Source organism: Limanda limanda, chromosome 5 (assembly GCF_963576545.1).
Source record: "Limanda limanda chromosome 5, fLimLim1.1, whole genome shotgun sequence".
Taxonomy (NCBI): domain Eukaryota; kingdom Metazoa; phylum Chordata; class Actinopteri; order Pleuronectiformes; family Pleuronectidae; genus Limanda; species Limanda limanda.
In genome coordinates this window covers 7578732-7864652 of record NC_083640.1, presented here as the reverse complement: position 1 = coordinate 7864652, position 285921 = coordinate 7578732, and the positions used below count along the sequence as shown (strand labels likewise).

Here is a 285921-nt window from a genome sequence, read left to right as displayed (position 1 = left end):
GCTACACTTTCAAATGATTTCCCCCTTCCAGAACAAAAGGAGACTTGTGTTAATGCGTGTGTGTAGCAGTGAGGTTACTTGACTTGTTGGAGCAGTTTTTTTGTCCTTTCCTGACAAAGACGTAAGAAAAGCACAGACGTGTCAATTCAAAATTAAACTGCAGGCGTTTGGTTAAACACATTTTAGAATGGTACCTTTAAAAAAAAGCACCAAAGAGACTTATACAACATTATTCAAGTGGACAAAAAGTATTGAAATTGTGCCAAAATGAAGACACACATTTAAATCTTACCACGCATACCCCAAAAAAAGTATATATAGCAAACAAAAGCCCTTAGATTGGTGAAGGCAGCCGGAGGAAGCAGCACCTGGAGCAGAATGAGAAGGTGGCCTGCCCCAACAGGCTTCAGTTATCCTGCATCCAATCCACCCCCACTGAGATTAGTCCTGTGCCCTGTGTGAACCCAGCGACCTGCGACCATCTCTCAGGGACCAACACACACACACAAACGCACACACACTCACACGCACACACACAGTCAAAGCTCCACACAGTCTAATCCAAACAACAACAATCTGATATAGAAGTATAGAAGCCAACATAGAATAAAAAATAACAGAATATGTGGACATCCAGTGAGGTCTTATTCTTTTGTCTTAGCATTAAGAGCCATTCATTTCAGTGAGCTCCATCAACACTGGCGGAGCAATAGGACGGGGTACATTTCTTTGGGATGAAGTCACCACATCTGCGGTTATGAGCACTGTGTGTCTCAACGTCTATGCTCTCTTTCGCTCCTTCTCTCCCCCACACGCAGACGAATCCACGCTTGCCTTCACACCATCACCACCAGCAGCACAACACACTCAGTGCAGTTTGTGGCTCTGCAGGCAAACACATAAACTCTCAATCTAAATCTAAAGGGGTGTGAGCTCGCCGTGCCGTGTGACCCCCCATACACACACCGACTGCCGGCCATATTTCCCTCCAAAGTCCACCTCGACTCCCATGAGGTTTGGAGGCAGCAGCTGAGTGTTCAGTGATGTCTGCAATTATCCTGTGTCTAGACAATGTCTAGTGAAAGACAGGGAGATGTGCTCACTCTGCTCAGGCTCATGCTCTATAGAAGAAAAGGCCCCGGAACACATCACAATGTCTTGTCAGTTGGTGACGCGGTGGTTAATGAAAAGGTTGGGGCCGGATCAGGGAACTCAGCCAACAAGCACAGACGTAAACAAACAAACAGGATGAAATACATGCGTCATTTTTTAGGTACATTTTCAAAATAAAACTGGAATTATTCTTCAGGTTTAAGACGAGTGGTTCCTGTCAGGCAACGTGATGTACAGGAGTGCATGGTTTGGATATTTATCTTGCTCACACAATGCCTAATAGAATAAACTTTACTTATTTAGTATCTTTCACATAGTTACAAGGAACTGCAAAAGTTTAAAAAATAACTTTATGATAGAAAACTATAAAAAGCAACTTGAAGATCAGCATTAGGTAACCTTGGATCCCAAAATATGATTAAAATGTTATGGATGAGAACAAAATAGAGTAAAAAATGGAATGATCAAGACAGTCAGTAAGATGCTTATTTGGTAAGAAAGTAAAAAATGTATATCAATAAAATTTGTTCTGGTTGGAGTGAATCAATTTTACTGAATGTTTTGTTGGTTTATCCTTCGGGACATCTACTATATAATGTGTTGCTAAATGCCCTTGTACTACATTTTATGTTTTTATTAAGTATGACATCAAGCATTCATAGTCTTTAGTATGTGGTGTGGATGATGAGAAACAAAATTGTGTCAGTGACTAGTTGATACTGAGAAAAATTGAGAATTAAAAATAACAAATAAATGGTTTAAAATGGAAAGAAGTAATCCAAACATATTGAAATACAAATGGCAACACACCAAGCATGTAACATACAAGGTTATTTTATTTTTTCATATTCACTAGGAAAGTTATGGAACAATTGTTTGTTTCAGCTTGTAAATATGTTGTTTTGTAGCAATCTTCAGCTGTTTGCTGTGTCCAAAGTCCCTTCAGACTTTATTCTCTCGATATGAAACTTTCTAGTGGACGTCACATTAGTGGGTGTCATACTTGATTTAAAGACAGTAAAAGAGCTCGAGCACCAGCAGGAATCAACACTGAAGCTCGAAGCAAAAGGTTGAAAGACACAATGGGCTGTGGTGAAAGAAAAGGCTGTGAGAGAATGAGCAGGTGTGGTGGGAAAGACCCATGGGCTTCAGGGAGAGAATAGATCAATAACTAATTTCAGTACCAAGCTTCACTCGCACTGTTTTCCAATAAATGCTGGATGGAGAGTATACTGGCTTAGCCCTCCCCCCCTCTATCTCTTTTCTATCACCTTCTACAAGCAGGGATTGGACTCTTTATGGAGAAAGGCAGTTTTTACCCCCTCTCTCTCCCAGCATTGTGACTGTTGGTTGGATGGATTATGTTCCTACATCTAGTGTATTGCTTAAATGTAATCCAACGTTTGCCATTTCCATGTGTCCTCCACGAGTGCTCTGTCAACCACTCCACATATGCCGTCTGTATCTTTAAGGTTTTTTCCCCCTCTTTCCTCTTCTTCTTCTTCTTCTTCTTCACTGCTCTGCCTCCTGCAACCCTCTCCCTCCCTCGCTCCCTCATTCGACCAAGGCCAGCGTTGAGGTTTTGTCAAGCCTGTGCAGGGAGATTCAGACAGACAGGAGAGTGAAGCGTGTGTCATGCAGGGCTGCTGCTGCTGCTGCCGAGGCTCTTCTCCTCAGAGGCTGTGACCTAGATAACCAAGAGGAGCTGGAGCGCCTGCAAGCCTTGGAGCCACTCCAGCTTCAGCAATGTCAGGAAGGGGTTAGTTGTATAACACAATGTCCTATTTAGTTTGCTCATCACACACACATGGATGCAAACACATATGTAGCCCCCATGATGTTCCTGTGCCATCATAACATGCTTCCCAACCAGGCAATGTTTGTTCATTCCCAAAGACAGGGATGTGCAGATTTTTTTAAATGAGCGAGCTCTGAACTCCTCTGAATTTAGAGCGCTTCGTAAAACTTTCCACGCCAGCAGCCACTGCAGCTTCGTTATGTCTCAGTAAAAACACGTCAAAACATCGACATGCACTCCTGCAGTGGTGTAGCATCGTATTCCTGTTTCTTTATTTTAGCACAAGCTCTTTGCTGATGTTTGGTGTCTGCTCTCAAACTCAAGGCAAATTTCCCTCCTTTAACATGTAGTCAGTCACTGTTAAGAGCCATATTGTGTGCTGCACTGTTACTTCCTGCTCAATTAATAACAGAATATGTGGACAAACAGAAAAATAATGTCAACATTTAATTAGTGGATGAATAAATAAGAACACAGGTGGTGAAGCACGCTGCTGTTTTATTGGTCCGTCTTCATAAGGAGCGAGATGACACACAAGTTCCACAACACATCACCATCCAGTTGAGGAGATAAAATATAGATGGACTCTACTGCGCTAGAACAACTTTAATAGGCTGCACTGAGAATAACTAAATCTCTGACCCTGCTAGCTGGGCTACTTCCCGGCTGCAGGAGCAACAGTGCCATCCTGTGGAATTTATCCTGAACTGCAACTTCCTCCACACTTTCAGTTTGTTCACTTGGCAGTTCAACGTAAACAACTTAGCAACAGCTCAAACGCCAGCTTAAACATACAGAACTTTGATATTAAGGAAACATACAAATGTTTTGCCTCTAAATTTGGCAAAGACAACACACAATGATAATTCAACAAAGGCCTCAATGGTTTCTAAGGAATAGCTTAAATGTTTTGGACCTGAGCCCAGGTATTGTTATGTTTTCATCTGTTTGTTTGTGTGTTAGCAGGATAAGGTCAAAACTTTTAATGCTGATCTGGGGGCGGACCCAGGAATTAGATTTCCACTTTCTTTAAAATTGTGGGATAGGAGGATTTTCCAATTTTTTTCCCTTGATGACTCAGTACATAGTGTACAGCGAACAAAAGATGCAGTCTTGGCTCGGATATCCACCTTCTAAGATAAGGACTGGGTGGAGGGCAAAAGTGTAAAAGCGCTTTGAGTGGTCATCAAGACAAGATAAGCTCTATATAAATAAAGAGCATTTAAAATTTACCCTGGAAGCCCCAAATAATTGGCTGTTGCTTTCAAAGGCTAATTTATCATCAGATGATAGCTGATGGGCTCTGATATTGATTTCCCCTAAAATAGTTCATAGATATTGATCATAGATAATTTAGGCATGTTTAGAGAACTGATTTGTATGAGTTTGTGAATACAAATCTGGATCTAGTTCATGCAAATGTGGCTTCATCAAGAGACTGTTGGGCCTACTGAGTGTCATTCTGGTTAAATTCCTTTTGGGCTGTTCTTTTATTAATATATTTTCAGATTTTGGGTAGAACAGAAACCAGCCTGTACCATGTATCATCAGTGTTGGCTATGAAGACTGGGGTTTAAAGCAGTCCCAGCCAGGTATAGGTTTATATGTGCGCTCAGGCAGAAGAAAGTCTTTCATTCTGTCCGGTAATGGCAAGGCATTGACTCTGTCTTCCAGTGGCCAGGGCTGCAGGTGTGTCCGTAGGAATGCCCTGCAGAGGCAGCGCAAAGCAGGGGGGTTGGTGTCATGCTCTACCACCCTCCTCTGCAGGTCCACCAGAGCCTGAGCATAAGGGTGAGGGTCCTGACCAGGTGCAGGAAGCTCCGAGCTGAAAGGCAGATTCAGCATGGGGACATTTACCCTCGCTAGATCGAGCAACACCTCGGCCTGCTCCAGGAGCTCGGAGGCGTGACTTTGATCAGAGCACTGCTGCAGGGCTTCCTGGAGCCGCCCGAAAAGGAGGCTCTTGCCTGACCAACAGGAGTCGCCGTGATAGGTGCACTTCAAAGCAGCTCCGCTCTGCATCAAGAGCACAGCCAGGGGGAAGAAATGGTCAAAGTGCTCCAGGCTTGTCTGTGTCAGGGTGGGATCACCATCCTCATTCATGCAGCAGCTGGGGTCCACACCATGAGTCAGCAAAAGCTGTGTGGTTTTCAGGCAGAATTTACCGATCTCTGCAGCGTCCTCCGCGCTGGCGTCCAGAGCCTCTTTAATCAGAAACACCAACAAGGATTCGACTGCTTCCCCGTGTGCAGTGACAGCCTTCGCGTCAGCACCTGTAGTGAAGAAAGTATCAGAATAATCATCAGATCAAATCTGAAACTGTTGGCTACTGTTGAGTGCACAAGAGAGAACACGTGTCTCGGATAGTGCAAGTTACCTCAGCCAAGGAGGTTATGTTTTCACCCGTGTTCATTTGTGTGTTAAAGTTGATCACAAAAGGATGCCTTCAGTATTTACTTTTTTCTTGTGTGATGACTGAGCATTGTGTAATATTGTTGTGATACAAATAATATTCAAGAGAATTTTTTTTTATTTAACTTTGTAAAAATGATTTGGGTAAGAAAGACAGTTAATCAGGGTTGAATAAAAAAAATCAGTTTAAGATTTTCTGGTCGTAGTTTTTTCTGCACAGAAAACGCACCGAACCGTGATTGTTGTTTAACGTTACACCCCTAATTTCCGGTGTATTTGCATAGTTTAGACATATACATGTGGAAATGGATATAACACGTTTCTGAATGTAGGGATTTAACTGTGACCAAACTTGGACAATAAGTCAAAGTGAGGATTGAGTGTGTTTCACTGTCACTACCTCTCTGAAGAAGAAGCTGGATGCTCTCTGTGTTGTTCACTGTGAGTCCATCGCTGCTCGCCATGGCGTGGAGCAGAGGGGTTTTTCCTTTGGGGTCGAGACAAAGACAGTTTTCACCAGGAATGAAGGAGTGAATGAATGATTGTTATGGAATTAAGTAGAGCCCTAAAGATATGGACATTTGGAGTCAGATACCAATATTAGGGAGAAAAACTATTTTCATACCTACCTATATATATATAAATATAATAGATCTTGTCAACAAACCCTTCTGACAAAGAAATGTAATTGAGGCCTGATATTTTAAAGCTTTATAATAATCCTTATTATAAATTAATTGAAAGAAAGCAATAAACAAATACATAGAACACTAAAATGCTGAAAATAAATATTTCCTTTCTGCATTTTTAATTCTGTGAAATAAAGTTTTCTTTATCAGCAATTTTTTTTTGGTTTTATCGGTCGGGCTCTATAATTAAGAATTAAATTCACCATTTTTATCGCTTGCATTCACATCGGCGCCCAGGTCGAGCAGAGTGAGCAGACAAGGGAGTCTCTCCGACTCCTCACTGGCCAGATCCAATGGACTGCTCTCATGGATCTAACAATTAACACACAGCATAGAGGTTTTACAAATGAAAAAAAATATATAAAAATTTGAATCAGAAAAGGTCTTATGAAAACAAGACATAACAGAGATGTGTTGATTCCAGTTAAGGCAGCATCCTCACCCTGTCCCTCTTCTCAATGTCTGCTCCATGCCTGACCAGCAGCTTCACCATATTTGGCCTGTTCCGCATAACTGCTACATGTAGAGGATTGTAGTACGACACTGGGTCTGAAGAACAGAAAACAAATTATTCACATTATTCAAACTGGGTCTTGACCAGTGGGAGAAAATATGAATTATACAGATGCAGTCACATGACAATGCTCTGGTGGTCACCACATTTGAACAGAGATGCACCTGTATCTGTGGTCTCCCTGCAGCCCAGGAACAGATTACATGTGTCTATAATCATCTACGGACACATGCTCTTGTGTGTGTATGTGTGTATATATATATATATATATATATATATATACTAACAAAGGCCATATACATATATATATGGTTAGCACCCACATTATTGACTGCCACCCAACATGCCCAGTAACCACCACAAATAAACAGTGTCGTTAAAATGTTAGAGGTTTTTCCAGTTTGGATCCAAATGTGCATGCTCTTGGTTTGGCACAGAGTCTGTCTAATACTTGAGAAAAAAATAATCTTTAATGTTAAGATAAAGAATATCTTACTTTCGAAGAAGGACAGACACACTTAAGCATTTTGTACACAATGTAGGAGCCTTAGTTAGTTTTGATTTTTTGAAAAAGAGGCATCCAAGAAATGTGAAAGATGAATGAAGAAACCTCTGGCAGGGGAAACACATTTCTCCAACCAGCAGACATCACAATAGCACAGTGTGTCTGACCTCTGCTGAGTTTCCACTGCACTTTGCAAAAGGAAGAGTCATCTCTCAAGGGTATATGGATGACAACTTACTCATTATGCACATGCAGTTACTTGTGTTGTAGAGTAAATACTGTCATTAAATGTTGTTTATGAATATTGAGCACAATTTGCTGTATGTGTAGCAGACAACTATTATCACACATAAAAAGTTGAACACTAGAAAAGTAATCACCTTCCACGCGGCAAAAATAAATTTTCCCTTTAAAATAAATTCTAAACGCGAGAGACACCACTTTATAATATTTGTTGCAATGCTCCTGAGGTTTTTTCATCTCCAAGAGGTTCACACCACTAACATTTTAATCAAAACTATTAGTAACAAACTGCAAAGTGACACATTCTTTCTCGGACAGGTATCATTCACATTATTTTGCCAGTGTCCGCAACATCTGTCTGACACATGAAACTATGGTTACAATATTTACACATGTATTCAACTGCAATGTTTACTGCACACTGGAATCATTACTGACCTTCAAAGTTTAGATAAGCTCCGTAGCGCAGCAGGATTTCAGCTGCGTACCCCAGTCCCCTCTCTGCCACTTTGTACAGAGCGTAGCTGATGCCTTCCACAAACACTTCTGACTGGGACTCTCTCTCCAGAAGCTCCACCAGGGAACTACGCCCACCGGACTCGTCCTCGGGACTTCTGACTCTGTACAGAGCAGCAGAAAGAGACACTGTTACAGTCAAAGTGTGAGTTAGAGCACACAATGAGTACTTCAAACCTCAGCTCTGCTAAACGTAGCAGGAATAAACTGGGCTCTGGTATAAATTATGAGATCTTAGGATCTTACTTTTGAGTAGCTGGGAGTCACTTCAAACCCTAATAATATGTACAACGCCTAATGTGACTCTTATTATAAAGACTATAAATGGCATTGGCTAGTATATACATATTTAGATTTCTTTATGGTTTTGTTAGGACGGGGGTACATTTATACAGCAATAATACAGTATGTTTCATTAGATTTCATTTAGCTGACGCTTTTAACCAAAGCGACTTAAAGTCTGTATTAAAACTCGCTCGGATACACATCGCAATTTACAAGTAGTAACTTTGTCCTTGGGAAAAATGAAATAAAAACTTTGAGAACATCAGATAAAAACAAAGGCCTCAATGGTTTCTAAGGATTAGCTTAAATGTTTTGGACCTGAGCCAAGGTATTGTTATGTTTTCACCTGTTTGTTTGTGTGTTATAAGGATAAGGTCAAAACTATTCAACCACTTTCTGCAGTGGCAGGGCATGATCTATGACTCATTGAATTATACATATTCAAATTTCTTTATGGTTTTGTAAGGATGGGGGTACATTTATACAGCAATAATACATTATGTTTCATTAGATTTCATTGTGACCTCCCGCCACAAGACCAGCTTCTTCCCGACTGCAGTTGGCCTTATCAACAAGGCCCGGGACCCCCACCTGACTCAGACTTTTATTCCACCCCCACACCTCTAGGATGTGTTAAATTAACACATTATATCATATCATATTATATTATACTGCATTACATTGCATATTGCAATCTGACACTGTTCACTGTTTTGCATTTAGCATTACACTTTTTACTTCACTTTTTATATCTTTTATATATTTTTATTCAGAAATGTTTATGTCAAAATAAATGTTACTTTGTATAAATATGGGTAAAAAGGGAGTAAATAAGAAGTATACAGTGAGTAAATATATACTGGTTTCCTATTTTTTTATTGCTCTCCTATGTATGTTGTATTTATTGTGTTTTTATGTTTCTATGTTCATTGTTTGCACCAATACCCAGAGCAAATTCCTTGTATGTGTAAATGTACTTGGCAATAAAATACTTCTGATTCTGATTCTTTTAACCAAAGCCACTTACAACTATAAGTCTGTATTAAAACTCGCTCGGATTTACAAGTTACAAGTAGTAACTTTGTCCTTGGGAAGAATGAAATAAAAACTTTGAGAACATCAGATAAAATAGAAGATAAACAATCAATCAAACATGCATGTCTTCACCTGTCCTCCTCCTCCTCCTCCTCCCCACCGACTCCATCTTCATCACCTCCTTCCTCCAGTCCAACAACACGCATCACAGCATCAACCAGCGGCTGATACTCGTAGATGATCCTCCTGAAGCCGTGTAGGAAAGGCATGGCTCCTCCGCTGCTGAGCTACAGAGGAGCATAGATATCATATATAAAGCATTTATATATGAAATCTATGCAGAGGAGCACGTCTGTGAGGTGTCACACTTCAAGAACAGAGGAGGAACCTCTCTGAACCTTATCTGATCTACAGAGCTCGACTGACAGAGGAAAACAAGCGAGGCTAACTAGCTAATATAAACACAGTGTGTCGCTTTACGGGATATTACATTATGACATTATAAATATGTATATATATATGTAATATAAATATACAACTGTGTCCTGCTCGTACGACGACTTGTTAATTCATCGCTGTATTCACGCTCTTAGAAGTTGTGTTGTTAGCTTGCAGGTTAATGTTGAACGTCACAGACAGCACTAGCATTGTTAGCTCAGTTTACTCCATCTACCATCTGACTTACTAAAATAACCATTCATTTAAATTATTTGAATGAGTGAAGTTTGCAGAAACACATACTCACGTCTGACGTTTTCCTTCCAAAACAGGAAGCTATCACCGCGACTACATCAGTCCGTCAGTGTTTTCATTCCCCCTTCAAACGCAACGATGACAAAGTGTCCGCTTTACGCTCCGTTCTTTATAATATTACAATAAATATATAGTGTTGATATTTAAACCCTGTGGATATTTGATAAAGAAACAAGACACTATAGGAATGATAAAACACATCCAAAGGCTCAAAAGGTGAATATGATCACTTGTGAAATTATAAATTAAAGAACAAGTGAAAAGTTTAATAATATGTCCTTTGGTTCAACTTCTAAGACTAAATGTAAATCAATTTTTTTGTGATTTTATAATGAATAATGAATAATTTTATTAGCTATTAACTATAGCTGTAAAGGGTGCAGTCCTGAAATGTTTTCACCGCGCACACCGACCTGTTCTTACATTATTTTGACATTAAATATTCAACAGCATCTGGGAGATAATCCATAATTTCATCTTTAACATTTCTAAACTTTAAAACATTTAATCTGTGGCACTTAGCTTTTACTATTGCATCACATTTATTAAAACACCATTTTTTAAAAATAAATATATATTAAATTTGTACATAAATCGCCATTGTAAACTGTGAGTAAATACTAAACAAAGTTTTGTGGTATGTTTAAAATATGCTGAATGACTGTAGATTTCTAATTACACGTCAAAACTGTATCTTTCAGGTTCTGTCATGTATTCAACAAACCCCTTACTCATTATGTCCATTTCTTCCAGCAATCATTGATCAGCAGAAATTAGACATTACTCATTTGATGTTGACAAACAACACAATTTGCCACCAACTCAAACAGTTGAAACGCAGGATTCAAACAACTTCCGTTTTGTCCATATGGCACAAAAGACAGCAACGTTCAGATTTCTTTTCTTTTTCTTGTGACAACTCCTCCATTATTCTGACAGCATCTGGCTGCAAACACTCGCCTTTGTCCTGTTTAGCAAACAAACCCCTGCCGTTTCTGGGTTTGGTGACAGATGGCTTGCTTTCAAAAGCTGCTGAGGACTCCTCCCTCACAAAAGATGTCATTTGCAACACAACTGTCTGGTTTAGAAATGCTGCTTATGATGGTTGCAGTGGGTTTCAATGTGTATACGGATCCAGGATTTATTTTCAGAAATGTTTAGGGTACTAATATTTATGGGTGGGTGCAATTTGGTGCAGATCCCCCCAAAAATTCTGAATCTAGTGAATTTCAATGTGGTTCAATAAGGGGACTGTTTGGCCTTTATGGAGTTTGCAGTATACTGAGGGCCATATGAGTTTAAAAAAGCCGATAAAAGGAAAGCTGATAAAAGACTGTGCTGTACCCATCAACTTATCAGGTTTAATAAAATAAAATAAAATGAATGTTTAAATACTTTACATAGGATGACTTTATCATTTGAACGCTCTGACTGCAGTTGTCTGTGTGTTATGTTGATAAAGAGCAGTTTGCTGTGTAATAACTGACCAAATAATGGCTGATTCAAAGTCTGCCTTTAGGTGGCAGCAGAGTAGCACAAACAGACCACACAGCCTGGAATCAATATCAGTACACATTTCTTATAATACAGCACATTCACAAGTGCACAGTTTTTCCAAATGCATGGAAACAAGCGTAAAGGCCATAATGTAAACGTAGGCAAACAAACAAAAATGGCACTGAGTGTATTTGGCACACTGAGAGCTCAGTTTCTCCTCTGGAGTGGAACACAAGGTTTGAGTCATTTCAATTTTGCCATTTTCAAGACAAACATTATTTTCACATCCAATCAATAAAGCGCTGTTCCTTGAACCGATGGCAGCTTGCATAAAGAATCCCACTAATGCTGCTGAAGTCTCTTTTGCTATTATCCAACCACACTCACTAAAAAGTGTGTTTTCCAACTGTGTGCACATGAATAATCTACTCTCCTGTTTAAAAATCCGCTGGTGATGAGTTCTTCAATCTCTGTGCACACACCTGCTGGGGCTTCCCCAGTGAAGTAGACAATCTCTCCTCTCACTCTGGGGTTAATTTGTACCTTTAGCACCATGTGGTGACAGGAGCAGACTTTCTCTTGTCAGGCAACAGTAACCGCAGGTGGCACGATACATCCAGTGTTTGGGCCCTGAACACACACACACACACACACACACACACACCTCCAAGGACCCAGGCTCAGCATTAATGCAGGTTATAGAGGAAGTTTGCAGACCTCACAATGGCACCGTGAACCTCAGTGTCATCCACAAAGCAAGGCATTGTTAGCAAAGTGCCTGCGGTCATCAAAATGTGAGGTTTGAAAGTGTTTTTGAAAAATCCTCTCAGCTCCTATTATTTGTACTATCCCCGAGGAAAAGCACAATTTAATATGACTTAAACCACTGAGCTTGTTAAAGTTTTTTCTTTTTTTGCTTCAGTCCTCTGTTGAGCTTAAAATTCAACCCCATTAACAAAGAACGACCTTACAAAGTCACAAACATTTCACATCGATCTATAGTCATGTAACCTCTCTCTATGCTGTGCGCCACCCAGCACCTCACTGGGATTACAGGTTATGGGAGAGCAATGGCAGGAGTTTAGAACAAGGCTTGATCAAAAACATCACTCTTTGTGCTGTTTGTCTTTTTTCCCTGCCGTCTATTTTAGTCTTGGATTGAAGGAGGGTGGTGAAAAAGGAAAACAGCGGGGAGATAACAGCCCTTCCATTCCTATAGCCCGTACCAGTAAATTGGCTCTTTATTAAATTTAGGCCTCATCTATCAATACAAAGAACGGTATCGGAATTACTTTGTTGGCCACAAATCGTTGGCAATAGATTGAGGCTCCCTGGAAACAAGGCCATCATTTATCTGGTTCACATTTCCTCCTGAGGTGAAAGGAAGCAAGACACAATAAGACTTTTATTGGCTCTGCGGGTGATAGATGTGACCCCCTCTGAACCTCTGATTACCAGATTACCACAAGTAAAGTAAGAATCTATTAAAGATTTAGACCTGTACGTTCCCTTTGGATTTTTTCAATTTTTTATCAAATGGTGCAGCCAGGGGAGCTGAAGCTCAGGAGTCTGGCAACACAAGGGAGATTTACTTTGCCACAAAGTATTCTGGGGTAGACAAAGCTGTGTAATTTGCCCCAGGAGGGTGATGCATAAAGGAGAGGTTAATTACCATGGCCACATCTTTTAAGATGTAATAAAACAGAGCACACGCGCGGCTCGTGAAGAAACTGCACGCTGCGGTGAAAGGTGATAGAATACCGAAGGTGAAGGTGGAAGCAGTGAAATGATAATAGAGTGGCGGGGCATTGTGGTTTGGTTTCCCTTTAGTTCCAAACCGAGAACTAGAATTATCAGACCGGCAAGTCAGGGCCTAATATCCTTTTGTGCTGGCGGCATATTGCCGAGTGAAGATTTGGGAAAAAAATAATCAGGCCTTTTAAAGGTCAGGGGAAGTTAAGCACACCCAAAGTAGACCATGACACAATCGAGCAGATAAGAAATAACTGTCTGAGTAAGTAAGAATGAGAAGAGTTCACCTTGTCCCATGTATGCTATCATGATTGCTCTGCTGTCACTCAAATATAGGGATACACGTGCATTTAACAATATGAAACTTGCAGTCAGGCGAGCATAATAATGCACTGAAGTACTAAGAGTGTGGACTTTGTATCTTTTAAGTACTTCATCAAGATAATATGTTAAAAAATAAGTTAATTACTGAGATAATGGGAATTAAACAATTTCATTTTTGTCCTCCTTTGGGCAGCACAAACAACCGAAAACACTGATACATCATCAGGTTTGAAGTTGATAGGAAGCTGCCAACATTATAGTAAATATTTGTCTTTTTACATATCAAGCAGATATGGAGGAACATTCCACTTTTTTCAAATTTAGTGAGAAGAAAAGCGTCTCCGAATGCGCAACACGTCAAACGTGAAGGTGGATGCATGGGCCACATCAGGAAGAGACTGTGTCCTCTCAGGCAAGAACAGAACTCTGAGGCTGCAGGAGACACAAAATCACCAAAACAACTGAAAGAACGTGTACAGGTGATGGATCTGTATTTCTGCTCAGGCTGTAGATGATAGTCTCTAAATGTGGCATCAACAGCAGGAATCCATGGAGCCAGCCTGCCTTGTGTCAAAGCTGGTGGGGGTGATGGTGTAATGTTGTGGGGAAGGCTTTCTTACCACACTTTGTGTCCCTTAATACGAATCAATCACTGTTTGAATGCCACGGCCTATCTGAGCATTGTTGTCCATCCCTTATTGCAAATAGTTCCTTTCATGAGTACATCCAACATGATGCCTGTGATCTTAAATTGAACTCATACTGGTTTCATAAACATGACAATGTGATCAGTGAGCTTCAGAGTGCTACTTCTTCCCCAGTCACCCGCTCTGAATCCAATATCACACCTTTGGAATGTGGTAGAATGGAAGATTGGCAGCACGACTGTACTGCTGACACATCTGTAGAAATGATGTGTTGAAATCACATTTCGAGAATGAAAAAAAAAAATATCTCTATACATATATAATTACCTACACATACATATACAATACGGGCTATAGGAACGGATGGGCTGTTATCACCCAGCTGTCTGAGGAGCTGGAACCAGACAAAGTGGAAGACACTGGAACCTGATACTGAAACAACATGAAACACATCAGGCAACGTGATCAATGCATAGTTTGATGAGGGAGGAAATCCTGACTTTGCAAATCGTGCATGGCTCTTCGGCTTTATCATCATCATCATCATCATGGTGAGTGTGACATATGGGGTCAATCCTTTATTATGGCTTATGAAGGCTGTTGTGGACATTTAAATGGCCCTTGATGTGATAAAGTCATGGGATTGATTGTAAAGCAGCAGCTTGACTCTTTGGGCAGGTAGTCACCTAGTGTGGATTCATGTGTGGCAATTAAACTCCAGTAAATTAAACTACACTTTGTTTTTTTACTCAAGTTAAACAAAGAAGAGATCTTTTAATGGGTTATTTCCAGCATCAATAAATAATCTTTATAAATAAGTACCTCAAACATACCTTATTTTGTCCAGAAAGATCCAGGGATTATTCTCTGGGAAATCAGTGGGTTTTACAAAATAATTGCCATTGCCTATCTCGCGATGTTAAAGAAAGTGATCAAAAAGTCCTGATCTGGATATGTCAAACAATCAAGCTGCAGCAAACACTCATAGTTGTTCCCTGAGAAAATTGAAAGGTTTGAAATACGCCCTATCCCACAATGTTAAAGAAAGTGAAAACAATTCCTGGATCTGCTCCAAAATTGAATGCGTTCCTCCCTGAGCCATTCTGCATCCTTATACCAGGTTTCACAAAAATATTGTCTGTAGTTTTAGTGTTATCTTGCTTGCAAACAAGTACACAAACTAACAAACCAACAAATGGACAGGGGGAACTTATCTCTTTCCGCGGGGATAATAATGGCTGTGTCCCAAATCACTCATCCACTAACCGCTACTTCACTATATAGGGACTTTAATGTAGAGCACCATATAGGGAGCCCATCTGCAAAAAAGAAAAAATGCTTGCGGACACTTATTTACTTTAATTACGTCATTGTTGCAGGATAATGGCCAGGCAACAGCTCGAAGACGTGCTGCCCTCTCTACTCCTTCTCGCTGCTATTTTCCCTCCTTAATGCCATGAGTGTGATGCATGATGGTATATATTGCTGGGTTAGGGACCATTGATTGTACTCTACTTTTCACACTGCAGTGAAGTAAACATAGTTTTCTTTGAAAAATTGGCCCAAACATTCAGTCACTATAAAATGTTGAATTCACTGTACAGTGCACTATATAGTGAGTAGTGAGTGTTATCGAACACAGCCCAGGCTAACAGTTGAGCTAAGCTAACTGGCTGCTACGTAGCTTTATTCTAATTAACATATATGAGAGTTGCTTCAATTCAGTAGTTCACCAGAAAGGTCCAGTGTGTAAGATTTAGGTGTAGGGGATCTATTAGCAGAAATAATCTCAGTGGTGTTTTCACGGGTTTGTAATAATCTAAACTGTTCTATTTGTTATTTTCTTTACCCTAGAATGGGCCCTTTTTATTGAAATACTTTATATTTACATCAGAAGTGGATATTCTCTATGGAGGCCACCATATTTTTGACAGTAGCCCAGACTGGACAAACTAAACATATTTTTAGTTTGAAGGCTACCAAAGGTTCACTTTCACTAGATATCACTGAATTCTACAATATTTCTCACAATATCTAATTATTCCTCTAGCATCAGTTATAAACACATGCAAAAATCATCCTTTATTTCTCAGTCTATTTGCAAAGTTATCAAAGTGTTGACATCAGGCACTGACGCTGCTGTCAGTCGAGTTTGGGCAGCAAAATAATGGACAATTCCTCTGGGACTGTAGTGACTTGCAGTACTGGAGGCCACAGGAAGGTCACTCTTTGCCTTCCCTCTGGGCATCAGTCTTGAAAACAGAGTGACGGCCCCAGTGAGGCTGATAAGTAAATACAGTTTTAATGGGGCTGTGAATGGCTGGTGGTAATCTGTGCAGGCTGGGAGTGGGCAAGGCTCAGAGGGCGACGGGGCACTCTGCAGCGCTTATTATTAATGCTATCATAGATCAGATAGGCCAGGGGAGGAGAATGAAAGGTGGTGATGAATTTGGGGCCTCCTGTCAACCACTGGACTGGAGGACAAGCTACTGAGGCTGGTTAAGGTCATGGCTGAAGGATACCACCCCAAAGAAGACACAGGGGGACGATTCATTATGAATAATATAAAGGAAAGGATGGTCTGTGTCCCAGGGAAGTGACTGAAGGTTACCGGGTGACAATGGGCAACTTCAGAAACACAGCCTCTGGTGTGTTTCCACTGACACGTCCTATTCTTAATGTCTGAATGTCCCACAAAAGCTATTATATTCCCACAGTTGGTGTCAGTGTTTGTATTCTTTACAGAAACTCTGCGTCCTTACAGGAAACTAAATTGTCGAACATTCCCGATGTAAAATGTGGCCATAGGTGTGTGAGTGTGGAGATGCAGAGTGCTGTATGTGCGTGTGTCTGGCATTTGAGTCTTTGCTCTTATTTTCGAGTCATGAAAGCTTCCAGATCTTTTTCAGGACTTCAAAGACTCGAGACCTTTCTGCAGACATCAAAGTTCCAACGTCTGTCCTCGGAGAGGTCTGCACATCTATAAACGTCACGTCTGTCAAGACACAATCGCTTGTTTTTTTTTTTGGCCTCCCCTTCAAACTGTGCCTATAGGATCGCTTGCTGAACCTGTTTTTAAAACTTTTCCAAATCTAACGTGTATACCCATCACAGTTGGAAGATGGATGGTGTGTGAGTGTTTTACAGCAGCCGACTTCTTCACCTGGGAAATGGACTTTCCATATGCAGCACTCAGAGGAGGTCAGGCCGCCTCTTTAATGACTCCCAGCCACAGACGGTGAAACCTAAGCCACTCTGGCTCTGTCTGGTGCTCGCTCTGATTTCCAGCAGCTGAATGGACCTCAGTGTAGCGTGAGCTTCAGGGGATTTGACTGAGTGTCGGGCTCTAGAATGAGCGACTTTTGGACGGTGACCAGCCTTTTCCTTCTTGTGAGCGATGTTCCAGCCTTCCATTAAAACCCCACGGAAGTGACTGCTCTACACATTTGTACCCCAACCCCCCCGAATCTAATGCTTTTTGCAGCTGTACGAGAGTGAATTTGTTTCCAGGATCAAATTGCGCTAGTTGAGGGGGTGGTGGTGGTGATGGGGGTGGTTGGGGGGGGTAAAAGCCTGGCTCCTTAAGGAGAAAATGGAATTTGAAGTCAGAGAGAAAAGATGCCTTGAAATTAAGGCAGAGGCAGTGGATGGAACTATGATTTAGCGGTCAAAAGGATTTCAGGCTCGCAATTACCTTTGCAAACATCTTCACAACAACTAGCTGAAGTGAAGTGACATCGGGACACTTTATCTGTGTGAATGAAAGGTCTCAGGGTGGTTTCCTTGTACTTTTCCAAAGCTTTTCATGCCTCCGCTCCGACGACATCCGTTGACAGAGGCATCTTACGTCTACAGGTTGTCTGTCAGTCATCACAATATCTGAAAAACACATAAAAAAAAAAGGATATATATTATTTGGCACAAACGTTCATTTGAAATCAGATTTGAAAGGTTAAAGGTCCAGATCACTATGACCTCATGTCATCCTCTTCTCATGAACCAGGAACTCCTGACTCAACACTCAATTGGACTTAGAGATGAACTTGGTGGTCAGAGGTCAAATTGACTGTGACCACTGTAACAATTTTGTCCATCTCTGAAGAATTCTTATGATAATTTATAAACTTCAAAGTCTTCACTACATTTATTACGTGTTCCTGGGCATGGATGTCATCTGCATGGACTGGTTGGCTGAGGCACCTAATAAATAACTTCAAGTTGTATGAACCACAGTTGTGATACTACTCCTATGAATACAATTCTAAGATTTTGATGTAAGAATGAGCTGTTGTTATACATAGAGCATGCATTTATTTCTCTACATAATGCTTTATTATATTGTACACATATACCTTTTCACTTTTAACTACTAAAACAGTCACAACAGTATTCAATGCGTTATTGTGATTCATTTTCAATTAATTGGCAGAGCCCTCTTTTATAGATTTTTACTGATCAGAAATTCCATTAATTACGTCTTAAAATAATGTCACTCTCTTATTCTCAATCAAAAAGCAAAGCCAGCTAATGTGAGGTCCTAGGGGTTCACCGATCGCAGCACGGGCAGACGAGAAGAAACATATCCTCAGGAAGAGAATGATTAGATGTCGAGAGACTCGTTGTGTATTTGGTTCTAATGGAACTTTCTCTATCGTTCCGCCACACCAACATGTAGTGTGCACAAGGTGAAAAAACTAGATCTGCTGCCTGGCTCATGGTTTATTCAAATCCCAGATTACTGTAATAAAGAATATACCATTTTAACTTTCTGTATATCGCCATGTAAGCTGTTTGCATTGTAAGGGATAGAGTAGGGTGGACCCCGCTTACACCTATCACATCTTTCATATGGTCGGTAGCGTTGAGTCATAAGAGAAGGCTGCTGTAAACATATATAAGAAAGAATGTATTTATGCTGGTATAGACATCATGTCTCTATGACCTTGAATATAAAGATGTGTTGAAAATACACAGATTGAATGACTCACTATAGGACCAGTCTTTTGATGCATCAAGGACACAGTTTCCACGACCCAGACATGACTCAACACACCGTAGTGTTGATGACATGACAGAGTCCATAAATGCTGAAGTCTTTTTTTTGTTATTTACTTGAATTACAGATTTCTAATTTTATCTCTATAGTGACAGATGTGTTGCCTCCGGATCTCCTCCGCCACACCTGAGCTGCACAAAGCGTCTCTTTTCTAGTTCCGCTCTACTACCACACGGGGTCGCCAGTGCCCACCAAGTGGCGCATTCATGCACATCAACCGATGTCCGGTAACAAGTTTCACTGTCATTCTTTTCATGCACAGGAGGGTGACGGTGTCGAGAGAGAAACATATTCAGAAGAAATGTGAAGACTTTTGGCAAAACTAAAAAGGCGATGTGGCTCTTCTGTTCGAGGACTTAGAGGGAAAATTAGTTTAGGTGTAATGTGAATTTATTTAGATAAAAGTGACGTCTGTTAAATGTTTGTGTTGATCCTGAGCTCCCTCCGCGGTGCACGGTGCGCTGCCGGTGCGCCTCGCTCCCCCCCGCTGTGAGCCAGAGCCACAGGCTCGCTCCTTCTCCGCCGCTCGACGCGCATTGGACGGACTCCCTCTGCACCAGCTCCACTGAACCTGTAGCCTTCAGCTTGTCCACATAACCACCAGGCAGATGAAGGTTTGATATCGGACTTTTTTTCTAGCAGAATATTAAATCCTGGTGCCAAAGTCTTGATCGGAGGAGGTGGAGGAACCTTTGGCTCCGGGAGCAGAGCTCTGTGCGCTGCGCTCTGCCGCTGCTGGAGTTGCGCTCCGCCGGAACTTCACCAAACCTTAAGGTCGCCTGGGTGTGGATATATGCCGAAGTTGTCTACTTTTATTTATTTTCACAGTCCTCACCGCAGTGGGAGCTGCATCCTTTCGTGCCAAAGTGTCGGACCGTGGGCGCGACGCAGCATCCAACTTAGGGAGCCGGCTGAGGCTGAGGTGGAGGATACACACAAGACAATCCGATAAACTGCGGGGGAAAGATTGGATGCATTCTCAGATTCGTTGTTTCGGGATAAAACTTTAAGAAAATGCATCGCAGCAGACGTGTCATTGCGTTTCCAGCAGCCGTCTGTGAGCGCTTTCTCCTCCAGTGATGCTCCAAAGAGTGATGCAAAGCTGCGCGCAAGTTCCTTCTCCACACATCTCCAATGTTCCTGTAAAGACCCAGCTGATGAGAAACTACTGAGAAGAGACTCTTGATCCTTAAGCATTGGCACAAATGACTGGACGAGCCATGAGATTTTTACCAGAAAAACAGACTCTTTTTCATTTTTTACCCACGATGCAGCAACTAGGATTTTTGTCTTTGAATTAAGCCGTTTCGGCTTCCATACATTTTGTCTAGTTTTTTGGGGGATCCTTGTTTTCCCACCGGCTCCAAGAAACATGTTGCATATTCTTGCGCTTCAGGCTGCGCTGTTACTTTTGGGAGGTAAGCACATTTCAGCCCTTTTGCCTATATGCGTCTAGTCCACTCTTTAATCCAATAATATGAGTTTTATTTCCTCTCTGTCTTTATGCAAACAAACAATACAGGCAGACGTGATGCAGTTCTATAGAAACTGCAGGTTACCTGAGAGACAGGAGAGGCCAGGCAATAACAAGCTGTCACCCACCGCTATGTGTCAATCTGCTGTGATTTGAATTACTGGATTGAATATAGTGCCATTAAGTGTTTTACTGAATGCATGTAATTTACTTGTGCTCCATGAGAATTACTATATATTATATGTGTTCTGTTATATTTAATTTGTTAATCCACTGCAGTCACCAGGGTTCAGTGGCTTTGCACTGGTTCAACAGCTCTGACCTTAAATAACATTAATCTCATGTCAATCCATGTCAATGTGACATGGATTGACATGTGCAACAGAAGCACTGGGGCAGCACGGCTTCTTAGATTAATACTTTAATATTCATCCTAAAGGTCATAACTATTTAATTGTTATAGTCAGTCAGACCTGCCGTGGTGAGAGACCCTCATAACTGAAATCACAACATGACATGTTACAAAACTTTCCTACTGACTCTCTTGACAATTAAAACGATGTAATTTCAGTGCACTTGATGTAGCATCTGTCATTAAGTGTCACATGGAGAAGAGCAGCATCAACTTCCTCTGCCCTGCAGCCGCAATACACAGATCTGAGGGCAGCTGGGGGTCCGGCTAATGAACCCCCTCTGTCTGGTTTTAATCTAGAATGGTGTTTGGGGAAAGTTTCCAGTTGAAGATTATTAATATTTTCTCCAGATTAATTCCTGACTTAAGCACCTGTCTGTGTTGTGAGAGGAAACTTTTCACTGTGCACCATTAAAGTTAAAATCTATCTACCGAGCTTTGAGGCTGCACGATTAGTTGATTTATCAGTCACAAACCTAATTTTCTGCTTTCATACCAATAATGATTATCATTTGATCGTTTTCATATAAAAACCAACATTAAATTATGGATCAGTTACGGTCCAATGAAAAGAAACACCTGTAAAATGAAGGAAATGCTATTCCATTGTGCACGCACACCTTGATCAGGCTGCTTTGTCGGGGCTCGGAAGATGACTCGTGTTTGATGGTGTCTCTGTTATGAGTGCTGACTCATTGGATGGAGCAGTGCGGTAATGATGTTTGCCATATGCCAGGGCCTTCTCAGTAACCATACACAGTCTGATCCTAATTGAGCATTGTGTGTCATAAAGCTACAGGACACAGCCTCTCAGTGTGAATAGTGATGGAAATTGATATCACACTCCAGGAAATGAGAGGATCAAATCCACGCTCAGAAAAATGCCTGCACAGCATTTTGGGGCCATAATTAAGGAGGGAAATCTCGTGGTGCTAGTGTGACTGCGACTGCATCCCTTGTTTTTAGAAAAGCAGAGATATTATCAGGGCAGAGAGTTGCAATATGACCAAACAAATCTGCTGAATAAAATGTCATTGTGATTAAGTGAAGATAAATCCTAAAAATCTGGAAGTTAACAAAGGAACTGGCCTTTTCCCCTTATATTTAAAAAATCATTTCCTCTCTATTAAGCGAAGCCACAAGGTGTGTTCTGATGAGTAAGGATTCCTTTGAGGAATATCCAATCTTCCCTCGCTTCATCTTATCCTCCAGCTTAACAAGATCCAAAAGGGGATCAAGCAAGGATAGCCTTCAGTCTACATCTTTAAGTACTAAGCACACAGCCCATGCTGTCTCTCTTCTCTGCCACGCGTCTGTCCTCATGCCTCTGTATCCCAGTCTAAGGATGCGGCTTGTCCTCTAGGCTATTTCATTCTTTTTTTTTATTAATCACGCAAAGATTCTTAGGCTCTTCCTCTGTGGAGTTTTGATCTGTAAGCGTCTTCAGATTGACCCACCGCTGTGATCCTGCGCCCCCAGTGCTGTGGCACACATCCAGCTTCTCTTCCCTCTCGCCTGGCAGTTCTTTAAGCATCGCAACCCGTGTCCTTGAGCAAGCAAGGACCCGGAAGCAAGAGAGAGGACTAAAAAAGATACTTGCATCTTTTTAGACAAATGACAGAAAAAGGAAAATATGACCCGAATCAACGGAGCGAAACACAGTTATATGCAGAACAAAATGTTACCTTGCAGCTGAGAGCGAACCGACCATGTTTGTCTTCATGCTCGGCTTCATAAATTGGTTGCAGAACGTGTTTGTTTGCACCCATAGAGAAATATGTCTATTTGTCTTTGGTTCAGGTTGCACAGTGTTTACTCCCTGACAGAAAATAGTTGCATGGATATTCAATGCTTAATTAAAATAAAGCCATCAGCTAGACTGACTGCGTCAACATATTTTCATTTCGACTTTTCCTCTTTTCCTCATATTTCTACACTGCAAGATCTCAAGTGAATTCCAGGAGGTCTAATTGAAAAGATCCTTTACTGAATTCTGCTTCAAGCTTTTCACGGTTCTCTGTTGTCATTGTGTCAGGAGCATGTGGTGGCTAAAATTTAAACAAACCCCTGTCCTGATTGAGTTTGCTCCGGACCTGTCATGTCAGTTTGGTGGCGATAACTCAGTTGTGGTGTTGATTTCTGGGTCTGAGAGCATGAAAAAGAACAGACGCAATCCGTGGCTTGGAGCTTTGAGCGCTGTGGTGCACTTCTGAGATTTGTGACGGAGTACGCTGATAAAAAGAGGCAGATTTTGTTCTCCCCTCAGATCCAATTTGGTGTCGCTCTGGTTTCTTTTCTCCATACAGTTACTCTTCACGGAAGGAGAAAGGAAAAGAGCACGCCACACGCTGGGCTCTAACTCCTCCAATGTGTAATTACCAACCATCACAAATATTTCACGCTACGTGTTTATGTGTCACACTGTGCACTTTTGTTTGTTTAATGACCATTATATGAAGCACACTGAGTGGGTGGACCCTCGTCTAAATCCCTTGTACTGCTCTTTCAAGCTCATTACACTTAAAAGTCTGTGTGTGGGAGGCGTACATCGTCGCTTTCCAATCACTGAGTCAAAAGAGGGTTTTTGCCCCCATAAATTCATATGTCATCAGCATAATATCCCATAATATTTCCACGAAGCCCATCTGCCCTGTGTTAATTGGCTCTTTATAACTGCCGTGATCTCACATTCCATTTAATCAAGTTTCATTATTAGGGGAAGGTGAATAGAGGAAATCTGTGTAAAAGCTTTGCAGGGAGGGGCTGCTCAGATGTGTGTGTGTGTGTGTGAGTGTGTGGGTGCTTTGGGTGGTGTGTGGTGTGTAGGGGCGGTGGTGTGGTGGTGTCATTGTAATAATTGACAAACGTGCTGATGCAGTGTTTTTGGGATTCTCTCATCAGTGGATACTTGGTGTCTGAACAGAGGGCCTCCTCCTCCTCATAAATCTGTCGGGGGAGTTCACAGTACGGGGGAGAATAGCCAAAACCACCGGCTCACATCAGGCTGCGCACTGTTTCTAACCCATACTTTGATATACAGAATTTAAATCATGGTAATCATAATCTCACTTATTAGATCTAGAGCTCATAGCTCATCATTGAGTTCAAGGTCGTGTTGATGCTGGGAAGCAAAACATGATACAACAATAGCCCTGAAACCTATAATAACATCTAATGTAACATGGCTTTGATTAATGATAAAAAATATAATAATATAATAATTATTAGAACTATGCAGGGTGGTTTGTGTTGTTACATTGAGCCTATAGGCTCTACTGTAATTATCAATGAATATATGTCTCTGTGGTAATTAGACCTACAATGTTTGAATGTGACCAGGTCAGGTTTGGTTTGTGATGAACAGCTAATGGATGTTACACTTATTCTATTCTACTTGTTCTTCCTCTCTCATCCTCTTCATCTTCTCTCTTGCTTTTTCTCTCAGTCTCCTCGTGCTCCTGTCCTGTCTCTCTCCCCCTCCCACAGCTGAGCTTTGGCCGATGCAGACTTTTAATTTTGTCTGAGTCTGAGAAGAAAGTAAACACAAAGTCATTAGTTGATATACAGTATATATGCAAATGCTATCAGCCTTGGCTATCTGGTATGATCTTGCAATAAAAATGAAAATTCGCAAGGGCCCTAACTTTTGGATGGGTTTTAACTGTATTAAAAGAAAACAATTTCAACTTTAATTGAACATTTATCAGTGAGACACTGGATGGTTGGAATGAGCTCTAAGCACAGTGGATGGCCAATGTTCAATGTAGCACAGCTTTTGAAGTAACGACAAGATCATTCACTCTCAACAAAAGCAATGACTGTGGTGATCTGATGAGAAAGTTGGTCATCTTGGGATTGTACAATATCCTTGCAGCACTGAAGAAGATTTATTTTTCGGCAATTATTTCATGACTTGTCCTTATGGGCCTCGGAAAAAAATTGCCAAGGTTGAGGAGAGGCAGGAACAATGACAGTCATGGGGCCATACAGTCAACATGTTGTCCACGTACAACAAGAATTGGCTCATGTGGGTCTACATCCATGCTAGCAGCTCGGTGAGGATATGACAGGTGCTGCAGCACATTGAGCTATAATCTTACACTGTGTCAAGGAACAGCCAAATGTGTTACAGTTCATGGTCTTGGCAACAGAAAAGTTATCTATCACCAAAGTCAGTAAACTTTTAGGATGACTTCACTAAATCACAATGACTATTTGTTGGCCATCTATCAATGGGAAGAGCTGTTTTACTTCTTAAGTGAAAACTTTGATCCACCGGTGTCTCATGTTTTAGAGGTTGATAAAACTCATGAAGAATCCTCTGAGGACCCTGAACACCACTATAAAATGTTATTCTAACACCTCCAGTAGCTGTCCAGACATTTCACTCAAAATGTCAACCTCATGGTGGCACTAGAGGTAAAGTCATGGAAAAAGCCTAATTCACAGGGTTCACCCTCTGGGCACTATGAATGTGTGCACAGTGTTTCCTTGGACCTAAGCACTGTTGACATCTCTAGCATTAGCATCGCTAAAACTCTCAACTAAAGCTATTTTCATGTCCTGTAGAGGATCTGAGGGGGATTGGGTCTCCATTTTCTCCAGAGGTTTCCTTTCACACATGAACAATGCAGTGGGGGGTTCTCTTCTCAAACGCGTGAACAACAGTAAAACTTCTCTGCAGGTGAGGGATGGTGCAGCACACTGAGGAAGTAACCTATGATTCTGCTGCAGAGATCACGTGATTTCATTTACAGCACATCGGCACCGGTGTTGGCTCTTTTCATGACAAACTCTCTCGACATCTTTGTCAGTGCCTTCTATGCGTGAGATATTTATATTTCCTTTTTAAAAAATGTTTTAAAGGTCTGTCTTGTGTGAGAAGCCCCATCACCCCCCAACTCGCTTGCTGTGAATCCTGCAAGGGACCCCCTGCTGTGCACTCACATCGGATTCTGCAGTCTTTATACTAGGGGGCCAGACGGAGAAAGAGTTCAGTGCAGGCTTGACAGAAGCTTAAGAGGTCACTAAATATATCATACTTAATTTTTCTGAAATAAATGTCTGGCAGAATGAAAACACTTTTTTTTCATTGGACTTTCATACCGAACACTCGAAAGCTTTCTGAAACTTAAATGAGCCACAGCAGCTCTTTGGTTGACATGACTACCTCTTCCAGTGACCAACTCCTGTATTCTCATCTTGCAGGATCAAGTGTGTACTTTTAACCAAAAAGATGTGTACACTTAGTTTTCTCTCTGAGCAAACACAGATATATGGTTGACATCTAAATAGTGCTGAGATATGATGGTAGATATTTTCTGTGAATAACGGCCCTTAAACCCTTATGCATTTACAGATTTATACTGTTGTGTGTAACCTATTTACTGCACATTTTTTTATCACAGCTAGACAAAGTTGGAGTAAAGGGCATGTTCACTGTTTACTGTAATATGAAAACTATTGAGTCACATGATATTACAAAAATAAAAATCCCACCAGATTAAGAAGTGGATTATGTTTTTATTACTTCAGCGTATTAATAAAACGTCATTAGTCTGTCTGGGAGCTTTCTCTGGAAACTAAGCAGCATCCCACACATACCAAATTTTTCTGGCTCAAACAACATTAATATACTCAAGAACTTTATTTCATTTTCACTGCAGGCACAAATATCAAAAGTAACATGAATACTTTTGCAAAAACATGGAAAAATCATCGTCTCTTTGACATCTTTTTGCATCACAGTTACTGTGTATTTTTTTATTGTTTCTCCTGCCATTTACATTATAGCTTCATAAAAGCTGCTCCTCAGCCGGGTCTTGCTGTCTTCCTGTCAGCGAAGATGAATCCATAACTCCACTTGGTTATGCATTTTTGATTTGAGTAATCACAGGCAGGTGGCCGGACAAAAGGCTGTCACTACATCTGCGAGAGCGGAGCACTTGGTTGTGTGCAGAGCTGTCGGCGTCTATCAGAGGCGTCAGAGCTCAATGCGTTGGAGGCAATGATCTGACAGGTACATATTGTCAAGGCCCATTGACTTCTTTGTGGCTTGGGCTGATTGATTGGCGAGATTACGTGAAAATTCGACAATCATTATGTTAAAACCAGAGCCGTGTCCCTTTTTTAGATTCACAGTGGCGTGCTCATGCAGTACAATGCTGACCAGCGGCCCCTAAAAACCACCATTGAATTTTCATTTTGAAATATAATAGTTTTATCACTCAAGCTGTATCTGAATAATCACTGTTTTCTGCTGTGGCTGGGACAAGGCCGAAGAGTCGGTCGCGCCCTCTCATCTGTGACGGCAAACCAATGTACAGCTGGATGAAGAATGAATTATGGTCGACGGACAATTGCTTCAGACACAGCACATTTTATAATGTGAAACAAAGAGCATTAACCTAATGCAAAACTCTTTTAGATTTATAAAAACAGCAAATCACTGTCTGGAATTAACATATCTACTGTATTGTAAGTGAAGTAGCTCTGGGCTTTATTGCAGCTTGACATCACATTTAACATTTCAGATCTGTGGACTGTGGTTTGTTTGTGTTTGAAACTGACAGTTTTACTCTGAATGATGAGACAAATGCATATTTTTTTATCTCTGCTTTTTACAATCTACAGCAGCGATTTACAGTTACTATATATCTGTGAAGACTCTCATCCAGGTCATGGTATCTTCAGGAGTTATGGTCAGTCATTTGTACGTTACATGACAAATCCTGAAGTTAAAGTTGCTATACTCTTTTTAATATTAATATCATGAATATAATGTAATAAAGTAAATGTTTGTTCAATTAAATAAAAGATACAAAGTATCAGTAAATAAACATAGTCGACTGAAAAAACTAAAGCACTATCACAGGGGTTTCTACATCAGCCACCAATAACTTCAAATCAAGTGATAAAATAAACAAAACAATAAAATGAATGGAAACAATTACTTAAAGTGTGTTCACATCAGATGTAATTCCATTCATAAACACCATACATTGTCATTATCACATATTGTATTTCCATATAACATTTTACATGGCTATGAGACTGTAGAGTTTAATATGATTTAGATTACATTGGCTACTGCAATGCAGTGATCTTGTCTGCATATTGGCCAATATTGGCTTGTTGCTGATTTATTGGTGCATAAAGTATGTTGGCTCATAAATAATAAGCTGCAGTGGAGAAATGCCAAAGATGTGATTGAGGTATATAGAGACAGTAGTTTAAAGAGCACTTTTGAAGCTTGTTAAATATCCTGCTGAGTTCATGGCATCGTCACTTTTCTTTAAATCTACATTCATTGATTTTCTTTTTTGTAGTTTTAATCCAAATTGACCAACTGAGGACAGTTAAAATCACTTTCAGCTGTTGTCGTACTGGCGTGATGTTTCTTTGCTGATTTGTTTTAAAGCTGAATCTCGATGGAAATGCCTTCACAGAATAATCACTTGTTTATTCATTACAACTCAGCTAAATGTAAAAAGCCCAAAGTACACTTTGACCATTGGCCAGATGGTACTTGGTGTAATTGGAATGCCAGTGTACGAGTGCGTCCCCAATCAGTCCTGACACAATCACTGGTTCCTAATCAGTGAGACTAAGTAATGGCCACCTCCGAGTAAAATCAGTGTACAAGTTAGTTTGGCAGGGGTAGCTCTAACCTAATGAACTCCTTTGAGTGGACTCACTGAGCACAACAGTCCTCCTGTAAGCATTGACTTCCAGGATCTAAGGAGCTTTGTCCCGGTATTTATTTGTCCTGTTTTTCCAAACGACATTTGGAGTAAAGACATGTTTTCATGCTGTCATCTCACCCTCGCTGTCCACAAGCCTCCACTCTTCAGTTTTTGGCAGCCTGGTGCGCTGCCGGCTGCTTTGTTTCTCTCGTTGCTCGGGGACAGTAACCTGATGACGAGCAAGGATTGGTTCGCCCCATGTCCGGTCACATCGTAGACAGTGTGGCAGTAGTGAGGCTCTGGCCCTGTGGTGCTCAGAGCTCTCACCCAGGCCAGCAGGGGCAGCGCTGGCAGTCATAGCGCATCCTGCCCCAGCTCATTCTGAACCACTATCTGCGCCTGCAGATTCTCCCCTTAACCCAGAGGCCTTTCATTTCACTCAAATTGGAACGAGTCGCACCAAGCTGAGGCAGAATGACCCCAATGATAACGAAGGATTAGCCTAAAATAATATTACAGTCAAATTCAAATTGGGAATATAACTGTATGAGGATGTTATTGCAAATGTGAATGCTGGATTTCCCACCTTCTCAAAATTAGAATATTGGTTAGTTATAATGTTTCTTTTTACATTTTTTATTTGCCATGCTGGAGGAATGGGTCTGTGGATGTTTTCTTGTTCAGTCCACCACTCTCATTAAAATTCTGAGACGTACGTCAATGATGGCATGGATTGTGATGGAATTTGGTATAAAAATCCATGGGTCCCTCAGAAAGAAACTGTGGTGATACCTTCACTTTCTCATCATTCATTCATCAAAATTTGTATTTGTCCATTATTTTTGTTTCGCAAATCATTCCTGTCTCAGCTGTACTTATCATATCCTTTAAATATCAGCTTGTTGTCAGAATATTAGCAAATAGCCTGTAGCTCAAAGCATAAATGCCAAAGCAAAATCATTAAGTTTAGCTACTTTCTCTAAATGAGGTTACAAAAGTTCATAAAAATACACCACAAGACAAAATGAGAGTATAAAAAACAGCACTGACTTAAAGTTTGTGAACTCACTCCTGTTGTCAGTGTGCATGCTGGGTTGAAAGTTCAGAAATGTAAGCTAAAGGCAGGCTGTGTCGACGGCAACGAGCAAAACCTTGGGGCCAGATCTGAATCTCTCTGGCAAGCAGTGGAGGGAGGTTAATGTGCCGGTTGGCTTTCCGTTCATTAGAAGCCTGGCAGCACATGTTTCTGCAGCGTTACATTAGAGACAGTGAAGAGCTTTATAGATTTGAATAATGATACATGCACAGGAGTCATGTGGCAGCTTGTGTTCTTAGAGGTGACAAACGTGACAGCTTGAAAAATACAATATTCTGATTTGAATTGGTTTCAGCTTTGAATTTGATTTTACAGAGTGATACACAACTACTTTCCACTTATGTGACACGGCTATCTCTCCTCCATCAAGAGTTCGATTTACGGAAATTATTATTTGTCTTAAGACGGAGGAAAGCAGCTGTCCTCTAACATTTCACTCCATCCTCCTCCACTCCTGGCTCAGATGCAATGTGAATGATGGAGGCCTTGATATGATTTGCTCAGAGGGCATTCCCTCGTATAAGCTTGAGATAAGTGCAAACAAGCAGCTGCCAAGTGTTTCTTTGCCCTGTGGGGCAGCATTCAATAGCTATTGTTCTCTTGCTCGCTGTTTGTTAGCATTCTCAGAGAACCTTGAAGACTTGTTGTGTGAAGGCCTGGTAATTAGATGTTCTGGGACTGTGGCAACCACTGGAAATTCAGAGTGATGCAATCTGTGTTCCATCCTTAATTGCATATGTCATGTGTAGGATGTCTAATTTAGCCCGTGAGAGTGAAGAAACTACAAGCTGTTTACCATTTCTTTCTTCAAAATCAGCCCACATATAGGATGTCTGGTTGCATTTTTAAAAACAAGCACATATTGCTTTGGTATAAGATGTGAATAATATCACACAAACAGTGCAACCTTGAGTTCTCTAGGAAATCATGACTGCCTCAACAATATTATGCCAGGAAAATAAGTGAGAAAAGGTTCAGAATAATATGGATAAAGGATCTATAGAACAACTAAGGATGTCTGGTGTCAGGGATGAAGGCCAGGGTGGTTCATCCACCATAGATTGACCTAATTCTGTAGCAAATGCTGTCAGACATGAACCTCAGACATGTAACATTTTCAGGAACAGCTGTATGTGAGAAAAAAAATATCCGAGTCAATTGCTCTGGCCATTTTATGGAACTTTTCTCGTCAACGTCCTTGTAAATTTCACTAGTAAGCCCATGAAAGCATACAGCAGGAAATCTTTCTGAAAATCCACAGAAGAAGCTGACGAATGTTATCATGGAAAGATGACTTTGGTGATAGAGATCGACACCAGTGTTGATTTGCTGTAAATGAAAACATATGATTTTTGCAGCAGATGACCTGCCTCCTGCTCTGCTCTGCCCCTCCCTCGCCTGAATGTCCGCGACATTTTCCTGTTGCTGTGAACAGGTCTGATTTTGCAATCTCCTCCTGTGTTCTTCATATGTGGAAGGCAAAGATTCATGTGTGAAAACAGCTTATGACACAGCAGCCCGCGGTGATTGAAGGCAGAGGAAAAGTGAGGAAGGACTTCTCTGATAAGTAAACATGAACCTGCCACTAAAAAAACTCAGATTTCAGATCCCCTCCCACACACAAAAGCATACAAACTGCATAAAACCTGAAAGTGCAGGATCTAGGAGAATTCTGTCCATTATTTGATAAGGGATCTGGAGTCGCATGCAATTTCACAGAGGAAACTGGGAAGTGAACTTGTGATTTATTTCTGCTATATCTCTTCATGTTATAAGAAATAGAGCTGTGCTGTAAGAAGTGGGCAGCGGTGATACACAGAGAACCAGGAACCGGGTTTAATCATATTAATGGCCGTGGTTCGATTCAACCAGTGGAGCCACAGTTTTTCACACTGTGGTTGCAAAATTCTTCATGTCTCATTTTATATACTTAGACACAAATTCAAATTATGCTCTTAACCTGAATAAAATCACACAAATTAAAAACTATAAAACTATCCTATAGATTCATTTACTCTCTGTACTGCTGATGTAAATAAAGCACACGTAATGAAAGCACAGAGCTTGATTTCCAGTCAAACCCTGATGTGATTATTAGTGTATAGACAGCAACATGGAGCAGTGACAGGATTTCCTGATACCACGTATTTGTTATCAACCATCGACTTTTTAGCTCATTGTGGTTCATACCTTTAGATAAAATAAACAAAGCCCATCAAGTTAGTGTAGAATGACTAGCTATCAATTTTCTGAATAAGGTTCGTTGTGGTTTTTTCACAGGTTTAAGAATAAGTAACAAGAATTATTTAAGAAATGTGAAGCTGCAAGGCTAAAATTTACTGAAAGGAAATGCTGAGATTATTTAGCCTCGAGAAAATAAATAATTCTCAAATCCCATCTCGCAAAGTTAAAGAAACTAATTCCTGGATCTGCCCCTTGATCTGGATCCCCTCCAAAGTTTTGTGTGTTTTTCTGCCATAGCTGCACCTTTCAACTTCTTCTCGAAAGGGATAAGTAATTAGCTTTCAAGACATTCACGCAAAAGCTGCGAAAATCCTCACTATGTTAATGACTTAAAAAAATATTCCTGGATCCACCCTTTGACCCAAACCAAAATTGGATTAATTCCTCATGCCATCGCTGTCTCCTGCCATCGCTGTCTCCTGCCATCGCTGTCTCCTCTACCAAATTTCATGGGAACCGGCTGTTCAGATTTAGCATAAACCTAAAGAAAAATGTTCTTGGCAGTCGAGCTCATGTTCGACCCCTCGCATATATCATCTTTCATGGAGACTTTTAAGAAGATATCTCAGTCGTCTGTTGTGCTCGCCAGGCAGACAGGTTTTTGGCACAGCTGTCAACATGAGGATGTTTTTATAGCAGGTTTTTTATTGTGTTACCAGATTTATTAAAGGAAGCAGTTGTGTCAAAGTTACAGTTAGTAATATTTTACACCTGGAAGCACAATAACCTCAACTGTCTCATAGCGGCTGAACAACTCCACTGGAGCTGAGTGGAGTTGATAACAATCAGGTGATAACGCACACTCTCACCTGAGAGTTCACTGTTTTCCTGTATAACGACAGAGGGCCATGGATTTTTGTTCTCAGCTAATGTATTTAGTTTCATTGAGACTTTTTCGTCAAACTAGTTGCTGTTGCTAACTGACCATTAATAATCAACCGACAAGATCAACATGTTCTGATAAAGACGAGAGTGACTGTGACAGATACAAAAAAAACATTACAATATGGGGATATTTTTAAAATGCAAAGGGTAGAAAAACAAGAGAACATGGGGATCACAAGTGACTCGGATGATTTGATCAGATCATTTCAGTTCCAATTCAATGTGGAGATCAGTGGATGTCTGAAAGCAGCTCAACAGGCCTACACACTGTTTCCCATTAATAACTGTGGCAGCTGCCATAGTCTAATTTGTCTCCATACAGTTTCATAGTGTTTTGACGCTTTTCCTAATAACAGAAATGTATGCTATTATCCTCATAATAACATGGATTATAAATACAGATAAAAAATGAGTTCATGTTTTGGGTTAATTACTCTTCATGACTCCAGCATTCATCATCGTCAATACCTGGTAATTAGCAGCAAGATATAAACTACAGTGAACATGACAGGTAAGCTCTAGGTGCAATGGTTCTTAAGGTTGATACATGTCAAGACTATCTTATTTCTCCTCTCCTTATTTTCACAGCCACCGAATGAGACTTCACAATAATTACTGCACCATTTCCTTCTCTGCTTTTCATAGGGCTTCAATCTAACTCTACTCAGCCAGGAGAAACCGTGGTGCTTGAGGTTGGCCTATTGAGGATTAACTCAAACAATGATTTTTCTACTGCTCCCGCCTGCAGAGCTGCTCCGCATCTAAGAAATGTTTGTAGAACTAAAAATTCTAATTAGCTTCTGTTTCGTAACCTATTTTTTTTCAACACGTTACAAAGCGTCTGTATTCCCTCAAGAGGAACCTTCTCGTCTTCTTGGATTTTCCTATACACTCGTTTGCTGTCAATCACGGAAATAAAGTTCAGCCTGGCAGCCGGACAGGAAGGCTTTGAAAACAAAATGTTGCGAGATGGAAACATTTCTTTAAACCTAACAGATTTTGTCAGTAGCGTGAAAGCACACTGCTGTTTCTTTCTGAGCTGGTCGGAAATAGGAACATTTCTCTCCCTTTGCTTTAATGGCTTTCTTTCTCTGGCCAAAAATAGAGCCACACTTCCCTGGAGTTAGTCGTCACTTTGACAGGTTTTGGGTTAAACTGCAGATTTAAAGCTAGTCCATCTGGAGCCGCAATAAAGGCTCCTTTCAGTGTGGGGAGACCGGACGCTGTTTCTACAGAGGGGAAGAGAAGCTCGTTTTTATAGGTCCAAAGATTAAAACTGATATCTACCATAATATCTTGTTGTTCAAATTAATTTAGAGACGCTGTGTTTTTATCTACTTTGATGCTTTGTGAATGCGCCGCGGAGTAAGAGCAGGCACCTTGTTTTGTTCCCAGTGGATCAGGTCAGAAATTCAATAAATGAAAAGCATCAGTGATACATGCCCTCCATGTGATTGCTGTGTATATGTCCCAATCAGACAATGGTAACTTTTTTAATATTGTAATAATGACATTTCATAATTGCATCATCATGCCATCATTCATAACATATAATGACAAATGATTCGTTAATCTAAATAAACTGTAGATTGTGTCTCTTATCTCATTGGCCAGTCCAAGCCTGACTTCTGAATCTTATGGTGATTTCACTCCATCCATCCATCCTTACTGCTTTATCCTTTTAATGGTCGTGGGGGGCTTTAGCCAATCCCAGCTGACATTTGGTGAGAGGCAGGTACACCCTGGACAGGTCAGCAGCCTATCATGTGGCCAACACAAAAAAACAATGAGGCAAACCCCCAATCACTCTCACATTCACACCTATGATACATCTGACTCTCTAATCAACATTACCTTAATCTGCACTTCCTTCAGGAAAGAATAGACACGGGGAGAACATGCAAACCACTGTCCACTGTTCCAACCTCACTCCTACCATATGAACATGATTTACAATTATTCTATAAAGTTTATGTCAGGTCTATAGCCATAAGATGCAGAGCTGCTAAGAAAAATAGCCCTGTTAATTGCAGAGCTATCTTGGAAAGTGTGTTTTTCAGACCATGTTTTTGTTGACCTTGACCTTTGACCAATCAGTTCCAAAATGAATGATCCGGAGATACACTCCCAAGTAATAGTCTCGTGAAAATCTGTCCATGAGTTGTTGAGACACAGGCACACACAAACACACACACACACACACACACACACACACACACACACACACACACACACACACACACACACACACACACACACATAGACAGAGGTGAAAACAACATTCTGTTTTCGGCTATGCTGGAGTGCAGCGTGATAAACCAAAGACAAACATAGTTTAGGCTAAGCAGAAAAATATTAACAATAATAACAAACTGTTTAGAAGTTAAGTTCAACAATATCACAATAGAAAACAGAAAACTACACTTAAAGCGAAGTGAAGCAGATCTGTATCTACAGTTTTAGACAACTACTCATAAAACAAACATCAACCAGGGAGTAAAACTACAGGTATCCATACACCACAACCGGATCACACACACAGACACACAATACTCACTCGCACACACACACACACACACACACGTACTCACTCACACACACACACGTACTCACTCGCACACATACTCACTCGCGCACAAACACGCACACACATAAATACACACACACACACACACACACACACACACACACACAAGCACACACACACACACACACACACACACAAACACACACACGCACACACACACACACACACACACACACACACACACACACACACACACACACACACACACACAGCGCCTAGAAGCTGCCAAATGCTCCACAGGCCCAGGCTGGATAGGTGGTTGCTGGACACTGACCTTTATAAAGCGAGATGCTAACAAGCTCACATTCCTTCATGTCCAGGCTTGGTTACTGTGTGTGTGTGTGTGTGTGCATCATGTTTGACTGGATAAAAAAAAACAAGATGTATTTGTGCACCCAATAGCTTTATCTCATATCTGCTCTGTACAGCAGGGGTTCTCACAGTATGACTCCATAGGTCTGACAAAATCAAGAGGACAAAGACAACCACCATTCATCTGCCATTTAGAAAGACTCATTTTAAATGTGCCAAAATAACTAATAGCAGTTCCTGTTAGCAATTTACCCTTGAATGTACAGACAACTTACACTTTGATACATAATTCATACATGCATAATAATGACGTCCTCGGGCAATTAAATTATGCGACTTATGTCAGTGTTTTTTGAGATTTGACTTGTGAGAGAAGCAGTGCAGTTTATGACAAGACCACAGCCAGAAATGAAGCTAAGCTCGTATGCACTGGTAAATATTCAGAACGTAAACACTCCGAATTAGATGCATTCTGGTTGTCTTGTTATTTGGCTACCAGCTGTCAACTCTCAGATGATGGGGCTTCACACAAGCACTTGGATCTACCAGTAAGACAGATGGTTCAAAGCAATCCATGGTTCGATGTGGACATGCGGATACAAACTAAAGTACATTTACGTCTTCCTGCATTTGCGTGGATTTAAGTCCAATGTCTTTTAGCTGCAAACACGCAACAGCTGTTATGAAAGAACACACAGCGAATGCATCTGTGGATCTGTTTTACTGACAGCGGAGACTGAAATTTAAAACATCCCAGGAATTCTTCAGCCGTATCACTTATTCAGCACCAGTGCACACTTCTTCTCCGCCACTGTCTTCTGTGCATTGATGAAGTCCAATCAAGCGAACTGGGATCGCTTTGAATTTCTCGCTCCGCAAGTTGAAACATTTTCAAATTAAGTAGACAAATCTTTTCACAGCCCAGAGTGAACCCGCACCTGTTTCTCACAGCGCACGTCTTTCTATTGACTTTGAACGTGTGCGTTACCCCCTCGAAATTTTGCTTGGCAATTACACTGAAAGAGCCGTTCAGTGATCCAGACATCAATATTAAGCATTTTCCTGTAAGAAGTGCAAGGTAATATCAGCATAATTATTGTTCAATTATTTAACAATAACCCTGTAGTCGGGTGGAGCACAACATAGAAGAGGAAGCCCAGAAAAAAAACTCATAAGCGATGCGTTACCAACATTCATCGCAGTTTGGCTGCATTTATAGGAATCCAGACTTGTCAGGAGAGCTCCAGGCAGAATTTATCATCCTATATGTGGCTGACCTTGGGGAGAGGTTTACCAGTAGATTTGGGGATGGAGCAGGGTTGGATACGAAGGCACTTAAGCATGCAGAGACTCGGCGCTACAGAACTCTTTCATTTACTAGCTGTTTTTAACACCTTGCTATAAATAAAGGGATCTGGGAGAAGCATTTTCTCTCTGTACAGACGATATAAACGGATTTAATTAACTTGCAGATTTTACTGCTATCATCCACTGGCTCCTGAGCAAACACCCTAAAGCCTCACGAAATTGGCTTGAACAAATAGTAAGTAACAACACTTGTCTATGAGACTGTCTGACTTGACCATGTTTGAACCCTGAATTTGCTGGGTTTGTAAAAGTTTGTTATTAATGTGCCTTGAGGAGAGGAACATGTTGCGGCTTGATTTACGCCCACTTTCATTATCAGAGGCTGCCTCACACTCATCAGAGAATCCCAGCACTTCATCTTCAAGCTGCAAAAATCACAGGCAGGCTTCACAATCCATAATAAATCTGCTTTGCTTGTGCTAAATAATGTCCTCATTTGATTTCTGTTGGTTCCTTGATTTGGTGCAGTGTTAATGTGATTTCCTAGTGAGCACACTTTAAGAGAGGAACCATGAGTTGGAAAACAAAGAAAAGTAAATTAAAGTGACTACAGTAAGGTCTATTTTAAAATGATGCCCTGCAGAAGCACAATAACCATTCAAGCTTAGGGGTGCATGTGCCAGTAATGATATTTAATTTTATGAGTTTTTTTTTATAAAATGTAGCATTGATCAATTTATAGTCAAATGTATTCATGTCATAGATTAAACCCATAGTGTTTAAAGATGAATGACGTGGCTCTACTTTCTCCCTCTATTCAGAAATATTCCAGGTACAAACACTGCCATCTTTTACCGATGACAACATTTGGAGCCAGAGTCTGTTCAGTCGTAATTGGGGGATGGGGTCCCACCGATACATGCGCTTGACCAATCATGAATCAGTCTTAGCTGTCAATCATGACATTTTACCCTGTTTTTAGAGCATCAAATACCCAATTATTACCAAACTTACCAAAAAAACAAACACTTGAACATAAATCAGTGTGATAAGAACTACTAAAATTGAAACGACTGGCACGTACTTTGACTTTTTAGTTTGGTCTATGCCCCATCTGTCAACATTGAGGGGGAGAGGTGTATGACATATCCTAAAGTCAGCCACCAGGGGCTGATTGAGATGCTTTGGCTCACTTGAGAGGAGCTGTCATGTCGTCCATCTTTATACAAAGTAATTAATCATAGCACATAGAGTCACACACCTCCTGTCCTTGTGGTGTTGGCTGAAATGATGAATCCTTGATCTGTGTGTATCAGTGTTGGAGGGGATGCAGGCTACACCCTGACAGTGTTTTGCTGCAGTGGTCAGTAGTAATCGTTTTATTATTTTGTGTAGAACAGAGGAGTGGATAATGCCAAACAGCTGATACAGTGTAGATCATTTTCACAGTCGCTTGTTCAAATGTGTAAAAATGAAAAAAAAAATTGGTTATACAAGCTGAACTTCTTTGGAAGATGGTCAGCTTGTACTAACTGAAGTTTACTGGCCACCACTCAATCCAGTTGTTAAACTCTGGCTCACTAGTTCATTGTGATGATAGAATCCTATTAAATATTAAAGGATAGCTGTGTCAATCTCATGGCAGTGAGCCCACGCATTCACAGGTCAAAGTGAGTAACACTTTAAATAAACGTGATATTTCCAGGTCAGGAAGCAGGAAAATCTCCTTATACTTTTAAAAGAACGACAGAAAGCACCAGACCTGTCTGACAGTGTCAGAGGTAGGTAATCCGAGATTACATTTATTGTGATAGTCTAGTTTTCCTTCTCTCTTTGTAGTTCTGTTGATGGGGGGTCGTTATAGGTTAAATATACCCCAAATCCTTCAATATACTGTATATACAGTAGATATCCAATAGCAGAAGATTGCAATTATTTTTCTTTTTTCTGGGGAAGGACCCCCATGCACCCCACTCTAATTGCGCCTTCACTCAGTGATCCTCCTGTATAATCCTATTTGTTTAATTGTTGTGCCATTTCTAACGGAATGCTCTCCTCTATAGGTGGCCTACTGTGCTTGTTTTGATTTGTGCACTGTCCTAACAGAGTGCACTCACCATTAAATGTCCCTGTGCACCAACAAAGAGGCTATCTGACTCTCCCTGTGAATGCCTCTGTATTTAGTCTGATTTATGATACCCTTTTGCAATAATGGCCGGTGTGAGGGGAAGAGATTCATTAGCGGGGTCTAGTTTATGTTTTAGAAAAGTCCGGAGGGGCTATGGGAATACTGATTGGCACACAGATGTGTTTTTGTCTCATCCCTTCCAACCTAAGCCAAAGGCTCCCAACCCTTTTCTCTCCAGCCATGTGCACTGGTTGGCACAAAGGCGATGCTGTGCTCTGCCTGTGGGAGGCCCAGGATGTCCAGGGCACTTGCCTTCCAGTCTGCAGTCTCCTGCTGCGTTAACACTGTTTCAGACATATTAGGCCTCCCCTCGCAGCACCTGTTGGCGCTTCTCCACATCCCTTAATGACATCCCAATTGACCCTCCCAGCCGCTAACAGGGGTAACTATTTGGGACCATCTTTTCCATTCACAGCTTTACCAAATAGGCCAGTGGCACAGCATTGCAGTGTTTACTTTTCATCGGTCGATACTCTTTAATCCCCGAGATAATGCTTTCACTGATGAACTCAAAATAGGTCTTCCTCCTCCCCCGGAGAAGCCACAGGCCTATTACTCTTTATTAGCTCTTAGCATCTTAAATGTGGCCATCCATTAGAAGCAAAGCAACAAACATCCCCAGCAGGTCGCTCAGTAGCCTGCCAGCATACACACACATGCAAATTTAAATCAGACCCTTCATCAAGGACGATTATTGTGTGTTGAAATTTGCTCTTTCCAAAAATAAAGCTTGGTCCCTTTGAAGATTTCGAAAGATTGTTTTGTGGCCGATCCTCTCTCCTCCATGAGTCTTACTTAACGGCCAGACATAAACCACAGACCTCTATCTGCCTGAATGATTTCTCCTCTATGGAGGCTGGCATGAAGTAATACCATACTGTGTCATGTATTGATTCTTTTCCCAGTTCCTCGTTCCTGAATTTCTTGGTGGCTCAAAAGCATAAATCATCTGCAATGATCCTTGAAGGAAATAAGTATTTATTATTCTTGATGCATGGTCACAAATTCAATAGTCCTTATTAATTGAACATGGTGAGAAATATGATGTGCGTACTACAATGGGACTAGAGCGCGGTGTATCATCCCTCATGTTTAAGACTGTCCTGCTTGGCATTCATAGGAAAGTCCAGAATGATCCGGGGTCAAGAAGAGGGTCAAAGGGACTGTAATTGTAAAGCTTGACGAAGAGAGTTTCCCTGTCAGCTTTGAAATATGTTTCACTGTTTTCTATTCAAAGAAAACCATGTTTACTTTATGAATGTAGGATAATTCCCTTGTATGTAAACCTAGTACAGACCTGGTATTTACATCTGTCCTGAGAGATCCAATCACAAGTGGCCAGCGGACGTGTGTTCACACCTGGCATTAAAACTACCCCGCTCTACATGCAAATGAGCCCATATCTCATTTGTGTTGGTTAAGACCAAACTATGTTGTTTTGACCCAATCTGAGTTTACAGATGTGTCTGATGTCACTCATTGTGTGTGTCTGTGTGTAAGCATGAGAGAGAGAGAGAGGAGTCAGGAGGTGCTGAATGAATTTTGTGCAGCTGCAGATTTCACCAATCAGTCACAAAGTCGTGGTCAGTGTGGATATTTTGGCAATGGCCACAAACAAATTAGCATATGGGCACAGATAATAGGAAAAATATATTCAGGTCAAAGTGAAAAGGAATTCAGCTGAGAAGGCGGTCCTTCATATGTGGCATATGTTGACTAGGCTGAAAGAATGTGGACACGTGGCCCAGACGACCTCTGAATGTTGTCTTGCATGATCGGATCACTATCGATCTGAGTGTGTTCACACTTGTACTCAGAGCTGACCAGTTGTGATCAGCTCACAAAAAACACACTTTAATACCGGGTCTGGGCGGGAGAATATTATAAACTGAATCTCTTAAAAGGTTCTTTTAAGCGCTCATTCCAAGGCAACCAAAACACAAAGGTTATTCATTTCAGGTGACTGTACACTACTGAAAACAGAATGCTGGTAGATCGGACTAAATCCTCCACACTAGACCTTTTGGAAAATCCAGGCATCACGGTGTGATCACTTTTTCTCACGTTTTCTCTCGTTACTTTGCTCATTCTTGCTCATCTACTTTTGCCACTTCCTGTTGAGTTGTCTGCCCTTGTCCCATATTCTGTCTGTCTTGACTTGTGTGTTGAAGCGGAAAGACGGGCACCCGACATCCCATCAGGCGTTTACTTCTCTGTCCACCTACAATGTTACAGCCAGGAGTGGGCAGCATGAACTGTGGCCTCTCTTTCCCTGGTGTCCTCTATTGAGGCTCTTCATTTACTCGACCACTGCAAGTGTGAAGCCTGCTCTTCGCTCCACCAGTCCTATTCTGGCTCTACATATCCTAGCGTGGAGCCCCAGTGGTAGGTCCAGTGAGCCTGTGTGAGGCTGGGAATAGGAGGGGTACTGCTTGACTTGTTAGCTCTCATCTGGTACCTTCTTTTCTCCTCTGCACTACAGTGTCTGACAGTAAAACCTCTGCCTGGTCACCTTCGAAACTGGAAAGCTAAAATTGACTCTATGTGACTCTAAGTGGCATCAGATATTTATAAGTGACAACTGAATTAATCAGAACCAAAACAGTTATTAGGCAATTACAGGCTGTATGCTTGTGTACTGTGGGAGAAACTAGCTTCCACAGAAAGTAGAGCAGTACTGACAGAGACTGAAAAATCTATTTCCTCAATGAGACATAAAGATTTTCTTCCACTTAACTGCGCCATAATCAGAGCTGAAATCTGTGCTTGTTAAGTCCTAGTGTGACTTCATCATCTGAAAGCTGTTCAGGCTGCTGTTGTTATCCTACATCTGCAAATAAGAGAAAATCTGTATCTGAACAAGCTTGAGTCAATGAAAGTGATTGTTTCTGAGGTATAATCTTTATCATGTTCATTGATTGACTTTAGCCTGTCAGCAAGTTCACACTAAAAACAAAGTACAACTGAGGCTGATGGAACTGTTTTTAGTTTTTCAGATCATAAATCAAAATAAAATTGTATCCTGATGAGGGTGACAAATAAAAAAAGAAGGAATTGCCAGGGTTTACATAAAATAAGAAAAGAGAGTAGATCAACAATCCCATTAGCATACGTCATCTGGGAACATAGACTCTATTTTAAGATCCCCAAAAGTGAAACCAGATCATCTTGATCGCCCCCTGGTGTCATGCTGGATTTTAAACCCAGCCCCCATCCAGTCTCTGTCATTTTATAAAGTTTTGAACACAGGTGATCATTTTTGGTTTAAATTAGTTATTTGATGCTGTGGAAGAGCGATCAATTGGTCGATAGTCGGCGGGCGCTTGATACTTTGGCTCCACACAACGATTACCTGTGCAATAAGTGCAAGATTGCAGCAACCTTGTCCAGGATAGAATAGCTGCATTTTTGTACAACGGCAGGAAGTGGACACACGCTGTCCTTCTTTCTATTGTATTCAGTATGAATGGGAACCATGAAAGCCTTCAAACAATCAAATGGATGTGGGAATTCCTCACTGGATGAGTGAAAACGTTGACCTGCTTGTGGTGCTAGATGCAAAAAAGGGGGTTATCAAAGCTATAAGAATAGTTTCTGTTGGATCGATGTCTATCTGTTAAAGATCAATATCAATAGCTACTAGACATTTCCCCAACTTTATTTTAGCAGTAGAGTTAAAAAGTTAGATGATCACCAGTCATTGCAATGCGTTAGTTGTGGGCCATTAATATCTGCACAAATCAAAATAAAGTTGTTGAGAGGTTTCGCTCTGGACCAACAGATTTTTTTCGTCCACTAATCTTCACAGCTAGCTGCTAGGGTAAGAATGACACACTGCTTAAGTTTGAAAGCATACACTGCTTCCATAATGCCCATTCATTTGTCACATTTTATGAAGCACCCATCCTCTATTTGTTAGAATCTGAGGAAAACTCAGCCTCAACACTCTTTCCATAAAGAGAGGAGACAGAAATATCCCCATATATTAAAAACTGGAAGTGAAAAGAGTTAAACATTAGAATGTATCTGGCTCAGCATAATGCTGTCTATCCTTTTACACTTTAATGCCACACTTTAATTATAAATGATGTGGAACATAAAGTGTATGCTGAAGTAGACATTTCTTTCAGTTGAATTATCATTATTTTTCTTTTATCTTTGCATTTCTATGCCAGATTAACGATGTGCAAACTCCCCCCCCCTTTTTTGTGAATAGATATAATTACCATATTTGGGATCTTCTAAGATTTCTTGTTAAGACAATTAGTACAACTACAGTCAGCACAAGTACTTTTCTAAGTTGCTCGTTGTCAAGACAATTGTCAGTTGCAGTTATTACAGTTTACACAGTGACATCTGGGCACTGAACTGAACTACGCAAAGCCTTTTTTCATCTGTTATGGTTTCTGATGCGAATGAGTCTTTAACGCCAGCCCCCGCCGCATTTCTTACCTACATGCAAAAAAAATTGGTCAACATATGTATCATACCCAAATGTACAAATAAGCCGCTTGGAATCTCAGCCTAAACCCAACACAAAGTCAGGCATTTTTTATTTAATAGTCATTTCTGCAGATATACAGAAATTGTACATAAATGATTTAATATAACAGAAAACCATTGAAATGAGAACAGCTTTAGTGGGGATTCAGCTGTTTTATAATACTGTGAGCACAGAGGAGGGAAGAAAAGCAAACAGAGAAAAAGCTGGAACCGGTTGACACAATGACGTTGTTGATATGATAATTAATGGATTACATATTTTCCCTTATGTCTGCAGTTTTGCCTATAGACCTACATTCCAGCCTTATAACAGATTTTGACTTAGTTTAATGTCTTGTTTGCATTTTAACTCATTAAGTTTGTATGTTTACATTTAATGATGTATGAAGTATTTCAACTTCTCTAAATTGTATAAATGGTATAAACAGTATGGAAGTGATAAGAAATGAACCTCCCAACATGCTTGTAGATGTATTTTCAAACATAATACATAGGAAGCAGCATGAGCACAGATGGGACAGTTTTGACATTACATAGCACGGTCTGCTCCATTGCCAATAAAAGCTCAGGCCGAGCAGGAGTGAAGTATTATCCAAACTGCTCTGCCTTCTTGAGCGATCCATCATCACCAATAGCCTAACTACATATAACTTGTGACCACACCCACACACACTCTTGTAACTGCATAGAGACACGGAGGGAGAGATGGAGGGGTAGGTGGGCAATAATAATTAAATCTGCATACATTTCCCTGAAGGAAAAACAGCTTATTGCTCTATAAATCTCATCTGAGATCACCAGCCTCTGGCACTGCCGACCTCCTGACTGAACACAGGTTTGAGGGTTTCTGTTGCTTTTTTAAGTCTGGTGAGATATTTGTTCATCTTGAACTGAAAATATCAATCTAAACTGCTAACTATAGCCTCTGATAGTGGTGCTAAAAAACCTCAGCTCTCTGACATTCGAATGTCACTGCTCTCCTTTAATGTTAGATAAGATGCTATGCATCACAATTATTGACTAGCCAGGCTGAGCGTAAAAACCACCAGATTAAGGGATGGCTACTAACTCTATTTAACTACCTGGGACAGGAAACAATGCCTATATTTCTCAAATGCTATTAAGCATGTATAACTAATTGAGTGTGAAGGTTCTCAGTCTTTCAGGTCCTGCAGGCTTTTTCAGTTATAACTGATGAGGTTTCAGGTATTTAAACTTAGTGGGTTGTTACCATATGGGCTATAGAAATAACATTTGATTGATTACCTATTTTTAGAGTTAAATTTGAATTTTGTTGATCCAAGTAGTGAGTCGTTGGGGCAGTGAAATACAAAGAGAGCCCAAAGCTGGTGATAGCGGTTGAAGCTGTAAAGGGTCCCAGGGTCCTCATAACTTATCTACACAACTGCTGCACAGAAAAACATTGACATATTGGAGGTTAGTATTTGTACACTTGCACTAAATGGTATCACAGTGATAATGTGGGCAGCTTTTGGATTAAACTTGGCAACTTTGTTGGGGCTGGGGTAAGGACCCGCACTATCAAGGTCAAGGTCACAGCTTGGGTACGAGTTTTAGCCAAATGCAAACAGTAAAATGAATAGGACCCTTTGGATTATGACCAAACCTGGTATGCAGCTATGGGGGACTGAGATACAAAGTTCTTTTATATATGAGCAGGGTGTAAAACACTGTATTGGTTGCGGTAAACAGCGTGCAGCTCTCAGTAGAGTAGACCGTCATACCTGCTCTCGTTGTTTTTTCTGGTGCGCATTATATCATACAAAGCTTGTGTTTATTCTGAGGTGCTGTATTGATTAGTGCAAGTGGGTGTGGCTTATGACATCTTTGCTTTTAAGTAGGGCTGGGCAAGTTAACTCGTTTCAATGGAGTTAACTCGAGTTAACTCAAGTGATGAGTTAACTCGATTAATTATTTTATCTCGCATTCACTCAGGTTTGATTATTTATTGTTTTATTGTGAAAGTCAGGCTTTTATTTTGTGAAAGTCTGTTGCTGACTGCTGCAGAACAGGAAAAAAGAAAATAATGCTGCAGAACAGGAAAAAAGAAAATAATTGGCGGATAAACAATCGAGTTAACTCATCACTTGAGTTAACTCGATTAAAACGAGTTAACTTGCCCAGCCCTACTTTTAAGTCAACTTGTCTCCTGATGAGGAAGAAACTTATGATAGAACTTTGAGGGCAAAATGACTAAAATGCTAGATACATTTACAAGATGAAATAAGTTTGTGATCGGTCTTACACCATCTTTAAACAGAATTTAATGAGTTTAGGCGACTTTGTTCAGTTTTCTCAAACCTAAATCTCTCATATCGCTGCTTGCAGATTTAATTAATGCCAGCTTCCCTCTGTTGCGTGCAAAGGGGTTAGAACCTGTGTATTGCTGTCTGTGGCTACATGTTCTTTCACAATGTTTTTTTCTTAAAAGCTAGTCACAGAAAAAATGCGCTACCTTCATCAGGTCTTATAATATCATGTGAATCTCATTTTTTATATCAATGTATTGTTTTTCCTGGTCTGTAGGCCCCTTTTATCAATTTTCAAGTTATAATAATTCAACAATTCTAAAAAAAAAAAATGTTTGTCTAATAACATTCTTATGTGTTTAAAGTTAAGACTTCATGCCTGGGTTGGTTGTAGTATCTCAGTGCTTTTTCTTCTGACAGGAGAGAATAATTCATCTTGAAAAAAGCTTTGTACAATTTATTAATTCCATACCATAACACAGGCTTGCTGATTCTTGTTGTTGATTTATGTTGGATTTGAGTCTTGACCGTTCCAGGCTTTCTTTGGCTCTAGATAGGATTATTTTCTAATGTATAAATTCAGTGTCAGTATTCAGGCACTCAGTTTTTCAGTCCGACAGTAAACAAGGGCTGCATGCTCATGCTGAAACTGGAGCTAACTGTTGATTTGGAAAACGTAGCACGTAGTAAGAATGCTAATATATATCTGTAGTCCCAAAACAGGTTATACAAAAAAACATAACAGCTATCAATATACAAATATGATACACAAGTGAAAAAAGACAAATACATTATGGAAATTTTTGGAATTAAGTGATCTTAAATCAAGTGTGACTTTAGCCATGTCTTAAAAGGAAAATATGAAGGACACTGAAATATATTTAGCTTCCTGTCCAGTAGTCACACTGGTGCTAATGTTACTGTCACCTCTCTGTTAAACAAAGTTATTAAAGGTGCATGGTGGAGCAGGCAGGACCGAGCAAAACATTACAAGTAAAACCATTTTTTTTAATTCTCAAAATGTAAAAGATTGTATATTTACCAAAATATTTTCTCCATCTGTAATTTTGCAGAATTATGCAAAAACTACTCAAACCATTTCCATAAAATGTTGTGTGGCACGACCCAGGGAGTGGATCTAGATCAGTGGGTGGATCCAGGATTTTGATGTCGCTTTCATTTTCTCAGAGAATAAGTTATGGATCTTATTAAAAACTAATTTATAATGTTTATGAGTGTGTGCAATTTGATGCAGATCCAAAGAAAAATCTAAACAATCTAAGGAGTTTAAATGTGGTTTCATAAGAGGACTGCTGGGCCTTGGCATAGATATGAATGTGAACTCTGGATCTTTTATCTCTCTTGAAAAGTAAATTTTATAAATTTTAGAACGTTAATGTTTCAGATTCATGTATTAAATATAGTTTAAAGCATAGTTGAGCCAAATTAATGACCAGTGAGTGCTATATGTACCGTATGTTCTATAATTAAATCTAATAAAACAGTGACAGTTTGGAGTAGACATTCCTGATTTGTACTGGTTTGTCCATTCGCTCGTTTCCACAAGACTAGCGCCTCAGTTTATAAAGCGATGACTACACTTTAGGTTTTTCTTTGTACACTTAATGCACCTCATTGCTTTGTATTAAATAGAATTCAAATAATTCCGTGAATATGTCTGCTCAGTGTGTCTTTTTAACAAGGTCGTCCTTCACGTTTTTATTCAGAAGCTCTTCTTCTTGCTCTTGTGTTGTTCTTGTATACAATAGAAGATTCATTCATTTGATCTGTGTCTCGTTTTATCTAATTTGCTTGGATCAAATATGAACAGAGCAGCCTTTGATTTTTATGAAATGTAATTATTTCATATTTGCCTCTTTCTGATGCAAAATGTGTAGTTTGTTAGTCAGTTAACCAGAAAAATCCTATGTTTTCCAGCTTGTGTGTAAGCAGAGATGTGGGCACATTTGAATTCTTTATATCAGCTGTGAGGAGGAGATTACATTCCTGCAGAGTGAGCGGCTCAGTCCCCTGGAGAGAGCTCTTTGCTTTCACTCTACCTGAGACACGACGACTCAGACATGAGAGTGAGAACAGCGATGGCGCACAGGGACCAGAGGATGACTTTGTTCCCGACTGCTGTGTCTTGCTGGACTATCAAGCTTTTCATTTGGGAGCGGGGTAATGGCATGTATACAACTTGCCAACAAATGACTCTAAGCGGCTTGTTCAGGGAAAATACAAATTGCTCTGTGGTGCTCAGAAGGTGCGCACACAAGGAAGCTGGTGGTTTCAGTGTAGGAGCGCTGGTGCATCAGGGTTGACAGTCAGAGCCCGTGTGCAAAATGGTGTCCCTCAGTTGGACAGGACAGGACAGGAGCACCATGAATCACAAATTCCTGACTGATTTGTAAACTGTCATGTCGTTGATTTACGCGGACGATTGGAGGAAAGAAATTCTCTGGCAGTTAGTACGAAGATGGGAGTGTGGATAGGGAGTGTGATCACACAGTAGGTGGCTCTTGAGTAGAAGGTCAAAGCCTTTATTTTTATTGTGTGCGCTGTGCTACTCCTCAAACAGAGGGGCCACAGGTGATAAGGAGATTGACACTGCACATCGAGGGCCTCATTTTAATTATTAATATGCCATTAGTGTCTATGATGAGCCGCCATACCTGTTGGAAAGTAACATTTCCTTTTTTACAATGTATGTAACACTGGTAATTCGGAGTATGAGGCCCGGTCAGACTAGCACCAGGCATTGTTGAATATGAGTGTTGGTGCCATAATCATAACAATATTAATTATAAAACTACACTCATTTACATAGCTTATTTTCTTGTAAAGAAATATTTTCCTCCCAAAACTAATTTTAGTTTCTCGAAAGAAACAAATGTTCTCAATTGTTAAGTGTTTCATAAACAACAGCAGACATAAAGGCACACTGCCTAACTGAAATATAATTTGGCAAGGTAATGTTTTCAATAGGGAGCTGTTTAGTTGAAAGAATAGGATCGCTTTATGGATCTCACCAGGCATCCGATTCTATCTTTTAATTCTTTTAGAAAGTTGCTGCGGACACATTTTAGTCATAACTGAAGAGTTACTCAAGTTTGTCGAAAGCTGGATAAACAACAAGCCACTTTCATTGCATCTCAGTGGATATCAGTAATTTGATTAATGGCAGACTTTGACTACATCTTAAATAAAGACCTTCGGTATAAAAAACTAGTTCTGAGACATTTATCTTCTTTAGTTGATATTCTGCTGACATGGGGAATATTAAATAAATTCTTATAAAGTTATTACAAACTAATATAATGTTATTGATCAATTTCGATAGTTATTTTCCCTATGGGGCCCAGGGATATTCTGCTTATAGTGTTGTTGCACAGGGTGGGAAGTAACTTGAGTATAAGTGAATATATGAACAACTCGTATGTCTTTTAAATTAATGGATTTTTCAGTTTTTATGTTACTGCCATAATTATTGTGATTTGTGATCAAACCCTCATGACAAAAAGTGTAATTGAGAATTGACATTTTAGTGGTTTAATTGTAAACTTTAAACCATACATAACTTCACATTAAAAAGAAAACTTGAATACAACCTAATGAAGAGGACTTCATCAAGATAATTAACTATTTATTTTAAAACTTTAACTTATGCCACACACCAAAGACCAAAAACGCTCAATTCACAATGATGCTCCAGGAAATGTGCTTAATTAATTGTTTTTACTTCAAAAATTGTTAAATAAAATTTTATATATTGATAAATTGTTTAGGTGTTGTATCACTAATACAACACAAACACTACTATGTGAGATCTCCATAGATTTTCATTGAGAGCACATACATATACACTTAAATATTGCACTTTCACTGTTGTCCCAACCGACAGTCCGACTGTCCATTGTCAACAACAACGGGTACAATAGAACAAGTCTAAGAACATATATAACATGAAACACACTGTTATTACTGTCCTATTTTAGGTGGAACACAGTCCTATCAATCAAGCAATGGTTAATCTTTAGTTTTTTGATGCTTCAAATATCTGTCACTAACTAGCTGCTAGTTTTTACAACTGCTTCTCGCACCATCAACTTTACTGTGCTGAGCTTGTTCTGACACACCTCTTCTCCCGTGTCTCTTGCAGCAGCAGACTGTCGAGTCTTAGAGGGACTGCAGAGATATTCCTCCATCCCAACGTACCTGCCTGTCAACTACCAGCTGCTCAACGCTGACTTGGCCTTCTTCCTGAAGGAGGCCAATCAGGATTTCATGCGGAACTCTAGCCTGATGTCGCGGACTGAGCCTTTCTTCATCTACCAGGCTCGAAGTTTGCCCTCACTGAATGCGAGCTATGGTCCTCTGTCTGTGGAGCAGCCCGTCCCTTTAGAGCTCCTTCAGAGCCCGGGGACTTTTCCCGCCTCCTCTGTCTTCACCTTCAACTGGAAGGTGCAGACATTCCTCATGGATACCAGGATTCACCTGGCCAAGCCCAAAGTCCAGGTTCTGTTCTATATCGCAGGGCGGGACTGGGACGACTACAGTGCCATCGACAAGCTGCCCTGTGTGCACATGTTTGCTTTCCATGAGACCCAGGAGGTGCACGGCACCTGCCAGCTGAAAGGGGAGCTGGGGCTGTGCGTGGCTGAGCTGGAGCCGCTGGCCAGCTGGTTCAGCCCTCCAAGTGTAGTGCCTGGACGCCAGAGGAACGTCGAAGTAACAGAGGGCACTCCGGTGGAGCTCTACTACACGCTGCAGTCCACTGAGGCTGGAGAGTGCCACTCGGAGGAGTCCAGGAAGGACAGCTTCATCCGCTCCAGCCAGGAAGGGCTGTACGGCTCCTTCACGTCCACGCCTCTCAGGAGGATCGGCGGTGTGAAGCTCTACCAGAACCCCGCTCCTCCTCCTCTCGCCGAACAAAGGCTGGATAATAACTTTATGGTCATGGTTCCAGCTACGCCCATGAGACAGAGGGAAACGGTCTCTGCTTTTATCATGGTGTCGGCCTACTCTCCTGTGGCAATCTTTACTCTCAGGTAAGAGTGCATTTGTTTTTCTTCTCCATGGAAGTGTCTCATACTGTTATACAATACATGCTCATACTATTTTTTTCTTTATTTTCTTTCTCAAGGCTGAAACACTAAACTCTCTATTCTCTCTATTTGCTGTATGTCTGCACCACGAGCATCCATCAAATCATTATTGATCTAGTGAGGTCACCTGACAGCATCAATTTAAACACGGGCTAATGGCAGCCAACGGCAAGTAGTGCTTTTATATTGGAAAATGGATTATCGTCATGATCACTTACATTCAGATAAGTAAAGAAGACAACAAGTGGTGAATCAAGTAACACAATTAAACAATTAAATACTCCTCATTCAGCTGACCTTTGTCGTGCATGAGAATCTTCAAATGATTCTTTTCGTATCAAATTACTGTTCATCGACGTTCTAATCTTCAACCAAACCTCTGGGTCCAAGTCAATCGCCTGCTTTGCGACGCCCCGGTAAGCAGCCGTTTTCTCCCTTGTGCAATAAAGAACAAGCAGGGTTGTTGTGTGATTCAGTGAAGCTGTTGATAGGTTCCAATTACAGTGAACAGATGAGACAAAATGATTTAGATACATATCATGCAATGCAATGAGGTGGTCATTAATTAAAACGGATGTCCATTAGTGTAATGACTGGAGCCGATCTTAATCACACAGTCTTAAAACATTTATAAACCTTCAGCTTGGCTGCAACAAGCAGTCCAGTCAGTTTGTCAACATGAAAACAAGCAATATGCTGAATGGAAGTGTTTTCTGCTTAGGCAAGGCCCGAAGAACAGAAGCAATTTTAAAATAAACATATATTAATAAATATAAATTAAGCCATTAAATGCTTATTTTGTTTTTCTAGTTGTTTACTAATGAATATACTTTCCACAGCTAACAAAAAGAAAGATACACAGTGTGTGCTTTAGGCCTAAAATAAGAGTTTAGGTGTTCACAATAGCTGTGAAGTTTTAACAAACCAAACCAATTCTCCAGACGCGTGTCCCTCCCATGCTACATTTAATTACCAACTAGTTGTCCTGAGGTGATAAAGCACTACAAACTTTTTCTTTTCCCCTAATTTGAAGAACTCTGAATGATTCCTTTCATCAGTCAAATGAACAGGCCGGGCTGTGCCACAGAGGCAGCGCCTGTGGTGTTTTTATTGGCAGCGTATAGTGCATGGCAGGCGCAGGTTGGCCATCTGAGAGCCACAGATATGGAAAAGGCCTCTGTGTGGTCCTAGGTGATAAGGCTGTCCTCGTGCGCACATTTGTTAGGACGCTTAATCACCAGAGCGGGAAAAAAGACTTTGATCTCTATATTCACAGCATCATTATCATCTGTGTACTACACACTTCTGTGTCAGCCATTGTTAGCTGTGCAGCGCGAGTGCAGGAAGAGCTTATGATCCTGTGCAATCTGTCAAACAGGCCTCCTGATACTTTTCATTTTACATGTTTATTAGATCCTGAGTTTTCTATATTTTATGCTAAAAATCCATCCTTCATATCTAATTTCTGCATTTTATGCCTCACTATGCATTCGAATGTGTAATCAACATCTACAGGCAACAAAAATTCTCTGTTATCTCCATATGCATGAACAATTTTACATTTAAAAAAAAATATTCAGAGGCCACTGAGCCCTTCTGTAAGTCTTTCCTTCTCTCTGCACCATTTTTCACCTTTGTCTCGTCCATTATGCTGAAAGGCTCAAACTGTGATAGTTGTTATGCAATTAAAGCCATTGTCACACATATTTAATAGCTGATCATACAGTGGACCCCCAGCATGGAGCGTATGTGCCTTGCTGGAGTATTTCTGTCTTGACATGCTACTTTTAATTTGAGCGGCTCAGACCTGCTCTGTTTTAATAGGCTGTGTCACTCAGACACAGAAATGATTTACTTATTTTTTCTGCAGTTTACTTTCCTCAGATTTAGAGGGATTTTCTGTGTGGAGCATTTGATAAGCCGTGTGGAAACATGGTTTGGATGTGAATTAAAGAAGAAAATACTGTAACTACTGGTACAACTGTCTAAATGATTGTGTTTATTATATTATATTATATATAATATAAAAAAATATATATTTTAGTTTATTATTTTAAATGCATTATTTGTCTGAACTGCATTACACCTTTGCCAAGATGAGGCACCTTTGTTTAAGAATACTGTATGCTGGTGTAAGGTATTGTAGAATAGCATTGTGCAGAGCAGCCCTCACCAGATATCTTATTCTAATATGATGATGTAGACCAGCTCTTATTTTAGCCTGCTGCAATCTTTCTAAACATTCACATTATCCTGTTACCTCATGTTGTCATTTCCTGCTGAATGAAAGCCCATTCGAGGAAGTTGGACAGTTGTGCAGCCATATGAGGCATAGTTTATCGTAGCATATGATAATAGCTTGCTCGTTTCCTCAGTGTAGAGAGAAATAAGAGATATAATAACGGATATAAAACATAATGATATATTTTAAACCTGTTTAATTACATCCTCCTGAGGTTTGTTCTCCACAGCATCCTGTAATGAGATCATTCTCAGCTCCATATATTTATATCATATCTTCAAAGTCTACACATTACTAACACCTGTTTTCATTATACTCTACAATAACAACTGATGATACAGTAGTAATGAAAAAAAATGGCTATAAGTGGTTTAACAACCTGTGACTATTAATCCAAAGTGTTTGCCAGATCGTTAAGGAAGGATGTTATAATGATATTGACAAATATTAATAATTGGAATTGGAATTTTATGAGCAACTGAATTGTGAAATGTAACCACTACTGAGTATTTAATGTGGAAATATAAATACCACTAGGTGTATAGCACTGAAATATTTTATTAGCCTGTTTAATTTAGGTTACATTACCCTCTCAGTTTATAATTATAATGTAAGTGTCCCCATTTTTATCGTGTGTGTGCTTGTGTGTGTGTGCATACATGTACTCCTATCCTAGTGAGGAGGACCAGTTAATTAGACAGCACAAAGTGAGGACATTTTGTCTGCTCCTTCATTCTGACACACGGCCACCGGGCTTGGTTTAGAGTTCAATGTAGGGTTAGGTTAGGGGACGATACATTCAAACACATGTTTATGAGTAAAAACAGATGGATGGATGCTACTGTTGTTAGAATTAGGTTCAGGTTAACGTTAGGTAAGGTAAGATTGATGGGGTTTGGTGCTATTTTTTCAAAATACTTCAGCAGCTCAGCTGCACTCAGACAATTCTGATTTAAGAATTTAATTGGGTGAAAAACATAGTTGGTTAAAAGGGGATTATTTAAAGGTTCAGTGAGTAGAATTCAATGACATCTAGTGGTGAAGTGTCATGTTGCAGCAGAACACCCCTCACCTCAACCTCCCCTTCCAAACATGAAAGAGAACTTGTGGTAACCGTCAGTTGTCATAAAAGGTTTTGTCCAGTCTGGGCTACTGTAAAAAACATGGCGGTCTGTAGAGAGGATCCACTCCTGATGCAAATATAAAGTATTTAAATATAAAGGGCCCATTCTAAGATATAGAAAACAACAATTTGTACAATTTAGATGAAACACACTCGTGAAAACATCACTAGGATTATTTTAAATCTAATCTCTGCCAATAGATCCCTTTCACTTAAATCTGACACACTGGACCTTTAAAGTGAATGAAAATCAACACGAAAAACTTGAAGTTGAACACAAAACCACTAATAAAAGAACAAAGATTTTTAGAAAGTGTGTTTACCCCACATCAGTACAGATTCACTGTTGGAAAAGTAAAATATTCTGATGCTATGAATTCAGTAGTGTTTAAATTCAACAAAAATTCATTCAGCAAAAATTATTCATGGCTCAGATTAAAATGCTTTAATTTGCTTCTATACAGGGTTTCCTAAGGCTTCAAAGCAGAGTTGTTCCATGTTTCTAGAATCAAAGACTATTAACATCATATAACTGTATATACAGTTGAAATAAATCATTAATGTTCAACCAAATGAGCAGTGGTGCTATTTCACAGAGCAAATGCCTGTGCTAATAACGTGTTTCATTAGTTTTTCTGCAGTTTGAGATTTCTTGTGGTTATGTTTGTGTAGGTGGCACAGAAGGTCAGGGAAAGATCATGGTTTTGTTTTACAAGAAAACAAATTATTTAAAGCATACAGCAAGATATGTTTCTACCAGTTAAATGAAACTGCACTTTTCTTTAACCTCAATTTGCTGTCATTGCCTAAACCTAATCACATGTGGGACTGAGGATGTGAACCCAGCTGTCCTCTGTCAACGTCTTACATTTCCTCAGCCAACAGTTCCATTGAACATAGCAGGCAGCAGTTACATTCCCATTCTAATGTATTTGTCATAAAAAATTAGTGGCTGGAATTTGTAGTATTATAGAAACATGACAACTGAGAGATAAGTTTGACCTCAGCTGAATGGTGAAGCCCTGTACAACAAAGAAACTGTTATAGATGTGCGTGCTCATCTATTAGCAAATAGTAAGAACTCTAAAACTAATGTATTGCTATGCCATTAATATCAACAAAGTTAATTACATCAAGATATTTCATGACACTTTCATCCTGCAGGCATGTCACTACCATGCAGGTGATATAAATCTAATGGCGATTGACTAAATATTTCATATATAAATAAAGCATCTTAATATTATTTTTAGAATGTCGTGTCAGTGTCAAAGCACATCATGAGTGTATAAATGTTATGAACAAAGCTGGATTAGTCCAGATTAACTCATTGACTGCTGCGTATTCCTTTGCTGCATTCCTGCTTGGATATGTCCCTGCTCTGTTGTGCTGGATATGAAACAGTAGCTATCACATAATAGCCTGAGCTGTTTCATCACCAAGAAGAGGTCCTCCCTGTAATGTCTTCAAAGAATAAAGACATTTCTGCACAGCAGCACATTTTGCACAGTTGCAGAACGGGGGAGTCCAGTGAAGGAAGAGACACTGAAAAGGCACTTAGGACTTTAAAACCATTACATTTAATATGCAAGTAAAGTATAAGCTGTAGTCATTATCATAATGTGTTTTCTGGTATCACTGCACGAGCATTCTAGATTTTTATATGTCATTGATAATTCATTATTATCCCTCCGTATTAGATGGTTCATATGCAAATCAAATGCAATGAAGGAAATGATTTAAAGCATGTTTTCCCCATGCGATTCCCAGTGGAAGCAAAACCCCAGAGCGCAAAAGGAAATTGCTCTATTTTCGATGTGTTTTTTTTTTTATGTTGGTACAGTGCTGCCGTAAGAGTCTCTGTACAGGCAGGGTCATTACATGGGCATTGTCCTCCCTGAATGTACTCAGCCATCATTTCAACAATAGATTAGTGAGAGCAGAGATTCTCCATGGTGGGGTGCATCTCTCACTTCTTTATAAATGTACATGTCTTTGCTGATAAAAAGTTCACTACCAGTTGTTGTGCAGTAACAGTAGAGCAGAAGTGACAGATTGGAGACCTGTTAGGGATTGTATGAAAATCGTTTGTAACCATTATAAAAGCAGGTCTCTCTGTGGTGTTATTAGGAGACCACTTTTGTATTATTGTCACACTCTCAATAGACAGTAGCAAAAATGATCTAAATCAATACAGCAAGCAGCATTATTTCTCTATGTTTTTCTTTCTTTGTCAATATCTACCAACTATATTACCCACAGTACAAATCAACTGCTTACAGTCAGAAACTTGGGTGTGTTATGCTACGAGTGGCAAATGTAACCTCGAGCAGTAGAGGGGTCTGGATCACCGTTTTTTTACACCATCAGATTTTTTTCATTTTGTAACTTGTAGTCTTCAGACTCAACTGACAATGTCACATCACTTGAGGCAGATTATCCGATTTCAGAGAGCTCCTTCTAGAGCAACGGAAACCTCATTTTATGCAGTAGTTCTCTCTTTGACCTGTAAACAGACTGGTGTGTAAAATTAGAGCCCCTTCAACAATTTCTTTAAAACCTCCTTTTAACAGAGGGCACTTAAACATCTACCTTGTTTGGTCTGGACCTTCAAGCTTTTCAGTTTAGGACGAACCACAACAACAGGTGTGAATGTGGTCTTAGGACCTAGTTTCGTAACAACAGACACAAGATGAGGAAGACTGAGGATTGAACTGCCAACCTTCTTGTTGGAAGACAACCACTCTACCCTATAGGCCGCACTGCCCTAACATAATACCCGACTTATATAAACACTGTAAATGAACTAATAAATAGATAAATTAGACTTCAATGTAGTTCTGCTTTCTGTTATGATGCAGAATACAGTGTAGTGATGTGTGCATCATTGCTAGTAAAAATTCTATTAACTAATAATTCTAAAGTTCCACGTATGTGTTTCTCAAAACAAGACTCAGCTTACTATGGAAGCTAAATAAAACACAAACTAAGTGTGAAACAAAGAGGCAGATCCCTGCTCCTTCAAAAATGTCAGACTATCCCCACCCAAACAAAAATAAAATTCAGATTTGTTAAACTGGTATAGAGTGCTTGGACTGGGCCGTGACTTAAAGCTCTTACAAGCTTTTCTGTGTTTGATCTCGCTCCTCTTGTCCTTTGCTTTGGCTTTAACAGCAGCTGAAATGACAAAGATTGGAACAAAATTGGTGGCAATGACACAAAATTCTGTGTTGTCATCAGTGTGGAGATAATAACTGTTATTGCTTTCGTACCTTCAACTATTGGTTTTGTGTGTGTGTGTTTGTGTGGAAGCTGTGCTGGTGTGTGTATGTGTGTGTGTGCCTGTGTGTGTGTGTGTGTGTGTGTGTGTGTGTGTGTGTGTGTGTGTGTGTGTGTGTGTGTGTGTGTGTGTGTGTGTGTGTGTGTGTGTGTGTGTGTGTGTGTGTGTGTGTGTGTGAGATGCTGAAGTGCAGCAGATGCAGGAGTTTCATGTGTTCTCTTCAATGTCTTTGTGTCACTTGGCCAGTCAGATAAACATTGCTGGTCCTGTGCGTGCAGATTGTTCACTAAAGAGAACATTCCACCAAAAATTTGTTGGCAAACAGATTTTAATAAAAGTGTCAGCCCTGTGTATGCATGTGTGTGTCTGAGTGTGTAAACAGAAGTGCATGTGTGCTGACACGTCTGAGCATCGTGCTATGCTCTCACTGTGAATACCAAAAGTACCATATGAGCAGGAGGCTGTGTTCACTGAATAAATTAGCTACCATTACGCTTCATTATGTGTGCTGATGGACAACAGGGACTAATGTATGCAAGAGGCAATGACCTAAAATATCAGTGGAGGGGAATCCAAAATAGAATAATTCTCTGTAAAAAAGGTTATAACTCCTTCACAGTCTGAGTCTAAGAAAATAAGATTTTTCCAGAGGGCCTATTTGAACTGCAACTAACAATTATTTCCATTACCGAATTAGGGCTGTGCAATAAAATAATAACAATAATTAGAGTCTTTTTCATTTGCAAAGTAAGAGCTTTGAATGTTCTTCCTTGTATTTGTGAACTGTTTCATCAAGGTGATATTTTGAAATGACTTTTAAAACACAGTGGAGAAATAATGATTTATTTACATTCTTCCTGACAGTTAGGGATATTGACTAAGGAATACAAACAATGTTTTTGTCTCTATCGTTGAGCCTTATATTGAACATTTAGTCGATTTTGTTTACTTTTAGATACTCTTTTCAAGTGTAAAAATGTAATACACTTTATTACATTGCCCTTCACTGCATTTCAAGCATCCCTCATCACTCCTACTCAATTTACTCGATAAAAACAAAAACAGTTCTGTATTATAATCAATACTCCTTACTCAAGTGATTCAGTTGTTCCCACATGCATATGTGACAATTCAGTCTGACATATATTAAAATGCAGCAAAGGGCAAGTTCTGTCATCTTTAGGGATATTAGCTCCGCCGTCACTTTGTGTAGAGACTCACATGTACGTAGACTCAGACCTACAGGCTGACACAGTACTATGTGAAGTTGGCTGTGAACATGTTCTTTCAATGCTAAATTTGTACCTGCAGACCAATAAAGGCTCCAGACTTAAGTCCTAGTAAGACCAATAATTCATAGAAGCAAGTGATTAACAGCTCTGCTTGAGAAATGGACCAGACCATAAATGATTTGCTGGCTCAAGCCAAGTGCGAGACCCCTCCTTGTCTTCACATAAGACCACAACATACAGATCAACTCAGTGCTAACACACTTATTTGTGAGTCATTATGGTACAATCTTATTTGAAAGCCATCATCTGCGGCTGTAAACAGGCTCTGAACGAGCAGAACCACTGGAATGTAAATATGAGATTATTGGCAGCCATTGAAGACGTTTTCTTAGAGCAGCTTCTCTCATTTGAAAGAAGGAAGAAAGAAGCACTCTAGATAAAGCTGATCGAGACTAAACGTATGCAAGACTGGCTTAGGGCCCTCATTAAATACATCTTGTCAGTTGCCTTCTAGTCATTATGAATCATTTCTTTGTAGTTATAGATTTAGTCTGTGACAGGTTTCATTGTGATGTAGCAACCTGCAGCCGATTGCTTGTGCATCTCCAAATCAAACCGTTACCCTTCCTGTAAAAGAGGCTATCAGTGTTAGCACGTGTGTGTGTGGAGTCCTTGTGGTTGCAATGAAGAGCCTTGTTGAAAAGGAAAAAAAAAACGATAATGAAAACCAGTAAACAGCACTAATACATTTTGAAGATCTATGTTGTTTTTATGTTGTAAAGAGTCTCACATTTTCATTTGGGCAGCATGGCGGCTGCTGGAAGGCGTCAAAACATCAACTTGTGATGAGCTTGCAGATTCAGAGTTGTCCCACCGTGTGTTCCATTTGTGTTAGCTCGTAGTTTATGTGTGTGTGTGTGTGTGTGTTGAGTCGCTGAGGCCCTGTTAACAAACACTGCTGCCAAATCCTGGGTACACAGAGAGGTGCCGGTGCTGTAATAGAGCCAAGCAGAGCAGTGCACAGCTCCCACGACTATAGCCCGGTCGCTCCCACACTGCTCCATGGGGCGGGGCGGGGGTCTTATCATCTGCCTCGCGTCCCTCTAGTTGTGCTCTCAGTGGAAATACAATATTTTACACACAGGTATATCATTCATATAATCATTTATAAGACAGCGACACAGACAAAGACATACTGTTGATCCACCCTTTACATAGAAGGCTGTTCTTTCTTTGATTTCTACAAGCAGAGTGAATGGCATTGTAATCGCTGTCTCAGTTTTGCGTGCATGATGGGATGTTTTTAGCAAACAACAATTCACACGATCTTGTGTCAATGAGCATGACGTTAACAGGAAGCAGTCAAACTGCGTTTTTCATTCCCCCACACTTATAATGCATGATCAAATTTGTTTAGCAGGAGAGAAAAATACATTTACAGAAAAGAAAACAGGAAAAACAGTCCAAACTTGACTTAAGTTATCCCCCTAGAATTGAAATGTTTTCTTTATAAGCGACAGTGTGTCTGTCCTGGGAGAGGGATCCCTCACTCTGAGGTTTCCACTTGTTTCTCAGTGTTAAGTGATAATATTTGGTTATTTTTCCTCACTCTGGTGCAGGATTAAGGGCAGAGGATGTTACACCCTGTTAAGATCTAGGAGGTAAATTGTGATTTGTGAATTTTTACAATATGATTTATTGATTGATAGAAAGCCTATGTGGGCCGGGCAAATGTAGGGAAGGATAGTTTTGCCTCAGCTTTTATGTAATATATTTTGACCACCTTCCGTTATTATTATTATGAAGAATTGCTTAATTCAATCAAACACAAATCTATTCCATGATCCATAAATAAATGTACACCTGCTTACATCTGCTAATATCTGCATTAGAATAATGTAAATAATGTCCCTATGCTCATGCTCTCAATTCAATCCATAGACTCCACGATGAACAAGAAAAGTGAACTATCCCTTCATTACAGTAGCTGCTCCCAAGGTTTTCTTCGCTGCCAGTCATTCAGAGTTGATTGCAGATATTTTATCTTTCGGTTTGATCGTCTGATTAGGTTTATAACCAGCCCGACCCTCTGTTACACTTACGTTTAGTGCGCTAATTAAATATTGGTGAATATTAACTTATTCGAACCTGACAGTTAAAATACCAGACTGGAAGGTTAATAGAGGCCACGCTCTCACCACTGATGAATATATCGACAGGAACAGAGCCTCACAGATCAAAATGTATCTCCTGCACTCTACATTATACATGCAGCAGTAATTATTTCTTTGTAGGATGACTGAATTAAATTACAGAAATTCATTCTATCTGTTATTCAGCGCTAATTAATGAGTCAGCTTATTCAGTCCCCAGTCTTTTACTTACATTTTTCTTTTGCCCCTCACACTTTTATTCCTTCTAAGCATAAACATGATCAAAGCGGGTCTCTTATAATTAATTACAGTCTCTAAGCTAGACCCTGTTATCTTGTAGCTTCATGTTTAATTTAGGGTCAGTATTTTGTGGATTCTTCCAGGCTTATAACAACAGTTGTCTATTATAAAGTTCTGATTTTAAATGTATGGTATAGAGATGTCTGCTCTAATGAATTGCCATTTGTTATCATAGATGATCATTTTTAATAAAGAAATAATAGTTTAGATTTTGCTTAATGCACGCATGCATTAAAGAACACAATCAGTGGAAAAGCAGATGTATGGCACAGAGACTAATTGGATTTTAGTTTTCTCTTTTTTTTCAATGTACTAAAACAACCATCCATCTCCCTCATGTTGCCTCTAGAAATACAGCATGACACACAGACTACAGTAAACCTCCACTCTCTGGCTCAGTTTGATTACGTCGTCCATTAGACCTTGAATAGTCAGAAAGTACAGAGGTATGATTTACTGCTGATTCTTGGAGGGAACACAAAGGACTAAATGGAATGGTTTCGTTATTCGTTTTCATGGACTTTAATGTGCCTTTAAAACTCTGCAATTGGCACCGTAACTGGTCATATTATATCTTCCACTTGTTCGCTCGCAGCAGCAGCTAATTATCTCGGTTAGTTTTGCCCATGCTGTTATGTGGTGATAACTGTTCTTTTCTGCCATTCACATGAGATGCAGAAATGAAAAAAATATTTTACCACATAAAATCATAATCAAATTCATTATATGATTAGTAGATTAAAATCTGGACAACATGAGAAGATATCTTTGTATCCAAATGCTTTTTAACAATATTTTATTTTTCTTTATCAGGGAGATAATTACCTTTGAAGCCAGGCTAGCTGCCTCTACTTGTTTCAACTCTTTACAACATATACAAAGGGAGGAGAAAAGTGAAGCCAAATTGTCTTGGTTGCAGTAAAGGTCATAAATCCAGTCTCCTCCGTGTTTATGGATGGGACATGGACCAAACTAAAAAGTCATACAAATATTTCTCAAAGATGCTTTCTGTAAAGTTTGGTAGTTCCCATTACACTGATTTCTGTTGGACTGGTCTTTTTTTCTCATAAGTTTGGTTTTAATGAGTAATTTGATATTATAAAGACGAGATGAAATATCATGACTGACAGCTAATGCTCACTAATGCACTGAATCTGGTTCCAAATGTGCAAGATCGCAATGTTTCTATCCGGGATAAATTGGCTTCATTGTTGGATAGTTGGGGAAGTGGAAATGTTTCGTCCATCTTTTTACATGGTCTGTGTGGTTTGAGTCCTTGTCCTTAGTTGAGCTAACTGGCTTCTGACCCTAGCTGCATACTTACCGTACAGGCATGAGAATGGTATCGATCTTATCTTGAACATTCAACACGAAAACAAGCAGGTGGAGTTTAAATTGTTTAAGGACAGCCCATTTGACTTTGGCACTTAACTAATCATTTGTCAATAATAATTTAACTGGTGAGGAACAGCTGCTTGTAAATGTTGTCCCTTTTAATAATCAAACCAATAAATGTTCCACATTTGATTATTATCCATCTGTTCGTGCACAATATGAAGTACCTTTTACATTGTGTTGTCCTCTAGTCCTTTCCACGGAAACATGGCTGATGGCCCCTGGCTTCGTAATGAAAGTCAGACACAGATCACGAACTCAACTGTGCAACTGACAATCCAAAGTTTCCAAACTATACATCATGATCATACTTAAAGTCGCATGCTCAACACCAGTCAGCCCTCAAAAGACAAACATTTCCAATTGCAGCTTGTACTTTACCTTTTCACGGCTCTTCTGCTATTTAAAATGGGGATTTGGCCTTTCAGGAGGCACAGTGTTGTGCGTTGTGTGAGAAGCCCAAGGACACACACTCTGCTGGGACTAACGTAATCAGTGCCCTATTTCTCACCTGATTTTAAATTCAAAGGAAGAAGTCCAGCCAAAAGGCAGAGAGGGACGCTACGTTTGTTTTGCCTGACTTACCTCACCGTGTTGATTACTCTATTACTGTGACAGTGCAGCCAGCATATTGCACTGTTCTGTTCATCATTACGTTTTGTTGAACAATTTGCATGACTCACCTAGTTTTATCTCGCTCACACAGGAGCGCTGTGGAGTTCAGAGCTGCTGTGCCCTCGTTACTCTCTCACTGTCCTCAGGTTGGATTTCTTTGGCCTGCAAATTGCCTTACCAATCTCAACACTGAACTCATAAGCTCTGTCCTGATTCTGATGTCCTCCGAGCGGGACCCTGCTGGAGACCCCTTCAAATGTAGGATTTACCAGGTTCATCCCCAGCTTGTGTGTCAATTAGTGTGTAGGTGTCTGACAGTATAACATGTACCTATAGCAACAGAGCTACAGCCCCCTGTGATCACAGCCTCCCAGCGCAGTCCTGCTCCCCACCCACATCGAATCAATAGTGTCAGGCAGAGCGCCATTATACCTCCATACAGTAGGCAGGCCTCTTTCTCTCCCTGACTGACCTTGTTGATATGCAGTGGTGGTAACAAGCATATACCTCGAATGTATGACACTCAAGTCCCAATATTTTCTACAGCATAGATGTACAGTATAGATGTACAATATATAAGTAGTCAATCGCTCAATCATGACCAGTGTTCTAAAGTGTTTAAACTGTCTGGTACATTAGAGCTCAGAATTTAGGCTAGAGAGAGCAACTATTCCAATTTGAAAGTAGGACGGAGCAATACAACAATATCAATTATTATCACATTATAATTTTTATGAATAGTAAATAGCAATATAACAAAGGTTCAGTATATATTGATATGTTTACAGAGTTTTAAAAAATCAATTGTTTGTCACTCTGGTATAAATAATACTGTGCCATTTATCCTGATAATTATAGATGTAGAAGGATATAAAATTATTTTATCTTGATACAATTTTGGCTAAATAAACTTTACTCACTACTCATGCTTTCTAAAATCACCAGTAATGGAGGAATGTTTAGAACAACCTTGTGAAAAATAAGTTATAAGACATAGGACTGGTCGATATGGCCAAAACCTTTATTAAGATGAAAATGTTCATCTCAGTCGATATTGATAGTTATTGCAATAATGTTACATTATTGTTTTACAAATCTGTGCTAGATTAATTATGCCTTATACATTCTCTATATGCTTACACATCGCATTAGAATTAAATTGATTTAAGTGTTTACATTGCTGTTGTTATATTGGGATGATCATTGATATTGTTTTTATGTCCAGCCCTACTCCGAATCAAATACTACTATACAAGTTAAAGTCCTGCATTGAATGATACTAAGGTAGTTTATAATAAGTATGTATTATTATCATTACTATAAGTATGTGACACACAAAAATGCCCCCTGGGATTTTGATGTTAATCATTGTTACATCATTATCACTAATTATCAGCATTATCATTAATGTGTAATTATTGTTTTAGTAATATGAGGTGGATAATGTTGGGCTGTTGAGCTTATTCCAACGATTATAAGGATAGTTTATATACTAAAGTATGTTTCTGTCTCACAACATAATAGCAGTGCACTAAAAGGTGTGAGAGTGCGATGACTGTTGTGGTTCAGTATTACTTTGTGTTTACACAAGACCATGCCCTCCATGTCTCTGCTCAATCATCACATTATTTGAATGATATCCCTGTTTGCCCTCGATTTTTTTTAAGCACAATCCGATTACAGCTGAGAAGGAAGCTAAAGGGGACAGTGTCTTTGAGATGTCGGTGATATAATCTGTTTATTTTTGTAATACATCTTTATCGGCTTTCCCTCCTATTAATATTAGCAGTTCTGTAACGGTATTATAAGATGAGTTCTTGGCACTGACCTTTCCATGACCCAACAGGAAGCACTCAACCACCGATCATGTGTCGACAGTGTGGCAATGTATGTGGAGAGCTGCTCCTTGACCCTCGAACCAGATCAGCGAGGGATTATTCTTCATTCAGCATAATACGAACAGATCACAAGTCTTAGGTTGAGGCCGGGTAGTGATTTCAATTTTGTTAACAGAGTAATCGTTACACAGAGTTGATACCTATAGTAGCTGATGTCATGAACGCCACCTGCATTCATGACATCAGCTACTATAGGTTCTTCCTATCCATTGATTTACCCTGTGACTCACAGAGACTGTCCTCCCGTTACAAATGTATGTGTTTGTTTCCATGACTGATTGTTGTTGGAACCACATGTTTATTATTGTGACACAAATGCTCAAGGTCTGAAGTCCCTTTGTAGGAGCATTTCAAGGGTATTTGTCTTCCCCAGGTAAATCGGAGGAACAAATCAATCAAACCACAGTATTCCAACCTTGAAACAATTCTTTTATTTTTTTAAATCATAAACATAGTGCAGACTTTGCAGACACATGAATATTAAACATTGATACGTTCTAGTCTTCAACCGAACCTCATAAATGAAAAAGCTTTTGGCAGAAAGACAGAGGCACAGGGCCTCGTAAGAATGTTTCAACTGATTAGTGTCATTGGAGTCTTGTGTATATAGTAGATTATGGAATTTAAGGGGGTTAATACAGAATTGTCATTGCTTTGGACAAGGCCCCCTATCAGCTCGCTGTCTTCCTGCTTTGCCTACCCTGTTGCAATGCCCCTGCCTATACGATAATTTACTATATTTATTCTTTAAACAGAATTTACTTTCAGCAGATGCATGATACCATCTGAACATCATGTACTGTAGTTGACTATGCTGAGGAGAAAGAAACTCACTGTTGTTAATAATAACAGCATTTTACTAACATGTTCACAATGACTATGCTATATGCTTTTGTTTGCAGATATATTATGCATTTGCAATATGTGTTAGTGCTCAGCACCTTAGTTTAGCATATTGGCATGTTAATTGTGAATAAAAAAAACAGAATTAGATTTGAACAAATTACGTTTTGTGACCTGATGATGAAAAGTCATTGGATTACCAGACACTCATCTTTAGAAGAACATGAATGTGTGCACCAGATTTCATGGCAGCCCATCCAATATTCACTGGGTCCAAAGTTTTGGTTTGGACCATAGCAGTGGACCTTCTGGCAGATCAACAGAGCGACACTGACATCCCTGGAGCTGCACCTCCACTGTGTGATGGCTCGAAATGATTCCACCTGCCCCTCTATCAATGGAGGCAGAGTTTAGGACCCACTTCAGATGAATAGAATGAGCACAGAGACAGGTAACAGGTGTGTTGGAAAATGGCCTTTAATTAAAAAGTAAGGCACACTGGGAAAATTATTGCATCAACAAATTTACATTGTTCTTAATTTTTTCATTTAGGATTCATACATATGTTTACATCCAGATTTAATTGATTTTACTCGCAGGTTTTTTCCTCAGAGATCTGATAACCCAGTATAGATTTACATTGCTCCAATACAGTACATCCTCCCTTGTGCTGTTGTATTGATGCAGCTCAACACATCTCTCTCTCTCTCTCTCTCTCTCTCTCTCTCTCTCTCTCTCTCTCTCTCTCTCTCTCTCTCTCTCTCTCTCTCTCTCTGTTGGACTGTTTGTGTGTCCTATATTCAGTCATTTTACAGGTCTCTGTGTCTCTACGTTATGCTGCATTTTCCTTTTCGCACATTGCTCTCAAAAACAGCACTCTGGAAATCTCCAAGCTGTAGCAACATGTTGTGGCATGACAGGGCTGCTGCTGATAGAGCCACCACACTTGCACAACAAAGGAGGTCTATCGCCCTTTTCTTTTCTCCTCAAAACAGTGGCAGCGCTGATGGAGAACAGCAGTGGCTTGGGAAATAATGTCATCAAGGACAAAGAGCGTTCACACAGGCTGCCTCGGTGATTAAAATGAAAAAGTCTTTACTCTCACAGCTTGATTGCTGTCCAACTGTAGCAGGGGGAGGCTTGGCTTGCCCAGGCTTCAATAACCCCACACGTAAGCATTGCACAATAAATTGCAATTTCACAGCAACTTTTCTGGTGTGTATAAATTATTAGATTTTGCACTTATAATTTTTTACCCAAGACACTTGTACAGTTCTTGTAAAAATGTTTACTAAAGTTGATTAAATTTTTTTTTTTTTGGATGATTATTCATGATGATCAAGTAGGGAAAGTTACATTTTCAACCTTATCCTGCATGACAAGGAAGGAAAAAAAAAACCAAACGAAATGATGGAGTATTATGCCACCAAAAAATCTGAGATTACGATATAAAGTCGTAATTTTATAATTATAAATTAATACTATTATATTAATTTAATACAATTGTGATATCACCAGAAAAAAGTAATCTCTGTAAAAATGAGGAATCTGTCGCACACATCGTCGTAAGTATCAGGAAGGAAGATTGTTAATCGGTTCTGAAGAGAGAACCACACAGATTTAGAGAAAATGGACTCTTGTGGAGGACGACATGTTTGGTAGTGATCGACTGTAAGATTAGCGTTGGTTACATCTGTTTGAAGTTCAAAGATTTTTCTCAAGTAAGATTGAAATTGGTATCACAGAATTATTCTCAAAAGCTCAGATTTATTTTCCATATGGCTGTAATACTCTGTCATAGTTTCAAATATAACCACAACATAGTTTAGTGTTTGTCAGAAAGGGCCTAAAGATTTCACATTTCTAAGCAACAAATACTTAAAAGTGGAATAATCATTTTAAACAAATTGCCATATTTTCTCAATCAGTTTGTATGAAGCTTTAACAATGGGGGTGTATGGTACTGTGTGGTGTGTGTGTGAGTCTGAGTGTTAGATATATCCATTTCTCTTTTGTTAAGTACACTATTTTAATGACGTTTCCACATTCAGCCTGTCCCCGGAGGGAAATGGAGCAGAGCGGCGCATTATCAAAATGCAAACTCCCTTCTTTACATTTCATTCTCTTGTTCCTGTACTAATCTTTGGAGGAAACTGTTATTAACCTGAGGAGACCCTGTTCTCGTAAAAGCAATATGGAGACAGAACGTGAAATGACTTAAAGATGAGATTTAATGCCAGGAAGTTGCAGTCGGGTAATGTAATGTCTGGCGTGCACTCGTGATTCTTCTTCTTGTTTCAATGGCCAATTTGATGGAGATATGGAAGCTCACTTTGATTGAAACATATCTTGATAATGCTAATATGTGCCCGGACTATAAATGGAATAACAATAACATCCTCGCACTCACCCCGACGCCTCAGGATTTGACCACTCTAAATGCAAACTGACATTTTACATGCACTTCCAGATTTCGTTATGTTATTCATCATTTGGCATTTCCAAAGGTCCCAACCTTTGCTCGTTCATTTGGTGCCTTCGATGTCAATGTCTCAGTGTCCAACATGGGTTTTTCGGTGGCAGATGTCAGAGCTCTGAGCCTTGTTAGAGCTGCGGAAGGTGCTGATCAGCACCAAACATCAATTCTTAGCATGGCCTCTGTGATCTTTTCCGCCTGCCTCCCCCTCCTCTATCCCCCTGAACTGATCAATGCACCGAGGGTTTACCCAACAGGCGGCAGAATTACAGTTCCAGCGGTTCTGTGGTGAGACGTGCTGGCGCACAACAAGGACTGTTTGACAAGCCCATTGGCACCAAAGCAAAATAAGTAAAACAGCTGACCCCCAAGTTTCTCACTGTCAGATAACAATTAAAAATTGCTCTTTTGGTCCGAACGTAAGCAGAGCAGGCTTCTCCTCTGCAGGATGTATCCACCGTGGACAGACACTGAGAACATGACAGCTCCTCCTGTAGCATTAGGCTACTATCTGACAGTGGGGAAGGAGAAGTGGAGCAAAGCGCTTCATCTGATGGGCTAAAGACTGAGAGAGATGAACCATGGTGGCCTCTCTCTCTCTGCTGTGATAGGAGACGGTGGGCCGGTCTAGCAGCGGGAAGGTTAGGGATTCATCATTGACCAGAAAATTCCAGCAAGTGTGTGCGATCGGGGTGGCTGGCCCAGCGCTGGGCTAAATGGAAGACTAATGAGTAGTGGGAGCGAGCCTGACGGGCTCTGAGGAGTCCTGTTCTCTCTCCCTCCTCATGTCATCCATCACATTTCCAGCTGATACTGGGAGATAGCTGTCCCACACTGGTGGGAGGATAGGGGGGGGGGAGGCAGTATTAAAGGGATGGAGGACAGGGCACCAGCTGGCTGAGGACAGGGACAGGGACGTGGCTTCTGCATGCCTTTAGGAGCAGTCAGTGTTCAGCAGCCGTTCTCATCCCCAGATTGAAGCAGAGCGTGTCTGTCGGGGTCAGGAGGATCCCACGGGCTGTGCTGACAATAAAACTCTCAGACAACATTCAAACAACACGTCCTGAGCTAATCAGTATTTTTCTTTACTTCTTAATAATGTGCTCATGTCATTATGCAACATGAAAACGGATGAAGGAGAATAAAATGACTGACGGACAAAGCAGAGAGGGATGGTAACATCATGATTAGCACTGAGGCTTATGTAAGTAGATTAGAGCATTCTGTCTCAATGTGACTCTGAAAGACAGAATGGTTTCATAAAACAGGGTTCAGCTGTTTTTCTTCCAGCGTGGAGGCTTCACAGGAACCTTTTTGCATAATTATCAACATATATACACACACACACACACACGCCCATATACAAGCAGAACGGCTTCAGTGTTTGTGATAAGAAAAACCGAAACTATTGTCACTCCTCCTACTCATATAAATTTTGGATTATTACAGTGTTTTTAAAATGTATTTATCAATGTTTAATTCCTGTGAGAACTTATAAGTGGAGACTGGTTTATAAACAGACATGACAATGAACTAAATCACAGTTGTAATAAGATACAATACAATGAAACTTGTTGGACAAGAAGAAATCATCAGCTCAGCAGTGCAATAGTTAAATAAAAATAAAAATAAAAGCAAGGTAAAATAAATAAAAAAGGCAAAACAATGCAAAACTAAGACTATATACATTCAAGGTGCTTGAATGTGAACTGTTTGGAGTGTGTGTGAATAGTTATTGGAAATGAAAGCAGGTCTGTTCCCTTACAATTTGAGTTTGAGGACAGTTTTGTGTTCATTATTTAAAGAGCTAGCAAAATTTTTTCAGATGTACAATTCGACTTGCCCCAGCTTTCAACCAGCTCTCTTTTTCTGAGCAGTGACTGTATAAAAAGATGTGACACATCAGCACTTCCTCCCACTATGTAAAATAAGTCAAAAAATCCCAGATGTGGACACTGCTAGCTTGGGCTGTTGAGTTCATCTGAAGCTTCAGTCTGCACAACAGTCATGAGGGAGTAGCGCTGCAGGATATAATAATATATAATATATATATCAAATAAATTTACCTGTGTATTTTAATGGTTTTGCCGTTGCCATAGCTTGTATAACTCTTCCAGGAACTTACGAGGGTGCAGTTTGGTAGAGTCGGTGTAAAACCTCAAAGATAAGTTTCCCTTGTGTGGTTTCTGTCACCCATCGGTTTTCACCAGAATAACTTCAGATATTCTCCCCCTCACCCTTTCCTGGTTTTCAGTGCATCATCTTGCATGGAAGTGGCTCTTGACACTTTTGTGTACTGTGGCTGTTAAAATGCAAATTTCACAGGATTCAGCTTTCCTGTTCTGTCGGCAATTTACTGTGTGACGTCCCCATCTCCTTGCTGCTGAGCAGAGGATGCGGGTGTCAGCTATATCCATCCTCCTGAGTCTTGGTAAAATGCCACAATATCCCGCTGCACAAACTGCAGCACTTCCCCTCACACTGCAAAACACGGAGATCAGCGTGGATACGAGCTCTCGGATCTCTGATGTTTAAGGCCCTGACATTGTTTGCACGTACGTCTTTTAAGCTGATGGCACCTCAGGGAAAAACCTTGAGTTGTGCTGTTTACTTGCTGCAGACAGATAGCAGGGATATCCTGTGCAAACATTGTGGGGAGGTGATTCCAAGCTTCATTTTACTGCAAGAGTAAAAATCAAACAAAGCAAGCCTCTAAAAGGCAAAGGGATGGTGGTGTATTCATGTCACATGGTTTTGTAATAACACACAAGCATTATGCAGGGCGCCTTGCCACCTTTCGATATCATACAAGAAGGGCAGGTCACTATCCTGCAGCTATAGAGATTGTAATGTGGACCTGCTGCATTTATTAGACATGGGGCAAACACTTTGAGTTGGCTCACTGCAAATGTTCCTGCAACAGTCTCCTCTGTAGACGTAGCTGTATCTGTTGTGTGCTGTTATTTACAGACATTGCCACTGTAGCCTGCCTAGAGAGTTCACTTTTTCCACTCCAAAGAGCTTTATCTCAGACTTTTCAGCAGCCACAACATTGGCACTTTGCAAACAAGTGCAATTAATTGTCCTAGACTCATTAACTCACTGTGTGTACTGAGTAAATAGCCTTAGCTAAGGTGAAATGAAGCATACTGCAAATTATGTGCACCAAACAGTGAGTAAGAGGGTGTGCGTGTGTGTGTGTTTGCTACAATGAATTGGCTCAAGGTTGCAGAACAGACAAGTGAAAATGACAAGTGAATGATGCAGAGAAAAAGGTGATAATGAATAAAGAAAACAAAGGAACATAGAGAAGGAAATGGAAACCCAACACTTGTTAAAACAGTATTCTAATTCCTTTCCCTTTGCTTACCATTATTTTAATTTCCTGTATTTCCTTTCCCCTTTCCTCCTCAGCCCCATTCAGGACACTAAGTTATCAGAGACAGATCGTCATAAATCAACCGTTTTTATTAACACACTCCTGTCAATGAAATAACTAGCCATGAAATAAGCATCAGTTAATGTGCATGTCCTTAATTCATATAGAACATGACACCCACTTATTATTAGATACTGCCGACTGCCACAGGCCTTAACAGCTCCTGTTACATGCAGCGTGGCATGAGACTGATGACTGGGGAAAAATGAAAGGCTGAGTTGTAAGCTATGTGAGAGGAGACACTATGGAGGGTTCAGTATGTGGCTGTCTGTAGTTAATATGTCTCAACCTATTTTCCAGACCACCTCTTAAAAATGTTCATGAGGGTGTGAGTCTACAGCTACAAGTTGATATGAATCTGCAAATAGTATTATTACAATGGGTTGTGGTTCTCTTCTGTCAGCCACATCAGACGAGAGATTACGTCTTTAACAACGGCTCAGTGAAAGGACTGAACAATCATAATGCTTTTCATTAGTTAAAAGGGGCAGGTTGCCATAGTTTTCACTTGTCCATAGATTTATAATGTTCCTAATTTTTCTTCAAAACATCAAATATCGCTTACTTAGTGTTTTTGCTTTTGCTTCAGTTCTCCTTTTGCACCACAGGCAATGTAATCCTTTTGAATATTTTTTGTTGGCTGGTATTCAAGTTTTATTTCATATGCAGTTAACCTACGGGTCAACGGTACAATGAAAGGTGTTGGACAAGAACAAATCGTCAGCTCAGCAGGTCAATAGTTAAATTAAAATTAAGACTAAATCCTGCCATGTCAGGGGTCTCTGAAAACACCCATACATTTTTTACAGTGCTCATCAGGCAGGCAGAAGTCATCACAGCAGTGGTTGTTTCTGCTTTAGTTGCTGCCCCGAGCTACTGCCCCAGTTTGAATTTAATTATTTGGCAAACATTGTGTAGCTACTTAATGTATTGTCGTGAAAAAAGGGAAGGAGCCCTAAATAGCCCTTAATAATATTACTAAAAGGTAAACGAACATAGCATAAGTTATTTAATCTGTATATTGAATCTCTTTCCTGGGTCTAGTTTGTGCGTCAAATGTTATGTACCGAGATGGTAAACACTAAAATAATAGTAGCGTAATAAACGATTTTCGAAAACACACAAGTCTATTCAAAGTACAGTGTGTTGTTTTGACACTTACATTTGATATAGCGGTATAACAAACAAGATTTATGGCTTTAATCGTCAAAAAAACGAAATAAAAAGCTTGTTAGCTAACATATTCCTCAATGGCAAGCATGTCCACAGCTCAACAGTGTTTTACTCAGATTTCATAAGGACGGAGGACATAACGGCTCCGAAAGTGAATCCAAGCATCTTGTTTACCACCTGGTGGCCCACTCCAGTATAGTTCATAAATCCCGCCTCCTTCATGTTAATGGATTGGACATGGACCCACTTAACAGTCAAATTATACATCAAATAAATGTTTCTCAAAGATGGGTTCTTTAATTTTGGGTAGTTCTAATCGTGAACATTTTTCTGATAAGCAAAGGTAAGATTTAAATTAGATGATTTAAAAACAAGTTTAGTGATGGAACCTTGCAATCACCGCTCCTTCCCCTGATTGTTGCTGTGCAGACTCCGCTCCAAATCAACAAGATGGCAGTGTTTGTGTCCAGGATATTGTGATTTAATTTCTAGATAGTGGGTGTAAAGTTCTGATTCATCATCCATGTCTATATGTTTACTACTCAGTAGTACATGGACTGGACTTCTTGGTCGTTTAAATAGGTGAAAGAAAATTGTTTTTGGCTTTTTGCTGCATCTGGAAACAATGTTAATAAGAGCGCAGAGAGTGACACGAATTTTGGGCATAAAACCAAAGGAGTGGGCCAAAAGATGCTGAGAGACTCCACAGAGCTGAGGTAATAATGACCTGAGGGTTTTTCATTGAAAGTGCAGCTTCGTTTGATTTCACTCGACTTTATTATGTAGCCGTGTTGGTCCCTGCAGTTTGTAGATGTATGTCCTCTATTTTTCGGTACCTTTATGCAGTCTACTTATTATCTGTCAAGATGATTTGTCTGCTGTCGCACGGTCATTGTTTTCCTACCAAAATGCCCCACAATAAGCATCTAATCCTATTAAAGAGAAGCCTGTGCACCTTCCTGAAGAGTCAATGAGTCTCAAGCTGCTGCTGTTGGGGGAGAAAGTGGTCCACATCTGTCTTTCCCTCTTTCATGGTGGAATTCTCTCTGTATGGAGCCTCGCTCTTTGATTCTGCCGGGCTTTTATGTAAAACGTCTGTGATTGTAAGAGCTTGAAAGAAGATGTTTCCTTTAAAGATATTCTGAAACGCGGAACCAGTGACTGCCTTTATCTCAGCTGCTTTTTTAAGACTTGTGAAGTCATGCCTCTTCGACACATCGAGTGTTGATGCATGTCTGCAGAAGTGAAAATCATGCACATGCAGGTGAAAAACACACACAAGCTGCCACATCTCCTTTCTTTCACGAAGGCAGTGCAGTGTTTATGTGTTTATGTGTTTGTCAGGGGGTGTTGTTAGCGCGAGGAACCTGAAGGACACTTGTCCCTGGTGGGATGGAAAAGAGCCTTGTGCTTTTTGAGCTGTAGAGCCGCTGCTGTGACAGGCGATTCTATCAGCTGTTCTCCGCTCTGGCCACAGATCCAGGACAAGGACACATCTTCTGCTGCCCCCTTCAATACAGTGTCACCTAGCCCTTCATGGACTGTGTCACCTGTCCATCAGAGCCCAGTAATGTATTGTCAAGTGCAGGGGCCAAGGGCACCACCAGCCATGGTGATAATTAACTGTGCCGAAGACCTTTGAGTCATGTAATAGGGGTCAGCACACTCCCGCTGTAAGTCTGGCATTAGATAATAATTATCTTCCACGAGGAGCAGTGATTAAAATGACATATATGTTTGCAGGCAGCATTGAGTGGGAGTGGGGCAGTGCTCCATCCAGCACTTCTTATTAGGAAAAGGTCATCCTGTTGTGTAGGTAACAACCACAGTTTGGAAGTCAAATTTGAAAATACCTGCAGAGTCAGGATCAAACGCTGCATAAACAACATGGGAAATGAGAATCGCAGTCTTCCACAAGCAGCTGACGTTACTGAGCTTTTATCACATTAGAGATTATTGGTCTCTGTGGTGTCCAAGTTTTATGGGAGCCTCAAACTAAGTTTGCATCATTTTATGTATGCAGTAAACTGTATGTATAAAATAAAGGGGGTGAAATGGGGGTTCCTGATGTAGGCGTGCTGCTGTTAGTTCTGCTGTCACAGATATCCTCCTCAGTGGAGGAGGTGACACAATCAAAGTCAGTTATTCATTTCCAGATCGCTTAAGGCTAGTTTGTTTTTTCTATATGCTCCTTCACATCTACAGACAGACCCACAACCACACTTCTGGTGTTATTGTTATTACTTTGATAAATTAGTCAGGGTGGAAAAACTAGCTTTTCAGTTAACTGAGATTTCCATATGCAAGTCACATGATGAAAATGTTACCGTCTCCATGACAACTAAGAAAGTATTCAGCGCTAAAGAACACAGGATGTGATTAAAAGCATCAGAGGAGGAAAGGAAATGGTAAAAAAAAAATGTAAGTCCCACTATGATGAAATTTACTATGCAATTTCATATAATAATAATAATAGAATATAAAATAACATAAATAATGTATTATATTAGAATAATTTAGAATTGAATAACACACAAGGAACAAATATAAATTAAATATTAAATTAAATTGCACAGACTACAGTTGAACTCATCATTATATATATGAATAAAAGCCGGGGTTTGCTCGTTATAACCCAACTCTGCAGTCTGTTCAACTCATTGCTTTGGTTTTACTGTTGCAGCTTCATGGCTGTCACCAACATCATTTTCAGCCTGGACAACTGTTTTTATTACCAAACTTCTGTTAGACCCACTGAACCAGAAAACTCAACAACAGACACAGTTAGCAACAAGCTGTTGAGGATAATGCTCTAACTGTGCTTCAAGATTATTTTGTTAAACTAATGTAAATTCTGAAACGAACTTACAAGCTTGATTATCTCTTCTCAGCATGTATTTCCTTTTGTAAAGAGTGAAGGCAAATTAAGTTGTGTGACGCATCAATGAATAGCGATAACGCCAGGGACACACCTGAGGCAGAAGCGTTGTGAAGCCCCCCCCACACACCTCTTCTCTCTCTCTCTCTCTGTCTGTCTGCTTGTGTGTGTCTGTCTGTTTAGACACAACTGACAAATGTGTGGAATAAGTACACAAAACCATTACAGTGGATAGGCAGATGGGGAAATGTCATCATGTGGGGGGGAAAATAGGGGAAATTGAAACTCCATGAGAACAGCAGGAAAATCTAGTATGGGATGCATATTTGATCGTTTATATCACATATAATATATCTTTCATATCGTTTAAAATCGATTTTCAGTCTGTTTTCTGGATTCACTTGCAGCGAGCGAAAGAAATAGAACAGACGCCGAAACCATTGCTGCAGATCCGGAGAACAGCCCAATTGATTAACATGGGTGCGGAAAGGAAACGGACAGTATTTCATGGCATTTCCGCCTCCGGTGTGTCCCTCCCGAGCCTAAGAGTTACTTATATACAATACACAAACCTTGCAGATGCAAACAGAGCTCATAACAAAACCATTGCAGCATTTTTAAAGTTTTGTGTTGATTTCCCTCACAGCAGTTAAGGTGTCAGTGCCGCCGAAAGAAAATCTTTGTTCGACTGCAATGCCTTCTCCTCTGTGTTGTATGAGGGCGTTAGTGGCTCTCTGTGGTTTTGCATGATTTGAAAAGTTGTGTGTTACATTAGCGTCCGGCGTCTCCTTCTAATCCCATTTGCCTTGTGGTTACAAACAAGGTGCCAGCACAGCCACTCTGCTGAAGGAACAGGGAATCCATGCTTTATACGAGGCGGCCCTAATTCAATTGACATTACTGGCTGGCTTTAATGGATTTTACCTGGGGAGCCTGCAAATTGAATATTTTTAAGGCATATCAACTCCTGTAGAATTCCTGAGGAGAGAAGAAGTGCAATTTTCTCTCTGTGCTGGTAACGAAATGGTGACATACACGAGATGATCTATTTTTCCCGTTAGATTTGATTCATTCGAGTCGTCTTCGGTAAATCACTGTCCCTTGTCTGTGGTTCAGGCTTTTATCTCCCTCGGGCCATTTGATGTCCTTAACCACTGCTCTCCGCTCCTGGAACACACGCTCTCCCACACACTCATATGCACCACACACACACCAGTGCATCCTTTTGTAGTTGCGTAGTTTCGACTCTGTTGTTGACTTTTCCTGAGAGGTGGAACTCTTTGCTGTGTCATCTCACGGAGCTCCTGAAGTTGTTATTGTTTTATCTCTCAGTGTGTTGATCTCGCTGCGAGGTGGGCGGCCGTCCTTCCTCTGCTCTCTCCTGTAAAGGTCAGCGAGCCTCAGATGAAGTCGTGTCGATCAGACGAGTGCCGCAGACTGACAGCTAATTTTCATCAAAGCAGCTGTGGGCGAGCTGGGCTGAGAGGCAGGGGCGCCCGGGGGCCCTCTCAGCTCCCTGAGGATTCTGCACTCTACTCATCAGCCTTACTGATTCACCGCGCGGTGGAATGGTCATGCTGCGGGAACGAAAAGTTAAAATGCACCTCTGGTTTCGCAAAGCCAGACGTGTCTCCACAGCGCTGCCTCAGCCTGCGTGGAGCACTGTGGTTGTTCCCCTGGAGAGAAGGGTTTTTGAAAATGGGAACACGTAGGAAGCACGAGCAGAGGGGAAATGCTGTGGCCAATGGCAGGTATCCACCCGGAGCCTTGTCTGATCGGCACATGCCAATCACTTTGTTTCTCTCTATCCATTTTGCCGCTCTTTCCTCTCCTCTCTTCTACTTTCCTCTTTTTTTTCCTCCTGTTTCTTCCTCTCCTCATCCTTTCTCTTCATTCTCTTCTTCTCCTCGCTCTCCTCATTCTTTCGCTTCTTCCTCTACTCTCCTCATTCTTTCTCTTCTTCTCCTCTCCTCATTCTTTCTCTCCTCTCTTTTGTCCTTCTCTCCTCTCCTTTCTAAACAGGCTTTGCATTGATTTTTTTTCTCTTCCACCAATTAAAAGCAATTTTGTGAGCATTAGAGTAAACCATGCCGGGGGCCTTTTACTTTAGCTGCTTGTTCATTACCTCATTGTTTGTGTGTGTGTGTGTGTGTGTGTGTGGGTGTGTGCGTGTGCGTTGGTGTGTGTGTGTGTTTGTCTCCGTGTGAACTAACTCCTGGGTGGCTCTTTTATGCGTATTTCCCTCTGTGAATGTGTCTGTACTTGCATGAGTTTGGTTTGTGTGTGTGTGTGTGTGTGTGTGTGTGTGTGTGTGTGTGTGTGCCTGCCTCTCCATTTATGTTTAGCTTTACATAGCGGATGAGAGCTGGTGTGTATCTGAGCTTCCCCACATGTGCAGGGCATTAGTACTCTGTTTGCGGGCTAAATCCTCATGTTGTTGAAGCGGTGTCAGTTGCCTCTGCCACGACACGAGGCTTATCTTATACCAACTACCGTATCCCCTTGGGAAGGGGGGGCATGAGGGTGGGGCAGGGGATCAGGGGACGTGTAAAAGAAGGCTGGAAGCTACTGGCTGGTGTCAATAACCCTTGGCTCTGGGGGAAGGTTAAGAAGCCAATGCCATGATGAATACTAAGTGTTATCCCTGAAGGACTCGGTGCCTGTGCTTCCTAACCTGAAACAGCCCCGTGCCTCTCGTGCCTCTCGTGCCTCTCGTGCCTCTCGTGCCTCTCGTGCCTCTCGTGCCTCTCGTGCCTCTCGTGCCTCTCGTGCCTCTCGTGCCTCTCGTGCCAGTCATCACATCCATGCGTTGGTGCACGCGCATCTCTATTTGTCAGCGACTGTGGCCGCCATCCACCCTGTTGATGGAAACTGCTGCATTCTTGGTGCATTTTGAGCATAGGAATCTTTTTAAACTAAACAAAATGCAGAGACTGAAAAAGCATATTTTTTTCAAATGTTTTCAAGTCACCACTCACTTACCTGCTCACTTACAGTATGGAAATTTCAAACAGTCTTTGACAGTGGAAATATAACATAATCTGGCAGAAAGAAAGAAGCAGAACTTTTCATTGTGTGAATATAGAATAATTCATTACACCTCTCTATATTTTCATCACAGTTCATTTGTGCCCTGTTTATAGAACAGTGCAAATAGGTGTACATGAAAAGGATTGGGTATTGGATGTGCAAGTTGAAATTTAAAATTTCAATTTTAACATTGTAAATTATAGTAATTATACATAAATATTAACACAGACAAAACTCTTACAAATGTACATAAGAACACTTAATAACAGTTTCAGTGCTTAATACAAAATACTCCAGCTCCAAACATCAATTGTCTCCCCACCACCTGGGTCAGGGACGCCAACACTGCCGTCTGATGCGTTGCCATGGGATCGAAAAGTCAAACACGGAGCATCCTTCTGCTTTCAAATATATCTTTGCATTGTCAAGTGCTTCATTAAGTTTGTCTCGTTCCTCCCTTTACACAGAACTGTTTTCAAACATGTGTGCCTCGTTGTCGGAATTAATTGTGGTGTCAACTGACATTTGAGGTAGCCGTTAGCAAAATGAAGGCTAATGTCACGTGCTGCCAAATTCATGTCGAGGATGTGGTGCCACCGAAGTTAAGTGTAACGCTTTAAGGTGATGTTTATGTTGCCTGTAAGCCAGGCAACTATTTAATTACGGAGCTCAGCTGAAATCTGTGTTGTGATTCGGTCTGGTTCGGGCAGTGTAGGAATCGGTACCATATTTTTGGGCAGCCAACATTATACATGAATATGCACAGATCAAGTATGTATGTAAATGATGTCTGTTTTCAAACCACTTCTTTTCTATATCTACGTAAACCTCTGTAGCTCTGAGATGAAACAAACTTGGTAAGAAAACTTCAGGTTTAAATTTAAAAAGAACTTTTATGGACTTGACACAGAGACAGTAGTCCTTTTGTATGAGCTCTGTACAGGTGTTTTTGTCCATGTCGATCAGCATTTAAAAACGTGGCTCTTTGCAAAATCAGCTGTGGCAACTTCAAGATTTAGACTTTGCAACTTTCAATTCAGACCAACATGAAACAACTAGAGTGTGTAAGCAGCAGAGCTGCAGCCTTCGATATAACTTCCCATTTACTAACCATTTCCTCTGGGCACACTACTCTGTATTCCCCTACCATTTTCTCAAAACTGGAAATTAAATGAAAATGAGCAAAAATATGGGAAAAGAAAGGAAAACAAGTGTGCGGGTAAATCTCTCCTGCCAAAGGCAATGTTGTGACATTATCTCTTCGTCACAGCTTAACAGAGGCTTGCTCCTACGAGTGTGTGTTCCTGTGTTTGTTCGAGAGTTTGTGTGTATACATGCGCAAGCCATACATGCATGCGTACATGTGTATTTGTCAGTGTGTGTTTGTGTTTGTTTTCTGACACATTTTCCTGCGCCTGTGCTTGCTTGACTTTTCAGAGCGTTTGCTGTTGTGCTCAAAATGAAAGGCACAGTCTTTACCTCGACACACACATATGCGCTCAACCGTAGCTTCGCCTGCGGCTGTCTGCCCCATGCAGGAAAAAAGTGGAAAAACACACTTTCCAGCAGCCTTTGTCGAGCCGCACTACCTGCTCCATCTGAACAAGCCCCTCTCAATTGCACTTTAACATCCTCCAACAAGGGATGATCCTGAAATCCACAGGCTCGAGGATCTTTTTCACAAACCTTCAAACCAACTGATTAATTCATTTACTGACACATTCTTGAACTTGTTGGATTCAATTTTAAGTTTGGTTTGATAAAACACTCTCGTATCTGATGAAGGTGGCTAGGCAAAGCAGTGCAAATTTTATTCAAGTCTTAAAATATCATAGAAGGCTCACATCCGTCTATTATCGACTGTTTCTGTTTCTCAGTGCCTCCTTTTTTTTCTCCTGCGTGTTTTTTCCTCACTCGCTGTGCTCTTGAACGTCGTGAAAATCCAATTAGGTGACACATTCTGTGAGAACCACGCGCCATGATAGCAATCATATGAATTCTTCATATGGGATTTTCGATGCTCCCCTGTTGTTGATTGCACGGTGTCCACACAAAAGATAGAATAATTGGCAAACAGATTTCCCTACAAAATGCGTCTCCCCTCTCTTTTATGGCCACTCAGCATAACAATGGGTACTTCTGTAATCTGCACTGTGTGATTCCGAAATGAAAAGCTGCGGAAATATGCCTCCTGGCATGTTGAGAAAATGACTGCTACTGTGACTAGAACCTGTTTTCAGCACTCAGGGTCTCCCCCATTGACACATGAGCAAAAGACACATAATTGTCTGATAAGTGCTTTGCTTTAGACGATTATTACAATTGGTAATACAGTATTAATATTTGCAGAGAACCACACAGGGAATCATAAATACTTTTGTATCATTTATGTTGACATTAGGTAGTTTAAAAAGAGGGAACGAATGAATAATTCACAATAAGAGAATCGGCTGATCTGAGGCCGATAGAGTGAAGATATTATGTTTGCTTGATCGTGCTGACAGCCAGCAGAAAGGGAAGGTCTGTTTGAGCCTCATGATTATTAAAGTTTTCATAAAGGGACTTAAATGTGTTGTGTTGGGCTTTATATTAGAATCACTCTAGCTGTCATCCTATTGACATTTTAATTGTTTCATATCACTGATTCCTTTTGAGTCTACACACAGACACACACACTGCTTATTTTAGTATCTAGTAACCTATAGTATTGAAGCATCTGTTTTCCTTATCTGATGAATGATGGAGATGAGCTGCCTGGCAGATGGATGTAAGAAACTGCAGAGTACAGTCACGCTTTGTGGCTGCGAAAACTCAGGCTCCCTCCTAACCCTCCTTTCTCCTTTTCTGTCTCACTGTCTTTCTATTTGCTTCAACTCCTACCTACCTGACCCACAGCGTGTGTTCGTGTTCTTTTCCCTCTCTTTTTGAAAAGGAAATAAAAGAAAAAAAGACGAAGACTCAGCAGCATCTCTGTGGAGAAGTACTTCTCAATCCAGATTTGTCTTTGTGCCAGTTTATCACGTCTATATTTCACAGGGTCGGTGAAAGCTGTGTCCTTCAGGTGGCGACTGGGGTCAGGTGGATTCATTATCCTACAGGCATCATGGGAAGCTGTACCAAATTTCATGGAAATCTGTTCAATGGTTGTTGCGATTAGAGATAAAACCCTAATTTGTTATCACAACTATAGTGACTAAAATGATTATCGCTATAAAAGAATGTTAAATTTGTTTGAATTACAAATAGATATAAGTGGAGGAGAGACAGGTTGTCAAATGCAGATGATGACCTCCAACGAGAAAGGACAAAATATCGACATTTGTAAAAAGCATTAGCATCCGCCCCAACGGCTAAGATTGGTTGATGCTGGATAATATCAACCATATTACCATGGTAATTAAATATTGAAAAGTTACAATTATCCAGTATTTTAATACCGTGAAAATGATTACTGTTTCATCCCTAGTTGTGATATTGTACGAGTACTGTACAGAAAAACCAACATCGGCATCTTTATGCTGCACTCACAGCATTGACATTTGTACATTTTTGGTGAGCATGCCCTACACTTGCTAACGGTGGATGCTAACGTGCCATGCTAGTAGTAAAATCCACTACCAGATCAACACTCACCAGGTCATCCAACTGGCTATGCTTCCTCTTTTGCTTCAACATGATTTGATTGGCTAGCACCTGCAACTGAGTATTTGATTAAACATGGTTTGGTTCCCTTATGAAAAGTTGAGCTCCTCTTCTGCTGTGTGCAACGTGGGAAACGCAACGGAACCACAATGAATTTCAACAACACATGAAGTCACACAAGTGAGTGAGCATTGATTTGGTTGAAGCCTCCAGTACAAATATGTGAGTCCTGCAGTATATCAGTTTATATCTGCACTGTATGTATCACAAGTACGCATGAACACACAACCCCTAAATGCTCTAATATAGAGTGGGAGTGTAATTGATCACAAGTATCACAATCAATTAGATATGACATAATGAACCCCTGCGTACACTCTCGGATACACAAACACACACAATATAAAAGGACTTTCAATTTCTGACACTTTGGAAAAGTTTTCTTGTGTTTTTGTATATTGCAGACATTTGACTGTTGAAATATATCGCTTCGGGGTTGCAGTGTAGGCGTATGGCCTGATTTATTTTTTGTTTGCAACTGTGTGTGTGTGTCTGTGTGTGTGTCTGTGTCTGTGTGTGTTCCATAGTCTGCTCTCACTGCAGTAATGCTTTGCGTAGCAGCAGACTAGTAGATGAGTGCTTTACACTGTTCTATTAGGCGTCATCTACAAACCATACCAGTGCACTGTCCTCCCGCTGTCTCTTTGCCGTACCCCCACACAGCAACTCCTCTCTTTTCCCTCTTCCCTACTGAGCTGTTACGTTCCCTGCACACTGTTTATAGGCGGGATGGCACAATAAAACAGAAAGCACTTCCTGAGGGAGCTGCTGATTGTGGATGAATATGGTCCTCAGAGGAGTAGGTGGATAGAAATGGTCGGAATAGTTCACGCAATGCATGTGAGCCCGGCGCAGCCTGACGTAGCCAGATGGAGGGAGGCCACAGAGGCAACTGGATTGCAAGTCGAGTCACAGGACACAGACCACTGGCTTGGGACTCCCATTATCGTCCAGCCTAAACCTTATTGGATTTCCCCTGGAAATGTTTTTCTTTCACTCACCCGCTGAGAAGTAGCTCTCCTACTTATCTCATCACTATTTATTAAGGGAGCCCCTGAGGAGTCCAAGCGTAAAGTCAGGACTGAGCGTGGATTGTCGGTGGAGGGCGAGCAGTGGCATAGAGTCAGAAGAAAAGAAAGTGAGATAGAATAGACTGTAGCTGCTGCATATATTTTTTTACTTTGTGTCCCAGAAAGGGTCATGATGACTTGAAATGGCGTAAGAGTCAGGAGTGGACCCTGCTGTGTTATCTGATTGCCTCTGCACCACCTTCATCCCCCTCTCTTTGTTCTGCTCAGTTAGGCTCAGATTTAGCTACTGTATGAATGGTAAATGGTACGAATGACAATTTTGAGGAGTAGCGTCTCGTGTAAGTTTACCCCGTCAGCTAAACACTGCAGCCTTTTCCTTCTTGTCGGCTTCCTGTAGCCGTTTATTTCCCCTTTTCATTTCATATAATACTTGATATTCAGAACATTCCGCCCCGATGGCAGTGGCTTCACAGGAAAACTGTTAACAGTCAGATGAGTCCAGGTGCATTGATATATGATGTTACCTACTCTTTCATTTTCGTAGGGAGTGTCAACTTGTCAAACTTGAGGAGAGATCGACACAGTTTTCCCTGAAATCCATTCTTTATGTCCAGAGTGATACAGTTAAGCTTCATCACATGCAAGATGAAGAAAAACATGTGTTTTAATATAATTCAGAGACAGTTTAACAACACAAATGAAACTGTGAGATCATAGAGGAGTGCCTATAATGCATACATTTACTTTGGCCAATAATAGACCTCAGTTTAAGTAGAACAAGCAAAGAATAAGATACATACGTTGACTCAAAGTGAGTTAGAGAAAACAAAAGCAACACATTTATATATTAAACACATTAAACTCAAAAATCCCTAACTACACATAAGCCATTGTCCGACATGAAAATCTTGACATAATTTAAATGTCAAGTTTTTGAAACGAAATGTAGGAAATCTTTTGAAGAGTCCTGACTTTGAGATGTCATGGGTGAATGAGTGAGGGTTAGTGACCTTGTGAGTTCAGTCACACATTTTAGTGTGGCAGTGCTGTCTTCGATTCGGTCGAACTTGGAGTTGGGCTCCCTTTTCTTTTCAATTCATCTTGAAGGATAATCCATTCTGCTGCATGTAGCTCCATGTAGGTTGAGAGAAAGTTCTGGAGGTCAAGGCAGGGCAGCACAGCATGTGGGCCCCATGCTGCTACAGGGTCCTGTGTGCCGTCAACCCACAGCTCTCTAGGGCATGTAGCAGTTTGCTTATCATACCCTCTGCCTAATCATAAGGTCTTGGCAAATGGCATCATAACTCATTTGTAGCTGTGGGAAGAGAATTTATCCGAAAGGGAAGGGGTGGGTGGAGATGGTTGCGGCACAAATGTCTCCTGTGTTGTGTACAGAGATTTCCTATGCATATACAGATACAGCTTAAGAGGGAAATTACTAAAACATACATAGATATAGCTTCAAACACCATAAAGGAAGAGTGAACCTTTTTATTATCAATAGCTATTTCAGTTTTTATAATACCCTTCAAATACATAAATATCACATTTTGTAAAGGCATCTGATGTCAGATGGTAATAATGATACTGCTACTTACAGCTGGTTTTCTAGGTTTGGTTCAGTCAGTCTTCACTGAGTCTTTGCAAGAGTCAGTTTTACTCACAGCGGCAGAACGTTGTCCCAAACATTAGAGAGAGTGTTTCATACTTAGCTTATGGCTGAGTAAATTCCGTTTGTTTGCTGTCAGGCACATCAGCTGACACTTCAAATATGCTCAGTTCCTTTTGTTCACTTTTCTTGTCCTGAAACCTGAAGCCAAATTTCTGACAAAGTTTTGCAAACCAGCATTTTCAAATGTCAGAGCAGGCTTTTTTTCTTTGAGAGTAGAAATGTACAGTGTTACAGCTTTCCAGTTCCACTTCTCATGGACAATGATGTCTCCCTCGTATACAAAACCTTCTTCTTAAAAGGTTAGTTGGTTGGTATGTGTTATGTCGGAAAAGAGTCGGAAATTTCTTGTGGTGTCCTGTGTTTTTTTGTAGTATATTGTGCCATATTAGGAATCCTCTCTGCAATGGTTCTTTGAGACAAACTAAGTCTGGGACACTTTCAAATTCTTCTTCTGATTAGAGCCATTAGTTCAACATAACTACCCTGCACAACCTTCTTTTGTGGGCGGCTGTGGCTGAGGTGTAGAGCAGACATTCTCCAACCTGAAGGTCGGCAGTTCGATCGCCAGTCTTCCCCATCTGCATGCCCAAGTGTCCTTGGGCAAGATGCTGAACCCCGGGTCCCCCCTTATAGAACAGCTGCTAATAGATGCACTGTATAAATGTGTATGTGAATGGGTGAATGTAAAAAACTGTACTGTAAAGAGCTTTGAGTGGTGATCAAGACTCGAAAAGCGACATATAAATACAAAACCATTTACCATTACCTTCTCTGTCACAATCTGGTTTTGTGGGCACTCAAACTTTGCTGTTAACTGTATCCAAAAGTATTTTCCCTCACAGCTCATCCAGTTTAGCTGCATGTCCCCTGATGCAGTAGTGCTGGAGATTGTCTTTTTCATTCCTGTGACCAAGTCCCTAAACTTGGGACCCTGCGCTGTTTTTTACTTCAACAAGAAAATAAATTGGTTGTCCATTTTTCTTAAGATTAAGATACATTTATTTATCCCACACACATGCACAGACATGCAGACATTAACCTCTGCTTTTAACCCATCTGGTGCAGGACACATAGAGCAGTGGGCAGCCGTGTACGGCGCCCGGGGAGCAGATGTTAGGGGAGTAAGGTGCCTTGCTAGGGCACTAGACAGGGTAGGGAGAATCCTCTTGGATTTTTGGACAGATCAATCGAGGTTCGTCTTTTTGTTGTTTCTCCGTGGAGTCGAACCAGAGACGAACCAGAGACCTTTTCTGCCCATAGTCCAAGTTTCTGCCACTAGTCCACCGCCTCTTAAAGAGTCACATTCCGCTTCTACTTTTCTTTTCTGGAAGGCTGCATGATGCATGTCAGTGGTGACTCATAACAGCTACAGTAAGAGGGTGCTCGCCCTGGACAGGCATATCGCTCGAGGAACCACGCTGGATGACATGCTTGTCCACTTATTACTTATATCACAGAAAAACGTTATTACTTTTGTCTCCATTTCTGAGTTTTTTGTATTTATGAATTGCCTCAAACACTCTCACAGGCAGCATACAGCCCAGAGGTCGGCCATCTCCCACCTGGAGTATAAACATACAACTGCCTGATGAGTGAGCTGTACAAAGCATAAGACTTGGACAGTGAATGACTTATTTTTTTATTAGCCATGCTTGTGGCCTGACTCTAGTTAAGTCTGTCAATTGGTCCACCACTATGGTCCAGACAGAAACTATAAATTCTGTGCTGACATTCATGGTTCTCAGATGATGAATCCTATAGACTTTGGTGACGTAATAATCTTCCCTCTAGCACCACCATCCGATTAGCATTTTTGATCTGTACTGATATATCTTGCATGATGAAACTTGTAATGCAACCAGCACGTAAATGTTTTTAATTGTACAGTCAAATATATCAACATATACTGGATGAATGCACTGAACATTGATGTATAAGGTTTTTTGTGAGACGTTACAACTATTGGATAGATTGCCATCATATTTGGTAGAAACCCATAAACGATCAAATGTAATAACATTTCTTCCAGCGGCCGCCATCATCAGAACATATGTTCTATTTGCTGGCAAACCTATAAAAACAATCACGTCAATATTTAGTTAAAAGTTTCATGCCTGGAATTTAATAAATATACTCTCTCAATATTGGTTTTAATAAATTTGAGGATTGCATGTTTTTTAGAAGTGCCCTATTTGAAGGCTTATATCCCCCAGCAGAGCTTAACACATGAATCTGATAGCCGCTAGCCCTTGATCCTATTTAACCTGCAGGAGTCTTCTCTGTTGGCCGGTTGCAAGGCCGAATTGACCATTAAGTTAATAAAATGCTCTTCAACCCTTCTCCAGCAACTGCTCAGTGAGCTTGGATATGGTCTGTTGAGTAATGACTGGCTCCCCTGTGAGACTTAACTGTGTTTAAAACATTCTGAAGCCTCACTGGAAACCTCTGATAGACATCCTGACCACTGAAGTGTAAAGAAACCAGATACAAGACCCAGCTGCTCCCGTTGGGACACGAGGAGGCCTCTGTCGGAGCTTTTTCTGTTACAGTTGTTTATAACGTACACAATATATAATATCTTATGTCGGCTTTATTGATCCTAGTGTGTTGTGGAAAATCTGAGTGTTTAACTGTGCTCTAAAGCTCTATGTGGCCAGTAATTTAAAGAATTTTGAATAAAATGAACATGACAATGATAATATGCCAACAAACAAGCACAGTTCAACACATTGCGCAAGAAAACTGTTGTATTTCTTTATTTAATTTTGTGCAGTTTCTGGCTGTAATATAAATGCTTTTTGTAATATCAAAACTAACAAGTACCAGGTTTCAAACATTTATACAGCTGTTATACATAAGTCACGTACTCCCCATGTAAGATTACTCTGCTGTGTAAAATTGCCAGTGCTCCCTTTTCACATATAGTCTGTGTTTGTATGACTGTAGCCGATCCTTCCTATTTTAGTTTTCATCATCTTCCTTTGGAGTTTTTGAATTGACATCCTGACAAGAAGAGACAGAAAACATAGAAGCCTAGGAGAAAATATGTTGTAATATCAGTAAACCTATAACCTTCTGACTATCACCCTCTTGTCAGCTGTGTGAAACCAAATTAATCACACATGTGGGTTTAACATCACCCTCTGCACACATGCGCATGCTGCTCAGCCACACATTACTCTTTTAGCTGGGAAAGAAAGAGACAGACCCAGAGTCACTGCTGAGAGATGACGATCTCATTCAGTAACCCAATATTTCTTTGTGTTATTAGGCAGAACACTTTACCGTTCATCTCAGGTCTTACATGCTTTGAAAGATGGCAAGCTATGATTGGTCAGGGTGTGATGTTAAGTGCGCCATGTCCTTCAGCCAGGTCAAAGAACTTATGAGTGTTTGGCTGCCTGGACCGACACAGATGTAATCTGAAAAGACAAAAACGTTGTGTCGTCTGAGCCCAAACGTGATGTTCTGGAAAATCTGTAAATATCTTTAGTCCTTCACTCATTACACACAACAGAGAGGACAGCAGAGGGAACACAAAATATGATTATTAGACAAACACATACATATATGCAACACACACACACTTTTATCCAGAGTGACCCTTCTGTGTTGTGTTTATCTTCATTCTTATGGAGACGGGAAGCACAGCATCTGTCACATTACCCATTTTCATTTCGTATATATAACCCCCTTCAAAACATGATAAGACGCCACATCAAAGAAAGAGACTTGACTGCAGGGCAGATACAGTCATTGGCATACAGACAGGCAATCACATAGTGCATGTTAAAGTGCAGCAACAGATTCAAGATGAAAGCAAAGTCCTATCTTTGGTCTCATCTGCCAACCTTGTATGGATTGGATAGAAAAAGTGATTGGACCTTCTCTTATAATTTATTTTTCTCGTCAATCCTGGGACTTCTCTGTCACCTATATGGAATCCCACAGGCCTTTGAGCATATTATACAATGGAACATTAGCCTAAGTCTATTTTATGTCAACACGTCGTGCAAAGTGGTGCCATGCACGGCACTAGTGCTGGTTTTAAACTGACACAGTTGTCATTTTTGGTAGTTGCACTTGGTGGTTGCACTTGTGGGCCCTCAGAGGTGGGTTAGTATTAAAATGAGGTTTGCTAAGACATATTGTTGGCACATTGCTAGCATAAGGGAATGGAAAGCAATTACGTGTTTAACCCACATAATTCTGGACCGAGGTCTGTGGGACAGTATTTCCCCTAAGGGACAATGTCAAGACAGTGATATAAGCATCTATAACTATGTGCACGATAAATGTACACTTTCCTTGTTCCACTTCAGAAAACAGTTTCCTGCTAAATCTGCCCTCATACCAGCGACCAGTCAAAGATGCAATCGCACCTCGGCCCTCTAATTGGTTTACTCTATGTTACACTCAAAACACAAACATGATTAATTAAGAGACAAGTAAAACTACACAGCTCTGGTCCTGACATATGTGCTTTTGACCAGGTGCTTAGGTTCTTTAAATGGACCATGTTCATAATTTGATCTCTCCTCTCTGTTGAGTGCAAGTGCTTTGAAACATGGGTTACCTTTAAGGGAGATTTCCATTTCCCAAATTTAGTTTTCCTCTGGACATTTTCCTCCTTTGTACACCGCTGAGCCAAGGACATTGATGTGGTAACTTTTTCAGCAGTCAAAGAACCTTTTCATAATTCCCTTTTGGAGCCTGCGAGAGAGTCCTACTTAGAGAGGTAAATGAGAGAGAGGAGTGACAAAATGGTATCGGCACTTTCACATCAGATTGCAAGAAAAAGAGAAGTTGTTTGTTGATCCATTCATTCTGATGCGTACAATTTAGAATTAACCTCCATGAGACTGCAGCAAAGATGGAAACCAGCATCGAGCAGACAGCTTACGATACAAACAAATGGCAGGTGCTGTGTGTGTGGTTCTTGATGAACTGCTGCAACTCACTGATAACACGGATGTTTGAAACAGCCAGTTGTTTTCCTGTGAAACAAACACAGTATGATCAAGCCAAGATAACAGCTGTGACATCTTTTGAAGACGACACAGTGCAGCGAACCATCTGGATAATGTAATTCCAGGCAGAGTGAAGTGATGGGAATGAAAATCATTGTATTTTTGGATTCAGCTGCTGTGCACGGATCAGTTGGATGTATCTGATGATTCACTGAAATAGGTATATTTGTGGGGACAGAGAAGAATCTCTCCGCCTCATACGTTCATAAACTCATCTTTTCTGTCTCCGCAGAGTCAAGTTGAAAGAAGGGGTGACGTTCCTCGGGGCTCGACCCAGCAACCCGACTCAGTGGATAGTCAGCCAGGATGTGAGGAGTGAAGGCCACCGAGTTGTGACTCTGCACTGCCGCAAGAAGGAGTCTGGCTACGATCAGCAAAGGTAAGCAGACATACATCAATTTAAAGGAGCACATCCAGGAATTAAGAAACTGGCCTATTAACCTTGCCTTAATTAAGTTATGAAACACAGAATGTCTTTCCAGAGTATTACTTTCATTCAGTTGCATATATTTTCACATTGGCAAACACCCTATAACCCCTAACTCTAACCCTTCATGCATTGTAAATCTAAGCCAATTATTCAGTTTAAATTTCTGGCCTTTTTAGTCTCAAAAAAGCTAATATTCTCAGCAGGTGACCTGGTCCACAATACACAGTCATAATGTCTATTGTAAGTATATAAAATATTAAATGTTCAAGCTTTAATATCTCTATGCACATTATTTCAGCTCAACATTGACATGTATATTTGTATGTTACATAAAGTCTCACACAGGCCACTATCGTCACATTTATTTTTTACCGTTCATTTTGAAATGGCTTTAAGAATATTTTTGGAATATAATGCCATAAGAAACTAGACTTTACAACACAAATTAAAAATGTCTAAAATTAGGGGTAGGCTAGAGTTATAATCTCACTTTAGATTTTGCAACGCCATCCTCCCCTCGTTTTAGAAAGTGCTATTGCTGATCATTCACATTTTGTAAGAGACACAGGAGCACTGACACCTGCAGTGTGAATGGGTTTCTAACTGATGTTTCCTTTGGTGAAATGACACACTAGACTTGACATAAAGGCCATGGGAAATGTCTGCTGAGACATGGGGAGGGGAAAGTTAATAGACTATTGCAATATCCCCTCTTCTCTGTATGTCTCTCCCTCCCTCTCCTTGTATATATATATATATATATATATATATATATATATATATATATATATATATATATATATATATATATATATATATATATATATATATATATATATAATATGTATATATGTATAATGTATCCTCCCTCTTCCCATGCGCTGTCTTTTTTTATTTGCATACTTATTTTCTCAGCTGCCATAGCTGCCACAGCCTCAGAGTTGTTGTGGTCATATCCAATCTGCATTCACGTCCTTAAACTAATCTGGCAGATAGCAAAGTGATTGCCAGCACTGGGAGAAGGTTGCTGTGTTAATTAACTGCTGATTGAAGGCTTTTGTGTGTTTTAATGGTTTTTCCCTCTCGGATGAAGAAGCCGTTTTAATGCATCTAACTTTCTAGTGACAGGTGTAATTTTATGGATTAGAAGCAGATTTGGGACAGGAGAAAGCTCCACTTATTTGCTCTTTAGCTTTCGTTCCACTTAACGAACTCTAAACCACTCCCTTAAGAAAACAGGATACTCCACACTGCAACTGCAACTTTATAATCAAAGTTGTGCTGGGTTTTTAAGTGTAGAGCAGTCCATGAAATGTGCAATTTAAATATGTAGGTCCAGTGATTTGTTGAGACATGCCGCTATTAGTGGATCACAGCGAGAAATGATCACAGTGTAACTACAACTGCGCAGCACATTAAAAAGGAAAGCTGTGCCTCCCTTCGAACGTCACACTCTGATTATAAAGTGTTTCATACAGTCATTTGCTGTGTGATACCGCAGTGCTGCATTCAGACCTGCCAGTTACTGATGGTTGTATTCAGACCTCAGTGGCATCTTTTTTAACCCGTTTCAATATTTTTACTCCTCAGAACATATAGTACAACTTTACTTTATAAGCAGCCATTTGCAAACATGAGCTGCCTTTGGAAGTCAGAGTCGCCTCTGCACTGGAACTCATATAATAACTTCTGACATCTCAATTTTATTAACAGAAAGGTTTCGGCTGACGGCAAATACACAGGGATGCAAAATGTGCAGATGTTTGCATCTGCCTCATTCAAGACCTTGTATCATTTATAATAACATAAAGGCCAGAAAAAAGCAAAAATGCTTAATTTTAGAGCTGGTATATATATATCCTTTTATATATATCATTTTTGTAGGCAGCATGAATCATGAAAACCATTTAGCTTCTCTCTGCCGGCTGGTTCCAACAATTAAGCAAATTATCTCTAGAATACATTGAGTATGAACATTTTGTGGAATACATTTTTTGTTTTAAAATCTCACAACAACCGGAATATGTGAGGCAGCGGGTTTGTCCGATTAGAATTTGTGGACATTAGCGTTTCAATGGGTTTAATATCAAAAGCAAATGCTGGGTTTTGAGCAGAGCTGCAGCATCATGAACGAGAGAAAAAGGAGCTTCGAGCAGTGAGTCGCTCGCTCCTCCTTCCCTCCAGAGCCTCTCTCCCCTTTTTATGCAGGTATTACTCTCTCTGCTCTGCCTCATGACCCCAGACACACACTTACACACCTACACACTCATATACACATTCTTGTGTCCGTTCCCTGTTACTGTTGTAGAATCATGTTTTATTGATTTTTTTTTAAGTGAAGCAACCAGAGACAAGGGTGAGCATATTTAGTCTAATCCTTGCTGTTTGGGCCATGCACGATGGACTGCTCCTTAATCCCCACAGCTGTCAAAGTCACTTCACAGAGAGGACCAAAGACGCCCAATGATGGCTGTATATTGTATAATACACAATGCTCCAATTTTTCTTTCGTCTTGTCCTCCCTGCTCCCAGTCATTTCAATGAAGCTCTTTTAGAAAGGGATTAGACATAGCTATCTCATCTGTTGAGCTGTCATTCATCCTCCTTTCTTCTCTCTGCTGCGTCCTCCACCTTAGGAGGATGATGAGGTGTGTGAATGCTGTAGGTCAAACAAATGTGGCGCAGGTTTGCATCTGAATTTTTGTTTATTAAGCAAAAGAAAGTGTTTTTCCATTTATCCATTTATATTTATGAGGGACTGCATTCTCAAGAGCCCTTCTCCTTTAAAAATGCAATGTATTTGAACAGTGACCATCAGAATTTGTCGCTGATTTGTAATTGCATATAAATCATGTGCACATATATCTGTGTTGGATAGAGTTCGTCTCCATGGCCTCACTGATAACTGTTCACTTCCAGTCCTCTTAAAGAGGTGACCATCAACTTGAGAGTTGAAAGATAGACATTGTTCAGAAAAGCATTGATGTTTTTAATACAATAAGCGTATAACTTTATTTCAGCCCACTCAAAATCAAACATTCCTATCAAATCATTTGACCTTGAAATTCTTCAACTTTTAAAATGATTATTCTTGCATTGGGAGTGTAACTAAGAATAATGATGATAAAAGCATGAAAGGATGAAAGTATGAACATCTGAAGAGATTATTAAACTAAACAAAAGCATGTTTCTTTTCAAATATGTTGAGCAATGACCATGTTCCTGTACCATTTCAATCAGGTGAGACTAAGCAAGGCTTATGCCCTGTTTTTCTATGTCAAAGTAGTGTTTCCCATTGATTATGTAAACTACGGCAGCCAGTATTCTAATCTGTCCCATCACAGTTTCATTATAAACCCCAAAAAACGAACACCTTGCACAATAATATAAGAGATCTCTAACTTATTGTTTTTCTCTGTTGCAATTCTGTCTGCTACTTGCAGGTGTTTGCCTCATGCTGACTTGCGTTATTGTCAATAAAGTTGTTACCCTTCACTCAGACAGTCAGACCTCATCGTTAGAGCTGCAGTTGTCTGCATACCCAAAAGTAGACAATACAGTTCTCTCTCTCACGCTAGAACTGGTCTGTTAGTTGTGACATGTGCACCCCCTCTATCTCTATAGATTGAATAAATTCTAAAAACACAATATTATGAAATGTATAACAAAACTTTTGCAACAGAGAAATAGACCTTTGCACTTAGACCCCCAGCAGGAAGTAGAACACCATGGAAGCAGTCTTGTGAATTAGAGGCTTCGAAGCCTGTTGTTGTGTTGAGGAATGCAGCATGAAGGGTAGCTCTATCTCATGAAGGCTTCTGATTGGACAGTTAGAAGGATGATGACACCAGTATCCAGAGCTGAGGTGGTGTAAGGGTGGAGGTGGGTCACTCAGTAATCGTGGTTTAACGAAGAGCTGACTGAAGATACAACATGTTAAACTTTACCAGCTTACAGGTGATTGGCTCAGGGCGAGCGGATAAGGTTGTGATTGGAGGAAGAGAGAGAAGAAGTAGAGACCTGAGAAAGTTAAAATTGTGCATGTGAAATTAGTTACACTCAGTATTTAACAAGTTTTGCAACTTTCCTTTTGCCCAAGCACAATATGGGGTCACATTAATCCGAATACAAAAAACTGTCACATGGATATGAAAAATGTTAAAGTAGAGGTTTTTCAGTAAATTAAATCCTGAAAATATTTTCCTAAACAATTAAAGAATAGTGTATAGATGGACACTTTTATCAGATGGAAGGCTCATCCTCTCAGTGTGGGCAGCTTCAAGAGTGTAAACTAATGACAATATCAAATATACATGTAATGTGTCATCAGTACCCGTTCTTATGATTGTAGCATGGTCAGCTTTTCGTCTTGACACACACACACACACACACACGGATCCATGGTTGTCAGCTATAATATAGATGGATCATTGCCACTGCCGCTGGACTGTGAATTGTGAAATTGACTTAAGTGTCATTGAATAATGTCTGCGGTGCTGCTAATTGAAGCCTTTGTGTCTGTGCCCTGGTGGGAGCCCCTCGGCGCCTGCAGGCATGAGAGCCCAGCGTCGCTGATGGGTCAGGTGTGCTCCATGAGCAGGTTCAGTCAGTCACTCGGAGCCGCTTTCTCAGGCCAGCTGAGCCGCTCCTTTGTTCCCATTCACAGCTGATGCTCCAACCACACCCGACTCACAATGAAAACCCATTTGGAAAATAAAATAAACCTGACACTGCCATTGTACACTTGCCCTCTGTTTCCGCTTTCTGCCATTTAACTCTCAAATTGAAATTTTATCTGTTACAAAACATAACATACATGTGTCGACAGTATTCCTCTTCCAGTACAAATGTTATCATATGACACATTCTTTTCAAGTGGCATGACATATTTTTGATTTAGTTTCCTGACCGTGCAGACTCTTCCCTCCCCTGACTGGCGGCTTCCAGCCTAATAAAGGCAATACTGAGGTGACAGTTTTTCATCAGGGCCTGCCACAGTGTAAAGACAGGTTGGGCTTCTGACAGAAAATAACAGGGCTGAATTCCCTCTGAAGAAAACGCCACCAAACAGCTGATGTCACTTCTTTTCAGCTCAATAAAAGGAAACCTAAGCATGCTATGATGAGTTAAAAGCTGTCCATGGTTTTGTTTTGAGATGTTTTAATGAACAAACCAGATCTGCCCCAGAGGGCTTCAAATCATTAGACTAGCAATGACTTCTGTGTAAAGCACTTGTTGATATTATCTTCCTGTAAGGGCTGGAATGAGCTGAAATCCCCTCTTTATTATGACTATATACTGTAGTCATCATATTATGTGCTTGTTATTAGATTAAAGTGATTAATGGACAGGCTGAAACTGTTACTTGGTTAACTATTTAACTAGCTTCAGCAGCATAATAAGCTTGCCCAACTTCCAAAAGAAGGGGCCTTAATTAACAGTATTGTAATGTGAGTTTATGATAGACTTTATAAAGATGGATGACATGGCTGCTCCCCAAAAGTGAAGCCAAAGTGTCTCAATTGCCTCCTGGTGGAGAGTTTCCGGTAGGTTTGGTTTTAATTAATTATTTGATATAAAATGCTATTAAAATGTAGTTAAACGCCACAATTGACAGCTCAAAATGACTCATGATTGGTTGAACGCATATATTGACAGGACCTCGCTACCATAGTTCCACCCCTGATTGGTACTGTGCAGACTCTGACTTCAAATGAACAAGATGGTGGCGTTCATATTATTAATGTGTCTTCATTTTACAGTCTATGGGGTTTATGGGTTACATGAAGAATAGAGCTGTTCAGGACTGGTGCATATTAGCATAGCTCCACTTTCTCTATTTATATATTTTTTTCTTTGTGCTATGTTAGATTTCCATTGATGCCACTACAGTATCAAAAAGAAAAATGAGTACCACAAAATTGCTCTGTACGTTATATACATTGGCTGAAGTGCACTTTGTTAGATTGAAAAGTTCACTTTGTCACAATTAAAAGCGAGCCCTTTCAAAACAAAAGCAGTCCTGCTTCCTCAGCATGTCATAAGCCATAAGTGAAGGCCTCAGTAAAAGTGCTTTGCCTGGGTCTTGGTAGTTCATTAAGACTGTCTGGGTGCAGATGGATCTCCCCTGTGAGCCACGACTTCATTAATCCCCCACACCACACCCAGCAGATGGACAGCAGGCAGTCCACTCAATACAGTCACCCCACATGAGGCAGTCCAAATGAACACATAGGTGTGTGTGTGTGTGTGTGTGTGTGTGTGTGTGTGTGTGTGTGTTTGTGTGTGTGTGTGTGTGTGTGTGTGTGTGTGTGTGTGTGTGTGTGTGTGAGTGCCGGGGGGGATATCAGCCTCATTGTGGCCTATTTTACTGCTTTTTGCACGTTTTACAATTATAAAATATAGCCAGCATTAACAGGTGTTTTAATCTAAAGGAAACATAGTGAGTTGACACCTTCACCTACTTTATGCTGAGTTCCCACTACACCAGATTTCAAGTCACCGATGAGTTTTTTAAGTCATCCATAGCAGAGTCAAATCGCTGATCACTGTCGGTGAACTCTTTAAAGACAGGATTTGTTGGGGCTCCCTGACACATTGCAGACTCTGGACTCATGTCTGCCAGGCTAAATATCTAGATTAATCTTTGACCACTACAGCCATTCATGAATCATAGTGCAGGACAGGGTAAAGGTGGTGAAGGTACATCTAATCGTGAGGTGCCCCCTTACATCTGTGTATTTCTTTAAGACAAAGTTCTATTGAAATCTGTTTAAGTTGCAGGCTAAGTTTCAGTATGAGCCAAAGTAAAAATTTTTAGTTATATATTTTTAGTCAAATATTATAAAATTGGCCCTGAATTGTAAAAAAGGTTATTGAATTGTTAATGGCAAAGTTGAGAACAATAAGCATGATTCCCTTTTTCTTTACGACTGCGATGTGGGAACTGTTTCGCCTGATGTATCATTCAATGATCAGGATGACACAGAAGAGCTGGAAGATTATTCAGACTCACTGTGTCTCTTCTTGTGCGTGTTTTCGTAATCAAACACAGCCCTTGTTTTGTGGCCAGATGTACTGATATCATAGTCAAGGGTTTTTGAAAGGTCGTGTAGTGTGTGACCCCCTGTCGCCACTCAGTTGTGTAGCACAAACTCACAACGACTGCACGACTCCATCACCGACACCAAGTCCGGGGTGCAATATGAACTGCACCCGGATCTGACATCTTTGAAAGTTGTGCTCTTGGCAAACATTACATCCCAAGAGCTGATGTCAACACTTTTTGTTCCTTCTTTTTCTATCACTTCCCTGCTTTTACTGAAGTTAACATGCTAACAAGTTAGCCCTGTCCTGGCTCACCCGTTTCATCCATTTCATAAAGTGAGTCACTGAAGTGTCAAGTCTGCCCTGCAGGAGCAGCGCTGCTCAGATAACCTCTGACAACCTCTTCTCTTGTTACCATAACGATGTCTGAAACAGCTGTCTCCTCCAACCACCATCAAGAAACCACATTTAGCAGCACAGAGAAAACTTACATATAGCATCTTTAATGTAATAAAATTCAGTCCATTAATTTATCTATAAAGATACACGACTTTTCCTTGAAAGCAGATCTGTAAATACCATCAGTGTGAATGGTTAGCAACCCAGAGGGAGAGAAAACATAGAGCTATGTAATAACGGAGTGAGATTTGGTAGCGACCTCTCAATTTATCTCAATTTCAAAGTCTAGAGAACCTTTAAGAACATAATTATTTTCTTTAGGTGACATTTACTGCAAAACCAAAGTGAAACACAGGACCCATGGTAGGTATTTTAGTCCTGAAGGCCCCTGAAAAACATGAACTTTCTTCGTACAGTCATGGTTGCTTCATTCTGTTTGTGTGCTTCTGTGTGGTTTGCTCCACTTGTGACAGTCTGATTGCAATAAGAATGACAGGGTGGCTTTTAAGAAGAAATATTTAAAAACAAATTTCATCTCACTACAGTACATGAACAGGTCTGTGCTAATTATTCTTTTGTAAGTTGCAGTCACGCTGAGAATGAGCCCTGAGAATGATCTGTGAGCTTTAATGCTATATAATGCTGCATAAATCAAGGATAAAATGAAATGGCCCAATTACATTAGGGGCAAACAGGAATATTAACTTGACAGTCTTAACGCTAACACCCTTAATAATGAATCAGCCCTGTTCTAAGTGGATTCCACTTACTGTAAACACTCTTCCTGAAGCTACATCGGCAGTATTTTCAGTGCACGTCCCCGCTGCCCTATTTTCTCGCTTATCTCTTAATAAGAAAAAAATGACATGTGAGCAGTGATGTTGTGTGACAGCCCAGACATGTCGTAGCTTTTACTCCTGATGTTCTTTCTTTTTCGTGTCAAGAGGGAGTGAACACAAGAAGCGTGATTAGGTGCTGTAATGTCAGCTAGATGAGAAAGGAACATCCAAATTGCATTTAATGGAATAAATGTGGCCGAGGTTTCTTTTATCAGGGCCGCTGCAGAGATGTGGCATATTCTGTGCCTCCCATGGACGGGCAGGCTGATTACAGCAGTCGGCACAGATTACGTCTGACTGGTCAGGCTGCTCCTCTGTTCCATCACTCATGGAACAATATGCGGAAAATAATGTTCCAGGATGCCTCATCGCACTTTTTTCCCAAAGTCAACTAATCGGAGAGTAATAATACCTGAAGCTCTGGTAAGGTTTGTTCCACCCTGTGTACATCTATACCTGGTGACCATGAAGTTGCCATGGTAACCCTTGTCAAAGTTTAATATGACATCAGATAGTCTCTTTCTGATTTCCTTGTCAGTAATGAAGGCAGATGTGAAGTTACATGATGGGCTCAGAGCCCCTCGTGTCACGCCAAGACGGATCCCTTGTGTGCCAGAATTTGTTTGTGGCCGGCTCCATGTTTTAGATAGTTCATGTGCAGAGAGGAGACAGATTGTGGTTTGCATGTGTTCCAGTTAAGGTTTATGAGTAGATATCCTGCTCTAAGAGGTTAATCCCTGAGAGGATTAGATTGTGGCCACCAGTGTTTTTGAGGGCTGCATTATCAGAGTATTTTTAAGATATAATATAAATATATATATTCAGGAAACTAGTAGTTTTTCATATTTTTTAAATCCAAATGAAATTGATAACATTTTTAAATCTCTACCCTGTGGAGCTTCAGCAAAAACAGGATGTTTCGTGTTGGTATCTGAACCTCTCCTCTGATTGGCTGTTATCAGAGTGACACACAGCCAAGCCAACCACAGGAAACTGATTTTAGCTGATTAATTACAATGCCAATAGCCGGTCAGTACTGTAGTGAGCTAGGGCAGACAGTAAAATATAAATGCTGAAGGCCCTGCAGGGGAATATTGGCTTCCTGACATCCAATGACTGGTACATTCTTTCGTATTGAAGCTTGACATGTAAGTGGTAAAATAACCACGTGGTGTTTGTGTTGTTAATAAAGTTTACAATAAGAAAAACGTTATGCAGTGGGTCCGGGTCTGGGGCTGAGGGAAGTGACTGTTATTACTTTACAACAGACACTGCTGGAACAATCTAACAACCTCTAAATGGCTGAAGGCACCTTTTAAGTGTACTTAACATTATGCATCCTTTTATGCAGCCATCATATGCCGTTAAACAAAAATTTCCACTTTTGATTATGGCCTGACAATAACAGTCTAATCAATCTGTCCATACTGGGTGTTGAGGGATTTTGGTTATCAGTAAATTATCTAGACTGGGATAAATAGTAGGGAAAAGATAGAAAAAAAATGGTATTATTCGTATTTGTTCTAATCTTTACAAATTACTCCATCTTCAAAAAACACAAATTCATATACAGTAATATAAGTACTTCCTTGATGACTATTGTTACTGCTTTGAAATAGTTATCTGTACGATTTATATAAATACTGTGCAACCTTGATTTAGTTTTTGGATCCTTGTGACCTTTAAAACTGGTGTTATCATAGATACAAATTCATATTTATCATCATATACGTAATTTTATCATTAACAAACAAGAAGCTGACAAAATTCAGTTTATTATCACTTTTACTTGATGTCTTTGTTAAAAATACAGCATGAGAAATAGTATTGAGTCATTCCTCACTCGCAAATAACTTACAATTACTCTCACTTCATGTAAGTGTAATTTCATCTGAGCGGCAGCCTCGTATCTCCTCCTGACATTTAAATATAATAAGAGAGAGAGATCTCCCTTGTTACAGTGTCCAGGTTCTGGACTGTAAATAAAGTGTCGACTGTATTGTGCAAATACACCAATTATTCTGTGTACTTCTTCCCTTACCTGCATGTAGATGATTTAATTGATTGATTGACCTTAAATTTAGCCTGTGATTTGGGAACTGTTGTCTAAAATGTAAGATAATTTGTCCTTTTGGTCTTTTGACTTAAAAACAATAAAAATTAATTTCTTAGGTTGTTTTGTTTTTTTAAGAAGCATATTTAACAAATTATGAAATAGTGTTAAAACTGGATGGAGGAGATCAACTCCTCTCCCTCCAGTTTTGTTTTATAAATTATTTTTTCTTAGGAACAAAGGCCACAACTATGTCTTGCATGGATTGATTTCCCTTATAAATAAACATACCACTATCCGCTCTGCAGAAATGTCCTCATGTTTCCAGAGCAGTAAGTCACAGATTTGGTGAAGTTAGAGCTCTTGTTGGATCTGATTTCTTGCTGTGCTCACTGCAGGTAGCACTCAGCCAGGGAGCTGAGGTGTTTCAGGACGTAAACATGGAATTGTCTCCAGGCGTTCTCAAAAACATACTGCTTGTTTCTAATTACATCTTTGTCTATTGAAAAATAAGCAGTGTATTTACTCTCATTCAGCTCTGCGCCTCTGTTGAACATCAACCATGAGCCATGAGAATAAGCTCCGATCCGTCTTAAATATCATTGGAATTATCTCAGAGAATAGGCACAGGAAACCATGGCTCCAATTAACCTCAGTTTAACTTGGCCTTCAAGATGATTGGCTTTTATACCAAAGACTATTCCACTTAAAGAAACGCCTGGTCTGGCACCAACGCTGTCTTATTTCTCTAACCTGAACAGGAGAAATATTTAAATGAGCCTATTAAAATAGACCCTGGGCAGTTGAGTTAGGTATAAAAGCAACATTTGGAGACAGAATGGAGGGGGAGTGTGCATGCAGAGGCAAAGGGATGTTGAAGAAGTCGGTACATGGAACAGAAATGGGCAGCTCTGCTTTCAGTCACAAGAAGATTCAGTCAACCAAAAGACAAACAGAAAGGGAACGAGTCACATCCTCACGTCTGCACTCCGCCGCCTATGTGCGCTAACACTGACATGCAATCTTTAGCTGTCTTCTGGTATCATTCCAGGCCTAACAGGTTGAAAGCAGAACTATGTCCAGCTAATAACGTGCCTGGGAAAGGAGGGTTCCACCGCAGGCGGCGTTAAGCAGGACTTACCAGCTCTGACATGTAATCAGGCGGCGTGTACATCTCAGTGGGCCACGTGGGCATCAGCAGCTGGACCCCAAAGGGCCACAACGCAGCGAGACCAGCGTGCTTGTTCATGCCTCCAGGTGAGATGCCACATTCTGTGCACGTCACCTCATCCACCTCGAGCCCACGCACGTAAACTTGAGCGATTTCAAGATCCAACCTCAGGTGATGGTGAAGCATCGGGAGGCGTCCTTGGCTGGCGGAGGTCGATCTGAGAAGACACTGAGCAGCTCCTCGGATAAATCGATGACTCGACTACCTTCATTGCCTTTTGTTAAAATATGGAATTACCGTCATTAGAAGACCTTGATGCAAAGCTGCATGTTGTCAAAGCCACAGTAGCAGCTCGGGCACGTCACGTGAGCGGCTCATGCTGACGCTTCCCGTCAGTCTCCGATCCGTGTGCCTTTCTCAGCCTCTGGATCGACGCTACGTCTCTGAATGACTGTGCTGAATATGTAAATGGAGGCCATTAAAGCTCTCTTTCTTTAATTAGTCTCTAGATTTCACGAGCGAGTGCTTCCAATTATGGATCAATGTCTCATTTCTGCACACGGACCCCTGGGTGTGTGCAGGGAGTTTTTCCCTTAACAAAATGCTTTATAATTTCTCCTCTGCCAAAACAGCCGATCACATCCCTCTCCCTAACTGCTGATCTATGGAAAACGATCCTGCTGATATGTGCACCGTAGGATTTTTTAAAATGGACCTAATCGGACACCAGCAAATATACAGTTTGATATATGAAGTCTGACTTTATTCTGGGATGTGTGTCTGGTGGATGTGATATTTCGGGGGAAATATGGGCTGAAAGCGTGATATTGCTCTGGCAGTAATTTAGCTCTGAGCTCATTAAGTGTAGTATAAGAGGGGACTAAATTCTGCTTAATACCTAAGTGCACTCCTGATTTGGAGCCTGGTGCATCCTGGGAGGAGGTGATGATCTAGCACTTTGAGATTGTAAAAACGCGACTCCTGTGGTTTAAAAACGCTCTTTATGGTCCCTGGGTTTGGTTCCAAGAGCCTGTGATAGCTGCTCGGGGGTTTTATAAATCTAAAATGTTAACTAATCTTACTGTTAATTGGCTTTTGACCGTCAGTGTTTTCACATATGCATGTACTCTGTGATTTTAAAGGCATTTACAGAAATTTCATTTTTTCTTCTTATTTCTGTGTTTTTGCTGTTAATGATCATCACATCCCTATTTCGTAATCAGAAGTTCGAAAATTGACCCTGTGGGATAACCTCTCGTCAAACGGCACTGAAGTCTCACACAAGCTCAATCATGGAAAACACAACTACAAAAGCCACATCACAACCGTAGCTGACCAAGAAACAAGCAACTGACTTGTCTTGGTTTTCACAAACGACAGCTCCCATGACAAGAATAAGTAGCATCTTTTGTTCCTCACCTCCGTTGTGGTTACATTTCCATTGTGTGGCTTTCGATTTATGTTGTGGCTTTAGCTATTGTGTTGTGGCTCATTGTGGTTGTATGAAACTATAGACAGTGTGTGTGTGTGTGTGTGTGTGTGTGTGTGTGTGTCATGTGCATTTATTGCGTCTCTGTATTAAAGTGGATTTCTTTGGACTTCTAAGCATGTATATGCCTCCATCAGTACGCCTTACCTCTGTGATCCCAGTGACGCTGCATTAAGGTACAAGCGAACATGTCCACACTGCCTCCGCATCTCTTCATCACCAGCACTGTAATTATCATAAACAAAGTCGTATGTGCACAAATACATATTTTTGTCTACGTGCATCAGTTTTTTATTTGACTGTGCATGTTTGCCGTCTTGCATCTTTAGTTCTTTTGCATCAGATTTTAAAAGCTCCGTGATTTAGGTGCGTCAGGTTAAATAAACCTCATTTGGTTGCATTTGTTATAGGAAGCCGGCACAGGTGTCTGACAACCCTGCTGCTACAGCAAATTCAACATGTTGCCCTCTTGTCCTTACTTAGCACCGACCTGTTTGCAAAACACATGCTGTTAATATTGAGCTGGTCCATCGCCCGACTCTTTCAGCCCTACCCTGCACACACTACAAGCTGGTGGTGGTGGGGGCGTGTGGGTGAAGTCAAGTTACAATAAACTACCATTGATCTGTTGGTCTGGGCCCCTCTGGTCAATGACTCTTGTGTGTTCTCCAGGTTCTGTTGCCATGCCAACGGCCGCAGAGCTGAAAGGACGCAGGTTTTTTGTTTCGGTCTTTAAGGAGTTTTGCGAGGAGGACAGGCCCCACCAGTGTCACAGCACATGCAGGTGCAAAGTCAGGCCCGGGTGGTCACACCCGCAGATCAACCTAGGAGGGCATCTACAGTGATTGGGGAGTTTATCTGCACACAGGTTTGCATCACTGCCCCAGGGCTCAGTGTCTGCTGCCCCCTAGTGTGTGTGTGGATGGCCAGCAGCTCCACTGGTCGTGTTTTCCAACCTTGAGATGAATGCTTTGATGTGGGGAAAATTGAGTGTAACTGTCAGGACAAGTGGCAATTTATTATCTCGTAATTTGCTATTTAGATCACTTTCCCATATGAATTGGACTGATATAATGTGCAACTGACTGGGAGGTGATGTCTGCAAAAAGGTCTGAGGTCACTGGTTATGATAAGAGCCGTCATCAGGGATCCATTACACGACAGCCCTACTTCAGCTGATGGACTCTAATGACGTGGGACTGCGGTAGAAAGCATTTAGTTTTGATTAGACTATTGTTGGCGTGTTGCATTTAATTAACTCCAAGATGAGATTTTGTTGTCTGGGAATTGATATGCTGCTGTTTTAGCCCGGGCTAACACGCTGACTGGGGTCTTGTTCCCTCAAGGCAATCTGTAGCAAGTTAAGGAACAAATGATATAATGGCCTTTCCCCCCCCAGACTCTTTTATACCTTTTACTCCCAGCGTCCTCCCCCTTCCTTATACCCCCCAGACAAATTGACTTTTAACTAGACTCACTGTCTGCAGATACTGTACAGTGGCTCTGCTTCTTTGCCCCACATTACTGCACTGGTACAATATATGTGTGTGTGTGAGCTACTTCCTTTTAGTGTCTGTGTCGATGTTGACCATCCTGCCAACTAAACAATTTTATTTAAAAGTGCTAAATCATGATTCGAGTTACAAAAAGCAAATCAATGACAAAAACTCCTCAGTGAGCAAATTGAGACCAAACACTCCCCTTTCCCAGGTTCATGTGACAGTTTTCATGACTTAGGGGGGAGCGTAGAAGAGAGAGGGAGAAAGAGAGAGAGAGAGAGAGCGCTGTGTGCGGGAGTTGAATATATTAGCTGATGAAAGCTGCAGAGCGCTGTTCAGCTAATCGGAAATGCGATCCCCTTATTGGGTTTGATACACACAAGCCAGAAGCCCTCGGTTTGCGCCGATGCTTCATTATAATCGTATAATTAATAGTCCTCAGCCCTTTTCTTTGTGTGCACGTTAGAAAGAGCAGAGAAGAATAAATGATTAAATTAAAAGGGATCTGATGCTTTTTAAAAGTGGGTTTTTTATATCAGCACTGTAGGTTATTTGAAATGTAACAGCGTGATCTTTTTTTATGCACTCCTGGAGAAGAAGGCAAATGGAAATTACATTCATACAATAAATCCGTGGCAATTTGAAGAACAAAGGAGTTTGATGTAGAACACCTCTCTGAAAGAAATGGTCTGTTATTGTATTATAGCGTTGTTATAATTTTTTTAATTATTTTTTAGCAACTTTTAAGAATCTTGAGGAATATGATAAATGTGTCGTAAGAATCCCAGACATGTAACTTGAACGTTAAGGTCAGTGATGTCCCACCTGATTTGACCTGATTATTTTGTTAAAGTAAACAATAATACATATCTGCAAAACTTCTTGTGAAACAGACATTTAAATTTTTTTTTATTTAATTATCAATGGAGACAGAAGTATCTTAATAATGTGAAAATCAATTACAGTTCATCATAAGTAACAAAGCCTTTTCTGCAAAATATACTTAAAGTGGTTACAAATGGCCCACATGAGTGTTAATACTTGACATATTATCCTGTTGGATTATTATTGTTGATTCATACAAATGATTCATTAATGTGTAAGCAGCAATATACGAGTGTGGCTGATCAAGGAAACTAAATGTAAATACTTTGTCTACTGTTTATTACATTGATCTACAACAGAGCATCAGGTTTTAAAACTGAACTTAGAAGTAAATATATATATTTCACTCTCTTTACATGTTGAGATAGAGCTTCAGGTATTCGCTCTCTGATTTCCCTCTTTGATATAGAATCTTAATCTGTAAGTAACCAGTAACAAAGTATATATGTGGAAAGCTGTATGAAGATGAGGTACTGTAAATGGAAACAGTCTGTACAATATAAAATGAACACAGTCAAAATACCTGTGTCCCCAACTGACCTGTCAGCAGTTGAGTTGCATTGTGGGTACCAGGTTTTGACTAAGCGGAAGACAGCATGAAATGAGAAAAAAGCGAGAAAAGATATTTTGGTTCAATTTGACATATTTCATATTATTTTGAACTGTCTGTCATACCTCTGTGTAGGAGTACAATGTTAAACTGGTGAACGGTTTCATTAGTGAGGACGGAGGGTGTAAGCATATTTAATATTTATTGACTTTAACTACCATGATTAAAATAAAAGATGACTGTCTGAGTAGATGGATGTTTGGATGGATAGATAGATGAATGGATGGATAGATAGAAGAAAAACAACTCAACATCCAATACACATAACACCAAAGAACTCCACATTATATAATAGAAAGGTCCTGTATTATCACACACTGAGGTTGAGCAGTTAGTAGATACAGATCTAAAAAACACCCTTTCTTTATAAAACACATTAGATGATTTGTGACCTTGTCAAGCTTCACTGCCCGTTGTACAAAGTGTGGTCTACATGCTTGTTATTCCCAGCCAGTGTGGAATGTACTGATGAGGTTAAAGGATTTATTCTTGCTGTTGTAAATTTTAAAAGACTGTAAACAGAATCTATGTTTTTGTCATCACACTTCCATATCTCCAACATAACCGTTAAACAGAGGCCGTCTTTTAACAACCCGTCATATATAGTTCTGTTTTTCTTCTTCCAGTTTAGATGTGTGTAAATAAATGTCAGTTGACGCACCATAAATCAAACGTATCGGTTTAGGGCCTCAGAGGAAATGATAGTAGCGGGAGGGGGGGTGTCCTCTGCGTGCTAGATTGTATCACCGGTCTTTGACATTTTTGAAATACAGAGATCCTGCACATTGATCCACATAAACATGTGCATGCGTAGCCATCATCGTGTCCAACATGGATCCTTGCATTCAGAGGCAGCTCAATGTTGACGTTTTAACCAGATGTAAAACAAATGGCGTTGTTCTGAATGTCTCATGGCAGGATAATACAGGGCTGCTGGTGGCTGTGAGGGCTGTCAGCAGCACACGCTTTGTATCCAGGGATCTTTTATAGCGTACGTCCTGGAGAAGAAGGAGAGAGCGCTCACAGGCTGCAGGAAATAAATAGGTGCCTTGAATTTGATGTTTTTTGTCTTTTCTTTAACTGAAAAACCTAGGGTGAAATTTCCTGATGACACTTTTATTACCACAACATTTGAAGTGGGTTTGAAACCTTAAATGTGGCTCTTGATTTATTTAGAAAACCGACTCACCGTAACGGCGTCTGGTTATGTACTATTTTCATTTTTTTTTTACGTGGAGCACAATCTGTCAAACTGAATCATATGTGCACGTATTCAATCTAAATTAATACACCTACAGAAGTGTTGTGGCTTTTAAACCCCATATGCCTGTATCCACTTTACTTTTCTATTAGATTATCTTGAATTGTCTGCTTTCTCTTGGGATATCGCTCCCTCTTATCTTGCTCTAACCCTTGTGCCCACTGCGCACGATATGTCTCTGCATAACCATGAACCTCCGGAGCCACAGAGGCGTCTGCACCTCGCTGACATTTATCACTATTATTCTCATCCCTGTCTTCCATTTATGTGACAGTGTTTCAGGGGGAGTGTACACCTTTTTTCTCCCTCTGTCACTATCTCTCTTTGCATTCTGGACATGGCTGAATTGAAAAGGTCTGCTGGGTATAGGTGTCTGAGGGTTCTTTTCCTCCCACGCTCACTCCCAACTCTGCAACAGGAGTATAAAAATACTAATGCACTGACCAGACTTTGCTTTGTGCAAAATCTTCTATGAAATTAGCGTAATAATACATATTAACTTATACGAGTATCCATGGAAACTCTGGTCCGAATGCGATTTGTTTCCCCCCCTTTGCTTTCCAGATTGATACTGTTCATTTTTCTGTAGTCTACGTTGACATTTGGGCTTTTGATTGCGTCCATGACTCCAGTACATTACAGGCTCGGAGTGATTTTCTGTGATTGCCGAGTGCTGTGAAAATGTGACTTTAAGGACTCTGCCTTCTGGTCAGGATTCCCTCAGCAGAGAGATGATGCTTCGTGCTGCGCCTATCGTCGTTCTTTCTCAGAAATCAGACCTGAAAAGAGGCTCTGACCTCGGAGGGGGGGGGGGCTTGTTAGAGGCAGCCTGGGGTAAATTTCCTCTAATGGGCTCCCCTTAGGCTTTAGGTTTAAAGAAATCCATCATGGAGTTCTCAAAGCATTCATTCTGATAGGCCAGACTGTTTGTCTGTCTTTCTTGATAACATTAACTCATACTATTCATGTAGCTGTCCATCATTACCTGTTTACTGAATAAAAAAGCTTTCACTTTATTCAGGGTCATAGTAACCCTCGAAGACACTGAGGTCATCTTTTAAGGGATGAGTTTCTTTTTTTTTTTAGATTATCTCAACCAAAATTTGTTTTAGGCTAAAAGCATGAATTATGTTCCCTTGGCAGTGTGGACACAATTTTTAAATGTAAGACTGAAGATTCCTGGCTTCATCCATCTAAGTTGCAATAGTTTTGTCAAAACATGTAAAAGAACAATAGCAGCAGAAGACCTGTAAGCCATGTATATCTTATAACGAAGACTCAGCATCTTACTTGGAACCTGGATCTCCTGAATACACAGTCAGGTAGAACTGAAACCGTTACTCAAAATCTGAATCTGTCAATTGATTGAAAAAACATAATTTTCATAACCAATCAATTAATAATTTAAGTCAGTTTTATGCAAAAGAAAACAAACAGTTGTTTCCAGCTTCTCAAATGTGAGGATTGCTGTTGCTATACTATAGGACACTTCTCCATGTTTTGTGAACAAAGAATTGTTTGAGCAAGTAGTCATCAGATTAATTTCAAATGAAAATATATTTTCACTTGCAAATGTAGTGTTGTGGTCCCTTCAAGAGACGGGCTTGCCACATGACTACCCCAGAACTTACAGTTGATTTGTGATTTCTAATAACTTGTTGACATAAATGCTTAAAAAGAAATGCATTCACGAACTGTATTGTGCCAATGGCAAACTAAGTAGATAAGAAAGACTTTTGGAATCAATTGTAAATGTATGCATGTGTATCTTGTGTGTATGTGTGTATTTTTGTGTGCTTCATTGTGCTGACTGGTTTATTGCTGTTCCAGGTGACGGAGCATGAGAACAGCAGAGTTTCAGGGTGCTGTTTTCAAGCACCACTGAAGCCACAAATTTGATTATTTTTTTCCCTCCACAAGTAGTTGAGGCCCCCCTCTCTATCTCTCTCGCTCTCTCTCTCACACACACACACATACTGTACACACACGCCGCTGCCGCCTCCTCAGATTTTGACGCCCTCTCCTCTGGTTCCACCAGTCTGCATTATGCATCTGCCATTCTGTTTCCATTCAACATCTCTTGTTACGGTGATCTAGCAGCGTTACGTGCTGCTCTGCTGAGGTTTGTTATGGCCCCTTTGTGGTATGTACTCTACATCTCACTCTAGTATCTTATACATAAAACATACACGGAGAAAAAAAGAACGAGGCCTGAGCTGCAAATGTTCTGCCAGACATAACTTTGTCGTGCTAATGTTAAAGTGACACCAGGGGATACCCAGTCATACTTGATCTACAAGTTTAAAAATAAAGAAAAGGTCCTGAGAAATGTCTCGGCTAAAGTTTATTTATCCCCCGGTCTCTAACTCTTCCTCTCTTATTCTCTAAACCCCATTGAGTGAGACAGATTCTATCACATCAGGGGGAGATTAAACAAAGAGTCATAATGACACACTGAGTTTGATAATGGAACAATAGAAGCTCTTTCAATTAAAGTGCTTTCTCTAGAGAAATCTGCTTCAAAAGACTTTCCTTCAGTAACTTTGTCCTTCAGTGTCTGTTTATCCATTTTGACATTTAAATCCAACTTTCTTTAACCTTCTTGCAGTCAGAATTCAATAGGTCTCTAACATCCTCCAATCAAAGTAATGTGAAGCTGCAAAGAGCCGTAGACTGTGTAATTAGTGAAGACAGAAGTTTAGCAAAAGGATGAAATAAATAGTCCTTTAAACTATTACCTGGTTTTTCAGGCTTTTTTTAAATTAGCAAAATATAGCTGGAACATTAGTTGGAAAACAATTGCAGTTATGTATATAACTATAAGTGCTACTATTTGGATAATATAATAATGACTTTGGCCAAAAAAACAAAGCAAAATGTAAATCAAGCAGAAATGCCAACATATTTCTGCTTAGTTTGAAAACTTTTTTATTGTTTAAAACAATACAACGATACTCCTACTCGTCTTTTCCCCAAAGTTAGATAAGAAAATGTATATCACTCTCATATGTTTCTTTAAAATTGAATGGTTATCTGAGCCTAGCAGCTCTTCAGGCTGAAAAGAAAACCAAGCCCACCCACGTACCTCTACTGCTCACTAGATAACACCTTATATATAGTTTGCCTGTATAAAGTGTCACTTGTCTTATTAAAGTTTTACAGGGGTTACTCTTGGCTGTGAACCATTAAAAGCTGTTTCCCCCTGTTTGTATTTACCAGGTAAATATAAACAGAGGGTTTGATCTTCTTCTCTGACTCTGATCAGTGCATTTCAAAGATTATTGACTTATTCCTTTGACGGCAATAATAATGGATGCTGTAATCATGATCAATAGATATGTGACAACATTCTGGGGGAAACCTTTGATGATGGAGAGTCGGGATACAAACAAGCTTTATAGCAAAGGTGGGGAATCTTTTTTTGGCCATTTCAGTTTTTATTACATCCTCCGCAGGCCATAGTAGAATATTAAACCCATACGTTACATCACAGAAACCGCTCTGACGGCTGGATCTGCTTTTTTTGATGATGCGTCTGATGCCAGATGGTAGTGATGAGAAGGATGATGATGATGACGATAAATATCATGCTCATGCTCATGCCTGTGCTCATGCTCATGTTCATGTTCATGTTCATGTTCATGTTCATGTTCATGTTCATGTTCATGTTCATGTTCATGTTCATGTTCATGTTCATGCTCATGCTTGCAGTTGGTTCCAGCCAAAACAAGTTGTTAAAATGTTCCCCTTTCCTATTGGTATACATGGCTTGCAAAAACAAGCTCAAAGTCGGCCATGTTCCCATGCATAAACATTACTAGTTGAAGGAGGGAAAACATCTAATTTAATTTTCCTGGAGCATTTGGCCTTGTACCTCATCCAGTTTACCTGCATGTTTCAGCCATGATGATGCTGGAGATCTTTTTTCATTACTGTGACTGTCTCCCGTGCAAATACAGAACAAACTCCACACAACTTGTCGATTGGCAAGGTTGTGTGGTGACAGTGCTAACCACTTAGTATCACCACGTTAGTTTACAATGTTATGTTGTTCTTTTACTATACAAAAAAAACCGAAATGCCGTCTTATGGTCTTATGGGCTCAATGAGGCCCAGAAGCTCTAGGATCCCAACCCCTGACTTTATAGTATATGGCTTGTCATTTTTAGATACTGAAGTAGTCAATGTTGTTGGTGGGAGAGATCACTGTCACGATACCCTCTATTGTTCTTATCAACAATTGGTTTCACATTGACATATTGTTTTGATGTGTAGAAAAGGCTACATTCAGCATCACAAGAGAAACACATTGTGTTGTGAAGCTTCTCACAGAGATTTGTGTATAATTTGTATCCTACAGATCTGCTGTTGTCACTGTGATTTATGAGCATCCCGGATGGGGGCTAAACAGCGTCCTCTCAGCCACCTCTGTGCTATTCTCAGGGAGTCGGTTGTCGAGCTGCTGTCTCAGGCAGCATCTTGTCAAGTGTGATTTGCTCTCCAGTCCGGTCTCTTGAGCCAGAGGGCCAGCTGCTTCCAACTTCAGGGTCTGTTATCCACCGAGCCCCTCTCTCCGTTGCCTTTGGCCGCCCCCTGGTCGTCTGTCTGGCCTCAGATTTAGTCAAACCGCAGCGAGTTTACAGATAATTATCAGGCGAAGGCCAGCTGGGTGGCACACATCCACAGGCCCTTTGTTGCTAATTGAATTAGGCCGCATGCTGGAACCAGCGTAGAAATGAACAGTTTCCCCCAGCGAGCTGTGTGATTAACGGACGTGGAGACGGGAGGTCGTCCGAGGACGGCGTGCTGGTGGTGTACATGGCGTCTGACTCGAGGCCTGTGTCACATTCATCCGGACACAGACGTTTCTGTCGGGTTCCATTTTATCACGTGTCAGTGAACAGCAGAAGATCAAAACGTCTCTGAGAGGTTTAAATATCTTTTATCATTCGCTCCATTTGCTTTACAACATATTGACCTGCTCGACACACAGTCAGCGGTATCCTTAGTTTTTCTTAAAGTCAGTCGTATTCACAATAAGGTTGCAAAGGGGCGGAAAGTTGCAGGGAAACTTTCCGGAAACTTTCCGGAAACTTTCCAAGGGAAGTTTAGCTCGGGAATTTAAAAAAAAAAAGAAACTACGCAAATTAAATGCTGAGCAATAAAAACAGAATTCAAAACTCTATTTTAAAGATGTATGGAATGCAGCACACGCTGCACGTTGAGTTTCAACCCTCCACTGTGCATTCTTCCATCACATGCACAGATAACTCCCAGCATCCTGCACACTACAGCAGGGCTACTGAGGCCTGCTGTAGTGTGCAGGACTAGTCAGGTAAGTTTTGAGGATATTACTGGGGAAAATATATTAGCATGCTGATTGAGGATTGTTCATCTGTTCATCTAGCCTATTTCCATTCATTTATCCATCAATTGTAAAATATTTTTACAGACGATTCCAATTGTTTGGCTAACTATTTATATCTCTGGCATTGCATTAGTGTTTTTTTACAAACTTTTTTCTCATCTTATTCTACAGAACAATGCCACGTGCACTATCACATAATATACTGTGCAAAGACCTATGTTAAGAATGACACAACGATGCAGAAGCTATGACAAAACAAAATGTTTATATTTATGTCTGTATATGACAAGGTAAATACAGTAAGTATAAATTACCCACAACATTTCCAGTTTATTCCCGTTAATTCCCGTATATTCCCGTTTATTCCCATTAATTCCCGTATATTACCGTTAATTCCCATGGAAAGTTTCCAACTTTGAATATTCCCGGAATTTTGCAACCCCATTCACAATGCCATCATATGTTTCAGACTTGTGCATTGAAACTCATCCTTTAGCTAAACTACAGTCAAACACAGAGACTTTCATTCATATTTTACATTTACTCCTCTGGAAAGGTGTCATCTATTGAAGACGAAGAATGGCCCGGGTGAGGGTGATGGTTTGCATTCCTCTAGATGTCATCGCTCTTGTCCTTGATCTAATATTTGCACCATTCTGAGATCCTACTCCCCTTTTCCTTCACTCGTCCTCGTTTTCATAGCTGTCATCTTTTCAGCTCCTCTTTTTGAAGACAGATAAAAATGCAAACTTAGTGCATGTCTGAATGCTAAAATGAAGCAAAGAGGGTTATTTATATATCGCCTCACTGTACATGCTGATAACCTCAATATTTTTTTTTGCACCTTTCTTGTGCAAAGAAAATTTGAAAACCTCATAAAATTCATAGCATTCACAGCTGCTATTTAAATCTGACAAGGGGATTGTGAGCGAGTGGGGAAATAATTGACATCTATGAAGGGAGAGAGATAAAAGCTAATAACAGACAAGTTAACGTGAAGGTGTTGAGTGTTGCTCGTGTACATGGGTAGTGTGTGTGCAGCACAATCAAACCTTCCTGCCGCACAGTTACTTCCATTCTTTTGCCTGCGTGTCTGATGCTGTTGTCTGCAGCAGACATTGTGCCCGTGCTGCAGAAACTAGGCCATTTGGGCTGAAGCCTGACATGAGTCCTGTGTGATGCTCAATGACTGCGGAGCACTCACAGGTTTATTTCCGGACGCTCGGTGCATCATCTGCTAGCTCCGCTTGCCCGGCGAAGCTCGTGGCTTCGCTGGTCTGCAAGTAGAGATTAGCATCTGTCTTTTTCCCACAGCGTTGTGGGGATAGTTATGCAAGTCCGCGATGTCGTACTACGCCTCTGACGGCTCCGAACAAGTTATTTGCTTGTCAACTTAATAATTTATACTCACCTCTGTTGGATGTGAAAATTGGGTTGTTGTGCTCTGCAACGCAACAAATCCTTCATTCTCACAGAATTAAATTGAATAATAACAGATTGATGTCAGACCTATGTGAATATGAGAGCAGTGGATAAGACACTCTATTATTTATAGTTTTACTGTTTTGAGTCCCATATTAATAATTAAGGTTGTTATACATGTGCGTTGCTGTCTTGTATCACGTATGTATTATGTCTCTTTATGGCAACGTTTGGTTTACTTGATATTACAATCAGCTTTTCTTCTTTTGTGTGTTTTACTGTGTTTACACATGCACCGTCCTCTCCTAACTAGGGATGGGTATCGTTTGGTTTTTATCCGATACCGGTTCCTAACCGATACTTTTAAAACGATACCGGTGCCTAAACGGTGCCTGAACCGATACTTTTTTCAAAAAAGTGCACAAAACGATGCTTGACTAAGAAAGGCTTTTTTTATTGCCAAATATATTAACTGTTTAAAATAGATTATAAATATAAATAAATACAAAACCCTTTTTAACTTAAAACTATGAATAACATACGAACTGTTTACAAAAGTTTACACTATACTTATATAAATAAAAATAAATACAAAACACACACACTCTGACTCGTGACTCTGACTTCGGTGCCTGAGCCAAATGAAGACTGAGGGTCGCTTTTCCATCACTCGTAGACCCCCGTGTCTCCGCGGCTGGGGCTGTCGCAGGCAGGCTTCGGCCCGCCTTCGTCCCCCTAAAATGCGGTCGCTTTTATGAAACATTTCTCGCCGTGGTCTTCGCTCCTCCCGCCCCGAGCCTTTCCAAGCCGAGGGGGGGGGCCCGGCGGGAGCCGCCGCTTCCCGTGAAGGAAGGAGCGGAAGTGTGAGGAGGCGGGACGAGCGGAGACCTCAGTCTCCAATTGGCTCAGGCACCGAAATGAGGCACCGAAATCTCCGTTGCATTTCGGTCCGGGTAGGTATCGGTTGTATTGGAACCGGTTCCATATTGGAACCGGTTCTCGGTACCCAACCCTACTCCTAACAAAAGACCATGTGGATTTATTCATCCCCCCCCTCTCGGTCTCTTTCCTCTTCACCATGTTCAAATTACAATACCTTCTTTTGTGTCGTTGTGTGCCACAGAGACCATGCATGAAATCTATTGGTCCCCGAGTCCCGCCATTTGACACGCAAGACATGGCTAACAGATTTTGTGCCATTTCCCATTTCTTCCAGCTCCTGTGCAAAGCTGACCTTTCCTGCCTCCGGGCTATATTTAAACCCTGAGCACCAGAGACTTATGGCGCCATGGGAAATTTTATTATCAGTGCTCTCCATTTATCTGACTTAATTCCAGCTCGCCGTGGATTGTGCCGAAGCGCGCCGTATATTTACACTCAACCGGGGCAAACAAGGGCGCCGGTGACAAACCCGACCATCAACATCTTAGCGGGGGTGACACCTGGTGATGCATATCTTTGAACCGTGCTGAGGAACAGAGATTATGGTTACTATTTACAGTGCACATCCCCTACAGAAAGGAATAAGAGGGAGGAAGAGAAAGAGGGTGATATTATTCCATCAAGTGGAGGGTTGACCAAAGAGTCAAGCACAGAGGGACTTGACATTTTGAAGAATCTCAGTTGGTGAAATGTCATAGATTTCAGCCACAGACGCATTGATCAGCCTTTACCGTTTGTCGTCATTACAGCGGAGAGTGGGTTGAATGAACTACATTAGCGCGCACACAAACACACACACATGCACACACACACACACACACACAAACACACACACACACACACACACGGACGCACACACACGCACATACACACACACTCCATTGTACTTCTAGTACTTTTATTTTAGCAAGGACACTCATTGCCAGCATGCAATCCCTCTTCTCTTCCACTAACCTTAACATCACAACCAAATTCCCAACCCAGATCCAAATTCTAACCCTAACCCTAAGTCTCAAGTCTTAACCCTCATGCAGCTCATTAAAATGCCCAAAATGTCCTCAGTATCCTTAAATGTCCCCACTCTGTGACGCATAGACTCAAAATTATCCTAGCAATGTATTTGTACAAATACACAAACATAACACACACACGCATCTATCCGTTCACTCACACTTTTTTTTTACCGCACTATGGCAGGTCTGAGATGGGAGTTCAGCGGGTGCTCCAGGTGGACCTGAAAATGGAAAGCTTCCCGGAGCCGCTGGGCAGCCGATGGATGGCGTGGCAGGTGGAGTACCCGGCTAGCCGCGCCACCACTCAAGAGGTGGAGACGGAGATCCGACTGGCGCAGGAGGACCTGGCAGGCATCGTGCCCCTGGCCATGGTGAGTGATGCCACTTCCAGCTCGGTGCAACACCCACATTGTTGGCAAACACACTCATCACACTGAATGTGAAATCTGCGTATTGATGATACAGAAGACCATGTTCTTTTAATTCTACGGCGTGAATCGCTGTTTGTAAATGTTTGCTCTCAGCACACAGATTAAATGCTTTGCATCTGAAATGACTGAGAGCTGCTGCACTTGTAAGCATGAATGATGGGGGCTTGAAGTAGAGAGATGAACATATATAGTATCAGGTCACTTGTTCTGAGTGGAGGATATTGAAGTTATTTCATAACATAACATGGATAGAAAGCAGGATATTTGCTTTTACATCATAGTAAATATATATTCAATGTAACTTACCTGACATTGAAGAACATCTGATGAGAAAACATTTATATTGATAACATTTTACCATGGTCACAAGCAATGTCACACAGTCAGTTTCTGCTGAGCAGTTATGTTACATATGTTAAATGCATACTTGTCCCACACCTGACAACCATTGTAAACATGAGGGGTGTGAGGTGCCCCCCAATTCTTATAAAACTAGAAGGGTGCTGAGATCTTTGCCTCTCGTCATCTCAAAGAAAGTAAAAGAATATCCCGGACCTACTCGTTTATCCTCGTCCCATCCACAAAATAGTATCTTTTTGCATAATACTGCTGACAATCAAACAGACAAACAAATGTCAATGAAAACATTACCTTATCTGTTGAGGTAATAAAACAGACATGCAAAATAAATAAAACACACAAACCAAATATGAATAGTTCCTAAATTAGCTGGAATGAATTACTGCATATTCATTCATCAATAATAATGAAAGCACACAATACATTTATAAACACTGTGAAAGGAGATATTCAGTAGAATTGATTATTTATGCTTCACGTGGACTTTGTTGAAAATACTAAAGTACATTTTGTATGAAATTAAATTAACTATATATAATTCGATTGGTTGTAATTTTGAACAGAGCACATTGTAGTAGTAGTACTTATACTTAAGTATTGAACCCGAATCCTTCCTCCATTACTGGTGCTTTGACAGAGCAGGCAGAGCTGTGATGTCTGTGCCCGCAGAGTGTATATAGGAGCCGGGCAGGAGGAGAGCGTCTGTAGCTCCCAGCATGCCTCAGACATGGCGTCTGGAGGGTGGCTCTGGCCTGAGGGTGAGCCCGGAGCTGTGTCTCCCTCAGTGAGGCAGAGTTACTCAGTTCCGTAGATTTACCAAAACTCCCCCTATAGCCTCACTCAGAGAGCAATTCACGCTTCTCCGCAGCTTTGCTCAGTGACCTGTGAATCACTGCTTCTGATTTACATCGAGAGAGAAAAAGCAACATCCACGTTATTGATGAAAGAGAAAGATGTGCCGTCACATCAGCAGCTAAATACTGCAACAAAGGTTGCATACATTTCTATTTTGGTGCTTCTGATCTGCACAGTACAGACCTGACTGTTGTTTCAATATTATTCTCTAAGTATCGCCTGTAGCTGTGCAGATGATAGATGCCTGTGGGTGGCTGCTCCTGAATACAGAGGGATGCGGCACAAACTCACCCACTGATCCATTCTCAGGATAATTAAAGCTATGTGTCCAATGCTGCCGTGTAATTTCAGTTCTTTCACTCACATCTTTTTCATGTCACTGATGTATCCTCAGCCTTGCTCGAGGAACATATAGTTAGCTCCCGAACCTTCCACTGGCAAAAGACTGCAAAGATGATTTGCATGATTATCTCTCGTAAAAGCTCAGCTCTCAAAAGTGATTCAACCGAAGAATTGGTAAGAGCCTGCTCATTGAAAAACACATTCTAAATAAAACGTTCATCATAAATTCTGATTGAAATTCATTTGGCTTGTGTACATATATAAATTCCATTATTTTTTTTGCAAAACAAATCTGTAAATGAGTGGACCCTCTCCAAAGTCTAGTATGTAATCATCAATCAATTCCAAAAGTGTCGGCTTTTTCACTCTGATTATTCCGCTCATTTTATATTGAAGAGGGATTTTTTACGGCTCGCCATAAATCATGTGATTTTTTCAAACTGACAAAAATCCATCTCAGTTAGCCTGATATTACACTTATTTGCTAAACTTTGATTAAATCTATTAGGGACAGGAAAATTTAGGAAGAGGCCTCACTGGAGATAAAAATGAATGTGAATGTGTAATAAATAGATGATGGCCTGTGTGTGTGTGTGTGTGTGTGTGTGGATGTGTGTGTGTGTGTGTGTGTGTATATGTGTGTGTGTGTGCGCGCATGTGTAGCCCACTGAACTTGTGACAGTTTTGTTGGGATCAAAAATTCTGGACCTCAGTGTTAGTTTCCATGTTTAGGAGAATAACACGGGACTTTCCTTTTCATAAAAAGTACTGGGGGGGCCCTATAGTGAGCCGAACCCCTTTCAGACATTCACTGGATCCTCCGTATCTTCTCTGGAGGAGGGGCATGAACGCAAGTGTGAGAGTGAGACGCTCCGCAGTTTCTACAGACTTTATCCGCCTGACTTCAAAGTATATAGTCCATGGAAATCCAGGCAAAGTCAGTGTGTGTATCAAGCTGGAGAACCCCCGCTGTGTTCACCATGAACGGGGGGGTGGGGGGGTGATTATGCTTCTAATGCACGACAGACACAAAAATGAAACAAATATTTCCCGGTGAAAAAAGAGGTGACATGCACATGGAAGAGACTGATGAAGATGTCAAGAAAGTTTGTGTTGATAAGAGCTGACGGCGGTGTCGGCGTGCTGTAAACGTGATCCCGTACATTGACAGATCACTGTAAACCTTTAATACTAATATTAAGAATCATCATTCCACACAAGAGCTCCTTAATTCCAGCCACACTGTGCTACTTAACACACAGATACTTATACATGCAGACACATTCTGAACTCATTACCTCTGCCTTTCTCCCTCAGTCCCCTTTTCTTTCCCTCGCTCTGACACACACACACACACACACACACACACACACACACACACACACACACGCACACACACACACACGCACACACACACACGCACACAAACGCGCAGACACAAGGCTTTTGCAAACTGCGTGCACCAATATGAAAGAGGCACACAAGCGAGAAAGAGGAAGGCTGAATTAGATTACTTGAGATCATTGTGGCATGAAAAGGCCCACAGATAAGTCCCCCCCCCCCCCCCCCCTTGCAACAATCCCCTCCGATAGAAAAGAGGAAGTAAGGTAATGTCGGAGAAGTGCTGTCAACCCACCTTAAACACACAGACACAGAAGCCACTCTCCGCCCAGAGGAAAACCCACTCAGTGATTCCATTAGAAAACCGGTCTCTGTGCACAGAAGTCAGGTCACTAAGTAGTGACTGAGCGGTGAAGACGCTGCTGCAGCAGACACACAGACACATGGAGGTGTGGGTGGACAGAATGTATGACAGTCACATGACCAGTATCAAAGAGGTTCACCGATGGGAGGATACAGGGATGGTTAGACTAGGGAAGGACTTCATGAACCAAATATTGAATTACTTTGTTGGCGTGCTCACTGTGCAGTATGGGATGACTCTATAGGGAATAATGCAGACCTATTGAATCCAAGATGTCTGCCTACAGCAGACCAGACGCAGTTTTACCTTTTTCAACATTTCAGCTACAGACTGCTGCTTTCTGAAAACATAAACTATAGTTTCACTCCACAACTCTTGGTCAAGCGTGTCACCAACTCCAACTATTTTGACCCTAGTATAGGGAGACAAATGGAGACGCTATGGGAGACGCATCTTGAGACTTGGGATTGACAATTGCTCATGTTACTCTGTTAGCGTTTGCATGTTATTTCCACCTTCTGGTCTCCTTCATGCATCACGTCTACATTCCATTCTTCAGCATAAGACATCAGCTGCTGCCTGAGTTCTCCTTTCACCAGCTTCAAGGAAACATCCAAAACACGTATGTCTGTATGGTCACATTCCTGTGAATGTGGTTCAAATGTTCACTTGGAGTCAAGGATCAACTCGATTTTTTTATGTAAACTCAAAGTCACTGGGACTTGAGAATTTGTGCCAACAGAGTGTAAACTAAAGAATTAATATGACAATTGTGACAAGATACACTCAATACCTTTTATTTAATTGTTTAAAATTCCTCACAATTTATAGTCTTTAACATGAGGCTGGACAAAATGGATTAAAACAGTAACTTGACTGGTTGGCAAAGGAATAAAACTGCAAGCTGATAATTCTCTTTTTTTCTTTCAATTTAGATAATTAATCTTTCAGAATCTGTAGATTGACTGTAGATTTTGTGCTGTTTCCATCCCAGAGGAGAACTTGTACAGAACCTCTGTTCTCAGGCTGACTGAAATCTCCACCAGTAATGTAGGGCAGACAGTATGAAGCCTGTGAGGCAAAACCCTGGTAAAATTAATTGAAAAACCCCTCTGCTGCTCATTAAGCTTTCTTTTTTTTTCTTCCAGAGCACACAGTTATAATTAATCTTTACTCAGATTAGCGTATCAGGCTTTTAATGAAGATCCTATTGAGCTTATCTCATCTGGATTTTAGCCGCCGGACAGTTTGAGGACAGTGGAATTTCAGGAAGAATCATTTTTTACAATGGACTTTGTTCAGAATATCAAGAAGATTAATATCGACTATTGTTTCATGAAGCTTTGAAAGAAATATGATCGTCTACAGCTGCCTCTGTAGTGTATCTGCACATAAAATTGAACAGAAAGACTTTCCCCATATATTTGTTGCCATTGTTATGGTTATTGTATTTTATTTTTTTTGCAACAGTGGCGCATTATTATGATAAGTGATGTTGACAATGAATCAAGGTTATAGATGAAAGAAAGAGGGAAAAGAAATGTGGGGAGAGGAGAAGTGGAGTAACAGACTCGGAGGCTGTTGTCAGAGATGGCATGGAGGGAGAAACACGAGGGGAAATTCTCCAATCTTTTTTAATCAAGTTGAGAGGGGAGACTTCACAGAGCACGCTGAAGGCATCTGTTGACACAACAGCTCTGTGGTTTGGTTCTAGAAAAACCTTTCATCTGTAATTACCACTAATTAGTCTAAGAAGCTAAACTGTATTTTGTCATAATGGAATCGTGCTATAATCGTGTTTCGACCAGAAATAATCTCATAAACTGAATGAGGATCTGTCGCTGACCATGTCTCTAAAGGTTGTGATGTAATAAAGCTAATTAATATCGTAATGGGAAGCTTATTTTGGGATTGATCACATTAATTGCCAATTACTCCAATGGTTCCTCAGACTTGTTCCCTGCACGTTTATGCCGCGTTATGAATTACCGTGCCATCGCTGGGATTGATTATTATGAAAAGATCTTTTTATTGCGTTTCCCCAGCCAAGTGCTGTGCTCTGCCACGGGGGACACCTCTGGGAAAGCAGCTACATCGGTTTCAAAGACGACTTCTCTTTTTTTCTCCGCTCCCTTTGAAGAGGACTCCTCCTGCGTGTTGTCACAGACCCACCTGTGCTGGGAGGACTCGGAGCGCCGCTCACCACTTTGTCACCGGTTTCAAACCGTGAAGCCACAGTTCTGCAAATGCAGCAATTATTTCAAAAGCCCCAAAAAAAAAATCAAACAACCTCTAAAAAGTTTAGTCATTTAAGAGCCAGGAAAATGCCTCTGAATGCTTTCTGTCAACTCTAAAGGTTCCTGCTTGTCTTCTCCTCACCTTATTTTCCAGATCTTTTCCTCTTTCTATATTTCTTCTACTTGCTCCAGACAAACATGCATTCATTTTACTAACAATCTAGATTAATTGCCTCCCTTGTCACCCCCGCCTCCTTCTGTTGGCATCCTCTGTCTCACAGATCACAGTGTATAGAGCTTTGTGTTTTTTGGGTCATCTTGAGATGGATCTTAAAGGCAATAATTGGATGCCTGCGCCGATTCCCCGGCACAGCAGGAGGCTGGTCCATTATCTTTTACCATTGTGAAGTAATACGCTCCTGTCCGGGCTGCCCTCATCATCATTACCCATGCTGTGGATGCCCGGTGATGGAGAGGGAGCAGGCGGACGGGGCATACATCATATCTGGACTCATCAGTCTTCCTGTTCCAGCCGAGACACCAAACTGTGCTCAGTCAGAGGAGCTGCGCGGCCGCCGAGATGAGGAGAAATGAAAGCAGCCGTTTGTATTCACGTACCGCTCCAATGTATCGTTAAACAATACATCATCACCCCAGCCTGCTCTGGCCACTTCTGCTCTCACATGATAAAGTCATCTATCAACATCCCCCAATGAATGTTTCATTTTACTCCTTTCAATTCCGTTCCCTCTGTTGCTGTGCACATCTCCTCTGCCAGGCAAGTGAAATCTGAAGAACCATTAATCAGACACATTGTTAGACAGACAGACAGAAGCACTCATATGCCAGCTAATCCTGCAGAGCTGTATCAGATGCACACAGAGTATTGTAAAGAGTGTACCTGATTTACATTGTCTCATAACCTCAGTCACTTGTCTTTAGTCTCTGTGGCATGCCCCTGCTGTTTTAGACAAACAGGATAACAATAGCATCTTTCTGTCTCCACAAAGCATGAGTCATACAGTTTACAATAAGGGGCTGATGGATGGACCCCGAGCGAGTAATCCATTAGCATCTACCACAGCTTAGAGGCTGATGATGAAGTGGGAGCACTAATTGAGGCTGCCTGCAGTATGCACATGTAGCATATACATGTAATGCTAATTAGGACAATAGACTGTGACGAATGCCCGGCTAATCCAGAACACGACTGGAGTCCTTCACGCTGCACCACTTAACATCTTCCACGTCCGTTGGCTCCTTAGTCATCACAGGACGTGAAAAAGAAATTTGGACGAACTGACAGTTTCTCTGTGACTGCACATGTACAGTAGCGAGGGAGTGAGTCGGGGGGGATTACTGTACCTTTTCATGGCACTGCTGCACAGAGTGAGTTACTCTCAAAAGAACAGATCCACAGATTTGATGGCAAATTCTGCCAGTGTAACTCAGGTCGAGGAATATATATGTTCTGAAATCCTTTTGTAATTGAAAGGTTAAAAGTGAGCGTGGTGTGTTTGTTAGTTTTTTAAAGCGCACACACACATCCTCTTTTGTTAATGCAACTTTTTTGAAGCTCACTCATTACAGTGACATCAGGAAATCTCCATCTCCATTAAGAAAGCTCTCCTTTGCAAAATGCTCCTCCACGACCAGGTCAACCAACTTGTTTACTGTGCCGTCGCAATTCCCGGTTCTCTGATTCATGTTAAGGTTTATTTTGCTGTGACTAGAGAAAATGATTAAGACCTGTTCCCTGTGGAACCACTTATATTCAAGTTTCTCTAATGGAATGCAGTGAACCTTCCTCCCCGATGCTGTAGCCCTCTCAGTTCTCCTAACCCTGTCAGGAATGGTGGGGAAAATAAAGTTTGTACAGAATGGCAAAAGAAATGCAGGAAGTGAAGGGCGGCTCCAGACTGACGGATCAATCTCAGAGTGAAAGTGTCTGCACATGTCCATATCTCACATCTCCCTCATAATTGTTTCCACATCCCACTCCACATTCTGCCTCACTTCTATTCATTCTGACTTTCATCCCGGCCTAGTGAGGTTTGTGTATTTTTTTTGTCGTAATGGACTCTACACTAGAGATGACCTTTGTGTCTGCTGAGAGAGGTTCTGTGTCCAGAGGGCAGCTAAGCTGAGCTAAGCCAAGCTAAGCTGGCAGTATGGATCTCGATCACAGACGGGTGAAGAAATCAGACAAAGATCAGGAGGTCATCCCCCTACAGGCTTGGTTGGCTGTTGGTGAAGAACTCTCCATCGATCGTCTGACTGTGATAGATATCGGCCTGAAATTGAGCAGACTGGCGCGAGCAGGGTTGTTTCCCTGCGTCCTGGCCTCAGGGCACCGGCTCTATGGGCGAACAGCGGGGGTGTGAAAAAGGCATTGCTGCAGCAGCACGGGCATCGCTCAAAGCACCCGCCAGCTAACTCCCCCGAGTCCCCCCCCCGCCGCTCTCTCACTCAGCTCATGGTGAGCAGAGAGTCGGTTCCGTCCCTGGTGTCTGACCTTGATTCTTCGAGAGCCGAGTCTGACTGTTGTCGAAATCCACTGGGGACACTCGCTCCTCCCTCCCGACCCGTTGATCTTAATGTATTACAGGTATGGTATTCATGAGGATTGCAGGCGACTCGTTCTATAAACTTAAAATATAGTGCTTCCACGTCCGGCCATGTTTTATTCAAAAGCTCCTTCTCACCACACGAGGTGCATTTCGGGGCCACTATTAAACACTCTCTAAATGTACTTTTATATCACAGACAGGTGGGTTCAGACAAGATGCCTTAAAAATGCCTGGGAGCAGCATTACACTGTTTCCTTCCTCTTCTTTCTGCATGTTTCTTCTAAAGCTAAGACAGTGCTGCTTGGTATGATATCAGATTCCTTATGTAATTAATATTTGTTGGGGGATTTGTCCTGTCAGCAACGTGTCATTGTGACACCCTCCTGCAGTCAGTTTACCCATAAATCATCTGTACTCATAAATAATGAACAGTTGAGAGCTATTCAATGTGACTGAGAAAATCAATACTCTCAATAAACTGTTGTCTGAATCCTTTTTAAACAACCGACCGAGCAGCTCAACCTAAAAAGTGGGAGATTTGAATACGTCATTAACTGCCCTTCTTTTGAAGTTTGTGAGTGAGGGGAGAAATGCAACATCAATTTTCCTACAACTGAGTCTATTAACTTCAGGAATTTATGTTTATTTTCACTTCAGTTGCTGCGGGAATCGTCTGGAGGTTTCAGTGCACACCGTTTTGTCTTTTGATATTTTCTTTATGCTCCGCACAGTCACAATAGTTTAATCCTCAAGAGTCAAGTTCAGTACATTTAGTAGGAAAATGCTTCTTTTAGTCGTGAGTCAGGGACACTTGAGGGAAGAGCGGTCATACATTTAGATTTATCGCTGATATTTAAGAGATGTCAAACAATTTAAGCAGTGACAAGGAATGTGATGGTGAGCTCACCCCTGAAGAGACATATTTCAACATCTTAGAAAATATTTGTATTTGCTTTATTGATAGAAATAAGGAAAAAAGATTACTCGTGTAAATAAGAAGCTACGGCTCTGACAGGCTTTTGCTTCATTAAGCGTTATGACAGGAAGCAGGAGGGAACATCCACCCTGGCTGGTAAGTTGTGCTCTTACAGGGGATTATGGGATGTCTCCAGCCACACCGACTTACTGTCACTGTGTCTTTGCTTGTCAGACAAGACACTGCTTCCAGCCAAGAAGCAGTCCAGCAAACAACTGTCCATTAAGTGTCTTGTCTATATTTAGACATTATATTAAAAAAAACAACTAGATATTAAAGTATAATGTTTTATGTGGAGGTGCATGTAGGCAGATTTTGTCTTTATATTTGGAAAAAGCCATTTTAACTGTTTCCTCCTGCCCCAGTTTTAAGGCTTTTCTTAGCTAATCAGCTGGTATGGTAGGATTATATTTACCTTACAGACAGAGTGCTATCAATCACTCTCTTCCCTGAAATATTACCATCGTAAATGTATACATATAAAATCTAATTCACACCAAAAATACCATGTGATATAAATGTCTTTCTGCCTTGTGGACTGTGTGATTACTAAATTTATTTATTTACTATGAACTTTAGTATTTTTTTTAAATAAATTGTACTTTTAGCTCAACTCAACTGTGCAATTCTTTAATGTTGTTTTTGTTGATGTTTCTTGTACTTGTCCGATACAAAATTTCCCTTAAATTAATAGAATTGTATCGTATTGTCACCTTCTTGAATATAATTGGACATAGCTCGTCAACTGGTAGCCAAGTAGCAGATCAATTTTGAAGCATAAAAAAAGCAGTAAATCATGTTTCTCAACCTAGTTCTGTCCAAAGATGCTCTGGTCCTGGTGACGTTGAAGATGAAGCAAATTTTTATCTAATCAGGGGCGTGGCCACGTCTTGGCCGTGTAATTAATCTTCTCCCATTAAATTGAGTGAATATGTGGTTTGCATTCATGACTTCTTTATCTCTGTCTGTTTATCTCACTGTAGAAAAGCAGAACAGGAGGCAGAGGGTGTCACCGTGTCACCTTTGATTGGAGGAAACAATATTTCTATCGTTTAAATATTGTAGTGCCTTTGGCTGAATTGTTTGCAACTGAAATCCATCACATGTGAATGCAGGGGATGTCCAACAGATTTTCTTCTACAAACAATACTTTGTAGTTAAGAAGTTACACACTCAAATCTACCATCTGCCACAATCTGCACATATCTATCTTTAATCAGCCCAAATATTCAGCCACTTCACATATCATCACTTTAGTTTGTTTGACCTTCTATACAGACAGGGAATTAAGTGCCTTTTCTATAGTGTCTCTTAATTACTGAAGGAAGTACCTATTGAAGGTGCCCTAGATGTGGCTGCTTATAACAAGGCACCAGTTCACTGTCCCTGTGATCCTCAACATGATATCTCATTACCTCTCCTTTTAAACCGACATTTTCTCGAGCAGATCCACTATCAAAGCAGCCATCAAGTTCATCTCCTCCCAACCGGCGGTAATGAGCAGATCAGATCTCTGACCGGCTTTCACCTGAGCGTGCTGCTGAAACGCAGTTAAAGGTTTTTTTTGGAGGCAGCGAGGGATGACTGCCGAGTGGAGATGGGTCACCTCCGTCCCGTCAGCCAGGAAGAGAAAAGGGAAAAGGGAGAAGGAGAGGAGCTGGTTGATTCTTGGAGGGGCGAGTGTGGTTAGGGAAGAGAAGCGAGCAGGAGAGGGACCCTCATTAAAAGGCAGTGTGTTGGCTTCACGACAATCCCACCACTTCAATGTGCTGTCATGCAGTGATGTATCGCTCTGCATGGTGCTACCAAGGCCTTTATTCCCACTCTCCTCCATGTTTCTTGATTCTAGCCAATTAAACGCCCACTGGAATTGAGGAGAGGAAGTGGCACATGGAGCAATGCATATAGTGCGGAGAGGAGAGGAAGTAAGGACATGTCTCTCTTAGTCTGCTTAATAGCTTCAGGACACTGAGACTGAGTGGCGTTTAATGTCTGCAGCGTATTATTCGCAATCCCCCTGCTCCCATCTCAGTCTCCTCAGCCGTACACCTTATCACCAAAGGATAAAAATGTTTATCAGAGCAAGATTAATATTTCATTTACTATAGGTTATTTGACTGTTGCCATATTACATGGTATTGTTTTTAACGCTTTTGCTCTTGAAATGACGTGTACGATCATCAAGAGACTCAATGACAAGCCATCTATAATCAGGATTAAGATTTCCTTTCTCGTCCTGAATCACTCATGCACACACAATCATGCTACATGCAATTGAAAAAATTCAACTTCTGCTCTTAAACCATCTATAGGTGGATACAGCTAGCATAATGCAACACACACAGAGGGGCAGGGACAACATGGAACAGTGGGCAGCTTTATATTTGAAAGCGCCCTTGGAGCAGATGTTAAAGGGGAGTAAGGTGCCTTGCTCAGGGACACTTAAACAGTAGAATAGGAATAGAAGTGTCCATCTGTCACTCCTCTTGGACTTGAACAGTTCCATTGTTTGGTCCATCCGTCGGTCCAGGTATCATGTTTGCCTGTCTGTGGCCTTGAAACCAGCAACCTTGTCATGGTAAAATCACCAGATTGTATGTTTTGCTTTTAAATTGCGTGTCCGGGTTCATCTGGACAGACCGTTGGCTTTTAAACAGCCAGAACAACCAGGGACTGACATGAAGAGGTGTCCACAGTAAGACTAGGCACCATGTTTTCCACCCTCTCTTCCCCCCCGCCACGCTATGAATAATACAAACCCCAAATTTTCCAAACTCAACACCGTGCTTGACCTGTTCATTTGTAGCTGTGGCCGAGATGGTGGGGGTCAGAATGTGGATGCGTCGGTGTGTCGTCGAGGCAACACCAGGACAGACGGCCTTGCTACTTCTCATGCTGCCCATGTCACTCAGGCTGACACCATAAATCTCACTTATTTTCAGATCCAGCCGAGACACAGGCAGAAATTACGGCCCAGAACACATTACCAGCAACAGCAGTGGGCTGAATGCTAACAGAGAGATCCTTGATAAAGCAGACAGGCAGTTCTCCCACAGATTATTGAACGAAAAGACTCCTATCTGTGAGACTTGAGGGAGCAGACCGGTTTGTGAGTAAAGCACAAACACCCGGGTCAACTGTGGAGAATCAAATAAAATACAAAGCAGGATACATGCTTGGAAACATCTGTAAAAAGTGATTTTGTGAAACTATATCACTGTCTTGTGTCTTCAGCAGTTGAACCTTCCCATGTTAAGGCATATATTTATTCATCATATTATCGTTTTGTCTTATACTGGTGAGGAACGAGTGGTTAAAAGCAGAACACAAGTCAGTGGGGAGGCTCAGAGATTGAGTAGATATTGATTTATATAATACTTATTTACATGCAGGCTCTTTTTTAATTTGATATCTGTAATTGTTACAGACGGTATACTCTATTCTGATGATGGCTTGTTTCGGCAGTTTTCCAGCTTCTTTAGCTTCTTCTACATTTACCCGACTTAGACTAATAACTTGGGAAAGTGAGTAACTGGTTCATTGGGTGTCCAAAAGCCCCCAGGCTTACTCACAAGCTGGGCTGAGACTGAGTGATGTCGTTGACTGACTTACAGAATGACAGAAGACTGCAGGTTGATGGTCAAAGAGGTTGTTGGTTAAATCCTTGGGCGAGATACTGAACCCCAAATTTCAGGAATGATTGTTTGAATGGATTAATCACTAAACTGTACTGTAAAGAGCTTTGAATGGTCATCAAGACTCCAAAAGCACTATAGACCATTTACAGACCATTTACCTTTACATACTGTGAGCAGCATACATTTCTTCATGAATTTAAGTCATAATTTTTATGAGAAAAGTTGTAATATTACAAGAATAAAGAGTTTGAGGCCACATGTCAAGGTATAGGGGGAATATCAACAGATGAACCTGTCAGCTGCATTAAAAGGTTATACTTTAGTATAATCATCCTTTGATCCTTCAGCACAACATCCTCATAAGCATCAGGACTTTGAAGAGATTGTGTGAAAAGCTGTTAATTCTGAAGAAAGAACCGCACTTTGAGGAAGTTGCCTCTTTTGTGCGGGAGGAGATGTTTAGTGGTGTTCGACGTAAAGTTACTGTTGGTTACATTTGTGTGATATCCTAAGGGATTTTGAAACAATGACAATGGTAGTTAACCAAGATTTTGGATTTTCCAGAAGTGGAAGTCGGGCAAGCAAGAATTCCTAAAAAGGAAATACGATTTAATGAAATGACGACTTTTTGTCATTAAATTTCAAATTTATTCTTGTAGTATTATATATTTTTTTCAACTACGATTTTATTGTCGCAATATAACAACTTTGTTGTTAAAATCTCTGAATTGTTTTTCTTCTGCCGTAGATCAGGGCAAAGCAGACGCAGAACGAGAGTTAAATCATTTTCTGGGAAATTCCCCTTTAAAATATCTAACATCTTGAATAAGAAACACATTAATCTCTGACCATGATAAAAGCATGCATCGTGTAATAGACATTTTTCCAATTCCAAAGGCCCATATTTCAATATGTCTTCATTCATACCAGTGTAATCTGACCATGTATCACTGTTGATGTGCTCCACTGGTGTCCATTTTGTGTTTAATTGTGCTATCTATGTCAGAGTGAGTGAACCACTGATGCATCACTCTGGGCTCCTGCTGTGTCTTATTACCAGCAGGCCCTGCTCTCTGCCGCTCTCGGCCTGCTGGGTCATCTCCAGCTGCTGTAATCTAACATTAGCCTCTGCTTTCACCGGGTCCCAGCCATTTACCCCATCATGTATTATAGATGACCCCCTGGAAATGGAGGAATCCCGGTTAATTTACAGCAACCCTCGGTTTCAAGGGGAATTGAATCAAAGTCGGCGACACAGGGAGTGTGGGGTTTATATTGCTTTATAACACTGTCACAGTCTATAAAATTGTAATGAAAATTCATTTGAAGATTAAGTGGCTTTTTTGTGATACATTGGTATTTCCTGGCTCAACTAAAAATCATTTAGCTCCCAAGCTGAATGGTCTCGGTAAATGATGCTTACAAACGAACAGGCTCCTTTCAACCAAACTTAATCCTGCTTTTCTCTTTTTTTTTCAAAGACTCCGATCCTCCAGCTCACAAACACGCGGCGAGTCTTTAGAAAGCGAGTTCACAGAGCAGCGAACAAGTCCCCTGTACTTTCCTGGTGACACATGATTATGATGACATTGAGTCAGACTCGGTCCTATGTGCGCCTGTCAGTTTTAGTAATGTTATTCAAAATGAATGTGACATTTTATTCAACAGACATCACTCCAGAGTAAAAAGAAAGAAATAAAGAATAATGGTCGCTACCTCAATAGAATAATACCGACAGGTCTTATGTGCTGGTTAAGCCTAAATACTGAGAAAAAAAGATAGGGTGTCTTGAGGTTCCTGCCCATTGAAATTAGAGAAATCAGTGCGGGGCTTTTGTGCAAGACCATCTGAAGCACAGAATGAAAACAGCTTACAATGAGAGACTTGTTCATCACAAAGTATTCAATAGACACATTAACCTCAGTTATTTACTGTGGTGTCCTGGGTTCTAGGGAAATCTGTGTGATTTCTTTGGGCTCAATAGGCAGAAGAGACAATCCGATGTGCACGGCTGACCAGACAGCAGAAGTTCCCTCAAACTTATCTTAACTGGCCCCAATTATCTTCTGTGACAATATGGGAGTCTGCGAGGGTGTGTGTGTAATAAAAGGTTAAGATCTCTGTTCAGAGTAATGAAGCACTGCCATTTAATTTAAAGAACCAGGGCTATCTAAACCGCTAAGGTCAACGACTAAGAGTACTTCCACTAAAAACTATGTGGGCAAATTGCAGCACTTTTGCTTTTTAAACAGTTGTGTGAATTTGCTCAGATATTTTCTTGGTCATTGTTAGACCTGGGTTAAAAGTTCATGTTAGTTTTGTTCATATTTATGTTTCACTATTAGTTTAGTGACTTAATCCTTGTCTCGTCAAAATACATTATAAACATGTAAGTCTCATTTTAGTCATTTGACATTTAGGTCTATCATCCAGACCAAGAATGAGCTTTCTAATTAAACTACAGCAATTTCATCCAACTGCTACAACCTTTGCAAATAAAAAATAAATAAAACTCTTTAAAAGCAAAAGAAACCATTTGCCACGGCCCTGTTATATGTCCTGTATATACCAATATCTGTAATGTTGTCGACCTTAGTGTTGTAGTGTTTACAGGCTCAACACAACCTTTTTGCACATAAAGCAACATAAGTACTAGACAATTAGAAAAGCTACAGCCCAACAGACTTTATTCAAGACCAAAACAATCTCCTACAGGATATAGTCTTCTGCATTGAATATATTGTTTGTCTTACGAAAACCCAAAATGCATCAGCCAGATTTTTAATACAAATTGAGACCTGACTCTTTGTTGGCTGTGGTATCATAAACAAGACCAAAGAATTTCAGCGAAAGGTTGAAGGGCACTCAACTTCCATCAAGGCCCAATAGCCCCCATATGAAACCTCACTTAAATTAGCAAAACCTGGATTTTTATTTGAATATGAACCAAATTGCACACACTCATAAATATCAGTCCTCTAAACATGCTTGATCTTTTTCTGGTATTTTGTCTTGAGAATCCGCCTCGTGTATTTCTTTTGTTACCTTGCTCACAAACAAACAAGCCAAAATAAACAAAACAAAACCTCTTTGGTGGACGGGGATATTTACAGTTGTTGAAGAAAAATCCTTTTATCCAGTTGAGATCTTGGTCTAGTTTGTTATTCCCAGCAAGCCTGAAAACTATAAACATTCAACTCCACTTTGTTTGTTACACAAGTATTTTGTTTGGCATTACTTTTTTATTACCTTGGTTCTTGTTGTTTTCTTTTTACCTTAGCTTTTTATTTCATATGTTTTCTGGTATCACTTTGTACCAGTTATCATTAGGGCTGGACCATTAAACAATACCAATAATTATGGCCACATAATTTCCATCAATTAACATTTAAAAATATTGCTTTGCGTTGTGTCAGTATGGTGAAGAAGTCAAACACGTTATTAATTTGCGGCAGATTTGTAAAATGTTTTTTTTACGTCCAGTCCGGATTATTAAGGTTATGTTGGCCTGATATTTATCGTTTATTCTTCTGTTCTGTGTTGTTATTGTTTACTCACCTCTCCTCTCATTTCAGACTCCTCATTCCCTCCCCTTGGGTGTGTTTTCCCGCCTTGTTGATTATCGGCCCCGCCTTGATTGTTTTCACCTCTTTCGTATTTACCTTGTGTATATAGTCTGCGTGTCCCTGTCGTCTCGTTGCCAGTTCGTCTTAGTTCTTCCATGTGTCTAGCGTCCCAGCATTTACTCCTGATAGCTCTCTTGTTGCCGACCACTGCTTTGTTTAACGGATTACGTCTCTGCCTCTCCCTTTCCGGATACTCTGCACTATCTTCGACTGCCTGCCTGTGTACCGACCTTGGACCGTGTTCTCTACAAACCCTGTCGCTGCCTGTTTCCCTTTGGATAGTTGTACTCGTGTTTGGACTGCCTACTCCTGTACCGATACCCAACAGTAAAGCTTTTCTTTGCACTCACCTCTGTCTCCGAGTCGTGCGATTGGATCCTCAGACTCTACTGCACCCGTTACCGTTTTGCTATTTATCCATTTTCATTCTCTGCTCATTATGACCAGTTTTAAACCACAGCCTCCACTCGGGAGCAAAAATCTGTCTTTAAACTTAAAATAATTTCTAATATGACATTTATTATGATAGTTATTGATTTAAACTGATACGAACATGTCTATCTTGATACAGCTTTGGCCATATTGTCCAGCTCTATTTATCCAACATTTATGATCTATTATTTCCTCTTCAGCCCATCCACCCCCCCCCCCCCCACACACACACACACACACACACACACCCTCTGTCCTGGAAGAGAAATGTTTTAAGATGTGAGAACGGGAAAAAAATTTAACTGCAGAAGGAAGTGGTGTTCACTGTGTAATTCAAGCCAGGCAGAGTCTCCTGGTACTACCCGACCAGGTGATTACACAGGCACAAGAGCAGGGTAATCACATCCACCAAAGAGACTGTGAAGACAGCACTTAATTTCCTGTGAATCCAAGAAAAATTAAGTGAAGCTAAAACCCCCGGCAACAGAAGCTCTGTGTAGGAAACGACATGAATCATGTAATAGAGCACACACACTTTTCTCCCTTCAATGTACTTTTCAGCATTTAATCTGTAAAACAAATTTCATCAGATCTGTAATTTCAGTCAAGCAACCTCGCAGATATGCTGATTACTTCCAACAGTTAGGTGGCTGAGGAGCTGAGGGAAATGCTGCATATTCCTCCAAATACTTACACTCACAACAACTGGAAGAACCGCAAATATTTACAGTTATCAAACAGCTCGGTACAGTGAATGAGAAAAGAAATTACATGTAAATCGACAAAACATCTTCATCATCTAGAATGCTCAGTTGAGAGCATACCTCCACCAAGGCCCAACAGTCCCCTTATGAAAACCCATTTAGGTTACATTTATTTGGATCTGCACAAACTCATGAATATCAGTGAGTCAAACATGCCTGCAGTTATTATCTGAGAAATGCAGATGCAAACTTCTAGTTCAAACTCGATTCTAGTTGTCCACTACACTTGGAGATTTTAAATGAAAGACATTAAATTGTTACTGCTGAACTCACCAGCTCCCATTATTCACTAATTGAGCAGTAATTGTGCAAAGCCTCTTGAGGTCATTTTCAATACCACTTGTTACTCACACATTTTCTATTAGCTCTGAGCTGGTGATTACTGATTGTCTGTTAGTGGTTGGATTAGACACTTAGCAGCTCTTTGACCAGTGCTGTGCTTTATCTCTCTCTCTCTCTCTCCCTCTCTCCCTCTCTCCCTCTCTCCCTCCCTCTGTCTCCATGTCTCTAGGACTCTGAAATCTTGAACACGGCCGTGCTGACTGGGAAGACGGTGGCTGTCCCGGTGAAGGTGGTGACCATCGGGATAGACGCCTCAGTTACTGACATCTCCGATGCAGTCAAGTGTCGCTCTACAGATGAAGATGTGGTGAAGGTCAGTAAGACAAGATGTTCAAAGAGAAACTACCCTTTTCATCTCTTTGAGTGTTTGCACATGTTTTTTTATTCATTTATTTTCATATATATTCAGAGTTTTACATCTGCAGCAGGAACATTACGTGACACGGTGAAGTCATGTGCAGATATATTTTATATGTATGTATGGATTGGCATATTGTTACATTTATATACAAAACTGCTGGGTCTCAATGCATATTTTGTATATATATGGTAAAGTAAGGTTCATAATATAATCAAATAATTAATATTGGGTTCATTTATTAGTTGAATACCATAGGATGTTAACAATAATGCAAATGCATATTAGTTCAAATGCAAAATGTGTTATTTTCAAACGTCAATACTACTGCAACACATCTTTATTAATTGACACTTTGCAGTTATTGTCAATCTGTACAGATGTTGCATAAACTTTTTTGTGAAATCAATAATGTAAATTCATGTTTATGTTATGTGAATCATGAGAAGGTTTTCTATGTTCAGCGTATCTATATAAATCCTGCAGAAAGGAAACAAACACCAGCAAACAACATGAAAGTCTGTGTTTGATATGCTGCTCAACCTTTTCTTTATTTTAATGGCCTGTTTCAAACCTGAGGCTCAAAGCACAACAAAGTAAAAAAGTCACGTAGTGTTTTCACATTGAGCCCTGGTATCAGTGGCTTTACTCTCCAATACAAAAAGTTGCTCTTCACCACAATCCCAGGTCCCTAAATATCTATAGAAACACTTGATAAAAAAACAGAGAAAAGAAATTACATATTTCTGTGGCCTTTTTCCCAAACTGAGATGTGGCTCAGTATCTCGAAACAGCACCCTGCTGTGCCAGGGGCTCCCTCCAATCATGTTTCCTTTCTGAACCTGTCAGGTTCACACAGGATAGCAGGATGCAGCAAATCAAACTCAATTTAATGTAGACTAAAGTGTGATAATGAAGCCAAATCAAAAACTAAAGAAGAGGAACATATTTTTCCACATCAATCCACCTAATCATGTCTGATGCGTGAGTAAGGGATGGCTAAGTAAGTTCCAGAGGGAAATTAAATTGCAGTCAGAGCTGTTTTAATAAAGCCACAGCTCTGCTGCTGAGATCTGTAGTTCAGAGCTTTCATCCGGCGTGCCTACTCAGGGAAGGTTTTTTTCTAATCATGACCCAGGGAATAGTTAATAAATAAGTAAAGATAAATAAACACAGAGTGACATTGAATCTGAATAATGAATCACCCTGAACATTAAATGATGCTTCTACTCACTTGTGGCATCTTTTGAAAGTAATTCCTCAGGTCACGTGTTTTTCTTTAAAATCTCTTTGGAGGCCTGAGTTGCTTGAACAAATTTTGTCCGGCACGTGTAGGTATGAATAAAGCTCTGTCTTCATATGCACCTTTAGATTTTTCTGGACTTTTTGGCAGTTGATAGGTTTGCTGTGTTGGCTGTGTTGCGGCATGTTAAAGCATGTGTAGGAGGACAGCAGAACTTCGTGAACAATCGTTCTGCAGCTTCACGTGTAGTGGCAAAACAATAAGGACATTTTCAAAGACTTTAAGTGTCTATAATATTTTTTTAAACCATGGATCACATCCTTACTTTTATGTATGTCACATATATAAGCCCCACATAATCTTAACGCCGCTTTGCCAGTGGCGGTTCTAAGATTTTTCAAAATCAGGGGCCAAAAAGGGGCCACGATTTACACAGAGGGGCTGATTATATTTCCAACATCCGTGCTCAATTCCTGAATAAGTAATGAGCACATTTAAGTAATTACTTGTTCACTGTTAGCTCTGTAGCTTTGAGTAAAGCCACACATCATTGAATATATTTTAGAAAATAAATTGTGTTCTTCAAAACAGCTAAGAAAATAAAAACATTGTCACATTTATTGTTGGTTTTCTTAGTAAATGACTAGTTACTACAGGGGCACTTCAGGGGCCAATAGGTTCACTTGGGGCAAGTGGCCCCCTCCCTTGGATCCGTTACAGCATCTTTCACTTGGGGTTTCCAATTCGACCACTGCTCAGTGTTGCTTTGAACAGCTTCAGTCAGCTGTTTTATCAGCTCGGAAAACGTTTTACTCAATGTACAACTCCAAACAATAGACGATATAAGTTAGTAACAAGTTAAACAACAAGTCTAAGGAGCAAAAGAGAAATATATCTCTCAAAAACTGAGTTCAATAGAAATGGAATAATTGACTTTTATTTCCATGATGACATATTTCTGTGAATTTTAATTTAACATGAGCTTTAAATGTATTGGCCAATTTCTGTCAGGGCTTTTAATATTGAGACGGTCCAAACATTCTACAACAAAAAAAACCTGTATTTCGGTTGCTCACACAGGAAACATCATCTAAACCAGAAACACAAACGCAGGACACCGTTGTGTATTCATGTGTTTCCCTGAGTATTAGCAATGAGCTGCAGTTACTCAAGGTCATGCTCCGAGTGGGCTCTTACAAGCGCTGCTATCACGAACTAGGGCTATTAGAATATGTAGAGACATTCCCAGTGCGTTGAAGTGAGCGCTGTTGCTTATGCAGAGGAGTCTGAGCTGCTAAATTGCTTCTGTCAAGCCAACTCTTGTGTACAAGCCAGAGACAGGCTCGGCCCACCTTCTTGCTCCCTACTCCCATTGCTCATATCTGCTTTGAATGTTATCTGTCTGGCGAGTTGTTAGTTTCCTTGGCTAGATCCAGCGACAGCCATATGTCCTCCATAAGTATTCTCCCGTTAGCCGCCTAATGTGTCTGATTAATGTGGCGGCGGATCCTCTTCGACGTTTATGATACTATGTGAATCAGAATGCCGGGGCGCACATCCTGCAGGTTATGAGGGGTTAAAAGGGGGTTGCTGATTGAGTGGGACGTGTCTTTATATGTTAAATGATCGATTTGGAGCTATGTTGGCCAATAATTCAACACAGCGGGGAGGTGTAAGCACATCAGTGTAATGTGTTTTGATGGCTGGATGTCAGCTGCCATGTTTGCCATAATTGTTTCTGCTGAGATTGTTTGGGAATAGATTGAAGAAATGCCAGCAGGCAGTTAATTTCCCTGGCATGGGACAAACTGTAGCCGAGCTGTATGTTAATAAATCCCTCAGGCATTTAGACTTTCCTTTTTCGACCGCAAATAAAGGTAAACTGACGGTGGAGAGGAAAAATAAGAAAGGAAAAAACGCATTTGTTTATCCATTCTTACTGATAAGTCCTGTCACAGTCGGTCAGCGAATCTCTCATGGAGCCCAGGTGTTATATACAAACCTAATGCTCGTGTCAGACAAGTTGTCGAGCCCCGACTTGTGAGAGAAGTCTGAGATGAAGGGCCTGTCAAAGGCACTTGAGTCTCGCCAGACTGAGTGTAGCGAGAGAGAAAGAGACGAACAATGAGGGCTGATAAGGAGCAGGCACTCCTCTGACATCTTTATCAGTTCAAACACACTCTAACACTGGGAGCCCTGACGGAGCCCAATCGGCTTGGTGACTGACTGTAGCCAGGGGAGCGACGCCGCCCTTGTAGAAATGTTCAAAAGCTTCATTAGGCAACTCTGTCAATCCCTGTTACGTCTTCAGTGTCATAGTAGCAGCAGCACGTGAGCAAGCTGCTACTATGACTGCTCTCTTTTCATTGACCGTAATACCACAGAGCAAATATCCATTGATCCTGTGTGTGGGGAGAATGCAGGACATGTGCAGTCCCGGGGTTCTGACGGTTGGCTGTAGCCTTGAAGGATGCCCTGCAGCAGGATTGTATCTTTCACACGGGGGTTTACAAAGATTCTTGCCTCTGGTTCAGGACAGTTTACAAACACAAAGTCCACTGCTCTTGCTGCATTGATGTTGGGTGGAATTTAAAAACAGCACCTTGTGTTAGTTTGAACTTGAATGCTGCTTTTTACTCCACTTCATTTGTTCGACATGTATTACCTCCACAAAGAAGGTTATGTTTCTTTTTAGTTTGTCTGTTTGTCTGTTAGTCAGCAGCATTATACAAAAGCGATTGGATGGATTACCATGTAACTTAGTGTAAGGATGCAGTATGGGTTGGAAAAGACCCCATTACATTTTCGGTGCAGAACCTAATAAAAGGATGGATGAATTAAGTATTTGGCAGTAGTGCAGTTCCTCTCACACACAACAGATTCTGAGGTACACAGACTACTAGTGAAACATTCTCGCTGATAGAGAAATGCATGGCATACACGCACAACTGCAGATGAAACTATGAGGTCTTACTGCCTGCGTGGATAGTAACAACTTTATGGACGTTAGAGCGACCCAGCATGTGGCAAATGGCACTGCAAATAACTCTGCCCACAGCTATACAATGCAGCAACAGAGTAAAACTTTGGCGGCACAATTTAGAATATGATGGGCCACCACTATCTAAATAATTAATGGCAAACATTGCTTTGACATGGGGAGATAGGGCATTAGCCTTGGTGGAGTCATCTTGTATCTAAGATTCACTTTTAAACGACCCTGAAACGTTAAATACTGAACCAGTCCCTAACCTTCATTTAGCTTGTGCCTCCGTACAAAAGTGTCTATTTTGGGCCACTTGTCACATGTCAGGTCTATGCGTTATTAGAATTTCTGAAATGTCCTTTCTATTACTCAAGTAAAGGGTCTGAGTCTTTTTCTGCCACTGGTTACGGAAAGATTCAGTTAGGGTAAGTTAATTATCTTTAAGGGGGGGTTAGGGATAGGCAACTAAAACCCTAGCACATGATTATAGCAAAAAAATAGCAGCTTTCAATTAATTTGAATCGTACATTGACTTGGAATAGGAAAGTCATTCCCCTCCTCGGCACAAAAGCACATTCTTGCACCATATAATTTTGGTGAGTGGGTGCAATCTCTGATGAAAAGTGCATAACGGAATGATACTCATTGGTTTAAAAGGCTGGAATCATGTCCAGCAAGTTCAAGAGTAATTTCTAACTATAAGACTTTGAAGACGTAAAAAAAATAAGTTTTTCTCCAATATTCAGCGATGAAATCTTTTAAATTATCAAGGATTTCTAAACAGACTTTGCTTTGCTTGTTCTTCAGGTTAGAGAAGCTGTGGGTCATGAGGAATAAACACTGTTTGGCCGTGTTTCAGTTCAGTGAGTGGGACTACACGGTGGAGCGCCGGTCAAGCGATTGATGGGCTTTGTTTTCTGTACATGAAAACCTCTTAACCGCTCAGGCTCGGAGCTCAACAGAATTTATTACCACTTGTGGGTGCAGAGGCTGCTGTGTTACTTTAATGGTTAAAGAAAGATTGTTGACAGAGGAGATAATATGGAGAATCTGTCATGTCTGCTTTGATGATGGCTTTCTCACAGGTTCCCACAATCTCCACTAGTCCATTCCCACACACACACACACATGCAGTGCTGGGTATGATGCCATTTCAGGGAAATAGGCAAATATCTTCTTTCATTTATACAAACCCACCAAATCTATTTTCCACAGAAACTCTCCTGCCGGCCTGACCCTAGAGGGAGCTCACATAAAGATGTAGAATCTGTCTCGCACAAAGTTTTCTTCCTGGTCACAGAGGATATGCTGCCGCAACTTCATGATGAATGGTTGTGTGGTTTTATCTCGCTGTGGAGAAAGAAAAAAAATTGGAAGGAGAAAAAGTATACGTTTCCCCAGACTGTACAGTTCCATTTGGATTTCCATAGTAGTCCGCAATATGCTGAAAACAGGAAAAAGAAAATGTACAGAAATAAATTGTGTGTCTGTGTGTGTGTGTGTTAGATACCCCTCATAGCTTATAGTTTCATGTCCATATCATACGAAGTTTAAAGAGGATTCTGGATGTTGGGCAGAATTACACTAGTGTTCAAAGAGAAAGAACATAGGGGGCTTCAAAGAGAGAGACGAGGAGTTGTCTTTCAATAACACAAAATTGGCCCACTCACTCTCTTCCTAAAGCAATTAATGAAACAGATGGCTTTGAGTTTGGTCGTTTTAACAAGAGACAACTGCTCTCATCTTGCTAGTTTCCATCTGTTGGCTCTTCTCTTCCGCCTGTGGGCTGAACTATAATAGAAGAGCAGACCACGACCTGTTTTCCCCCCGGTTCAAAGATGTCCTCGCTGCCCTCCTCCCTCCTTCCTCAAGTGTGGAGCAGATATAGAAGCTTTCATCTTGTTCAAAGTAGTTACAGGAATGCAGCATCAGTCGAGAGCTCAGGAGTGTTAAGGCTTATAATCAACTTGGAGGGGGCCCGGTCCTGCAGTGTGCACCGTACAGCATATTGCACTGTGCAATCGACTGTGTAGTCATCTAGCATAACCGTCAGAGGAGCTCACCTTACACTGCCTCTCACTTAATCCCTCCCCCCTCTCCTCTCCTCCCACGCAGGTGTCAGACAGGTGTGACTACGTCTTCGTAAATGGCAAGGAGATGAAGGGCAAGGTGAAGATGACGGTGAACTTCACCTACGGATACCTGAGTGCTCAGCTGGAGCTCAACGTGTGGCTCCCTCGGCTCCCCCTCCAGATCGAGGTGTCAGACACGGAGCTCAGCCAGATCAAGGGGTGGAGGGTTCCCATCGTGGCCCCCGGTCAGAGGTACAGCACCGCATGGGACTGTCAGTGACAGTGCTGGGTGACAGTGTGTCCTGCTCTCTTATTCAACAAAAGGTCCTTAATCTATTTAAATATATGCCAGAAGTATAAAATCATTTTCATGTGGTTAATATTACTTCTGCCAAGGAGGTTATGTCTCCATCTTTGTTTGTTTGTTTTTAAGTATGATTACGTGCAACCGTTTCCATGTGATTTTTTTTTAGGGGGCAGATCAAGGATTTCTTTTCACTTTTTTTTTTACATTTTGAGATAACACATTTTTCAACATTTTCTTTTATTTCTCAGATTCATAATTCTGAAAAAATCTGGTGCAGATCCAAAATCCTTTAAAATATGTGGTTTCATAAGAGGAATGTTAGGCCTTGAAATTCATAAAAATCTTGGATCTTTCCTCACCCATACAAAAGTTTTGCTTTATCAAATAAACAAACAGAAATGGGTAAAAAAACATATAGGTAATAAACTAAAAGATTAATGGGAGGAGTGCAATTCAACTTTTTTTGTGTCATCTGCTGAGAAAGTGCAACTCCCGTGCATTTTACATTTATCCAATAAAACTGCATCAGGACGCTGTTGCAACTTTTTTTTTAGTAGATACAAGTTCTTTTTTTAATCTATAAAAATATTGTGCTTCTAGATTTTCATGGTGTCATCATGTTAATGTCAATGAGACAACTGTCCACCATCGGAGGGTTAGAGAGGTTAACAAACTGAATTTATTCCAGGTGATGTGTCTGATTTCAAGCCTCAGATCAGATTCTGTGGAGACGTGAGACGGAACAACGCTCAATGTGTCTCCTCCTGATTTGGCTCCTGCCTGGCAGTTCTTGGCTGATAACAAAATGGCTGACCTGTGCAATACGGATTGTCATTAGGACTGGCTTCAGGTGGCCTGCCAGTGCCCTTCTTAATCGTCAGTAGGACAGAACATTATTAGAGGTGTCTGGAGGTCAGTCCTCTTCCCCTGGGGCCTCATCACCAGCAGCACCTCTGCCAACGCCGCTGTGCAGTGCTACTCTGCAACTGTTGAAATCCATCAAATGATGGAGCAGCTATCAGACTACCTGCAGTAATTACTTCTGGAAAAAAAAAGAAGTTGAGGTTGGACTTGCAGTCATCCCACGCACCAGTGTGGCCACTCTGATTATCCCTACCCCTCCTCCCTGCCCTTTTTGAGTGACAGAGGTACAGCATTCGACAATTGCCATGGCTTGTCGAGGATGTTGCTTTCCCCCGCTGTGCGCTGGTTTGCCTTTATCAGCCGGGACAGCCAAGTTGTTTTGTCAGTTTGGACGCCAGCACGACTGCTGACGGGCGGCGGGAGGCTTTGTTTCTCCCCGTCTTCCACCCGTCTTTGTTTATCAGGGGGGGAACAGGCGTGACCTTGCAAAGTATAGCGCTACGGCTGCTGGTGAGAATGGGCATCAGTGCACTCACCACGAGCCCACGGGGGGGGGGGCACCAGTGAGCGACAGTAGCGGCCAAGCTTAGGCGCAGGGAGAGAAATGAGAAATAAAGAGGCCTGTTTGAGGAATAATTGCACAAGTACTTTTTAAACGGTTTCAGACTGACACTTCCTGAATGGCTCCGCTCTTCCCTCGCCTAAGTCCTGTCAAATCAGGGACAAGATGAGGCTTCGCTAACAGCAAACCTCAGTGTAGGCGGAGCACTCGGCCATGCACCACTCATTTAACACATCTTCAAGATATGTGGACATTCCTTTTTCACCCTTTGTTTAGTCATGCTTTCAAAATCCCCTCCCTGTTACCTTTTACTACTCGATTTAAGTGTGTGTTTACCACATATACTGAGTGTTCACTTTCTACTGTTAAACAAACAGCTGTACTCAAATTCCTTACAAGACACAAACACTAAATACACACCAATGTCAGACAGAGCTGCTTTATATAGAGGCAGCGTTGTCTATTTCTGTCCAAATGACCTTCATCATGTTACTGCAGCAGAAAATAAAATGCAGCATCACGCCAAGACAAATACAGCGTACGATCCAGGGGACACAACAAAAATAAGGATGACACAGACACACACACACAAATTAATATGCAGCATCTCCTCTGAAGTCAGAGCTGGGCCTGAAAGTGAATGAAGAAGGAATAAATGTGCTTCATGGTGCAGGTTGTTCTCCGTGCTGAGAGTGATTTGTTTATTAAATTAGCCTCAGATTAGATTTAGAGATGTCTGCACAAGCACTGGCATATCAGATTTATACCGGAGCTGAAACGGTTGGACCTCACTGTCAGCTTGTTTACTCCTGGATCCATTACCTCTGTCCATTACCTGCATGTATGAATGTCCTCATAAATATGCTGTTTAAACACTGATTAAGTCAGTTTGTCAGTACTTAACCTTTTAACATCAGGGACGTTAAACAACAAACTCAGTTTAAGCTCAGAAAACTCACATTATGATTCTAAAAGCAACGGAGAGAGATAGAGAACAGGGACTTTTGAAAAGAGAACAGCGATTTAAAAGAACTGTAAATGTTTGATCAAAAATTCACGATTCACAAGAGTCCCTCTCCCGGTGAAGACAATGTATGTGAACAAGATTCATGCAGCTGTGAGTTCTTTTTACCATCCAACCATTTGCTTTAGCGCTTCCTCTCTGAATGTCGAGGGTAGACTTTCCCAATGGACATTTGGTAAGAAGGGGGGGTCCATCCTGAACAGTCAGCTGACGTGCCTTTGGTGGATGAAGCCCAAATACTCAGAGTATCAAAAGAACTCAAATGACCACGTCCTTACCTGAGAATTTGATGCTGTTTCTTATTTCTGTGTAGAAAATTACATAAAAGTCATGATTGGAGGAGGCAGCACTATTGACCATACATAGAATGTATTGGATGTGAAATAAAGGGCAAACTCCGACATAACTGATCTAAAATAAAAATACACAAAAATACATTGTAGGGACAAACAGCAGCTCTTCAAACTGATCGGAACACATCCATCCAGGTCCTGTGTTGTAGGAACACCACTGTTCATTCAACTAAAGTCTAATGAGTCAATACATGGTGATGTCACACTGTTCTGTGCACCAATCGGGATTTAACACCATCTGAATGAAAATCTTACGAGTTGTTTGTTCACCGTCAATCGAATCTGATCAAGCTCCACCCACACAGTCCTAATAGAACAGATTACAACAGAACTTGTTGCCTCCTCAGTCATGAATATTCCATGCTGTATATACGTACTTTGATGTGAAGGTTTCAGGGGCACAGCAAGTAAAGGAAAGAAAGTGAAACAGTGTCAGTAAAACAACTTTAGAGTAATTATTCCTGGGAATAAGTGTCTGTTGAATGTGAAATTGACCAGCAAAGGTTTTAAACTCCACAACTCTGCTCCTCACGGTACTGGTCGCTTTTCTCTGGAGCGCGCTGCCAACATCTTACTCCCACCGCTTCACGAGGAGTCAGGTTTCTCTGGGGATTCCGTCAGAAAGTCGAGCGGATAATCGCAGGAAAACTCCTTCAAGAGATGAATTTGTTTTCTTCTTCCCGTTTATCATTACCACAACCTTTGCTTGTGTGTTTGTTTTAGAGACAGAGGAACAAATGACGATGATTAGACAAAGTGGCAGCTCTTTACGTTCATACTACAGTGTATGATTAGAGGTTTTGTTGACAAAGCACTTTTTCTGTGTGGAAGAATCCCAACTGTGTCCCAGTGAGACTGAAGAACTGCAACAGCGCTTCTTCTCCCGGATCAAGCATTCGAACACTTTCTCTACATCTCTGTCATTTTTATAGAGCTGTTTGTTGAAGCAAAATTTTAAAAAAGAACAGTTATGGACCAAATCTAATGACTTTGCAGCTGTAACCATTTAAACCTAGTTTGTCATTCTCCAAGCAGTTTTAATGGTGAGGAAGAGCTGAGTCTCTGTTGGCTGATTTGTTGCCTTCAGTAATAAAATTAGATTTGCTAGCAGCAGAGCGATCACGGAAGCTATTAAGTAAAGCAGTAGGGAGACGTGTGCACATTCACATTCCAGACCCGGTGCTTCTTGATGGAGAAGGAGAGTCGCTGAAGGAGGAAAATGGTTAGCCATATGCTGGACTGTTCATTACTGGATCCTTGTCAGGTAAACATCCCTGTATAAGTTACTCTGCTGAGTGAGAGTCCATCTGGCAGAGGTCGGTTGAAGTGGGGACGCTGCTAAAAATACAACAAACTGCACGTCAATGCAGAATTTACAGAAAACCCAAAGTACAGCTGAGGCTGAAGGGAAAGTCTCTAGTGCTGCAGGACTTGGGCGATAAGTATTTAGATGGAGCATCAGGGAACAACCAAAGTTACTACAGTTCAGCCCGAGGAAAAAATCAATGCATGTATGAAATTTCATGGTAATAGTTGTCAAGACATTTCTTCTCATGTTGGCGGCAAAGTCCTCAGGATTCATCCACTGGGGACTATTAATGTCCATACTGAATTTCATTGGCAATTTATCAAACCACTAAGTAGTTGGGTGAGATATTTCAGTCTAGACCAACCACCAGAATTTATGAGGGTCGTCTTTTTCTTTTTATTGTCAGGTCCGCACGGGACAGCGACGACGAGGACGATGAAGACAGACGAGGACGAAGCTGCACTCTGCAGTACCAGCACGCCATGGTTCGAGTCCTCACCCATTTTGTAGGGGAGTCAGCAGATCCCCGAGGTCAGCCGAGCTTCATGCTGGGAACCGATTGGCAGGTGGACATAACGGAGCTGGTGTGGGACTTCCTGAAGGTAGAGGACCCACAGATTGCACAGCTGCTGGACAGGAGGATACTCAGGGGACTCGACGTGGGGATGACCACAATCCAGGTAGACCATGTATCCACCTTAAACAGGCAGTGTTTCTTTAAAGGTTCAGTGTGTAGAATTCAGTGACATCTAGTTGAGCTAGTTGCATGTTACAGCTGAACACCCCTCAGCTCAAACCCCACCTTCCAAACATGAAAGAGAACCTGTGGTAACCTTCAGTTGTCATAAAAACTCAAAAAAAGGTCTGGGTTACTGGAAAAAAAACATGGCGGCCTCCTTAGAGAGGACCCACTCCCAAAATAAATATAAAGTACATCAATATAAAGGGCCCATTCTAGCGTTTGTACATTTTATATAAAACACTAGTGGAAACATATCTAGGATTATTTTTTAATCAATTTCTGCCGATAAATCCATTTCACCTAAAACTTTCACACTGGCCCTTTAAATGTTAACAATTGGTGTTGTACCACTGTAAGGAGATGTGTTTGATGGATGTTTTTGCCTCTGTCCATTGGTTGGGTTGTTGGATTGTCAGTTATAACTCAAAAGCTACTCAACGAATTTCTATGAAACTCGCCGAAATGATAGGACGCTGGCAAAGAAAGAAACCATTAGATTGTGGGGCAAATTTAGAAAAAGCGGCGAATACCGGATTTAAATATTTTCACATTTTCACAAATAATTGCTGGATCTTGATGGAATAAAATCAAGCATATTAAGGGAACTGATGCAGTTTTATTGAATTTAAGAAAAGTGTTGAGCCGCAGTGCAGGTATGCGCTCTACCGAGTGCAATACTAGAACTTTTTCCCATTTATTGTTGGCCATCATTTCAGTAGCAATTTTGAGTTGTGAGACTCTACTCATCAAGGTTATTGCTGGCATCAGTCAGACGAAGAAGGGAAAAAGATGAGCGGACCTAAATAGCAGACGTAAATAACAAGGCACTCTTGCTAGTGGCCTTGTTGATACAGAATTTTGGAGAATAAAGGAACGCTATTAATTATAACATTCCACTTGTGCCACAGCCTCCCAAATAAGGTCCATGTCTCAAAAAGGGTCCAGCCACTTGTCCTTCTCCCTCTACCTGGGAATCAGAACACGTTGACAACAGTGAAGCAGAGCTGGGAGCTCATAAAACTGAAAAGAATGTCTATTAATTCGCGAATACATCAATATTTTTTACTGTGAGCAGCATAATATTTTAATACACATTCAGATATGAGTCGATAGAACTGGTTCAACCCAACGTCCCATATTTGTCCGTACAAAAAGATATTTAAAACTGAATAATGGAGTTATTACATTACATTCAATGAAAAAGCACAAAAGCAGTCATAGCAAATTCAATATAGATTTTTAAATACGTAACATTATAGCTTCAGGTTGTGTTTGTGTGTATCAACATGTTACAATTTCTTTTCCATAATAATATTAATAATAATAATTATATACTGAGTAGGGCTGTGAATTATGGCCAAAAATGATATAAATCTGTAATTATCACAATAAATGTCTTATTTGTGCTATTATTATATTTTAACTACCCTTAAAAAAAAACTTGTTTCATATTAATGACAATTAAATGGAAATCATTATTGACATTGTTTTATTGCGCAGTCCTAATAGTCAGTATCACTGGAGCATTTTACATTTTTAAAGGTGCCTGTCTTTTTTCTGTACTTCCGTTTTCTAAAAGCTCGACACTTGGCTGAATTGACCAAATGAGAAGTCAGCGTAACAGCTAGGTTTGTGGTGAACATGAAAAAAAGTCTTTAAAAAACCCTGTCATATTAAGGCTGGAGGATCAGTGCCTGCTTCTTATCTCATCACGTCAACGTTATTCCTGAGGTTTGTCCCAAAATATGATGACACACAATGTAAAATGCACTGCAGAGCGCGGTGGAGGCTGCCAATGCTCTTGGCAAAGCTCTGTGTCAGTAATGACAGAACATAATGAGGTAATTATTTGAATGTTTTGAAACTAATACAGTCATTATTTTAGTTTAAAATATCACCCACGTTTAAATTATCTGAATTATGAAAACCACCGTGAGGCAGAGTTATTTTATTAATATACATAATTCCACCTCACTCTAGTACATTATTATGTCGACACAAATATACAGTGTGTTCTAATTTTATACTGCAGGGGCGTGAGCATGTTGTTGATTCCAGGGACGAAACCAGATGCCGATGTCATGGCAGCAGTTTGACTAGAATTTTCCTTTTGTCAGGAGCAGACAGGTGCTTACTGGTGTGTCACAGGCGTCGCTGCGGGCTCTCAGCAGTGAGCGGCTCCTCGCTCTCAGCGCTCTGGGTTGTCAAACTCTTCAGGCTAACTGGATGAATACCAGTGTCCTAATGACATCTGTGTGAGTGGGATCTGCTTCCTGCTGCCAGGGACTCATCTGTTTGCCTGCCTGCAGATGTGTCTTCACCTCTGCAAAAAAAAACAACTCACAGACGAAGCACCAAACTGGAAAACATTTGTGAGCGCAAAAGGTCGGACAGGCGCGCCACGTGCCGTGCAGACTGATGATTGCAGAAGATGATTGCACGCAGAGAAAGCCACACATCCCTCTGGTGGTACTCATCATAAACACAGTTAGCTAGTTAGTTCCTGCTTCAGTTTTCGGGTTAAAGTGTGCCTCTCCTCTATATATCCCACATTAATCAAAGGGAATGGATTCTTACCTACAGGAAGTATGGGGGTTCAGGGGCAGCCAAGTGCAGTTGTTGTTTGATCCACATAGCCTGAATAAATGGTTTTGCATATTGTGAGGGGGCTGGTGAGTCTTTTATGCTAGATGAATCACTTGAAGAGACACTTTCTTAAATCGCCTATAACCCGCCGGTAATCCGCTTTTTTCATGTCGCTGATGTCCTCGCTGCTCAGTGATCATTGATGTGGTATTTTTACTTCCCCACTTACAAGGAATCTCAATGTCAATCAAGCAGCGTGACCACTGCTGATTCATTTCTGCTCTGAGTTTCTGTTGATGAAGTTTCTATAGGTAGTTCTCTGTTTCTATGCTCAGTTGCGGTTGCTGTCACTGCTAATTTCTCCTGGGACCGACCTTCCCAACCCTGAGTGTTTAAAGTAGCATATGAAAAAGCTTTCATGAGCACTGCAGTAATTGATCATATACTAGACAGTCACAGGTTACAGCTGTCAACGATGTATTTGAGAGAAATATTGTGGAAATAAAATCCAAATTCCGCAGCTTTTCCTTTTAAAATTCCTTTTTAATGTTCGAATCTTCCCCTCCTTGCCTCACTGTCTTTCTTTTCCACCTGCTAGGTATTGTCTCCTCTGTCAGACTCCATCCTGGCAGAGAAGACTGTGACGGTGGTGGACGACAAAGTCACCATCACAGAGCTGGGGGTCCAGCTGGTGACGGGGCTCTCCATGAGCCTGCAGCTCAGTCCAGGAAGCAACAGAGCCATCCTGGCCACCACCAACACACAGGAGGTTCTGCAGAGCCCCAAGCAGGTCGGTACAAGAGTGCTCAAATACATTTTGAAACAAAAATGGGAAACAAAAGGGTTTTGCTTGATGGTATAAGTCTCTCTTAGCCACCAAAGCTAAATATGAAGACCTCATATCTTCTGAGCTAATGCGATTGAAAGAAACTAAGAAAACATTATCTCGTTTTTATTTGTTTTACACCTCTCTATGGTTTGATAGCCATTTGATGAAAGAAACAATTCAATTTTATACATCTGCTGAAACCAAAACTGTGCATTCTGCAGCCTTGATTACTGTGCAGAGACAAAAAGTCATTCTTCCAGATTCCATTTCACACTATCAAGGTCCATGAATGAGCAATTTCATAATCAAAGAACGCCAGGAGTGTGCATGTGCTGGTGTACACGTGTCTATTTGTTTGTTCCACACCATCCCTAACCCTCTTAACTCCGAGGCTTGAAAAGCCAGAGTGTGACAGGGAACGTTTCCCCAGGCAACTAATAGTAACAGAAGCTTAATGACGGAACATGCAAAGGAGACACAAAACAGCAAAAATATGTCTTGGTGACCAAACTTAGCCGCTCTGTCACGTTCTCCTTCGCCCCGGCTACTCTCATTGTGGCCTCTTTGATCTGCCCATCAAGCTCCCTTACCACTGTTCCTTTTTTACATTCCTCTTCTGCCACTTCCTCAAAGAAAGGAAGGATGGGGTGAGCACAGTTATCTGACCTATCTCCATATGCAGATGAAGAGAATCAGGCGGCACTGCACTGGAAGTCCTCTGGTGTCAGTAATTAGGGGGCATGGGGGATTTGTCCTTAAGCAACTTTAAGAAATGAAATATGAGAAAGCCGTAAGAGGCCGACTGTACAGCAAATCCTCATCCCCGTGAACAACATTTAATGTCGCCGTCTGATCTTCTGCACATATCTCTGAATCTGTATCCCTCTTATCGTAGACAGAGCAGCAGCTGAGATAGCACAACCACCCCTCTTAGTCAGTTTGTATTCGACTTACAAATGCGGACTTACAGCAGAAATTTCCATACATAGTGAACTGTATGTACCGATGTTGCACTGACAAAGGGAACAGTGAATGGAAATAATCAGTGCTTCATTTTTACCAATTCAAAACACTGTGGAGAGAAAATACAAACCAATGTACCTGAGGAACATCTGCTTGATGCTGTAACCACCAAACAAAGAACCAGTGCAAATTCAGAGCCAGTGCTGTAAAAGGAAATCCTTTCTATGAAATGAGGCTCGACACAGTGCTTTTACGCTGTAATTTCCATTGCTTTGTAATATGGAAGCACAACATGTTATCTTTGTGTCAGAGACTATTTTCTCTTTTTCTCTAAAATACTGTATTGTATTTTGTGTGTGTGTGTGTGTCCATAGGAGGCCCTAATCAGTGCCTGGCTCCAGTTCAGCGACGGCTCACTGGCTCCTCTCGACCTGTACAATTCAGAATTTTTTGTCCTGACAGCCACCTCTCTAGACGAGGAGGTGGTGACAGTGCAGCAGGACCCCTCGTGGAAGTGGCCAGTCATAGTGACTGAGGCAGAGGGTCAAGGCCTTCTGGTCAGAGTGGAAATGACTGTGTGTGAAGTTTGCCAGAAGTTCAAGCGCCGCAGCATCCTGGCAGCGGGCAACTGTAACATCAGGGTGAAGTTTGGTCACAGTGGCAGCTCGAGGGCAGGCAACAGCGACTATGGCCCCGATGGAGACGATATGGACAACAGAGGCAGGCTCTCCCCCTCCCAGGACAGGACCGGACTCAACACCCACTACTACGGCAGCTCCATCTCCGACTTGGAGGACGGGGTGTTGAGGAAAGCCACCACCACTAGAAGCGCGATAATTCGCCGGCCCAATGGGGATAAACTATCAGATGATGGTAGCCAGGACATACCAATTGACTTTGCAGACTTCCCTGCGCAAGTGGACCTGCCCCGTGGCCGCAATATGGACGATGACCTCATCCAGACTGCTCGCGGACTGACAGACCTCGAAATTGGCATGTATGCCCTGCTGGGTGTCTTCTGTCTTGCTATCTTGGTCTTTCTCATCAATTGCATCTCCTATACCCTGAAATACCGTCACAAAGAGCTATCCATTGAGGGACAGGAAAACATGAACCATGCCCACGACTGGGTGTGGTTGGGGAATGAGGCGGAGCTGCTAGAGAGCCAAGTCAGCCTGTCGCCACAACAGGAGGAGCAGACTTCTATGATGGACTCGAGCAGTGGCCTCGAGGAAGGCAGCCACTTGCTGAATGGAGGCTCCGCCCAGAAGAGCGTGCAGGGCCAAGTGCACCGGACAGCAGACACAGGCTGCATGGTCAAGGACAGCAAAGGAGACTCACCCACCACCAAGAGGAAGCGTGTCAAGTTCAGCACGTTCACCACCATTCCCTCGGACAGTAGCTACCCCACTGTGAACACACTGACGGGAAGCCACTGCCAGGACATTAAGTGGGTGTGCCAGGACGTGGAGCTGGGAGACTCCAAGGAGTTGCGCAATTACATGGAAAGGTTAAATGACAGTGCTTTCAAAGAGGTGGCATAATGTTCTATGTGCGATTGTGACAAACTCACCCTTATGCCTTTCAGAGGAAAGTGGTCTGGATAGAAACCAGACCCCTAAACAAGTGAAAGAGGAAGAAAACAACTTCAGAATCACCCCAAACTGCCAAAGGGTCATCACCTTCAAGAGGACTGTCTTGATTCCACAAGTGACTGAGGGTGAATCACTAAAGTAAAATTCTGTTTGTCAAAGAATGAGGACATGAGGTGATTCTGTTCTTTCCATTTGTTGATCAGATGATAACCTTTTTATCATTGTTTTATTACGACAGGGTTTAGGTAGAATTCAAGTAATGGTCCCAGGATCTGCAGCAACTATGACCTGTGATATTCAAACATGTAGATTTTAAAAAAGAGCAGTGACATAACTAGATAGATGTTCTGAATGTGTGTGTGTGCACATTAAATGGTTTTGGAAGTTTTGTAACATTTTTGAATATTAATTTCTTACGCCAGATCCTTATTCTGTGGAAGAGTTCTGGAAAGGCCAAAGCAAGCCAAGTGAAACGTGTGCATGTTGTTGAGGAAAAAGAAAAGGCACAACTTTCCAGGTCATTCTCATCCTCCTTAACACGCCAGAAGACCTGTCATGTATATACCAAACAGTCTCCAAAGCATTGTATTGTTGCTCTGTATATTGTATTTTCATAACATTTAAGGAATACACAATAATGTCAAAAGCCTGTATCATCCTTTTATTGATCGTAAAGCTATTCTTGTCTCGTGTCTCGAGGTTAGCTGAGAAGTGTGGGTCACTAAAGAAAGACCAATTAAACATTCACCTTTGTATCTTGTATCTAAGTATTTTATGAGCAATTTACCCACATGCCACAACACAATATGTTATTGCTTTTAATGCTTGCCAGTGGAGGGAGGCAGTGGTCATTAATATTCTCATCTCATCCGTTAGAACAACTAAAATGACAGCCAGCGGATGATGGGGCTTTTAAATAAATGGCTGAACAACATGGTAATGTGCCATTTCCTTCTGCCACCACCCCCCAGTTTAAAGTTTTGTGAGCTTTGAAGGAAATGCCAATTAATGTCTCGTTAACCTCTGTCCCGGAGCTTGGAGGAGAAGCTTAATGATGGACAAGCCGGGTTGTAATGTGCTCTCCATCTCCCGGGGATCGTGAAGATACAAAGAGAGATAATTACGGGCAAGGTGGAAAATGTTTTTGTTTTTGGAAATGGATCATTTATTATTGAGATAATTGCACAAACAATAATCATCTCTGAAAACTTCCTAAACAAAAGGCAGTCGGCTGAAAAATTTCAATTTGCTCAGTGAATGTTATTATCACAGTGGTGGTGGCTGATTACGTTTTTTTTCTTTTCTTTTCGTTCTATTATTTTCCATCAAGCAGATAAATATTCACAGTATGTAAACTGTTGCTGTAGTGTGGCAGCATTGGTAGTACTACCTCAAGTGTAATTGCAAATTAAGATTAAGATCAATTCAGTTATGTCAACAGTGAGCAGTGAATGGAGCTCCTCCAGAAAGTTTACTTAGCTTTTACACTTTAATTTAATTAGTTCAAGTGTGTTTCTACTTCAAGGGTTCTGCTTCAGGTTTGCTGCTTGCTGAGCCAGAACACCAAATTAATATAACAAAAAATAACAAGTAGAGTTCAGATAGAGAGATAACAAGCCAGGTATTAAAGGTAGGGTTGGTCAGTTGTATGGGAAACACTTCTGATTGTAATTGTTGAATTCCTCCTCACGTCCTGATAGCCATCAATAAGTAAAGTTGTCTGCACCCTGCCAATGCTCTCAATCCACTTGACAGGAGTCTTCACAAGCTGAAGCCGAGACAATATTTAGAAGTTAATGATCGAGTCATGTAAAAGTGGCAGAAAAAGTGCAGCCAAACTTCCGAGTTCTACTACAGACAAAGGCTTCCACTGAAAAACAAAGCACGAAAAGAAGGTTTGAAATGCTAGAACCAAAATGTGTTTGGATGATGTACTTGGCTCAGGATTATACTCTGAGTCAGAGCCAACAAATCTCTCATTATGGAAATTCTAACATGCAAAAAAACTTACATTAGGCCAAAGTAAACCTCACGTTGGTCAATTTGCGGAAAATAATGAGTTGATGTTTAAGCGTTGCCAGGTAACAAACATTAAAAGAGGCAGTTCCTGGTGGCTAGCCAGTGATAAGTTATGACATCAATTGAATTTTCAATTAAAGAATTCCCCTTGCTAACATGTTACTACTAATGACATGAGTCCTAATAATAGCCATGTTAATTGTTAAGGTTCATCATGATAATGTTAGGTGTTTTCTTAAAGGTGATTCAGACATGATAATGTCAATCGAGCTCCTCGAGTCAGCTTCCAACAGTTGTGTGCACGTTCAGGTGTTTTGGGGGTGTCATTTTGTCGTAAGGGGTTGATTTGAAGGGTTAACGTAGCGGTTGCATGTTTTCAGTGCAGCCTGCTCTTCTCAGCTTTTCCACGCTCACCAACCCAAACTTTAAGATAAAACCGGTGTAGATTGGCACTGTGGGAACTGAGGTTATTCACTGTTTTGCAAGATTTAGATGAGAAGATCGACAAAACACATCACGTCACCTCATGTGTGTATGAAGCTACAGCCAGCTGGAACTTATCTTAGAATGGAACCAACCAAATCTGCCTGTCATCACTTATTAAATTCACCTATCAATAGTTGAACTGCATAAAATCCATGAAGACCTCAGCTCAGTAAATACGGATGCACACACACAGATGAGAAAGCCTCACTCCCCTTGGTCTCTGCGTCTTCTCTGTCCTAATATGTTTCTACTTTCCTTTCCGTGGAGCGACCGGCCGTCTCCTGTGTGATTTCCCTTCTCCTGTATCAGAGGCTGCAGGCAGTTGAAGTGGGTCTGTGCAGTGTGTGCTGGGACTGAGGCTGCTGTGTTCAGCCTTTGGACTGTGAAGGACGAGGCGAGCCGGTGCAGCCTGGTCTGGGAGGGATTTAACTGTCAGCCACAAGGGGCATGATTGATGGAGGGTCCTGTGTAATTAAAACACCACTGTGACTCTCTGTCTGTGACCATCGTCGGTGGCTTCAGCCTCCTCAGGTAGGAACAGCGAAGCATCCCATTAAAGATCTACCGTCTTCCCCCCCTCGGGCCCTAGTTTTAGACGTGTTCATGCCTGCTGGGATGTGGCACAGCAGATATAATGATTGTGTTTCCTTCAATTTGTGGAACGAGGTAACCCCAGTTTGTCGGCTACAAGTCTTACCTTCCCTGAAAGGAAAAGAAAAAACCCTCCCCAGGCCGCCATCTTAAATGGATTTTTAATTAAACTGATGATGTGAGACCAACAAACTCTCACCAATGGTTGGCTGGGCTCCCTGTGGTCCTAGTGTGCCAGATCTGTATTTGCAATTTCCAAATGATTATTTGCTGCTTGATTTATGTTGCTTCCTTTGAATTCACTCAAAATCAGTTCACAGTAGCTTTACAGCAACTAATCATGCACAAACACGCTGCTGCAGAGGAACGAAAGGGCAGTGGACAAGGTCAGCTCTACTTTCTGGTTTTGGCCATTTCTACAGACGGAGCCGTGGAGCACCAATTTCAATACTGCTCAGAAACCTTGTGCAAAATCTACAGTACGTCTTGTAAACACAATCTCCCACCTGCACAGAACACACACGCACAAGCAAACACACACACACGCACAAGCAAACACACACACACAGTTATTTGTCTTCCTATCCTTGGGGCTCTAACTACATCAATTTCTTACCTTACAAGATAAAACTACCTTTAGTCTATATACTTATTGAGTATAAATCCCATGAAAACATTAAAATATAAAATGTACATGTCAATTTCTTAGCTAAGATTTAACTACCTTGTCAGTGGAAGCACTAAGGTGCTAATAGAAGTTAATAGTGCATTTGGTGTAGACTATTTTTAGCTTTGGATTAATATATACTTGATGTTCCAGAGCATATTCACAGCAGCCAGTTTATTTGCTGCAGACACAAAATAAACTGCAATGCTAGTGGTCATTGTGAAGGAGGAAAATAAACTGTGTGTGTGTGATGTGTTATTAATAGTTTTTGGCAACATAGGGGAATAAGCTATACATGGATTTCGCTGCTGAGGATCGCTATGAGATGATCAGTGGAATCAGCAAGGCTCTGGTTATGGAGACGTGAGTTGACTGGGGAGGAGGAATGATGCAATTTTAAAAGTTGACAACAAATACGTGATTGGCTGATTGAGATTGTGACGATTTGAACTAAAAACACAAGAGTCAACTGAATAGAAAAGGTGAAGAGAGATTTTTAAATAAATAAGCTAATTTAACCCATCCCTATTATAAAGCCTTAGACTGTTAGCTTTGAGTAGACCCTGGTATGTCCCTATAATACCAGTGGGTACTTGGGTTTGATGCCTACAAGCTGATATAAACACAAACTCACACACACACACACCAGCATAAACAGATGCACTGCAAAAAACATCAGACTGAAAAGTATTAAACAAATACAATAGCAAAGTCCCTCTGCAAACACGCGGTGAGTGCCCAACCATGTCATTTAGATAAATCGGCTCAGGAGGACAAGCAGACACAGGGGAGCAGCGTATCAGCCACTGCTCTCAGGCAGGTCAGGGCATTTTTCTATCTGCTGGAAAACAATAGAAGGTCAGAGGGCTACCACGATACACCTGGCACGAATGGTCCTGCTCACTGTGGCCGAGGAAGATTTATCTTGATACCTGTACAGTTATATGGGAGTCAAGCCCCATTCTGGACAAATAAGATGCTCTAAACCACGGGGCCTGCACATAATAACCAAGGTTGATGCCATAAATCCGGAAAGATGTACACTGTTAAAGCATTTTACGGTTGCTTATTTCACAGATCATCTGTCTGAGTGAACAGCCTTAACCTGCCGCTGTGTCCACAGCCCCCCCGCAGAACACAGTATTTCAAATGACGAGACAGCACATTTTCTGGAACAAGAGATTGTGAGAAGCCCGACATGTGTTTTTCTTTCCATAGCTCATATCCTCAGAGTGACTTCATTGGTGTAGAATGTTATTAACAGATCAACCCTGAGTTAAACAACTTGTCTCTTGTCCAAACTCTGTCCTGTGTGTTGTAGAACAAGCTCCAGGAGGGCGTGCAACAAAGACAGCTCAGATAGATTAATTAGGTCTATGTAAATGCCGGTGATTATTATGTAGAGATGGGCGATTTGTCTGCATGGCCATTCTCTTAAACATTGTATCTGCATTAGCTTATCTTAATTAACATGTAATGATACCTCCTAATCCTCCAATTACTGGAGCAACATCTTAGGGAGCGTCTCCTGGTTTCTCATTACACAGGTAAGACTGTAATACAATTACAAGCAGCTTAACATTCTGTGGATTATGTTTGACTACAACATGCCCATGAAAAGTAATTGAGATTGGACGGGGAGGAGACAAAATTGTTTGACGTGGAGGATGGATAATGGTCTTACTCAAGGACATACAAACAACTTCGTTTTTTGTTAATTCTAAGCTAATAAATATTTAAAGAATGTAATTGTAATTAATGTCAGTAAATGTCAATGTCACTGATTAAAAATGCAACTTAATTTTGTATTATTTATTGTTTGTTGGCTGTCAGGCCTGCTCCTATGCTAAAATGCAATTAAAGTAAATTATTTAGCCTTGCAGTTACAGCCTCTGACCAGCAGATTTCCTACAACCCCCTCAGCACCTTCCACTGCCTGTGTGGTGATACTGAGGCACAGCGTGCTCTGAGCCAAATGCATTTCAATCCCTTTTAGACCCGATGATGGCAGTAGAGAAGTCAAAAGATCACCAAAATCATTAGGAAACCATGATGACGACAACGACTGACTGGACCACAGCGCCACTCCATCCAAATAGGGGCGGATGCTGTGATGGGGCCAGAGGACACTGAGATCTGATTGGACCCTGAAGTACCCCTTTCCTGCCAGGAGTCTTATTTGTTCCATATAAAAAATGTTAGTAACGGTCTTGTTAGTTACTTACTAACAAGACAAACAATAAACATGAACATTTGTTAAGTTCTATTTCTTTCAATGATGCGTGGCTTTGCTCAAAGCTGTAGAGCCAACAGAAATGACTGAATCAGGAATTGTGCATAGATAGATAGACATATGTTGGACATTTAACTGCGCCTCCGTGTAAATTGTGGCCCGTGTGTGGCCCCCTGATTTAGACAAATTTGAGATTTGCCAATGCATCCAATTGATGCGTTAACGGATAGTCAAACTTCACCTCTAATGATGCTGGAGGAAAGTTAGTTGGATGATTCATAGAAATCATGAATCATTATAGTAAAATAATTTGTGGAAATCTATCCAGCAGATTTTTCAGTCTAAACTAATGAGATGGACCAACAGACCAACTCCTTTGTTTCAAAGTATATTCTGTCAAATTGAAAACTCTTTAGACTTCAGAGGTCATGCATTACCTCGGCTATAAGGCCGTGCTTGAAAGAGGAGAAAATATAAAACACTAACAGGTATAAATTTATGCGGGAAGTGTTCTCTCCAAGGAATCGCTGTTTTCTTAGATCCTGGCCAATATATCAACTTAGAAATATTGGAAGGCCAGTACAAAACTATATATCTCAGTGTTATTGCCCTGCAATTCTGCCTCTGTAACCACTTGGATGTGTCAGAAATCCCTCTCAACATGAGAAACAAGCCGCCACACTAGAATTATGACCCGGAGGCATTGTGTTCGTTTCAAACATCAAGCTGTCTGCTCAGTCATGGTTATGTGATCTCTCCGACCAAATTAAACAGGAAATGGCCCTTTGCGAGCCTCATGGCTGGAAGGCCTTAGCATTAAAAACAGAAAAAAATCTGCGATGACAAGTTGATTTCAATCTTTGTCTGATGAAACTCAGAGGAAATCTGCTGCTTCTCCCTGTGGGAATTTAAAATTAGCCTTTACACATGTGTGTTTGCAGAAGACTGTCACAGAGGGTGTTTTTTTATATATGAATAATTGAAACCCTCGACTATGAGTTTTTCTTGGAAGCAATGAATGCGCAAGTTATTAATGTGTAAAATGTATGATGTTTACATAATTGTGAATACAGGAGTCAGCCTAGTCAATAAAAGGAGACTAAGCACTTGTCACTCATACATATAATTCCAGATTGAATAGGTTAAAGGGACTCTTACCTTTGTTGCATTTGAGAATTACAGCACATTCAAATCATCCCGCCTTCCTCCAATGCCCCACCCCCTCGTTCCCATCCGCGGTGTTTTTTTGAAGAAACTTTATTTACAAGCAGACTTACGACCTACTGCCTCCGCGCACGCACGTGAGTTTTTGTTTACCAAAGCAATGGATTCGGATTCAGAAGCACTGGTAAGTTATATACATTTACATTCACATATGATGACGGGCCCGAATGCGCCACAAGAAGCAAACGGAAAACCTGCATGTCCATGCAGCAAACAGACAGGTCTGTCGGCCAATAAGGTCCTTTGGTCCGAAGAATTTTATTGGTTGAAGTTTTCACTAAATATTATGAGAGTGAAATAATTGTTTGTTTTTACTCCTGGTGGGTCTGTCTTGCATTTTATCATATCATTTTAGAGTGTCATTACCTTATTAATACCAATTTAACCTTATCCAAAAAAAGTGTAAAAATGCAACAAAGGTAAGAGTCCCTTTAAAGCAAGGTAGTGTTGGCGTGCAAAAAAAAAAAAAACTTAAACTGAGTTCAACACAGCTATTGTGGTCTCGAAACCACTAAGTAACATCTGACCTAGACTTGAAAGTCATTTTTTATTTAGCCAAAGGTTGAAAACCAATTCTCAATTCAATATACTTTATTAGCAGCAAACATAACCACAAAAACAATAATCCAGTTTTACAGCATCATGAAACAGAAGGAAAATCCAAACTAAACTTAATAGATGTTTTTAATATGATGAAGCAAGTATGTATATAAAATATGCAATAAAAACAAGGAACAGCCATTTCTCCAACCAATTAAACACAAATTAAAATGGCCCTAAAAGGTATTACATACCGTCAGAGAGATAGCTTCTTCTTTTAATGTGCTGTCTTACAAATGTTACTGACATTTCAGGCTAAACAATCCTCTGACCCTGCTCCAGAGCCACTTTTATATTTCCTGGATATTTATGTCAAATGACACTATTCCTCAAGCCCTGAGAGTAAATTCAGTACCTTGTGCTCTACTTGTTCTGAGGAAAAGACACACACACACGCACACACACACACACGCACACGCACACACACACACACACACATTATTCTTAACAGTATAAAGCCAATACAAATCATAGTCTCATAAATAAATCGAGCAATCAGAAGCTTCTTTTTTCTGGAAAAGCTGATAACACTGTAAAGGTTCCTGAAAGTGTTTTTTTTTTATTTAATTTTTTTTGTGAAAAGCATAAAACAGAAAGTTCGGGTTATGTTTTAAACATCTAAAACTTCACTCCAAGCATTAATGCCACAGATATCTTCATCTCTACACAATGTTAAAGGTTAGTTTGTAATTAGTTCTGTTGTTATGCTGATTCTTCAGCTTGACCAGAAATGAGAAACTACTGTGAAGCCTCACGGGAGTCATGGAGTACTTTTAACACAAGGAGTATTATCTTTCTTCAAGTACGGGGCTGTTTGAGGATTTACGACAGAGTTAAAAGAAGAGTTTATGTGGATCACACAGAGTGTAATCACATATTTTAATTCTTTCTCAATATTAGATTGAAACAAATCTAACTGTGTTTATTCAAACATAAACCATTTTCTGCCTCAACATTTAAAGCAGTCATTTCAAAAAAATCTGTAACAACAATGAAACATCAAATTACCCTCTAAATTACAATTCCCCATTCAATGTGATCACAACTATGTTAGGTATTTAAAGGTCTAAATGATGCTGACATACCACAGTTTAACATTTGTACCGCACGTTCAGAAACCACTGCATTGTCAGTTTGAGTAAATACACACATGTATCACACCAGGTTTGGCAAAATGGCGAGTTAAAGAGTAAGTCCAAAATAAGATTTTGTTAGAAAACACAAAGTAAAAGTCTGTATATCTATAAAAACATTCTTCATGATTAGAAAATATCAACATGTTGCATTTTTTATGGCACCACTTTCAAATCAAGTGCAAATGATCACAGAAAGGCAGCAGGAGTAAGGACACGGGAGTTTAGGGCTTCAGCATTAAACTGAACGTTCACCCTGTGGTGTAAAACCATTCGTGTTGTAAAAAGGAAAGAGAATTTCCGCATAAAAGCTAAAAACCAACATAAATAATAAACATAGTCGTGACAGAATCACATGTGAGGTAACCCAAGCTTCTGGAGGCTGTGATTAGTAAAGTACCCATTTGACAGCAGAAGGCAGGTCTGGTGAGGGAGGACACCGGGGCAGGTGTTGGGGTCATGAGGAGGTGTGTCTCTGCCTTTGGCTTCCCGCTCTGCCCCTCTGCTTGTCATACTTGACAGAGACAATAAGGAAGACCAGCAAGGTGACGCCCTGGATGCCTGCCAGGAGGAAGAAGTAGTAGTGCAGAGAGCAGTCGTTGATATTGCCTGGAAGAGAGAAAACCAGGGTGTTATTGTTTTATATAACAGGATACAGAGCTTCAGCGAAACTGGCATTCAAGTGACAGTTAAAACTTTTATAGCTTTGCAAACTGTGCACGGCAAAATGACAAATATATGCAAATGTGAAGAAGATAACAGTCAGTCACGACATATTCAGATGGGGGCAGCAGGATCATTCCATACTTCTTATCCTTAATGCTGTGAAAGACAGTTGACCCCGTGCTTCGCCGCTGACACAGAAAGGCGACAGTGGTGATGTGGGACACGAGTCTCATAAATAACAGACGAACATGCGCGATTTGACCCAGGGAGTCTTTCATCGGTATTAAATGACTGCTTGTGTCCTCATGGGAATTGAATACACAAAAGAGGAAAAACTAAAGTGATGCTCCCACTGTGAATTGTTGGGACTGAAATGTGACTGAGCTGAGCACATGCTGAACAGTACGTTTCAGTCATTTAAAAAATGAAATAAAAATTCTAATTGTCTTATCATTTGCTGCCCAGTTGATTGAAGTGGTTCAGACACAAAGCCCAAGAGGAAAGCTCTGAATAAATCATGTTTTTCGCCTTGCTGGGGTTTTACATGAAGTGCAAAGCTCACCGAAATACAATTGTCTCCACTGTTTAAGTATGGAGACAATTGGATTGGCATTAGAGCGGCTTTTGTCCTCTTGACCATGTTAGCCAGACCAATTGACTTTGAAGCCAGCAGCGTGAGATGAGGCTGTTTACTACTTTCCTGGAGAGGGAAACATTTCGGGGTGAGCTGTAGGTCTACCCTCAGTAGAAGAGGATTTGGGTTTGGGTTTTTCCCCTGCTACAGCACATTTAAAAATGTTTATACAGCATATTTAAAATGTGTTTTTTTTTTTTGTCACAGATTCAATTTTCATACAGAGTTTCACCATATACCTAGAGCTTATTTCGTCATACGAGTAATTGTGAGGAGCGATCGGCGGTCTTCTCAAAGAGCTCCCATTAGCCTCTCCATGTGGAAGTGTCACAGCAAATGAAGAGCCAGAGACCGAGAGGCAGGCATGATTTTAATTAGAAATGGGAGAAATTCAAAATCCATGTTCTGCCTGTTCCTGTGGCAGGGTGTGTGCAGAGTGTGTATTTGGGAGAGTGTTCCAACTGCACCTGTCAGCAGGTCAAGATGGGGCTTATGGACTTATACAGGACGTCTAAAGATTGTTTTATTTATTTCACTTCTAACATATTTTTACTTCATTAAACCACTTTGGAATGTGTTCATGTAATGCAGGTAGTGTAACCACGAAACTGCTGCGCCAATCCCGGTGACGCATGACAACAACAGCTCAATGAATGAAAAGCAGCTTCTCCAACTCATAGTGTCGTCTGGATGGTTCAGAGCGACATGACGTGAACACAAAACACAGCAAATTTGCAGGGGGTGACATATGCCTTTCATCAAACTCATTAGCACAGCGATGATAGAAATAAATTACTTATAATAATACAATATGTGAGCCAGGACAGCAGCATGATTTGTGATGGCTGTTGTTAGGAATTTCAAACTTTTAACTATAGGTTGTGTCTGAAAGAACTCTTAACAATAAAGATAGAAGTAGTTTTAGCTATATATTAGGCATTCATACAAATTATTTTAATAATAACCTTTCCTTCCTAGGGTTTAATCTACAAATTAAGAATTAATGTTTCACTAGTTCTCATTTCTATTAAAGCGTTATTCCCTCAGATTCATTAAACTCACATAGAGTTCCAAGAGCTGTCTGATAAGTCTCGAGGTTGGAGTCACAACGATGGTCAGTCTCACAGCTGTCCTGATAGGAGAGTCCAAGAGAGTTCTATGCTACTCTGCCCTAGCAACCGGCAGAGTAGCATAGAAGCATGACGGAGAGCGGCTCCCTGTCACTTCCTGGATTCGGTGACAAGAGGCGTGGGACTGCGGCTGGGCCAATAAGGGAGATCCAAAGTGATTTGCAGTGACTCCCCTCCAAATATTCATAACCAATCACATCAAATCTACTAGTATTAATTATACACGACCCCTGCTGTTCGGGGCCATTATTATCTCCCTACTGCTAACTTAATTAGCATAGGCTGTGATAATTGTCCATAGCTATGAATAACTCTTCACGCCAACACGCTTAACACTGTGAAGAATACAACATGGGCTGATGATTTTCTTAAATGTTGGAAAAGATGATGTCAGCAGCAGAAGGGCAGTGCTAAGAGACAGAATGGACACGTCTCGTGTGTGACGGTGAGGCAGTGAGGTGATTTAATCGAGGTAAACACAGCAGTGACCACGAGTAATGTCGCCGCGCTCTGGCACAGCACTACTCTAATTGGAGGCTGCCGATTTAACAACATACATGTATGTGTCCTGCTGCCTTCAGGTGTGATTTAACTTGAAGGAGAACTTGTCATACACTATAAAAGCAGCTGTGGACACCAGAAACTGTAGGAATCAGCTGTATTCATTTATAGATCAGAGTAGACTGATTTACAGATGTTCCCAGTTTATCCATAATAAAAAAGACTTGTTCGATGCAGATACAAAATGTAAGGTACAGGTTGGCTGTGTCTTATTTGCTCAGCCAGGGAGGATATGTATACGTTTGTTTGCTAACAGGATTATGCAAAAACTACTCGACATGTTGTCATGACCCCAAGGAAGAAGGTGTAGATCTGAATCAGGAGGATGATCCAGAAGTTTTTTTTACTTCTTGAAAATGGGAGATAGGGCTTTACTCAACTTTGTATTTGTTTTCTCTGAAAATAATTCATGGATCTTAATAAAAAATCAGGCCCGTTTAAGTGAAAATCCAGATCTAGTGAATTTTAATGTGGTTTCATAGGGGAACCGTTGGGCCTTGGTTGAGGTATGCACTTTACTGAGAGTACTATAGCCTTCATTTGCATTTACAATGCAACAGTTAGAAACTATTACAGGCAAACAAAACAAAGTTTTAAGACATTTTGACGGACGGATGGAGAAAAAGTCAGAAGATTACCAAAAGCCATTAGGATTCATCCTCCTCCGTTGTGTCCCAACGTTCCCTCGGCTAGCACAGAAACCTTCATGTACCTGTACATGATTTAACAGGGTGTCCCTGGCTACTAATCAAAGAGCCGGATTTACTACTTCGAAACAAGTGATCCCGTTGACGAGCACAATCACTTGCGTTCAGTAGAGCAGATCAAACTCTATAATGTCACCATGCGTATTGTGCATGCTGATAAATCTTCAGTGTCTCTGTTGTGTGCATGCTTCTGTGGATAATTACAAATCGAGGGGAATAAAGAAACACGCTGATGATAGGCTGCATCACACGAGAGAGATTCTTTGTCGATGCTCTGTGCACTGGGCCGTCTCTATAGCGTGAAACCTTTGATCTGGGAACAGAGCGCCTTCTGCTGACTGTGATGTTCTGCCAGAGCATTAATGAAATGAGTGGCAAATGGAAAACCTGACAAACACTTTGACCCCCATCGCAGTTTTAATTTATTTTGTTGTCATCTTAATCTGGTCTCAGCTTTAAACTGTGACAGATCAAAAACCAAAGCGGTGTTTGAATAATTCATGAAGCGCACAACAGTGTGCTTGACATGAAGAGCATGGTAGGAAAGGTGTGTGTCTGTGGTGAGGGGGTGCTTGTATTTTCAATCGATTATTCACTTTTACAGATAGTACACCGAGAGTCGAGAGCTGCTGCAGTCTTAATTAACAGAGCGGTACCGCTTTCAAAATATAAGGAATATAGCAGGAAAATTATGCAAGAGGGAATATGTGTGTGTGTGTGTTGGGAAACAGCAGCAATATCCTGAGCTTTGAGGACAATATGATATGAAAATGTATACAGTATGAAAATAAGTGCAGGATTCAAGAGTGCTCTTCTGGGCAGGTGCTCAACATGAGGATGCATATAACAAATTCAGATTTTAGGACTTTTTACTACTTTATAGAGGACAGAAAAATGTTACTGCCCTGGTAAAATGATTCTGACAGATGACTGGATCTCCACCTTTGTTCTAGATTTCAAAACTTCTGTCTTAACTAGCACACAAGAAATGAAAAAAGGGACCCTGGCAAAACTAAAAGTACCATCCAATTATTGGAACAGTCCTGGAAATTGTGCAAGGTTTCACTTTTGTAAGGGGTCTTGTTCTAATTTCATTATACATTAAGTGAGGCTCTACCTCCTCCTCTCAGCCTCCCCAGGGCCCACTTGGCTGCTAAGCACTTTCGGGAAAAATATGGGAGGAAGGCTAATTACAGCAGCAAAAGACTAAACATGGACTTGGTGTTAGATTTTTTTTATGTCAGAGTCATAAATATTTGACAAATTCTGAGGGAAAGAGGGAATAGAGCTCAACAGTGTGGTTCCAGATGTAAAAATCCCATTCATCTTCTGAATAGAGATTTTGATTATCAGCCATGCTGTAACCATCCGAGGTAGACACACAACAAGCTACGAGATCGTGAAACAATGTTATGTGCTCCTGTAGAAGCCACAATTCGTATGAGATCTACTGCGTTATAAGAAAACAGGTTTAATTCAGAATGTGAAGGACAAGGACTGCACTACCTACCATCGTCAGGTGACATATTGACGTTTCTGATTGGTGGAGCTCGCTGTTCCCATGGAAATGTTTACTGCAATAATCATGCTGGCTACAATCAGCAACATTGTGTATTGATCAGTGGATCCCATCTGTCGTGCAGTCGTCAGATGTCTCACTATTATAATGTTGGTTGATATCGGTTGTTTATATAATATCTTATGTTGATATCGTTTGTCACTGTAATAACATTAGTTGGCTGCTGATGACGTAGCGAGTGGGGTCCCAATTCCGAAGGGAAGATTCTCTAGCCCTACCCCTCACGGCTACGTTGCGAAGGGGACACTACCAGCAAAGGTCACTTCATATCTAGGGCCAAGGAAGAGGAATTGGGACAGGGCATACAGTATATTGTAGCACCATACTAACAAGGTAAAATTCAAGGGGAAGCATGCAGAGAGCTGTCAGAAATTAATGATTCACAATGGTTTATGGGATGCGTAGCTCCTTCCCATTTAAAAATAATTATGCACACAGTCTTGTACCTTTGCCTTGATTTCAATTTTCCCAGATTTTTTGGAAAAGCGAGCAAATGAATGGGAAATTTATTTATGGAACCAGAGCTTTTCTAAAAGTTGGGCGTTCCCTGTTACACTCTATAGTGCAATATAGTGCAATTTCAAGATCACAAGTTGTGTCAGAGGTTTCCACACTTGTGCCCAAAGGTCCTGTTACACAGCTCTGAGTTAGTAAATATGAGCATGACTGTGAATACACTGGATTCCCCCACAGAAGGTCAGCCATCTAATATCTGAGTCATTAACTCGGGAGACATTTTACCTGCGAGTGGGTTTGAGCAGCCCATGTGAGTCCAGATGAAACAGGTCAATATCAATTGAACGGACCTTCAGTGGAATGACCCAACATCTTAATGCTTCGGTGCTTTCAGTCCGAATGAAACCAGAAGGAATCAATGCATGTTTGTTTCAGCTGGAAATACAGGTATTTTCTGCAGCTCTCCATCGCCGCGTCAAAACTTTACGACTGATGTTGTTTTGAGTGTTGTAGCTGACCACAACATGTGATGTTCATGTGCCCTCAGTTGCCTCTGTCTATTCAACAATTACTTCATCCTGTTCAGAGAGAAAATAATGTTCATCCTAAATTTGACAGATGTGACATGAAAGTCTTCTTTTAAAAACACATAAAAAAAAGAAACACTGTTGGGCCGGATGTGTGAATGTCACCTCACTCTGAACGTCTGAGCACGTCCTAGACATTTGATACGAGACCAGTCAGGACTTCAACACCTCAAAGAAAAGGCCATTTCCTGTCATGTGACTAAAGTCCCCCCCCCCCCCCAAAAAAAAACATTCACTTTGAGTGAATAAGCCTCCCCTGCCTCACAAAGGTGGAACATATTAAATACAACAAAGAGACAGTTTCTGGAAATAAAAGCCTCTGTGTGTGTGTAAAGGATAATTCTGGTGAAGAAAGTGCAGGTTGATATTTGACAGAAGAGGAAGAGATGCTTTGAGGTCATGCAGCCCTATAAAGATTTAAAAAAGAGCGTGAAGAAAGACTGCTCGTCCAGATGCAGCTGGGGAGGGGGGGGGGGGCGGTGTGTGCTGTGGGATTTTAAAGATCAATAATTTCAGCACATAAACTCAGCATTTTAAGTTTGAAAACAGATGTGGCTGAAATATAGTCCGACCGTTTCACCACAGCTCTGCAGACTGCAGCCATTAGCTTTCAGTCACGTTAATGGTCCTTCAACCCCGACATGTCATCTGGTGAAGTCATTCACATGTGGACACTCAATTGAGAGGACTCTAAGAAGGTGGCCAGTTTTTTGAGTTATGTAATGTCTGTATTATGTGAAACGTTACAAACTTGAGTATGTATGATTATGTCACAAGTAACTAATGAAGATGATTTTACATTACGTTTTAAGTTTATTTTAATATATGTCCATGTATTAAACACTTGAAATTTAGTAGTACAGAGAAAGGAATTACAGGCCAAGTACTAAATTAATACGAAAGGAAAATAAAAAGGGAATGTGCACAAAATTGGACACTTGGCACAACCACAATTTCTTATTTATCAGTTCAAAATTGTTTCCTTAAAATGCCAGAATGCAGCGAACCATGGCCATCACAACTACTCAAAGCTCCTTCTTGCAGAATTTGAGCCTCGAGTGTCACCAGTTTCCAAAGCAGCTGTTCATACGGTAACAAAGGACGGACTCTTAATTTGACACTTTACCTATGCTGATTAAAATATATTTTATTCACAGCGAGGGAACATGAAGCTAGAGCACGACAGCAGCGAGCTGAGCATCCACCAGCGTGATGCCAGAGCGGCAGTGGCATCTCCATGTAGTGCTCCAGGGAAAGCTTTACTTAAGAGGAGCAGGGCTATGCAATCAGACCCCCAGCCTGTGATTAATGCTGCTCATCTGTCTTCAGGGCTGCACTGCAACTCAGCACAGCTCACCCAAGATGCTGTTTACTGCACACCATTCTGCCCGAAGCCTTGGAAATAAGTTGAATCCCTTCCACCTAGACAGCCATGAGACGTAGACGAAGCGAACATCCAACAAACAGTGAAAAACAGCCGCAGAAACAAACTGCAGGATTCCTGACTTCACTTAATGCTGCAGCTTTGTGCCATGTGTCTTTTATCAGTGGCCAGGAGGATGTTTTTGTTCCATTTCCGCAGCTCACCTTTTAAATGACTGGTTTTCCAAAGCAAAAAAGGAGGCTTACAGGCAATCCGGCACTAGTTTAACTGTCCCTCAAGTGAAGCAAGGCTGAGCAAGTGATGGATTCATGAAGCATGCCAAGCACCTTCCAGTGCTAACATCATCAAAAGCACCCCCCACCCTCCGCTACCTGTCGGGACACATTAATTAGCTATTAGGGGTTTGTGGGTAAACAATTTACAGTGTTGGCTTATTTACCGCATTGCTCAGGGAAAAGTGCATCTGTGTTGGGAGCCTCCTCTTGCTGGGAAGCCAATCCATCTGCTGCCACCACTACGCTATTCATTCTACCACGTGGACAGATTTACACAAACCTTCTTGTTGTTCGTCTGACATTTCTATTTATTATAGGAAACACACTAATCCAGCACCAGCTAAGAGCAGTCCAAAGGTAGGTTCCTGGACAATACATTTCTGCATTTTGAATCGATACCAACAATTCGATCACAAGTCCATACATGCAGTCGATGTGCAAAGTCAATAGTGCACTCCATGTGCAGTGGGTATCTATGTCTATTACAGCAGGCTTTATGTCTCTTAAAGCTTAGCTCTCGTGGATTATGAACAGCCCTCCGAAAACTGAGTGAGCAATGACCTATCATATCACCTGTGTGCCAAAGATCATCTGATGAAATCATCATGCTTTAAGTTCAAACCTAGAAAATGTAATCATCTTCATCATCATCCTCCTGAAGAGCTCCATTGAGTCCGCATGTATTTCAGACAGCCACCGGATCAATTTCACGGTCTCACATTGCTTGTTTCGGATCAACGTCACAACACACATTGTGTCAAGCCAAATCCACAACTGCACAGCTCTATTAATATACGTTCAAACATCGTTCTTCAGGATAATGTCAACATTATTGTCTATGTGGTATGGATTTGTGGTATGGATGTTATTGATAAAATAAACCTGCAATGGCAGCAGAATTTAGCTGTAAACACAACACTGACATTTAAACATAGCACTGTATTGCCTTTTCACACACTGTATCTAGAAAATCTGGAAAAACATGATTGATTAAGGGTCATGTTTCTGGCTGCTTGAATTTCTCCAATAAAGGTAAAAACTTTATGGATGTTTGAACAGGACATTGAAACAGGCCGGATTCCTCCCAGTGCTGCTGTGGGTCAGTTGTGTTTTTCTGTCATTATGAAACTGTGGTGAAACAGATACAATATATATGGGGTATATACAATGGCTGATATACAACACTTGCAGGGTATGCATCACCCCTCCACTGCTTTAAATATTATTTAGGTTAGTTACATTTTCTCGCTGCAGAAACATGTGATAAGTTTTGTGTGTCTTACCGAAGTCTCTGTGGGATGACATCCAGCCAATCGCTTTAAGGGAGACAAGAGCCAACAGGCCGTAGCCCACAAAAGAGCCGATCCCAGAGAAGAAGAAAAAGAGCCCCATGATGGCACTCTGCATGGACTTGGGTGCTGCAGAATAGGCAAACTCCAGACCTGTGAGACAAAGAGAGGACATTTTTTGAAATATTAAATTATCAAGTATTTATTGAATTGTCGAGGAACGTGTAGGATTTGCAGTCAATAAGTGAAAAACACTTAAAATGCTGTGACCTGCAGCAAATGAAAGCGGTCTCCCATGCTGTAGCCTGTGATAGTGTGACATGCCATTTATCTATATACTAAGCAGAACTCATACTACCAAGTTCCTGTCTGTGATAGTGGAACAAATGAGGTATGCATGCATGAAACATGATCGGTTCTAGTGACAGAGACTGATTTTCTTTTGGTATGGTGGTGTATAAGAGACTGAAAGACTGCATGGTTGCATATGAGGCACACTGTAAAAACAGGAGAGCATCACACTCATCATCAGTCAGTATGTGTGACATGAAAGAACTACAAAACCAAGAAAATGGGCAAGGGACCTTAGAGAAAAGGAGCTGTGGAGTGAAAAAGAAAAAACATCATATCTGTCTTTTTTCCCCCCAAGATCTGTCAGCCTGCAAGCTGACATTGATAATTTCATGGCACCTCAAACATGTGATTTTTTCAAATGAGGCCCTATAGCCACAAATGTCAGGTGAAATTAGGGAGCTACAGTTAAATACGATTCAAGACCTTGATGGTAGAGGGACATTGAACAAATTAATGTGACGAATAATTTCCTGACAGATACCTGCGCTAGCCGTGCCAAAAAGGAAATCTACATAAGAAAAGGAATGAGATAAAAGCAAAGCAAAAAATAATGTCAACTCAGTGGAAAACTAGAATGACCTTTACAACACTACATTTGTTTATATCCTGAGCTAACCTTTGGATAGCAACAAACACTGGTCAATAGCTACACACATCACGGGGGACAGCAAAGGTTGATGAGGGTTTGCAGATACAGCTCTGTCAAACAGCAAAGGAAACGGTGCAGAGCTAAATTGTAGCATTATGTTAAATCCAGCCTCTGTCTGCCTGTGAGAATAGTAATTTAGGATACAATCAGTGATTTCCACATCTTTCACCACATGCAGAACAAACAGCTTGACCTTTCTCAACCAAAACACAGAAGTACTCGAGGAAACAGACAGAAAAGGGAGGAATTTAAAATTTATATCTAATTTTGTTCCTCCTATGGGCATTGTTAAAGGAGTGATTTTTCTTTCTTAGAAAACAACATTAGCCTTTAACATTTTAAAAAAGTGCAATTCATAATTTAAAATACTGTAGGGAATGATTTTGAAAAAGTTTTAGCATATTCTTATTGCCCAGGAGGAGACTAACCTGGGTGGTTTGTGTGCAGAGAATTACCTAACGTCCTATAGGAATGCAGCGAGGAAGTTTGATGGCACCTGAGGTTTTAAAACAATTTATTCAAACAGAAGACTAAGGGGAAATATTCCTCTTAACCAGACATACTATGTGTCACAATTCTGTCAGCCAATTTCTTTTGAAGTAAACCCAGTGGGATGGTATGCATTACATTACATTACATTACATTACATTTCATTTAGCTGACGCTTTTATCCAAAGCGACTTACAATAAGTGCATTCAACCCTGAGGGTACAAACCAAGAACAACAAGAATCAAGACAGTAAAATTTCTTCGAAATAAAGCAAAACTACAGAGTGCTATAAGTAAGTGCCATTTTAGTGCTACCAAAGTGTTAGTTTTCAAAAGTGGTTAGTTTTTTTTTTTTTGTTTTTTTTTTATTCAAGGTACAGTCGGAAGAGGTGTGTTTTTAGTTTTCGGCGAAAGATGTGTAAACTTTCAGATGTCCGGATGTCGAGTGGGAGCTCATTCCACCATTTAGGAGCTATGCAGGGAGAGAGGAGTTTATTTTAAGGATCCCTTTGTTATATGTGGATTTGACTTTCATAGGGACCCTGATAGTTTTGTCCAGAGTCTGAAATTCCACTCAAGGGCTTTAATATTATCAAAATATTAATAAACAAATCTTAGGATCTGCGGATTTTATAATAAAAGATGACAAATGTTCACTCTCGCCTAAAACCCAGCAGTAACTGAATCAGCCAGATAATACTTCCACTGTGGTGACAAAAGAAGTCATAATGGTTCAATCTTCACTCTTATTGTGGAAATTAGGTGAGGACTATATGGAAGAGCCAACAACAACATGATCTGTAGTAATAGGAGAATGACTCAATCATGGCCAGAGGCCTTAACAAACTCAAATCACTAAGATAATTGAGGCCTGAGGGCGTGATCATGATTGTAGAAGTAAAAAAAAACATTTCGACAGACAGATAACCACGATTAGAGAGTAGATTCTGTTGTGCATTGCAGAGTATACTGTAGGATAAAAATAATGCACAGCTGCCACATTGAAGTTGATGTCTCACAGACATAAGCTGCCCTCATTTTATACAGGAGGATATTGTTTCTGTCGTTTCCATGCTTGTCTCAGACTTAACGGCCACTACTACTTGATACAACATTATTATATACCATTAGAACAATTTCTCACTATGTGACATTATTGTATTACAGGGGAAAATGCCCTTACTTCTCATGGCTTTTAATGAAATGGCAATTGCTCTTTAGGCCAAGGCTCACGAGAAACAAGAGCCATCTTTTATGGAGCGGTTTGCTGCTGTCGGCTCCAGCACAAACCTTTCTGACGCACTTCGATTCATTTTGTTGTTTTAAAGAATTATTATCTGGTAAGGAAGGGGGAATATATTTCTCTGGGGAAATCAAATTCCACCAAAATTCCAGTGCAGGATTATGGGTGGCCTCATATTGATGATGGTGACATCTTCGAATGATCTTTACTGAAATGAAAGTAAAATCGGAGCTAAGGACATAGTCACAAAACTTCTTACTGTGACAAGCTAGTCCATGTGCTGTATTTCTGAAAAGCTCTTCGAATTATACATTTTCTGATGAAATTCCTCGATCTACTAACAGAAGAGAACTGATAACTGTTCACAAAGGATTTCAGCCAGTCTGACACCTTCTTTAAAGTGAAAGAAAAATGAATAGGGATGTTATAACGAAGCTTAGAACTTTAATAAGGGATCATGCAAGTCACAATCAATGCTAGTAGTGTTTTGTAATGCACATAGTTTGGTTTTATTATGTTGAGGTTTTGAGACATGTGCCTTTAGATCTTTGGTTGCCCCCCTTGCCTTTGTGCCATGGAAGCAATTCATGTTGCTGTATTGTGGGCAATGTTTTAATCAATACGCCTACTTACAGAAAGACAGAGGTTTAGAAGGGTTTTACCTCAATGAGCAGAGTGCTTTGATTTGTCAGGTATTTCATTCACCAAGTTTGCCGAAAGTAAAAAAAAAAAATCGTAACCAGCTATTTTACCTAGTGATTGATTTTATCCATCCCACCAAGGCAATAGAGTGGGGAACTAGATTGTGTACAGTGGAGAATTATTTAAGCCCAATGTGTGTCTTTTTGCCATAAAGCCCCCATAGTGCCTTCTGAGATTATGCCAGTTTTAATTGGACTTCACCGTTAGCTATGCGAGAAGCCAAGTGCCCTTGTTCCTCCTTTAATTACTCCACAGTAGAATGCCTCGTGTTCATGTGTACCATTTTTATGAGGATGTTTAAATGTTCCCTGCCGCTTTGCTCTACATGCAAATGTAACTGTCAGCATCTTAACTACTTCAATGATAATGAAACATACCTTCATTTCCTCTGCATTCGAGTGTAATACGTCCCTATGACAGCTGAGTAAGAATGCTAATTGGATATATAGTCACGTCGATGCAATTTGTATTGTATATTTTATGGTCACTTCAGTGGTACTGTGTGTGGTGGAGGGGGCATACGCTGTGATACAATATTCTGTATATGCTTGGACATTTTTACGTTCACGGTAAATGTCCAACACTACACCAGCTGACAGATCACAGGGGTTAAAAGTTTATGCTATATGTTAGATGTGTTGCAATTTCAACTACGCCCACAGGGACACATGGTGCAGCATTAACTAGATATCTGTGTATTTATCCATCTTATTATCCACTCTGTCTTTTTGGACAATGTGCAGAGGAAGAGGTCTAATGTGATGCTAGTCTACGGCTGCCAAAGGCAAAGCAAGTGCACAGCTTCATCATCATTTCAACTGTAAGGTTACTTTATCCACACCTTATTTATTAAATGTCAAGTTACTGGACAATGTCTTGCAGTGTTGTGAGAAAATCAATTATCGATCAACTTCTTGGGCTATTTACTTTGAAATACAACCCACAAACACATTAAGACTCTGCCGGCAATGAATCAAACAAACTGGTCAAAAAGGGTGGATTTGTCTTCACTGCATTCTGCTTTGGAAGAATGGGCACTATGTGTTTTCATGCCACTCAAAGAGAAGTTAAATCAGACCGGCTCACACCGTGTGGATGGGTAATGTATCATGTCTTCCTGACTTTAGAAGTAGGAGGTAGCTTCTACAAGCTGCACATTTTTACAAGAGATGTCGAACAACTGTACCTGCAATGCTGGCAAAGATCTCGCTGATTCCTATCAGCACATATTGAGGCACTTGCCACCATATGGGTAAATCTGCCGCGTAGTAGATAACGTTGCCAAGCACCTGTTCGATGGTACCCTTGGATTTGACGATCTCCAAGCGTTTTGTCTCCAGAATACCTGAAGGGATGCACACAGAAAACAATGCATATTAAAAGTAAGCTGAGTGTAGAGGAATTTAAAAAACATTGCCCTAAAAAAAACTGTATTGTACACGTTTATGTAAGTTATAAGCTGCAACATGCTGAAAACACTAAATACAAAGTGTAACCAGGGCATTGGGTTAATTTAAAAGCTTGTATATTTCCGTCAGGATGAAGAAACAGTTGTTAGAGTATTTATCACTGCGAAGTCCATGACACCGACAAACAGCCAAACACGCCCAGAGCTGCAGGATTCAGAGACACTCCATTAAGGATTTAACTCGTTTTTAAGGCTACCCCACCACTTCATTAAGATCACATCTGCACGCCTCCATATTACAGCAGTTAGCAATTGAAGAGTGCAGACAGTTCAATAATAAGAGCGAAGCAGTTGTCATCAACCCCTACCGCCTCCGAAAAGCTTTATTCGATAGCCATTATCACATTACCAGCGGCTATTTCCAGATAACTCCCAGAAACAGTCTCCTATCATAAGCACACTTAATGCTGTATTTGAGGGGAGCTGTAGCCTTGTAATCCGACTCGCCAATAATAGCGACCGTCCATCTCAGGCCACTGGGCTGCCGAGAGCAAGCCTCTCACTATAAACACATATCCCTGCTTTCATTTCCCATACCGAACATCACACATCAGACAAGCCCGTGTGATCCCTGGGAAGTCTGCTCAAGCTTTTATTAAAAAAAAAAAAATTAAAAAAAGAGACCTAAAAGCCATTGACGGAGGGTGGGCTATGAAGATAAGAGAATAAGATTAAACATACAACAAAAAAACACATTTCTTCAGAGGCAGTGTTGGCAGAGAGCTGGGCCCAGCGTGCGTTTGACGTTTCGGACACAAAAGAAATGGGGATCAGAATCACTCCACACTGCTTGACAGCATATCTTCAGACGTCCCTTTGCACTGGATGGGAGGTCCAGCTGTCCTCGTGCCACGCATGTCACACAGCTCGTGCAATGAAATTCTGTGAAATATCGCTGCACCAGTGTTATCATGGCACAATTGTTGCACATGCAGATGAAAGTGATTCTAACTCTGAAAAGCAGGGGTCTGGTCGAGGGTGTGGACACAGAGTGGCAGGCTGACGATGCAATGTGATGGACTGGATATTCTGTGGGAGGAGGATGCCACAGTTGGTTCGTTCACAACCATCAACTAGTAGACAGATGCAGATGAGCCCATATGGAAATCTGGCTGAGAGAAAAACTGCTGAAAATATCTAACAGTTCAAGGCACCTCCCAGGAGTCAATGTGTGTGACTGAATAATGTAAAGCAAGGCAATACTGAGGATAAACAGCACACGGCTCAGGAAATTATTCCTGGATGAATAATTGTCACAATAAGATGCAGATACAATTTCAGTAATGCTGCATCTCAATAACTCACAGAGCACATTACTGTACAGATTGGATCCAGTCGTCTGATTCGACTCCTAAAATCCAGGTCAGAACTGTGTTACACACTAGTTGTGTATTCTCCTACTGATCTGTGACCAATGGCCACACCACGGCACCATCACAAGCCCTTTCTCCCCACTCCCAGCACTCAAAATTGCTTCCTGCAATATTAAGAATATATTTTGCCTGAATTCAAATGCAAGGATTGCACTTTCTTTCAAGGAGCCAAATGGAAAAGTAAATACCTGAATGGCTTCTGAAAATCTAACGATGTGAGAGCAGCTTTCCTTCCAGCACTGTTAATGTGCTCTGAACAGAAAATATTACCCTAAACCGAAAAATAGACATCAGATTTGGTTAATAGACCCATTACCACAATCCCGCTGATTGAAAAAGATGTTTCTGATGGGCTAAGTCAGGCTTTAGTAACTCGGACTACACCACCTGACTGCTCTGCCTCAACGATCTGTCTCATCTCTGCTTCACTACATCTGTATAATGTAAGAAACATGGATGTGATTATAGTTCAGCAAACTAAAATCTCTCCCCTCACATATGCTTACATATTTCTATTTGCTCAAATCTATAGATTACATGCCTGTACATCTGTTAGATCCTCCTAATTTATTATTATTCCAATTTGTACAAAAGAATATTTAATAAACTAATAAAAATCCTGCATAATTGCTTAAACTTGATCGAGTTCATGTTTTACAACCAATTATCAACCTGGTTGAGGCCCAACAGCCAATATCTAAAAGGTCACGAATGACAGAACATCATAGTCGATGTGGCAGATGCATTGTGCATCTGAGAAAGAAGAAAGGGCAGTAGTTTTGGGAAATATAATGTGCATTGATTCTAAGGAGTGTTACTGATTTGCTTTCTTCGGGCCTCTGGGCTTGTGTCTCTCTCAGAACATTACAGCCAGGATGTATCAATGCGGCAGCACCCGCTGACAGGCCTGGATGAGACTTTATTTTCAAAATAATCCACAGGCTGGAAGTAAATAGGACTGAGCAGCAGTGCTGCATGCGGGTGCAGTCATTCAGGATCAAATAAGTGAGAGACCACAGCTCCCCCCGTGCTCTGCAGGACGAGGAAGAAAAGTAAAACTCTGGAGATGTGGTCCCTCTTTGCCAGGTGAAAAATGCTGTTGTGATTTATTGGCAATAAAAACATAAGGAGCATATACCCTCTGCTAATTCCCAAAAAAACAACACAATAAAGATACAGAAAAAGATTCACTAAAAACCTCTGAATCAAACCAAGGGCAGATCAAAAATGCCTCATCATTAATATTCAACATAGAGCATGACACATTTGTGCTGTTGTTGGCAAGGTGTTTCTTTTGATTGAAATTAAGATTATGTAGATGAGGCCCTGCAGCTTCATAGCTCATTGCCTTTTCGAGCATCGATTACATGTGGCATTAACCACAGCTAACTTTGTTGTTTCCCGAGTTCTTCTGGCCTACTTAGGTGGCAGCACAGAGGGGACGCGTCTGCCAGTGCACTCACCTGCTGCCACAGCCGACCACATCACAAAGAACATCCCCACTGCAATCCTCTTCAGAGAGGAGGGCAGCAGGCCGCGACGTTTCAAGATGGGGTCCACCACTTTGTCCTTAAGGGGAATCAGCATAAGGATGAGCACTGCGTCAAACATGGTGAGCCAGGCGGTCGGGAAGCGGAACGTCATCTGGGGGAACCAGAGGAGAAAGATGAGGTAAAACTGTGTAAAAATGGCAACAAAGCATGCAAACTAAGGAGAATGCTTCTGAATTCCAACACAGTTCAGAGTGTGCATGAGAGTGTGCATGTGAGTCTGTGTACTTTGGCCTCGATATTGCTTTGGCACCCCCATGTGGTCAGAACCGAGCACAAGGAAATGAAACAATATTTGTTCAAATCCTAGTAAAGACAACACAGCTTAAATAAAAGTATAATTAGTGAACATGTTTTAGCATTATTATTTTTACTGTTATAATAACAACTATAATCATGACTGAAATATTAAAAAAAATTGAAATCTGAATATATCACCATGAAGTGTAATCTATAAAAGGAAAAATAACACTGTGCACAGTGGATGACATATTAATCAGGTAAAAAAAAACAATCCATTGTGAGAATACATCCTATCTGCAGCTTCAGGCTCCGTCTCATCGACTGAGCGTTGAAAGAGTAAAGACTGCTGGAGATGATTTTTGCAATTCAAATTCCAAGTGCCATCTCAGCTCCTCATGTGTCTTCTGTTTAACACTTCTGATATCATCATTTATTCTCAAATTGAATTTTCACTTCTTGGAGTAACCGCTGGCAATTTATACGCAGCTCTTCAGATAGTGTTTTCCTCCCGTGTTTGCACATTATCATATTCAAAATTATAGAAAATGCTAAGTGAGATTTTTTTCTTTCTTGTCGACGGAAAGCCTGGCATGAAGGATCTTGTGGTAAGCAAGGTACATTTTGTTACTTCCCTAAATGTACTACAGACATGTAGACATGTGTGTACAGTACAGACGTGTGAACTGTATGCATAAACACTAAATCATATGTCCCAGGTTGGGATCTAAAGAGAGATAAAAAGTAAAGAAATAAGAGAAAAAGGATTATTTCACTGCTAAAATAAATGTTCTTTTGGGGTATAATTATCTATTTTTTGTGGCATAATAGGTAATTTTACCTCTTTAGAAATCAAAATATAAAAAAAATTTGACAATGTTACACGGAAATCTGAAAATGCATACCACAGCAACATGAGTTGATTTTATTTTGTAACAAGCCAAAAATATTTGAAAAAATGCTCTATATGTATCACAGGATACATTTATAGATAAATTAAAAGGTTGCTTTAATAAAAAACATAATTGTTTTAATAGAAAAAATAGATATTTGAGCAACCCAAATAAAGGCCAGTACCTTTTTTGTCTGAACTAAATCGGACAATGAATTATTATAACACCTTCCCATTGATCTGTTCATTCCCACTTATTATTATTACTATTGCAGTCTTGTTTCCTTGAAGAGAACCTATTTGTTCAGTATAGCCAATGAAATGTGTCAGGCGAGGTGAGGGAGCGGATCACAGAGGCATCTTATCTCACTTCCCTTTTGATGTTGAGAAGTGTCAAGACTGGTAGCAGAGAGGCTTAGTTCCGTTTTTGATACCCGATAAAAAGTATGCGGTGAAAAACCAGCTAATAAAGTTCTTAAAACACAGTTAGACGCAATGTGAAGAACGACTCATGAAAACTTATCAGAACAATCTAACTGTGTCACAAGACTTACTGATTATTATGGTGGAATAAAAGATGATATGTGTGCCAGTTATGTAACACTAGGTTTGATTGTGTGGTTTACCATCTTGTTTCACTTCATATTTCCATGAAGTCAGTGCGCTTAACAGTCACCCCAGTGTGCCTATGTAAGAGGCAAAAGAGCACCTGTTCTTTTTATTCAACACTTCCTATTTCAGTGTAATTCCAGTTAACCCATTGACTTTTGAGGGGTTGTCTGTATCATATGGAGTCAGTGAGGGCGTTTCTGTCAGACCTCAGTATACAATCTGTCAGAGGGAGACGCAGGTAAGCCAGCAGCAGCCAGGGAGAATCAGGTGGAAGGGCTGAGATACAATCACTGGCAGGTTGCTAATCTGCAAAGTATTAGTCTGTGAAGTCAGTTCAGATTTAATCCTCAGGGCATTACCAACCTTTGCTGCAGCCTCCAGCTGTTGCCTTCCATTGTTTCTGTGACTACTGACTAGGTCGGACCAGCTTACGAGTGTGCAGGTCATGGGTCCACGGGTTAATACAACAGAAGTATGGAGTAGTGGGAGTAACTAATCACAATATCAAACCACACCGATGTCGTGATCCACCAAGGAGGTTATGTTTTCATTGCTGTTAATCTGTTAGGGCATGATAATACAGAAACTACAGACCCTATATTATTGAAACTTGGTAGAACGGTGCATTGTGGGCCAAGGGGGATCATATTAACCTTTGAAGTGGATGCGATTAAGGAGGTGGATCGGGAACGTTTTTTCTCTTTCTTTAACAGGTATGCGCTCTCCGATGCCCTTGGAGTTAAAAAGAAACAAGGGATTGGAGTGAGAGTGTCTACTTTAAGTTACCTGGTAGGAGTCCCCGGTGCTGTTGGAGCTATCAGGAATCCTCAGATGGAGGCTCTGCAGGACGTATGTTGTCTGCATCTGCAGCACAATAAGATTAGAGTCTCAGCAGGAAGTCATTTCCATGTAATGATCAGCAGGAGGTCTGGAGCAAAACATCAATAATCTGCCCTAATATTTACGAAAGCGTGTACAGAAAGCTAATACATTATATTCCTTGATATTTTTATCATATGTGAAGAATAATGCATTGATGTTGGGTTGATAAGTTGATCTTACCTGGAAGTAAACAGTCCAATATGGGATGAGCGCAAAGAAAACTGGAAGGATTTTCACAAGAGATTTCACTTCATCTACTTTCTCTTCTGGAAATTTCCCACCATAGGTCACCTTGGCACTGTCCAATAGTGTTGGTTTGTTGCTTTACGGGAATAAAAAAAATAATTAAATGGAAATAAGTTTTATATGCTATTCAAAGCTACAGAGTGAATCATAGCTTAAAATAAACACATACATACAATGAATAAACAATCCATGGCATACAGTTGAGACTTATTCTAAACGCTTTGCAATGGGACACTAACCAGGCGTCTTTTTGAACATCTCATCTCAAATAAATGCACTTCTAGAGACTTGAGTAATTTTATTCTAAAGCCTATAATCCCCTTCTCAGGAGAAAATGCTTTTATAAGGAATTCTTGAAAGGCTATGGGATTGGCAAATTTAAAATATTCAATGTCAAGTTTTTTGAACAGATTGTGATACTTTGGTTCAAAGTCGAGTAACGGCACTTCAGAATAACTTTTCACCACGGGGAATGAAGACAGACGCCTGGACCAGTGAGGGAAAAGGGAATTATACAGGGGGATCAAAAGGGACATGAAGTTCTAGCAACAACACCTGGGTGTGTTACTCCACTGGATCAGTCATCCTCCCATAAACTCTACCATGGAAGGCTGCACCGCTGGAAAGAGATGCCTCAATGAGACTGATGAATGCTATGCTACACCTTAGTTACTGTGAATGTGCTGTTGTCATTCAGTGTGTGTTTAAACTTTTTTTCCCTGACAACACTGTCCATTGTTGCAGCTCCTCTGGTCAGCCTCTGTCTGAAACACTTGGTATTGGCGCCTGTCTCTTTAAGCCCCCCCCTACCTGATACATAACCCAGTCTGCTCTGATTAGCCAGGTGGCCGACCCTGTTCTGATTGGTTAACTGCTTCCACCAATGTAAGAAATGTCACCCCTCTCACTTTCCCTGGCTATCGGCGTATGAAATGCCATATTTTGACTGATACAAAGAAGTGACATGCTGCTCTCACCGGAGGAGGCTAGGTTCTTTGGGTTTTGGAGACCAGCAGGCGAAGCTCAGGATCTTGGCCATGTCTGTGAAGGCGCTGCCATCAGCAGGCTTGGTGATGAAGACAGTTCGGCCCAAGAGGAAGACGAGGAACGAGACCCCGAGGCACACTGCTGGAATGATGTAGCCGAGCTCAAAGCTTAAATTCTGCTGAATGTAGGCCACGCCTCCCAGAGACAGGATGGCTCCTAAGTTAATGCACCAGTAGAACCAGTTGAAAAATCTGCGCGTGGCCTCTGGTCCTCTGTCTTTGACCTGAGATTACACACAGAGAAAACAAACAGTCATGCTGTTATTCTGGCATGCATATAATATTAAGAGAGATCTATTTATCCACCTCAGGTGAAAGACCATAAACTCTGAACATTGCCAAGACTGAGTCATATTAGTCATTTCAGTTTGATGTTGAACTTGCAGCCTTCGTATTTCAAAAAGTCCGGTCATCAGCACTGTGATGGGAAAGTTGCCACATTAGGACGTTTACTCCAAAATTTCCAAATCAACTGCTTTTAAGTTACCGTTACACCTGTGAAGCTACACGTTAAATTATATAAAACAGCTTGAGAAAAGAAAAGCTGCACTGATAAAGAGGAAGCCTGATCACAAGCTGAAACCGACAGGGATGTGAAAGTCAGTTAAAAGGTACAAATGAATGTATATAATTTGATAATGTGAGGAATAGTGAAATCTTTGTGCTGCTTTGTTATTGCATGGAATGACTATACCCATAGGTTACTGTTAAAGTACCACATGAGAGGGAATGGGGGATTTGCTTTTTATTACTTATGAGAGTGATAAAATATAAACTTAATCAACATCAACTTTTTGTTTCTTATTTCCTCCTGCTCTCTGTCGTTTTGAGCATTCTTCTGAAATGTGCTGTGATACACACCTACACTGTTAGCTCACTGAAAAAAACTGCAATAATTCAGTTAAATGTCTACGCAAGCGCATAATATTATTCTCATAATGCAACTGAGCCATTCCACGTGCAGTTATCCCTGTGGAGGAAATGATGTTATCAGTGTGTGATGAAGTGGATATGTCTTATGTATACGAGCACAAAAATGCAGCAGTAAAGCTACTATTAACCATTGGGGGAGATAACGTCACAGCATTCACAAGCTTTCCTTTCTTCCAACTTGTGTCAGTTACAAAATCACTTGCTTGTCCTGCGTTATCAACAACATCTGCAGTTTTGCTTTTGTTGCGTTTATATTTACTTCTGACACAAGATCACAGAGTAAATGGCTCCCTGGGTCTTCTAAGTCACGTCAGGACAAGACAAACCTGTAATTTACCATATGGTGTCAGTGTTGACCTTCCATCAAATACAGAATATGATCGGTAAATATCACACTGATTATAGGCTGACACATGATACATCTGCAGTGACTCACAAGAGGAAAAAATGGAAAATAAGTTTGCTCCCTTCTGAACCCTTCTTTAAGTTCATGACCCAACTTGAATATCTGCCCAGTAACTGATGCCTGCATCGATACTTAATGGAGAAATTAAGATATTTGTGTTGGGCACCTAGTGGATGTATTCCACGTGTGCCTTTTTTTATGTATGTTGTATGCTGCTTTGAGATTTCATACGTTTCTGTTTTTTCTCAATTTAACTCGAATATATGGATTTTGCTTGCGGTTGTACATGTTGCGTGTTCGAACATGATCTAAAGAAAATCGTGTAATGAGAACTGTGGGCTCAGGCACTAAGCGTATTCACCCTGCCAGTCCCCTTGGAAAAGCTTTTACCCATTCCTGATTCGATTCTTGGGAGAAACAATGTTACCATTGATGAACTTTCCTATTACTTCCCCTTTTAATTATAAATCTCTCTGCATAATCTGACATTATTTTGGCACCAAACTGCCAAATAGTGATGTGTTTCACTCCTTATTACTTACAAAGCCTAGTTCAAACTTGTGTTCTTGGGGTTTTGTGTGAGTGACAGAAATACAGAGGGGTTGTCCCTGACTTGACATTATGGTCCACAGTGGCTGGCCATGATGATCAAGAGCATGCGTGTCTCAGTGAACAGTCAGGATGCAACAGAGATCCCATCACATGTTTGACATTATGTCACACTGCATACCCAATCTTACACAGCCTATCTCAGAAGAAAAACATTTCTCCAAGACCTTGTAGCTTATGATAAACTACAAGACTCCTGTCAACGTTGAAAGACTTTGAGATTGAATGCAATATTGTTTATACTCTACCTGATCGGCCCCAAACGGAGTGATGTTGGCCTTCACTGACCCCACCCCCAGTGCAATTAAAAACAGTCCACTGTAGATTACAGGGCCACAGTATGAGGCCCGGATGGGGCAGGTTACATTGGCTGGAGGGGTGGTGTTTGTGCTCAGACACTCAATCGGCTGCACAGGAAACGACAGCTCTTCTCCACACATGTGGACCCTGGTGTCTTCATTAGAAATGAAGGGGAAAAACAGCAAGCCACTGAAATACAGGATCAGACTCGCAGCAATGGTCCAGAACTTCCCAAGGTAGGCGTCCGCCAGCCAGCCTCCAAAGGGTGAAATCAGGTAAGTAACTCCCATGAACACCAGTGGTGCCTGGCTGGCCTGCGTGCCCTCCCAGTAGAAAGGGCTGCTGTTGAGGAAGAGAACCAGATTGGATGTGATGCCGTAGAACGCGATCCTCTCCAGGGACTCCGCCAGCAGGATGGCTGCACACGCCAGTCTCCTTCCCTGGAACACAGACGGTGCTGGAGGTCTGTGTCCGGATCCCGAGTCCAGGAGGGGGGTGCTCTCGTCGGCATCCCTGCTGCTGGCCATGCTCGTCCACCTGAATCGAAAGCTCCTGTTTGATTGAGAGTTCAAACCTGAGAAGAAAAACCAGCAGGTTAGCAGTGTAATAGAAATTTTCATACAGGACACAGCAATACAATTATCATTCTGGAGTTTAATTCAATAACCGTCTGTGGACGGGGCGCAAGGGTTAAGTCACGGCAACAGACTTAACACAATGGCCCAGATCTGAGGCAAACACACAACATTTATTCTACACAGGCCCCTCCAATCACCTCTCTGACCAGGCTTACAATACAACAGATTCTGCTCAGAGTCAGGGAAGGCTCTAGGTGTGAATACATCTTCCTCTCAGACCCAACGTCTCTAGCAGTCACACCCAAAAGCCCATCTGCTCCGTCTCCTTCAGTGGCCCCCTGCTGTGAAACCTTTTGTTTACACTGGATTGAGGAGGCCACATCTCAAAGGCTTCCAGGAGCAATATGCATAGTGTTACCTTGAGTTAAACTCTTGATGTACAGTCTTGATCACAAAATACATCTTTCAGTAAACTTCTTCTACCTAAATGTCATTATACATATCTTTTTTTTTTTTTATAATTTATTTTTAAAGAAACGAAGAGATACAAACAAACAAAAAGAAAGAAAAACACTTTTTGGTCACCTATACATTTTTACAGATGGTACACTGATGATGATAAATGTCAATTCATATAGTAACAGGTCAGTGATGATCCTGTGAGGATAAAAACACAATCCATTTTCCCCAATACTGCAGATATTTGTCAAATCGTAGATTCAGCGAAAAAAACATTCTCTCCATATTTTGAATATCAGTTACAGTATCTATCCAGTCAGTCTCTGTTGGGGGTTCAGCCTGTAGCCATTTTCGTGTTACAGCTTTCTTGCTGGCTGCTAATAGTATCTTTAACAAATATTTGTCTTGCACCGGGTGAGCTGCGATATTGCCCAAATAAACTGTAGAAAAGGAACAGTCAAATCCATTATACATATCTAAATACAACAATTTCCATCACAGCAGCTAAACGTGGCCATCACTGAGTGCCCGGAGAAACCAAGCAGCTGTGTGTCACTCTCAAATCATCTGAACTGTGTAAGGAGACCCCCCCCCCCCCCTTCCTTCCTCCTCATCACATGTCACACAAACACTCAGTGAAAACAGTCAACTTCTGTTAACCTAGCTGTAGCACAACGTTAGCTTGGGGGGGAATAAAAAGTTTGCTTAATGTGAGGTTACCTTTTAATGACTGGAACTCACCGTTATCTCCATTTACTCAGACAGAGGTGACCGCTCAGTTGAAGTCTGCTCCGGCTCGTCTGAAGTCAACACTTTATCAAAGCAGAACTGGAAGTCAACACAAACCCAGTCACAGTACCACCGCGTGACTCCCGGCTCGGTCATCGAGCAGTCACGCCTGCGTTTCCCTGGAGACGATCTATAAACGACCCAACCCGGAAGTTCCCCGTCAGGGAGGGCGGCTACCACCTCATCCGTGTGGTGTACAGATCTTCTCCGTTCGCGCAGACACCGAGAGGCGGAAGTTGCCTTGTTTTCCTCTCAGCTGTTGTCAGCGCAAACCCTGACGTTGTGGAGATGCCGCTGTGTTGTGTGTGTGAACATGTATCTGTCCATGTGTGTGGAATCAAAATAAAGTGTATTGGCGGTTGTGTGCGACCTTGGCGTGTTTCCGGGGGACTATATAGGGGACGGACGTGTAAACATGTAGAGCTTGGTGCTCGGTCAAGCTAAGCTCACCTAGCAGAGCGGCTAGCTGCTAGCTGCTAGCCCAGCTGAGCGCTACGTGTAACTTCAGCATGTGTCCAGGAAACGTGATCTACCGGTGGAACGAGCCGAGGCTCCGCTACGTGTGCTCAGGTGTATATGCTCGACAGCCCAGCCTTTTAGTGGAGGTATGAAATTACTGTTCCTTGCCTGCCTCAGCCCTCAAACCGGGAACCACACTACAGCTGAGAGGATCAGGTAATTGACAGTGTGGCTTTTAGAAGCTGTTGTTGTTTAGGCTGTGAGAGGAAGTCTCAGTGTAGGTGTTGTCCGGGAGTGAACTATAAATAAAGTTGTTGTGCAACTGCTCCAGTAACTTTCCTGGCTGGAGTAAGTCAGCTGGAGTTTGACAGTGTGGTGTCATCAAGAAGCAGTAGATCAATAGAGAATGTTAACAATGATTTTTGAGATGAAGTTGTGTGTTGCAATGTTTGCAACTTCACTGAACTTCCCCATGTTGTTCACACACAGTGCCGTGTTTCTTCACATTGTAGGTCCCACATAGAGTCAGCAGGACACACGTGTGAGCTCAGGGATGCAGCAGAGTTTCAGTCCCCTGCTGAGGTGGCGACCCTAGTGTCCCAGAATCCCCCATTTGAGGCTGCACTGGCCATTCACCTGTTCAAAGCAGCTAGACTGCTCCTGGGTAAACGTACTTCCCTACTGTGTGATCTATTTCCTCATCTGCTGTGCACACATGTCCCTTTGTCCCAGCAATAACACCATTCCACAAGTTGACAGCCACCTGTTCCACAGATGTGAGAGCCTTTCTGTTTTATGTCCAACCTTCACACCAGACATCCAGGTACCCTTCGGCGTCGTCTTTGGCGGAACCGACATAAATGAAGATGTGAAAGTGAAACAGAAGCGTGTGGTTATGGAGCAGGTGCTGCTGAAAGCCAGGTGATGCTGCTGAAAGCTACTGTTTTAACCTGCCTCCTTTCAGGGAGCACATGAATCTTACATTTTAATTCAACATATCCCACAAACTTTATGAGACCACTTCCCTGTTCAAGTGAGTGGGAACATGATCAGCTAATGAAGCTGTTAATTAAACGAACGGTGTGATTGTGATTGTGTGTAAGAAGCTGTTTTTACAGCAGACAGGTGTAACTAATAACTTTTGTTATGGTTATGTTATTGTGCAGGCTGGTAGCTTTTATGTGATGATCATCAATCGTATGTTCAACCTGCTCTTGTTCTGCTATAACAAGATGACATATCCCCGTTTGAACAAGTTATGTCTCCTGGGGTATAATTATTATATCAGTAATGAACACTATTCAGTTGTTAGTACTACGACCTATATGGATTTTTGGGAATTGTCAAAGAATTCTGATACCAATATATCAGTTAATATATATACATTTTTTAAGTAAATTACCATAATCCCTACTATAAATAACTATAAAGCAAAATACAACCAAATATCCAGAATTTGAATCAAACATATAATTTAAACATAAACGCACAACTTTTCTGCAGTATTATTATTCTTTCAAATAAAGTTTTGATATTGGCGAACATAAATGCAGACACCGGTATATATGTCCACATCGGCCAATTTTGATCACTCAATCAATAGAAAGGTCTAGCTCTACTAAATATTTTTGTATTGAATCTGGACAGGCAGCAAATGTGACTACTTTTTGGTGCTTTTTTATTACTCTACTTATTTATACATTTCACTTGAAATTGTTCAAATGAAATTGAGACATCCTTTAATTTCATTAAAGGTAATTTTTAGACATGCTAACAAAACAAAAAAGTATTTTGTCACAGTTGTGACCAATTGGAATAAATGGGTCATTGTCATAAAGCACTGTGTACAGTATGTTCCCTATTTAAATGTGGAATAGTATTTAGTATTCTTGAATTTTCTGCTATATTTTTCACCCAGATTTCATCTCTTGTAAAGCCTCTGAATCTTAACTAGTGTATCTGTGAATATATATATATATATAAAAAACAGACTGGATCCTCACAAGAGCCTGGAGTACTGGCATGAAAGAATGAGGCTGAGCACATGGGAGCTAACCCCAGCTGTGCAGGCTGCGTGTTCCCTCCTTCCGTAGTTTAACACTGATACGTTTAAACGTTAATCTGCAGACAGGCTTGTCCTGTGCCCTGACGTCACGTCCCTGTGTCTGCTGCTATCGGTGCGATGGAAATAGGTGGTTAAGCATCAATCTTGTGAATCGAAGGGGCTAATTGTCTTCTGGGAGAAAAGTAGACATCAAGATCTCATGACTTCAAACATCTGAATCTCTGCACCTCCTGCTGCTAGCGCCTCCTCACACAAACCTTAATCATGAAATACAGTCACCACTCCGAGCCTTTCGGCCCATTTTCTAACGCACCCTCACAAACCTGCAAATGAATCTCTCCCCACTGTTTTTTGCTCTACATTCCCTTTGTTTTACTCTTTGTATTCTTGTTGTATTCATTTTTAAGTCCTGTGCTTTCACTCCACAGCTTAAAGGGACTCTTACCTTTGTTGCATTTGAGAATTACAGCACATTCAAATCATCCCGCCTTCCTCCAATGCCCCACCCCCTCGTTCCCATCCGCTGTGTTTTTTTGAAGAAACTTTATTTACAAGCAGACTTAACCTACTGCCTCCGCGCACGCACGTGAGTTTTTGTTTACCAAAGCAATGGATTCGGTAAGTTATATACATTTACATTCACATGCCTTGATGACGCGGGCCCGAATGCGCCACAAGAAGCAGACGGAAAACCTGCATGTCCATGCAGCAAACAGACAGGTCTGTCGGCCAATAAGGTCCTTCGGTCCGAAGAATTTTATTGGTTGAAGTTTTCACTAAATATTATGAGAGTGAAATAATTGTTTGTTTTTACTCCTGGTGGGTCTGTCTTGCATTTTAGAGTGTCATTACCTTATTAATACCAATTTAACCTTATCCAAAAAAAGTGTAAAAATGCAACAAAGGTGAGAGTCCCTTTAACTATTCACTCAAGACTTTTTTGTGTCATCAATGCTTTTTCTCTATTGTTGTCATTGCTTGTCAATCTGATCATTTACTGTTGGCAATGGAATTCTTGCTTATATGTGGGATAAAACAAAGTTTCTTTTTTTTTTTTTATCAGGTTTGCTGTTGCATTTACTGACAAACTAAAAGAAGATGCAGAGATGTTTTTGGTATGATTCTTGTCTTTTGTATTTTAATAAATCAACTTAACTAGTTTATAACTAATAAGCACTGATGCATGATGAAGTTTGTGTCTCATGTTCGTCATTGTTCATTTCTTGAAGTTTTACTGTCAGAATTGTGTGTGTTCCCGTCTGCAGATTCCAGCCTTGTGCTGCACCCTAACCCTCCAAACTTAGCAGCTAACAAAACCCATGAATGCTATTTTCATATAAACTAAACATCGACCTATTTCTTGCACAGCACGTATGAAAAATCGAGAGTGCGAGGAAACGTTTTTTTTGTTTGCATTTTAAGGCACATCGACAGACAGCAGGAGGCTGCCGGCTTCAATAAATACAACAGAAGGGGTTTTATACAAACACAATATCCTGCCCTGTCCCGTAATAGCTGAGCATTAAAACAATATTACCATGCTTTATTTTCAGATTAGAATCCAGCCGTGAGCAGTAGATTGTGGCGAGTGGCGTGCTTTATCTCCAGCATTTAGTGCTGACAGCAGGCAGACAGGACAGGCACTGAGAGGCATCGCTACGCTTTTTAATGTGACAGAAAACACACATAGGGGATGGATCCAGCGTGATAACACCCAGTCAATTTCCTTTCCCTGTCCTGTGATCTATTTTTCAGTGCCATCATTATCTCAGCCACTGCTTTCCTGACTGTTTTAAAGTTAAGATTCCGATTATATATGATTTCCGCACAAAGAGCATTAAGTGGATCTTTTTATTTCCTGGCATAAAGAGGAAAAAAGCCGAATAAGATATAAACAAATCTAATTTGTATATAGAAGCAATGCCAGTAATTACTGATTGATTTGACAACACTTGTGCATTTATATTTAGTGCTTGTTTTATCCAGACTTTTCTAATGTTCTGTTTTTTTCTTTGAAGCTGTCCCAGAGCAGTAAAATCTATGTCCAGCCCCAAGGTAAGCTCTGCGGGATGAATATCCTCGCCTGATGTTGTGCATCCCTGACTCGCCACTGAAGTGTTACATTAATCAGCTTTGACATTTTTTCCTCCATTATCATACTGTCTGCTGTACGGCGTCATATTTGTTTTTGCCATTGGCCACCGCTCCATGTAGGACGGCCCAAATCACTCTTCCATGTTGCTTCCCACCAGCAGCCTTGTTTGGCAAATAGTGTCCCTTCGTAGATTAGAGCAGAGCCCTGAGCCCACTGCACGGCAAGTGGAAGCTTATTTTTCAAGCTTGTCACCAGATAGTGATCACACTGAAGAGCTTTTTTTACATGGGCCGCACAAAATATTTGTCTGATCCTGTTCAATCGTCTTCTGTTTTTCACATATTGGAGGTTTTTATACAAACATCAGTGATTGCACCTAATATGAATAAACTATGAGGACTATAGGATGTGTCTGCAGTTTACATTTTAAGAGGATACACTATAAACTTGATAATCAAAAACAATTCAGGTTATTTACCTCCGAAATTAAAAGCCACTTGGTTTATTTATTTCACAGTGGATTGAATCACTGTTGTACATTAAAAGCTAACAGCCCTGTGCCCTGTGTTTATTTTAAAGGTATCCAGACGTACCTGACTGACAAATTCTCCTGGACTGAATTCTTGAGGAGCTCAGGTACTGTCACCGCTTCAGCTGCTTGTCGTTGCAGCAGCTGTCAAGATAACATGGCATGATTAGGCACCACTTCACACATTTGTAGGTTTACTTATTTATGCCTGGAGAAGAAAATATTTTCGAGTGAAAACTCTTCTGAGGTTTCTGAATCATCCACAGAAAGCAAGTAAAACATTTTATTTCCCCCATTGGTTTTTGTTGCCTTACTGACGGGATAGTAAATGGTGAAATTGCTGTCATATATATATTTGCTGTACATATGAAAGAAATATAGCCTATACTGTCTTTTACCTGGATATTTGTGTGCTGCGTAAGAACTGCTTTTTATTGGGATGTAACATTTTAGTAAAAGACTGAGGCTGTCTTGCTTAAGAATTTATAAACATGACGGACTAAAGTGATCGCTGTCTATCTAATAACAGTAGGGACAGCCTTAGTGGAACAGGTGCTGGATACTGCATTAAACGGAGAGGTAACTGCATAGATAAGTTTAAGCTCCCTTTTAAAATAGGGATTCTGGCGTCATACATACACGAGTGCCTCATGTAACTGTTTGCTGTACTGTATGTAAAGAGTATATCCGATCTAATATATATCCTTATTCTAGACTGCATCCTTCATCTATCCCCTTATCTCCTCTTCATACTTCCGAACCTGAAAAGCTCCAAGCAGTGAGCATACATTTACTCATCTGCGTGAGTTGCATCAGCCTGGTGATCAGGGAGGCCATGAGTTTCCAGCCTTATCCAACCTCCCATTTGAATACCCCAGTAAATGTACACAACAGCTCCTCCGAGCATCCTCCCCACACACAGCCTGGACTTTAAATTGGAAATTGCAAGATGATGTCCTTCTCAGGTACATTAGTGTTCATACAGAGCACTGTTTGACTGCACAGAGGAACAGTTGATTAATAGCCCTCCAGCCTGGGGCCATTCGTCACTATGCCTCACAACCAGTTCAAGTAATACTAATCGCCCACAGCCACTTCTCCATTTGTTAAACTTGAAATAGGGGCTACTACTATCAGATGGAAGCACTATATTCAGATTCATATTTGTTTTCCAGGCTGTATACATCGTTCTGCTTCCTGCATTTGGGGATTTTGGGGTTTTCTTTACTCGCAGATGTGGGTTAGATGCATCTTTAAGAAGAAGTTCCATCCATTTATTATTTTTGTGTTGTGTGTTATCACAATCATTTTTAATTGTTTGTATTTAAAAGGGACATGTGAATGGGACCTCATTCAGATAGTTGTGACTTCAAATTTGCATTATAACTGATCCTGCATATTAGAAATGTGCTTTTCAGAGTATAAATTGTACTTTTTTTCATAAACTTTAAAGGCGTCAATTGGTGATCTGGACATAGACATATTTCATGAGCTCCTTTAAGACCTTGATAACCTGCTTTGTCACTTTCGGTAATCAGTCTCAGCATTTTCACTCATGTCTGACAGAAGTGACTCCTGCAGCAACCTGCATTCTCTCCCGTCGCCTTTCATCCAATCTTCACACACTCCCAGCACAGCAGGGGGCACTATCCCATGTGTGTGTCTTCTCTCCTCCCAGATCTGTGTGCATATTGATTACATTTTTCACCCCTCCATCTGGCGGGATATAATAATATCAAAATCTTAAGTATGAGGTCTATAGGCGACCATAACGAAGATGTGGAATATTTGTATTCTGTGTGGCGCTGTGTTGCAGTGACACACTATAAAAAAAGACATCCTGCTGTGAACATTAAAGAGGAAAAGCAACCCTCCTACATGATTGAAGATGCGTGACTTTACTGTATACGTGTCTGTGATTATCCTCTGGGTGTCATGTACCCGCCGAAGGCACTAACTTCAGCACTGGGATCCAGAAGCTGTCGGTCCATGTAAGCCGATTGGTGTATGTTGTTTGTGGCCCCTGCTGTGTGCCCTGTGAGGTGAGGTTAAGGGGATACATGAGAAGAAAGTGCAGCGATCCTTTGACTCACCGAAGGATCATTGGAAACAAGCAGGGTGTGTGTTGGGTCTCGGATGATTGATATTGAATAAATTACACATGAAGCGTCGAGGGAAGAAGCTCTGTGAGAGATAGATAATTAAAATTCAAAGGACGGGCAAAGGTGAGGTGTTCAGAGAAATGCCAGTTATCTTCTTATAGTTTGCTTTTTTCAGATTTGTGATACCCCCATCAAGGAGGTTATGTTTGCTGGTTGGTTTGTTTGTTTGTAAACAAGATTATTCAAAAAAAGAAACAGAATTGATTCCCATAACACTTGGTGAAAGGATGGGGTATGGGTCAGGGAAGAACCCGTTAAAGTTTGGTGCAGATCTGAACCAGGGGGCAGATCCAGGATTCAGTCATCAGTGTGTGCAGTTTGGTGCAGCTTGATTGAGTTGAAGGGAACTGTTGGACCTTGGCTGAGTTCTGCACTGTACTCAGTGTCCTTCTTGGTTTGTTTCTTATCAAGATAACACAAAATCGACTAAACCAAATTCTACTAAACTGGATGGAGGGATGGAGATGGAGCCTGGGAAGAACACATTACATTTTAGTGCAGATGTTAATCAGGGGGCAGATCTAGGATGTATTTAGTTTTTGTATTGCAACATAGGGGATTTTTTCAGGGAAGAATCAAACAATCTTAGTTAATAAAATCCGGCGTATTAAGTGAGATGACGTTTATGAGTGTGAACAATTTGGTGCTGATACAACTGCTGCATATTTTTGTTAATAAGTAAAATGTATGTGTCTTCAGTCTTTGTGTTCACTGTAAAGGATTGTGTCCACCTCCGTTGTAATTTTCGATTTATAATTTCTTATCGTGTCCGTTTTTTTAACCTTGATGGAGGTATGCACTTCAATGTGTTTCCATTTTGAGCCAAAAAAGTAAAACTTCTGGACAATAAAATCCGACAGAGCTTTTGTGCACGACAAATTCAACGTGTTTTTTCAGCTAACAAAGGCATAGTTCCGTATACTTAATTCATAAGTCACAAACATACACAATGACTCACTCTCTTCTCATGTGACCTGGCTGTTTTTTTCCTGCTATTTAAATTAGATACGCTTCAAGCCTCGTATTCTCTCTGTTTTGGTGATAACAGAGTTGAACAAAATCAACAGCCCACAGTGAAACCGCAGCACAAATGTTACTTGTTTGTTTGTGCAGCTTGTTGTGTATTTTACTGACTAGAAACGCTGCTTCCCTGCCTGAACCCACAGTGTTGTTTTGGCGCATTTCCTCCGCGGTGGCTTCATACAGGTAGATGATCACTCAAACATTTTAGAAAAGAAGTCAGACTTCAGGCTCCGGCAATTTGTGCACAAACAATGAAACCTCTGTACAATTTAGACATAATCTCACTTTTATAATTTAGTTAGTATATGTGATTGTGTCCCTTTTTCCGATGTTATTTTGTCTACACCCTGCAGACTCCAGTCTCTTTGTCATCCTGTGCCACCAGGCAGATTAAGAGAAGCTGTTCAGATAGATATATGCTCCCACATCCATGCACAGACATATACACAGACACACGCACACATACTGATTAAAGCATCAGGGGATTTTTCAGAATGTCCTTCTGAAATCAAAGGCAAACGAACAAAAGTGTGTTTTTCACAGAAGTCACAGCACTGCACAGAAAGAGAGCAGAGAGATAGCTGCTGGCACAACTGATGATTTGTACAATTTGTTTTTCTCCCCTGAGGAAAGATGAATTGTGTTTCACATCCAAAGACTTTGTTTGTTTCTTTGAATTTCTTGTTCACTTTGACAGGTCTGTGCTCTGGTATGATTCCAGCGATCCTCCATTATATTCCTGCTTCTTGTTGTGAGGTAGTGACACTGGTGTTTACCTTCACTGACGTCCTCTCTCATCCTGCAAACCAATGCAAGGAAGTTTGATGCGTCCCACAGATAAAGTGGTTTTTTGACGATCCGCTCCAAGGATCGGGGTCAATGCCCAGACTCCATGCTGACATTGGAAGATGCTCTTTAATAGCATTAAAAGAGCTGCCGCAGCCTCCTGATCTGGACTTATCTGGCAGCAGGGGATTTCACTCGAGTGTCACTGTGCTTTAAGCACGTGTCTGTCTGTGGTATTATTTTTTAAATGTTTTGTTTTCTTGGTTTGTCTAAGACAACATCCCACCGTCACCACCCCCCGACCCCCCTCGGCTGTTTTTACCCTCAAACTGTGGTTCCCCACAGCTTTTCCAGCTTAGCTATTAAGAGCAATACAATCTCTGCCGTCATGATTTATCTGTCTGGCTCATTGTCAGACATCAAAGGTCAGGAATCTCAGATTAAACTTCTCTTGTAACCCTTTAATATTAGAATATTCTTATACATCTTATTGAAAGTGTTGCTTGACACCGACTTTGCTTAAAATGACATTAATCTGGGATTGTCTTTTCAGTTGTAAAGAATTTAGCATTAAAGCTTTGAGACTGATTAAATCAAATAAATATTCTTTTGTCGCTGCTTTTCATCAGTAAACATTTTATGGGTTATCTTAACTCGTCTTGTTTGGGACCCTCAGCTTGCTCCAAACTGATATCTTGCAGTCTTTAATAGATTGCAATGAAATTTGGTACAGACATTTATCTCCAAACACTACTGTACCCAAGTCCAGCCTCACAAAGCTGCTTGCATGACTGGTAATCTCCATTTCGGTGGACGTTTAAATCAGGGTTACACCTCTTTGCTTAAGGACTCATGGATACTCACTTCCAGAAAGTAGCACCCTTTAAAACAACTAGTCTCCCTGCTCACTCCACTCACCACAAGTAGCTGTGAATGTAACTCAGTCCACCTCCTATACGAACCCTGCCTGTGAGGCACGGTGAGAAGTAATTATCTATTTAAAGTTCATTAGAGGATTTGCTCATTGCTAAATCCAGTGTCTGCTGCCATCACCCCAGAGCAGGGCTCTTTCACGAGACTCTCAGCTCATATTCTCTGCCTCAACAATCAGATGCAGTCCACAGTAGAGGCTGGAAGTGATCACAGTTGTATTGCAGCCAGTTTACGACTTATCTTCGGATTGATCCTGAAAGTTGGATGGTCTGGGAAGAGAGTTGATTTAGTGGCCCGGCCTCTAAATTAAAGTTAGGTTCTGAAAAATATTTGATGTTTTTAGAATGGCGCTGGGTTATCTCATTTTAATCTAGCTCTGCTCAGTGAGCAAATACTCCGGCTCTGTAGTTATGATGCTGTGCGGCAACCTTCCAATGTTTTCAACAGACTATTGCCCTCTTGAGTGTTGCAGCTCTGATCAGAGAATTGTGGGAGCACATTAGTCACCGCTGTCTTACTTTCCTCATGACCTTGGGTGATGTATTGCTTTCATTATATGAGGATGTACTTGGGATGTTCATTATGCAGTGTTTTGATATTGTGGTGCTGTCTTTCTTTGTGTCTGGCGTCTCTCTAGGTGTAGGCTCTGAGCATGCGGATGAGCTGCGTGTCTTCCTGTTGGTCTGTGGCCTCAGAAGAGTCAAGGACCCCCTCTATCTGGTGAAGGTATTTTCAGGTAAACCATGTAGGTCTTTTTGTGCAAAATATAAGAGATAATAATACAATTTATTTATATAGAATGAGAAAGATAATCAGCTCATACAAAAGTAGGGTATAAAATGAAGTTACACACAAAAGAAAACACAGTATATGTCAAATCTTCATAAAAGGAGGACATTTTAAAGATGCTTTTGATGTTGCTTGTCAGATCTCAGTGCAGACTGTTCCACAGCTTCTGGGCTTTAACAACAAAGGCATAGTCACCATATGAGACCTAGGAATAACCATCTATTAAAATTATATATGTAGTGATAATAAAAAGCTGGAAGACATTGTAGGCAGGCCAGCAAGATGGGCTTGCATGCAGACATGTTTTTGCCTCTGTCAACCTCAGGGTCAGGTGGATGCGCCTTCCTCACTGGCTTCTTGTTGTGGCCTGTGTCCTCATGACTTAAGAATGATGTTAGAGCTCTGTGGTTGAGTTTCAGCTAATTGAAAATTTATGTGAAAGAGCTATGAGATTCTTCTGACAGCTCATTCTGCGCCCCCACAAGGACACACTTTCTAGTTGAGACTTGTTTTTATAGTTTGGTTTGGCATATTTTTTTCTAATAATGATGTCCATCTATTGCCAATGATTTGCCACATCAGATGGTTCTTTTTTTAAATCATCTTTTATTTTATTTGGCTTTCATAACACACATTTATGGCAGAGGGCGTTAAACTATATACTGTATGAATGTATTATCCAGATAGAGATGTGTGGATTGTCACATGGCCTTCATTTGAATTGAATTGCACTGTTCACACAAAATAGTTGCACTCCAGGAGGTTGTAAGAGCCCCTGAAACTACTCTTTATTCCTCAATATTACATTTTTCCCAAAATTTATAAAAATGATATGGCCCTGCCCCTGTTCACTGTCTCACCACCCTCACAGCTCACCTGTAGTTGAAGAGCCTTATCCAGCTCCTGAGCCGCAGCCGCAAGTTGACAGGATTGCTTTGTTAACTCTGGCAAGAAGCTTATATTTTCATCTGCATTTATTAGTTTTTTATTCAGCAGGATTACACAAAAATACAGGAAGGATGCCGTATGGATCATTGGAGAACCCATTACATTTAGTTGGGGATCCATGAATATCCATTTTTTTTTCACATCCTTTGAAATTAAGATGAAGACCTTTTTTTCTTTCACCAATTTCCCAGGTAATAATGATTGGATCTAGCTGAAAAATAAATCAGGCACATTTGAGGGCTGTTCTATTTTGGTTTCAGAATGGTATTTGTTCACTTCAGTGTTAAGATGGAAATACTCAGCCAATAACATTAAATTCATATTCCAATCAAAATGTTTCTTATATCTTATACAAGGCAAAACATCTTTTCATGTTTAAAGTTGATTTTCACGGCAGGGGGACAAACATAAGGTGCAGTAACAAAGTATAACTGTAAAAATCCGACACAAAAAAGAAAGCTGCAACTGTTAATTTGTTTTTCATGCTAATGTTGTTTTTGTTAACATCACCATCGTGTGTCTTATAGAGTGGCACTGTGAGAATCCGCTGAATGTGCTGATCATTATTGGGCCGAAGGTATGTACCAATTATACAGAAAGTCTGTATGTTTATTTTCCTACTCGCCATGTGTTCTCCTTCTGAACTGTGACTCTTTGTACGGTTAACTTACCTCCAAACCTGCCCTGGGAATACAGGATGCCTCTAATTGGATGTAGCAGAGATACTGGCTTTAGCTGTTTAGCTGGAATTAACAGTCATCGCCGGGAGGAAACGTCAGTGCTCTAAACACAGGGCGGGGGTCAGCAGCAGCAGCTGTAGTGTTTGGTCTACTGATGCATTTCATACCCCAGATTAGCACTCACGTTTGTCTAGTGACCTGTGCAGAGCTTCCTCATTTTAATACACATGGATGGGCTTGTATCTGGACGTGTGCTGCTGGTATAAAGCAGTTAGCCCTGTCACACAACATCATGCTTCCTTCCTATGTGTCATCCTTGAAGACATTAACTGCACATACACTGACTGCACAAGTCTAGTAGCTGGAAGAAAATCAATTGAACTCTTGCAGCCTGCCATGATTTATGATATTCATAAATCAGCCTTTACATTCACTGTAAGTTTTTTTTACTGACTGCACTTTTATGCTGTTCTGCAGAAAGAAGTCATATCCCGGGCAGCAGCAGCAGCAGCCGCCTCAGTGCTCTTACAGCTCTTGTGTGTTTTCCCTGATTTTATTTCCAATTTCCCACTCGCTGTTTTCGCTGTATGTTTGTCTTCATCTCCTCTCGCCCTTTGACTTGCTTTGATATGACATCATCGTACCGTATTCTAGTGTGGCATCAAACAGCGGAGTCAGGCAAGAGGCATGTTCTGCTTTAGTTTTGCTCATAAACAACTCAATTAGACATGGACTGAAGCGTCTTGCTCTGCTCGGCTTTCTTGCTGTTTGATGAAATGGTTCAGTGGAAGCGGAGACGCGTGATTCATCTCAACACCCCTGAATCACAGTGGAAGCGTGTTTGTTTGTTTGTTCGTCTGGGAAATGAGAAGCCATATATTATTCTCATGATAAACATGTATTTTTTATGACTGTCAGATTACCCCCCCTTGATAAATTAAGGATTCCACAGTTAATAAAATGTAAACATTGCTTGACATTAATGAGGATGCTGCAAAATCCAAAAAAAAACACAAGACAGAAGTTAGATTGAGACGTGTTTGGTTGGGGCTGTCATGATGCACCATGAATCCACAGCTATTTCATGCAAGTAATAAGTGGTCTGGCTGCACAGCATCTGTCATTAAGAGTGATATTCAGGTCAGTTTGTGAGCGATGACACATCTCACTGCTCGGTAGCTGGGCTTTTTTCAAGCAACACGATCTGCAGCATACTTTCTACCACAATGAAAGAAAATGAACTGAAAGCTTACTGTGGAAATATAATGATAGATCTGACACAATAGCAGACATTTGCACCATGTGAGTTGCTTTAAAACACGAAATGATGGAGTAGAGGAAAAGAGAGCATCGTGATTATCTCAGAAAAGTGAAGATATGACAGATTCACTTGGACAAGCAAAAACATTGGCGTAACATCTGCCTTCCCCTTCTGACTATACTGAAGTCCCTCACCTCTGTTTTCTGTTGACTCACTGCGGGACAGCAGAGAATCTGTGCTTAAATCATTTGTGTTTGCTAATGCAGCCTTTATCGTGATCTATCCCCCGCTGGTTCTACAATGTCTGCTTAATCCCAGATTACAGCATGATACAAACAAAGGTTCTTAGTTCAAATTCTTTGATTTTAAGGCACATGTGCTGCAAAGCAGATTCAATTTAGAAATTCCATGAGCCATTAAATGACAGATAGAGAAGAAAAACGAAGGATCCTGCTTCGTAGCATCTTTGACCCAAATTACTATGCTTTGACTTTTCTGTGGGCAAGCTAATGCAGGCAAATCCCACATTGCAATTAATCAGATTGGTCACCCACCCCATCCTGACCCCAATCTCTGAAAATACAGGATTTGCAGATAATGATTTGCTCTGAATAGAAATTATACTTTTTGCGTCATTGTTTATTTTGTCCTCCTGATTAAGTCATTGTTGCCGTCCTTGATGAGCACAGTGCTCAGATAAGGGGATTCACGCGTCTTTGTAATTTTTAATCTTTCAGATTGATCCCGTGTTTACTGTCGAATTGGAAGCTGTTGTTCAAAGGTAAACCATCTGTTTTATTTTGTTGAAATTTTTTAATCAATTACACGTCTCATAAAAGCAAACTTGAGATCTGACAGTTTAATTGCCAAGATCTTGCTCCTGTAACAAATTTGATGATTGTATTCATCCCATGTGGTACAAGCAATGATTGCTTACATTTATTTTAGCATAATCTGAACAGAATGCAGATCTGAGTGGGGCATCAAGATCCTTTCTTTTCCTGTCACGCTGCTCTCTAGTTTTGTGGCTTTCAGTATTTTGCCGGTGGCCTTCACCGCAACAACGATCTGTGCGGCAGGAAGCTGCCCTCTCCGGTTAGGACTTTACCTGCACACTCTGTGCATGTTAGGCATAGTGTAGCCATGTTTCCTGCCCTGAGCTTGTCACTGCTGCTCAGAATCATTCATGCCTCTGTGAACCCTGAGTCACGCAGAACTGAGCTTTGCCACTGCGTCTGCAGAACAGCAGGGGTCTTCTTGGCCCAGGAGAGGAGCCAGCAGGAGCTTCACGCTGCCATGAAAAGGTGCTTCGCCATGGTCAACAGCTCCATCTCAGAGGGCATGTCAGCAGCGATCTTGGAGGTAAACATCTTCAGGGCTCATGGGTAATTGTAGGATACCGTGTCGTGCCTTCGACATTAATGCTGTTAAACTCAATTTATCGTTCTGTTGCTCCTGCATTGTGGTGCAAATTAATTTTAAGGGAATGAGAAATCGATTTATCGAATGTGAATATTTACAGGAGTCCTTATCCCTGCTACAATGTTATCTGACCACTCCAGGGACTAGTATCCAAATTAATTGCTTGACTCAAATCTTCCCATTCCTGAGTGAGCAAAAACCTGCAAATCCACTTAATCTCTTTTAAACACAGTCGATTAAGACAATCCACAGTGGGCTTAAAGTCTGATTAGTATGTTAACATGTTTCACTCAACAACCTGCTGAAGGTATTAGCGGATTCAGATTGTTAATTCTGTAAGTGAACTCAACTCTGCACTGAAGTGTAGAGGAGCCGAGCTGCACAATTTCCACGGAGCTCAGGTGCTTTTTTTTTGTTTAATCCCTAGATGAGAATATAAAGAGTGAGTAACTTTTGTTCGTATTTATTTTCAAATCTGAGTGTGTGTGACTTTTGAGTGTGTAATGTTCTTTCTGCTCCAATAGGCCATGGACCTCGGGGTACCTGTGCTGGCCAGGGACATTCCAGGAAATTCAGCTGTGGTGCAGCACGAGTTCACTGGCCTGTTGTACTCGTCTCCTAAGGTATATAGTGACAGTCACCGACCAGGTCACCATATGCGTTAAGCCCTGTTAAGCTTTAACACTGTGTTGAGGGCCTGAACAGAGCATCTACTGCATATACCTCTGCGACTTACACCTGCGACCCGCGCTGACTGGAAAAGTACTTAGTGCTAATGCGTAGTATTGAAGTCCAGCCTCAGGATGTCTTCAGTGGTGTTTCATCTTCCTCGCATAGATTTCTCTTAAGAAGCCTAGAAACTTTTAAGAAAGAGTACTCCAACTTTACATTTTATTGATACATTTTGTACTTTAAATTCTTGTCATTAGTCTAAACATAGGTAAAATAATAGTAAAAGAGTTGATGTTTTCTCAGGTGCACAGCTTAGAGTCAGAAAGTGAAGCCTTCAGGTAGAGAGCAAAGATATCCCATTAACACATAGTGATGCAACATGTAGCAGCAAGCAGGAAAGAGAGCCCCCCCTTGAGAACACTTCATTCTGATATTTAATGAGGTTTCATGTAAAGGGAGGATGACATAGGTTAAGGCCAGCTGACAGAGGGCTTGAGCATGGTGCTGTCATCTAGCGTGATGTTGCTGTAAAGGTAGAGATAAGTCCTCTCCGGGGGGGGGGGGGGGGTCACGTGCTCAGCTGATCTGCCAGGAGGAAGCTCTCACAGATGGTTGCAGCGACTTGGGCTGGATAAACCTCAGCCAGGACTAATGGGCAGCGAGCGTTGGTCTTTCAGCCAAAAACTTTCCTTGTGGTTGATCTACTTTCATTTCACAAATCAAAATCCTGTCTCATTTCAGATTGTCAGTTTTTCCTCATTATTTAGGTATTCAATGTTACTACACGTGCACAGGTATCAAGTAATGTGTAAAAGAAACAAACAAGTAGGGGGGGGGGAGTGAACGTCCTCTGTCTGGCTCTTTAATTTGCACGGAGTGAAGTGATTATAAGCATGCTGCTCATAAGTTGAGCTTTAATCCTGTTGCTGAGGATTTATTGCTCTCATATGGCCACACAGAAGAGCTGTTTCCAACCAAGAGCCTCTTCAGACATAATCACATCACTTGACTGAAGTCAAGTGAAGAGGCCTGCTGAGTGGCAGTGTCTAAAAGTTAGTGTGCCTATTGGCTCTCTGCGGCAGCAAATGTTGGCTGCCATGCTGTAGAAACACTTTAAGGCACTTTAGCTTCCTTTTGTTGGAGGCTTCTCTCAGTCTTATGGGCCAACAGTTGAGCAACTAGGATTCAGGATGGTCTGTGGCTAACCTACATTTCATTCAATGCTCAGTGATGGCAACATTACTCATTTTTTTAATGTATAATTAATAAATCCTTATTGTCCTGTGACAGCTTGTTGGGTAGTGTTGTTTAAATGTTTGCAGTAACTTGATTTGGTTTCTCCTTTCTTTATAATTAAATCAGAGGTGGCAGCTATTACAGGATGGACTAAGAAGGTCTTTTGGAAAGACCTATTTGGCTCTGGAGACACAAATATCTCTATGTATTTTTGAAGTATTTACTAATCAGTGCACAGCCTTTTATCGGAGTTCTGTTCTTATGCCTTGGATTGTCTTAATTGCTTAAAAAAACGCATATCTTCGAGCAACTTTCATGACCAGCTTCAAGTGGCATCATGCGGTAAATGAGACGTGTTTTGCTTTTGTTCCCTCCAGGAATTTGTGCATCAAGCTCGGAGGCTGTTGTCAGATCACGAGCTGAGAGAGAGAGTGGTGCACAACGGAAAACTTTACGTGGAAGAGCATCACAGCTTGAAACAAGAGAGAGAAACCTACCAGCGGCTGGTGGACATTCTGCACTAGGATCACCATATTCAACTCGACTTTCTCAGGAACAGGAGCGACAGGGACATACACGGGTGTATCTACAGGGCATTCTGTACAGGTCATTTTCACATGTGTCTTCTACAAATAAATCCGGTTTTATCTGCACTGCCAAACTGAAATGATGCAGCAGAGCACTTTGAACCAAAGAACTACAGTAGAAATGGGTTGTTTGCCTTGTTAATATATTTTATGTACTGTATTAGAAATTGATAATGTACTGTATTTATTGTCAAAAATAATGTATGAGAGTCATCAGAACTACTTAATAAAAAAGGCAAACAGTTCCACGGGTTATTTTTAACTGGGTGATGATCTGAAAATGTGTAGTGAGGCATAAAATCTGTTTGTTATACAAACAGCTTCTATTGCAAACAGCATAAATTCTTGAGTTGCCTTTAAATCTTGATTTTCTTTCAGATGCACTGCAGGATCAGCTAATTTACTGTTGCTAAAAATGCTTCAAATGTTGCTTTTCCCTGCAGTCTGTTTGCTACCACATTCATTTTTAATAAAGCACAATGGTTGGCCTGTACAGATTCCAGAGGCTAGCAAAAACTCAATTTGTTTAAAGGGCAAAGGGGCACAAAGGGTTGTTGTAATTTGCCATTTCAAAGGTTGATTTTGGCAACATATTGGGCCTTTGGATGGTTAGAAAAACGTGATTGTTCTCTCAAATGTTTTGCACTGTCACGCTGTACAATGAAACATTACACAAAATATAGACATCAGTACCAGCATACTGTTACCAACTGGTAATCGTCTTATATTAAAAAATCAACTGAAAGGCAACAGTCAAGATCATAGTATTTTAATGAGAGAAAATTTAATGAAAATTAATTTATTAAATTTACAAAGAAAATGGTCCTGGATATTTCATAATACAAAACACCAATTTCAGCCAGTATTATGTTTGATCAAAGCCACAGTTTTGGTGAAATCTATTTATCTGTCAGACTGAGTTCTATATTATAACTGGAAATTGGATATATTGGGTTTGTAATTTGAGATACTTTGTCAGTGTGTCTATACTGTATATCCCAGCATGTGAGTGCAAAAATTTGAGAATTAGATATCCACATGCAGCATTAACATCGGGTGGCTTTAAACATTGTGTAAATATTGCGTAGAGTCCATCTGGTCAGCCATCTTTAACGTCTCCCAACGCATCCACTCACAAATATTAACAATATTATACAGTACATGTACATGTAAAAGGCCTTGATAGGTAATGAAATGTAGAGGAGGGCAATTCCAAAATCACATGTCCTTCACAGTTATTGGAGTTTACAAAGGCATTGAGGTGATCAAAGCCACATCTACTGTACATGTGAGGTCTGATCAGGTTCTGCATTATAACCGGTCCCTAGGCTCTGTGATGGGCACTTGGGGTTCCTCCTCAAAACTGTCCGACTTCCCAACCCAGTGGATGCCATAGCCGTTCTCCCTGGGTGGTGAATGCTGGCGTTCCAGTGTGGAGAAGGTGGTGAACTGGACTCTCTTTCTCTTGCTGGTCGGCGAGTGGAGGGACTCGGTGTGCATAGGTTTGCTCCTGAGGGAGCCCACGCAACCGAGGGGAGAGTCTGTAACAGAGGCCAAGCAACTTGGCCTCCTGGACAGAGAGGTGGTCTTATCAGGCCCAATGTCTATCACGGTGGTGGTAGTGTGGGAGTCTTGCTGCACGGGGCTACCTGGCACACTCATCACCAGCTCAGCGTCTGTGCCGAGCCATACCCAGTCATGCCTGTGTCCTGTAGGCTCATGGGTATGAGAGGGAGGCGTCTTGTGTCTGAACTTGACAACGTGTGAAATACAGTTTACCAAGAACACCAGGATAGCGAGGCAAAAGACGCCCAAGAGAGCGTACATACCAATCTCCAAGTCTGTGAGAGGCCTGTTTGCCAACATTTCTTCACCACCAATTTCTACCTCTGCTGTCTCCTCCACCTTGGTGGGGAAGTTGTTGTAGTTTACCAGGTTCCCAGGGGCTTTCACAGTGCTAGTAAAGCTAACACTGCTCACCTCCTCCACTATCACGTTGTCTGAGCCATATCCTTTGCTGCCATCACCAGGGACGCTCATCATGCTGACATTCATCACCGTGGTAGGACTGCTTGGGTTTCCTGAATTGCTGGTCTTACCCACTCCTCCAAGGCTGCCACTGGTTATGAAGATTCTTTCTATAGATTTGATGGTGGTAGTGATCTTTTGCATGGCGCTCTCCTCTCTTTCTGAGGTTGAGCTGCGTGGTGGAGATTGCTTCCTCTGTTTCTTCTCACTGTCCACCTCTTCGCCATCATTTCCATAGTCACTGCCGTTTTCCTTTCTGCTAACAGTGCTACTCTCGAAGCTGCTGGTATTGCTGTTGGTTGACCGTCCGCTATTTCCCTGAAATTTGATCTTCAGGCTGCCGTTGCCAACAGCTACAGTGCTTTTGCGTTTGGACTTCTGGCAATCCTCACAGATGGACATTTCTAGTCTGACCAGAACTCCCTCGCCCTCTCCCTCTGCCACCACAGTCGGAGGTGTGCCCTGCACAGACACCACGCCCTGATCCAGGGATGTCAACGTCACTCTGTAGTATGCAGGATCATAAATATCAAGAGGTGTCTGGCTGCCATCACTGAACTGCACCCAGGCACTGACCAACGCTTCCTGAAAGAGCAGAAAATGGCAGAAATTGGAATACTGCTTTGAATCTAATCTTTTTTTCCTAAAATGTTTAGATCTATGAAGACTGTTACCTGTTTGGGGCTCTGTAGAACCTCTTGCGTGGTAGTGGTAGCCAGGATGGCCCTGTTGCTTCCTGCACTGAGCTGTAAAGTCATGGAGAGGCCTGTAACCAGCTGGACCCCCAACTCTGTAATGGTCACTTTGTCATCCACAACCTTGATAGTTGTCTTCCCCAAAATTGTGTCAGACAGTGGAGAAAACACCTGTCACAGAATAATATCAGATACAACAAATTAATTAGGGTTCCTCACAGAAGTTGTCCTTGTCAAACCTAAATCCTACTGCTTTTCTAATCTAATCCAGGGACTGAATTGCTTCTTGTTATGACATTGGTCACAGTTTATTTTGGCTAATGTTAATCCAAGCAGTAGTTCAGATTATTACCTGGATGGTGGTGGTCCCAAGATCCCGTCCCGACAGCACTCTTCCAGCCTGCAGCCGTGCCACTCGAGGGTCTTCCACCTTTGTGAAGTATCGAACCAGCCTTGTGACATCCACCTGCCAATCAGAGCCCAGGAAATAGGCCTTAGGATCCCGAGGGTCCGCCTGCTCTGCCACGAAATGAGTGAGCACCCGCACCAGTGCGTGCTGATACTGCAGCATGCAGCCCTTCCCCTTCCTGTCTTCTTCTTCACTGTTCCAGCCAGGTCTGGGACATGAACACAGAAACACACATGCAGGTCACACCTGTCACATACCAAATGATTTGACCTGGTATTCTTCAGTCACATAATCCTGTCTCTTTGCTTGATTGGATCACATAGAGATATAACAAAACATTATGTAATGGAATAAAAACCCTAAACCCTTTGAGAGATATGATTTGGAAGAACGCTTCTAGAAATCCCATCTAGAACCTAAATAAGCACAGTTTTTGTGTTAAACACTGTTTGTTTGTGTGTCTCACCTTTTAGAGGTTAGTATTGGTACCCTCCAGCTCTTGATCTGGCTCAACTCTGTGTCCGACACCTCAATCTGGAGGGGGAGTTGGGGCATCCACACGTTCATTTCCAGTTGAGCACTCAGGTAGCTGTAGGTAAAGTTCACCATCATCTTCACTTGGCCCTTTGTCTCTTTGCCATTCACGAAAACAAAGTCGCACCTGTCCGACACCTGGAAAGGAAGAGATAAAAGCTAAATGAATATCGTATCATTTTAATTTCTATGATTATATCAAAGTTTTTGTGTATGTACGCTCGTATAAAAAGTCTATATCAAACTCAGGCTGAGATGGTTGTCAATGAAGGAGCTGTTACTCATCTAACCAATGACAGAGAATAATATGATATCTCATAAAAGTCACTATTTTAACGAATAGACCATTCTTACGACAACAAATGGCCTTGAGGCAGTTTTGCACTGCGTGTGTTACCATAGCAATGTCAGATTGCTGTAATAAACTACTGCGATGATCACCGGTCCGAAGCTTTAGGGAAACTAGCATTGCAATTTTATGTTAATCAAAATATCATGTGGTGCAGCGCTGAATATCAGTCCTTCACAGCCAAGTGCATACATCACACTGTAATTCCAAAGGTGACTTTGGCAAGTTTGGGCAACTGCTGAAAGATCTCATGGACATTTTGAGACATGAGTCAGGAGATTTTCATTGGCCACTGCTCTGAACAAATTGGATAATTAACGCAGCATTTAGAATTCAGTCACCAGCCTGTGGAAGTGCACAGGGGAGCAGACGGAAGAAAAATGGTGACTTTGACAGATAGCCTTAGGAGGAATTCAAATAGCAAATAGATCCCCTCTCTTATTTGCAACTGTTGGCTAGAGGATGTGCTGTCCCAGTGACAAGCTATTTTTGAGAGGGTTTTGTGTCATCATTCACATCTGAGCCTGAGTCATCATGCACCCATGACCACAGCTTTGGCTTTGAAATGACTACATCACTATGTGTCATCCTTGTTGCTAACTGAGATGCCCTGAGCTTTCTGCACTGATAATTCTGTGCTTGATTTATATCCAAACAGCAGATTTACAATATATGGCAAATAGGCCCTGGAACAGTTGTTGCTATGGAAAATTTCTAATTCAAACATGGAATAAAAACCGGTGAATGTCTGATTTAGTTGCGCAAAGTCGCATTTAATACCAGGCAGACAACCAGTCATCCATGATCTACAACATTTCCCTTATTTCACAAAAGTATTCCAGGATCTCCGCTGAACTTAACAACCCTTAACTAACCCTAACCCTAACCCGAGTATCGTTTAAATAATATTCTAAAGCATTAGTTAAAAAGGGATACCGTGTTAACGAGCCATCCATCCACTCATCCTGGTCTCAATCTCATTCTGCTGCCAGGAATATCCCTCAGTGTTTTGTCAAAAAGGATATTTATTTAAAACGGGATTTGACTTTCATCATTGGTTATAGTATTAAAAAAAGGCAGACATTTAATAAAGCTGAGAGTGTGCAGAATAAATACAGCTTTTGAATTAACTGAGGGGAAAATTAAGTTCAAGTCTCCAAACGCAAATCAAAAAAAGCTGCGGACAAACACTGCATCCAAATGCAGCAGAGAAGTTTGATTTTAAATTAAGCATCCAGCTAAATAAGTCCACTTTATTTTGTTAGGTCTTTGTGGCTTAATAACAATTTGCTTTTTCTTTATACAATCAAATACCATTATATAGAACAAACAGCTGGACAACAAACTGTTGCTGCTACAAAGCTAACATGCAGAAATGACGTGATGGCTTGCTAGCAACGATACAACTATCTCACCAACAACATGTCTTTTTGTTACATTATACTTTATGTTACCAGACACATAGAAATTACACTGATACTTGTTTTTGCATCACAAACATTCGTTGACAATACTGACATATTGCCTCAATAGAACATAGTGAAACCAATGTAACCCATTCGACAAGCAGTAACAGTGCAACACCCTTAGTAAGACCCCATAGGCAGCACTCACACACTAACACTGGCCTTAACATTGCCGGCAAGCCCATTCTCAACTCCACACAGCCTGGTGCATGTGCCATATTTACCACTTGTCCCTCCCACTGCCCTCTTTCTCCATCTCCCCTCTTCCTTCCACTGTCCTGTGCACAAGCACTAACTCCTTTGTTCCTGATTGTGTTGCTCTGCAAGCCAGTTCCAATGTACAGAGCCAGGCTTGTGCAGAAACACAGAATACAAATATTTTTATAACACAAAGAATGGACACCTAGTTGACAGTTACTGAATTTGACACAAAGTACTGGATTAGAATCATTTAATCAATCTTTAATGCAATTCAGTCAAATCGCCACGTCATTAAAAGTCCTGATTGACCAACTTAATAGACACACATGTACATTACGTATTGTAATTTGGTCACTTGCAATATCCAAATCTCAGAAGCTGCAAATTGTTGATTGAGGTCAAATGTGTCACATCTTGCTATTATGAATGAAGAATTGTGCTGCTACAGAGATTCCCGGCCTACAAATCATATCCTTCTGCTTTGGTACAGACCCCCATCACATTCTTGTCAAAAAATACAGAAATTACAACTCCCTCTCAAATCCTGACTCATATTGAAACCACCGAATCCCAAAAGCAATGACAATATGGTTTTTATTTTTCAAAAAAATGAATGTATTATTGTTTTGTGTATTGCTCATCCCTAATTCTAAATCCATCCGTCATCCATGCACATAGGAAAACATTTCCATCATGACAGATTAGACTTTGTTTTGCTTTTGTTTTGCCACATGAGCTGCTCATTCTGGATAAATCCTGACCCCCTCTCTCACCAGCAGATTTGATACTCTTCAGGCACACCAGAAGAGAAAAGATATCTGAGTCAAGCTGTTAGACTAAGAAGATTAAAGGGTATATTTGTGACTGAAGCTGCTATCTGGTCAGCAAATACACTGAGCTACAGTAAGCTTAGAACAACAGCAAAGTTGGCTACAACACAGGGTTGAAATGATTGATTTAGTTCCCTGCTGGCCTTTTGACATCCTCACATAATCCTGCTTGTCTTATAACTGACGCCCATCTGCACTTAAAACATTGGCACTTACTGTATGTACATTCCTCTGGATCTGCTCATGGAGCAACACACAACACTACACAAAACGTGACATTTATTAGCCAAGACATCCAATTGTTTGCTGAACCTGCTTTGGGACATACTTGACCAGCAGAAAAAAAAATATATTAGAGAGCTGGAGTCCACTGTCTTTATTCTTTGTTTACAATCCCACTTTAGCCTTGAGTAAATACATTCACAGCCCCAGACCTCAGGGGCCAGGGGCCTCACTTTCAATTTCATCAGTAAACAAAGCCGGCTTTTGGCAGTCAGCCGTGCTCAGGTTCACAGGATAAAAGGGACAAGTCATAGGATGGGCGCACGGAGGCAGACCATGGGGTGAGCAATTTAATGCAGTGGCTGTTCATTGTCTAGAAGATGAATGGACGATGTTGTCAGAGCCCAACTAATAGTTTGTTTTACTGTGTGGAAAAGAAACGGGGATCAGAGGTGGCTTTGGCACAACTTATTTGTCCGCATCTGTCCTCACCATCACACATGAGACCCACCTTGGCCCTACGGAGCAGCTTTTTATCCTGCTCCACATTTCTCTTTCTCACCTTAGCATCGGCATTGGCAGACAAAGACACATATCTCTCATTTTTCTGTTCATTACTGCTAAACCCATTTTTGTTCCCAGGTAGCCAATTACTAGAGGTGATTGAATGTTTTTTTTTTACATATTACTGAAAAAGAGAAAGCTATTTAACGTTGAATAAAAGGTGTAGAAAAAAATATTTAAAAGCAATTTCACCTCTCACCTTGTCAGCGTCCTTTTTCAAAAATAAACTTGAGCCATATCTACTACATAAAAACAACTGCATTTGGAATATTTGAAACCAAAAAATTTAGAAATAAAGCATCAGAAAGCTATCATTCACTGTACAATATCTAGTACTATGTAAGAAAGAGGAGGGAATCTTACCTTGAGAACATCTTCATCACTGGAGCTGCATTCTGTGTAGTCCGACACATCAGTGACGACTCCATCCTCCTCCACAGCTACTATCCTCACAGGCATCGCCACCTTCTTTCCAGTCAACACGGCTGTGTTCAGGATCTCTGTGTCCTGCAGAGCGCCAAGGAACATAAAACACAGACTAAACAACAAAATATAACAAACCTCATACAATTATTATTATATTACATTTGATTTTTACATCTTATGCGGTGGAATTACCAGACATCTAAAGGTTTTTGTGTTTAGGAGTCAGTTACTCAGTAATCCTGTTTGCCCCAAATGCTTCCCCCACGGGAGGTTGGTGCAGGGAGCAGGGTTTACACAGGGTGATGATCAGGTCACCACATGTGAGGGAGAGCTAAGCTTGGAGTTTGCTGCCCTGGCACGGCCCTCAAAGGAATGTCATATCAGTTCAAACACGGCCAAATAACTAACGACAGGGACACGGACCAGGATTAATCTCTGCACATATCTATGCATATACAGTACAGCCTGTTCCATACGGCTCAATGTATTATTAAAGAGGGCTGCTATGGCAGGTAATGCAGGTGGTGCAGCTCCATCTTTAGCTTCCATTATCCACTCAGAAATCCAGTTGGTGTGAGCGAGATACTGAACCCGAAAGGCTCAGGATGGTGAGGCTAGCACCTTGCGTCACAGTTGTGTTGTCGGTATGTGAGTTTGTGTATCTGAACAGGTTAACGAAAGAAAAGCTATGTGATTTGGATAAAGCAGTCTATTTCGAATGTACCTGGTATCTCGCTGCATTTGTGTGTATGTTTGTGTCCCCACAATATGGGGACTTATCTTCCTTCTGGGGACAATAACCAAGTCCACATGATGTCGATCATTGAGATTTAAGGTGAAGACTTGTTTTAAGGTTAGGTTTAGCTTTAACTTTAGGTTAAGTTACGGTTAGCTTAGAGAAAGTCTCCAGGAAATCAGTGTAAGTCAATGTAATGTCTATGTGTGTGTGTGTGTGTGTGTGTGTGTGTGTGTGTGTGTGTGTGTGTGTGTGTGTGTGTGTGTGTGTCTGTGTGTGTATGTGTGTACAGAGAACCATTCGTCTGCATGCAGGAATAATCAAAGCCTATAAAGGAAGCAGATGGATACGTGTCCTCCACTGTAGAACACACAGTTTCAAATGAAGTTGAAATGATTTAACATTGTGTGTGTACGTGTGTGTGTTGATCAGTGTGAGAGCAGCGGAGCACAGCCCGGTCAAGTTCTGTGAATGATCAGTTAAATCAAATTTAAAGAGACACTTGGCCGCTCCGAGGATGAAAATGAAACAGATGGATACGTGTCCCTCGACGGTAAAACTGCTTTCAATGAAGCTGAAACAACTGAACATCGTTTTTTTTTTTTCCAGCTGTCATTACAATAAAGTTGAAAAAACACTGATCTGAAGGTTGTGTCAGCGAGGCTTCCCGCCATCATGTAGAAGTATTGAGCGGCAGCAGAAGCAGGATCAGTCAATGCTAATGTTCCTTCGAGTCAACCATCCAATGTCTGCATGTTTGGGCCTCAGCCTGAGGTCGGCTTCTAATCCACAAAGGAGATGAACCATGTCCAATTCTCAAGTCAGGACACTGTGGTAAACCCTTATAACTTCAAGCAATCCATTAGCATTGTGATGGAAATGCAGCGTTTAGCTCTGTGAGATGTGAGTAAACTAATGCCCAAACGTCGCCATTACCTAAAGTCCAGTCATTCCTGACTTTAATCTGACATAATTTACATAAATTGTTAATAATATGTGGTTAGACAAATTAAGAGACATGGGAGAGGGCAGTGTGAGTGTATTACATGACTATTTGTCATGGTTCATTCTCAAACAACGCAGGATTAGGAAGTCACTGTCCCAGGTGACAGATAAATCAGAGTGGACGCAGTAATTCAGAGCGGTGTAAACTTGTGTAATGTTCCATATTTAGTAGTGGGGATTATATTGTGGATTAATTATAGAGGTAGCATGATAAAGAAGCCTGCTGCACCAAAATAGCACCACATGAAGCATCTGTTTGTCGGAGACGATGACCACATATTGCACGCCAGAACAGAGCAGAACAACACAGAGGAGAGACATCAGCTCGCTGACAGTCAACAACACAAGGTCACTCTCTGCTCAAAATAGAACCCATTTGCTAAACAATCCCAAGCATAGCGAGCCGTCTGCATATGCAAACCAGACAGGAATGGATCACGGCAAAGTGCATTCTATGATATTTTCATGCATCAACGCTCAAAGGATACGGTCCAAGCATTATCGGAAACGCTGCTGTCTGGTTTTTAGTAATGATCAGGTGTGACGTGGAGACTGTCAGCGAACTCACCATCACGAGAGGAGCCAAGCCGACAAAGTCTCTCTGAGTGGTGTAGATTCTCATGGCTCCTTCGGTCTTGGTTAGGTTTTGGGTCAGGGACGGCAGCTCCAGTTTCCATACAATCACCTGACTGTCGAGAGGACTGCTCAGCTCCTCAACCTCAAAATCCATCTGAAGCACCTCCAGCAGGCTGCCATCAAGCCTGGGTGGGGAACAGAGAGCACGATTAGTTAAACGAAAACAGTAGAACACAAACACATTTAGAGATACAGTATAGGCTACACAGTTCCTGTTGAGACAAATTATGTGTAAAAACTAGAATGGCACTCAGTAGAGCGCATACCTCCAACAAATATGTCAAATATCAGTCCCCTAAACATGTCGGATTTTTCCATAAAAATTCATGATTTAATCTCTAAAAAATTTACGAAAATGTTCGAAATGGCCATGTTGCAATGTGAAAGAAAAGGAAAAACAAACCCTGGATCTGCCTATTAATCCACAGCCACACCAAAATGTAATGGAGGCTTTTCTGACCCATATTGTATCCTTTCCCCAAATGTTAATCTATCCTTTAGTTTTTGTGTAATCCTACTAACTCACCAAAAGACAAAAAAACACAAATAATCACTAACTCCTTGGTGGAGGTGATAAAGAAAAGGCAAGCTAATAATTGACAAGACAAATTGTAAAAGGAATGTTACTGCAGATTATGCATAGTGTGTTTTATTTTGTGAAAGCGGTGGGATGCTGCATTTTTCAGTGTTTTTTGGCAGTTTGGCAGTTGCGTGATTCTTTCAACACCTTCACTTTGCACATTAACAGCAGGAACACAAAATCGTTCCATCACAGCCAATGGTACTTTATACGATTACTTCACCATTGGAGTCTCAGATTCTCTTCCCTCTCTTTAAGGCCCCGCGGAGATAATTGTGTCTAGAAAGAGGCCCAGAGACTCTGTGGCAGTGTAGCCTCCTTCACTTCAGCCTGTGGTGCTCAGTGCTCTCGATGCTCATGGATCCTGGAGAGCTGTCTTTTCTCTTTTTTAAAGATTCTGATGAAGTCACGCTTTGCATTAGGATGTTAGACGTTTCGTTTGATAAATACTAGAAGACTTTGCAGAGACTGGAGGTTTGGAGATATCCGGCTCAAAATTCATAGTGCGATGTTATGAATTCTGCCCCTTGGGTAGTAAGCGAAGAGATTTGTTGGAGAGCGGCGTGATCCCCAGTAGTTGCGACAAGACCCAAATCCCCCCTCCCTCCTTTTTTTCCCTTTTTTTTTTTTTAAGTTGTGGAGAGCTTTGCATCTCTAGGCATTTTCACGAATCGAACTTAAAAAAAAGGAATAGATATGAATTTCTCTCTTCTGGCCTTTTGCCGGAGTTGCTGCTACTGATAAGTTTATGAAGAATAAAAGGTGGTCTGAGGACAGAGGCGTTCTGCATGCACCAAAAAGTTGAAGGCTGTGTAACCTATAATGACCTCACAGCAATAGAGTGTCCTAGTCATGGATTCAATATACTCTCCCTTGGCCTCTCCCAAGTTAGTATCCTTGGTTTTGTTTTCTTGGCTCTGTGCTGAACAGGATGAAAGATATATAGGTGGACAAAACTCAGTAAGAATGCACATTCTGTACCCACATGGACATTATCAGACCCACTGCTGCTGGTGCGTACATGTTATATATATTTGTGTCAGCGCTGTGCAGACACAGTTGGACCGGCATCCTGAATTTAAATGACCTCTATAGGGCTGTGTACCGGCTGCCTTTGTGCATTAAAGCAACAACAACAGGAGAAACTGCAAATCATATTTTGTTAATCCTCCAATAAGGTTCAGACTCAACAACAAAAAGCAAACAAATAATTCTCTATACCCCACTCTCATATCTGCCCTTATTAGAGGAAAGGCCGGAGATTTTGTGTAATTGAATAATCTTAGCATATTGCTGAGAGACCTGCGATTAAAAGATAATAATGGAATTCTGGTCAAGAATCAAAACAAGATAGGCTCGATAAGGCTCACATAAGCACGCTTATATCCCTTTAAGTATGCATTAACACAGATATCCATAAGATAAAAGGATGTTGCCATGCTATTTACACCCTCAGCCAGTTTTGTGAAGCTTTCAGGGGACTGACGCTTCAACCATTTGTTTACAGCCGTGGGTCTGTCTGCGAGAGGCAGTGCTTTAATATTAAGATCCAAAACCAAGCCGCTGCCACAAAGGATAAAAGGGGCTTTAATGTACAGATACGGCAAATACTTTTAGTGCTCACTAAAGCCATGAAGACAAAAAGTCAGAGAAATCCCCACAGTGATGTGACAGTAGGGACTCTCTGCGGGGGTCCCGTTAGTTTCATGACATTTTAGAGAGGATTATCCAAAATGACTGAGTGGAAAAATATGTTGAACCCCACAGGAATTGCTATAAACAATGTCGTAATCCATGAACCAGCAAACGGGGAAAACAGCATAATGAGGTCAAAGCAATAATGATGAGCACAGATAAGGTCAGTGCTCTGTCTACAGCAGGCTGTGTCTATTTTATGAGCCACATTAACTTCAAGATGTTAAAATGTATCTCTGTACTGGAGTTCAGCAAATGCTATTGTCTCCTCATATTGCTGTGTACACTTGCTCTTCTCCAGCTAGGCCAGGCACTCACACACAGATTAGGGCTTTAGCTTCACAAGCACTTCTTGGAGCTGCACTACAAAACAGAAATAATCTCACAGTTTGAGTTCAATCTCAGAGGATCAAATCAAGTGAACATTAGCGATATTGATGGTTTTCTGCTGAATATACGATGCATCAAGATATTTGGATTAGAGTTGTGCAACGGGTCGGGTAGCCCGCAAAAAGTGATATAACGGGCAGAATTTTTTAAACATCTAAATAGGCCTCATATGCAAATTTGACCCCTTCACTTGGGCTCAACTGTCCTTACCAACACCAGACTAGGAAACACTCTGATCGCTGCAGGAGAACAGGCCCTGGGAAAATTCAAAGATGCTTTTCCACGAACACAACTCTTCACCATTTGATGTGTGTGTCTGTGTTTGTAGAAGGTTTAATCACTGGTGACGAGTTGGATGTTAACGGGACCGGGTGGGTCCGGATTAGACTTGTAGGTAGAGTGACGGGTCGGACCCGTATGGAGCTTTGTGGGTGCAGGTTTGCAAATGGACTTGTGTAGGACTCTGGTTTAAATTTCGTATATTTCGATAAGTTCCTCTAGATGATTTGTCAACCACGCAAGCAGCATGGAAATGCCCGTCTGTAAGTCCACAACTTACAAAAAGAAACACTCAATAACCATACATGGTCTTTTAAGGTCAGGACTTGGTCAGTGATGCCCTGCCCTTTCCTTCAGTGTTCATTGTTGACATTTGTGGTTTTATTGTAAAAATATCTCCACAGCTATTGGTTAGATTGCCATTAGATTCCGTGCTGATATTCAGTTCTCGTTCAAGATGAATTGTATTAACTCTGGTAATTCAAATGTTTCATGCAGCATCAGCCTCACATTAGAAATGAGCTGCTTGTTAGGGAAAGGGTGAATTCCCATCGAATAAGGTTATGGTGCAAGCGGAATTTTTAAGAGCAGAGTTTGAATGGACAAGTGTTATGTTTGAAGATGGCTCACTATAGTTCTGCAGTAACGACCTCCCTGGCTTGCAGCTTTTTAATCAGGTTCTATGTTTTACTGCATGTTAGGAATGCATGGACATGCACAAGACAGCACTTTGGGAAGTGGGGAATGAAAGACGGGGGAAGCAATCATTGTTTACAAGGGGCACTTTTTTGAGAGCACCTGCAGCCAACCTGTGCTGAGAGGGTGAATTGGGATGTCCTCTGAGGAGTGTGTTGTTTTCAGACCTCTACAGTACAGATTCTTTCCACAGGTGCAGAGACAGATACTGAAATGTTTTGCAGGATATGCATTAAAAAAGTTACATTAGACAGTGAGACTCCTTGGCCTTGAGAGTATTGTGTATTCATTCAAGCAATAGCAATTTAGATTCAATAATCAACTCCTCAGTGATAACAAAGGAGATACACAAAGGTAGAACACACAGGCAGGTTAGACACACTTGCCTTTTTCCAGGTATGGGAGCCTTCCTCTGACAAATAACAGCGATGGTTCCATCTGCACCCATATCCAGAGTGATGTCCCACAGTAAAGTGTTACTGGGTGTTGCTGTTCGAAAGGTCACACCTTTCTCAACTGTCGCTCTGTGAAAAGTCAAAAACAAAAAGGTCAAGGATTTGGTGAAGTTCAAATGTCCCATATGACTAGACAATGAAAATCAAGACAATGAATACTTCCAAAATGTAAACATATAGAGTGAATATATGTTTAAATAACTTTCCCCATCTTCATTTTTTTGTGGCAATGCAGTTTCCTCCGATAGGATATGTCAAATTTTATATCTTAAACTTCAGCTTTCGGCCCCAAAGGTATATTTGTGTCTTCAGTCAGGAAGAACAACATGTAAGACATAAAAGAAGATGGACGTATAGTACAAAAAATGAGGTGGGAGGAGTCCTGAACACAGTAGGCTAGAGAAACCAAGAACTGGAGCCGCAAGCGTCATTAAGCGTCGTTAAACATCTGAAAGTTTCAATATAATTTGCAGCGAGTATAACCATATAAATAATACCAAGTATATAGCATATAAATACACAAGAAGGAAAACAAATAACAGTATTCTATGATAAGTAGATCGAGTGAAAGTCAGGCAGACCAAATAAAGTGCAGTGTACAGACATATAACCTGATCAGCATCTTGCCATCCATAATACAAACAGCCATCATCAAGGGAGTAGTACTCAGGTCATTTCATTTAAACCAGGACTTCAAATAAAAGGCAGTTTCAATGAGATTGTCATATATTATCTATAATAAAATATACATCAAACAATATGGATATCATTCATTATTTACATAAAGCAAGCAAAACATGGTAGAGATAAAAAAATATGTCAACGATCAATGATTTACTACCCTTTAAATCCCCCTCTTTCCATTCGCATTAGAAAAACATTGCTCTCTCTGTTCATCCTTATGTGCACTCATTATTTAAACTGTACTAATAGAGCTTTCGTTTCCTTAGTGCCTAATTAGCAGATGTCAAGTATTGTGCATCTGAATGTTCAGACCTTCCCACTGGGCATTCATAGCGTAGGCAGCTTGCAGTACGCCAGATGTTAAGGAAATATTCTTGTACAAGAATTGCAATCACGTCAGGCCAGGAGAGGCACGCATGTCGAGATGCCAAGAGGTTCCAGTCTTCTGCTGCAGCAATACCAGTCATCTATGTACTGCTCCTTCTTTTATATACTCAAAGCTCCAATAAACAGTTCAGAGAAACATTTTTCTGTCTCTGGTTTTCATCTGCATGCAAAGCTGTGCGTTTTATCGCTGAATCTGTGAGATAAAAACAAAGTGCATCACGAGCCTCTGAGGAGGTGTAATCTATAATAGGAGCAACAGCAATCTGATGATGAGCTGTGCTCAGCTCTGGGCTGGGGCTGGTTTGGACTCCTCAGGCAACAGGAGGGGGAACACTGCACCCTGTTCAGCACAATTAAACAAAACGATCTCCCGGCATCAATATTTAATTGAAAATATTCAAGATAACCTCTTCATGAGTGTTGTGTGCACATTTTGTAAATTTGTGTGACAACATCTGCACATCCAGCATGTAATCTGAGGCCTCAAGTGGCCACAGATCTTGGCATGGATGTCCGTGCTATAAATTCCACTCTGTCTAACACGAACCAGTGCCTTTACATTCGCAGTGCATGACTAAAGCTTTTATTTAGTTTTTGCTCAGTCTCTTTCTCAGAGTTGATATATTTGGCAATTGTGACACCTTTAAAAGTTCAAACAGTCAAAGATCTTTGGCTACAGGTCAGCTCAGCAGTGACCTTTTTTTATAATATTGGTTTTAATCTTGTGCCATCATGACCTGGAAGACTGTCTGCTTCAATTCCAGCCGCACACCACAGACGCTGGTTTATCTGATTAACACAGGTTAAGCCAGGCATCATAGGGCTAAAAGGTGATAGCATCTGGTGTCCTGGCTGGTCTGGAAAATTAAAAAACTCCCGGTTTTGTCATGATTGCATACAGTGAACACTTTTATGGGTTAGGTTTAGATTATTTGCTATAAGGGTCAGTAAATGGTCTGTATTTAGAAACAGTCCACTCAAAGCTCTTTACAGTTACATTCAAATATTCAAAAAGTGTCAGGACAAATTTGGAGGTCATAATTTTGCCCAAGGACACTTCGGCACACATGATGGAAGAGCTGGGAATCGAACCACCTGCTCTGCATTTAACAGACGACCCGCTGTAACTCCTACGACGCACTGCTGGTAGTTATTTAAACCCTCTGACCTCTCACTCTGCCATCTCTACTACCAACCATAGGTTGCTGTGAGAGATGCGGATCAGAAGACACGCACTGAACCAACTAATTCTTTGCTTCTCACCTAAATAAATCAGATAAAGGATCCAAACCCTGTGGGTGCTGCATGGTCTTTGTGTTTGTACCTTCCCTGTGTGCTGTGCATGATATGAGAGAGCAGAAAGGTGAAGCCAGTCCAGTGTTATCAGTCAGAGGGTTCCCAGGAGGCACAGGAGCCAACACAACACAAGGGACAAACACGCAGCCTGGGCTAAATGAGCAGAGAAAAACACACGCTTTGGTTTAAATGTGAACTGGCTACAGCTTTCTGATTATAATGAAATGCAAGAACCAGGAGGAACAATACAATACAGCTACTAAATAATTGTTTCTGTTTCTACAGACCCGCCAAGTGTCATCTTTACACCTAGGTTTTTCTAGAAATTAAAAAATGTTACCTTGCAAACTTTAAGAGGTGGCCAGAGCTATAAGCTAACTATTTCTGTTTCCAGTAACAGTTCAGACATTAGCGTCGTCTCATAAACCACTCAGCAAGAAGATGAAGAAACATATCTACCAACTGATTCCACAAATGTCTGTCTGTCTGTCTGTCTGCGTGTATGTGGAACACCTATCTTGAAAACCGTTCATCTTCTTTGAGGTCTCCAATTAACCTAACTCCAGATTGTGGGTCGAAGCCAGAGCACCTGGAGAAAACCAAAGCAGACACGGGGAGAACGTGAAAACTCCCAACAGAAAGACCCCGGCTGAACCAAGTCCCCTCTTGCTGTGAGGCATCAGTGCTAACCAATGCATTACCATGTTGTCCCAACATTTCATTTCACATTTTTTGTGTTTAATTGCCGCACTGACGCTGCCTGTGGAGAATTGTAAGTGCAGTGCGATTATTTTCTTTCAATTTGTAGAAACTTTAATCCGGCATAATCAATGAGGTAAGCATGATGGCATACTCAATGTAGTAATGAGAAAACCTAGGAGGACTGTTAATCTAGTAATGGCCTCTGAACAACATGGCCTGCTGTGATGAAAGGCCTCTGTGTATTGAGCTGAGTGGTGAGGGGTTCACCTAATAAAAAGTGACACTAACAAGGAGACTTATCTTCAGCCCTTTTTTTTTTCTTTCTCTCAGCCCCCCTTGTGTATAAAAAAATAAAAACATCCCATGTGACTGGAAGAGGTTTTTGTCTTTGAGTGGTTGGGAACAGGAACTAGTGTCCACGGCCTTGGTTAGCAGGCCCCGAGGAGGCAGCAGGCAGGGGGAGGAACCGGGGCAGGGAAGATGGATGGCTGTGGAGACTGAAGCTGACAGTGTGTGAGAACAGCAGCTCTCAGGTCCTGCACCTGCCATCCATCTCACTTCTGACCACGCAAGGCATAAGTGGCACTATTGTTTCACCTTTTACATACACCTAATTCACTCACACACACACACACACACATGCACGTACATAAAAATGCCACCAGACACCAACTGGCACACAAATAGATACACACACTGTCAAGTACACTCAAAGCAGACCTTGTGACCTTTATCAGTCAGCTACCTTCCCTTACTTATTTGTGGAATGAAGTTTTCTTTATACTTTTTGAAAGATCACAGAGCTATGACCAACAAAGGAAAGTAAAAGAAAGAGAACAATTCAAAAACATGAATAAATAATAGAATAAAACACAGACGCAGTTTGATCAAAGTCCTCGAAGAGAGATTGTATCCTCTGTGTGAGTGAGACAGCATGGCCCAGATGCATTTCATCACCACGGCTGCTATCAGGATGCTACATAGGGTTTGTAATTACTTCCCTGATATAATTTGTGTTCCCATCTTTGGCTCAGAGAATGCAGCGCTGAGGGGCCCAGTACCACCACTGAACCCCAGTGCAATCTGAAACAGATGCAATCGTTAATTATGCAGTCAAATGTCCATCGTTTAGCCAGTCTGATGGCCAGCCATCGGCAACGTGCTTATCGTACTTATGGAGCAGTTTAGGGAGCTGGGGAGATGCTCATGCAACAATCCTGCCAAATGGCAGGCACCGCGGCACTAACAGAGGATGTAAAAGTCCTATTTGTCACACAGATGAGTGATTGGGCTCCCTGGTTGAAACGCTCACTGGCACGGCGTCCTGTTGATACAGAGGTTCAAGTTTATTTATCGCCCACATGCTGCCTCTAAATAAAACTCATGGAACAAGACAAACTGGCTCATAGGTGACTTCTAACTGCCTTTAGAGTACAGTCAAAAACAATGTATGGTTCAAATGGCTGGTCATACACTAATAAATGCCCTCTACGTGGCCATTGTGTTGATGGTAATACAATATGACCTTTATCAAACTGTCACTGAGTACGACAGCTTCATTTGGCCGGAGTGGACAGGTATGGCTTGTCTTTTCTCAATCGACCTCAAATTTGTATGTCCCTCTACTCCAGCTATGGACATCAATAACAGGTTTATCATGCTGATGAGAGTATTAAGCAAAGCTTAATGGAACATTCAGTCAGTGATGAAGCACACAGACAGCTGTTGAAGAGGGGATGCACAGCGCCTGGTAATGTGTTAATAAGCTGGGGGAGGGGAGTTAGAAACAGTCACCAGTATAAACTAGAAAAATAGAACTGCCCATCATACAAGGTTAACTATCACAAAGTGTCTTCCAATATCTTCTAACCCAAAAAAAAATGCTATGAGGAGAGCAATAGTGTGGAAGGAGAGAAAAGGAAATGAAAAGGAGGAAAGGGGGGGCAGATGAGAAAAATTCAGAAGAGTAAAATAATAGGACGAGAGAGGGAAGGACAGAAAAGGAAAGGGGAAAGAAGAAACAGAGGAAAGAGGAGGTGACATTTCTGCTATCAGACTCCTGAACATGAGAGACTGAGTAAATGAATTAAAGCAGGAATGATTAAAAGCGACAGAATGAAGAGGGGAAATCAGGATTTCTTTTCTGGCTTCATTGCTCCGGCGAGGGTAACAAAATGAAACCAATAATCTAAACCTTTAAAAAACACCTGGACGCAAGTTAGTGTTTCCCCGACGGAAAAAAACCCTACAGCTCTGTGTCCCTCTGTTTCTTTTACAGCACCAGAAACCTGAAGAGAAATTCTGACAATTTACAAACTCTGAAATAGGACGAGAAGGACAAAGTGCATTCATGCATAGCTGTTCACCCAATCAATATTCAGCTACTGCAGCATTTCAGGACCGTCTGAGTGGATGAATGTGGGAACAGGTGGAAAAGGAATCGCCTCCTCACCCGCTCACCTCCACTGAAGCATGTAGGAGCGACTCAAGGCCGGAGTGAGTCGAGTATTATTTATTTTTCATAAAGTATTGATTGTGTACCACAGAGTTTCTCAATCCACAGGGACATGCTGTGCCATTTGTACAGGAAGAGTTGAATGAGCTGCCTTCAAGGTCTTTCTTGTTCTTGATCTGTTTTCTTGTTTCCTTGAGTCAGGAGAACTTACTGGACGTCTCCCAAAAAAACACAGCAAACACCAATATAATTTAATTTATGATGTGATAGCAAACTACATGTGAAAGACAGATTTATGACATGCCTTTGTCATGATCAAAATCTCCTCAGTATATAACTGTAAAAAAAATGTATTTCCCTCCTTCTGACAGTTCATTCTTCACTGGCGGAGAGCAAAGCAGATAGTATCTATAATAATAATAATAATAATAATAATAGAAAAATCAGTTCTAATCAAGTTAGTATAAATCTGTACTTGTCTACTCTGACAGCTTACATGGACAAATCCAGCGTCGTTGCAACACCCTTCAATTTGATATCCAATAGCAAAATATATTTCGCTGCTGATGACCATGAAAACCAAACTGTTCGAGCCTTTAATTCAAATCCACCTCTGAGCTGCCCATCTGTCATGTTTCATCATTTCACCTTGAAAAAAAGGGACGGAACTTTTTCATGTTCTGAAATGCTGCTGGCCCTGTTTTAGGCGATAGATCACCTTTATTATCGGTCCCATCAGTGACAGAAATTCTCCTTCGACAAGGCAGAACACAATTCACATTTATCATTTGACTCTGGACAGGGAGAAACTGAGGTGTTTGGAAACGATGACGTAGACCCTCACAACCACTTGCTGATTTGGTCTTTTTGTTCGCAACATAGTCTTTGTCGATTCGTCAGGCTCCCATCCACTGACCCCTTTCCGTAAGAAGAACAACCAGCATTATCCTCGGCTACCAGTGTAGAACCCAACATGGATAATCCTCGTGTTTGCTGGTGACAGCTATTGTGCAGTTAAATTCTGTGTTTTACAATTATAAAAAGTGTTTGAAGCTGACACGCTATTATTCGAGGAATGCCTGTTTACACCGGCATGCACAAACTCAGTGTACTTGAGTGGTCACATGATATGCCTCTTTTTTTATGACCTAAGATGTCACAGAGACCTCCAGAGAAAAAAGATTGCATAAGATTGGTTCTACAAAAGCTCTCGTCTTTAGTCAAACAGTAATATTCTGCATTTCCAAAGGGGAGCATAGCTTTCAATTAAAATTAACTATGCCAGTATTACCCATGATTTTCATTCAGTCAATAGCAGAGCATTGCATGTGTGAACACAGATCACGAGAATACCCATGAGTCACAGGCCACACGTGATTTTTATTTGATCCGTGTCAACCTTGGTGACTAGCACGCTTCAAACAGCCCTTAATGTTCTTGTTTTCAACTGTAATCAAATAATCCAACCCACTTCCCAGAGAGACAGTTAACCTCCGTAATATTTTCCAAAAAATGCGATAATCCATCCTCAATCTAATTTCCTCCAATATTCCCTTACTTCTTCGGCTGGAGAGGGATTTGTGCAAGGATTTGAACAAGAACTGTTATCGTATATTTCCCCATGTTGAATTCCTACCAGAGGGGCCGGCGGTTTGATCCCAATCGTCCCTCTTCGCATGCCGAAGTGTCCTGGGACAAGATACTGAACCCCCAAATTCCCCCTTCTCATAGTAAAAGTCCTGCACATAGATGGCAAAACTGTAATGTAAAGCTCTTTGAGTGGTCGTCAAGAAAAGATCTTTATAAATACAGACCATTTACCGATCTGACGTTTTGAAATGGTGAGACAAAAGAAAACACAATCTTACCTGAGTGTGAAGTTCGTCAGCTGAGCAGAGCTGGCCATGAGTATGTAGAACGTGGCGATATCGGTCTTCTTCAGGGGTTTGGAGGACGTCCGTACGACGATGGCGTTGCCAAGCTTGAGGCGAGAGAGTGTTGCCATCCCTTTAGGCACCTGCAGAAGTCGTACACTGCCAATCCTCTGCATGGGAGTGACAGGAACATACTCGGCCTGCTGCTGTGAGCGACTTCCATCCACAGAATAACATTTCTCTCTGACTTTAGGCTGAGCCTGGTAGTACAGCTCCACAGGGTTCCCAGTGGACGGGTCCTGCCTCTCCCTGCTGGTGCCCTCTGACCCCGGAGCAAACCAGCCAAGAGAAGGAGCCAGCTCGGCGATGCAGGTTCCCCTCTCGCCCCCGATGGCACAAGAGGCCCTGACCTCCTGGGTCTGCCAGAAAGCGTACACTGTCACACACGGTAACTCATCCACAGCTCCCTCCCCCCTGCCCCAATCCCTCCCTGCCACATAGAAGAGCACCCGCACTTTGGGCTTGGAGGAGAAAACCCGGGGCGTCAGTGCAAAGGCCTGGATTTTCCAGTTAAAGGTGAAGACCTCTGGAGCGTCGAAGAGCTGCACAGACTGAACCAGATCCAGAGGCACAAGCTGCTCGGTGGACATGGTGCCATAGCTGGCGTTGACAGCTGGCTGGCGGCTGGCTCTTAAAATAACAAAGGGCTGCGTGTGACTCTGCATGCTGGAGTTCCTCATGAAGTCCTGGCCGGCCTCCTTCAGGAAGAGGTAGTCAGCGTCTTGCACGTCGTAGTTGACTGGCAGGTAGACAGGGAAAGGCACTGGGCTCTTCCTGTCGGTCAGCTCTTTACTGCTCAAATCTGAAAAGAAAGAATGGAAAATGTCTCGGCTTGTCTCGGCTTGATAAAAGTCACAGCTCTATATTTCTAAGCAGCTAGAATTGTACGTGAAACAAAAACAGATGTAAGGCCGTCACCTTTCCTTCCAATGTGACAGTAAAATAATATCCCAGGAACTAACACTTGGGTTTAAAAGTTATCTTAGGCCAAATGATCAACTGAGTGGGGAATCAAAGTATTGCACTAAAAGGCCTCTGAGCTTAACCTTAAAATCCCTGTAACAGATCACAAAGTCCGAAATAATGTAAATTACAACAAGAGAAGCTTAGGAGTGTTTTTGCTTCTGCCACAGCAGCTTCTGTTTGCATTGAACAACAGGGGAACTCTGCGGATTTTACATTTCCCGGTGTTGTTTAATGGTGCACCCCAGTTTCAATCTTAATCTCTCAATGGAATTTGTATTGTGAGCCACAGATGTACACATTAATAAATCCCTGATAAAGAGGCACAACTGTTTTTCACTGCATATGGCAAAGTGCACCCTCATGAACATGCTGCAGGCTTAAGCTGTCTCTCTGATTATTTACAAACTGTATTTACAAAGAATAAAAAAGACCTTCAACTGTTCTACACCTCCACCAATAGTCAAAAGAAAAATTACAATACTTAATATTATAATTCAATTATATTAAAGTGATGTAGAAAATCATGTCATGAAAAGATAAACTACTACTTCATTTGCTAATATTCTTTGCTTTTGAAGACCTGTTTGTGGTTAGTAAAAATACTGTAAGTGAATCAAGTAATTCAAAAAGTTCTCTTGAAAAATATATTTCCAGCCATGTTGTTGTTCCCCGTTTCTCCTCCGCTGCCCCAGTTTCATCTCTCTCACATGGATGATCAGCTTTCTGTATATGGGCGGAAAAGGTGGGATCTGATACATCTGGCACAAGGTTGACTAGAGGGATTAAAATGGCTTTTCAGATTGTCAGCAGGATGTGAATTGAATGCCTTGCAGATCAACCATATTAAAAAAAATGAGTCGAGTACATCATGGTGTGAGGAAGAAGATCTGGATGCAACATTTTGATTAAAAAATACAAAGCTAATTAAAACAGAAATGAATCTTGAGTATTTTATATCAGTTAGTATTATTATTTGTGTCGGCACTTCACATTGCCTGTATAATGTTTTAAAGGATTACAGGCTGACTGTTAAACACAAGTGCAAAGAATTACCTTTTTTTACATGAGTGAGTAAGAACAAGCCCAGAGCATAAATATGCCCTGATCTGGTTTAAGAGCTTGATGGTGAGTGTTTGCCCCTGATGGAAATGAGCGGAGGCAGAGGTCACTCGGCCGTCATGTGTCCTCATTAAACATCCATTTTGATAGAATTATGAAGATTATAGACTCTGACCTGAGCGCGCACTGTTTATCTGGTGGCTAATTGCCCTACTTGCTGAATTAAGGACAAAAACACTGGTGTTTACTCTGGAGATTATAAATTGCACCAGGCAAAGAACTGCACGGTGAAAAACAAATATCGTGGCAAATGATCCTCTCCTCTACGGTGTCGAAGAGATCACATCTAGATTGATAGAGCGTAGTGCAAGATGCATTTGTAAAATCATAATAAAAGAGGCCATTCACTACGTCCTTCATGGCTGCTGGCATTTGGCAGGCCTCTTGTTTATCTCGCCCTCCTCTGCTCCTTCATCCTCACGCGCGCATCCATTCAAAGAGCCCGTCATGATGCTCCGACAGCTCGCACAGCAACAACTATACTGTAAGTGTCACAATCCTAACCCAGCACCATCGATCTCCCCCCCCTCCACTCCCTTCACTCACAGACGAGAGTGTCAGTCATGTTCTCTGAGGGGGCGACACACGCCGCATGAGGCAGACACTGGAGCCGGGAGCCGGGGTTTGTCCTGGCTTAGCCTACCGGTGGCCATAGTGACAGATGTGCTGTTTAATACCAGAGCTGGCAGCGGCTGTGGCTGGAGTGAATATAAACTGGCTCAGTGACTCCAGCGGGGAGAGCACAGTGCCAACGTGGACACAAAGTGCTGCACACGAAAACCCCATCCCTTTACAGTGGTGTTTGATGGGTCATCTGCGCTCCTCTTGTTATTTCACATGCTTCTGCATTGCACACGACCCAAAGGAAACCGAATAAATGAAGCATACACAGCACGCACAATCTATTGGTGAGTGTGATGCCAGACACTGCAGGAATTGTTTGCTTAAGATTTATTTTTTTGCAGTTTTTAGAGAGAGAGTTCTTCTTTGCCAGTGTTTGCTTTGCCAATATTTTTGATTTAACAAGTAGCCAGTGTAAACAAAACTCCACTTCAGTGGTCCTGCCCTCAACTCCTGCCATCCTGCACACTGACATGTTCCCTGCCCCACGCTGTTGCTTTGATTTATTATTTTTCTCAATGGTTTATGTTGAGTCCTCATTTAATGCAAGGGTTTAAATCAAATGTTGTTAATCGGGTGCTCAGTTTAAAACCCACCTTTACAGTTGTGTTTGATGGGTCATCTGCGCTCCTCTTGTTATTTCACATGCTTCTCATTGCACACGACCCAAAGGAAACCGGTTAAATGAAGCATACACAGCACGCACATTCTATTGGTGAGTGTGATGCCAGACACTGCAGGAATTGTTTGCTTAAGATTTATTTTTTTGCAGTTTTTAGAGAGAGTGTTCTTCTTTGCCAGTGTTTGCTTTGCCAATATTTTTGATTAAACAAGTAGCCAGTGTAAACAAAACTCCACTTCAGTGGTCCTGCCCTCAACTGATAAAACATGAGAGCAAATCCACGGCACCAGCTGTTCCCGTCGCTCAAATCACTCATTGAAGAGCCTCAGCTTCTCTTCCTTCTTGGCCGAGTCAGAAAGCATCAGTGTTGCCTTGCTCATGCTTCACCCACGTCTCCAGGACTCCTGCCATCCTGCACACTGACATGTTCCCTGCCCCACGCTGTTGCTTTGATTTATTATTTTTCTCAATGGTTTATGTTTAGTCCTCATTTAATGCAAGGGTTTAAATCAAATGTTGTTAATCGGGTGCTCAGTTCACGTTTCCAGCTGAAAAATGCTCCTTGAATCTGATCAGACTGCAGAGTTGTGTTCCATCACAATTTCCTGTGACTTTGTGTAACGGAGCTTTTCATGTTGACACTATCCCTCAGCCCTGTTTGTTTTTAGTGGAGTCACTCATATGAAGCAAGTTCAATTTCAGAAAGGGAAACCAAACTGAGATTAGTTCTGCGTGAGTAACGACAGCGTTTACTTAGGGCTTGAGTCTTACATATTCATTTCAATAGTAATGTTCCCCATTACCAGTTTTAATAAAAAACATTGCTCTGTCTAACGAAAGACATTTACTCCTACGGTTTGTCTCGAGGCCCAGCATTAACCCGTCTTCACTAGCATTTCAGCTAACTTCTTTTCAGTGCATTTCTCTTTCAACGTGATTCCTTCATTTGTAATCAATCTCTGTATTATTCTATTAAAACGGCAGAAAGCTGGAGATACCATTGTGAATTTCAATGTGCAGTAATGACTCCTGCCATATGTGCAAAGCAGATGCAGAAGTGACTCAACTCCCAACAGCACCGCAGACGACAACAATGGATGTCTGCATTTTAATCTGTGACTGAGAGATTATAAAAGACGTGTTTGTGCCTCAAAGTTTCTCTTTCACGACGACTTTTGGATCAAATATTGGGGACATTTATAGCAACGCCCTGATTATAACACTAAAAAAAGAAAGTGTTAGGAACAGGCAAGATGCTTACAAAACCTGTGGCAAACAGCATTTTCTTAATCTGACGTCAGCCCTGTTTGTTACTATCTTTTAACTGGCTGACCTTTCCAGCACCTTTTATAGCGAAACAGGTACAGTCTCATTAGGATCTGACAGCTTGTCGATGAGTGGGTCCTTAGACGCTAAGATTTGTATTTATGTCGTCTGTGAGACGCTGAAACACTTGGCAGACGCCTGGGAAGGGAAATGGTGGCTTTTTAGCTGATACTATGCTTAGGAATTAAGTAGCAATTGATAAACAAAGTGCGACTAGAAATTTTTTGAAAATCTAATTCAAAAAGTTCTGGGAGACAAGCATGTGGTGTCCGCTGCAGGCGGCTAACTGGACAACTGTGTTACCCAATTAAATTTAGAGTCACAAAAATGAGAGGTCATGTTCCTGAATTTGTGCTCTCAAATGTTAGGATTGTTACGATGAGTGCAACACATTAAATTCAACCAAAATTTGTAAAATATAGGGTTTTCCAAACTATGCACTGTTAGTGAATTTATGTTCTGTGACCAAGAATTTGATTAATCTGACAATAAAAGACCTGCAACACAGGCCTAACTACATCAAGGATATAAGTTGAAATACAATTTATAATTCTAATTTGCAAAAATCGTCTTGTTAAGTGGATTTGGCAGCATTATATCCTCGCCTCACATACTTAAGTAAGTGTCTTATACAAACGGAGGAGAGATCACAGTACATCATGATCATATATGTAATGTTCTGTGGTGAGAGGGTGGAGATGATAAGGAGAGCGAGAGAGAGAGAGGGGAGAGAGAGAGATTGAGTGAGGCTTAAGCTCGTGCAGTGATTGCTATGTCCAATGACACTCTTAAATCTGCTTTCAAAAAAATCTTGTTTTATCACAATTTTCCAATTTTCCTCATCTCTTTATCCACATAAATCAGCCGGCATGCATTCCCTGGAAATAGCCATCTACGAGGCAGATATAGGCTTTTCAGTAAATGCCCCTGTGATGTGCTTTTTTCTCCTCTTCTGTTGCCATTATCAAAGTTGGGAGTTTAGATTGTCTGCTTCTTGTGTGAAAATTGGGTTCCCTGGCTTTCTAGCACTCATCCATAAGGAGAAGTACGTAATGTATTCCCAGAGAGAGGAAAAGCACTGAGCATATAAAGGCACAGCTCAAGTTGTAATGTAAACCCATCAAGTCTTTTACCCCTCACCAATTTCATCCTAAATGTTTAATATCCCACTCAGTGCTGTGACACCCCTTCGTTGCAGTGAGTAAGATGCTCATGTTAGCCTCTCTGGAATACTGTATCACTGCGGATTACGATGTAAGTTTGTGGCACAAATGAGGACATGTATGTATTATTTAGACTTCTCAGAGGAGGCTGTTCTAGTGCTGGCATTGCTTTGCTAAGAGAAAGGGGCCCACCTCCCCTCGGTAACATGTGCACAACACAGATAGTCTATTCTAATAGATCATTTGTTTTTAACTGTCATCATTAAATCCAGTGTGGTCACATGCAGCGAGGCTTCAGGTTAATTCCCTGCACTTTGGTTTAGGCTGCGTTTCACGTGTGTGTTTTATATTTTTTTATTTTTTTTTAAGAATCAAAACGCTCATTCAAGTAGTTCCAGGTCACTTACCTTGTGTAAGAACTGCTGTAATTGTTGCCAACACTATCTGTAAGATCCTCCAGCTCGGCCAGTAAAGGCTCATTTTGGCACCCGGCGCTGCTCGCTGCTGTTCCAGGCAAGTTCCCAGTGTCCGTGAGGTTCAGATCTTGCTTCAGCAGACCGTGGAGCGCATCGTTTCATCCATTTCTGCAGTTCGCACACTTATTAACATAATCACACCTGTGGGGGGGTTTATTTCGTAGCGTAGTCCGAGCTGAAGGTGGCATGGACCACGCGTCGAGATCCGTTCGTCGGCTGTGCGTAAAAGTTGTGCGTAACGAGTCTGGGGACGTCTCTCCTGGAGACTTCGCGTCCGCTGGGAAGATGAGGGGATCTAGAGCCGAAGCTGCGTTCCCGATGATCTTCAGTTTCGATCAATGTCACCTTCTGAGCAAATAATCTCAACAAGTCCCACTCTGAGTCCGTCTCCTCCGTCTGCTGCCGCGGCGGGGACTCGAACAGTCAGCGATCACTGGGTGTCTGGTGCGCAATCCTCCGGGCACTGAACTCATCATCTGTCACCGTCCATCCGCTCAGGAAGCCACGTCCAGTGCGCAGCTGGTACAGGATTAACCCTGCGTGGGGTGTGGATGTGATGTCAGAGGAAACGATCAGTGTGGAGGCTCCTGATCACCACATCTGTTTAATGCAGCGGCTTCATTATCCTCAACCAGAGTCAACAGGATATTGATCGAGAGGGAAGCTCCCGCAGTTTGATCTGGAGACTCCCACGTTCTGCTGTCCCGTCACAAAGTCTCCCTCAACCCTAACCCAACACCAGGAATAGTTCACACAGCCATTATGGAAGATGGGTGTTCAGATCTGCTGTGAGAATTTGGATCATGGATGTAGGGAAGATTGCTTTACCCGACATGTATTAATAATAGATGGTGAATTAATAGTAGATAATCAAAAGTGGAATCAAATAAATGAAAAAGGAAGTTAGAATCTGACCTATATGTGTTTGACCTGAGGATTGTCTTATGATGTATCCTCAAACCATTTGGAGTAAGTAATATAAACTTATCTTGAATTTTCACATTTCTCGACAGCGAAATCACTGTCTTTCCACAAGTGTAAAATGATTGTTCTTCACCCCAAATTATGGAAGATTTTCTCCACAGTCAATATATCTCAATCTCCTCAGACCCTCAGTGATGGGCCGTAACAATCACAGCTCAAATTCAACCAGAGCAAATCAGTGTAATTAGGACGTGATTACATCTCACTTATCTCATTATTATGGTTCATTCAAAACTTGATTGAAGAGGAATTTTATTTTATTATTTCATTCAGTCAAACACTTTAAATTGGATTGCATGATAGTGAGATTGTATTGGTCTGTGGGTGGGAGAGCATCAGGTGGATTATTAGTGCCCTCTGATGGTTAGGAGGAGTTTTCATGGCAGTGGAGCAAAGGTGTGAGAAAGTGAGGTGCTAACACTTGAGACACATGTTCTGTTTTGGCCACAGGGAGCAGATTTAAGCAGGGGAATGATCCATCAGAAACTCAACACATAGAACAGGTTTTATTTAAAAGTCATCTGCAGAAGCCAGTTACTTGTTTGCAGACTCGTGGCAGTAAATGTAACAGGGCTTCATGGACTAATAAAGAGGATTAACCAGCATATCAGTGCACGGTGTGTGACCAGACCTCCCAGTATCTGGAGACAGGAGGAAGTTGCCACAAGCTACACTACTGTGAGCTTTCTGGAGCTCCTCCGTAGCACTGCAGAGCTGTGATAAGCAGCATCTGTGTGTTGGGGTTGCTCCAGTGTGCCGTGGCACTGCCGTGGGATAATTTAGATCCTTTCCTTTTTACCTGCTACTCACACAGGCAGAAGCAGCAAGTACACTTTGTATTACGAACAGGCTTAGAGGATTTATCCTCCCAAAACTGCTGCTGAAGTTGTTGCAGCAGTGCACAAACACAGAAGTTGCGGCTGTATCAAGATGACATGAACGCTTGTCATATATGCATAAGAGCACAAATATTTGATGAGATGCAGCCGGCCTTAAGAGCTTGAAGTAAACTAAAGCCCAGTCTTCTATGTACATTCGACAGTTTGGATTTGAGGAATTGGCAGCTGAATGGTTGAGTAATCTTCCGACTGAATCGTCATTAAAATAGCAGAGACATGCTGCAGCAGGGAAAAAGCCTTTTCAGTCACCTGATGTTGCATGTTATGCAAATCACTTGTCAGAAGTGTCACGCATTCACCCATCATTTCAGATGACATTACAAAAAAATCTGAATTTTCTGACTGTTTCGGGAAATCTCTATATGGGGCATCCAGAAGAAGAGAAAACATATGGTGTCAAGAATATATTACAAAACACTTAAAGAACAGACGAACAACACTGGCCTCTGGCTATGAAAGTTAGGAAGTTGACATAGATGGATGTCACAGCAGAGATGTGCTGGAGTCGGGAGAGTGGCCATAAACTGGTGATAGATGTGAGTGCCACAAGCAAGGGAATGTGTTTTCAATGTACATCATCCTTCTGTTTGACAGATAGAGGCTCCTACTGCTGAGGTGCATTCAGCCTCACACGACGCTGTAATGTTTCCATTCTCGTTCTCATTGCTCACTCAGAAAGAGAGCGCTCCGGGTTTTGCACATGTTCAAAATAACATTGTTAACACTTGTTTTAGGTTAAGTATATGGACAAAATATTTGGGCTGTCTGTGTGTGTGTGTGTCTGTGTGTGTGTGTGTGTGTGTGTCTGTGTCTGTGTCTGTGTTTGTGTTTGTGTTTGACAACTATAACTGTCTAACAGTCATATTTGGTATTAACATGGATGCTGTCTGATTGTATTTGATAACAACGCAATTGTAAAAGTTAGTAAATACTTCTAAGAACTGCAGAGGCCAAACAGACCTATGGTGAATGGTCTGTATTTATCTAACTGTCCTAGTCTTGATGAACACTCAAAGTGCTTTACAAAAAAATATGTGCCATTCACACATTCACGCACACATTCATACAGAGCATCTATGGGCTGTGAGTACGGAACAGCTGTCAGGGACAGTTCAGAGTTCGGTAACCTCACCCAAGGACACTTCGGCGTGGGGAATGGGGAAGACTGGGATCCGACAACTAACCTTTTGGTTAGAGGACGACCCGCTGTATCCCCTTATTCGACCTGACATAAATTCACTAGATCTCGATGTGATACACTCATAAATATCAGTCCTTTAAACATGTCAGATTTTTCATCAAGATCCATGAATTATTCCCTGAGAAATCAAGGAAAAGAAGTTTTGAGGAAGTCAGAAATAACATCTGCCCCCTGCTCCAGATCTGCGGTAAAATGAAATGGGTTCTTCTTTCACCCATGCTACATCCATACAAGTTTCATGGTAATTGGTCCAAAAGTTTTTGCATAGTCAGGCTTAAAATCAAAACAAATTTTGGTGGAGGTAATAAATGCTCATGCAGTTAAAATCCAACATCTTTCTAATGTCTGTCTGTTAACTGGGAAGGTGCAGTGTGCACCTAGTTAGCTTAGCTTAGCAGAAACAAAGAAACATTTCAAACAGATAGCCGGGTTTCATAAAGGCATCACATCAGCCTGCTGGTGCTTCCAAAGCTCACCTATTTACACGTTTGTTTAATATGTTCACAGACCAATGTGTTAAAAGACAATTAATTATTTAATAGTTTCTTTGTAAGAATGTAAAAAATCAAGCAAAATTTGAATATTAATTTATTTTAGTTTTTAAACCAACTTATTCTTTTCACAGCCTGACAACCTAAAAGCTTTTATTATGAATTGATCTGTCAGTGATCAGCAAATGGTTTCTAAATAGAGAGCTGCGTTTTCATGTTTCTTTGTGGGAATAAAAAAGTGAGAGTTAGAAACATTAAGTGTCTTGATACATTTGGATTGGATTGAGTTAACATATTTAGCTATTTCTCATGAGTTAATCACCTCTGCAAATCTAAAGTAAGGTGTTTGTTCAACTTTGAGGAACCTGGTGTCATGTGGCTTCTTAAGATTATTTATTTTATAAATGCAAACAAGAGGATTTGTGCGAACCTGCAGGTAACAATCTGTAATAAACAGGACCATTGATAACACACAAACTGACTAAACAAACACACATTTTATTCTTATAAGTGCTGTTGTGTGATCCGGACTTTATGCATTTTGCAGGTTGTGGTGGCTGTGATCAAACACGGGAATAAACTACACTCCAGAATAAAAGTGTCATGTGAATAACAGTAAAAAAAAGAATCTGACAAGTCAAACTACACCCACTAAAGCTCCAGATCAAACAGAGAATTCTCAAAACCCTGTCAATCACTACGTGCAATTACAGTTGTGGCTGCTCCCACCTCCTAGGCTCTGTCTGCACTTCCTCACCCAATAAACCTTCAAAGAGTGTACAATGTTCAAACTGCAATGAATAACAAGCCCTCTGCTTACAATACTGAAGAACACCATTATATTCTGCTGGGGATAAAACAGTGATAGGCAAATCTTTGATATTCCGGAGGCTTCTTCCTGTTAAATGAAAGAAAATGGCGTCTACGCTCTTAATAGGCAGCAGGCGACTGGAAGCCTTTTCATAGTACATGTCTGTGCCGCATCCAGGGCAATCCCCCGCACACTGCCGCTCCGCAACCATTAATAGTAAATCTGCAAAATTGAAAAAGGTACAAAATAAAGACCTGAGCCAACACTCAGGCTCACATGGCTCAAATACAAACAGGAGCCTGAACTCCCTTTATTCCCCTGGGTCCTAGAGGCAAACAGGTTAGCTCTGCATGAATGCCACCCAGAGTCAGTTAGAGGAAAACACTACACTTCATATGTGAGGGTTTCTGACACTTCTCAGTCTCTAAAAGTTTAGATTTCATGCAGTAAGAGGCACACAAGCAGACATCAAAGTCTTGCCAATGCTTAGGTGCAAACAGTGACGCTCACGACTGCGAACGTGTAATATTTGTGCACTCGTTTGAACCATTTCAACAGCATAGAGACAGTTGTTTTTCTCCAAAAACTCTTGTGCACAGAAATGCTGTCTGCAGCTTCCTAATCCAGCCCAAACTGGGGCATGAGAGACAGCTCTCCATGTTTGGGATGAATACCCCCAGGCAGCCAAAGAAGAGTTTGTTCAGCCTAATCTGTGATGTGTGACTTTTTTCCCCCTGCCGCAGCACTCGTTTAATCTGCTGTTTGTGTCGCTTTAAGTCCGGGCTAGTGAGGGGCTGAAGCGGGAGACTACATGATGGGAACTGTCATCTCTGTCCCATCGATGGGTTCTGCCAGGATCCTGCTAATCCCCAGAGTAATCCCAGCACCACAACAGGGAAATCAGACACACCAAGGCAAGCAGAGCCGGACTCTGCATGCAGCCCGATGCACAGCCAACACATACAGATGTGTACACACGCAAACTGTGTGTTAACACAGCAACAACAACCACTTTACATGAAAATTGTCTCTCTCCCTCATGCTTGATTAATGATAGAACTGATGTTTACATGTCATGACAAATAAAAATGCACCAACCAACTGAGGATGATTTGCATTTTGAGTGAAACAGAATCACTTGACACAAACTTCCATTCTGGGACATGAGTGATTGAGATTTCTGGCATAAACCTACGTCTCAATATTCTTTCCTGTGCTCAAATCTAGGAGAGGATCTCACATAAATAACATTTATTTGGTTCAGAAAACATTTCTGCTCAACCCAGACACTCTTCAAAAACCACTGAACCTGTTCAAAGAAATCTGCAAACCTTCCATGTTGAGTTTTTATTTTGTTGTCCCGACCGTTACGTGATAGTGGAAGATTTGGAGGATTTGGAATCATTCAGGCGAGGAAACGTTTCTGTTGTCTGAAAAAGCAGAATCCAGATGGAATCTGAAGGGGGGAAAGCCAGATGTTTGATTGCTGTGTCAAAGCTGCTTTTCACTTTACGATGTAAACAATTCTCCTTTCTCATATTTTCTTTTTTGCCTAATTAGGAAGTTTTGATGTTTCTGCGTATCCAATATTTCCTGGAGGCTGTCGGCTGTACAGTTATCAAGGAACATGTTAACAATGGTGACATAAAACAATAATGAGAGCTTGACGTGTTAAGATTTGTTTCCTTTAAAAGCCAGAAGAAGAACACATTTCAGGCAATTATCAAACTGTTGGTTTGTTTCTGCACAAAGATCATTTGTTTCACACAGAATGTTCATATTTTAATGATCAGCTTGTTAATTTCCATGAAGGCGTAAGGAGGTTGTAGAGGAAAAAACCTGGTGAAAAATTATTCAGGACACTGTTAAACAGTTGCACTTTGTATTTCGTGATAATTAGCAAACGTTTGCATGCCAAGTAGATGTTTTTCAGAAATCTAATGCCAAAAATATTACAAATCGCAATTTTAGCCATAATTATTACAAAGGATATAAATACGATTTAAATCTAAAATAAAAGCATGAAAACAAAAACATGTTCCCCACATGACCCCTGATGTGATTATGACATATAAGTGACAGTGTCACTTAGTGTAGTTTAATTTACACATTGCAACATGTGCACGTGGGCAATTTTTTTTGCAAAATAGCTCAAATCAATATTCTATGTGCATATTTCACAACCAGCTCTGAGTATATTCGGGGTAACAAATTTAAACTAAGATGTCAAACATGACAAATGATGAAACTGCTTAACATCAGCATGGTAACACATGGACGCATTTAGTTCTGTGCCAAAATACAGTTTCACTCAGCTGCCAGCATGGCTGGAGACTGTTAGTTTTATAAGCAACAAAATACCTAAGAGGACGTTTGCCCAATCTAAGGTTGTAAAAGAATATCTCCAAGAATAACCTCTCCTTTCTCTCTTTTTCTGAAACTGTGTAGAGGTTAAGTGGTAAAATGGATAAAAGATACCTGTTTTCATGGCGGCATCAGTGGCTCCATATAATGGATTAAATATCTGCTACAATACAGTTTATGTGGCAGCTACTGAGGTCAGACAAGGAGACGAGACAGATCCTTATTTCAGTTGCTGGCAAGCTGAGAGGCCTTGACCCAAATTTAATATGTTTGTCAAAAGGACATGTACATACTCAGTATGAGGAGGTTGTTGGCTGCAAACCTCAAAGAGTGAAAGAGAAACAAGAATAGATGATAAAGTGATGTCTAACCTTGTAATCGGACAAGTGAACTAAAGGGCAGAGATGACAGGTTATTTAAGTGCAAGGATGGTTCAGCACAATCCAGGCTGGCAGCGAAGATATTAATCCACTTTGGGAGTGGCCCATAAATGCTACCCAAGGTATCTACGAGGATGATGAGGTTGATGGAGGGGTCGGTGCGAGTGCATCGCGACACCCCATTGGTTGAGCGTTAAGGTCATGAGGTGGACCTCGGCAGAATCCGATTGTCAAGGATGAGAGGTGCCAGGGGCAACGTTCAATAAAACATGAGAGCAATCTTCTCACCAGGAGTAAAAATGCTCGGCGGTTCAGCGTCGGGCCGCCCAAACAGATTTCCCCTGTGAGCTAAACACACTGCGGCTGCTCGGTCACCACAGCTGGCAATCCAAGCTGCCGTCCAATCGACAGCCGTCACCAGAAATAGTGCTGGAAATTGGTGGGACTATCATATAGTGTAATCTGACCTCTGACAAAGCTTATCTCACACAGGAAAACGTATAGAGGTAAAAAATGTCTGTCTGCTCCAGCTCCTCTTTCTGCCTCATTAGCTGCTGATATTGGATAGGTTATCTCAGCTTATGGCACATTTTAAGGTTGCAGACGGCTCACCTTATCCGGAGGATGCTGCGGAGGAAAGGTTACGTTTTTTGTGCGAGATTATCACAACTGGAATTCCTTTTGAATATCATGATTAACTGTGCCCACTGCTTCCTTCTGTGTGCGGCAATGAAGGTGTGTGTGTGTGTGTGTGTGTGTCAACGATGGCTACATCCTGAGTTTGTTCCTTCTGTGATGACTGCCTGCTACAGGGCATGAAATGAGGAGACAGATGATAAGCTTCTCCCTCACGCTCTGGGGAACACGGTCGGCCATGATGGTATGATTCATAAGGGGCAGGAATCTCAGAGTCAGATAAGTATGTGTTTGCCATCACTGCACGATGCATGGACGGCCGCGGCATTGACATCCCTCGACATCTGCTTGGACGTGGCCCACTGGGTTCTGGGAGGCCTGGATGCAGGGAATTCTTTAAGTTTGATTAAATGCACATGACCATGGATGTAGTTTGACCTTATTACACATGTTTGAGTCCAACCTCCACATGGACAACAATCATCAGCCTAAGTAGCGCAGCCTGCAAACATTAAACTTCGAAGTCTCCCCCTTCAGCTTCCTTAAAGACACTATGCAAAACCAGTGGGGCTCCACATCTTAAACCCAATTTCCCCTTCACTGATATGGTGCCAAGTTCCAGGAATTACCTGGCGAGGTCCAAAGGATTAACAGGAATCTTTCCAAGAGTCAGACTTTTTTCTTTCTACATCTCCAGAGGGAGGTTTAGGAAAAGGCCAATGAGAAGAATGTCAGAGCTCAACTTTAATTTATGTATTTTTCTTTTCCTGTGAGCTCACAACAGCATGACATGAAGGCTGAGCAGTTAGTCAGCCATGTTATTAGATTTTTTTTTTCTTTACCGGGGTTGACGGTGTGCACATGAGGAGTTTGTGGACAGGCAGCATGTCATGTTTTAACACCCGCTGAATGGACATATGACATGTATGTAATCATGTTGTGTCGTACATATGATCAGGTGAGATGTGAGGATGTTTAAATAGTCAATCAGGAGGCGGTGCAGTAGTGCGGTGGTGCTGCCATCTAGTGTTTCAGTCCTGCACCTCATCTCTTCTTCTGGACTGCATTTATTTTATTTTCATTTATCCCCTTGGAAGCGATTGTGTGTGTGTGTGTGTGTGTGTGTGTGTGTGTGTGTGTGTGTGTGTGTGTGTGTGTGTGTGTGTGTGTGTGTGTGTGTGTGTGTGTGTGTGTGTGTGTGTGTGTGTGTGTGTGTGTGTGTGTGTGTGTGTATTTGTGTGCCACCAGGGATTGTGCCTGAGCACATCCTTTTATTCTGAGCATCTTACAGTAGCAGCGGTGCACATGTCTCCAGTAAGGGTAATCCCAGAGGGAATCAAAGCCACAGTCTTGGCAGTGTTGTTGCCACGCTCTATCCTTTTAACTCCACAGTGGGTATCTCTTTGCCTGGTGTTGTGACTGTGTCTAATTCAACCCCAGCCGTAACCCACAAATAAATACATTTAATTGAATGGAAACTCAAGTTTACCTCTAGTGGTACCAAATCACATCGTGGCATTACATTTAAAATTAAGTTAAAAAAGCTAACCCTAACCCTAACCCTTTTTTACTTTAATGTAATTTGTGTGTTCTAATTTACCTCCTTTGTATTGGGGTTGTGACAAAATTCTTGTTGATAACACTGTCTGAGAGGCGGCTCAGTGGAGTGAGAGGAAAAACATCACACTTTCTATTTTGGGTCTAACAGACATTTATATAGATGAGTGCATTTTTCCAGATCTGTTGTACCCTTTTTGCTGCTTTAGGCTCTGCAGCAGGACACAAGCCGAAATCATCATATAGTTTCATACTGTGGCTTAACGCTAAACAGTTTCCATATCTTCAGGGCTGTGCATTCTCAAAACTATCATCTTTGAATCCCAAAACCCAGAGCGGTTTTAAAGTATTTTTTCTTTTTAAAAAGTTACACCATTTATCAGTCAGTTTCAGGATGGAAGTTTCAAGTTTTATTTGTCATATATAAGTTTAAACAGTGCAATGGTACAGGTGAAAGTGTTGGAGATGGGGAAAAAAATACGATAAAATACAGTAATAAATTGTATACTTTTTTAAAAATTGCATATTTAATTTATTGCACACTTTTCAGAGGTGAGCAAGCAGGTATCAGATATGCAGGGAATTATTGGACGTTAAGTGAATTACGATTTTAGGAGCCTGATTTCGTGGTACTAAAAGATACGGGAAGTATCATCAGATATTACATATCATGTGTAACATTCACTTTCACCAAGAAAAACAAACAAAACAAAAGTATAAAAATGTTATAAATAATCAAAATCACTTTATTTAGAATTGTTGCTCTCTATAGTATGTTTAGTAAATAGTAATAAATGCTTCAATGTGCAAAATGTTTAATGGCTAATGACATTATAACTGTGTTACACAACACAAAAGCTATGGATATTTGATGGTGCCATTGATATGGAGTTTCCATAGAAGTGCAGGATCTTATATTGCAGTGACATGCGAACAAGCAGGGAGTAAACAAGTGTTTTGGTGCTCGGAGGGTTAAGAAGCTGATGAACTCTTTGATGTTCTTCCCTCGGGCAGGAGGCTGCGGGCCATCAGGACCAAAACCTCCCGCCACAAGACCAGCTTCTTCCCGACTGCAGTTGGCCTTATCAACAAGGCCCGGGACCCCCACCTGACTCGGACTTTTATTCCACCCCCACACCTCTAGGATGTGTTAAATTAACACATTATATCATATCATATTATATTATACTGCATTACATTGCATATTGCAATCTGACACTGATCACTGTGTTGCATTTAGCATTACACTTTTTACTTCACTTTTTATATTTTTAATATATTTTTATTCAGAAATGTTTATCTCAAAATAAATGTTACCTGTATAAATATTGGTAAAAAGTGAGTAAATAAGAGGTAAACAGTGAGTAAATATATACTGGTTTCCCATTTTTTATTGCTCTCCTATGCATGTTGTATTTATTGCGTTTTTATGTTTCTATGTTCATTGTTTGCACCAATACCCAGAGCAAATTCCTTGTATGTGTGAACGTACTTGGCAATAAAATACTTCTGTCTGATTCTGAACAAAGTAATTGCAGGTCATTGACAGTTAGAGTGTCAAAAGTCAAAATCTCTTATTAGAACTAAAGTGGAGAATTCTTCTGTCACTTCAGCCGATACAGATGTCACCTCAGGTTTTGTTATTGCTCTGCTGTCCTCCACAGGCTGTTGTTGTGCTGAGGCTCTGCACTGCGATGCACCAGGACAGAGCCACTTATCACTCCGGGGGCGATGGATGACCCATGAGCAGAGAGCCCCAGACCACACGGTGTGTCATCTGTCAGCCGGCCGCGTATAGGTAAAGCGGATGAAGAGGGGAGATGAGAAGAAGTGAGATTTAGTGCCAACCCTCCTCACATTATCTCCCCCTCACACCAATGCTCATGCTGTGAGGCCTCCTGGAGCTAAGAGCCCACTGGAACCGACTTTAAAATGGGAGAATGAGGGGACTGCTGAAGGATGAGGGTGGGTTACACCATCGGATACACGCTGTAGTGGGTTATAATGAGATAAGACTCCAAATCACTATATTCATCAAGTACAACGAGTTCTCAGCTAATTTGTCTTGTCAGCACCGAGGCAGGGATGTATCAACAACCACACACTGGTGCCAGCTGGACAAACCTCTATGCATCTATTCTGATTCAAGGCAGAAGGGGTTTGAGTTCGAGGTCAAAACTTTCACTTCTCACGCCACCTCTCCTGTGCTGCTGCATAAGGTTAATAGGGCTGTGCTCAGACCGATGGAGGATCATCCCAGGGGATTAAAGATGCATTGTGCTGTAAAAACACCTCTTTTATCCCTCATTTGCATCATGATAAATGTGCACAGGATAACCGATCTGGCCAGAGCCCATCATACATTAAACAACAAGCTCTTAACATAATTGTCTCCACGTGCAGTTCAGTCAACTGTTCAGTCTGCTGCGTGGGAGGCAGCAAGTCATGCAGACCCCGACACATCTCTCCATCCAGGCAGGGAGGGATGTGTGTTCAGTGGAGCTGACAGGTACCTACCTCGGATTCAATGTGATTTATTTCCACACAGAGCGCGGACGTGGCCAGTGCATCGGCAGGTCAATTTGGTTTGGGTAGACGAGGAGTCGTCTGATTGATGGAATGGGGGCCAGCCATGTTCTCTCTATGCTTGGCTCCCCCTCTATCAGGGCCCCTGCTATGGTCGATTAATCCTCTGTACACCCAGCAGAGGCACTGGCAGGGATTTTTGTGTGTGTGTGTATGTGTGTGTGTGTGTGTGTAAAACCGTTATCTCTAAGCTAAGACTGCCTCCTCTTGGAAGCAGACTGTCATCAGGTCCATTTTGACATGGGTGAGTCTACATTATGTCTCTATATATTCATAGCAGTGGGCGGCACAGGGGTAAAGTTGTAAGCAGCACACAGCAAGGCGGTTTTGGGGTCTTTCTGTGTTTTCCTTGTGTCTGAGGGATTTCTCCAGGTACTCCAGACACCTGGAGATTGGTGTTAGGTGAATGAGAGACTCTACATCGACCGTATTTGTGCATGTGAGAATGAATGGATGTATGTCTCCACGTGCTAAGCAGCACCGGCTCACGGGCGGGCCGGTGCTGCCGATAAGCCTCAAACATTGTTATTTTCAGAACTGCCTCGTACCGCTAGATACTGATGCAACATATCATCAGCTAAGATTCTTCCGATTCGACTGATGTAAACTATTTCAAGATCCGATCACCACAGCCGGTACAATTAACGTCTCAGTCAAGACACTAACACAAAAAAAAACAATCACAAAGTCGACGGCATCATATTAATCCACAGATCGATAAGATTCCAACGAAAACAGTCTTGGTACATTGCCAAAGGTCCAGACGATCCAATCCAGTAACATAATCAGTCCAAAACACACTATTACATCAAAGAATAGCCACAGTCAGCTGTTGCGTAATCTCAGCGCAGCCAGCATCAAGATGTAAACAACATGAAAGATGTTTATTTGTATAAATTTTAAACCATATGACCGGTTTTGCCTCCTTTATATAAAAGTATGATTTTGAGTGTAAAAGTAGCCTTTTTAGCCTGGTTGGTTACCATAGTTCCAAATGGCCTTTGTGGAAAACGCCTAGACACGCCCTTAGGAAAAAATCTGTGAAATATTCATTTTCTGTGGTATTGTTATCAAATTTGAACCTGGGGTAGTCAAGGCTTCATGCTCGGGTCCCATTGTGTTTTCCAGCTCATAAGTCCCAGCTAGAGTCATCTGCAGGCATCTGTTTACCAAAAAATATTCAGGCGGAAATAAAAACCTTCTACTTCACTGTGTTCCAACTGCTATTACTCAATGTCAGTAGCATTTAGAGTGATTCTGACTGTTGGTGGGAAAGTTCAGAATGTTACCTTTCAAAGAGACCAAGATCATGCATGTACTCCAAATGGTTCAAGAACAGCTTTCAATTTACTTTCGGTACTCCTCAGACAGGCATTTTAGGCGAATCTCACCCGCTGCTTAAGAGGCTACCCCTGTGATACGGGTGGGACCTGTCCTGTCCAGTGGACCCCACGTCTCGCCAAAGGTCAGCCGGGCTCCAGTGACCCCTGTGACCCTCAAAGAAAAGTAGTAAAGATGATGGATGGATTTTCACAGCATTTAGAATGAATCCTTTATTACTCAAAGGATCTGCAGAGATGATAGTACATCATATACTGTTCTCACCACTAGATGGCAATATCAGCTAAATGAGCTAGTTTACATTTTCCATTTTTTTCTACGGTGAATATTAAGTTGCTTTGATTGTATTTATAATGTAATTCTACCACCTGAACTGGCGGAAGCTACATATATCAATTATTTACTCATTTCTTATCAGCTTTTTCAACCTCTTATCATTATATTTAGAAATGTATGTTTATCTTCAGAATAGACCTCTAGCCAACTATTTTAACCAATCATCTTACTTTTCTCTCTCTATTACAAACATGTATCATAACTGTAAGATACATTTCTTAACTCTATATCCATTAAAATATTATAGCCATAACAATCATTAAATGTATCAATGTGTACTTAACATTTGTTTTGATAATTCCTACATTAAGATTTGGACTATTTATCCATCACTAACTATTTAAAGCATATATAACTTTAAGCTGTCTAATTCAAACTTTGTATTACTATTATTTCTGGCGGTTTGTCTTTACTTCTCTTCTCATATGCTATTTTTTAACACTGTCAATGTTTAGGTGTTGTTGTTTAGGTTATGTTTTTGTCTTGGCTTATGTATTTGTTTGTTTATTTATCAGGATATTACGCCACAACTTCTCAACCAATTTCCATTAAACTTTCAACAAAACAACTCATATAACTGTGATGTGGTTCTAAATTAGGTTGCAGATACAGAAATTGTATTCTTGTTTTCTTTAACATGTAAATTGTTCCAGATCTAGTGAATCTAATGTTTCATTATGGAACGGTTGGGCCTTAGCGGTGGTATAACCGCCATTTTAGTTCTTCCTCAAACAGTAGTTTCTATTTGATCAAATAACCTGAGGCACTCCACAAGCTTTCCAGGTAGGTAAAACCTGGAAGAACGCCTGCTCAAACATTGCTTTTCATAAATTAAATCAATGAGACAATATTATTCCCTTTAGTCTTTGCTTCCACAAGACGACTCCATCGTGAAATATCTTAAGAAGAATAAGGAGCTGCTGACTTGCTCCTTCATCAGTAAAATCAGCACAGCCATCCGGCTCCCTGTGATTCACTTCAGTGCCACTCTCCTGGTGCTTTCTCTCAGTGCTCAGCCTGAGCCCTGCTGTGTTGGATGAAACTTGACAGACCCCTGGCCCCTCACATCTTCAAGGCTCGGTGTGGTCAAAGAGCCGCCTGGCGTCCCACCGACCCAGCCCGACTCCGAGTATCTGACCAAGGCCTCTCTTTCCACCTGAAACCTCCCAAAGGATTTTTTTTTTTATCTCTTAATCCAGGCATGACATCAGAATTCCAGATCAGGATTAGGGTCAGTATCTGGATCAGTTGTATCAGATATCTACTGAAGCATATCTCTCCATCTCTCTCTCTCTACTCCTCCTCTCTGGCTTCTCTGAACCAAAAGATGTTTAATCTTGTGCTCCCCTTCCCTTCTCTCCTGGAGATGAGTGACACATCAGAGATAGCCTTCAGCTAATCCTATCCTTTTTACTCTGTGAGAGTAAGTTGCGAGCCTGTAGCCCTTTCACACTTTATTTGTTGTCGTTTGAAATCATACTTAATGTCATGCTCGACGTCAGATGAGGAGATCTGGGGCCCTTTTTTTGAAACTTTCTCTCGGGTCGATGATGTGCCTGTCAGAAGGAGAAACTTAAACATCAAAGCCAGACAAGGAGCCTTGCAGTCAAACTGTTGGTTACTGTTGGATTTGCTCCAGGAAATACTGGATGAATGCACTGGCAGCAGCCTTTCAAGCCAGCGTTGTGTTTGGTTGGGAGGTTTTTGAAAAGCTTCCCGTCCTGCTGTCTTTGTACAACACTGGGCTCCATGCACCAGGGTGTGATTGAAGCCAAGTCATATCACATCTCTCTTGTTTCTGTCTCTGTAGCATCATTCACAAGCTAATCTCACTAATGATGTTCTGTTTTAGATGCAATGTTTTTTGGTTTGTTTCTACTTTTACTCTTCATTTAAGGGCGGCTCTGGCTGAGGGGTAGAGTGGTCGTCCTCCAACCTGTAGGTCGACGGTTCGATCTCCAGTCTGAACCATCTGCATGCCGAGGTGTCCTTGGGCAAGATGCTGAACCCTGAATGGCGAATAGATGCACTGTATGAATGTGTGTGTGAATGGGTGAATGTGAAACTGTACTGTAAAGCGCTTTGAGTGGTCATCATCAGACTAGAAAAGCGCTATATAAATACAACTCCATTTACCATTTAAGCTAAACCTGCTGTCTCTCACCCTGTGCAGCTGTATTTGCTCATTTCTCCAGCAGGTGGTGCTGGCGAGCTGGTGGTTACAGACAGTGTATGTGTGAGTGGACCATAACAGGGACCTCTCCCTAGAGCTTTACCTGACCTCCCATTCCCCTCTGCTGCACACACCTTGTCAGCAGGTCGGGGCCTTATCTCTCTCTCTCTCTCTCTCTCTGCGACTGAAGCGAGCCATTGAGCGCACACTTGACCTTGTCATTATCTTGTACCTGGCTTTGTTTCCACTCTCCTTTCTCCCTTTTGTGTGTTTCCTGACTTTCCCTTTCCACCATGTTTGAACAAAGATAAGAACCGACTCTATTTACTATTTACCCCCCTCCCACCTCCACCACCATTTGCTGCCAAACACCCTCTCTTCTCTCCTGCCCTGTCTTTTGTTTGAGAAAGAAGTCCTGTGTCTAGACCCTGACCATGACCTTTCCATGGTGGCTTCAATCTGTAGCGTTCACCACCACTAAATCTTGTTTTGTCTTTCATTTACAAAATAGAGGAAGGACGCGGATTCATACTTTATCCTGAGCACAAAGCATATTAAATGTGTATGCGGTTGATCTTCCTGTTTAACACAATGAACAGAATACATACAATGAAGGAACACGGACCATTAAGGAATACAGGAAGAGAAGGAACAATTGGGAGAATTAATATGAATTGATGCATTATATTCTAGTGTTTTACCCGAGTGAAAGATTTTCATTATGCACCAGCTTGATAAACTGAGCAGCAAATATTGCTGTAATTTCTTTCCTGTTAGATTTCTTGTCTTCCTCTCACACGACACGGATGAAAGAAAAACTGCAGCGGTGGCTTAAGAGCTCGTTCTCAGTGGAACCGAGGGATGCAGTCGAGTTTCAAAGTCGCTTTTGGAATTACAATAGGCATATGCTACCCATAAAGCAAGCCTCAATATATCCGTCCATCAAAAAGTTCACTGACAGCATGTGGAGAGATGGTGCTCGCCTTTGATTCTAATGCTAAGAGCATAATTTATGTAAGATGTTTGAATGGCTTTTTGAGTGAGAATAGATTAAAGGAAGTTTCACGTTTGAGGAGCTAAGAAAGTGCCGGCAAAGCACTGTTTTGAAAACTCCTGGGGCCGCGGAGAGAGTTGATGAACGGGGCGGGTGCAAACGGTGATTAGCTCCAGCCACTTATCGCGCTAACAAAACAGCGTGCCAATCACGGCCGTCCCTTGTGTTTTCCTCTCTTTTTCTGTAAATATGAAAGACCTTGTCCCGACAGTGACTTCAAACGTGGCAGCAGCAGGCCCCATACCAGGCCGAGGCGTCTCCCCGAGCCCTTCCCCTCCATACATCAAACCCCGGCTGACAAAAGAAGCTCTAGGTGGCATAATGAGGCACATCGCTCCTTTCAACTGTGTGTGAAGTGTGACATTCTCTGTCTACTTGTGTCATGTGTTGACACTGCAGCCTGCGTGTGAGGAGTCGACCGGACAGTCCCGACAGCCCCCACACCCCCCACCCCCTCCGTCTTGGACACTAGCCACCGAAGGCAGCATCAAAGCCCCTGGAAGTTCCTTGGAGTCAACAGTCAGGGATGTACACACACACACACACACACACACACACACACACACGACGAACACAAAGGCAGAGGAGAGCAGTTTGGGTACGGAGCCGCCCTCTTGCAGCTTCCTCCCGATATTTAATTGTTTCATGTGTGTCCAGAGGGAGGCCTGCAGAGCAAAATTGTCAACTGATGACTTCATTCTCACGTCTTTTCCTGACTTCAGAGGCGGCCGTTTTATGAGAATGTTTCATGCACGCCGTATCCTATCAGACAGAAGATAGCGGAAGGCGTGCTCCTGCCTTGTGACTGACTCTCTGGTGTTTTTGGAGGTGATGGAGGCTATTATTAGTGGATTAACAGAAGCTAAGATGGTGGGGGCTCCCAGTGTTGGAACATGCTGCCCTCATTCTTCACCTCGCCTGCATCCCATGTGTTACTCTCGTCCAGTGGCCAGAAGATAAGATCCCTCGGAGAAACAGAAACTATACAACCTTGCACTGCGCCTCTCATATGACCTTAACGCAAGAGCAGAAAGTAAAAGAGTAGTTCAGTAAGCTGCGAGAGGCGCGGCCATGCTTGAAATCCACAGGCAGGTTTTTTCTGAAAAATAGAGGGAACCTGCGCTGTGAATCCCGCGGAGGCCCGGAAAGTAGCATTCAACATGTCACAACACAGCCCCCCAAAAACAAAGAGCGGTTTCTGCTCCCTGGAAGCACACACACAACAGCTGCATTCATATTCTCCCACCATTCATCTCAACTCATGGCATAATACAATTGGACAGGTGGATTGATAATCTAATATGGCTTAGTTTTTTTTTTTTTTTTTTTTATCCTATTCCTCTCACTTTTCAAATAGTTTACTCGGCGCCTGAGGGTGTGAGCCATCCTGTTTTCTATGGCCGCCCAAACAGCTCAGAGCGCGCAGTGGCTCGCTGGCTGCCAGAGAGGGAGGCGAGTATTGTTTTCATGACAGAGATCAATGGGTGGGTGAATGTGCTTTAATTCTGCAGGAGCTCCTCTCCCAGGCTAATAAATGCAAGCCTCCCTGCTGACTGGGCTGTCGTGCTGAGCTCAGCGGGGGTCAGCCTTTTTGTGTTCCTGTGCCCAAATTATGGAACCATCAATACGCTCCCTGGAACCAGTCAATAGAAGCCCGATTTGCGGCCGAGGGGAGACCAACTTCAAGGCTGTTCCAAAGAGAAGAAAAAAAAAACCCCTAAGCTCTGACACATTTACCAAAATCAGATCAGACTCAGAACGTACAGATAAATTATACATTCAACAATTCAGAATTGCTGCTCATGCTACAGACTTTGGGTGTGTTTCACCGGTGTGTTGCATCCAGACAAACCTGTTGGAGCTGTTTGTCAATAATGACAATTTCACTGTGCCCCAAGTGTAAGATAGAATCTGGTGGTCTGACACATTGTTGGTGGGATTGTAGAAAAGTACAGCAGTTTTGGCAGGTCATAGGGCAGGAAATTAATAAGATTCTGTCTCTTAACAGTAATAATAACCCTTAATACCTGCTACTTGGTATGTCTGACATGTCCATCCCTGACAAATTTAAAAGAAGACTTTATCAGGCACTTGCTTTTTGTGCTAGAAAGTGTATTCTTTTGAATTGGATCACAGATAAAGCTCCATCTAAGGCTCAGTGGCAAAGGGTTGTATTTGAATATGTTGTGTTGGACCATTTGACATGTAAACTTCACAGCAATGATGATGCCTTTCGTAAAACATGGGAACCCTTTCTGTCTTATGTTGGTCTGAATGTTTCCACCATTCTCACAAGAGGGTTTGTATCATAGCTCAGAATGCTCTGCCTCAAAAGAGGCACTCTGTTTTACCATTTAATTGATTTACTTTTATTTCTGTATACTTTTATTTTACTTATCTGTTTTTAATTTTTTCTTACTTGTATAGGACGTGAAACCTGAATCTTCTGCCTGTATGGATTTGAATATGTGTGTGAGCCAAATGTTTGTCTTGTTTTTGTTTTGTTTTGTGTTGTATTACCTGTTGGAAAACTAATAAACATATATGTAAGAATAATGACAATTTACATGTGGAAAATGTTGAGCTGTGTGTTCACATCGGTGCCAGTGCACAAAGCTTGGAACACGAGGCTGTAAATACTCGAGAGTCATTTTGTTTTCTGAACGTCCATGAAGGGACAAAATGGAGTCAATAGTTATGGCAGTTGCAGTAACTTTGCAAATGTTGTAAAAATAATCCAATTTTTTAAAAGTTCAATTATTAAAACTTCTTTCAAACACCACTTTTTTACAAAATGCCACATTTCTGTCGCCCCAAACCAGGGGTTGTGACACACTTTCTCTTGACAACGCATAGGTGGTGAAAACTGTTGTCATGCATGAGCGTGTTTCCATCCCGCCTTACTGCTGCTTGTAGCATCAAGTGAATTATTAAGCATCCGGCTTCAAAAAGCTTGTAAAACTCCTGTCCTCCTGAAAAATCTCAAACTTTTTTTTTCTTCCCCTCTCCCCTTTTCTCTCCTTCTTTTATTTTTGTTGGTTTCTCAAACATCAAGTTGTCTCCGGGTTTTCAAAAGGGTTGAAAAATAAGAGTTCCCCCAGCTTGCAAGCGCATTCAAAGGCCGTGCTCCTCAGATGTGCCACCTTGCAGCGTGGTGGTGGCTGTGCAGGAACAGGATCATTCGGATATGCTAATGGATCAGCGGGGTAGCTCCAAGCGCGGCTTACCCCGCTTTAAAAGACAGCTGCCTTCTCCCTTTCTTTTCATGCCCCACTCACAGAGCTGCCTCTCTCTCTTTCCCACTCTACATTGATAGCAGGTTGAAATTTAATAACCATTACATTTCTTCTAATTAGACAGATAGAGCAATTAGCCGGGTGCATGTAAATCCAGTTGGTGAAATATGTCGGACAAAGAGAGTTCAGAGGATGAGTTTGGGCAGTGGGTGAACGCAGCTGAGTCGGCACAGTGTAATGATATCACGCTCAATGCAGAGAGCTGCAGAGAATGGAACCAGTGCACGCCGGCCCTCCCCTTGGCAAAGTGGCCCTCTGTGTCAGTGCTTGTCTGTGAGCGGTTGGCTCCGCCGCTGAGGCTCCAGTCCCACACTCTCCTGGGCTATCTATTCTCTCCAGCCAGAGTCATGCTGCGCAGGAATCCTGGGTGATTGGGTTTCTTTCAGGGGCCTTATAGTCAGTCATAAATCGGAGGGGATCCTGCCCGGCCCCTCGCTCTCGCCCCTAACCCTGGCTCCAGCTGGCAGGGGACGATTGTTGGAGAGCCGAGGTCATTGCAGGGTCGCTCTCTATGGCGCTTCTTAACTCCCCTTGCCTATTTTTTTCTACCCCTCCTCTTCACTGTTTCCCCCCCCCCCTCTTTTTTCTCTCTGTCTCCCGGCTGACGTTGCTAAGGCTTGGTATTTGCTTTTTAAGACCATGTTGTAATTACAGAGGAGCTCTACTCCCCTCACAGCCTCTGGCTCTCTCTCCTCTTTTTTATCACTCCTGATTGGTGGTAAGAAGCCATACTGGGGCCATCTCACCCCCCACAACAAGCTTTTGTGCTGCCTCTTCCCTGGGCACACACAGACCTGATTCATTCACATCTCGTAACCTTTACAGAAGTAGAAAAAGACCAGGGTGGCCTCCTCACACCGATCAGACAGCCACCACAGGATAGGAGGTGGGAGTGACCTACACAGGAAGTAAGTGCAGGATTCTAAACATTAATGAGATGAAGCATCAGTCCCTGCAAAATGTATTGTAGAGAATAAAAGATGAATCAATAAATCTAAAGCCATATCCTATTTGCAGTGGTAGATGTTTTATTTTTTTTAACGCAAATCTACAGTGTCTCAGATTCAGAGTGGACAATTGGGGTTGCAAAACATTTAAAACTATAAACTTGGTTAACAAATCATGTCGCCACAGGCTCCGGTCACGTTTCTTTGCTGTGTGGCTGCTTTGGGTTTGCGGGAGGACGGATCTGTGTTTGCTGTTTTAGGAGAACTACACCACAGAGAACATCAGACGGCCCCGAAATGTCTTTTCTGTGGGAGTGCACCCCTCGGCCAACATCTGGGACCATAAACCAAGATCAGAAAGTGACAGTGAAAAACAACACCGCAATGACAACAAACAGTCATTGGACAATAAATGGAGGGGGAGTCGCCTCAAACCACAGCTAGAAGGGAGGAAGAAGAGAATGATAAAACAATAAGTCAGTTCCTTTGTCTGTGTTGAATTTGATCTTATTTGCAATGAAACAAAAATGGTCTGTAGGTGTAAACTGAAAATGAATTGTGGGATGAAAAACGTACAGTTACAGTTACCGCAGCTGCAGCTCACATTGCACTTTTTCTATGGGTCAGACGCCAGAGATGCAGCAGCTCACCATACATACGCTGTAGGTATGACCCATTAAAACAGAGTCTGGAACTAAATGATTATATCCACATCACAAATCCTTTAGAGCGAGCAAAAGTATTTGATGCTGTGCAGAGGCTTGTCTTTCCCCTAACACACATCAAAGCAATCCGCACCAAAATATCACAAAAATGCATACAGTGTGCATTGTTCCCTATGAAATAGGATACAAGCTTGCAAGAGCTATTGTTCTATTTCAGTTTGCTTGAATCTCCTCTGTTGCATGCTGGCTCCCTGCTTCACCGTTCTGACTTCTGACAAACAGCATCTGCACCAGGGACGCCACTTCCTCCCACGAGGCAGATGGGAACAAACCCAGTATAATCACTTCAAATAAACAGGATGCCATTAATTGTTTGCCCCATCAATTGAAGTGTGTCCCTCGGCATTCAGCGAGAACTTGATTAATCATTTTAGTGGTTTGACTTGACGCCAGTGAGAGGAGATGAATTGTCTGGCAAGGAACAAATTACTGGTTGAAGCCCACATCACTCTGCAGAGGCCGGGCTTATTTCATAACTATAGACAGTTAATCCATTTATACTGTAGCTCTTTGATAACCGCATGTGACCATAGAGAGCCCAAGCTAAACCACAGCTTCAAGAAAAACTCAGTCACAATCATGGTGAAATCCAAACCTGAAACCTAGCTATTAAGCCAAGTCTAGATGTTCTAGTTGTTTATTTAATACGTCGGCTCTAGTGATCTTTGATATCCATCATTCACAATAAGCTTTTGAATATCTGAAATTATAGGGCTAAAATTTATGTGGGCAAGTTGAGGTGCCACATCTAGTTCAGGGGCATCTGGAATCACATACTGTGGATTGTAGTAACAAAGTTGGAAAGATAATATCATAGTGGATATCATAATCAATGTTTCCATTCAAATTTTGACCACAGTTTAGTCATCAACTACTGTTACTGAATGATAGGAGTTGGGTGCATTGAGATCAACAGTGATAGCTGGTTTTTATGTTGTGGGCCATTAAATCAATAGAGAAGAAGATGTCTCAATGAAACAATATAAATAATAATTCCACTTCAAACCTTCAAATGTAATGTAGAGTTCATAATGGAAATATGGCAACCTTAGAATGTATAGTCTCCTCTTCCTCCAACTATCCAGTCTGCGTAATAGCGATCAGTGGGTGGAGCCATGGAGGCAAGGTCCCACTGATTTGCATTCGTCAGTCTCAGCTGTCAATCATTAAAATTTCACCCCGTATTTATTAGCATCTAATTTCTTATGAAACCAAACCAAAACCACAAAAACAAACATCAGTGTTATACGAGCTAATTAAAATGACCGTCTTTGATAAAACTGTATGTGACTTGGACTTTCATTTTCGTCTTTGTCCCATCCACAAACATGGAAAATGCGGAATAATTTACCTATACTGCAGCCAGCCACCAGGTGGCGATCGAGACACTTAGGCTTCATTATTGTACAGTCAAAAATATTTTATGTACAGTCTATGATTTAAGTTTTTAATTAGAGTTAATGCAATGTATGAATATAGATGATAGAGCCAAGGAAAACAACTGATGCTTTTCAGTAAAACCACTGAAAGAAATGTCCAACAGTGGATAGGTGAACATCAGCTAGGAGACATCCAGACTTTAATTCTTTCTATTCATGAACTCTTGACCATGCCTGCAAAAACAATTATGGAATAAAATGCATGCAAGGATAAGAAATAACCCACAATAAGAAATACTTTCCTCATGTTTTATTGAAAACAACTAACACACCTCACAACAAACTGTAGTGCTCTCAGGAAGGATATTTGTTCAGGGCAGGTGTTTCTTACACATATCAGATGCAGGCAGTGAGCCAAATGTCAATAGACGTAAACAAACACCTCCAGACAGCGGAGCAAACAATTTTTTGTTATTGTCTTTTATCTGAGCCGAGGAGTTCCTCCCAGTGTTGTCAGGTCTGTCTGCTTTGACATCATCACAGCGGCAGGCTAACAACCCGACCGTGGTCAGATCACAAGGACTCAAACGGCTGGATGAAAGGGCTTCACCTGAAGGTGCTAATGGAAACGTCCTGAGCCCAAAACACCGGCCTCTCTGTCAAAACCCACAGAGGGAGAGGAGGTGAGAGATAGGGAGAAACAGACTCCTGGAGAGGCAGCCGTTGTTTGTCCAAACTGAGAGAGAGAGAGGTGGTGGTGACAGCACGTCCTATTCTCTAGGGCGATCGCTGGTTGTGTCAGCTCCCAGAGGACAGCCGGTGTTGTCTTTCACCCCCGCTGACCTGTTTGAACTACAGTGGGCCGGCCGCTGTTCGCCTGTTTAGACAGCTAACAGTCTGCTGACTCTGAACCCACACTGTCAACAGCACTTGACACTCAACACGGCACTTAAAAGCACCAAAGTTTTTGTTTAACCTCCACTTGGTCTTCCTCTCATGTGAAAGAAGGCGTACATCTTCTCAACATCTGCACTGAAGAACAGAATAATAATCAACCATGAGAAAGACAAGCTGTCGGTGACGTTCTCACAGAACATCGTCATCATTGAAGTAACACTTGGTAAATATTACAGAAGGATTTATGAGTTGGTGTCACAGAAGATAGACAGACTGAACTCAGCTGTAGAATACTGTTCATTTGCACACATTCCAATTAGAACACGTAACTGAAGCATCATCAACTTGTCCGGCCATTACAACCATTGTCTAGAGAAAAAAGTTCTTTGTTTTATTAAAATAGCTGAAAAGTGTTTTTGAACGTGTACGTTCGATGTTAGGTTGAAAACTTACATTCAAAAATAATTCTTCAGATGTTTTCACCTTGGAAAAAAAAACAACAGTTTGACACAGAAGCGCAATGAATCATGGGATATGTTGGGCCGGTAAGGTACACCTTTTGGAGCCTCCATTGCTATCGTCTATATGTGCCCTGGAATTGAGACACAGCTATAAAGAAAAATAGTGTTCACTTCAAACACATGATTATGACAAACCTTTAGTCCTGTTTGAAATATTAAACCATTTTTCAGACACACGTTTGGTATGAAGTTTGCCAGCTAGCTACAGCTTCAACAAACAACACGTAACTCCGGCCACTAGGGGGCAGTAACCAAAGACCTAGTTTGATGACGCTGTGAAGCAGCATGGGATCATGGGAGATGAAAATCTACCTGACACAATTTAGGTGCGAAACAACAATACGTTTGAGGATAGTATTACAATTTGATTCATGTCAGTATAACGGTGATCCATTACAAGTGACAAATACAAACATCGGAGAGAAAAAGAGCTGACTGGCTAACATGCCAACAGTCTGCTTTCCTCACAGAAGTTATAGAAGAGACCTCACAAATGCAAAGATGGAGTGAAAATGACCCAATTAAAAGGCGACGAAAATGAAATGTCATGTTACCCTGAATAAAATTTGGGTGTTCTCTGAGTTTGAACATTAATTTTAAACATTTTGGATACTGAAGATTCACAAGTCAACAAAATATATAACATAGGTTGAGTCATTTTTAGACATTTTAATCATGAATTTTTACATTTTATGTTTTTAAGGGAATTAAAATGTTAGCAAATGTGCTTATTCACTTTCGTGCCAAGACTTAGATGTGTAGATACCACTCTTGTGTTTATATGGTAAATTTAGGTGAGGTTAGCATATTATAGAGACTGGAAAAAGGGAGGCACTGGTATTTTTTCAATTTGCCCTTAAGCTGCTACTGACTCTAGACTTATATTCACCTGGCAGATATGACAGTTATATCAATTTCCTCAGCAAGAAAGTGAATGAGGTATTTTTCCAAACAGTCAGACTTTCTTTTAAATATGTACAATAAAAGTAAACATTTCCCTAAAAGGTGCAAATGAATTAAATTCTACTCTACAGTTGTTTGTGATTAAATACCTAGTTTTAAATTAAATTATAATGACTCTTAAAGGCAGAGGGAGATCTGCTCTAAGCTTAAGGCCATGAATTCTTTTAATAACGAGCTTAAGAGCTCAGACCCGGCCTCCACTAGTCGACATCCAGCTGCCATCTCCGAACATCTTTGTGCTCCCTTTTCTCTCTTTCACCGTCTTCTTATCAGAGCCGCCACCAATCAAACCGCTCTCAAATCCATCTTCTAAAACCTCCACACAATCCTCTCCCAGGACCAGAAGCAGTCACAGTTAATGTCTGCAGCTATGAAACAGAAAAAGCTGCAAATGCATGTTTTCATGTGTGATAGATAGATGAACTCATGTTGTTTCGTGGGTTGTTTAATCACACAAAGAAAACACCCCCTCCACAAAGACACCTGTATACTTTGGAGATAAACCTGAGGCGTATCAAATAGAATGTATAAGACTTGCGTGTCAACCCGCTCGGAGCAGGACGACGTTTGACTGACTGTCACAGTGGCTTACACACTTCTGACAGTGTTGGATTTGTCACAGGTTCCCCCGGTCGATCACTCAGGAGGCGGCGAGTCACTGATGTGGAATGGAAATCACTCGGCGTTAAGTTTGATATCAGTGTGTGGGAAATTTTTTGAACACCAAATGCGTAAAAGTCAAACAGCTATCACACTTGCTCAGAGTGCGAGAGAGGAGGGGGAAACAGCCCACAGCACTTTTCATAACTAGGTTACATCCAAGGTTATATACAAGAAATTAAAACGGTTTTATCATTTCACTTCTTTTCCAGAATCGCTTGATAACAACTATTCACTAACTGAGTCAACTTTTAAAAATCATTACAACGCACTAGAATGTCGTGACCTTAAATCTTTAGTGGTCAAATATTCAAAGGGGCACATTTTCCCATCAAAAAAATGTCCACAAGCACGATCACGCAGCGACGTCTGTTCGGTGGAGGGAGAATGACAGGTTATTTAGTGCTGTTTTGATATCTGAGCCCGAGGAATGCCTACGGATCCGGAGGAAGCTTCACAGATGAGGTAAGACTGCTTAGAGCTATGAAACAATATCTGAAACAGATTAAAAGACATTTTCCTCAGCCTGACTCATGTTCCTTTCAGCTCGCCCAGGTGTTGCACCTCCCACTGAGAGTAGGGAGCAGGGAAGATGTGCATTGTGTTTTTCCAGAGTTGTTGGCACACCCTTTATTGGCTGATAGATATTTTTGATTTCCCGGCTTTCCGACATCTTTGTGCTTGAAGATAAAGTTTGATGCGCAAAACTGGAAAGATCCAACAGGAGGGGAATTACAGCCGGGAGAGAGACACACTCCTGCTCCACGGCGTCTGCACACCCTGATTGTTTCGGCTTGTCTTCATACCTGTTCAGGTTTCACTCTAAGGCTTGTCAATCCGGCCCTGCACTTCAAACGCGCTGCTGAATCCCTCAGCTGCACCTTCACTCATCCCTTCACACCCTTGCTGACAACCTGCAGTACAGGTAGAGCGTAAAGTAAATTACCCATAATTACCTAGATTTGCGCCCGTCATTACAAAGAAAAGAATTTTGTTTGCTGTTGTGTTATTACTGGAACATCTCGTCCTCCAGCTCTCTAATTAAAGCTGACACCTTTAAAGCGCCCGGCTATCTGCTGTGCAGCGCTGACAAAAAAACGTCATCTGTGCCTCATTCTTTGTGACTGCACTGAACATAAAAGCAAATACAAAAGAGAAATGGCCAGTGAAAGACGCTCTTCAGTCTCCTTTGCGAATCTAAATAAACTTCACAGAGATATAGACTCCACATGTGGTTCCTTAAAAGAGACTAAAGCTGCGGATGAGAAGACAATAACAAAACTACATGCCTTCTTCTGTCCAGAGAATCAGAGCTAATAACAGCACCAGACAACACCGTTCCCATGCTCGCTCTTCAGGCCACTGCCATGCTTGCCATTAGATGTGCTCTCATTATTCTTCCCTGTGTCGTGCTGCAAAAGTGAAAACAGATTTGGACGGGAATGAAATGAGAAGTTACCCAATCACTTAGATCTCAAGCGCTCTGTGAAATCCGTTTATCCCAGATCATTATTACAGTATTTTGCTGTCTGTATCGATAGTCATTTCCTTTCTCCCTGCAGCAGCCTCACAGTCTCCATCGCTGGCGCTGAGCACAGCACAGCCAGCGCAGTCCCACGGAGTGCGAGCAAAGGAGGAAATCAATAGAGAAAATATCGCTGCAGGCTCACACATTTTTATCTTGCTTTGAACGAGTCAGCTTTAATTTCGCTTTGATCTCAATTTGCTGCTTTTGGGAAAGCTCGGCTGCACATTGAACCAGGAGGAGAAAGCCTCCACCAGGGCTTTCTTACAAAAGACCCTTTCAACTGAGGCCTTTATTTTTGCCTATATGCATCAGTGTCCAATACTGGTTTACAAGGAATAAAGATGCAAGGAATCAAAACAACTAATACTACAGGACTTGGACACACTGGTGCACAGCTCACGCAAGCAAGTTTGCCGACTGCACTTTATCTATTCTGGTCAGGGAGGATTTTCGGCCAAACAGAGCAAACGTTGGACAATGTTGGTGAGGGGCCACAATAAAGAGATCCTTAGTGTTGCTGACAGAAACACGGGTTGTTGTGGGGTAACAGGTTGACACGATGCGCAGCTGGCATTGTTCTCCGCCAACCACACCGCCACACCTCTCCCCTTCCCCTCACATCATTAGGGCTGGCACACCAAAAGGATGGCGATATTAGAACATCACCTCAGGTCTGCTAAAGATGTCTGCACTTCCCTCTTCTTTTTTTTTTTTCTTCGCCAAACCGGTGCATTCTTAGGAGAGGAGTTGTTTGGGAATTTGTTTCTCTTTTATAAAGCAGAGACAAAAGGGGTAGAATAAATGATCAGGCAGAGAAAAGACCAGCGCCTTGCTGGGGAGAAAGGGAAGGGTCTAATCTAATTTGGTTAGAGGAGGATGTGTGCTGTGTGGGTGCGTGCACATGTCTCTGTGTGTGTGTGTGTGTGTGTGTGTGTGTGTGTGTGTGTGTGCGCCTGCATGGCTGCGCTGCACAGTGTGAGGGGACTGTGGGAATGGGACAGGAGGGCTGCACAATTGAATGGAGCCTCCAGAGCCAGAAGCAGTGGGGAGTCTCCCCAGACGCGCTGATACCAGGCCGGCCACTCAAAGAGGGATTAGGCCAGAGAAGGCCTTCCTGATTAGCAATTCACACTCAAGTGCCCCCACAAGGACCCTGGGTAATAATATTACCATCAGTGTCCTTCACCGACGCAGGCAATTAAATGTTTACTCCGTTTGGATTTTTTTCTTCCACCTCCTTCATCTGTAACCTCCACTAATCACTCTCATGTTATTTCACAACAACTCCTGCAAACGTCCTCCACTAAAGTGTGACGAGCCTTTCCAGAAACAAAGAAATGCATTTTTGAAGCTGTTGCCTGTTTTGGTTCCTCGCTCCGTCTCACTCTGCTGAACCGCAACAGCCCACGCCCCCTTCCCCACTTCTTCTTCCCCTCCTTCTTCTCTCCGCTGTTAAACGACCACCACATGAAAGAGAATGATGTAAGAACACCCCACTAAACTAATATTGCTGTTTCAAAGCAGCCTCTGCCCAGATGTTATTGGGCTTCATAACAAACAAAATTCATTACAACACTGCTTATTGCAGATTGGCGGCTTTTCCCAGTCTTAGAAAGCTCCGCCATCCATATAATTATACTAATCTACAGTATTAACACTTACAAAGGTCACAAAACACAGCGACTTCTTCTTATCGACCACAATACACGATGGATGAGGTCGGAGGGTTAACCTTTGACTGATGGGACTCTTCACATGATAGCAGCAGAGAAACAAAGCAGACTTTAATGGAGCAAAAGTGAAAAGAAGAGACAGAGAAATTAGTCCTCATTAATAAGTTATTTATTGAACTATTTAAACCATATGAGGGAAGAATACTGCAGGCTTTGATGTTGACAGGGCCCTTTAATAATTAATCGCGTGATTCATATGCGTTTCCTCAAAACGTCTGACCCTTTATGAGAACTGCTGCTCTTATTAAAGATGTAAGAAATTATCTATGTGAGCAGTTGAAAAAGAAATCTCTCCTTTTTTTTCAACAGGGGTTCTTTGCTGTCTGTGTAGAGATGCAATCGCTTTTCCATCCCTGCTTTTGGTTTTTGGCACCAACCTCTTCACAAACTAAAGAGAGGCAATAAGATGAAAATAACAGATTATGTCGATAAAGAGGATCATCCTGAGCTAAATGCTGAACGCATGCAATCAGGAGGGAGAACAGGATCCCTGGACAATGTGCAGGGCATGCGGACAAATAGTCTCACCTCCAACTGAGTGTGTTGTTTCTTCTCATTGTGCCCTCTGAAAGAGAAGAGGAGGGCCTTGGTTAAGAAGATTATAGCCCTACCCCACCCGTACGTTTAATCAACATGCCCTTTCAGCGCCAGCAACAATGCCAAACATGTCCAAAACGTCCCCCCATCTCTCCTATAGCATACCTCACATGTCGGGACAGCATGCCAGTCATCAAACGTCAGCAATTAGGAGAAATACTACCGTTATTATTCTCAGGGATACAGCGTTGGTGTAGGCAGATCATATTATCCCCGTCAAAGAAGGGATGGCGTCAATTTCAGAAATGTCACCATCACAGTGCTGCGTTTGATACCCATTTAATTTCAGGCGCTGCAAACAAAAATGTATTGGCTTCAATTCATTTTTTAACTGATCAAAATTCCCTGAAGAACCCGAGGAGCTTTGTTTCCTCACCCTTCACTTCTTTCATCCATGGTTAAATATGTAAATAAAATGTCTAAAGTCATTCTTCAAAGGGGAACAAAAGAAAAAAGGGGGCTGAGGGAAAAGACAGCCATAAAATTCCTCCGATTCTCCATAACATTAGCCAGAGGGGGCCAGCTTCCAGCCAGAGCCTAACAGCAGGGGAGCCAGCTCGCTCCATAGAATCACACATCTCAAATCCCACACACAAAAAATAAAATATCTTTTCAGCTTCAGTCATCAAAGGGCCCCCCCCCTCCTTTCACTTTATTAGTTACAGAATTATCTCACAGTTGCTGATTTTTCAGAGATGGAGCTGCACTGCTTTTCTTCGTCACACTGTTGTGCTTGCAAAGATGAGATAAAATGAGTGAGTGTGTGTGTGTGCGTGTGTGTGTGTGCGCGTGTGTGTGTGTGTGTGTGCACATTTTGCACATGTGTGAGAAGGGAATGAGCCGAGTACAAGGGGTGTATATGGAAAAGAGGGTGGGAGACAGAAAAAGAACATAAAAGGAACAGTAGTAGCTGCTGAGGCTGTGGATGCTAAAGAGTGAACAGGCCTGATTCCTCTCTCCTTCTCTTTTCTTCTCCTTTTCAAAGAGATATCATCATGACCGGCAAAACAATCATGAAAGAGAGGGAGGCAGGAGGCAAGACAGGAGCGAGAACAGAACAAAGCCGATGAATTACCACAAACTAGACGACTGTGTCTTCTTTTTAGACTGTGTGACCAAATTATCTTGTCAGTTTCATTACACCAAAGGCAGCCGTTATAAGGGCAGTTGTTTGCTTTAAAACACGTCAGACAGGGTTTCCTCATAGATGGATGATCAGTGAAATGAAGAGCAGAGCTGGGCCCGGCTGGGGCAATGCATTGATATGAACATTATTCTTCTTCACATTAAAGCTACCGTCTGTTTTTTGTCATCTCCTCTACGCATCAGAGACATAATAAACGTGTAAGTGGAGAGGGGGGGGGGAAGAGCAGGCATGTCAGCTGTTGTCCTTGTCTTTGTGAGTGAGAGGTCACACTATAGAAGATGCATGCAGTTTTTGGGACAAAGGGAAATAGTTTGCATACCATTATGAATATCCCACAATATATATATACATATGTGTGTGTGTGTGTGTGTGTGTTTGTTTACGTAAATGTTTTTTTTGTATGTATATGTTCTGACCAAAACCCCTTCAAACGTTAACAGCTGGATAAGTGAAACCTGAGCTGCATAGGAGGAGTGTATTGTGTTCATAAGTGTATTCAAACCCTATATTTATGCTGCTGCTCCACACACTGAGCGCTAACAGCTGAAATGCCCTCACTAAGATATGCTGTGCTTAAACCATTTATGCACGCTGGTGCCAGGTTTCTCATCTTGCACAGACACATTTCAGAAATACCTCCAAAAGCACTTTTAGTGACTCTTGTTAAATGCTCTAAAAGCACTGCTGTTTACTTGTGATCAGTATTTCAGCCTTGATGGAGACCATGACATGGGCCTCAGCATAAATCTTACAGCCACAAACTTTTTACAAGGTAACGTGAGTGAGGTCTGGAGGATCTCTCTCACACACATACACATAAAAAAGGCAAAAGGCCTCATAACCTATTCGTCTCATAGTATTACATGCCACCCTGCTCCTCCAGGACCGGGCTGATGATATAAAACCATGATGGAGTTCTTACTCGCTCTAACAACAATGCATCATGGGTTAACTGATGCCATTTATTACTGCACTCTTTGTGTTGACACGTTGTGTTTGGTTTATTTTATAACGGGCTGTGACACTGGTAGTGCTGTGTTTCACTTTAACAGGCTGATAAAAGCACATCCATCCATTCCTTTTCTAAACCACTCATTCTGTTCTGGGTCACAAGGAGGCTGGAGCCAGCCCCATGCAGGAGACCGGATACACTCTAGACACTTTATCACAGAGGTAACAGGGCAGTGAGAGTATGGCATAACATCTGTCCTCATGGGGAGATGGTCCCTTTGGAGAGGGAGAGGGGAACGCACAACGACCTGAGATGAAGATGCAAAAAGCTCTACTTCACCATTGGCCATTGATTCAGTTTGGGATATAAAAAGCTAGAAAAAGGATTACTCCAAATGAGTGTAACTCCCATGAGAATAGCAACTGATTTGGACAAAGTGCTTTATGATTAGTTCATTATTTTTAATTAGAAATATCTTCCTGCACCAATAATGGTAAATGGTCTGTATTTACATAGAACGTCTCTAGTCTTGAGCACTTTACATTCACCCATTAGCACACACATTTGTACAGTGCATGTAGTCTTTCCCAAGGACATTTTGTAATGTGGAATGGAGGAGCCTGGGATCAAACCACCGACCTTCTGGCTAGTGGACATCCCGCTCCACATCCTGAGCAACAACTACCCAATAGCCCATGACATAACGTCACATTTTTTTTCCGTAAAACATCCCAACAAACATTTACCAAAATATCCATTGAAATGTAAGCTTGTTTAGATGTTAACAATGGAAAAACTATTTCCTGTGCTGCGTCTGCAAGGACATGTTGCCTGTCACTGTGGAGCAAACTTTAAAAGGCTCTTATTAGAGTTTGTGGGTGGGAGAAAGGGCACATAGTTATCCATGATAAGGCACAAAGGTGCATTTAAGTCATTGTGAATGTACAACTGGGTCAATTATTATCCCAGTGTGAACTTAAAATTTCCTGAACGAATGGTGTGATTACATATGTCACTGGAATGAAAGGCTGAGTTGCCACTGATTTATTTTTGCAAGCTCACTCTCAACAATAGAAGTATGTCGACACTTCGAGCTGACATTTAAAAAGTCATCTGTCCTCCTTATTTGTTCGCTGGATTATATCCATCACTGGGAAAGAGTAAATGAATGCAAGGTGTTGTTGAATTTGGCACAAAGAACGCTGCGGCCACAACACACAGATTCCCACACTGCTACATTATAAACAGATTCTAAACTGGGATACAAATGTCCCCCATGAGTGGTTTGCCCTGGTGCTTTCAAAAACGCCTGGGGGAAGTTTCATGCAGTCCACACACTGACAAATTGACTCACACGTCTCTTTCAACAGAAAGACCATTGTTTCTTGTGTCCACTGTTGTTTTGTTTGTGTTTGTGTGAATATTATTATTGTGTATGGTTTGCAAACTTGCCTTGAATCGACTATTGAGGAATGAATAATTCATCTGGGCTGAATTCAGATAAAAACCCATGTGCGTATTTCCCTCACAGTAGGTCTGTCTCGTGAATATACCGTGTACATTGAATACAATATAGGTGGGAAATACACAAATACAACATCATCCATGCATTCTGCTGCCATTAAAAGCTCTGCTCTATGAAAATCATATAACAATCTTTTTACTCCTGGAAAACCCTGTGGCTGATTCCAGAAATATGTCTATGACGCTGATGGAAATTGAATATAGTACTTTACTAATAGAACTTAACTAAAGCTCTGAGATGTTTTTACTTTATTTTCATATTTTTAACTTTTTGCTCCTCTGCATTTGCAGAAATGGGTGAAGTTTTTCCTAATTTTTGTTTGGAGCATTTTACGTATATAAAACCTTAACCAGTTCATTAAATTGTGCAATTTTATATCCAAATGGCTCCAGCTCCCTTAATCTTAAAGGAAAAGTGGAATAGGTAATGGATGGAAGGATGGATAGAATATACCAAACTACAAAATCAGCATATGAGAGAGTTCAAATTAGCTCCTCCTCCATCAGCTTCAACATTAAAATTCTGCTTATATCGATGCATCAAGAGTAACAATCGCCAATAAATCCCTATATAATAATATAACACTGTAAGTTTAATTGTAATAAAGTAAAAAATGTATGTCGTGGATCTAATCCATATCACTGGTCAATGAGTTGAGAAACAGCTGTGTTTAGACATATGATATCCATATTCAGTTGTGTCTGACTGTGCAGTGTGGATATAGATATAGAGTTAGTTGTCAGATCGACACACACCCTTATAGTTTAAGGTTAGTTTAATTATATGACCATATTATGTATGTATCTATAGAATAATCTTAAGTGCAAAAATGTAATGCAGTCGCAGCTTGTTGTCCAAAATAGGTACATGTGCAACTTTTACATCAACATGCACATATTTACAGAGATGTCTCCTTGAGTTTTGGCAAGAAAACTTCAAATATGTTATACTATATACTATATATGGGATACTGAGTGAAAGGCCAAAGGACTAGCTATGCAGATTTTTGTTTTTGTCCCCATAAAAGCTCAACATTTGGGTGTCAACGCTGTGATTCTTTGAACTACTGCTTCTTAATCTAGATCTTGTTTTTGCATTTTTATATTTCAGTTTTATCAGGATAGTTTGAATTCTTATGCACCATTATATACAGCTTTATGTGCATGTTTTCAGTTGTTCAGCTGTGGTTTATTGTAATTTTTAAAAAATATTTTTATTGTCGGTTTCTATCTTATTTTCAATAGTCTGCTAAATGCAAGAGTAGATGAATCTATTGCCTCCTGTTGTGGTTGTCAACCCTTTCCAGGAGAATTTGAGCCATTTTTTTAATAATATGTTATATTTGCAGGTTTGTAATCAACTATTTTGAAGTGGTCTCGCATCTTAAAATTTGGAAGGGAGGGGTGGTACAAACTTGTCCAGCCACAGACTGTTCCATGTATGTTTGGTGTGTGTGCTGCGTCTGGAGTGTGTCCCGTATTTCGCGCTGGATTTTGTGTTAGTCAGGAAAACGTGTTGTTGGAGTTGTGAATCCTGTGTCCGGGCGCTAAAGGGGAGTTCTCTGGGAGCCTGTGAACCCGCTGCAATGAACAGGCTGTTCCGCACGACTCGAGTATAATCCGCGTGTCAGTGTCATCTTTCTCATGCAAAGTAGCTGTGTGTTTGAAGGCGGATCTCTTGGCAGGTTGGACCGGGGACGGAGACTCCTCCGAGCGTCAGACTGAGCGCAGCCACCAAACCACACGCTGTGCGACGGGAGGAGCGTGATCCTCCCGTTCTGGGACACACGTTTAGTTTCATGTATTTATTTTTGCAGCTCAGTTGAGTCAGGATCCCCGGAGAGGACACATCTGTGCGTAAAGGAGCCGCCGCGTAAAGGACTATTTTCTTTTTGTTTTTGTTGTTTTTCCTCCAAGTTGGCGAACGGACCGGAGCGCACATCGCTTTGCTGCGCAGGGAAAAGTGACATTAAAATGCGAGGACGAGTCAGCGGATCTTCAGGGGACAAGTGAGAGACAAGTCCCCCGGTTCTTCTGGTTGAACCCCAGCAGACTGAGGTGCGTGTGCTGCGGGACACTGAGCGAGTTCCGCTCCGGAAGCATGGACCTGTGCGCACCAGACTTCCAGAGAGAGAGCGTCCACGGACCATCGCTGGAAATATGTTCTCATTAAACTCTCCACGCCTTTAAAATGAGAAAGGGATCTCCCTACAGATAGTTGTGTAAGTTCTCTCCCACACTGATCCACCCGACGCACCGACACCCAGCCTGGATTCATTCATCACAGACTTTCCAATGAGAGAAACGTGTGCTGTGGTAATGATGAACATTCTGTCGTTTTGTTCACTAAAACAAGAAGGGAGGATGCGTTCATGTGCCAAACTGAGCCTGGTGTGTGCGCTGCTGGTCCTGTGGAGCAGTGGAGCTTCAGCCATCAGCCCCATAGACCCGGAGTGGTCAGGAGAGGGGAGATGTCAGCACATCAACATCCCCCAGTGTAAAGACATTGGCTACAATATGACTCGCATGCCAAATCTCATGGGCCACGATGACCAGAAAGAGGCAGCGATAAAGCTGCAGGAGTTTGCCACCCTGATCCAGTTTGGGTGCCACAGTCATCTCAAGTTTTTCCTGTGCTCGCTGTACGCTCCCATGTGCACGGAGCAGGTTTCCAACCCCATCCCAGCGTGTAGGGTTATGTGTGAGCAGGTGAAGTTAAAATGCTCGCCCATCTTGACACAGTTTAATTTCCCGTGGCCCGAATCTCTGGACTGCTCCCGGCTGCCGACCAAAAATGACCCGAACAACCTCTGCATGGAGGCGCCCAACAACGGTTCAGACGAGCCCCCCAAAGTCTCCCACACCCAGCCCCCCGACTACAGGCCCCAGCGGCCTCTGGGCGGCCACGACCTGCACCTGAAGGACAGCAGCAGCAAGCGGACCTGCAGCAACCAAGGCAAGTTCCACTTTGTGGAGAAGAGCGAGTCCTGTGCCCCCAAGTGCTACCCCAAAGTGGACGTATACTGGAGCCAGGGAGACAAGCAGTTCTCTCTGGTGTGGATTGCCATCTGGTCCATCCTCTGCTTTGTCTCCAGTGCCTTCACTGTGCTCACGTTCCTCATAGACCCTCAGAGATTCAAATACCCAGAGAGGCCGATCATCTTCCTCTCCATGTCCTACTGTGTTTACTCTGTGGGCTATCTCATCCGACTGTTTGTGGGCGCTGACCGAATAGCCTGTGACAGAGACAATGGGGTGCAATATGTGATCCAGGAGGGTCTGGAGAGCACCGGCTGCACTATTGTGTTCCTCATCCTGTATTATTTTGGCATGGCCAGCTCCCTCTGGTGGGTTATCCTGACCCTCACATGGTTCCTGGCTGCGGGGAAGAAGTGGGGTCATGAGGCCATCGAGGCCAACAGCAGCTACTTCCACCTGGCGGCGTGGGCCATCCCGGCTGTGAAGACCATCATGATCCTGGTGATGAGGAAGGTGGCCGGGGACGAGCTGACGGGCATCTGCTACGTGGGCAGCATGGATGTCAAAGCTCTCACCGGCTTTGTGCTCATTCCTCTCTCCTGCTACCTTATCATTGGCACGTCTTTCCTGCTGTCGGGCTTCGTGGCTCTCTTCCACATCCGTAAGATAATGAAAACAGAGGGAGAAAACACGGACAAGCTGGAGAAGCTGATGGTTCGCATCGGGGTCTTCTCTGTGCTCTACACTGTCCCTGCCACCTGCGTCATCGCCTGCTACTTCTACGAGAGGCTCAACATGGACTACTGGCGCATCCTGGCAGTGGAGCAGAAGTGCGTGGACGGCGGCGGGCCCGAGTCCGCCGAGTGCGTCATGAAGACTTCCATCCCCGCCATCGAGATCTTCATGGTGAAGATCTTCATGCTGCTGGTGGTGGGCATCACCAGCGGCATGTGGATCTGGACGTCAAAGACGCTGCAGTCGTGGCAGAATGTGTTCAGCAGGAAGCTGAAGAAGAGGACGAGGAGGAAGGCCGCCAGTGTGTTCACCAGCAGCAGGCCATACATCAAACCTCACCCGTCTCTCAAAGGGCACAGCACTAAGTATGAGCCCACACGGCCTCCTCCAACATGTGTATGAGCTGGCTCTCCTTGTATATACCCAGAAAATACGTGTAAAGCCCTTATCTAAATGAGACCTTGTAATCAGAGTGCCAACAAAAAAGAATCAAGGTTTGTGTTTTATTTATGCAGACTCTGTTACAGATAATGCAATGTGGGGTTTGTTTGTATCTGGAGCCATCTCATGCAACAAGAGCTGCCTTTGTTTGAGGAAAAATCTGCTACTCCTGGATTCACTTATCCTATTGAGGAACTTGGTTTTGGAAAAAAAAATCGTATTGTTCCCAAGACAAAAAGAGTGGAATAAACCATTTGGAAGGCCACGGGGTTTGGTTGAATAATGTGCAATAGGTGTTTTCCTTACAGGCAAAAAAAGAAAAGACACTTGTACTGTTAGTGACAGATTACAGACAATGCAAGAACCCCACAGACAATGGAGGCAAATGGTCAGAGAGACACTACAGAGAGTGTTGTGCTTGGAGGCTTTTTAATACAAACTGAGGCAGTGTCACACATGTTGGAACTGAAGTGAGAGCAGCTGCTGACAAACCCCATTGTGAGGCAAATCCACACCATAAATTTATCAAGCACTCATCACTGAAAAAAAGTTATTTGTACACGCTGTTGAGTTTTTATTGTTTTTTTCTTTGCTGTTTTATAGCACAAGAGAACGTTTGTATATATTTCTAAAAAAAAAGAGAAAGCAGAGATTTTATAGAAAAATTAATAAAACGTTCTAGTTTTAAATGTTTGTAAAGTCGGACTTGTGTATTGCAACTGTGTTGTTATTCTCTCTACTGGATTGTCTCTCCATCCTCGTCCAGCTGCGTGAAGATGTTTTGATGCCGTTACAACCTTTGTCGTTATATGCTGACAGTGTGCAGCAGTAATTCTTATACAACACACAAATTCACTTCAGTGATCTTGAGTTGTGAATGTAATGGTATGTTGGAACTGGATGTAGAATTATTCGTCTTTAGAAAGAATTGATTTAAACAACATTGTATGACCAAAAGTGAGAAAGACAAACATTTTAATATAAATACTATGATAATAACTGACTGGTTGTATGAGCAGATCCAATCGTGTCATAAATGTTGCACTCACACGTCTCTGGAAACAAAATTGCCCCTTTTACATCTCATAAAAGATGAATAATTTTACCTGACTTTGCAGAAATTAACTGGTACACAAGTCAACCCAAAGCATCAACAGTAGCATCATAAATACATCATAAATACTATATTCATAAAGAAATTATGGGACATTTATGTCCGTTTTTTACCACGTTTTATGTGGTGTCACACAACAGCTAAAAAGTAGGATTGTCTCTTGACTTTCCTTTGCTGCTTGTGTACGGTATAATAAGGATTTTTTTGTGCACACTTTTAGATTGATTCAGTGTTTTGAATATAAAATTAGTTTTAGTCTTATATTTTAACATATTTGCTTCACCAAGAAAAAAAACAAGCAGACTATACATTTTTACTTTATTAATAAGTTTTGGTTAAATGCTTTGATTGTGATTTATTGGTGTTTTATCAAGGATTCAGATTGAAAATTGAAAGTGGTACTGTCAGGTAAAAAGAAAAAAAAAGGGTAAATTATGTGACCAGAATGTCTCACATTTTAAGTTAAATATCAGTTTTGATTACCTGTTAATGATTTCTTTATATCCCTATAACTGCATTTAAACTGGGAACTTTCATAACCCTGTGTATAATTTTTCACATTCACATGTGAATATAAAACTTAATTTTAGTCATTCTCTTTCTTCCTTTCTCCTCATCTCTGTCTTGCATGTTTCGGTGCATACCCATGATGGAGTTATACAATAATCCAGCGCTCATTCAGGCCAGGATTAGACTGTTTGGAGGGGGCTGACTTTGAAAGCTAGGATCGCTGCAAACCAAAATACAGGATATCTGTCATCGTGTCTCTCCTTATCAGCCGGGGCATGGTGACATTTCTAAAGACACATCTGGCCTGGATTTTAAGTTGTTACATATTGACTGAAGTCGTTTTCCAAAGCATGAGCAAACTGAAAATACATTGTGTGGTATCCTGAGATGTTTGACGTTAAACGATCCTTTACCCTGTCAACAGATTTTTAGGTGCACAGAGAGAGAAAGAGAGAGGGAGAGAGAGAGAGAGACGCATGTCTGGTCTTGAATCTGAGCAAGGCCAATTGACTTTTGTCTTGACAGGGCTGTCAGAGCAACAGGAAAACATGGATACTTACAGTCATTGTATATGTACAAGTATGTGAACCGTATAAGAGACGTATAGAAATATGAATAGATTGTCAGAAGTCAATGTAACGAGTAAAGCATGAGGTTTTACTTTAGCATACGTGAGGGAGAATATGCAGTTTCAGAGGATCCTTTACACACACCTTACCTTCCAATCTCTTTTTTTGAGAGTTTAAAACCTGTGAGAGTCCTCTCTGGTCTAATAAAGTTTTAGAAGTGTAGTAATACTTCATCCCCAAGGGCATTCAAGTTCCAGCGTCAACCAAACCCGTTTCAACAGTCAAAAAAGCTCATGACTCACAACCTCTATGTGGCTGAATCAAAGTCAGCCAGTGTCTATTGATACTCTGAGTTGTGAAAAAGGTGTGAGTGCTTCTGAGAGCTTCAACAGAGGCCACCTGGATAACAGCCCCCGAGGTGTCTGGGAAGGCTGTAAATATAAATGACAGTTACCACCCCCCTCCAGGGCTTCTTCAGCCAAACAGCCTTCACTTCTCCTCTTCTCTGCGCTTCAAAGGGGAAAAATCCTGCTCAGAGCAAGGGCAAAGTGTTGCTGGCAAGAAAGAAAGGGTTTTTTTGGGGGGGTTGGGGGGGGGAACTCAACTGTATGTGTTGCAGGATTTAGGCTTTCAAAGTATAGATATTATTTCATCAGACCACAGGCTATAAAGCCAAAAAGTGTCTCTCAGCACAGTGAAACATCCTCCATCTGATCCTTACATGTTATTTCCGTGCGATGAAATGTTTTATTTGACCAAGCGGGGGAATCCCACACGACCATGTGACGACAGGCTGATGAGTCTCAGACACACGTACCTCCGAACTCCGCCGGGACGAATGCCGTCACCCGGCTGCTCATCCCACTTCCTGCCTCTCATTCTTTCCGCCGTGCCATGACGGAGGCTGCGGCGTCGGTGGTGGCTCGTGATGCGTTGACAATAAGAAGCAGCTCCTGCTTGTGATCGGGGGTTGTTGAAACGGCATCGAACTTTTGATAATGACGTGAATTTAATTGAATCTGACTAGTTCGCCAGCGAGCCAGGATTTTCAGCTTTTCACACTCTGTAATTGAGTTGATGTTAAGTGTCTTTGTGGAACCGAGCGGTATTAAAAAAAACTTAAAGTTGAGATGACAGAACAATTAAGTCTACTCTGCAAGTCAAAGCCTGATTTGGGTTCGGGAGGGGGGGGGAGAAAAATACTTCATCATCAGTCAAAACCTTCAAACAATGCTCCTGTGTCAGTAGATGACTACACCTTGATCTCTGTGCCGTGTTGTTGCAATCGGAGGCGTGGATGAGTCTGTGTACCTTCAGCTTGTGTGTTGCCTTTGCAAGCAGTCATAAAGTTCTCTGACACAGTGACATAAATCAAGTTGCCGGTATGACTGGCGGCTGAGGCAGCATCTCTTTGATCCGGCTTGGTGGAGACGCCCCATGTCCTCATCCTCAGCTGCTCCAGCAGCACCTGTTTACTCGTTCAGGCCTGTCTGTTTGCAAAGCACTGCTTAGCCTCTCAATGTCATACACTCATACATGACACACACAACATACACACAAAGGAATTTGGCGGGTGCTGAAGGGTGGCTGGGTGTTTTTTTATGTGTGCTCTTAATGTGCTAGACCCACACGGATTCTTGGCACTTGTGTCTGGTATTAGACAGCTGCTTTAAATGCAAACTCTGTCGCCTTTTGGAGGATCCTGCCTCCTTTGGTTGGAAGAAAAATAAGTGTTGCGTCATGACAAATGAAACGGCTTTGTTTTCCTGCTGAAGAAGTAACTTGCATGCAGTAAGAGGGTTACTGAAGAAGAAGAAAAAACTTTTCACTGAGCGCTGCAAGTTTTCTTACACCAAAGTGTTATCATAGGGTGCAATGAAAAGTGCAATGAAAGCCCCCTCTCATCCCACAGGTTCTCGTGGCGCATAAATCCAGAGTATTGAGACTTTTGGTTGAATGAAGTGTGGGTGGGCTTCATGGTCTGGATTGATCTATATAGAAAAGAATCTAGGGCAAAGTAAAAGTACAGTATATATGCCCAATCTGCAGTAACAAGCCACAGGAATAGCTCACACACACACACACACACACACACACACACACAGACACACACCTCTGTGTAGGCAGTTGTTCCCAGCCACTGCTGAAGGTGAGAGTAATTACATAACAAGCTGGCAACAATGAGCTCTGTCCTGACAAAGGCGGGGGCATGGCACTTTTTTTTCCGAATGCATAATGAACTACCTCACAGGCGCTCTGCTGATCAAACAAGTGTTTGATAGTGGCTTTGGTTTGAAAGAGGGTTGAATATGTTTATTTGCATGTGGAGAAGTGAGTGACTTTGAGGTGGAGATCAGGCAGATTAGTGTTAACTGACAGACCTGTGCAAACAGACACTCCCCCTCCATACAGGCAGGGCAGTGGCACACTTCCTCAGAGGACTAGTTAGGCTGAATACAACATCAGATACACCAGAGCATGGTGACCGCTGCTACTTTTCAGACATTGCTCTTTGTATGCCAGTCTCCTCCCTTCAGCCCGACCGTCTTTTTATTGGCTTGTTTGCACTGGTGCATGTGAAAGCATGCACAGCAAACTCTGGCAAACAATGTAAGAGATGTGAAATCCAATAACTGGCAGCTTTTCATCAAAGATATTCTCATTTACAAAAGGCTTAAGAGCCACATTCGCAAGTATAGAATCACTTAAGTGTCACGAGAGCGATACATTTAAAACTATAACATGGGCTTATACTGAATGCAGTGCATTCTGGGAAACATATGGAGATAGGAGAACAGGTGCAAGGGGCTTTTCAGCTGATATCCGACCGTATCAGGCCACAAAATCTCGTTGAGTTGCCAAAAGTTAGATGAGAGGATCAATACCACTTTCATGTTGTATGCTAAATATAAAGCTTTATCCAGCAGCTGCTTTGGTTATCTTACCATAAAGAGGGGAAATGCCAGGCTAATTGTATAGATGCAAACATATAGGAATATTGTTAAGCCAACCAGTTGCTGCTTTTGGCCTTATGTTTAATGGACAGACTTTAGAGGGGCTCCAAACTTTCCATTTTACTCTTGGCGAAGGAATAAGCATAATATCCAAAACGTCAAACTATTAACTTAACAAGAGCAAGATGAACATGATGCACATGTTCTCTGCTGCTACGATGACAGATATGCAGCATTCTGCACAACGCTGTCAGATGCAAGGAAGAGATGCCGGCACCCATGGGCTGCAACGTGACTGCAAAGGCAAGACATCGTGTGGTTAGAGCGAAGTGAATAGTCTGGCGTCAGCTGGAAACCAGATTTTTGCCGTGGTGATTTAGCAGAAGACTAAATCACCATGGCACCTTCCTAATCCACAAGGAGATCAACAATTTTTTAAACAGCAGAATTGTAGGAATGGCTTTCCTCAGCTAGCTGACCTTCTCATACAGACGCCCACAATTTAGTTAGCTGCTTAGATGTGATGTTCTAGAAAAGAGGCAATCATTTTATTTAGTACGTTCTCGAGTTACATCACAAAAACAAATTTTTATGTCTATGTATTTAATGGCATGTAGTTGTGTGTGTGTGTGTGTGTGTGTGTGTGTGTGTGTGTGTGTGTGTGTGTGTGTGTGTGTGTGTGTGTCTGTGTGTTAGGGGATGAGCGTGTGAGTGTTTCCGGAGATGTTATGAAGGCAGTGACAGTATTGATGGTAGAGTGGAGAGAGCAACAAGCACAACAGGAGACTGTTTGCGTGTGTATTTATTTGTGTGGGTGTGTTTGTGTGGGTGTGGGTGTTTACAGACAGTATAGGAGCTACAGAGGGACAGACAGAGGGAGAGGCATGCTGATGGATCTGGCAGGGCTGAGAGAAAATGCCTGTGGTTCAAAGACACTCTCAGGAAACTTAACAAAGAAAGATGGCACAGAGGGGGAGAACATGAGAGGAAGCTACACAATCACTGTCACTTGAACTTGGAGAAAACATCCCGGCCCGACTGACAGAGTATACTGTATGCAAAAAACAAATTTGACTATTCTTTTACAAAAAATAAATGCAACGGACAATACAAAGTGAGATCCACATTAACACATTTGAAGATACAGTAATACTGCAGACCATCTACTATTTAATGACTTACTTGTAATTAGACATCTTACTCTAAAATACTGATCTAGTGTTTCCTCACTCTAAACACACAAGCTAGGCTGGCAGTTGATATACAGCAACCACTTAATAATGGACTAACATGAGCTCTCTGTGCATTATAACTGGTGAATAATAATCTATTAATCTTTTAAGTAAAAGAGTTATAATAGTTGTATATAATACGTTAATGTTTGAATTGTATTTTACTGTTGTGACTGAGGAGCAGCGTTTTAAATTGTTATTACATTTTGAATAATTTAAAGGTTCAGTGTGTAGAATATAGTGACATCTAGTGGTGAAGTGTCATGTTGCAGTTTAATAACCCTTAACTTCACCCTCCCCTTCCAAATAATGAAGTAGAACCTGTGGTAGCCTTCAGTTGTCATTAACATTCAAAAGGGGTTTAGTTTGTCCAGTCTGGTTACTGTTTAAAAAAATGGGGTCTCCTCCGTAGGAGCCAATCCTGATGTAAATATAAAGTATTTAAATATAAAGGGCCCATTCTAGGGTAAAGAAAACAACAATTTGTACAATTTAGATGATTACACGATGATGAAAACATCACTAGGATTATTTTATATAAAATGTCTGCCAATAGATCCCTTTCACCTTAATGTTACACACTGGACCTAGTTTAAATTTAAAAAAAAATAGCATTTTCACTTTTAATTCAAGAAGATCAATACCACTGACTGTCGTAAAGTAGCCTGCAGCTGGTTAGCTTAGCATTATGACTTGAAAAAGGGAAACAGGTAGCCAGGCTCTGTTCAACGATAAAAAAATTCTTATCTTTCTGACAGAGTCACACAAACTGGCTCCCCCTGTTTCCAATATCACTGTCTATTTACCCTACAGGCACTTAAAGTGCTACAACAATACATGTCATATTATTCCTGATTTATAACCATCAAGGAGTGGAAAACTGAAACACCTAAATAAACTACATGTAAACCATATGTCAAAACTGTGCAGCAGGAGGAAGCAAACAAGACTGATACAGCGGAGGCTTCAGCTTATGACTAGCACATCTGTGCTGCTCATGTATTTGTACAGACATGAAACACAAGGTAACACACAACCTATTTGTCATCTGGCTTGTGTTGTACTGCCACCACCCATTTTGTTTTTGGCCACATACTCCTCGGTCTGGCAAAAATCCTTGCTTTTCTCTTTCTTGGGGCATCAAGTTAATATGAGTGGGCATGCACAACACGTAACATGTGTTGGTCTACAGGGATCCAAGGCAATGTCCCATTTTGCTCCCAGCTTGCTTTATGCAGTGACGGGAATGGAAGCAATTTGGTGAAAGTACAGAGGACCAGTTGGGGAGATGATAAAGGACGTTATTGTTGGGTTCTGCAACTGTATCTGATGCCTGTGCATGTGTTCCTTTGACTAATCAAGCTGTAGCATGGCAAAAGAATCTTGGTTTCCTGGACACTGGTGGCGGGCCAGATTGTCTGGTCCTGATAATAGTAATGGGAGTGATAGCAGCAGCGGCTAATCTACACAGAGAAGGGGTCAGGACCTGCTTATCATGCCTGAGTGGAAAATAACAGGACTTAAACAGCACTTAAAGGACCAGTCTGTGATCGGTGTATGACAACCCGGATGAAATATTGTTGCCCCACTTCTGCCTTTGTTTATGTAGTGACTTTCCGGCTTTGAGACATTTTGTCACACTGACATGTATTTCCTAAGCTTTTGATGTGTGACTTGAGGCGGCTTGAGGTTTGTTTCTGTTCGTAAACTTGTCAACACTTGAATTAAATGCACTGGTATTTTTGGTTGGATGGTAAAGTAACCCTTCTAAAACATTTACTTCATTCTCTATGTCAAATTCCTTTCGAGGAGGAGTGAGATTGGTCATAATTTACATGTTCAAATAACAGACACTGATTGTGGTCCACAAAACAGCTGTCGTAAATGCAAGAGAGGCCCAAACCAAAGGCATTCCATCACACTGTATTTCACTAAAGCGTGCAAGCTATATGTTGACACACAGTATTTACTGCACATCACCTGCACAGTATGCGTATGAATCTTTGCAGATACAGTGCATCTGTATGCAACACAGACTTACATGGAAACCAAGAACTAAATTTGGTTGTGTGTTTGATCATTGCCTCAGGTCCTGGACAACTCTTTGAACCAACATGCCCAGATTCACAAAACATCATTCAGACAAGCCTGTGTTCTTCTGTTTCTTCAAAGGAGGGAAAGGAGCAGAGCTTCAGACAACAAAATGTTCTTTTAGCCAAGAAACACATGACTCCATGAAGATGGGGATTGAATTGCAGGGTGTTTCTCTGACTGCAGGAGCAAAGAGTTTGATTTTGAGCTTGAGAAATGTGTATTGTTTAATGATATACAAAGTTTATTGTGTGTGCTATTAAAACCAGGGGTTCAAAACTTCCCCCACATGTCCCATTGACTAACATGGAGTAGGCAGGATTTATGAACTTAAAATATATGGTTCCAAGTGTGTTAATTTCAATTTACCTGCAGATTATTGTATTTTTTTCCTTATAAAAGCATTTTCAGTGTTTACATTAGTTTAATATATTTTATATATCACTTTAACTAGCTTGTTTAATTATTTAAAACTTCTATCCAGTAGCTATACCTTTAGCTAACTGTGTATTGCTTCACCAGCTAACAATTTGAACTGTTTATCTATTAATTTAGATTATTTCTCATGTGTATCCTCGCTTATGTTAAACTTCTTACAACATTTATCCTTTACTCATGTTTATGGGTATTTATTTACAACGCATAATGCACATTAATTAACATACATACGTAAGTCCAACATGTAAATGTGCCACATATAGCCATGCAGGCTAGTTTTTATCTGCCATCTCTTTTAGCTATTTACTTTTAGCAAATTATTTTTGTGTCACGCTTGCTAGCTAGTTCTCAAGAGGTGTGTCCTATATGTATTGAGACTATTGAAGCTTGCTTAGTAGTAATCATTATAAATATATAAAAACTCAGTATTACAAAAATTTGTTTTGTGTTTGGATATTCATTTTTTGCTCTAAACTGAAATGTGTAGAGGTCTGAGGCTTGGCAGCTGAAGAGGTTAACCTCTGTGTAGGACCCACTGGTTGGGAATCACTGCTCCGGCAAAAAACAAATGAGCAGAACCAACTTTAAACTGGAAGCAGGAATGCGTGTGTGCTGATGAAGTGTTGTTTAACCCTGTGGAATCAGCCTTCCTGGTCTGAATGCAGAGAGAGGCTGGAAGCAGGTCAGCAGGGGTCAGAGAGGACAGCCACAGCTTCTCTTGTGAGTCAGACACTTTTGAAGACCACTGCAAGGGGCACTGAATCAGTTCATTGATATTCAAGGATTTGACCCGCTGACAACAGGAATGTCACTGAGGTTAAGACAGCCGTACTCTCCGTATTGTGCAGGGCCAAAAAGCCAGGGGGTCCCTCGGTCCCCCCACCCCCCTGTGCACGGTTGTCATGGTGAGCAAATCAGTCCGGCAGCACTATGTCACACTCATGCAGACACATTCTCTCTTTCTTCCTCTCTCTCTTTTCTTTCTCAGACTTTCTATCGTGCTGCTCCACTGAGGGGGACTGCCAGAGAGAGCTTTCTGTCCACTGACAATGCCTGGTGTGTCATGGACATCCTCATACATATACAGTGCAAAGAAGAAGAATCCAAGTGTTTCCCTTCCCATAACACATGGCAACACATATTTCCTCTCTGCTGTGGGATCCCAGCGACTGTGTTGTACGTGTCAGGTCAGGTTGTGAATAATCGCTGCGGGTCACCAAGTCCAAATAAATCATATTTCATACATCTGGAGAGAGGGACTGTTGAAGGAGCCGTTTCAAAGTGTTGCCATCGCTATACAGCCGACATAAGATGAAACAGCTGTTTAGTGATGAATCTAGCAGAGACATTGAAAGGTCATCATTACACTTCATTATGTTTTCGCCTGTTTGTTACCTCTGCCAAGGAGGTCGTTTTTGTTTGTCTGTTATTTTAGCAGAATTACACAAAAAACTACTGGACAGATTACCACAAAAACTTGAAAGTTGTGCAATGGGTCAGGAAAGTACCTAAAACGTTTTGGGGCAGATCTGGATCAGGGGGCAGATCCAGGAATGTTTTTGTAATTTCTATAACATTGTGACATTTGTTGATTCCTGAGAGAATAAGTCATGGATGTTGAAAAAATCTTCATATAGTCAATTTAAAAGTGGTTTCATAAGGAGACTGTTGGACTGTGGTAGAGCTATCTGCTCTTTGAGTACCATTCTGATTCCTTTATGTCTTCACTTGTTATGCTTCTATATATTTTCCCATTAGATTTCATTTCATGTCCTCAGTTCTTTGATTCTACTGAGGTAAGCAAGCTAACCAGCAAGCCGGACAGGCTCGTCTCGTTACTTTCCAGTGGAAACCAGTAGCATCAAACTGGCCCTGATAAAATAGTGCTGCTCTGAGGTTTTATTATTACCTCTTGTCTTATAAACAATTGGCTATCAACCATTATCACCCCCTCCCATGGCACGAAACTTCTATTTGGTGGCAAAGCCTCATCCCATCATGAGGGGGTGTTATATGGTTTATTAGTTTGTGCTGCCACTGTACTTTCACACCAGTTTGTTTAATAGTTTAAAGTACAGTATATAGTATAGTTATAATAGTAATCTACCACTCTAACGTCATCACAAAAGCTCATACAAAACATACACTTCTCATAACTTTCCTGTGTCTTCTAATGAAAAACAATTGACGTGATGTTTCTAGGTATATAGGCCTCTGAAGTCTCTCGTTGTCAAACAAATATGTTCCTATAGAGCCGGTGTCAAGGAGATTAGGCTGAAGGGAAAATTGCTGTATTTAGTAGTAAAGTTGGTGAGTTGCTGCTCTCAGGTGATGGGGCATGTCTGTGCCTTACCCCATCTGAACCTGACGGCTGCTGCAGTTGGCACTGTAATTACAGAGGTTAGGCATAAATCACCAGGCAAGAGGTAGGAGACAGGGGGAGAGAGTCGGAGAAAGAAAAGAGAGAGTGACTAGTAGAGCCTCAGGGCAAGAGGAGGCCCTGACACTCAGAAACACACTGCTCCATCCTAAATGCTCTCCCACTCAGTCTCTTCTTTTTCCGTCTTTCTCTCTCCCTTTTTTTTTCTTCCTCTCATCGCTCCCACACATGCGTCAAACACAAACACACACTCGCAGGCCGTCTCTAAGAGTTCACATCCTTCCTGTGGCTGCGGCAGTCAGACTATACTGGGTCCTATACTGGTCCTGCGGGCTCCTGATTACACCACTCTTCTTCATCCTGTACACATTAAAGCCGTGAGCAACATACCACGCAAAATCATGTCTGGAGCTGCTGATGTGTACCTTTACGCCAATCTTCTTGTTTCCAGCTCCAAGACCAGATTTATCCGCTTTAAATTTGGGGGATATGCTCCATTTATGATGACGGCATATGGGAGTCCTTGGTGCATAAATATGTGATGTGTTCTCTATCACTGTGCTGTTATAACTAGTGATCACGGTAATTCAAACGTGTAATTAGTTAATTCCACCATAAAATCTCACTCTGAATGCCATTCTCTACACTGCTTTATGGTAATTAGGTATTTTGATACTACATTTAGCTTCAGATGGTTTGGAGGCATTTTGTTGGTAGGAAGAGAGAAGAGAAGGGAAAGAGACGTCCATAGGTCACTACCAAATCATGACAACTGGTCCATAGCATTAACTACTTGGCCACCAGGAAACCACACATCCCTTATTACTGAGGCCAAGGAGTTATTTCAGTCATCAACTGGATCAACATGTTTTTATATAATGGAAAGAATCAATTTTACTTTTAGACTTACACAAGACAAGTTTTTGAACAGAATGTTGTATTGGGTAAATTACAACTGTACGACCATCATTCGTGTGACGTGAAGGAACATCCCTATTCTTTTATCCTATTCTGCAAGTAAGGTTTCGTATTTTGCATGTTATGATTTAATTTGTTATTTTTTGTATTGATAGGTTTGCTGTACTTATTGTTTAATTCAAGATTTTTTTAAGGATTAAGCATGCACTGTAAGTTGTATATGATCATTTTCATTGTTTATATGGACCGGGAAACACCCAATATGAGAGAGAATTGAAAAAAGAAAGAAAAGGAATCATTAAAATTGACACAGCAGAAGTGGGAATCCTGGCTATCAGCTCCTATTAACATCCAAGAGCACTGGATCCCAAGTTTTTAATAGTGTCACTTCTTCTTCCTGCTCCTGGTTAGAATAATAACTACATTACACTACTTCCTACTCTGATCAAGAGACAAGAATCATAACTCCGACAGAAGCATATGTTATTGCAGAAACATCAGATGCTCTTGATTTGCTCGGGAGGACAGTCTGTTTCATAACTTGTGAATTGAACTTTATGTGTAAAGACAGAGAGCAAAAAAAACTACACACTGGAAAGAGCTAAAATCAAGAAATGTTCACACAATATTATCTTCATCAGGGGAAAATCACTTTCATTTATGTACATACGCTGATGTATGATCTTCAATGTATTCACAATGGAAAAGGCACCTCTTCAGAGCACATTCGATGAAAGTAGCAAAAATGCTTGATCATTCATGTACAGTGCATTAAAAATAATGTTTAAAAGGGAGAGGAGAGGTCTTTGATCCTGATCTCTTCAGGTAATCCAGGGAAAAGAGAAAAAAGAATAGACATCTACTTAGGATCTCTAGGTGTGATAGTTTTACGGAGGCATGTTGTAGGTCACAAGCAATTACTGAACCATTTCAGTGAAGGACTACTAGCACATGTGAGCCTATACAACATGAGTTGGGTTTCGATAGGACTTGATTTGTAATAGAAATATTTTAAATCATCTGACAATATATCTTTGTCAGTATTTACAACAAATAATATACAGTAGTCAGCTGTTACTAAAGGACATGAAGCTGAAAATATGGCAGCACCATTTGTTTCTGATTGTCCCTCAGCTGTACATTTAATCTGTATCATCAAATCACAGATGATGATATCTGGAATATGCCGGAGGGGAAATTATAGACTATCGCTGCAAAAAATCCACTGAATCATGAGAGTGAGGGAAATGTGGAGTCTGCAGCCATAGGAACCAGGATACATGGAAATGAGCACATCTCTACCGGAGCTCCAATCTCTCTCTTCCAAATCAGACTAAAACACAAGGTCAATGCTCTTCAGGAAGAGATAATGTCGCTGAGAAGACAATCAACTCTCCCGATTGCATTTAGTGCCACAGATCGTAACGTGGCTTCCGTTGATCCACAGTATCATCACCAAGAGGCTTTTAAAAGGTTCCGAGGACCATGGCTTACTTTTTAAATAAAATATAAACAAGGGAAAAATATCAAACCCATTAATCTTTCATTAGGCTCACCGGATAAAAAAGAATCGCTTAAAGTATCATTCGTTACCATCACTGCGTGTGCAAAAGCCCCCCGCTAACATCAAAGGCTCCTCAAAGAAACAGAGCGGGAGAGAGTCAGTTCGCTGAATTTGGCTGAGAACCAGCTTGTGGTTGGGCTTTAATTTGGGCTAACTCGTAATGGCACGAAGGAGGAAACAGGAACCCAGTCTATAATGGTTCTTGTGGCATTGGGGCCCTTTCTGAGCAAACACATAAACAATGCGCTACAGATCAGGCTGGATGCTCACAAAGGTTGAGAGCTCATCCTCATCCTGCACAAGTCTTTGTGTCGGTGAAAGATCAGAGGCTTCATGGCCAAAGAGAGAAAAAGAAAGAGGGGAGACTCCACCTCAAATACATAACACACACACACACACACATACACATACGCACACACTCGCGCTGCAGAGGTGGGAGGATGCACCAGCACTATCTAGGAACACACAGATCCTGCTTTACACTGTGTGTTCGGGTGGGGCATCCTGGCACTGCTTCTTTCTTTGAGGATCTCTGAATAATTTAGAAAATTCACACACAGCATTTTAGAGATTCTTAATTCAACACTGCTTTTGAACTAGCTGCCGTGGCTGATGACACATGTATGCTATAGTACTGTGATATATATGTAAGAAGTACCACTGAGTGACAGATAGGTGCTCTCTACCTGCGAGAAACACAATAATGCTCTGACATCCTGTCTTCTACATTAGTTCTGTCGCTGTCATTTGAAAGCACTAAAAACAGCTTGGCACTGATGCCAAGTAGGTTAATAACATGCAGTGGATTAAGGTTTTAGTGTAGCACTGTAGCACCGTTATACAGAAGAACTGATTTTACTATGGAAGGAAATAAACCCAACACAGTTTCCTGACCTGCATCCCTGCGCTGAGGTACATCTTTGCCAGAATACAGTGACACATTCCTTTCTGTCCGCGGTTCACAAAGCTATAGCGGAGGAGAAGCCTTCGACTGACTTCAGAGGCCCAGTACATTACACGAGTTAGTCATGGCTCATACTGAATTAAACATGGGAAGAAGATTTTCTTTTCATCCACAGCCAAAATGTGCTAAGTCTGACCACTGCAACTGATACTCGCCCACTTCAAATCCTGCCTTTGATAGTGGAAGCGTAGGAGCTTCAAATGTATCAGATTGTCCTCATTTCGTAATGGGTTTCAGTCACAAACACTAGTTGATGTTTGCGATGGAAAATATAATTATGCGGTCTCTTCCCACCTCATTCCTCTGCAGGGAAAATAAATCACTGTTACGTTGTGGTCGCTCTTTCATATCTGGATTTGTTCATTGTTTGCAGCACAGGTAGAGTTAATCAACCGACAGCAGGGTGACAGTTTCCCTCCAAGCCATCTCTGATAGGTGCAATAATAATTACAGTGGGCATGAATAGACAGGCCCGTGAGATCTCCCACTGTTC

At 41.3% G+C, this 285921-nt stretch overlaps 6 protein-coding genes across 7 annotated transcripts; 3 read left to right on the top strand and 3 right to left on the bottom strand.

Moving 5' to 3' along the window:
- Positions 1–3392: 3392 nt before the first annotated feature.
- On the bottom strand, positions 3393–9898 carry asb6 (ankyrin repeat and SOCS box containing 6). The gene is made up of 7 exons (XM_061071584.1): positions 9856–9898; positions 9243–9397; positions 7713–7894; positions 6455–6561; positions 6216–6324; positions 5724–5810; positions 3393–5184 (listed from the first exon to the last, which is right to left on the bottom strand). The coding sequence occupies exons 2-7, from the start codon at positions 9377–9379 to the stop codon at positions 4469–4471; spliced, it is 1338 nt and encodes a 445-aa protein (XP_060927567.1). The 5' UTR covers positions 9380–9397; positions 9856–9898; the 3' UTR covers positions 3393–4468.
- Positions 9899–48202: 38304 nt separating this feature from the next.
- si:dkeyp-14d3.1 (transmembrane protein 132C) lies at positions 48203–153846 on the top strand. Its single transcript, XM_061071046.1, has 9 exons — positions 48203–48284; positions 50266–51154; positions 90956–91102; positions 117336–117522; positions 135599–135742; positions 142132–142340; positions 146914–147187; positions 150434–150625; positions 152002–153846. The coding sequence occupies exons 1-9, from the start codon at positions 48203–48205 to the stop codon at positions 153169–153171; spliced, it is 3294 nt and encodes a 1097-aa protein (XP_060927029.1). The 3' UTR covers positions 153172–153846.
- A 7262-nt stretch (positions 153847–161108) lies between these two features.
- On the bottom strand, positions 161109–187334 carry slc15a4 (solute carrier family 15 member 4). Of its 2 annotated transcripts, none has more exons than XM_061071369.1 (9): positions 187195–187334; positions 185386–186011; positions 183121–183413; positions 182078–182219; positions 181802–181879; positions 179185–179365; positions 176067–176225; positions 171438–171596; positions 161109–162784 (listed from the first exon to the last, which is right to left on the bottom strand). In XM_061071369.1, the coding sequence occupies exons 2-9, from the start codon at positions 185962–185964 to the stop codon at positions 162633–162635; spliced, it is 1743 nt and encodes a 580-aa protein (XP_060927352.1). In that variant the 5' UTR covers positions 185965–186011; positions 187195–187334; the 3' UTR covers positions 161109–162632. The 2 variants fall into 2 exon arrangements, with proteins under 2 accessions (XP_060927352.1, XP_060927350.1); XM_061071367.1 differs by having other exon boundaries at positions 187216–187334.
- A 218-nt stretch (positions 187335–187552) lies between these two features.
- Positions 187553–205403, top strand: glt1d1 (glycosyltransferase 1 domain containing 1). Its single transcript, XM_061071658.1, has 12 exons — positions 187553–187938; positions 188235–188386; positions 188538–188643; positions 190851–190902; positions 191806–191842; positions 192462–192518; positions 197953–198051; positions 199580–199629; positions 201731–201774; positions 202235–202355; positions 202940–203038; positions 204701–205403. Exons 1-12 carry the CDS (start codon positions 187871–187873, stop codon positions 204845–204847), a joined length of 1032 nt encoding a protein of 343 aa, XP_060927641.1. The 5' UTR covers positions 187553–187870; the 3' UTR covers positions 204848–205403.
- An 818-nt stretch (positions 205404–206221) lies between these two features.
- On the bottom strand, positions 206222–232894 carry LOC133002307 (transmembrane protein 132D). The gene is made up of 9 exons (XM_061072085.1): positions 232789–232894; positions 226499–227366; positions 219038–219175; positions 214944–215136; positions 212572–212715; positions 208509–208714; positions 207986–208250; positions 207613–207804; positions 206222–207523 (listed from the first exon to the last, which is right to left on the bottom strand). The coding sequence occupies exons 1-9, from the start codon at positions 232859–232861 to the stop codon at positions 206222–206224; spliced, it is 3381 nt and encodes a 1126-aa protein (XP_060928068.1). The 5' UTR covers positions 232862–232894.
- A 35437-nt stretch (positions 232895–268331) lies between these two features.
- Positions 268332–271814, top strand: fzd10 (frizzled class receptor 10). Its single transcript, XM_061071575.1, has one exon. It carries the CDS (start codon positions 268835–268837, stop codon positions 270653–270655), a length of 1821 nt encoding a protein of 606 aa, XP_060927558.1. The 5' UTR covers positions 268332–268834; the 3' UTR covers positions 270656–271814.
- The last annotated feature ends 14107 nt before the right edge of the window (positions 271815–285921 follow it).

Excerpts from the sequence above, each read along its gene's own strand:
- glt1d1 (XM_061071658.1), top strand. The coding sequence starts at position 187,871 with ATGAAATTACTGTTCCTTGCCTGCCTCAGCCCTCAAACCGGGAACCAC. Across the intron at positions 190,903-191,805 it reads AAGATGCAGAGATGTTTTTG|CTGTCCCAGAGCAGTAAAAT; the intron begins GTATGATTCTTG and ends TTTTCTTTGAAG. Across the intron at positions 198,052-199,579 it reads TCTGGTGAAGGTATTTTCAG|AGTGGCACTGTGAGAATCCG; the intron begins GTAAACCATGTA and ends TGTGTCTTATAG.
- slc15a4 (XM_061071369.1), bottom strand. The coding sequence starts at position 185,964 with ATGGCCAGCAGCAGGGATGCCGACGAGAGCACCCCCCTCCTGGACTCG. Across the intron at positions 181,880-182,077 it reads ATTGGACTGTTTACTTCCAG|ATGCAGACAACATACGTCCT; the intron begins GTAAGATCAACT and ends ATTGTGCTGCAG. Across the intron at positions 171,597-176,066 it reads GATCTTTGCCAGCATTGCAG|GTCTGGAGTTTGCCTATTCT; the intron begins GTACAGTTGTTC and ends TTTGTCTCACAG.
- si:dkeyp-14d3.1 (XM_061071046.1), top strand. The coding sequence starts at position 48,203 with ATGGCGCACAGGGACCAGAGGATGACTTTGTTCCCGACTGCTGTGTCT. Across the intron at positions 51,155-90,955 it reads GTGGCAATCTTTACTCTCAG|AGTCAAGTTGAAAGAAGGGG; the intron begins GTAAGAGTGCAT and ends CTGTCTCCGCAG. Across the intron at positions 135,743-142,131 it reads CAGATGAAGATGTGGTGAAG|GTGTCAGACAGGTGTGACTA; the intron begins GTCAGTAAGACA and ends CCTCCCACGCAG.
- LOC133002307 (XM_061072085.1), bottom strand. The coding sequence starts at position 232,861 with ATGAGCCTTTACTGGCCGAGCTGGAGGATCTTACAGATAGTGTTGGCA. Across the intron at positions 212,716-214,943 it reads GCTTGGCTCCTCTCGTGATG|GACACAGAGATCCTGAACAC; the intron begins GTGAGTTCGCTG and ends GGCGCTCTGCAG. Across the intron at positions 207,805-207,985 it reads TTGGGACCACCACCATCCAG|GTGTTTTCTCCACTGTCTGA; the intron begins GTAATAATCTGA and ends ATTCTGTGACAG.
- fzd10 (XM_061071575.1), top strand. The coding sequence starts at position 268,835 with ATGAGAGAAACGTGTGCTGTGGTAATGATGAACATTCTGTCGTTTTGT.
- asb6 (XM_061071584.1), bottom strand. The coding sequence starts at position 9,379 with ATGCCTTTCCTACACGGCTTCAGGAGGATCATCTACGAGTATCAGCCG. Across the intron at positions 7,895-9,242 it reads GAGGAGGAGGAGGAGGACAG|AGTCAGAAGTCCCGAGGACG; the intron begins GTGAAGACATGC and ends TGCTCTGTACAG. Across the intron at positions 5,185-5,723 it reads CCAGCTTCTTCTTCAGAGAG|GTGCTGACGCGAAGGCTGTC; the intron begins GTAGTGACAGTG and ends TCTTCACTACAG.